Source organism: Temnothorax nylanderi, unplaced genomic scaffold (assembly GCF_030848795.1).
Source record: "Temnothorax nylanderi isolate EJ_2023f unplaced genomic scaffold, tnyl_v1.0 TNYL_tig0071_pilon, whole genome shotgun sequence".
Lineage (NCBI taxonomy): Eukaryota > Metazoa > Arthropoda > Insecta > Hymenoptera > Formicidae > Temnothorax > Temnothorax nylanderi.
In genome coordinates, this window is record NW_027249133.1 from 538,722 (window position 1) to 810,846 (window position 272,125).

The 272,125-nt window shown below is 41.3% G+C and overlaps 14 protein-coding genes and 1 long non-coding RNA gene across 18 annotated transcripts; 8 read left to right on the top strand and 7 right to left on the bottom strand.

The window, feature by feature from the left end:
- Nucleotides 1-484: 484 nt before the first annotated feature.
- LOC139773945 (trehalase) lies at nucleotides 485-27,782 on the top strand. The gene is made up of 9 exons (XM_071708801.1): nucleotides 485-808; nucleotides 8,045-8,161; nucleotides 12,153-12,454; nucleotides 13,231-13,409; nucleotides 13,597-13,778; nucleotides 15,421-15,667; nucleotides 16,276-16,516; nucleotides 19,063-19,262; nucleotides 26,425-27,782. The coding sequence occupies exons 1-9, from the start codon at nucleotides 699-701 to the stop codon at nucleotides 26,593-26,595; spliced, it is 1,749 nt and encodes a 582-aa protein (XP_071564902.1). The 5' UTR covers nucleotides 485-698; the 3' UTR covers nucleotides 26,596-27,782.
- A 1,663-nt stretch (nucleotides 27,783-29,445) lies between these two features.
- Nucleotides 29,446-33,514, bottom strand: LOC139773947 (B9 domain-containing protein 1). Of its 2 annotated transcripts, none has more exons than XM_071708803.1 (5): nucleotides 33,329-33,514; nucleotides 32,158-32,269; nucleotides 31,894-32,002; nucleotides 30,476-30,594; nucleotides 29,446-29,699 (listed from the first exon to the last, which is right to left on the bottom strand). In XM_071708803.1, the coding sequence occupies exons 1-5, from the start codon at nucleotides 33,452-33,454 to the stop codon at nucleotides 29,596-29,598; spliced, it is 570 nt and encodes a 189-aa protein (XP_071564904.1). In that variant the 5' UTR covers nucleotides 33,455-33,514; the 3' UTR covers nucleotides 29,446-29,595. The 2 variants fall into 2 exon arrangements, with proteins under 2 accessions (XP_071564904.1, XP_071564905.1); XM_071708804.1 differs by having other exon boundaries at nucleotides 29,591-29,699; nucleotides 30,447-30,594.
- Nucleotides 33,515-36,494: 2,980 nt separating this feature from the next.
- On the bottom strand, nucleotides 36,495-41,800 carry LOC139773946 (aconitate hydratase, mitochondrial). The gene is made up of 9 exons (XM_071708802.1): nucleotides 41,640-41,800; nucleotides 40,580-40,734; nucleotides 40,131-40,297; nucleotides 39,300-40,055; nucleotides 39,018-39,220; nucleotides 38,384-38,672; nucleotides 38,002-38,275; nucleotides 37,441-37,789; nucleotides 36,495-37,258 (listed from the first exon to the last, which is right to left on the bottom strand). The coding sequence occupies exons 1-9, from the start codon at nucleotides 41,670-41,672 to the stop codon at nucleotides 37,115-37,117; spliced, it is 2,370 nt and encodes a 789-aa protein (XP_071564903.1). The 5' UTR covers nucleotides 41,673-41,800; the 3' UTR covers nucleotides 36,495-37,114.
- Nucleotides 41,801-50,389: 8,589 nt separating this feature from the next.
- On the top strand, nucleotides 50,390-61,333 carry LOC139773948 (uncharacterized). The gene is made up of 10 exons (XM_071708805.1): nucleotides 50,390-51,309; nucleotides 53,080-53,223; nucleotides 53,473-53,618; nucleotides 53,871-54,043; nucleotides 54,153-54,423; nucleotides 54,545-54,667; nucleotides 54,887-55,057; nucleotides 55,123-55,283; nucleotides 55,386-55,636; nucleotides 55,841-61,333. The coding sequence occupies exons 1-10, from the start codon at nucleotides 51,252-51,254 to the stop codon at nucleotides 60,181-60,183; spliced, it is 5,841 nt and encodes a 1,946-aa protein (XP_071564906.1). The 5' UTR covers nucleotides 50,390-51,251; the 3' UTR covers nucleotides 60,184-61,333.
- Nucleotides 61,334-61,917: 584 nt separating this feature from the next.
- Nucleotides 61,918-66,848, top strand: C1q-vp (C1q-like venom protein). Its single transcript, XM_071708810.1, has 3 exons — nucleotides 61,918-62,078; nucleotides 64,026-64,191; nucleotides 64,684-66,848. Coding segments are annotated over exons 1-3 (489 nt in total). The 5' UTR covers nucleotides 61,918-62,076; the 3' UTR covers nucleotides 65,005-66,848.
- On the bottom strand, nucleotides 66,755-88,219 carry Adsl (adenylosuccinate lyase). Its single transcript, XM_071708807.1, has 6 exons — nucleotides 87,967-88,219; nucleotides 68,885-69,088; nucleotides 68,435-68,717; nucleotides 68,015-68,166; nucleotides 67,477-67,875; nucleotides 66,755-67,210 (listed from the first exon to the last, which is right to left on the bottom strand). Exons 1-6 carry the CDS (start codon nucleotides 88,120-88,122, stop codon nucleotides 66,947-66,949), a joined length of 1,458 nt encoding a protein of 485 aa, XP_071564908.1. The 5' UTR covers nucleotides 88,123-88,219; the 3' UTR covers nucleotides 66,755-66,946.
- Ssk (smooth septate junction protein snakeskin) lies at nucleotides 69,094-72,247 on the top strand. Its single transcript, XM_071708811.1, has 4 exons — nucleotides 69,094-69,444; nucleotides 70,905-71,111; nucleotides 71,424-71,543; nucleotides 71,766-72,247. The coding sequence occupies exons 1-4, from the start codon at nucleotides 69,394-69,396 to the stop codon at nucleotides 71,865-71,867; spliced, it is 480 nt and encodes a 159-aa protein (XP_071564912.1). The 5' UTR covers nucleotides 69,094-69,393; the 3' UTR covers nucleotides 71,868-72,247.
- Nucleotides 75,152-79,818, top strand: LOC139773951 (uncharacterized). Of its 2 annotated transcripts, none has more exons than XM_071708808.1 (4): nucleotides 75,152-75,573; nucleotides 76,370-76,583; nucleotides 77,101-77,286; nucleotides 78,629-79,818. In XM_071708808.1, the coding sequence occupies exons 2-4, from the start codon at nucleotides 76,491-76,493 to the stop codon at nucleotides 78,851-78,853; spliced, it is 504 nt and encodes a 167-aa protein (XP_071564909.1). In that variant the 5' UTR covers nucleotides 75,152-75,573; nucleotides 76,370-76,490; the 3' UTR covers nucleotides 78,854-79,818. The 2 variants fall into 2 exon arrangements, with proteins under 2 accessions (XP_071564909.1, XP_071564910.1); XM_071708809.1 differs by lacking the exon at nucleotides 75,152-75,573 and adding an exon at nucleotides 75,615-75,819.
- Nucleotides 79,961-85,232, top strand: LOC139773955 (uncharacterized). The gene is made up of 14 exons (XM_071708812.1): nucleotides 79,961-80,694; nucleotides 81,024-81,181; nucleotides 81,277-81,388; nucleotides 81,666-81,878; nucleotides 82,101-82,294; nucleotides 82,355-82,509; nucleotides 82,741-82,858; nucleotides 83,189-83,518; nucleotides 83,657-83,749; nucleotides 83,828-83,903; nucleotides 83,990-84,073; nucleotides 84,161-84,262; nucleotides 84,548-84,634; nucleotides 84,706-85,232. The coding sequence occupies exons 1-14, from the start codon at nucleotides 80,560-80,562 to the stop codon at nucleotides 84,781-84,783; spliced, it is 1,935 nt and encodes a 644-aa protein (XP_071564913.1). The 5' UTR covers nucleotides 79,961-80,559; the 3' UTR covers nucleotides 84,784-85,232.
- Nucleotides 84,520-92,366, bottom strand: LOC139773949 (uncharacterized). The gene is made up of 4 exons (XM_071708806.1): nucleotides 91,632-92,366; nucleotides 90,218-90,696; nucleotides 89,525-89,725; nucleotides 84,520-86,977 (listed from the first exon to the last, which is right to left on the bottom strand). The coding sequence occupies exons 1-4, from the start codon at nucleotides 91,837-91,839 to the stop codon at nucleotides 85,850-85,852; spliced, it is 2,016 nt and encodes a 671-aa protein (XP_071564907.1). The 5' UTR covers nucleotides 91,840-92,366; the 3' UTR covers nucleotides 84,520-85,849.
- Nucleotides 92,367-93,305: 939 nt separating this feature from the next.
- On the top strand, nucleotides 93,306-99,867 carry LOC139773957 (uncharacterized). Its single transcript, XM_071708816.1, has 7 exons — nucleotides 93,306-93,389; nucleotides 93,964-94,201; nucleotides 94,799-94,925; nucleotides 95,288-95,385; nucleotides 96,582-96,795; nucleotides 97,411-97,918; nucleotides 98,511-99,867. Exons 2-7 carry the CDS (start codon nucleotides 94,163-94,165, stop codon nucleotides 98,821-98,823), a joined length of 1,299 nt encoding a protein of 432 aa, XP_071564917.1. The 5' UTR covers nucleotides 93,306-93,389; nucleotides 93,964-94,162; the 3' UTR covers nucleotides 98,824-99,867.
- Nucleotides 99,534-139,534, bottom strand: Myo10a (Myosin 10A). Of its 2 annotated transcripts, XM_071708814.1 has the most exons (34): nucleotides 139,200-139,534; nucleotides 133,959-134,044; nucleotides 128,064-128,174; nucleotides 125,768-125,856; nucleotides 125,628-125,691; nucleotides 125,433-125,542; nucleotides 124,404-124,688; nucleotides 124,122-124,299; nucleotides 123,713-123,991; nucleotides 123,175-123,504; nucleotides 122,762-123,049; nucleotides 122,526-122,683; nucleotides 121,919-122,296; nucleotides 121,330-121,673; nucleotides 120,739-121,207; nucleotides 120,462-120,664; nucleotides 120,117-120,388; nucleotides 119,808-119,984; nucleotides 119,041-119,491; nucleotides 118,005-118,801; nucleotides 117,412-117,516; nucleotides 116,661-117,139; nucleotides 116,306-116,590; nucleotides 116,013-116,224; nucleotides 115,728-115,923; nucleotides 114,588-115,560; nucleotides 114,202-114,444; nucleotides 103,731-104,101; nucleotides 102,748-103,051; nucleotides 101,722-102,302; nucleotides 101,193-101,325; nucleotides 100,906-101,110; nucleotides 100,528-100,664; nucleotides 99,534-100,440 (listed from the first exon to the last, which is right to left on the bottom strand). In XM_071708814.1, the coding sequence occupies exons 2-34, from the start codon at nucleotides 133,977-133,979 to the stop codon at nucleotides 100,207-100,209; spliced, it is 9,462 nt and encodes a 3,153-aa protein (XP_071564915.1). In that variant the 5' UTR covers nucleotides 133,980-134,044; nucleotides 139,200-139,534; the 3' UTR covers nucleotides 99,534-100,206. The 2 variants fall into 2 exon arrangements, with proteins under 2 accessions (XP_071564915.1, XP_071564916.1); XM_071708815.1 differs by lacking the exon at nucleotides 117,412-117,516.
- LOC139773871 (uncharacterized) lies at nucleotides 128,491-130,338 on the bottom strand. Its single transcript, XM_071708651.1, has one exon. The coding sequence runs from the start codon at nucleotides 130,336-130,338 to the stop codon at nucleotides 128,560-128,562; it is 1,779 nt and encodes a 592-aa protein (XP_071564752.1). The 3' UTR covers nucleotides 128,491-128,559.
- Nucleotides 139,535-187,498: 47,964 nt separating the features above from the next.
- On the bottom strand, nucleotides 187,499-191,541 carry LOC139773958 (uncharacterized). Its single transcript, XR_011718477.1, has 3 exons — nucleotides 188,542-191,541; nucleotides 188,352-188,455; nucleotides 187,499-188,261 (listed from the first exon to the last, which is right to left on the bottom strand). It is a non-coding gene; the product is annotated as an uncharacterized lncRNA (long non-coding RNA).
- Nucleotides 191,542-210,102: 18,561 nt separating this feature from the next.
- LOC139773959 (uncharacterized) lies at nucleotides 210,103-241,582 on the top strand. Its single transcript, XM_071708817.1, has 4 exons — nucleotides 210,103-211,597; nucleotides 234,221-234,393; nucleotides 238,937-239,140; nucleotides 239,569-241,582. The coding sequence occupies exons 1-4, from the start codon at nucleotides 211,225-211,227 to the stop codon at nucleotides 240,214-240,216; spliced, it is 1,398 nt and encodes a 465-aa protein (XP_071564918.1). The 5' UTR covers nucleotides 210,103-211,224; the 3' UTR covers nucleotides 240,217-241,582.
- The last annotated feature ends 30,543 nt before the right edge of the window (nucleotides 241,583-272,125 follow it).

Here is a 272,125-nt window from a genome sequence, read left to right on the forward strand (position 1 = left end):
AAATAAGCATAATTGGGCATTGGATATAACGCGTACACATCTAGCGCTTTTTTCTTTAATTTTATACGAAATAGATTTTTCCCACGGTCCCGACTCCGCGGGGTCGCCCGATCCGTTCCGTTGAGGAGCGATAAACCTCTCGGGAAGAACTATCGTATCAGAGAGGACCACACTTCCGGTCTTACGCGTGCCACTACTGTTATGACACTTTTAAAAATGATTTATGACGCTATCTTGACGGCGATCGCGCGCCGCTTTCTTTCCTTGAGCCACATTATTCGCCGCCGCTATCGGCCTCGTTTCGGCGCGGCTTATCTGCCGCTGGATAAACCGCGCGCCGTGCCGCTGAGCGACACGGTGGCGCGTGCTTTTCTTCCCGAAATTTGCATAGTGCGCACGGTGCGCGTAATCAATGGCCGGCCGGGGGGGAAGTCGCCCACTCGCCTTCGCCGAACGGGCGCGTTATCGGCGAACGCGCGAGCACGCGACGGAGATATAATGGATCAGCGAGTACGCGCTCGGCTATAGCGCCCGAGATACGTCCCGGGGGCAGGAACTTGGCCGATTTTTGCGCCCGACGACGTCGATCGCGCGCGCGTGTCACGATCGATCCCTCGGATCTCGCTCGTCTCTCCGCGCGCGCGCGTGCGCCACGCGATCGACACATATTACCCGCGTCGAACCGAACACGGTTGACCATGAGCGTCGCGGTTTTCATAATCTCTTCCGCGATCGCCCTGATCGACGCGGCCTCGATCGTGCGTGTCACCACCACCACTCCCTCTGGACCACGCGATCTCTGCGACAGGTGAGTGAAAGTACGAGACGTCGGCGTGTGTTTCGCGCGCTCGCGCGAAGCGAAAGGAGAAGACTGTTATCTCTTCTCCTCCGCGTCCCGTATCGCATAAACTTAACCAAAGCTTCATTATTTGCTCTATCGATCGTTTGTTCAATCGATCGCTTCCGTGTTGATTTTTCGAAAGTGGAACATTACACTTTTGGCACCTTCCTCGCCAGCGTCGATCCCTGCTCCATCTCGTTTCTTCAGGAGGTTCCAAAGGAGGTTCCTATCTCTTTTCGGTCTCATAAACAGTTTCACATTTATCTTTAAATATTTTTCTTTATCTCCTTCACCAGGAGGCTTCTGAAAATATTTGGATAGAAAATAGACATGCAAATTCAATAAACGTATAAACGTTTACAGGAAGAGCGGTGTTGACATTATTCAATAGCGTATATAATTTCTGAATAATCCAACAGTTTTCTCTTCCTCGGTAATAACCCTTCCGATTTATCACACAAAGAATTATCGTTTTTATCGTTCAAATTGTTTCGAAATTATCCGTGAACGACAAGGCAAACCGCGAAATTGGCACGTGCCCATGCAAAGTGGTACCGTTAAAGTTCTTATGCAGTCACTTGGGCTGTTTTAACAATTCCTCGTTGTATTCGACAGTCAGATTATTCAGTAGGTGAAACTTTCGCCATTGTCTGTCGCGAGTAGACACAACTAACTGTGCTCCTCGTTTGGACTACTTATCGCACGCCGCGGGAGATAACTTCTTGATGATTGTTTGTATACAATTCTCCGATACGTATATAGGATACTTTCATACACCTTCTGCAACTTTCGACATTATACGAGACTACTTTTGTCGCTCTTCATAATTACTTATGGCCAATCAAGCGGATGGGAGAATACTCGAACATGTTGCGTGCTTTGTTAACGCATTGTCCCTTATTTAGTTAGAGAATTAAGCTAGTTATTTTAAGTTTGCTGAGGATTATAAGCCGCGGAAGGCTAATCGAGAAGTTACAAGCTCCATTAATTGATTAATCTCTTCCTTCATTGTGCGATATTGTAAAAGTAATTATGATATGATAATATAAAGTATATTATCGTACGATAATACAAAACTAATTAATTAATTAAATTTGAAAAATTAAATTAAAAAATATAATGTATTTCTTAAAATCAAGATACCTATCGTATAGAATAAACGAAGGAAATCTCTGTACAATTTCTTCTTTATATTAAAAACGTTATAATAGCAGCATTATTAGCTAATTTGTAATAAACATGGAAAATGGATTATATCGCTTTCAAGAAATTTAATCCTATTATATTACTATATTCTCTGTAATGTCTCTTCTTCTGTAGTACCACTTAGTTCTTCAAGCCGTAGACAGTAAAAACACTCTACCGTTTAAATATAATCTTTTAAATTTGTAAGATAGAAGTACTAATGAATACAATTAAATTGTAGTAATTAAAGAGTTTAAAGCGTAGAATTTGAATTAACGTCTTAAAATTAAAATAAGGTTACTATTACCATAAAGTTTAACTGTTTCGGAAGCAACGGAAAAAGGGAACAAACTAACGTTCACTTTACTTTGTCTTAAGAAACGTGTAGCACTTACAGCACAAGTATGCTTTATTCGTTTTCTTCATATATGCACTTTAACCCATCTTTGCCTTACGACTTCTGGTTATCATGCTCTCTCTGTCTACCACTTAGCTCATCAAGCCGTAGGCAGTAAAAGCACTCTATCGTTTTAACATAATCTTTAAAATATTCTAAAAGTACTAATAAATAAATAAATACAATTAAATTGTAGTAATTCAAGACTTTAGAGCGTAGAATTTGAATTAACTCCTTACTTTACGTTTAATTATTTCAGAGGCAATGTAACAAACAAACGTTCACATTTGTTTTATCTTAAGAAACGTATAGCACTTACAGCACAAGTATGCGATATTCGCTTTCTTCATATATGCATTTTAACATTTTTCATATCTTTGCCTTCTGATGATAATGCTCTCCCCCTCGTTCCCTCTCTCCCCTCCCTCTCTAATCACATTTTATGTCGAATAAAATTATTCCGGAAAATGAGCCACGATAACGGCTTATCTCTGCTAGTAACCTGATAACGTTCGCATAAATATATATTCGCGCGCGCTTGGTATAGGCGTGCATCACATCATCACGTCACCGTCAATTCTAATGATCGATAGAGCCGCGAGTGAAAGTCATTTGTTTCACTTTCTTTCGGTTAGGTGAAACCTTCCGCGTATGGTTTATTGATGACTCATCGATAGTTAATGACAATATAATTTTTCATCATGGATATACCTCACGTTTCCTTCTTCACCAACGTCGATTAACTGTAACTACAGTTTAACAGCCTTTTCTTGGACTATATCAGTAACTACAACCGAAGAAATATTGAAAACAATAATTTTTGAACGCATCTTTTACAAATATACTATTTTAGTAATAACAAAAGAATGAATGCTTGAAACATATCCGTACGAACAGAGGAACAGGATTCAGTCGACGTGGATCAAATCAATCTTTTGCATTTATTTTGAAACAAACTTCAGAGAGAAAACTGGACGATGGCCAGTTATTTTTCCAGCAACGTCAGGACCAAGCACGAAATTTTCCGATTCATTAAAGTTTCATCTAGACACTCGTAACCGAAATTTCTTTTCGGCTCCGGGCTCACTCACGAGGAGGGAAACATGAGGCGTCCGTTAATGATGTTTTATTATCCCTTGACGGAGAAAACGTTCGAGCAGTCTCCGTCCGTACGGTCTGTTTGCGAGAAAAGTGAGAATTACGGATTTATTACTTAGAAGTCGAAATCAATAAACTTTTCTTGTTTATTACCTTCAGTTCTCTCTCTCTCTCTCTCTCTCATATATATCGCAGTTCTTCTTGGGGGAAACTCTCGACTCCTCTCGATTCTTCGTAACCTTTAATCCGATAAGATCCTACGATGTGCAGCTATATGGACACCGTGACCATTCAATTCATTGGGAAACTAAGCACACGCGATAGGGTTAAGACGTATCGATAAGATTCACTTTAGTGATTATCAACATGAATCACATAGAAGGAAATGGGAGCGGATATTAACAGCATTTTCATAGAAATAATGGGGCCATTTTATGATAAAGGAAACAGGCCACTTGAGACTTTCGTTCAGTTTAGACGATTAATGCGGATAAATTAAAAATGAAACGCGTCCACTGAATACACCAGCGAATAATCAATTAAAGAATATTGTTAGAGTCAACTTTTTTAATTAGAAACACTTTCGAAGTATCTGGAAAGTATTTATACAGAATAAATTAAGCGCTGCTTATCTATTAACGATCTAGAGTTAGTTACAGCGAAGGAATGGCCAGTCGGTATACTTTATTTCTCTTATACAAAGTGTCCCAGATTTTAACGGTTACCAGAGTGTACTATGTAAAAATAAGAAATAATGTTATGTAAAGATAGGAGCTTTATTAAAAAGTTACTGTACACTGGCGCAGTTTGATCGTTAAAATCTGGAACACCCTATATATAGACATATGTATACATATGAATGTAGGTACATACATATGCAAGATGAGCTAACAACAATTTTCCACCTCGTTTTCTTTTTTTATAACCGACTTATTTCTGCAAATTATGCCGAAACATACCAAATTTGCTTTTAAGGTAAATGTATAATTGTGATAAACTCAACCGTGCTTTTCTTTCACCTCTTCATTATCCCTCTTTAATTAGATTAGCTACTCTTTTAAAAATCTTAAAAGGCACTGGAAGTGTCTATTCAAAATATCAAGTAAAACATCGTTTTTAAGGTTTCTTTTAATTCTCTTTACAACTATGTCTTGTTTTTTTTTTATTTTAAATTTAGGTGAGTGTTTCTCGAGAAATCGCATTTAGAAGTCTCCAGGTAGTAAAACTGAAAGTTCGCAATTTACAGAAAAATTTACTTTAATAAATGTTCAGAATGTCCTCCATCAGCCTTTATTCAATAATAAAGTCTTTATTTAAAGTTGTTATGGATTTTAAAACATTTCCGACGTTATTCCGCGGCATTCATCCACTATCTTTTGAAGAAGATCCGATTGAGCGGCTTACAAGATCTTCTGATTTTCCTCCATTAAATTCTTTTCTTTGGGGACGCTGGAAAAGTAAAATTTATGTCACAACGCCGGATTCTGTACAAAATCTATCAAAATCATAAGTATATACGTAAATATTATGTGATTATTTAAATTTAGTTTAATAAATATTATGCAAGTGGTTTCTAAAATTCTTCGATTTCTATCTTTTTTGTCTTAAAGGAACATTTCAAAGTCTTAAGTTTGTTTCCTATTTTGGTATAGCGGAACTCGATATTCTTGTGCTATACAAATCTTCGAGTCTGCATTGAAAATTAGTGTTATCATCAAATTAGTGTCATATATCAAATGTTAAAAAGAATTTATCCGACGACAAAAAACAAAACGAATTTTATTATTCCCCGAGTTCTCGTTTGGTTTTTCGATCAGAGAACGTTCGATGAGAAATGCTCGGAGTGAAAAATGAAAAGTGGTCTCTCGGCGCACATCGACGTTATTTCTTGTTGATACAAAGACAAAGGCGTCCATTGTATTTCGATGCTCTCGTATCTGCCAGAAAACAATGAGCCACGCAATGAAGCTACGAGTAACTTCTCATCGCGACTTTCGAAACGCGCGTGATTTTTGTGCTTGATTTTATGCGGTTCGTCGGTTTCAGAAAGACATCAGCCCGTTGACGTGGCTGTCGCGGAAAAATAACAGTCTCGTCCAAGTTTCACTTAAAGTTGTCGTCCAGCTTGAAATTGTTGGGACAGGCCCTTGGTCATCGTTGGAAAATATCGACATTTGGTATCTTAAGATAAAACAGTTGATTGGAAAAGTTTCCTAAAGAACAGTAAGAGAGAATGTGTAAGAACACTCCACATCTATCGGATAACTTTTTAACTGCAAATTGCATTACGACGCAAATTTTAATAATTTCGCTCTTCTGCGGGGAAAACTGGCTTGAATAATATTCTTTCGAAAGTTGATCATTTTCAATATTAAACCACCGGATTAATTTTTTTCAATATGTGTAGAGGAGAAAGTTTTCACATTTATTTTTATCTACTTACTTAGTTTATAACAAAGCGTAGTAAAACGGGAAATGTACGTAAGTTGTGTGTGAGATACCCTTTTGAAAAATAATATCGGGTTTAATTTTATATACGTTTCGCAAGATAAAATAAATAAATGTAAATATGTACGTAATAAATGTAAATATGTGCGTGATAAATGTAAATTTGTAAATATGTTCTCTTCTTCTCACGTCTGTTTCATTGAGGTTAAATAACGTGATAAAAAACTAAGCCTCGTAATTTAAAAGTAAAAAGTTAATTTATGCGTTCCATGCCTCCAGAGGTCTTTAATCATCCACAATTGGTTTGACATCTAATTTGCGAACGCAAAGACTATATGCGTTTGTTTAAGTATCCAATCCGTCCGGACGGCAAATGAAGAGCGCATGAATTCATTAAAGTGTTATTTTCAACGTACAACAGCGAGACCCCATACCGTGCGCACGGCATATTTGAAAGGCAAAGTTTGATTATTTATTCATTCTTTTGGGCTTAATTATTCAAAGGTGTTTGTTTCTTGACGCTAAGTTATCCCGTAATTATTCGTAGCCGCAAAATAAATCGTTAGCCGTTGTGCATGACGTAATGATTTTACGTTAATTCCTCTCCGCACCCTCAGAAAGGATTTCTAATAACGAGACAAAAAATATTCTTGACATGTTTAATCTCATCACAACCTGAAGCATAAATAAAATAATATTGACTTAATATCTTGAGACAAGAGTAATATATATAAATTTAAGCTTATATATTCTTGCGTTTAGACTAAACTCAAAATCTCGGGTACTCGCAACTCGTGCGTTCGCGTAAAGAATCATGGTGCATCTCGCTCCGTGCGTACTTGGCGCGAAACACTACCGTGTCTCTTGATCTTCACGCGATGTTAGCCGCGGTGTTAGCGCCACAATATTTAGCGCAAAACCGATGTGTGCTATCGTCTTTCGTCAACGCCAATAACGTGATACGCTATTGACCGAGAACGAAGCGTAAGTGTTTACATCAACGTCGTAGTCGTGGATATAAAGTAAGGCAGAGTAAAACGTAAGTCATGAAAGGCTATTGTACAACAACCTTTTTCGTCTTACGTTTTTCTTTGCCTTAATTAATATGTATGCTACGACAAACGTCTCGTTCTCTCAGCCATACGAGTAACGTGTTCGTGCCTCTGTGGTGAATCTGATTTATTATGAATAAAAGTTTACCAAATAATATCTGTGTTTTCGCTCATAATATCTGTGTTTCAAAAACCTTTACTTTATTTTATTGCAAAAAGGATCTTGGAAGAATAACATAAGATTCCTGACAATTTACACTAAGAAAAAAATGTCCTGGATTTTAGTAAATATTTTAGTTTGCATATATACAACTGTGATTCCATTTATTAAAATGAAGAAAATTTCCCTTTTTATTAGTATATGTGTATTTATTGAGAAAAAAATATACTAATAAAAAGGAAAATTTTCTTCATTTTAATAAATAAAGTCACAGTTGTATGCAAACTAATATTTACTAAAATCCAGAACATTTTTTTCTCAGTGTACATTTTTTTCCGCAAGAGTATAGAATAAGATTTCCTTTAGATCCGTCTATAGTTGAATCAAGAATATTATGAGATTGTTACAAATTGCTATCTAAATCTTTCTGAGAAAATTAGAGGGATAGCATCAAGATTATTTTATTCTAGATTTAAGAATTCCTCTATTTAAGATTAAAATATTTTTCTTTCATTACTAAATATGATTGGCCCTATTTCGATCCTATTTTATGATAGATTGAAGAGTAATAGCATTGTATCTAGAAGTCTTTTCTGTGGGTGCGGGATGTCTTGTGCATTGTTTTTTTTTTTTCAATGACAACAACTGTTTGCCGCTATCCGCAATTACGTTGACACAATTACATCAAATGCACTTTGACAAAATCTGTTAATTTAACGTTATCCACCTGTCGAACGCACACTGCATCACGTACTGCAAACGTCGCGTACAAACAAACGTTAAATTAATCATTTTTATCTAATTGACGATAATTGACGATTTGTTAATTATAGGTTTCGTTACGCTTTTGTATTGATTTTCAGCAAAGTTTACTGCGAAGGGCCGCTGTTGCATACGGTGCAGCTCGCTGGAATTTTTAACGACAGCAAAACCTTCGTAGACCTCTACCAGCTGCACGATCCAAATGTGACCGTCGGAAAGTAAGTTGATATCCGTATTACAAAGACGAAAAAGATCGAGACGTATAACAAACTCTTAATATCTTTCTCTTTTAAAGAATAAGATGAACAATTATTATTTCTATCTTTCCGTGCTGCCTTCCTCAATGTACTCAGTCTATTTCTTTTGCGTATTTTATACGGCTGTATGAAATAAGTTTTCGTCTTGAACTTTTGAAATATCTTGCGCCACTTGAAATCACTTCAAGTAAGTTGAAGTGATAAAAATAAGATAAGTAATCTCTCTCTCTCTCTCTCTCTCTCTCTCTCTCTCTCTCTCTCTCTCTCTCTCTCTCTCTCTCTCGAAGTGCCAATTATCTGTGTGCGTATAATCAAATCTTTTATATATATAAAATCACTGAAAAGGATAAATAAGATAAAAAAGATACGTTTTCAAAGAAATTAATAAAATGTATAAATATACAACTCTTTACAAATTACAAAAGAATTAAGTCCGAAAAAAAATCTTACGCGAATTTCTTTCTAATATTCTTGATTTCCTTTTAATGTGACAAATTGCAATAAATATACATTTACATTTATGATGAAAATTAAGGCTCTAAAAAAAAAGTAGAAATAAGTGTAAATAAACGTAATTAAAAATAGTTTATACATTTTAAATGTATAAATTTACATTAGTGTTACTAATATTAATATTTATTTGAAAGAGATCTGTTTTGCGAAATACGCAACGATTTAATTTATCTATATATTTTTTACAAAGTGAAATGTTGTTTCATGAAAAATCAAATCTATAGTTAAATTTGGCAATAAGAGCCAAGGGCGGTAATTAATGCGCTCTAAATTTATTATATTAGTTTAATAAGACGATATATAGCGTACGTTTCGACCCTTTTTTGGGATCATCTTTAGCGCAAAGAATTTAATTAACAATAAATTTAAGTCATACATTAGCCGCAGCCGAGAAAAAAAATGGGTATAATATGGTCAAATGTAAAAATATGTAACAGATCTGTTGTCATATGTAATAAGACCAAGTCGAATATGATTACATAAAGATATGATCATATCGCGCCCGGATCTGATTATATATAATCATATAAAATTCATATAAAATTAGATCTTTTCATATCTAATTTAGACCTTTTCATATCTAATAACATATTTTTACATCTGACCATATTATACCCATTTTTTTTCTCGGGCAGTTATTACATTAGCCGCAGTCATTACGTATATAAGCTAATAATATTATTATTAACACCTTAACGCAATCATCAAGTCAAGAATTAATTGATATCGTTATGTCTCAAACCAATTTAGGCAGATGTTGTTTTATGAATTTCTAAGTGGGTATTTTATGAAAGCTCTATATATGTCAAATATCTTCCCCCACAATTTGCTTTGTGTTTAAATAACGCTATTCCTTCTGACAAAGTGGAAAGTAAACCCCGTGACGACAGAGCATTATCTTTTAATATGTTGTCTCGACAAACAAAGAAGAGTATATCCCACGGTATATAAATGACTTTTAAAACAGTTCTCCCTTCTCTCTCTCTCTCTTTCTCCTCTCTCCTCTCCTCTCTACCCTTTAGTTTATTCCTACATTAATTTATTCCTAAAATGTCGAGAATACTTGGAACGTCAAGAGTAATTTCTCTAGAGACGAATTTCTCTATAATTTTAAAATAATATTAAAATGGTCTAAAAAACGAAACGAACCAAGGTAGTCTAGATAATTGAAGAGATAAAATATTAAAAATCAAATGGAAAATTTTAATATGGATTTTACGGATAGTAATTAATTTACTTTTAACAGATAAAAGCTGTCACTTCTTATACTTTTTGTATAAAAAACTACTCTCTCTCTCTCTTTCTTGACAAAATACAAGATTCTATCCTTAGAATCATAAAGTGATTCGTCACATGGCGAAGTAGAAAATCTCGTTATCTGAGATGCGGAAACATATACCCACGCAGTTTCAACGAGATCCGTAATTTCGTGCACACTTGACGTTCGATCTTCATAAACATGTCATTTGGATTGGAAGCGCACGAGGGTGTCGCTTTAGGTCCTCCTCGCACGTGGTATAATCAAATTTCGCGGTCGCCCGTATGAAGGGGATCTTAATTGCGTCAACGGCAGCTGAGAGCAAATACGCGTAGCTTTACTTCCTAAAAGCAAACTCGTATATTCGATGCGTATCGGCGAAACTTTTTAGGAATTTTATCGAACAATATTTTCGTACGACGCCGAAATGGATGTCATTGCTGTAACATAAGGGATCTCTTTCGTAAACTTGATTGTCGATGTGACTTCGAGTAAATCCTGATTAACTTAATTAACTTGTTAATATAGATAGACTTGTTGATACAGATAGAACTATTAATCTTTTGCCATTTACGGATTAAAGACAGCGAATTACACAGATCGAAATTTTGCCATAAGCACGTTCACCGGTTGAATTAATTACCAATTAAATTTACCAATTAACTCGCGCTGCTTATTACACAGAAATTGCGATAAAATAATGTCCAAAACAACTCTATGCAAAATTCTCTGTTTACCTCTCTCCGCTGTTTATCTATTAAATTATATACGCTGTTATAACATTTCGCGCTTTGTGAACGATTTTAGATTTTGCTCGGACGCTAGGTACGAACTTTACACGTGTATATTATGTCTGTAATCGACAAAAAGGTGCGCGACGGCGCACCTTCCATCATCTAGATTCTATAAGAAACTCCCGTTGAGAATAAATATGTCGACCACCCTTGCACGTGTGCTCCATGTCCGCGTTAAATCGCTTCCTGTGTAGAGATATTTATGGCTTCCGTTTTACGACACCGCGGTTACGCCCGCTTTCGTTCGATTCGACCTACGGAATTCTTCTCCGCCGCGCAGGAGAATGCTCTCTCTCTTCTCTCAGATCGAACCTCGTGACTTCATCCTGATTGTGATAACGAAGATAACGAGGATAAAGGATAACGAGTTGAGAGTACCGGGATTACAAGTGTACCGTTTCGGATTACCGGATTCGCGCCTGTTTCTGCAGACGTGTTACATAAATCCTCTAATCTCATAATTCGCACGTCGTACACTCGCTTCATGTTGCGGGTAAGAAGCCAAAATGGTGTTATACTATTTTCCTAAAAGCTGAGTAAATATTTATTTAGAAAGAAATGCAAGTAGAGCGACAATTTAGAGTCAAATACTTTGCTTGTAATAGATATAAGAATAAAGCTAATAAAATTAAAGTACTTAATTAACAGTATCAGAAATATCCGCTATCACGGACTGTTATCTCGTAAATTTTCCGTTGCGAGATAACGCGCGTTAAAGAGGTCCATGATAAATATTTAATTGCGTAATAGAAATTAAAAATATATTTATCAATTGTTTTATATACACGAAGCAAATGAGCTCCCATTATCTCAATTATTTTTACTTTTAATAACAACTTTTAATATAAAATGGTGTAACTTCTGTCACAAATCAAGAATTAGATATCCATAAAATTCTATTTATAATTTTATGCGTCGCGATAAAAATGTACGAAAAATGTTTATAGGATCCGAGTATACATATATACGAAAATATATACATAACACAAAATACACGGCATATAAAATTATAAATAGAATTGTCACACAGAAAAAAAGTATTCTTGATTTGAAAGTATCTTTACTTTCAACGTGGAAATCTTGATATAAGATAGTATTGCGTTACGAAGAAACTTGCTTGAATGAGATATTTTATATAGTTCAACCAAGAAAAAAAAGTTAAAATTTTTATAAGAAGATTATAAATTGTTGCGTATATAACTTTGATTTAACACTTCTTTTTTTTCACGAGATCAAACATGAATTTTAAATAGAAAGTGGATTTTATACAAAAAGATTCTATTTAATTACATGAAACTTGTAAAACCACCCGTCCGGAGAAAGAGAGAAAGGGCATAGGTGGTACTGGAACAGTGCATCAGAGCTAATTTGATTCGGTTTGTGTTAGCTTCAATGCTTTGATGAAGGCTACCAACAACTCCCCTAATCGCAGCGAGGTAGCTGCGTTCGTCGCGCAAAACTTTGCTATGCAGGACGAGTTGGATAATTCAACGTTGCCGGACTGGAAGGAAAATCCCGTCATCCTAAAATCCATTCAGGATCCTCAGTATCGAGAATGGGCGAAACGTTTGAACCGCATTTGGGAAACTTTGGCGAGGAAGATAAATAACGACTTGGTGATCAATCCGCAGCGACACAGCTTAATTTACGTGAATAATACTTTCATCATTCCCGGTGGACGATTTAAAGGTGATTGTTTGTATATGCGCGGAAATGTGTAGTGTTTCTTTTATAGTCAATATGGCATCTGAATGTTTCATCCATAAGATGTTTTAGTCAGTTCAAGTGAAATGAATATTTAGCCAATTCGGATTTGCACATCCTTAAATTCTTACTACTGCCGCATAAAAAGGATTTCACGCAATGGGTCTTAAAAGCTTGGCTTTACTCTTTTACATTCTCGAGTTAGCTTCTTCTTTGGCTTGCATACATAAAAATGTTGTACCTCGTAAAGCTTTAAGAAAAATTGCGTCTGCAGAAACTTCTGTATTCCTGATGGCGGGAATGTTGACATTTTTCTGACACATTGTGCTCACCTATTTTTATGTGTTTGCGTTGTTAGCGGGGAGTAAGAACTTGTTTACGTACTTTTATATGTGTTTACGCCGCTAAGAGTCAAAGAGCGATAATAATTTTTATGATATTTACATTTGTTGTACGCGAATTCTATAGACTTCTCCATTGTGTGGAAAACTCTTCGGACCCTTGAAGAATCATTGCGAGGAAAGCGCTTTTCCGCTTTTGCGACCCATCCATTTCTGAGGGACATTGTAATTTTAAATTAAGACAAGAACTTATTTCCTCCTTGCAATTGCTTATGTGATCTCCAAACTTTGTTTTTTCCGTCGCATATTATGCGTGTCGCTTCTGGATAATACGCAATAAGCTAAAAGCAAAATTCAATGTGTCGCGCGGGAGGAAACGGAGAAAGAGTTGCGAAATGAAAGGATCAAATTTTGCCGCAGAGTTTTATTATTGGGACAGCTACTGGGTAATCGAGGGACTCTTGTTATGCGACATGCCCGTCACCGTTAAAGGGATGATCGAGAACTTCCTCTCTATGGTGGACAGATTCGGCTTCGTACCGAATGGCGGTAGAGTTTATTACTTATCGCGAAGCCAACCGCCCTTGTTAATACCAATGGTACGTATCCCCCGAACAACGTCCCCGTTTCTGCTTTTGTCGCGAAACGTTCGAGTCGGTCTTCTGTATCTCGTATAGAAATCCCTGCCAATAGCCAATATCTCCCCCGAACGATCTCTCTATCTCCGAATTATTTCTTGAGGAACTCCGAAGTCCGTTTGCCATTAACGACGCAAATGTCTTTCAGGTCGCCAAGTATTACGAGTACACGAACGATAGGAAATTTTTGAAAAATAACATAGCGCTCCTCGACAAGGAATTTGAATATTGGCAAAACAAGAAGACGATGGATGTAACGAAGAACGGTAGGACGTACAAGATGGCGCGTTACGTGGTAAACAGCCACGGACCTCGACCGGAAAGTTACAAGTAAGTTCTCTTTCGGTAGAAGATACCGTTAAGAAGTTTTTCCAAGTGAACGATACAACCGTCGAAACGTTTCGGAAAACGAAAATTTTGAACAATATAGAACTAGCTGTTAACTAGTTGAAATTCTTTCGTATTGCAAAATATGTCTGAGGCAAAATGTTCAAATTTGAAGTTATACACAGGAAAAAAGAATATTTTTGATTTGAAAATATCTTTCAAAGGGAAATCTTGAAATCAGATTATATTGCGTTAAACGAAAAGAATTTTCCTGCATAAAATTTTATATAGTTCAATAAAGAAAAAAGTGGAAATAAAAAGTTAAAATTCTTAGATTGTTGCGTATATATGTAAGTTTTGATTTGACATTTCTTTTTTTTTCTGAAAAGTCGTATTGAAAATATTTATAGTGCCTAATTTCTTAACCAGCGTGTTATTGGCAGTTACATCATTAAATTACCTTATTCAAAACTTAATAAATCAAGTTGCTACTTTTATTTTATATCTAAAAAAGAAAATATATCATTTCCCTATTTAAAACTTTAAATCTTGTTTTCTCTGAATTCATAATAATAGAGACACGATTTTTTACCTCTAAGGTACAGATATACATTGACATCATACATGTAAGATAAAAATTGCAATTCAGTTATTTATATATCCGGGAGGAATTGGCGTGATCTTTATCGGGGAAATTCAAAATAAAAAGAAACGATTGTTTCTTTGACATTTAATGGATCACGTCCTCCCCCGTGAAAAAAAAATCTCTTATAATGTCTTATATGATCATATAAGAAGCGATCTTATATGCCGTTTTCGGTCGAAGCGGATCTTGATGCTTAATAATATTTCACAATATCAATTATTATTAAATACATGTTTCAGTTTTTTTGGCACTGCGTGCCAATAAGGACTTTGTCGGACTTAAAACGCAATTGTGTAAACTAAAACTAGAAATAATATTGTATATCTCATATTAATTTGATATTGTCAAGTAAAATAATATACTAGAAGAATATTTATAATAGTTATACAAATTTATATGGATAGATCCATTATAGAGTATATATTCATATATGATTATCTTTAACCTTATAAATATACTTTTACATGATCACACATGATAATATACTAGTATATAAGACCAAATATGACCATATAAAGTTATACTTAAAGAGGTTTAGCCATATAATATTGTTCAAGATTATCTTTCCATTTCTTATATGACCATATATAATTATATATCTACTAATATGAACAAATAAGAGGTATTTTTTTCCCGAGTATATAATCATATATGCTCATACACACATGGCCATATATAATTATATACTCTCATATATAGCCATATAATATTGTTTAAGATTATATTTTCCATTTCTTATATGATCATATATAATCATACATCTACTAATATAAACTAATATAAACTAATATGAATAAATAAGAGGTTTTTTTTTCCGGGCCGCGTCTCTTAGCTCTTAATCGAAAGGTGAAACGTAACGACTCTGGTCGTCGGTCCATCGTGTTTTCTCGCTCCGTTTCGACACTTGTATCGATCACCCGGGAGAGGAAGGTCTTCCATCATCGTATTAATTATAAAGGACCAAGCAGGTAAGAACGAAACGTGTGCGTGTTCTCACAGGGAGGATTATCAGCTGGCGCAGCGAGTGCCGGAGCAGGCGCGAGGGCCGATTTACAACGACTTGAAAGCCGCGGCGGAGAGCGGCTGGGACTTCTCCTACAGATGGTGCATACGGACTGACAAGGCTGCCAATCTCAGTCTCGTCAACGTCTCCACGAGCGACATCATACCCGTCGAATTGAATGCGATATTACAGCGGAACGCCAGGATGCTCGCCTACTTTCACGGTGTCCTGCATAACGTGAAGGTAAGCCTTTTGCTAAACCGCCCTTCCGCTTCGATCGCTCCTCAAACATGGAATAATGCGGCAATAAATACAGCATTAATCGCTCCCCAAACATTCCCGATTAATGCTGTGTCTATTGCCGCATGTCGTTAACCTTTAGAGGCCGGGAAAAGAACTTGAAGAGTTTTTTTTTTTTTTTTTTTTTTTTTTTTTTTTTTCCCTTATTCAACACACAAATTTTGCCTGAAAACATCAAATAGCTTGTGTTTTTTGGGTGGTCGATATTTCGACCACCCCCGGCCTCTAAAGGTTAAAGAGGGACACGGTAATATTGCTTCAGAAATTACGACAATAATATTCCCAATCCTTACTTATTACGCAGCTAGTACAAGTGAGCCTCGGTAATGCGAGAAGGGGCCAAAGTACCGGTTGATCGCACAGATGTTAACTTTGAATGATTATCTGAAACCCGAAAAAGAAATTGCTTCGACTCGGTCAAATAAACGGCATAATTATACCGTTATCCCGTTTATACCGTTTACCATTTTGCCTCCGTTCGCTTGTTATTGATTGCGTAACGCCACGGTGTCCATACATTGTTGCTACTTCTCCCTCCTCTCTCGTTCCAGAAAGTCTGGTATTACACCAAAATTGCCTCGGACTATCAAGCTGCCATCGACAATGTGCTGTGGAACGAGGATAAGGGAACCTGGCTAGATTACGACACGAGAAATAAGCGATCCATGAATTCGTTCTACCCTACGAATCTGGCGCCTCTGTACACAATGAGCTACGATCGGAATAAGAGGGTTAAATATGCGCTGCAATCCATTCGTTATCTCAAAAGAAACAAGATTGATTCGTACGTTGGTGAGTCGAATGATTATATTTGTACGCGGATTGATGAAATATTGCTCTTTTTACCACACAAAGCCTAAAAAAAAATAACAAACTTTTTCACACAACGCGCTATAACTGTCAATTGAATTTTTTAATGCGTGTCTATTTGCAATAGTATATGTTTTAAGCTGAAAGTTTGAAACGCCTCACTTCAACAAAATATTTTTCCTCTCCATATACAAGCCGTTCGCTATTTTATTATCGTTTGAAATCCGATAGATGCAAAATTTTCTCATCGAGAAAATCCTAAAAATTTCGCCCCGTTATTCGTTCCATTACCTGTAAGCGCTTTTTCGCGTTCAAAGCAAATAAAAATAGGATAAATAAAAATGTACCAAAAGTAACAAAAATAAATGAAGATAACTCAAAGATGAAAGAATGTTCGACGGCTCGATCGACACACGCTCCCTGTGTGAACGCAGCTGCGATGGAGTTTACGAGTTAATCCCAACTTTCGCCTATATTCTTTCACGGACCTATGCCTCCGCCCGAACGTTTATCTTCCATTTTTCTTTTTCCAAAAGTTGCTAAAGTTGTTCGCGAATTTCTCTATCTATCCCAGATTATTTCCCGATTATTTCCCAGATCGAGCAAACAATGACTCTGCCAGTTATCCGCTTTTATTAGAGAATCCGAGGGGCAGCTATACGTAACCATCACGATGAGCGTCAAACCGCCATATTGTATTCCGCGTAATAATATACGGAATGCGGTCAAGAGAATCTTAACAATGTTAGCAATTCGTATAGCAAATCGGGGTTGCGCATAAATTTAACCCACACAACACGTGTGTACTATCAAAAATAATAATTAAACCGAACCATTTAGCAGCGAATTAGTATTTAATACGCGAGAGTTGCAATTCGATTGCGATTCGGTGAACGGCAATATAATGGTTATTTCTGCGCTTAATAAGACACAAAGCGGCAAACTATACTAAATTAGTTGCAGGCTATTGTTGTAATTAATATACTGTTATATTGTTTTTAATATAATTAGCTTCAATTGAGAGCTAGATTAAATTAGTCTTTGTGTACTTTTTGTCAACTGCTAGCAGAGAATTTAGCGACCACATTGTGCTTTATCCTTTATCGTTACTTTCTGCACATGAAGTCAAGAGTGACGAATGCGAATCTAAACATCATCATTATTTACGAGTAATCTTCTTTACGCAAACATATTGAGTGTTTAAGACAAGCTGGATCGAGTGAAAAGCGTCATAATTCGCAATAACGGCATAACGGAGGTGCCGCGGAGTGAAGGCGAACGAGATTTCCGGATGCCAGGCGGGACTGAGAAACTTTATGATTTATCAATGGTCGGATCGTTCGCATCGCGCGCGATCCGCGAACGGGGAAATTGGACGGTCGCGTAGAAAATATCTCTCAATCGGATTGCGGCTGCTATCGACAGTGACTCGCGGAAAATCCGAAGCGAAATGAATTTCGCCGTGCGTACAAGTGCCGCGGCATTACTCTCTTTTTCTCTCTGCGTAAGCACCTTACTGCTCGCCGATGTTGACTTTGAAAATATCGCGAATTATTTTAGCGTGATATTTGACCCCAAGAAGACACATCCCCGATTGCGTTACCGACCCTTAAACTTCACACCGGAAAGCTCGGGGATCGGTTTTTAGAACACTGTTCTGAGCCAATAGAATTGTTTTCTCGCAAAATAATGGGAGAGCTGTTCTCAAGAAGAGAGTATGAGTTGAAAATTTCGCAACAAAGAGTGTTTTGTATGAAAACTGTTTTATAAAAGAGAAATTGAATTTTTGTCACGTCTAATAGACAACGGAAAGAATTAATTATATTTTACGAAGCATCGATTAGAGGCGAATAATTGATTAGGACTGGAATCGAAAGGACCCGCCAAAAGATTTGCGGATGAAAGAAGTTCCGGTAAATTGGAACACTGTGAATCACAGTGTTCCAATTCGTCGCGATCGTGATTTGTTAGGGAATACTTGAATTTCAGATTACATCCGGGGTAACTTTTACTTATTTCATTATTAATGCAGTTAAGTTAAATTCCCCTCCTATCCTCTCTCTTTTTTTCTCTAGCTCTGCGACTCGCTTTGATTGAATAAAATTACATAATTGATGCTTACATAATAGACGTAGCGCCAAGGATATGATATTATGATATATCGCGAAATGTTAATAACTTAAGAAAGCCATTTAAATATCTCTGAGCAAATCATATTATTGACCGCAATCGGATTTCTTATGTAAAAATTCCAAATTACAATATTCTTTTGCCAGCCAGAATTTGTCAGAAAATTGTCAGAAATCTCGACTAAAAGAAAAAAACATTTGAATAAAGAGGAACTAAATCGGAAATTGAACACAATCGGTGTCACCGGGTGCGAAAGGGTTAAGACGCACTTTCTCACGCCGCGTGACCTCGCTTATCGATTCCGATCTCCCGGGCGCGATTGTATCCCGAATCAGGGCCCAACAGCTGCATTAGAAACGCTACAGACGTAAGAAAACGATACGCTTGTCTCGTCGCAGGTGGCACGCCAGCTTCCGTGAACTATACCGGCGAACAATGGGACTTCCCGAACGCCTGGCCGCCGTTGCAGTCCTTCCTGATTCTGGGTCTCTATCAAACCGGAGTGAAAGAAGCGGTCGACTTGGCCGAGACACTGGCCGACAGGTGGCTTAGAACGAACTACCTCGGTTACGACGAGTACGGCAAGATGTTCGAGAAGGTAAGCCCGTTTTTCTCTCTTAAGACCGACTCTATTCACTCTACGAAACGTTTCTCCGTTCACCGTCGGAACTGAAAGATTAACGGAGGACATTTCTTGCTGACAAGTCGCGACTGATGTCCTACACGAACTACACATGCGTCGGAACTATTGAGTCTCCCGGCGGAACGGCGGATTCTATCGACATAAGTAGTTCGCCGATCAAAGAAAGTGTCTTTCACGACAATAAAGCGTACAAATGGATGTCTGCAAAAAGGAAGCTCTTTTATAAAAAAAAGAGCTATCATAAAGATATATATAAATACATAAACATAACTGTTTGTATTTATATGTTTTTGTGGCTTTCATAATATTTTTTATATTTTAATATTTGTCATCTATTGTAACCACAATATTTTCTTTTACGTTTTAATTGATTTAATAATGTTTCAGAGTAATTTCACATTCCCACCTCTCTCGTAATATAAAATCCCTCTCTTTTATTTCTTTGAAATTTTATTTCGTGCTACTTAATATATTTTTATCGAATATTGGCAATCAAATAGTGATACATATACATGTACGTGGCTAATATAATGTTAAAAATGTCGGCGCAGGTAATGTTTAACATTTAGTATTTCAATTAACTGAACATTATACGTTTCAACATTAATTTTACACATCTCTCTCTCTCTCCGTAATATAAAATTTCTCTCTTTTATTTACGCGAAATTTATTTCGTGCTAAACGTTTCTTATCAGTATATATTAGCGTCCAAATATATACCGATACATTTGTGGCTAATATATCGATGCTAAAAAATAGCGGTGCACACAGGTAATACTTAATACGGATAGTGACAGAGCGCTATTTAATACTGCTACAGTAAACACTTTTGTCCCGACGGCGCTGTCCGCATCTTCTCGTGTGTCCTTTTGATACGGAAACTTGACGTGGTATGTATTCGAAGAAGAGTTTCGAATTTCGATATGGAATCGAGAGATGGTCGCTCGGCTCGGACGCGTCTTAACGTGCGCGAGGGTGACCTCGCTCGTTTCCTTTGTCGCCCTGACGTATCTCGGGTGCCCTATACCTGGAACAGCGGAACGGGAAGCGAGAGAGGAATGAAAAGCCACGGGGAAATATCGTCCAATGTATATGCGTGCGTGTATGCGCGCGTGCGTGTGGCTCATTCTAATCCGTCTTATTTTGTTTCGCCGCACCCTTCGCTTACGGTGGAGGAAAATACAATACGAGACGTTTGCGTGCGCGGGAACGGGTACGATTAGGAGCACGGTATATACACAGCGCGCGGCTTGTGAGAAAGTATTTTATACATTATCGGTTTCGCTCGGGGGGAAAAAAAGAAGAAAAGAAAAACACTCTGTCGATGGTGCGCTCATGCATATTGAGAAGGAAGTGTCCGTAACAGTCGGCATTTTGCGATGAAAGGAGAAAGATCTTGTTTTTAAATTACGCTCGTCGACGTCTCTGTCCACGACGTCTCTATTTATTTTTTATTGAAGTCTTTTCATCATTGAATTTACCTTATTGCGAAGATTATTTTAAACTGTTGATGACCCATTATATCGCGAGCAATTATTTATTGCTATTTTTTACGCTGAAACATTCAATAGTTAAATAGCTCGCCGAAAATTGTGTTTGTTCATAAATCTTTAAACTTTACTTTTTACTGTGTACGTGGATATTTATCGTATTCTTTTAATTATTGAATGTACCTAATTGCAAATCGATATTAAACTACTACTCTCGACATTGAATCGCGATTATAATATTTATTTCAACTCTTCACGTTGAAACATTCATAATTAAATAGTTCGCCGCAAATTATGTTTGACAATTTCCCTTTTACAAATTGTATTTATTATCATTGTTATATACACGGAGAGAATTTTCTCTTAAAATTTACCCTGAAATCATGGTAGTAGTTATCACGTTGAAACATTCATAATTAAGTAGTTCGCCGCAAATTGTGTTTGGCAATTATCCTTTTACAAATTATATCCATACTCATATATACGAAGATATTTTACTTTTTATTGTAGGTACTCTTTTAATTATTGAATTCACCTAATTGCAAAGACTAGCCGTATTAATCTCTTAAAACCCGGCATTACATCGCAAACAATTATGATTATGTTTGTCACAATTTTTCACGCTAAAACATTCAATATTTAAACAATTCAATAAAAATCACTACAACGTTTATGATATTACAACGCTCGAAAATGTAAATTCACTGTACAAGTATTTTTTTTCAGGAAAATTTAATAACGCTACTCAAATGAAAAAGAATCCAAGCTTGTAAAATAAATGTTTCCTAACGTGAGAAAATTGCTTCATTCCTTCCGGCATTTCTCGCCAATATTAATGAACTGACTTTTCCTCGTGTCCGTATATCATGATTTAAGGGACGAGACGACTAATACTTATGGCGTAGCCGTATTAATAATCGCGGCTGTTCAATAAAACTATTTTAATGGCGTAATTTAAGCCACAATAATTATGGGCGTCACGGGAGAATGGCGGGTGAAATTTACACTCCGGTACTCTATACAAATCATGTCGTGTCGATACCGGTATATCAGTAACGAGCTCTCCTCTCTCTCCCAGGAAATATCCGGTCCATTTTGCTGAACAAACATACTCAATCGATTCAATCAAGGTTTCTTGCGCCTGTCGCGTACTGGAGGATGAAAAGGAGCTCTCGAAGTATCCGAGAGAGAGAGAATTTTACGCGCGTCGACATGAGAGAATTGAAATTATATTTTCCATTTGCAGAAACAGTTTGTCATCTGGCTCGATCTTTTATAATTAGCTTTCTGAGAAAGCGCGACTAATTAGTTCGCTACTAATTGACCGACATATCGTATTATTACGTAAGGAGTGTGGAACAATAGGTAACTATTTTTGCATAACAATTGTATTAATTGAACCTGTAAACAGCGTGTAAACAGGCTCGCATGCTGTTCGCATTAGAATTAGTAGAACTGCTTTCAGTTGATGAAACTAATAAATAAATGTGATATCTAACGAGACACGTAGAGTCCATTTTCATCGCATTTTTATGGCGTATTTAGTAATGAAAAAGAGCCAAAAAGCCCGCAACACGCTTTCAAATTTGCTCTCATAAAAGTGAGATAAAAGTGAGAGCATACGAAGAAGCTTATTTATTCAGAAATACTGCGGAAAGGTATTACGTTCCTGCCTTCTCTCTATATAACGTTGTAATCTAATAGTTGCAGTAACTAGCACGGAATATTAATTAGCAAGGCTACGTCTGAAAGCATCACGATTTTACCCCATTTCTCTTTTTAGTCAGAAATAACCAGGGACAATTTATTCCAGTTAATTTCCGGCCTGCTGTAGGAACAGGCGTTTTTATCAGGAATGTACGGACCGCCGTGAATTGCAAAATATACGCCGCGGCGAGATAGCGATGGATAGATTTTTAATTGGACTGGGGAAGGTGGGAAAAGTTTACCAAATATTCGGTGGGAAATAAAAGGAGTTCTACGCAGCAATATTAGTCAAACAATTTTTCAATGAAGAGAAGTCGACTTCAAATTTACCCGGAGAATCTGTAATACTCCGAGCTTTACATTCGTGTTGGTTTCTGTGCGATCTGCCACGTTTATTGTTTCCTTTCGCGATGCGCTTTACGACGAATGTGCGTGCGCGCGTGTATCCTCCAATCGAGGAATCAATTTTACGATCCGTTTTTTTATGTTAGGCGGATTTATGGTCGAGACATATAATAAAGTTGCGGAAGCAAGTGGCCCGAACGATATATTTTAAATTTAAAATCAATTTTTTTATAGCAAAACTTACCTCGTGCCCTCTAGAATTTTTTTGCAATGTTCTTATGTTGAGGTACATTACGTCTCGTAAAAAAAAAAAACGATTTCGATTTGCGCGTCAGATAGTACAGTCGGCATATAACGATCGCCTAATGCGATAGTCAATTACAAACGCACACGGCGTTTCTTGAAATCAGTAAACATGACTTTGCATCAATATAAATGCGTCGGTGTTTATCACGCGACGTTATTGCTCATTTATCATCCGGTACTTAAAAGGAAGTGCTTAATTGGTGCACGTAACATCGACGTTTCAATAAAAGAAAAAGACTAATTGCAAACTTTCCTTCTTTTACGTATTTTTAAAAGTAACAAATAATCACGATATGTGAATAAAATCAGTTGCTAACAATTAATAAAACATTCGCGCAATAATAAACGTTTCATATATTTGTTCAATATTCATGCATATTTTTTTTATTTAAATAATGACAGGTAAAATGTAATTAGCAAAGGGGCGGCAGTGTGGTCTAGTGGTAGAGCGCCAGACTTGTAATCTGAGAAACCAGGTTCGAGTCCACTTGAGCACGTAAACATGGAATTTATTTTCCGAAAGCTGCGCCCTCCGTGCGAAAAAGGCTCTTGTGCGGAGCAAACTGGGGTCCGTCTTTCGGGAAGAGACGTTAACCCGTTGGTCCAAAGGGTTAAGTGAGAAGAGAAGGGTAGTGATGGATGATAATTGTAACCCTACGGGGATTGATTAAAAACTTCCATTCCATAATGACAGGTAAAATGTAATTAGCAAAGGTATTATGCTCGACCAACTGGCCAAATTTTATTGATCACAAAACGCTACGTTTCGACCGCAGATTTCGGTCATCCTTTTCAAGAGTATAGAAACAACTCACAAATATTAATCAGTCAGACATAATGCCCAAACTACGCCGAATCTAAAAATTAAACATCAAAAATTGAAGTACGCAACAATAAGTATAAATCCATAAATAATTATATAAATCAGAAGCTTACATATTTGTGCGTTAAAATCACAGAGGTAAAATACATGTTAAACGGCATTTTCGTTAGTCGTTTATGCCGAAGGACATGTCAGAGCCGTGCGGTGGTGAAATGTAAACTGACAAACCGGACTGACCGGACAAGCGATAAAAACAAACCAGTGTCGTCAATAATAAAAGCTAGGGCGTAGAGAGGGAAACAACGAAGAAGGAGAGGTTATGTTTTTTTTATAATGTGTTCGTAGAGAGCGTTAAAATTCTCCGTGTCTTTTTGTAAGTTAATGGTGTCGTCAAATTTCTTAATAAAAAACATCTCCGCTAATTCCCTCTTTCTAATCTGTCTCTCTTTATGTATTATTTCTGGCTTTCCCCAATCAAAATTATGCCCAAAGGATGTACGATGCTCACTCACTACATAATGCTTACTAGCCTGTTTCCTGATATCGCCCAGGTGTTCTTTGAGACGTGTGCACAAATGTCTTTTTGTCTGCCCAATATACGTAGCATTGCAATCCTTACAATTGATCTTGTATACTATTTCTGTTTGTTTTAGATTTAGATCATTGATCCTATCTTTACCTTGTTTAATTAAGCAGTCAAGTTTTTTAGGGACTGTAAACAGAGTAGTGATATGGAACTTTCTCAACTTGCGACAAATGTTATCGCCTAAACCTTTGATATATGGTAACGGTATGCAGTTTTTTAAATAAAAAAATACATTATTGTTCGTGGGAGTGTTATGTGTAGTATTGCGTATTTTGAGAAGGTTTAAACGTTTAGCAATATGTTTATTAATAATTGGTTTATCACTACTCTGTTTACAGTCCCTAAAAAACTTGACTGCTTAATTAAACGAGGTAAAGATAGAATCGATGATCTAAAACAAACAGAAATTATTTATGGATTTATACTTATTGTTGCGTGCTTCAATTTTTGATGTTTAGTTTTTAGATTCGGCGTAGTTTGGGCATTATGTCTGACTAATTAATATTTGTGAGTTGTTTCTATACGCTTGAAAAGGACCGAAATCTGCAGTCGAAACGTAGCGTTGTGATCAATAAAATTTGGCCAGTTGGGTCGAGCATAATACCTTTGCTAATTGTTAATTATTCACTGGCGATTCAAGTTCTCTGTTTTCGTTTTTAAAATGTAATTTTTTACGATATTAATTTTATAATGTCGCTTCCACATCAGCAGCGATTTTACCAACATTCTTACATATTTAATTTCATTTAAATAATCTCGTATAAAATATATAATTTTTCTCTGATATTAATTATTAATTTTATAATATCGCTTCTTCGAAATGAGTAGCGATCCGTATATAGAAGCTGTTTCCCGGCATTGTAAGGCGCGCGATAAGAACAATTTAAATGTCGCATTGTCGCGGACAAAGAGAAGAGTACGCCGTACACCGAGTATCCTTTTATTGTCTCGTTCGGCGTCCCGCACCCAGTCATACGAGAGAGAACCGGGGAAATAACGAAGAGCATTCTACTCTCTGCCCATTCGATTTATATCGCATCGCTTCCATATCGGAAATTGTTATACCAACGTCAACCGCGCGAGGCTTCGGCGCGGTGATTTATCACACGCGATATATATGACGACTGATGAAAATAAATATATTGAATATAAATATATTGTACAATTGTAATTAAAATGCCTCGTTAGAATTCCAAATCTCTCGCAGCTCATGTAGAAAATCTTTCGAGACAAAATTGACAAAGTTATGTTTGATAAATCGTATCTCGTTATCCGCGCTATTTCATTTTCGGAAAAATTCAACAAACTTCTAATCCTAATTTAGTCTTATAAACTTGCTTATTAATTGATGTATTCTGTTGTCTTGCCCTTTCTATGCAGAAGTTAAAAATTCCCTCAAAAGGAGAATGTTGGGCAGCATAAAATGATCTATATGGAGGATTACGTTTTTCGTTTTCGATATTAAATTCTGACGAGTTAGAGAGACAAAGGCCCGTGGACTCGCGGGAGAATATTATATTTGACACGGTCGCCGACGGAAAGGAAATGACGCTTTTACGCCGAGCTCACGACGAGCCCTTCGTAGCGCGATCGCTCAGACGAGCGAAGCGTCGTTTAACTAACTGACGAGAAAGTTCATCCAAGTTCTCTCGCGATCGGGAGAAATTAGATTTCCCCGGGATAGGTATTCCACCGGCGGGGAATTAACTCGCCGCCGCACGGCGCGGCGACGCGGCGGAAACCACGAAGGAGGCGACAATCCGGAGTGCGTCTTGATTACTTTCGCTACGCGCCGACGATTTGGTTTGCGAACCGGGTTAACGCCCGATTACACGGAATAATTAATCTTTTACTTTCTAGTACAACGCGATACATCCCGGCGAGAGCGGCGGCGGCGGCGAGTACAACGTGCAGGAAGGCTTCGGTTGGACGAACGGCATCGTCTTCGAGTTCCTCCGTCTCTTCCCGGGAGCAAAGTACGCGGATGAAGTTGCCGCCTTATTCGACGGCGGCAACGGCATTGACAGATAATACACGTGAACGGATCAGTAGCTAATTGACTCCGTAGGAGTGAGCTAGTTAAGTATCTTTCCAGAAAAAAAAAGAGTAAATCGAGATAAAACGAATTGAGAGAAATTGACACGGAATCCGCGTCATTTCCTTCTAAATTGAATTCTTAACTTTTAAAATTAGAGATCGATCGGAGCACGTTTTCTTCGTATCGCCAAAACAGTCTGCTTCACAGAATTTTTGTACCTCCTGCAATCGTCTGTCTTTTTCACGGTATTATTGAAGATACAGTATTTGATTTTTTATTTTGCGAACACTTAACAAAAGTTTATATATTTCTTTAAACAGTAGGACAATTGATTTGGGCTACATTTCGGTTTACGGCAAACATGATTGTCACGAAAGTAAAAATTACTAAAAACACTACAAAGTTATCTAAATACATTGAGAACCTAGCGGGATTTAGGTATTAAATATTTATTAGACATTTAATGATGAGCGTAGACAACGCGGAGAACTTGTAACGAGTCTAGTCCACAAAAGAGGAAAAACCAGGGCAGCGCAAAGATATACCCATCGTACTCTCATTGCGGGGAGTACTCTCGTACTCTAAATTACAGTAAGTTTCCATGAGTCCACAAAGGACACTCAGGTCGGCGCAAAAGGGTTGCAACTAACAAGGCCGCGCGTTTCATCTCCTTTTTTGTTCCTTCAATTTTTCTATCGGATGGATATAATAAAGTTCAAGCGCGGAGATGTACATCTCATTAAACATCTACGTACCGAGCATATAATTACTTGTATCGCGTGAATTAACGCGAGTTGAGGGCTGGATTTCCGCCTTCGTATCGCGCGTCTCGCAACCGTTACCTTCGCCTCGTTTGTCGCACGCGCGACCCGCGATCGAAAAACTCTTTTTTTTTTTCCGAAAGCAGCTGAAATACGTTACGGGGATTGCGGTTTACTCGAGGATCAATGGGTCGGACATTGAAACGTTTAGAACTGTAAAATGTTACTGCACTTTCGCAGCGTGATGTCTCTTTTTCGTTGTCGCGTCGTTATGCACGAGTGTTGCTAGAGCAAGTTTTTCTAGGTCAGGTTACACCACTTCGCTAATTCCGTTTGATGGTAAAACAAACAACTTGTTAGTCGCACTTTATCGCACATTGATGTAACAAATTATTGAATAAACACGAATAATGCTTTTATACCTTGCGTCGATTTTGCTGTGCGGATATATGTTTACCCTCTCCTTAGTCCACATGTCATCTTGGTACTGTCATTGTAGTTAACCAATTTGTACGAGAATCGAATATACACTGAACGAATAAGAAAAATCGAATAAGTAAACAGATAGGTGGATGGAGTGTTTACTAAAATTATAGGGTAAGCCTTCTAAAAGAACAGTAAGTAAGCAAGGATAAACAAGAATAAATGAGTAAATCTCCCCTCCGTTCATATTTCCTCCCTCATCGTCAAATCGTGGAGAGAATTCCAGCATGCGCGATGAGCAAGAGTCAGACGCTCCGTACTCCACGTATTAGCATAACTTAATCGTCGCCCGGAAACCGATCTTGTTCCCGGTTCACGTGAGAAAACAACAATAACGGAGTGGCGTCCTTTCATTGCCGGGCGCTCGACGCCGCGCCGCTCGCGCTTATTTCGCGACTTGTATAGTTTACGACGGCTCGTATAGTTTGCAGTTGTATCTAGCTACCTTTAGCCCGCGCCGCTCGTAAAACGCCGGACGACGTCATCCTCGGGCACTCACCGGCCTGACATCCGGCTTGCGCGGATATATAATCGTATACGTAGTGCCGCGCGCGCGGATACGTCTAGGGGTCCGTTCCGTTTCACGCATATGCGCGCATTTTCTATAGTAAACGTTACGTATGCTGTAGATAAATGCGCGCAAATGCGTGAAACGGAACGGACCCTAGATTAAAAGTGGCCCACCTCGACCCTCGACCGCCACCGCCGCCGCGCGCCGGCCCGATTTTACGTCGCGCGCGTTATTGAATCATTAATAAAATTGCGTTATCGTCTCGGCGCGGGCGCGGGCGCGGGCGCGAGTCGAGAAACCCATCAGAGATTACGTCACTCCGTGCGCTCTGGCTGACACTCTTTAATCTGGGAATTTATTATTAATGCACGTCGAAAATTGAAATGTTGCGGGAGAGATATAACCGTCCTCGTCGTAGCTTTATTACTTTCCGACGATGAATCTCCCGCCGGGGGACGACTTATATATTTTCAAAGAACATATATCTATCATAGTCCAAATGTTAAGTGTATCCTTCGATGCATATTCCATTCGCAATGTTACGTTTATGGATGACATGAGTGGATGCAGTCACGTGTAATTTCTCTGGACTACGTCTTCAGTGACTGAAGCGTAAGCGCACCCCTCGCCGCGCCCGCGCCCGCGACGCCGCCGCGCCGCTCGATGAAAATCTCGAGCGCAATATTCAGCGACGATATGCAAAACGGCTGCTTCGGTCAGCTGTAATCGCGCGGAAAATCGAAGGCTTGCAGCGGACGGATGGCTTTTCCGGCACGGCCGTCTCGCGCAAATGACATATTTAATCCGCCTTCGAAGGGGGAGGGAAGGGCTTTCTGGACCGACTATCTGGTTCTTCGCTACACTTATCGCAAACGCCCACGTCACCCTGACTGAAGCATCCCTCGCGTCTCTCGCGGATTGTTATTAAAGCTACGGGGAAACTTAATAAGCCCGTCGCGAGGGATTTAGCTCGTTCGCTCATCCCTTTTTTTTTACACAGAATCCCCATTAACGTGAAAATACGCTTCTAATTTTCTTACTTCTATATTTCCCCGCCGTTGACATCGGCGAAAATGGAAAACGATGGATTATGGCAGATAAGTCACACCTCGTTTATTCATCAAAATATTATTTATAAAAGCGGGGATTATATATTGTAGCTCTTTGATAAGATAATCCACCTCGGCGAGAGGTAATCCTCTTCAGGCTGTGAGAGAGAAAGGTTTACGGTCGCGTTATCATTTCTTCCATTTCTCGCCGTTGTCGTAACCCAGCTTGAACAAATCCTTCAAAACGACGTTGAACGTTACGGTAACAGCTCCCTCGACCCTCATACGTGTAACTGCAATATTGCGAAATAAATACAACTTGGAGGGTAAGGCATTAGCGGGAGCGAAGGAACTTCTCGCGCGTGAAAGCAGCGCTCCGAAAGTTAGTGAACTTCAAATTAAAGTATTGTCGTCATTAAGGCTGTTAACATCACGCAAACTTTCTCCAAGTGGAGAGGGAGATCCTTTTCCGCCGTATTCCGAAAAGCTTGGATCATTTAATTGATCTTTACGTCATTCGCAAGAGATTATTTTGAGAAAAATGTATTCGCGTTTTCTATTATTACCACGTTGCCTGCCAGTTGCCTTACAGTAGAATTTTCATTATTGTAAGCATATGATAATAAATAATATTGTGTAATATTGTGTAATATAATTAAATAAGTTAGTTAACTAAACATTAGTTGAATTAATTAAATCTTGATTTAAAAAACTGAATAAATTGTTGAAACGACTAATCTTTAGTTAACTAACTAAAATGTTTAGTTGAACGTATCGGACTAAATATTTTTTGGGATTAACAATTTTTTTTCTCAGTGTATGGCAGTCAACGCGTTAAAATTATAACTCTTTCACAAAAATTGTTTCTTTAAAAAATCTATCTATTTGACTATCGATCTTCGTTCGCCGCATCGAGATTGCTCAGTTCTATGACAAGAGAACGACTTAATTTCATGCGCGAATACGGCAACGTTGATTAATATTCCATTACAGTTCCAGCCTCCCGTATGTAATTAATTTAACGCCAATAGCACACTAACGAGAAATGTCTCTCGATGCATTTCCTTACGTTCTCTGCCGCCGCCGGATGCCAGTATGGTGGGATCAATTAATTCCGGTCTTCTTCCGGTTAACCACTCCACGAAGTTCTGCAGCATGGACGACGACGCCGGCACGTAGATCGACACCCTTTCGACATTTTTGAGATTTCGTGAGTATGAGACTAAAAGCTGAAAGCGGCACAATCAAAGGGTGGCGCGCCCCATTTCAAAGGGGATGGTAGGTGCCAAGTGGCACACCGACGTAGATGCGGAATTACGATCGAGTATCTGTCCACGAGAGTCTTTGGACGCCTTTGGACTCCTTTGGACGCCTTTGGACGCGGGAGTAAGAAATAAAGATTTACCGATTCCGCGTCGCACATATCATCCGACATTCCCGCGGATTTCGGTCCCTTTATTGAATACGTCGGAGCACGCTGTTATAACGCCACATTTTTCCATTCGCAAAGTCGAGCATTATTTCATATATACTTTGAAATCAGAAAATATCACAATTCATGGCGGATGTATAAATTATCTTTCCGGTGAAAAATTCAATTCAGAGTCAGAAATCTAGTGTTTCGTTTTTAAGTCATGAATCTAAGGCAAATCTATCATTTTGTTTACAAATATAATGAATCCTTCTTTTCCTCTTCTTCCCTTTCTTGTCTTCGTCTTTGTATCTTTCCTGTTTTACATATTTATTACGTTTATATATTATATTGTCGCATCGTCGGACAAGTTGTTTTTTTCCGAGAAATTCTGAATGCACTTGCCAATGCACGCGACAATGCGTTACACATGGAACAACATGGAATGAAAAATATTTGCCTCCAATGCGCGCTACGTGCTGTGCATGTAATATATGGGGAACGTTTGTCTCAATCACGACGGATGTAAGTTTGAAACTCGAGAAAATATCGTAAAATGTAACACAATCGAGAAAACATACCGAATTACGCATATTTTTGAAGTACACACAGGAAAATATTTTTTTGTCATACAGCCCGGGTTTTTTTTTCAAAAATCTCACTTTTGATATTTTATAATGCCACTTGCAAATGCTTTAAATGCGAAAAAAAAGTGACGTTTCCGGGCCACCGAAAATTTGAAATTTATTTTCGCTCGCTGATCGATAGCTGGGGCTTGAAGGAATTTCACAAAAGGTCAACAACGAAAAATAGAGCTGTTCTATAAATCAATGAATAATGTAGTACAACCGAACGCGACCTATCTCAACAGTGATTCGTCTCGGCCGCAAAACAAATGTCTTCGAGAAAAAGTTATGAATATAAAAGACTTTATGATGTGCACCCATATTTTTAGTATCACATTTTCGGTTGTTATCCCGCCTGTTATTCTATGAATAACAAATGAATGTAATTAAAACAGCAATTTCTCTTATTCAGTATGTTTTCTTTCATTTATCGCGTTGCGCGAATAATACCTTTTCTCGTGGCGTCCAGCTGTCAGAGGCAAATGACACACTCCGTATCCTCTGATGACGTCATGGCCGAAAAAATCCAAGCCGTATATGGACATGATAAGCTGCGGCCCTATACGACGAAAATTTACACTATTTGTAGATTAAATAAAGTACGAAGCAAAAAGCACCGCAAAGAATCTTTTTACGCTTTCGCACTTTTTGCACTTGTTTCACCGTTCCCTTATGACGCACGTTACAAGAATATTCTCTATACGCGCAACTCACATCCGTGTGGATTTGTACTCTTGAACGTAATGTCCAAGGGAAAATTCCAAACTGCTAGATTTCTTGGATCGTTACTGCACTTGCACATCTGCGTCAATCCCTCCTCGATTCCCTGTGAAAGGACATTCAACTTTCAATTCAGAGTTTAACAAGCGGGATTTCAATTCATCATCTGCCTTCAAAACTGGAGTGTCATGGGGAAAGAGACTTCTATTCGCGTAACGGAATGAGCAGAGAAAGGATGTGGAATAACAGTGCAGAAAATTAATTAATTATAAAGCAGTTCAACTTTCAAACATTTTAATTTCTAATAAGATTACCGTGGCAAAGGAAATACGACGTAATATATTCTTTGATATATTCTTTGTTACTTTCACAATAAGCGTTCCAAGGGAACTTTATTATATTACGTCATCAGAAACGAAGAAATTGAAACATTAGTCATTCAACGGAGAATGAGAATTCTTTGTTTGTTTATTAAAGCCAAACAAAAAATAGGAGGTCTTGATTTTTCTACGTACTTACCTGTATTATTAATTGTTGTTATGAAATAAAAAGGGAAACTCGATAAAAGTATTTTTAACAAAAGTAACAAAAAATAATTATTTTTCCTCTTTTTCAGAAATGTAACAAATTACCAATATGTCAATATGTACTATATTTCAATGCTTTGACGTATTATTAATTATTAGGAAGTCGATCGTATTATTTAATCGTATTATTTATAATTAATTAAATTTACCAAAGCTGCACGTTATGTAAAACAATTTATCATTAATGAATCACGCACTAATGCATGTAATATGATTACATTGTAAATTTGGATAAAATTATTCTGTGCATAATCTATTGGTCTTTTATTAATTACAATTAAATTCAGAAAAAAGTCATAGAATAATCAATTTATGCCCATCACTAGCTAAAGCAGAAATAAAAGATATAAATAATAGAAAAATAATAAATTCGATTAAAATAAAATGAATTGAGGATTTTATCACATCAAGAAATATATTTTATATTCTGAGCATGAAAGGAGATTGTATTAAGTTCTTTCTTTTTTGATCACGTAATCCAATATATGGGGCTGGAACGTGCTCGAAATACCTTTGTGTCAATTACGATGTAATTTCGTTGTTTCTTTCGACTTTCTTTTATTAGACTGGGGGCTTACCGCAACGACGCTCCACTCTGGCCCGAAATGAAAGCTGTATTTGCAATAAGCGTTATTGACATCGTAGAACTCTGCATGCTCGATGGAGCCGGTAACGGAGAGGAAAAATTGTCCTTCCACTGACATACTATCGTCAAAAACAAAAAATGAGCTTCGTTCCCTATTTCGAGCCTACGTCCGACGATACTCAAATAAATCGCGATTTGCGGAACAGCTGAGACTTAACCCTCTGTTTATGGTCGAACTGCAAGTTGTTACCATGGAAATGACGCATGTCTATTGTGGTGACACATCGTTGCGTGCGTTATGTTACGTGTCGCTACCATAAAACTTAATGTAGATTACTGGTATTCTCGAATTCCTTCGAGATAATTGTCTAATAAATAATGCCTTATAATAGTAGTGCGGACGGAACCCATTTATTTAACATTTTTATAAGTAAAGGATAATTATAATTTTAAAAATTACTATACCATTAGTACACTTGACCACTGTACTACTATATGTATACCTCATCTAAAATTTTAATCGTTCGGATTGTAATTTTGATCGTATTTCGAGTTTACACCGAAATTCTGAAATTTAATTTGATCACATTGATAGTTGCTGAAGATGGTCCAAAACTAGAACCGAAACGTTCAATACATTTCAAACAAAGAAGAACAAAATGTGCGCACTACTTACTGCGCTGACAACGAACTCTTAATTAGCCCGCTACCAATTACCTGAGAATATTTATTGTCAGAGCTTTCGACTTCAAATTAAAAATTAGTCGTTTAGTTTATGTATACATAAAATTTTATAACATTTTTATATTCAAAAATACACATATTATAGTTTTTATATTTATATAAGTTAAAATAAATTGTATATTAAGGGATATAGTGGCAGTAGTTACCGACATTTTTTTATTTTAAGAAATCTTTGAATTGGCTTTACAGAATTGCAAAATTCTTTTACAGAATTAAAGTACGCACAAAAATCTAGTCCGCGACACACGATTTCATATCGGAAACGAAAAAAAATTAAAAATTTTACTAATTTGGGCACATACAGCTGTCATCTGACGACAATAACAAAAATACTGCAGTTTATATATATAAAATGACACCCAGGCGGACTAGGGACAACATGTAGAAACAATATTGTGTAAATAGAACTAAGAATCAACGCCTAGAAAAAAAGATTTTCTCTAATAAAGTTTTATTAAGCAAAAGCACATTCAGATTGATAGGATATAAGCAGTATTGCGTGTAGCGAGAGATGGCACAGCAATCGAACAAGGACAGATGCCTCTCGTTTTTCTATGTTTATATAACATAGAAAACAGGATTAGAAATGTTGACGTCGAGGAAGTTCGGCCTCCACTATATAGGATCCCCTTAATACATATTAAAAGCGGAGAAAACGAACTAAAACAAGAATTATTTGATGCAAATAAATTTTCATTTTGTTTAATAAGATAGATGTGAACAAAATCCTTTACTTCGACCGAACTGGCAGTTTTTATTTAATAAGCACTACGCGTTTCAACCGAGATTCCGGTCTTTCTCAAGTGCGTACTGCAAAACACTTCATTGTACGCAATGTGGCAGCAATGAGTCTACGAACTAAAATACAAAGAGAGTAAAATAATTAATGAGTTAACGAACTAAAGTGTAATACGGAAAGAGTATGATAAGAAGAACTGTAACAAAAGAGAACACAGCTTACATGTTTTGTATGTCGAATGGTGATAAACGATAGAAGAGTCATATTAACTAATGTGGTGTTCGGTGGTGCGTTCACCTAAGATAACAACGGACGACTGAGTGAGAAACAAAGGCAAAGGTAACCGAAAGCGCTTACATTAAATTTATTATTTTGTCATATATCACAGAAAGGTTATCGGTGTCCTTCTGTAAATTAATAGTGTTGTTGTCTTTTTTTAATAAACACCATTTAATAAACACCAAGATAGATGTGCTCCCATGGAACCAATAATTTCTTCTATGTTTGGAGCAATATCCGAAATAGCCAATCGTAAATTGTCTTTTTTAAAAAATTTACGACTCCCAATAACTTTTATGCGACCTACTGCGCATCATTGCCTTATATAGTATTATATCTTTAAATAATGTTAGACCTTTTATTGCGCTATCCGTGTTGCAATCTTAAAAATAGAAAGTAGCTTCTTAATTTTATTCCGAAATCGTCCGGCTTACTTCTGAAATTAGAACTTATTCTATCTCGTCCTTCTCAATCATTAATTAGTATCCCAATTCCTATTCCTTTTTTTAGAAATTTTAAATTTGTCCTGCGAAATTAATTTCTTTATTCTTGATATTAGGACATATCAAATTATTTAGTTATGATTATTTTAAGAAAGAAACATTCTGCGTATTAAACGAAAATTCGTCTTATGTAAGTTCAGGCTCAGTTCTCGTCAATAACTCATAGTGAACGAGAATCTTATTCGATCCAACACATTGTAATACATATAATCTTACCTGAATAAAACATCGTAAAAAAAATTGCATTCTATCTTTCTCAATACTTCAAAATATTACGTTACAACTCGCATAAAACAGTTAACACCTGTGCGAAACATTTTTTAAACGATTTTTTCTCTTCCTATTAAAATTTCTTTAAATATTTGGAAAATCAGTACTTATTCCAGATTAAAGCGATCATTTTTAGTTTAACCGATATTTTTAATTAATAATAATAATAACTTTATTGCGTACATAATATAAGATTATCTTATAATATGAATAATTGTACAAAAGCTGAATGAAAAAAACGTACACGCAAAAGAAAGACACCGCACAGCTGCTTCAGTGATGTCTGCGATAAAAACAAGATGTTCAGAGCACAAGATGGATAAGTCGTAAAACAGAAACACAGTAAACAAGTAAGTGGAACAAGAAAATAGACAGATCGCAGAACAGAACATGAATCAAGTAAAATATAAACAGAACCTACATAAGAATACCGAAGTGTACTGCAATACTGGTTAAGTCTGTAAAAGAATGGCCGGTGCTTTATCAGAAAAACCGGTTTAAAAGAAGAATTACTCCAAGAGCTAATCTTCTTTTACGATACTATTTCCAAAATACGTCTTAAATCAGTTATTCAAACAGTTCAGCTTATCTCCAAGAGAAGCGGGGGAACTAATTAAGGTCAATTAAGGATGCGCCACTCGTTGCGCTAATAGTTTATTTGGCTTTCGTCGAAACAGTACATTCTTCTAAAATGAGTTAACAACTAGAAAATGACGATGGCGCTTCCTCGCTGGTGTTGTATGTACATGTGTAGCAACGCCTCGAGCTGTTCACGATTTCCGAAATGAGCGCGTCGGCCGATACGCGACCGTGACTACGCATTGGTGCGGAATAAGGCTCTGGCCGTCAGAGTTTTTAACTTTACGAGCGCACGTCTTCTTCGCGTCATGTGAGCGATTAGTATTGTCGAGCAAAGGTGAGGGAAAAGGCAACGATGAACTAAGCTTGTCTAACGACACGACACATCTAAAATATACCTAGGAAGGTATATCCAAAGTTTTTTAGAAGTACATCTTAAGTACTTTTATATATTTTAGACGTTTGCGTTGTTTGAACTACTGGCTAGACACCGTATCGTATCAATCACTTATCCGAGAGGACAAAGACACGATGACGATTGCGCTACCGTGATCGGCTTCGCCGACATTCGGTATGTTCTTCTTTCCCATTTCCGCAAATGCGTTTACGCGCTATATGACAATCGGTGACCCCGATCGAATGGATATCCAATCGGCGATTTAGCTTATCGTCTGCCACTCGATATTTCCTTCATGCGATTCAACGCGGAACCGGCTTTGAACCAACCGATCTGCTGCTCGTTCATTGTATGATTCAGACTGATGGTGTCCACTTTGCCGTCCTTGTGTTTGATTTGCGCTTTGACCGGCTGAAAGAGTCATATCAAACGTAAGAAAAGATAAGTTGAGTAATCGAAATTTTTATACGCCGAATATTAAAAGTAAGAAGATGAAAATGTACAATAATACACAGTATCGTATTTCCTTAAGGTTTTGGATTTGTTTGTTTAACATATTTTCACACTCTACAAGCAAAATATACTTTACAAACCTTGCCAGGTGCCAGATCCTTCAATCCGAGAAGGCTGATCTTGTCGTTAGGCTGAATTTTATCGTAATCAGCAGGATCGGCGAATGTCAAGGGCAAGAGACCTTGCTTCTTCAAATTCGTTTCGTGTATACGAGCAAAACTCTTAACGATGATAGCGCGGCCGCCAAGATGACGCGGTTCCAAGGCAGCATGCTCCCTGGAGGAACCTTCGCCGTAATTTTCATCACCCACCGCAACCCATTTTAAGCCCTTCTTCTTGTAATCGCGTGCCACGTCAGGAACGGCGCCCCATTCATTCGTCAGTTGATTCCTGATCTTGTTCATCTCGCTATTTTCAGAATTGACGGCGCTAAAAAAATATTATGACAAATGCGGTTGATTATCATTGAGACATTATCACATTATTACTATGGATATGAATTTTGAAAAATTTATTTACATATATTAAAAAATTTAATTTCAATATACATTTTTTAAATTTAATTTTTCCTCGAATCTTTCAGTAATGTTTCTTAATAATGTTTGGCTGTTTTAGTCATTATTTCAGGTAGCGATGCTTACCCAATGAACATATTGTTGGAAATATTGTCGAGATGTCCACGATACTTGAGCCACGGGCCAGCCGCGGAGATGTGGTCCGTGGTACACTTGCCTTTGACTTTAATCAAGATCGTTAGGTCCTCCAGATCCTTGCCGTCCCACTTGTCGAAGGGCTCCAGTAACTGTAATCTTTGACTCTTGGAATCCACGTCGACCCTAACTTTGCTACCGTCTGATGGTGGTGAGTCGTAAGTGTCCATACCGGGATCGAAACCGCGATTAGGTAACTCGTCACCTATATAAACATATAAATACACTTAGTAACATATACGTTTGTATACGTATGTATCATAAATCTTATACTTTTTGCTGCACAATCATGTGAAAAATATTATCGACTAACCGTACGGATTGTCCAGGAGGAACTCCTTTCCATCTTTGCCCTTTAATTTGTCTTTCAGCGGATTGAAGTCAAGTTTACCAGCGATGGAAAGAGCAGTAACGAGCTCGGGACTTGTGACGAACGCGTGTGTCGCTGGATTGGCATCGTTCCGACCCGTGAAGTTCCGATTGTACGACGTGACGATCGTGTTCTTGTCTCCCTTCTTGATGTCTTGGCGATCCCATTGACCGATGCAAGGACCGCAGGCGTTGGCTAACACTGTACCGCCGAATTCACGAAGTGTTTGTGCCTAGAATAAATTAAAGTGTCATCGTATAAACAAGTTATATAATGTAAACAATTCGACATCTTTATTGAATAAATTTATTTCGTTAATGGATAGTCTTTCGCGCTTTTCTTTTTATTATATTTTCAACTTTTTATAAAATAAATGTGTTTTATTGATGGATAATTACGAATAATTTTTTGTAAAAAACAATTTAAGAAGTTTTGAGGTAATATTGTATGTAATTGTAAGAAAAATATCGCATTGGTATAAACGATACATTCTACATTTAGAAGGAACACTTACATTGAATACAAATGTAATATTTCTTGTAAAATATTCATTAAAAGAAATATAATTAGAACTTACGATTCCATCGCGTTCGATTGTCGCGCGAATTTGTTCAGATCCAGGCGTGACGTTAAACGCGGATTTCGCTTTCAAGCCGTGTTTCAGAGCTTGCTTGGCGATATTTGCGCATCGACCCATGTCCTCGTAGGAGCTATTGGTACAAGAACCGATCAGGCCGACCTTGATCTCGTTTGGCCAGTCGTTCTTCTTAGCGGCTTCGCCTATAACGATCGCAAAAATAGATATCTTCGTAGAGATAGAAATAAAATAAGTAAAACTTCGCCCGTGTAGTTTAATTACCCAATTTAGAGATCGGGTGTGCCAAGTCCGGCGTGAAAGGTCCGTTCACGTGCGGCTCCAGAGTCGACAGGTCCAACTCGATGATCTGATCATACTTGGCATTAGAGTCGGCCGTCAGCAGACTCTCCTTATGTTGATCGGCGGCTCCAGCGACCTCCGAGCGCCCGGTCGCCTTCAGATAATCCTGCATTCTGTAGTTGTACGGGAAGAGTGAGGTGGTCGCGCCAATTTCAGCACCCATGTTGCAAATGGTGGCCATTCCGGTGCAGCTGATGCTGTCGACGCCCGGTCCGAAGTACTCGACGATGGCGCCGGTACCGCCCTTGACGGTGAGGATACCGGCCACCTTCAGGATGATGTCCTTGGGACTGGTCCAACCCTTGAGCTCGCCCGTGAGCTTCACGCCAATGACCTTAGGGCACTTGAGCTCCCACGGGATGTTCGCCATGACGTCAACGGCGTCGGCACCGCCGACACCGATGCACAGACAACCTAGACCGCCTCCGTTCGGGGTGTGCGAGTCGGTACCGATCATCAGTAGACCGGGAAAGGCGTAATTCTCGAGGATGATCTGATGGATGATGCCGGAACCGGGGTTCCAGAAGCCAACGCCGTATTTAGCGCCCGCGGTCTTCAGGAAGTTGTAGACTTCCTTGTTGATGTCCTTGGCGCGTTTCAAATCCTCCGTACCGCCGATCTGCGCCTCGATCAAGTGATCGCAGTGGATGGTGGAAGGTACCGCGACTTTCGGTAGACCTGAAAGAAAGAATACTCTATTTGATATCGCGATATAATCAAGAAGACTCGACTTGATGATTAAGACTATTTTACCAGAACTGATGAACTGCAACATTGCCATTTGAGCAGTCGCGTCCTGCATGGCGACACGATCCGGCCGCAATCGCAGGTAGCTGGTGCCGCGAACGATATCTTGCTTGTCAGGTTCATCGAGATGGGAATATAGAACTTTCTCGGACAGAGTTAGCGGCCGATTCAATCTGAAAAGTCATTTTAGAAGATGGATTATTATTTCTAGATAGCTTGCATCGAATTGGAGCATCAGAAATTCTCTTGAACAAATAAATCAAGGCTATAATATTCACATTTGAAAGAGACTTTGACCACTTTATAATTACTTAACGTAGCGTGAAAGAAAAACACAGAAGGCTTTTTTTTTAAATATAAGTAATAATTCTCTCATTCATGAATATATTTAACTACTTTGGGACCATCTCGAATTACTTTGTCATAAATAATGCAAACGAGAGCTTTGTTCTTACCTCTTCTTAACTACTTTAAGATTTTCGTCCAGCTTGTCGTAGGGCAGGTAGCTGTTCGAATCGAATTTGGACATCGCCACCTTCGCCGCGGCGAAGCTCAACGGACTCGCGCTGAAGCATCGTTGCTGTACATCCGCCGCTAAAGCGGACAGTCTCTGCAAAGTAATTAAATCACTCTGTTGATCTTCTAATTGTCCAAAAGACGTGTGCGTAGACCAGAAACAATGACATTGGCTGGTGTCAGCCAATTTGCAATATGCTGCGCAATACGCGTTTATTTCTGTGTGCGATCTCAATTACGTAATTAGGTCTGAGATACGTGACACGCTCATCACAGTTGCAGTATTTATCCGTGGGTATACGTTGTCATAAATGCGTTCAGATAAAATCTATTTACGCCGATAACGCTCAGACAATGCGTCGGCGATAAGAATTACAAACAAACAAGTACAATCCGTGCGAATGCACAACGAAATGTGCGTTCTTTTAATAATTCTCTATATTATCCATATTATTTATTTTTTTTCCCTCATACAATGTCCAACGTTTAAATTCAAGCTTAAATTCCGCGCACTCGTCGAACACCTGCGCCATGATGAGCAGATTTTAACCTAACGCCCCCGAAAAATGACCGCGATATATACATGCAGTTTGGCATTACGTAATGCTCTTATGCGTTACATCCTGCGTATATTGTCCATTTTTTTCCCCGAGATTCATGTGGATCAACATACGTTCTCTATACTTGCGTACATTCATTCTTTTAACACTGACACGTCCACGTTGTGCCCTTCCCCTTCCCCTTTCACGATCGATCCCTCACTTCGCTCCAGAAAATCGGAGCAGTGGGACGCGTAGTAAACATCTCAAGTAGTGAAAATATTACCCACTCACGGCACAGTTTTGAGGAAAATTGCGATTATAATGTAAGGGAGCTCCGTCGAGTAATAGAGGTCAATTGGTTGACCTCCACCCGAGGGAGAGGGAGGAAAGAGACACGGAGCGCCCTTATGTCACATGCGACAGAGATTTTTCAGCTCCGTTTCCTTTTTCCTTTTACCTGTGCGCGAAGAACTCGCGTGCAATACGACATGGCGAGTCGAATTAGCGATCAGCTGATTAATTTGGGAGTCGCAGACGCGTGTGGGAAGGCGGGATGGTCTTCGCCTCGTGGCAGCTCTTCTCGAACCGGCCACTACAGAGAAACTAAGGCCACACAGTGCTCTTCGTATCGTCGGCTCTAAATTTTTGCGCCTGCGCACGAATTATCGTGCGCTTTTGTTTTGAATCGTATTTAAAGTCGATCGTTTGTCCGAAACGCAATTTCAGCAAAGATATCACATCGTAAAAAATAAAAAAGTGACGTAACAAGATTTCTGAGTATTATTGCACAAGTTACGAGATTGTCGTAATTTTCCATTCGGCGAAGTGAGACCTGGACCTTCGGTATTGTAGGAACCCTCGAATCACAAATTACGTTTAGGGCCCCCAGAGTCCAAAAATCCATCATGGTATTAAAAAGGCGAAAAAATTCAGAGAAAGGACATAGATATCATCTGATTTGTATCTTTTTACAATTAAAAGCATCTGCCATTGTTTTAGACAAATTTAAGCCAAAGACAAAAATTTTTCTTTATTATTAAATAGAACTACTTTCTGTTTATCATAGTTGTATAAATGTTGTATAAATGTAGAAAATATTTAAAATAAAAGAATAACTTGTTCTCTATTTGACAAATTTTATTATTCAAACTCTATATATTTCTCAAATGCTCTTTATTTTTATATTGTATATTTTTAAAACAATTCTATTTTGTTTGATCGATATTCAAAAATATTATTTAGTTAATTAGAACAGAACCTTTCATAATACTAATACTTTTATTAGTTGTTTTATATTATTTACATTCCCAAGTTCAAAATTAATAAAATCGGTAACTATATATTAGAACGCTCCCTACTCAAGACAGAACGATTGTGTTGCTGCTAAAGCTATTACTGTGGTTACCAGCAATCGGTACCCAGACAGTCTGCCTGATGTCTTGTAGATAAAAGATATCTAGGTGCTCTGGATAGTAAAGACTTGATGTAAACTACTATGTAGTAATTGATATTATTAAATTACATTTTATTAGCAGGATTAAAGTCATTGGATTTTATGTAAAAATTAGAAGTGAACTATTTTTGTAAATTAAATATTGATTAAATTATAAAAGGAGATTATTTAAAATTATATATTATGTATATGGATAATTTTGTTAGAAAAATTTTATTATAAAAATCAGCTTTTATTTTTAAAAATATTAGTAATTGCCATTTCACGAAAGTAATATTTCACTCTCTTGTAGCAAAATTGTTACAATCAATATAAAACTATATACTTTGCAATTTTTATGTTTATATTTTATTAAATGTAGCCATTATATACATTGTCAATTCCTATTAAATAATTTCCTTTTCAAATTAATTGAAAACAAATGTAAAACAGATAAATATTATATATTTGAATAATAAATTAAATTTTATTATATCAATATGTTATAATTGGTTATCTGAACAGGAACCTTCACAGGGTTAAAAGAACATTATACGAGGTGAAAAGAGAATTATGGGCGCGATGGGTCCTTGACACGATTAATCAGTTGTAGGTGGGCCAGTGCAAGTTTCGACACCATGTGCTCTCCTCGCCGAACTCGAGCGCGTTTACTAACGATGCGTTTGTCGATTAGCGGCACATCGGAACGAATGTCCCAAACGGGGATTTACTTTCATCGTCCATTAAAGGTGTCGTCGAGTCTTACGTGGGATGCCCTCGCAAGGTAAATCACTCGGGAAGGTCGGCGACATTGTTCCCTGAATTGTACATAATGTTATTCATGACATACGCAACGACAAACTGACAACAATCGCCATGCAGAAGAGAAACTCGGGTGAGCGGGATTCTAATTGAAAAATCACGCTATCTCTCTCTCTCACTCTCTCTCTCTTTCTCTCTCTGCCAAATTGGATCGCAGATAATGTAGATGAAACTGTATGTTACACTGTCATTGTGTCTCGGAGTGAAAAAAAAATGTAGTCTAGCCGGAGATCCACGGATTAACTCTATCTTAAAATAAAGCAAATAAAAAACAAAAAGGAGCAGGAAGTCTTGTTCTCTTCCGAGAGAAAAAGGTTTCTACTGATTGTGAGAAATGTGCGTTATATATAAGGTGGTCTAATGCGCTTTGTTTGATTCATAGATTTTTCCCTGATTTTTTTAAAACAATTTCTGATGTTTTAACATCAAATGTCTTGTAATCAAATCTCAAAGATAATTTTTGCTTAAAATTTTATTTTAAAGAAAAGTTAAAAATTTTTTGTTATTTATAACTTCAACTTAACGCATGTTTATTGAGAAAAAAATCAACTTCAGATTTGTTCAAAAAATATTTTTTGAAGAAGAAAAATGCGATAGGTCCGGAGCACCCTGTATAGACAGTTTCAGAACTGTTACTAAACCTTTCACTTATAAGTTCTTCGACCAGTTTAAAACTAATATTCCCATAAGAAGATAATTGATGAAACTACATCAGAGTTGTTATTTTGTCAAGTTTATTTGTTTCGACTGTTTACTTTTATACTTTTAAAATAAAATGCTTATATTTTGATTGTTGAAATTTTTAGAGCCGATCGCTTATTTTAAATCATGCGCTTTAAGGCCTGAGAGATGCGGGGCGATTTCATCCCTTCATATATCTTAAATCTGCAATGAAATGGAGTTCATTGTATGCTTATAAAAACACGTGCAACGGATTTATCACACGTCTGAGTTATCTTCCGAAGGTCGTCTATGAAAGTAAAGAAGACGACCTTGTGAATTTGTCAAACTCAGACCAAGAAGTGATTGATTGGGTTAGCGAAACTAGGACATGTTCAAATTTGAGAGCCATTTGAAATCGCATTGCGATTTTACGTTTTACATTGAAAAGCTGCATCAGATTCATTTATATAGTCATCTTTCAGAATAATCATTAATAACACAATTTTTCAGCGAGAATTCAAAAGGTTACAAAAGATATTACAAATAAGATTTTATTATGTTAACAGAAATTGAAAAAGACGCGAATGCATTAGAATAGATTTTTTATAAATCATAATAATTTAGTTTAATATAATTATAATAATTTAATAAATCGTGATTAAAATTATAAATTTGCTAAATCAGATTTTTATTAAAAAATTGACCTAATTACATTATTATATTTAATTAATATTTCACATTTAATAGCAATTTTTTAGCAACGCTATTCCGTTGTTTCAACATTACTGAACTGACCAACCGACGACGCGCCGCGGGCGATGGTGGCGAAAGTAATGGTTCGCTCCAATTTCCCTGAGGCTACACTATGTGTTACACCCCCGCCTTTAAACAACGTGCTACTGCTACTCATTTTCCATAAATATATGTATACTTAAGGATATTAATTCTTAAATTATCAGATTCATCGTTTTCATGCTCTAAGTGTTTCTCATTCACTATACAAACAAGAAATAGACAAATGTGTTTTCTAAAAAAACTTTACGCCGTTTCTCACTCTTTTTAAAGAAAAAATTAATTATTTGTTAAAAAATTTAATAAGAGATTCGGAAAAGTAATTTCCTCGCAGTGTCAATATTTCTTTATTTGGCATATGCTATAGTGCGGCGATTTCCTTCGAGCGTTCCGACGTAACGAAGCCGACGTAAACGTTGCCCGGAGCTTCGCCACAAAATCGGTCGAAAAATCGAACCCATAGATCGAACTGACTCACGAAAGGAACAGGTCGTACGAGTCGTCGAACGTCGAACGTAGCCTGTTATGACAGAGTTTTGCGCACGAAGACTTGACATAAAAGAAGATTGCGCATAATTTTTTTCTAGAAAAGTACATACGTCTTTTAAGAAATATCGCAATGCTAATGGAACATTAACACTTATGGAATAAGCATGTCCCATTATATGAAATTATTTATTAGCCCTCATTATTAGCATAATGCTATTCATAGCAGTATGGATACATACGTTCCATTAAAGTCGCAAAAGATAATTACTATTATATCTTTAACAACACTTCATTATATCTTTAACAACATGTGAAAGAAAACTGAGATACACAAATATGCTTAGGTAGCATCTTACTAAGCATCTTACCATGCAAATGTACTCAATGCAAATCCAAGTGTGTTATTTTAGCTGAAGCTCTTCTTATACATTTCTAGCCGTTTTAAATCATGTCATTTAACACGATTGAACGTATTAACTTTTAATTTAATACAATTAAACGATGTAGACGTAATTTAACACATAAAGAAACGTGTAACAAGCGCTTCAGTCTAACGTGTTATTTTTAGACGTTTATGCGTGTGAAAACAACACACTTGGATTTGCAGTGCTGCAGTACTCGAGTACCGGAGTACCTGAATACATAAATAATTTAGTATCTGAGTACTCAAATACTTGAATACTTGAGTACTTGATGCGGAGACCGAAGACAGAAAGAATTTCGGCGAATTTGCACGCGACTGCATCGGGATCGGGCGTGTCTGGTCCCGTAACCGGACGAAAGAAACGGGGTGCCCCGGTGTGACGTAATTCTGGAGAAAGCGGACGCGTGCGTGGACGTGTGCTCCGCAAAAAGAGCGCGACGGGCCTCTCGTCTCTCCCGCGTGATCCGTCAATTATATGGATTATTATTTCCTACTAGTCTCCGTGCCCGCGGAGACGCGTAATCGCGCGAGACATATGACCCCCGGAGCGAGCCGCGAAGGATTCCTGCCCGGACTTCGTCAATGACGTCGCGTGGCAGGAATCCTCCCGATGCGATAATCTACCGCGTGCCTCGCTGATTCGTAATCCACCGCGGCGTGATAACTGCCTGTACGGCATTCTGTCGAACGTCGAACACGCAATTATGCCAATACGGCATTAATATCCACTTACAATTAGTTATGAAAATGGCAGATCAGATTAAATCTCCAGTGTATTTATCGTGAGAGTCTGTTACAAGCGAAATTAGAATTTTAATTATTCTAGATGTCTAAAGTAAGAGAGATATAAACAAAGAAATATATATATATATAACTTCTTTTTGCTTTTCTTTTCTTCCATCTGTGATTTCTTATCTTCTGTCCTCAGGTAATCAACACTTTGACAAAAAAGATCAGAAGCGCGGTGCAGGATATGAGGCTCATGTGATATGAGGAAGAGGTGGTTTCACATAACGGTGTACTCGCTCGAAGGCCAATAAAATTCACAAAATTGTCGCGCGATTACTTCAACAACAACGCGGAGAAGAATGACTTCCGGATGGTAAAAGTCGAGGTCGAAGAAATTCATAGTCACCGGGAAATCCTTTTTATAAATAAGTACTATTTTGCTTCTCGTTACAAAACACACGTGACGCTAATTAACGGACTCCCGTTGAGCAATCGTTGCGTGAAACGCATTAAAACTGTTTCAAATACGATTTTACTCGTTCTTGAGTACTAAAATTCAGAATAAATAAAAATAACCTGATATGGAATCGGAGAGTTTCAAAGCTCAGTTCGCAGTTGAAAGTTTAAAAGACAATGCGATTTTTTCAGCTTTTTATTGTATCGCGTTACCTTCAGACAACAAGCTAAAATAGACGTGATGCTTTGAAACTTGAAATTTTACACATTCTTCTCGTGCTGCAAAAAGAATGCCGTCATACTATACGGGAACGTGGGTTTTTGTACGTGTTTTTGTACCATTTATGGTACAAGGAGCTCCTATACAATTCTCTTGCATGGAATTTCAGAGGAATCCATGTCGATGCGAAGCGAAATGAAGCGAAGACGGAATATAGTGTAAACCGTTGTCGATTATAAGTCGCGTTTTCACAACAGGTTGCTTGCCAACAACGGGGCGATCCCTCCGACGAAGGAATCGCGAGGTTTGTTCTCGCAGGCGTGTAGCGCCGACAGTTGTAAATCGATCGATATCTCCACCGCACCGATAGCAGTCACTTGTCGCGGCAAAAGAACCACGCCCGCGGTTGTACCCTCGGGCTTCGCCAAAGCGCCATAAAGTCGCTTACGTAAACGGAGGCAAAGATATATTGCCCCCCATGAAATACGGTCCTCGCTCGTTTCTGTCCTCTCACGCAGATGTAATTATTATTTATTTATAACTTAAACGTCGTGCGCTTTTTCACTCTCCAATATGATTTTATAACATGACTCTCCTCTAGTTGTGTAAGGTGCGGAGTGCAATAATAGACGCAGGCTTCATCCCTTTTCTTGCTCTTTTATCACAAATAAAACCGTAAAAACTTAATAAAAATGTTATCCAATTTAAGGCATGATTTTTTGTTTACATTTTCTTCCTTCTCTACTGATCAAACCCCGGTCATGTCCGTGCCTTCCTAAGAACATCCTTCGCAATTCAGGAACAAACATTCGCTCGACGCTCTTTTAATTACGGTTATTTTAATCTTGACCTTACTATCCTATACTTATTTCTTTCCCAGAGAATTTGGGCGTCTGTCGTTGACACAGAGATTTAGGCGCGTTTAAATCGCGTGGTTACGAATCTTCTCACGAATCGTGTGATTCAATTGTCCTTTGTGGATCCGGTAATAGTGATGATACAGACCAACTCACAGACTAGAAAAAATTTACGGCCGGAGGGCGGCAGACCACTTACTTAAAAAACTAGTTCAATAAGTACCTTCCTATCGTTATTTTTTATCAAATTCGATTACTTCAGAAAGAGATTTCTTCAGAAAGCTCCTGCTGCGTGACGAATCACTCTCATTGGATAAGAATCATAAGAATCATTGAATATATTAAGAATAATTTGCGTGTAAACAAAAAACCTTATGGAATATAATATTGCCAGACAATATTGTACTGCGTTCATTTTTTTTTAAATGAATTTCTTGTTATACATGTCGGCGTGACGCACCACGCCGGATTTGGCGAAATGCACGGACTCTTTAGTATAAGTGTACCGCAGAAGTACCCCCGATTCTCATGCGCGAATGCAGAGGAACGCACACGCGTCATATTCTGGAGCCGTCAGCGTGCAACGATCGCGCTTTGTAAAAGGCCTCCGCACGCCTACTAGGACGCAAGTGTGTCTCCTTTTCAAGTGACCGCTGCCTTTTTTACGAGCGACTCGTAATTTTCCGAGAGAGGTACCTTTCCCTCATCGCACAAAACCGTCAATCCGCGCAACGCGGGATATACGTGAGCCATTACGATCGCACCAAATCGCCCGCAGCGAATCCGAATTACGTATCGCTTCATTATCACTTCATTGTTTCCCATGTGTGTCACCGGTTCAGCTTCTTGCGCTCGCAAAACGATTGTACGTCGCAGAGAGGGTTTGCAATACGTTGCAAAACAGTCAAATAATGTTTAAGATTGTTGCGAAAAAAATTCGAAGCAATTTTTATCCTAAATTACGATCTATTAAAGGCATACCTATCGATAATATATTACCAAATTTATAAAAATCTTTTCCTTGTGGCAACGGTTAAAAATAGATCTTTCAGGAAAAATAATCGATCCGCTTGGTAATTCGCGATGAATAAATTAGTCATGGATGATTCTTGTAATGAGATAGCTGCTTTTCCGATTATGTAAACCCTTTAATTCACAATGTTATAAATCATTTACATCCGGACTCCTATATACGTTAAGCTTCTACTTAATTCTAAATTATATATGAAAAATAAGACGTCTCGTTCTTCGCTGGTCCCGAAGATTTATTTGCAAAAAGGTCTCCATTTCCCGTCGTGCATAAAAAATTATTAATACCTACACATTTCTCTCTGATTTTTATTTAGCAGGAATGTCTGGATATAAATGATTTTTATGCGCGATTATAAACAAAACATTTTTTACAAATAAAATTCTATATGCAACCAATGAGCGATGAGTAGCAATAAACATTTTATTTGTCATGTAATTTTAAGTGGACTTTTATAGATAATAATCTTTTTACTGCAAAAAGATTTAAGGTATTCTAAATCTCTCTCTTTTTTTATTACGCGAGTCAAGGCGAATACTTAGAATCAAAGAAATAAAGTGTGGAAAATGTGATCAACAACATAGATAACAATGAAAGCATTAAAGCAGAAGCGCGTTACAGCGTCGAGCGTGTCTCTCTCTCTTTCTCTCTTTCTCTCTTTCTCTCTTTGAATTAAAGTAATTTATTATCTTTATCGTAATAATGCCTTCGTAATAGTAGCTTCGCTCACTGACAAAAATGACGCAATACGCAGAAACGGCATATCGGCAAATCAGGCTTATTGTTGATTCATTCGGTGGTCCTTTCGATTTCGTTCGCCGACCTGGACTTCAGATCATACATCAGTTTCAAAATCAACTGACATTCGATCTTCTTTGTTACAAGTTTCTCAGATGATGCGAAACTATTAAATGACAATTTTCTTAAAGATAAACAGTATACATTGAACGGGCTTCTGGAAAAAAAGATAGCCTTGAAAAAGGTCTTATTAAGTATCTCATTAAGTCGTATTAAGAATCTTTCTACTCCAATATATAGGAAAATTATAAAAAGATTCGCCCTATGGCCCTGGAATGTCAGACTTTATTTGCAGGCTGTTTTCTCTTTAAAGGGATCAAATACTGATAAAAATAAAAGTTCATGGAAGTTTAGCGTTTCCATACGACGGCGATGATTCAATGATGCAACCGTCTGGATTTAAGAGGAATTTATCATCGATTAGCATACGTCAGTGCTAATACAGCAACACGGATACCAAGCCGCTGGACGACTATCGTGTTGCATTGGGAGAACGGAGTTGTATTACGCACGGTGGTAGTTCCATCCGAACGACCGCGGCGCGCGTTTCTGATAATCGCTGGGTGCGATCCTCCGACGCGATCACCTGATGCTCGATTTATCGAAACTTGACACCCACCGAGACCGCGCGAGCCGGAGTTCAACTCGAAGATATTCGGTTACGAGAATCAATCTTATCGCGCGAAGCGTAACTCCCACGATACCTCGACGACAGCTCGTTACGAGACGAATTGAGTAGCTAATTGCTACCAACTGTCTGTCCATAACCGTCCGCGATCCGCGATTTCTAATAGTTAGCCGCTTAATTTGCCCGACAAAAGAAAAAGAAGAAAGACGCTTCGCGCGCGCACTCGCACTCGCACTCGCACTCGCGCGTGCGTGCGTTACCTTATTTCGCGACGTGCATCGTTACGCGTAACGCGGAAAGTGTCCCGATCTGGGACACAGTCCGGGTACCCCACCCGCGATCCGGCGATCCATCGATCCCGATGGCCTCCGGCCTCTCTCCCTCTTTTTTCGCCTCACCACGGCCTGTACTCGCGGTGCCTTCCCTTTCGGTCTTTGGTCCTCGCAGCCATCCGGTCGAGACTGACAGGGTTTACTAAGAGAGCACACGTCCTCCAGATACTTCAGTGTAAAACGCGCGCTCGAACTCGAAGGATCATCGGATTCCTCCACTTTGACGGAGAGGGTGCGAAAGAGAAAGAAAGAGAAGATTAACTCGTTAACTCATGCGGGATGCCGATATGCGACGTTCAATAGTTCGAGTGTGATCTCCTGCGTCTTCAGCATCGACTCCGGCTGTGATCCATCACGATTTCGGTGTTCCTGATCGGGGGTCCCTGTGGAAAACGCAATGTGGGGTCGTGGTGTTCTCTTAGTATCGTTCGCGCTCATAGCGCTCGGAGCAGCGAGTAAGTGTGATTCTTGAAAACAATTTTTTTTTAAATTTATTTTTGAAATTCAGAATTAAAGCAATTCTTCAATATATCTTCAAGTATTTTAAAGAAAAAATGTCTTCTGTTTTTTTTTATTGCTTATATTAAGAGAGTTTATAAAATAAATTTAATAATACATTTTTGCGTTTTGACAATTAATATATTAACAATTTAATTACAACTTTTAAATAAATTAAATAATTTATTTTTAAATAAAAATTAAAAATATCTATTAATTAATGTAATAAAATTAAGCTATTATATATATATAATCCATGCTAGTAATCTAGTCATTAGTTTATTTTAGAATTATGTTAAATTATATATTATATAAAATAAATGTTATTGTTTCTCATCGCTTAAAAAATTTTCTGAAATTTCTAGTCTTACTTACAAAAAGCTTTTATTTTTAATTGTATACAAAAATTATTTATATCTAGATACTTCTGTTAAGCAGAATTTAACTAGAAAAGTTAATTGGATATAAATCAAAATCGCGTCGCGTAAAAGAGTCACGGTGCGGTCTCGCTTCACGTGTACTTGGCGCGAGACACTACCGTGTCTTTTGATAATTGGATATAAATCATTTCTATGCAACGAAAATTAAAAACTTTTTGCAAATAAATCTTCAGAACAAATGAAGAACAAAACGTCTTATTTTTTATAACATTTCGATTATGTGCATTTGCAAATAAATCTTCACAGAAATCAATAAACGTCGAAATGTCTTTCTTTAATAATGTAATTTTATATGATTTTAAAGAATACATTCGTCGATATAAAAAAAATAGATTCTTGATTACGTTGCGTACAATTTCCGTAAAGTGAAAATTGAATGGTACATTCAAAGGATTAAATAGCACGCATCGACGAAATGTGAACGAATGCGACGCGAAAAGTGATCTTCTGCCGATTGCATTACACGGCGTATCGGATACGCCGCGTCCTTTAAGGTTGAATTACGCCACGTGCAACTGAAGCGACCATCCGCAAGGACGATACCATTTATATCGTAAGCATTCGCGTGCATTCGAAATTCTGACACCGCTTTAACCCGGGATCACATATCGGTGATACGAAGATTTTGTGTCTCTCGTACTTTCGAGCCCGACATAAGTCGGATTAACATAAATCGGTCGTACAAATAAAATGGAGTGCGCGTGCTCCGATTTATCAAAATTAATGCCTGAGTTATCAAAATTAATTAAGACGAAGGTAAAACGTGAAATATATGTACGGTACGCTTTTGCTTTCAAATAAATCCTTTTACGTCCGTCTTCAGTGAGAAATAACTCGTTTTGCTTTTACCCGTTTGATTCAACGAATGCGCGAGTCCGCACGTGGCGTAAATGACATTTGTAATATTTACATGTGAGAAATAGCGTTTATGCAAAGAATTCGCAAGCATCGCGCAATCCGTACGCAACTTTACGCTCAATCATACGCGCGATAATTGCACGGTTATTATTTTAATGTATCCGGGACTGTCTATTATATTAATAAGACACGTGTAATCTGCTTTTTAATCTCCCGTGGATCATCTCCTCCGAGTTGCTTCTTTCTTTTTTAGAGAGTGGATAGCGAGCTCGCGTGACTATGCAAAAGACTGGCATAATCACGATCACAATAACGCACTGTGACCGATGATGTCAACCGTTGAAACTTCCGCTTCTCTGGCTCTCTTCAACCAAACGCACTTCTTACAGCAAAGTAAAATCAAACGCGTATTTTTTTAATCTGTTGCAGAATGTCCGAAGAGGAAAACGTCGCCCGTCAGAGAAATTCTCTGCTATACTTCCACCTTCGACGCGCAGCTTTTAGCCGGCTCCGTGTGCAGCTGTACCACATTGGTGCATCAAAATCATGACGTGCAGAATCTCTCGGTTTCCGGTAAGCGCAACAGCAAGGGAAGCACTGTAACTCTGTAACTCGGCCATTCAAGCCATTACGAAATTGCGCATCGCCATTAGAAGTGTAGGATTCAACAAGACAGTTTGTGATAGAAATGACAAGATTAGCATTATCGAATATCAATGAGACAGGAATATGATTGACATAGATTTGAACGAAATTTCCGACAAATTAGAGTTAAACTTATCCCAAAGTGGATTATTAATTACGAGTAAAATGGTGTTCCAGATATCTCCGACTTGCGGAAGTCCTTGAGAGAGATGCATCCTTCTCTTCAATTTGTAATTTCTATATACGACCCCGCGATGACGCTCAGAAACTCCGCCATGGTACGACAGGAAGCTATCGCTCGGATTATTGCCGTTATGAAAGAGGTATGGTATTTTCTATTGTCATCTTGAAGCGAGATCTTATCTCCCGAGAAGATAAGATGACTTGAGAATTGAATAATTACAGTACAAGTGGTTGGATATATATTTCAATATACAAATAATGAATAATTAAGTAGCTGAAGAAATGTTAGTTAAGATAAACTCGTAAAACAAAATTATGTAAATGCAAATGTTAAATCGCGAAGATATTATGTCGACGAGTTGATAGAGGGAAGTTTTTCCTCTCTGTTCAAGATGGACGGCGTGGAGATGAACGTGACGGCGGGTTCGAGAGAGCGCCTTTATAATTTTGTCAAGAGTCTGAAAGACGAGATGATCCGCAAATCTTACGACAAGAGGATTTTCCTAGCTTTGCCCAGTAGATCGGAGGATTTAGCCAAGCAGTTTGATATTAAGGAACTTATAAAGTAAATATCGTTCCCGACTGACGTGACGTATTATTACCCGCTCTCTGATGAAACATTCGATAAATTCTTTCCGTTCTTTTTTTATCTTTTCCTTCTTTTTCTTAATTAGGTACATCGATCTGTTTACGCTGCCAACGGATTATATGACGGACGAAGACGGAGCCTTCGTCACCTTTCACCCCTCGCGTCTGATGGGACTTTTCGACATGCTGAACACAGACAGCTTGGTAGACTTGATAAGTGGATTAGGAGCACCCAAGCAGAAGATCTTGATGACCTTGCCGGCCAGTGCGTACAAATTCACTTTGAAGAACGAGGACGAGAACGCCCCGAGATCGGAAACCATGGAGAAGGAGCCTGTGCCGATCGATCGTAAACAGGTGTGCGACGGGTGTTTTCTCGAATTGAAACCGCTTACGATTTCAGCAGTTTAGCCGAAAGCGGGCGCGTGTCCGCTAAAGATCGCGTGTCTATCCGCAAACTAACCGATCCTTATCGTAGCTCTGCGAAGCCATAAACAGCGGGGAATGGACCGTGGAACGAGATGAGGATCTCACGGCGCCGTACGCGTTTCAAAACAAAACGTGGATCGCTTTCGAAGATAAGATTTCGGTCGGAATAAAGGTGCGTACACGGATTTCCCAGTTACTCACTCTATGTAAAGAAAATTCGAAATTAAATAGAACAATGTTCAGCGTTTATTTAGCTTTTGTCGAAGCAACGATGTTTTATTTTCTGTACGACAGAAAAATCAGTTGCGATTAAATAGAACGTCTTTTAGAGCGTTTATTTAGTTTTTATCGAAGCAACCGACTTTAGTCTGTACGACAGAATTGATTTCAGGGGAAATACGCGTTGCTGCGGGACTTGGCGGGATTGGCGGTGCGAGATATAGAGAACGATGTGGAGACCGAGTGCGAAGAACCACTCGCGCAAGAAATTCACCATTCCTTCACGAAGTTCAAGAGAAAATCGAGACAAGCCGTGCTTAACGCGCTAGAAGACGAGCTTCATGTATGTAAGATTGTTTTTATTAAGTTACTTTTTCTATATTTACGATAATTCGTTGGAAATTTCAGCAAATGCAATTTTCGTACCCAAACCATGCGAAAACGTCCAGCTTCCGTGTCGTTCGTGTAGTAGACACCGAGGGGCACATTAGAGCCGTGCGCGAAAGCACGCAAACCGAGTTCGTTTGCAGACGGCAAGGCTACTTCGTCCATCCAAAGAGTTGCAATAGGTAATTATACGTAGCTAACAGCAGTAATGACCATTTAAGCTGATTAAGCCAGAAGAATCACAATTATAAACTCGGATACACAATAAATAACTTGTTTTACAGATTCTATCGTTGCGTGAAATTCAATCAAGCGATAGAAGACTATTCCGTCTTCGAATTCGACTGTCCAGCCGGACTGTCGTTCGACGAGCGCACGGAGGTCTGCGTCTGGCCGGGCTCCTTGCCCGAGGGCTCGCCGTGTCCTGGTAGCAGCGAGATTGCGCCTGTCGCACCGAAGAGATTCGAGTGCTCTCAAGCCGGCTATTACGCGGATCCACAAAATTGCCGCTGGTTCTTCGCCTGCATGGATTTAGGTGCGCGACAATTCTTGCGTAATGAATTATTCATGCATTCATACACAGACCTTATGCATTATTTATTGAAAAGAGCGTTATAATTACAGAGCATGTCGCATTATCTAATCCTTACCACATTGCAATATCCATATATTTATTTTATCCATTCTATTCAAATTCATTACACAAAATGTACGATATAAATTTTATTGGTATCGACAGGTGGACCGGAATTAATGGCGTTCGAGTTCCGCTGTCCGTACGGCTTGGTATTCGACGAGCAGAAGCTGGTGTGCGAGTGGCCTTGGCTGGTCCCAGCTTGCTCGGAATCCGGGTCAGGCTACAGCAGAACGGAATACAACTATGGAGGATATACCGCAGGATCCTCCACTCGCGGTGGAGTAGGTGGTTACGTCACCAGCGGTTCACCGGGATACTCCGTCACGGCGGGAAGGGATTACTCCAACGTGGACTATTCTAGAACGACCGGTGCCGGTATCGACGGAACAAACTATTTCGGATCCACCGCGGGAGATGTCGATAGACGTCCTGGTATCTCGATTTCCGGCGCTGGAACAGTTCCCGGACATGTAGGATCATCCGGCCAAGCCGGTGTCGGTTATTCTAAATCCACCCCATATGGAGGCGCGGTATCTTCTGTTCCGACGTACAGCGGATCACCCGGTATACAGATCGGTTCGGTACCATCTGGTACAATCGTCGTGGGAGAAGGTAACACGAGATATTCTACATCGAGCGGTAAAATTGGCAATACTGGATATACCGTATCTGGTCAAGATGGTGCTGGATACTCCATATCTGGTGGATTTAATACTGGATTTGGAAATACGGGATCATTGGGAGGAGTTACTGCAGGAGGTTTTTCCGGATCTACAGCGGGAGAGTATTCCGGAACTGCTAGTGGAAGTCACTTGACGCAGCAAGGTGTAACTTATTCGGGAAGACCTATCTCGAGCTATCCTAGTTCGGGAGGCTATACAGGAAATACGGGATCATTGGGAGAAGTTACTGCAGGAGGTTTTTCCGGATCTACAACGGGAGAATATTCCGGAACTACTAGTGGAAGTCATTTGACGCAGCAAGGTGTAACTTATTCGGGAAGACCTATTTCAAACTATCCTGGTTCGGTAGCGGGAGGCTATACAGGAAGTACGACTAGTCCGATAATAGATACAAGTTATTCTAGAACACCGGGAGGAGCTCCAGGAGGATCCATTGATGTCCAAGTAGGATCTACTAGTCCTAAATATGTCGAATCGACGAATATATACGCAGGCTCTAGCACGCTTAATGCCGATGGTTATTCGGCTTCTACCGGTATTTATTCGGGAGCACCTGGACGTCAGCCATCGTTCGGCCAAACTGGCCCGTCATTCGGCCAAACTAGTCCATCGTTCGGCCAAACTGGCCCATCATTTGGATCTGTATCTTATCACGGTGCTAGTGGCAATGTTGAAATCACAGGATCGACTGATAGAGAATACGCGGGATCAACTACAATAGGGTACGGAAAATCGACTGGCGCAGGATACTCCAAAGCTACGGGCGGCATCAGCTCTACTGAAAGTAACATTAATCTGTCTAGTTCTGGAATAGAATCAAATCTGTACGGCACAACGAGTTTAGGTCGTGTTCCAGGAACCGATTTCATTAGCGGTGTTTCAAAACCCGAACTGGAAACCTCAGGATTTTCACAGCCTACAGGGCATGTGAGCATTACTCCTAGACCAACAGGCGCATCTTCGACAGGCTATAAATACAACCGTGAGGAAGAATACACGATTCCTGTATTCATACAGCACGAAGAACCGATTTATCCTTCGATTGGAACAACAGGAGCCGGAGTGAGAGGTCACGCCTCGACTGGAACGAGCGGAGTCGGTTTAACAGGCGGCTACGGAAAACCTGATTTCGCGAAACCTAGCTTGAACATCAGTATTTACGGCAATGAGATTCCTACCGGCTACGACGTTCAGAGAGGCACTACTGGTGCGATTCAAACTGGGAGTAGCGTGGACGGAAATATTATTACCAGTGACTCTTTCTCGGGGACCGTATTCAGTCACGGGAACGTTCCTGGAGCGGTATCAACCCCTGCCATTAGCCAGGGCACTGTCCTAACCGGAGGAGTCCAACCTGGTTATGTCGCCACCTCTTCCGGAACACCGGGCTATGCGATCAGCGATGGATTGAAAACCGTATATCGCGGATCAGCCAGTCCGGGAACTTTAATATACGGGACACCGAGTCCTGCGATTTCAATAAGCGGTCCTTCGACAGCCGGTGTCCTTTTCAAAGATGACTCCACCCCAGGCGTCGCTATCTCCGGACAAACCGCTCCTGGAGTATCTATAGGAGGATCCATTCAACCGGGTTCGACCATCGAGAGCTCGACTCATAAAACGTACGAGTCACAATCAACTTATCACGGCATCAGCGGCCCTGCGAGCGGTTCAATTACCTATTCGAGTAGCACTCCAATACCTACGGCTCCTCAGGGTTACAGAACCGATAAAGGACGCGGTACATTCAACGTCGCTTACGACACTAGCAAGTATACAGAAAACGACATTCCGGACTACAGGCCAACCAGCTCCATTCGTCCCGACTCAATCGTTCCTGGAGGTAGAAAAGAAGGCACTGCTGGTGTTTTTGGTTCTACTTTCGGAGGCTCGACTACCGTTGCTCCGGGATATTCCTCGAGTAAATCCATTTTCACTCCAAGTGGATTCACGAAGACTGGTCCAACCAGAACGGGTATAACCACCGCTGTTCTCGGCGGTGGCGGTAGCTTCTCGGTAAGCACAGGTGATCGTCGGCCTACTTATAGTCCCGATAATATCAGCGAAAAAGCATTCGAGGGGAACGTCGCTGGGTATACCAGAACATCGTCCACTGACAGTTTGTCCGTCACCTTGACTCCACCTGGTTACTCCTCGACAGCCGCACCAGGTGATCGCTTCACCATACAACCAGTTACTTCCGGTTATTCGTATCCCAAGCCGACTGTTCAATTCGGAACTAGCGGCGCCACGTTCTCCTCAACGCCGATTGTACCAATTGGAAATAATTTACCGGTTACGACATCGACGCCGTTCTTCAGCCGCTTACCAACGTCAACGGCCAGACCCGTAATTTACACTACTGAACAGCCAGAGATTTACAGTACGACTCTTTTCGAATCGAAGAAGATTCCGGTAGCTGTATCGACTGTCAGACCTTTCGACACCGGTTACAAGACGGTAACTTCCTCGACGGCCATTCCGGTGTCTGTGTCAACTGATAACCGGTTCACCCAACGAACGGGCGGTTCGCAAACTGCATCAGTATCCACGTCTAGTTACGATTATGGAGTGCCTTTCCAAAGGACCGATTCAAGCGGCCCGACAGGTTTTAGCCCGTCGTTGGGATACCTTCCGGCGAAGTCGACTGAGTCCGGCGTAATTTCGTCCACCACGAAGTACGAGGGATCTACGGTAACGTCGCGACCAGAGTTCATCGGGGTAACATACAAGAAACCTTCATTCGTCCCCGACGTTTCGTACGGAAGTCCTTCCACGTTCCAGTCGCCCACCACGTTCAGGCCCTCCAGCTACCCCGGCCAAGGATTTTCAACCACTCCGTCTTCTCTACAGACAACCCCTAGCGACGGCTCCCCGACAAACCTGGATATTTCAAGGGATAAGATCGACAAGTTAATTACAAACTATGATAGGGGCACCGTTAAGTACACGCCAACTGAATACGACACCTATAAGAGCTCAGGATTCGGCAGTGACTTCGCTGTCACAACGCCAAGCGGCGTCCGTCCTTTGACATATGGAGCTCCTTTCTCATATGAAGTTACCACAAAATCGCCCGAAGGCAAAGGCAAGGTCATTATCAAGTGGAGCGATCTTCATCCACTTCTTCTGGGTAAACTCGGAGCAGAGTGCACGTGCAAGGGTGATCCCTTCGCCAATATTCGCGGCCCAGCAAGGAAGCTGATCGAGTCTTCCAAGGGCAAGGTAGATCTGTCCAATTACGACTCTTCTGAGATTTACGTCGATCTTGGAGACGGCTCTACTGAAGAGGACGACTATTCTACCAATTACGATAATTTCCCAGCGCAACCCTTTAAAATTAGTCCACACGAAACGACGAGCGTCTCGACCAATCTGCCGTCGTCCTCTTACTTACCTGCGACAGGTACTGGAATATCCGCGAGGAGCAACGAGCTCCGTTCGGGTCGTCGAATGGGCAAGAAATTGGAGTACGAAGTGCAGGAAGAGAAGGAAGAAGAAGAAGAAGAAGAAGAAGAAGAATATTATAACGACGATCCTGACCAAGTAATTAATGGTGCCACCGATTGCGCCAGGCCAGGCCTCTTCAGACACCCCGGCCTCTGTAATAAGTTCTACGCTTGCCACTGGGACCAGTGGAAGAAGAAATTCACCCTTCACATCTTTAATTGTCCGGTTCATTTAACGTTCGATTCAAGCGCGGGCGCGTGCAACTGGCCCAGCAAGGGACCAGCTTGCCAAGCCAATAACTTATTAGTGTAAATGCGTCATTAGGCCTTTATCATCGGTCGATTAGCGTCTTCTTTATATCCTCGTGGCGTCTCTTCGAAAATTCTTTTGTACATAATAAATAGAAGAAGTCAAGGTCCAATTGTACATTTTGAAATTATTTTTTAGATCGGTCACCTCGGAAGATCAATTTGCTATTACACAATGGAACGTTGCGAGTGCAGTGGTATGTCATTAAATAAACGAGCGATTGTTACTTTCACGCGGATTGGTCTCCCGGCCTTGGATTTCTTTCGGGATTTATCTTGACACCCAGATCCCCGAACGTTTGCATTGAATAGCGTCGATAAATATCTCGTTGAAGTGAATCTCCTAGCGTCGGAGAGTGGAGTCGTGGGAAGATGGAAACTTGTTGAGACGTTAAGAAGAAGGCCAAATCCAAGGCGATCGAGGTACTACAGGAAAGCGCCATCAGAGTGAAAGTAGTCCGTGCTCGTCGATCCAAATCGCGAAAAACCGCTGGAGATATCAATGTATATAACTCATATTTCTATATTCTAAATTTATGTGAAAGATATCGAATGAGTCGCTTAAGAAAAATCCATCCGCTCATCGATATATCCTAATAAAGATAATAATATATCAGCGGTATATTTTTCTCTGATAAAATTAACAACGTGCGAAGAAAGTCGAAGGACATGAATAAATAATGACGTTTGTTCTTGATCGTTTTTAAATGTCATTCATCTTATGGAAATTTTGTGTTCAAGAATTATACATGTAACAAGTATTTCCTACTTCGGGTGGTCCATTGCCTTTCGCCATTTTACCTGGCGTAACGATATCGATAACGCGTGCTGCACGATATTCTTCCTGATCGAGTTTGCGCTTTCCTTTCCAGGTGCCCACAACTTCCTGGCATTCCTCAGATAATTGTTCACAAAAGTTACTTATTATATACTACGCACGCACACTTGCCCCTTGAGTTTTCCGTTCCTATCTTATCTCTCGTATTTTCGCAAAATATAATTTATTCGTCGCTTATTAAGAAAACATAGCGATAATGTCAACGTCTGCTCTTTCTACGGTTCTGACAGCGATTTAATTATCGTGCCGAGCACTTGTCGAGCGATTAATTGAGTACTGTTATAATCTTAATAAAAAATAAATTGCGTGATCAAAATGCATCCTTATTTATTAGCAAACTGACCTTTATCCTTCTATTGGAATATTGCAATTTCAGTAAAAATATTAGAAACTATTAATGATATCAGAAAATTAATTTAATTAGAATTAGAATAATTTACTTACATTTAAAAAATATTAGAAAATATTAGAAACATAGCAAATTTTGAAAAAACTATTTTAAAAATATATATCATATTCCTTCTTTATAAAAGATCATATTACGTGTTTGTACCTCTTTACTTATAGAGTTTTTCAGCTCAATAATTAACTATAATAAGTGTTGTTTTAAAAGGAGAAATTAATTCCATTTTATTCAGTTATTTGATATTTCTCAAAATTCACCGATCGACAATTTATCGAATATCCCGTTACATTTAGATCGCTCGTATTAAAGAGAAAAAGAGTGATAGTTCTTTATTCTCGAAACTTGCTTTCCTCTCGCTGATGATGGTGGGAAGCTGTCACTCTCTGTCACTACCTAGCCAGCCAACTTGCCAATCGGCGACTGGAGAGGGGACGCGATTACCAATCAGCGAGAAAGAGAGCACTTGTCACGGTTGGAACGAGACGCAAAATGAAAGAAAAGGCTGGTGCCGACGTGCGATTCATTAGTACGTGCTAGGAGGTGATATAAAGGCGTACAGGGGTCCGATTCGGTCTGATTTGCCCTTAACATCAACTGAGGGAACAGCCTGATAGCGGGGAAAATCCGTCGCTGCCACACCACATTTTACCATCATGTAAGTTTGTTTATTTTATTGTTATATGATAAACAATTTATTATTTTCCATCAGTTGTGTTAGGCATTAATTGTAATTTTACTCTTAAACATTGCAACGAACGTATTTTTTCTTCATTTTGATAAACATACAATCTTAAAATTAATATTATTCTCCCAGTTTATGAGTTTTAAATAATAATTTAGACTTTTTATCGTTAGGCTTTTTAACATTAGGTTTTTTAATGTTTACGATCATATACAAACAATTTTTTAAAAGTTTTTAATAAACAAAAATTTAATTTTAAAAATTAATTATATTTCTATTTGTCTCATTATATATTTTATAATTATGGACATAGTTAAATAATATTAATCGAACATTCTGTTAGTTATTCCTGTAGCAAAAATTAACTTAGTAAACACAGCAAAATTATGATTTACATAAAGAAGTATTCGTAAATAGATTTGCAATACGATTAAATGCAAATCAATCTTTGTCACATTACATAAGTGCAGAAAATAAAAATGCGATAATCGTCGACCTTGCAACTAGCATCACTTTGCAGTTCCGGCAGTAAATCAATACAAATGATATCCTCTCTGCTATTACAAGAGGTCTAAGTTTTTCCATTATATTGTAATCACGTTATTGAAAGGCAAGTTCAAAGTATAACTGCGCGTTTCGTTCTGATAGTCAACCAACTTACTTTTATCTTCAATCGCGCGTATCAATATATTTCGCTTTCTTATGGCGGTGAAAGTTGATCCATTTCATCTTGCGGACAAATTTTATATCTCATACCCGAGAAAGTATTATTCTTCTATTAAATATTAAACACTGAATCGTGATTTTATTTATAATCGCAACATTTGAGTATTTGATTTATAATTATAAATAATATGGTAAAAATAATCTAAACATTTTACATTTGCAAATAGTAACCTATACAATTTTTTATTAAAAGTAGAGACATCTAAGTTTCGTATAAAGCAATTGATTGTTAAAATTAATTCCTAATTTCATTAAAATATTACAATATATTCTTCAAAAAAGTTTCATAAAACATTTATGAAAGAAAGACATTATAACAGAAAATAGAAAATAAAAGATTTGCAATTACTTGACGAAGGGAGAAAGGAGAGAGAAAAATAAAAGATACATGTAAAGGAGAGGACGAGCCTGGAGACTTGGCTGATTGTGAGAAGTAGCCGCAAGCAGTGAAAGTAGCGCAAACCACCGACTGAACTTTACCGAGAATGGTCACATTGGCGATTAAACGTCAGCCGAGCAAAAAAAGAATACGATACGAGCGCAAAAAACGCCTTTGCACGCCCACGTGACGCGTTGCGCAATAACGTGTTGTCGCTTCGTCCGCGTTGATGCTAATTACACGTATCGCTTCTCGCGTAATTTCAAATCGCAGTTAGATCTCATCTTTTCTCACCTTGGATTTATTTGTGGATCAGGACTCTGATCCAACTAATTAGTTTACACTCCTTTCTTATCAAACAAATGAGATCTTTAACAACTATGTATAATGTTTACTTTTTAAAACTCACTTTTAAAAGAATTCTCTTTACGTTAATTTACTTTTTATTGCAATATATTAATTTGGAGCTCAACTAGCAAGAGATTTAATAATAAAAAACAAATTTTCAAGAGCATAACGTAAAATATTATATATATAATGTTTATATTGATATATAATAATTAATAAAATAAATTAATAAAATAAATTAATAAAATTTATATATATATATATATATGTTTTATTAATTTGTTATGTATAGATATTAATTTACACATAATAAATCATTAAAGAAAAATGAATCACGCGCGCCTGCAACTTCTGTAAAAATTGTTTAGATAAAATTTGCAAGAATTTATTTCTTATTATTCAAGCATTTGTGTAGGATCAAGTCAAGTTTCGCTGACTAATGCACATTCGCTCATTTGTATAAACAGGGTGGTGTGGGCGGTGCTGATATTGGCAGCGGTCGTGTTGACCGATGCAGCGGTACCAGATCCACCGGAAAATTCTGGCATCACCACGGTCGGCTCCAAAAAATTGGCAACCGCCGCCGATTGCGCCGGACTTGTCGCTTTCTCTGCCATCCAAGGATCGGTGAATGTGAGTACAATAGCATAATTAAACAATCTCTAAACTAAAATAAAAGAAATAAAAATATATCTGCGAACTAAGATTCGATTATTATATAATTAATTCAAGATTGCGAATGCTCGAGATCACGAATGCTCTTGAATATATTATTATTCCTTAATTTATCGATAGTGTCATTAGTCATGGCGCGAGATGTAACACGATATTTATCGAGAGGATCGCGTATCAGTTTCACGTTCACGTCTTCATAACTGGCCACCGACATCTTCGTCATTTTATTCCGCGAAGTCTTAATCTATTATTTCATATGACTATTATTGCTAACGGCTCTTTGTCTTGTTTCTTTTGAATGTTTCTTTTTTGAAATAAATATTAATTTTAATAAGAATAGAAGAATTTTGACGATAGACAGAGAAAACTGATCTGATTTTTTTATAATTCTAAATTTGATAATTTTCGTGCACTTAGAAAATATTGTAATGTACGTGTAAATGTATACAGGAAGCTAAGCTCGTCCTTGCCGAGACGCTAGTGGACAAAGGAGTCGGTTACGCGGCGGAAACCGGGATCTTCACCACGCATTGTCCAGGCCTCTACCAATTCAGCTTCGCCGGATACGGTAGCACGGATCTGCGGCTGACACTGAAACGCAAACTGAACAAATCCGACAGTTGGAGAACGATTATCAGCGCCGGTCCAGGCGGAGGGAGCAATCTCGTTCTGTTGGACGTCGAAGCCGGCGACCAACTTGCCGTCTTCGTTGAATCCGGGAAGATTACCGATGGAGCCAGTTTTACTGGTCACCGCGTTTATAAAAGATAAGTTGGACCATTAAACAACAATCTTGGGCGAATTCAGGACCACCATTCAGAGAAACAAAATTGATATGTTATAAACTAAAACTGAGTCTAGAAAGATTCTTGATTATCAAGGTTGAAATATTTTATCAAAAATTTCGAAATACCATTTAGTTTAAAAAAGATATGTTTAACAAGAAGCAATTGTAAAAATTTGTTATATTTTATGATTCATCTTTTATCTTTTGGTTAGTAACATTTTAATTATATTTTTTTAAATCATCAAATATTACCCGATTGAAATTATAAGATTCTAAAACATAATGTCATGCTCTTAGACCGAGAAATCGCCAGATTGTCATTAAATGCATTTAAAAGTATATATATATATATATATATAAAAGAAAAAAAGGATTAAAAACGCTTTTGCAAAATCCTAGATTTTTTTCTACAAACGAGAGCTTTCTTGTGTGCTGAAATAGAGTTCCTAATTCGTAGTTCTAAAACTTCTCAATGGACTTAACATTCTGTGATAGCTATTTTCATTTGTCTAAAATTTCATTGATTTTATAATTCTCATTTCTTTAAGTAGAATGATAAAATATCTATAATTATTTCGTAAACTAACACGAATGTCTCCAGTTTCTAGCTTTCGCTTCGCATTTCTTTCGGTTCGCTTTCTAACATTTTTTGTTTACATTTTGTTTACTACTTTCACCTCGTCTCTTGATTCGTTTTTCTTGATATTTTATCGCTTCCTTATTTTCTTCGCTACGATTAAGAAACAACTTTCTCCATTCAAAATTTACGCGTTCCTCTTTCTCTATATTTCTTTGATTTATATTTCTAGTACTGTCTAAGCTTTATAATTTCCTCTATTCGCTATCTTTCTTTTTCTTGGTTATTTCTACTCGGTTTGCCTCTACCTCTTTGCCTTCTTCGTCTTTTATTATCATTTCTTTATTTCTATTAAAATTTCTATATTTCTATTTCATATATTGCTTCTTTATCTATCTTTTTCGCTCTTTCTTCTTTTATTTCCTTTATTTCTGTCGATATTATGCTTTTAGTCTGTCAAGCTTCAGCTCTTTTACTTCGGTATATTACACCTTTATTATCTTTAGAAACATACTATCTTTCTTCTTATTATCTTCTTGCAGTGTCTTGACTTATCTTTTCTCTTTCATTTCTTCATTGAAATTTTCTTTACGCTTTATCGACAATTTCTACTTCTATTATTTCCTTTTATTTCAGTGTCATAGATTTCTCTTTTAAACTTATCTTCTCGTTTATTAGTTCCTTCATTTTTTTTCTAGTCTTCTTTCTCTAAAAAAAATAGACATATTCTCGTTCTTTCTGAATTTTCTTCACCTTGTTCTTCCGTCTCTTCATTTTTATCTTTATAATTTTAATATATCGTTTCCTTTTATTTTCAATTCTGTTTTCAATCTAGTCTATATACATTGGTTGCTCTATCTCTCTTTTCGTCTTTATCTATCTGTCTATCTATCTGTCTATCTATCTGTACATCCAGCTATCAATCTATCTATCAATCTATCTATCTATTTATCTATCTCTTGTATTTTCTATACTGTAAATATACATAATTGCCTGCTATCACAGCAGTTACGTCTGAGAGAAGACTTGTGAAATCGGCAGACAACGAAAAAAGAGAAGAGAGAGATTGCGGCAATAAAACAGAAGGATTACCGATTAATTAAACTCATTAGACAAGAGAGAACACGCGCGCGCGCAACTGCGACGAACAGTGCGAATTATTTTTCTATAATTTTATTAAATGTATCAATATAATAAATGTTAACGCGATGAATAATAAAGTTGTGCACGTATTTCTTATCACCAACAAAATTTCGTTAACAGTCAATCATATTCTTATACCCGAATAATAAGTCGGCATCACATACAAACTTCTTTGGAAGGAACATGAAGAGCTTTCTATAACACAATCAAATATGTAGTTCGACTTTTCCACTTTCCAATCCCTTGTAATTTTTGAGAATGGGATACACCTCTTCTTCGAGGAACTCGACAACTTGTTGCGGCGCCCTACCGACGAAGGTTGACGGGTCCAGCAGAGCATCTAATTGTGGCAAAATCGGCGCGAAATACGGATCTCTCCTGATCCTGTCAACCAGATCGTTATCCAAACCGTGTTGTTTAACCTGCTCTGCGGCTTCTTGCGACAACACGCGGATTTTCTCGTGGCAATCCTAAAGCAAATATATTAAAGTGATGTATATGCAAGATTAATTATCTATAATATTCCTTAAAATATTAAAGTCACACAAAGAATTACGTCAAATATACGATTGATTATAAAATCAACTGAAGATCAAAATTTCACATTTTGATTGATTGAATCATAAATTGATTAAATCAGTTATTCACAATTCAATATTCATTGACTAGATATTCTCGATTAAAAAAAATAAAGAAAATTATTCTCCAAAAATATCTAATAAAGTGCATTTCACACCTGTCTATCGCCACCGGCCTTCACCATGGCCACGATCACATTCTCCGTCGACATGAAAGGCAATTCCTGTGCCACATGCCTGGCGATGACCTTGGGATAAACGACTAATCCCTCCGTGATATTCTGGAGAGTCATCAGGATCGTGTCGGCCGACAGGTAGGCTTCCGCCAGGGCGAGTCGGCGATTCGCCGAGTCGTCCAACGTTCGTTCCATCCACTGGACCGCCGCGGTATGGAGGACGTCGTTCACGAGAACCATCAGGTGACGTGCCACGCTGCAACATCTCTCGGAGCGCATCGGATTCCGCTTGTAGGGCATCGCGCTGGAGCCTATCTGTGTACTCTCGAAGGGCTCCTCGATCTCCTTCATGTTAGCGAGAAGACGAAGATCCGTGCAAATCTAGGGAAATTAGAAAGGAAAAGATTAATTCGAGACCGAGTGATTTCTTCGCAGTGGAAGAAATAGATGTTTAAAGATGGGTCACATTAAAACCGCCACGGTTATATAACTGGCACGGATGCAATCAATTCGGGCTCACCTTGTGAACGCTCGCGCCGAGTGAGCTCAAAACGTTCAAACATTCGATGTCAACTTTCCTGCTGTAGGTCTGTCCGGTGACGGCGTAGTACTTCTCGAAACCGGCCATCTTAGTCACGAGAGCGTCCAATTGCTTCACCTTTTTCTCATCGCCTATTGATGTAACGAAATTTGAAAATTACATGTCACTTACACGCCTGTTACATTTACTTTTTACAATTTCTAGACATCTAATCGTCATAATTGCTTTAGCTTTCTCTTGAAATTCAAAGTTAGATCAAAATTCTGTAATTATTTTTCTAGAAGCTAATAAATCGTTCTTTAATGAAGATCATCTAAAAAATCATCTCAATATCATGTTTCACGAACTATTTTTTCCTGGTAAAAAACAAAGGGTTACAGAAAGGCTAAACGGACCGACCGTTAAAGAGCTGAAGGAAAGACGCTTGGGTGCCGGTAGTGCCTTTAACGCCGCGGAATTTCAGATCGTTCCTGGCGCGACGGATAGCTCTCTCGTCCATCACCAAGTCCTGCAGCCATAGCGTCGCTCTTTTGCCGACCGTCGTCAGTTGCGCGGGCTGAAGATGAGTGAAGCCCAAAGTGGGCAGACTGCGGTACTCGTGAGCGAATTTCGCGAGGCGCTGGATTACGCTGGCTAGCTTCGGAAGCAGTATGTCGAAACCTTGGCGGAGCACCAGGAGGTCCTTCAAGAAGAGATAACGTTAACAAATTAGATAACTACCAATTAGTTGAGCGAAAACACATGGAAAGGTGTGGCAATCGGTTATCAGTAATTAAAAATATAATTATATCTTGCTAGCAAGATAAATGAAGGAGAATATTTTTATGACAGAGTTAACGGGAGGTATACCGTGTTATCGCCCACATAACAGCTGGTCGCACCAAGATGGATGATGGGCGCAGCCAGGGGACACTGTTTGCCGAATACGTGAACGTGGGCCATCACATCGTGCCTCGTCAACCTTTCCTCCTTGGCGGCGGCTTCGAAGTCGATGTCGTCCACGTGTGCCTCCATTTCGGCGATCTGCTCCGGCTTGATCGCCAGGCCGAGCTCCTGAAAAATCGTCGATAAACATTTCTAGGTGACACCGTCTAGAAATCCGCTATTGCGAAAATGAAGAAGTACAACGTGATAATTTTACGATGCGTCCAGTTGAAATTATCATTTAGATAAGATTTAGATCGCGCATGTGCAGCTGCCCTCTACGATTCTTATCCCCTTTTCAACGTACTCTCCGTATCATCTGATTAGATAAAGAGGGCTTGGTTCTGCTTCGGAATCATCAAAACCCCGGCGCAAGTTTCATTTTGTTACGTGCGTTTTCACGGCGAGAGGAAGGTGCCGAGAAGTCTGCAAGCATGGTTTCCCTGCAGACTATTGCGAGTATAGTGATCAAAGTGCTAAAGTTGGTGAGAAGATTTTGGTTTTCGTATATCGTAATCGTGAAAAGTGTATATCTAATAGAAAAAAAGAGAGAAAGAAAATTCGATAGAGTATCCCATAACGACGATATCTTCTTCTTATCAATTCTGACAAATTCTTGATTTGAAATAAAACCCAGTGTATAAAATTTTGAGCAATTCAAAATATAAGAATTTTCAGTAATTAATTTGTAAATAAATAATATCATATTTTTTCTTTATTTAATTTTAAACGGCTATTTTTTAACAAGATTTTATCTCGAGATTTATTTGCAGGCATTCTTTGAATTGTTAATCGGATATTCACCAATACAAAAAACTTATCAAATTGAGCAATCAACAAGTTTCGACGAGCTTCACGATCAATTTGATAAACTTCTTCTTGGCTATGTAAAGTGTAAAAGCGGGTATTATTGTCTTGTGATATGACATACGCAGAGATAAAATAGTTTGAGATTAAAACCTCGGGTCCAATTAAATATCGAAAAGAATAAAATGCTAACGAGGTAATAAAACTTCGGCGCAGGAAACGTAGTTTCAATGTGACGCATGTCGTAAATTGTTTAATTAACGCGGTCAATGTATTCGATTAATCATAAAAAGGCGTAGACTGAAAAAGATCATCGTACACTCATTCAAGGGACATTCTTACGAGACGTATGAATCATTCTATCGCCCTTATCGGCGTGCGATAACGCATGTTGTTTAGCAAGCGATACGCTACGTTGCCGTCGTTTTTAGTGCGTGGAACTACAGAGTGTCCCAGAAAATCTATGGCGATAATAAGATTCTATCACATCTTGAGACAATTTTTTCCTTCGATTAATTCTTCCATAAAATTTTAAATTTTCGACATCAATCTTTCGGGGGGGCCTTAAAATAAGAGTTTCTTGTTCACATAAATATAAAACTACGTTTACTTAAAAAGTGAGTTTTTATCACTCACATATCTTCCTAAAACTTAGTTTCCCTAAACTTTTATTCGTATTTCTAACGTTTCAAAACATTTCTGGTTATATAATTAGAAAAGTAAATTTATTTTAAACTTGGACAATATTGCTTCACTATCATTACATAAGTTTCTGGGACATTCCACACACTTGTAAATACCCAAGCAAGATTAACACTATTAACAGCAGAATATTGCGGCAGATTGGCACCAACTGGGTTCGCATTAAGCTCATATTCTGCCAGCGAAGAGTACCGATATAATCTAACAGCAGATGCCAGCAGAATCTGTCATTTCGTAATCATTGAAATAATATTCGATTTTATTTATGAATGAAAATGGCAGATTCTATTCGATTTCTGCAGTTAATCTGTTCATATTCTATTAGCATATTCTGTTACATTTTTGCTAACAGTCTATTAATACAATTTGCAGCAGATGTTTACGACAGACCTGGCTATCTGTGTATATATTTTGAAAATTCGTCTATTTGCCGCAGGTTATCAACCTCATCATCATCATCCTGTACCGTACAGGATACGGCGGTGAGTTTCTAGGCGTAGGTGGAACTTGGAACTTGAACGAGGACAAGAATCCTGATGCCGAGATTGTCGCTTCCGGCGTATTCGTCGGGTTCTTCATCTACACGAGCGTCGTCCTCATCAGCTACTGTTTTGGCAATACCGACCATAAAAAGACTCTAGTTGTAAGTGTTTTGCTCGTTTCACTTGACAGGATGCGACGGATTTCGATTGAATAGTTCATGTTAAATATAGTGAAAACGAAGTATTGCATCATGTATCGCACATTCAATTCCAAAGTTTAAATACCATTTTTTATATAAGACATATCAGAAGCAGCGTTCTTTTCACAACTTATAGACTTTCTGTTAAATATCGAATGTACATTTTTTTTCTTTATCCAAAGGTAGTGTTACATCGTGCAAAATTGTGTGAAAGTTCAATAATCTTAAACAATTTTGAAACAATTTAATCAAAACGTGTCGTCTTCTTTACAGGAAATCATCATGAATTTCGTCGGGACTTTCATGTTTGTTGCCGTGGGCGGAACGGCCCTTCATTACTGGCATGGTTATCAACCTGAGCAGAAATTCGTATATGATGCGCCAGAGAGGCAGGTAAGTCGAATTAACTTATAAGGTAAAATTATAAAAAAAAAGACTGAAAAGTTAAAAGCTGTTGGCGTAAATTTCCAGATAGTTATTATAATAAACATCCGTTTTATTAGAAAAACAAATTTGCTGAAATCTGTCTTATGAAATACGTTTACCATTTTATTTCTCCACTAAAATCAGCGACCAACTGCGTCGTATTAAACCGCAAAAATTCTGTAATTCCAGATTGGCTTGGCTGTGGGCTCGTTGTGCGTTTTAGAAGGCGCAGCGTACCTGATGGACTTAATATTAAGTTTCCTCCATTACGCTAAGGATGAATTTCAATAGAAGGGAAAGTATTGCGAGATAAACATCGTTTTAATAGCGACAATATTTACGAAAAACTTCCGTTTCATTCCCATCGAATCATGTTACAATATACTAGCAATATACGCTAAGAAATAGAAGTTTTCATATATTAAAACTCTATTACGATTAAATTCGATTATGTCTCTGGGTATATTGTTAGTCACGTTTCTGTACGGAGGTTTCTCTCTTCGCAGAAAACGCAAGTAACCTTGTCCTTCTTCGAGGAGAGACAAAGTTTCCCCATTGTACGTTTTTATACATATTTATTCATACAGACATATACTTTCCATTGAAAATACATGTAACGTATACGAAATAAAGTTTATTACAAAATTTGTAATAAAACGGCTTAAAATACATTTTTTCGTGCATGTTTAAATCTTCGTTACAGCAATACTCCTCAATTATTATTATTTATATCTTATAAATAAACATTTATAGACTTTTTTCAAGGTAGTAGTATTTTTAGGTATCTTCGCATTGCGACGCCTATGAAAATTTGTTTCTTCTTGACATGTCCGTTACATTTTTCCGCGTTTAACGACCGATAATACATATCGGGCGATTATTATGCGCGTGCCCCCCTTTACTTAACGAGGCTCAATCGTGGAAACGAAAGAAATGCGGAGGAAGAAACGTAGACAGTGTGACGAAAAATATGACTCACGCCCTTTTCGAGGCAAACACAGCTCCGTAACGTTCCACCGGATGATTTCATCATGGGCCCTTTAAGATCCCGTCGTGCGCACCAATTAATCTACTTGACCTGGCGATCGTCGCGGATGACCGGCGCGATTACACACCCACCCACGAGCCGGGCACGTAATCACGTTAATTACGGAGGTCACGCCTAATTTGACTAAGTTGTAAACCTAGTATGTAACAGGATAAATATCCCTTGAATAAACTACTTACTGAGAGGAGAGAAAAAAGTGCTGAAAATTAACTAAGATCTTAAATTTAAATATCTTTTTCTTTTATTCTTATTTTATTATTCGAAATTGCATTCCACATAATTGCATAATCGAAGGTAATATTCTGTTTATTTACTAGGCAGAATTTGAAAAAAACCTCTTTTCGTTTAAAGAATTTTATAGAATTTTTAACACCAAAACAAAGCTTTTAAGATCATTTAAACTTATTTTTTATAAAACGACTTCAAGAATCAACTCCTACAATATTGGACAGTACTTAAGAAACAATCTGTTAAGTATACAATACAGAATTTCAGAATTGAATTTGTTAGAGTTTTTCTGCTATCCTGCAAATCTTCAATAACACAACTATCGTAATTAACTTGCATTATTTTCATTACTAAAGACGGAATAAAAGACAATTAAATCTAAAGACATAAGCATGTCTATAGACGATCTTCCGTCTCTTCCGGTTTACGTATCCCATGCCATTGTCTAAAGACTCTAAAGTACCTAGTCTAAAGAACAAGTCAATACGATAAAAAAAACTGACGTTATGCGTATTGTCGGCAGATAAATTACTACTTCAGCATTTGTATGCCCGTCGTAACCGTGCAATCGCATACGCTTCGTAAATGTTTCATTGAGGACGAGTTGACATAGATACCCAGTAATCGCGATGTATGGAAAGTCAGAGATTGCAGCTCGTCGTGCAACATTCTACCATGGATCGATACCACGACGATTCGTTTCTGGCAATGTTGGCTAAAGTGAGTATAGCCTGCAAAAGCTACAAGTTGAAGTCGTATATACTCTTTGTAGGTAATAACCTTCTTTTTATAGACAACGCAAATATCGATAAGTGAAAAAGAAGCCAATTTTGCGGAAATGTGCGGATTGGTTTCAATTCTAGATGAAGAGTACATTAATTTACATTAATCAATTAATTCTAAATTAATTTATAAATTCTTTAAAACTTTCCCTTAACGTTTCGTCTTTATTAGCGCGTGTAACAATTCTTGAGAAATTAATTTTTCATACGCAGCACGCTGATAAAACATGACGAAATGATGCATTGATACGCAATTGCTTAGATATATTCGTTAATTCGAATTAATTGAAGTTCGATGTAATTAAAAACCATAATAACATTAATGTTTTTCAATCATTGACATTCCAGTCGTATTTCATGGAGATTCTACTTGTCGCGCTCCGAATAAAGAGTCTAATCAATTACAGTACAGCAAAATGTTCTAGTAATCCGGAATGTTTGGTAATCACGCGAGGTAAAAATAACTGCGTCGCCATAATTATGCGAAGCAGCAATAAGCGCGCGTTCGCGTGTAATGCGATAGCGAGCCTTTTCGATACGCACGCCAGGCAGGCAGGCAGCCCGCAGAATTACGTGTGTCCTTGCACCGCTGCAACGTCAAAATATAACGTCATGAAATAGGATCGAGTGCGTTTCCAGCGAAGGAAGTCGCTCTCGCGGAAATTCATTGTGAATTTTATAGCTCGCGCTGTATTTGTTATCGCGTGCAACTGCGTTTCGATATAGTAACATGAGTATGGTCAGTTAAAAAATGGACGGCAGAGCTGAATCGTTAAAAATCGAGAGTATTAACACGAAGAATATATTTCGAAAATTGAAAGAAGAAGAACAAAAGATTGTTTAAATAACGAGCGATTATTTCACGCTCTGCTTCTACCAGCTTCAGTCTGGAACTCCCTGACGTTTCGTTAAAAATCAATTGTTATACGAATTTTATACGAATTAAAAGAGCCTGTTCTTTTTCATGATTAAATCACTACAGGAAGCTGGAACGAAGATTCCTCAATGAGCGCCTGACTTACAACGCACCGTTATTACGCACGTTCAATCGATGACGTAACAGGGCGTGCACGAGAAGAAGAAAATACTTGGCGCGCGCCCGTGACACATCGGCGGTATACGGAACAAATATTTAGGCAAGCAAAAACGCGGCTGGAAATCTGGCGATGTGGAACGCTACCATGCATGAAGGAGCCCCGACCTCCTTGCGTTTCCTTTGCCAAATAACGTCTTAGAGAGGTGTGACATTTTTTTTTTAAATCCATTTAAGAAAGCCCGGCGCCGATACCAAGTTGGGAAAAGAGAAAGGGCCCGGTCGCGACAGCGCAACGCGACAACATTTGCCGAAAGTTAGTTGGTGATCTTCGGCGCGAGACGAGCGAAAGCTAACAGCGTCGCTGGCTAGTGCCTAGTAGTATCGAAAACGTCGATTCCATCGGCGGCGGCGACCGCACGCCCAAGGCGCGTACGACCTGCTCGTAAGCGTGGGACTCGATCGTAACGCCGATGTACTTCGCCTGCGCGCGCGGGGAGTCGTAAAGCTATCGTAAAGTGTCGCGTATATTCGCCGTACGTTCTCCGCGTTTCAGTCCGAGCTGCACCGCTGCACGACGCGGGCACGGCACGTTCCCTCCTCCTCCAACGACGACGACGCACGCGTCGCGACGCGCAACGATCCGCGCGCGTTATTAAACCTCGCGCTTCCGGCGATCGGCCGCGTGCGTGAAGAGTGAAGAGTGAAGAGTAGAGTCTCTGGACTTGGAAGTAGAAGATAACAGAGAAAGAAAATAGAACGCGACGCATTCCTGACGGTCCAAGACTTCGTTTGACGCAGCTCGACTCGTATTTCTCGTGTAGCAGACACTCGAAGTGAAATCGCGGGTATCGCTCTGGCGAGGCGATAGGAGGTGACGGTACACGTGGACGGAGCGCGTGTCAGGTGAATCAATGGACGGAGTATTTGTTATTCAGCGTACTGCGCGCGGCCTGAGGCCCATTTAGATACAACGAGTTTTCAGCCGCGGAGGCCACGACTCGTGGCGTAACTCCGTATTCATTCCCATAAAAAAAAAAAGGAAATAATTAGACGAGTGGAATCCATTTTTCGAAGTTACGAAACACGTCGTAGAGGAATGCGCCGTATTAATGTCGCACTTTGTTCCTCTATACGAAGAAGATTTAGAAGGTTAATTTAAAGAGGATTCCTTAATCTTAATTTAAACGAATCAAGATTTTAAAGGAAAGATTGATTCTCAATTTTTCTTTCGTTTATATTCGCGAAACTTTAAACTATTATACACCTGAAATATATGTAAAATTGAGTTATCTTTATCGCGCTTAATTACTTATTTTATGCTATATAATAATGTTCGTTTTTGCGACACTCCTCAAGTGTCGAGGAGTGTCATTACTTTTTATTACTACTACTTCAATTAGTATAAATACTTTACATTTAATTACTCTAACACCTTAATTTAATTAACTTATTTTAATATCCTACCGGAATCATTTAGTGCCAGATATCGCGATATTCAACGATTTGCGATTTTAATATAATTTACGACGCATTTCGCCAAGGAAAATCGACCTGGAATGGACGGAAAACACAGTGAAATATCTTATCGCGCGAATAATCCGTGCTATAGTCTTTTGCGTCGTATACACCGCGCCTTCGACTCTCCGATTTACGTGCGGCTCCCCTAAGGGCGATGTCTATCGCGCGTTTCTCGTTTTAGGGTCGCTAAGACCGAGGGGTAGAGCTGGCACGCACAGGGAAGAAAGAATCGATCGTCATCAAATCGAACTGAAAAATTCTTCAAACTGGGCGACGGAAGAGGAAAACATCGAAGGGTAAGAATGGCGGACGAAGCGCAGCAGAGTCAGCAACCGACTACCAAAAGGCATAAGATTCTAAGTCATCTACCCATCGCCCTTAAAGTGCTCGAAGTGGTGAGTACCTTTTTAATTTAATTCGAATAGAGAGTAACGTAGATTATACACTGTTAAAGTATTAAAGGATGAAATTTAAATACCTTGAGTTAAATAACATTTTGTTATTTTTAACTGCCGTGTCGAAATTTATTATTTTAAACAGTATTATTTTAAATATTGAGTATTAGGAGCAGCGGCGACTTATAAAAAAATGATTAAAAATGATTCAAATACGAATTTAACAGTGCAGCGCGCTTCGTATCCCGTTGAAAGTTTCGCGCGAAACTTCGATAAATACGATAAAGTATCGATTTAACTGGCGGGAATCGCAATTTTCATCGAGGTTTCCGTGTTTTAATTCTTGATTTCTTGGTTCGTATCACGACTCTTGATCTAACATAACACGACGACGTATTTTCCTTCTCATTCGTTATGCATCACTCGTCCTATATTATTCTTCATTATTTCGATCGCCGTCCAACGTAGATAGTTGTTCAAAACACTTTTTCTTACGTTTTAATACATTTCGATGCAGATACTGGCCATTTTTGCGATCGGTCTGGCGGTGGACCCGATGAACTCGTTCCAGCGCGTTTTCAACAGGCCGCGATTCAAGCTGGACGACGTAGCTACGATCTACGTCACGATCGCCGGCTATATTCTCATCAATGCGCTCTTCATCATCAGCCACATGCTGGGCGATCGCGTGCCGAAACGAACGGTAATGCCTCTCCTCTATGAAACATAACTCCTCATTACAATTTAAGTAACATATACTTTAAACTTCTGCGCCTCGCCCTTGTGGCGCATTTGCCATCCGCGGCCTCCTCGCAAAGAAGAAACTTAAGTTTATACTACGCATCCTCGTGCATACGAGGTATATAAGAGTAAAAGACTATAAGATGATTTCAAGGATGATCTTTACAATTCTGAATATTTCAAGATTTTTTATAAGGCGAGCAGAGATCGATTTCGAATTAATTGTGAAATTTCCGTAGATGAGATTTGAAAATGATTCAATTCAACATTCGCTTCGCACACATCGAATTTTCTTTCTTCTATAAAGAATAATATTCAAAAAATAAATATCCACGAGGAAAATATGTAGCACGTATTTGTGTTAATTGAATTTTTTTGAGGAATATTCTTTCGTCAATTTTCTGCAGGCGTCCTCGCGAAGATTAACAACCGATGCTGTAAACACATCCTTGTTGTATTATTACTGATGTAAACATGTGTCCTCGTTATATTATGTCCATAGCGAAGAACGCCACACAGGCCGCGACTAGATACCTAGTCATTTGTACAGCTGAGTCATTACGGCGGCCTGCGGCGCGGTGTGTGCGTTAATTAGCAGACGCATCAAGGCCTCGTTGCGCGAGGCACGCTACACTTCGAATGTTGTTTTACGTTTTACACGCCGTTTAAGAATGTGTCGCCGAGCGAAAATCGCAACGAGATCGGGCACCTCATCGTGATACGTCGCTCGTGAATCATTGCGAACTTTTCAACTGTGCAAATCTCGTGTTACGTATGCGCCGACATATTGTATTATAGCATGCATAATCGATGGCATTTGCGGCCGTTATCTTGAACAAACAACGGAAAAATATCTCAGCCTCGTAACCGCAGACGCGAGGATAAATAATAACAAGCTTTTCTGATGTGCGTAATTCGATTTAATAATTAATTAAATCGCGATGTTATTAAAAAAAAAAATTAATAAATTCTCGCATTAATATAACTCAGAAGTGAAAAACGTAGTACATTTCAGGGATTGGCGTGAAAAGTAATATCTTTTCTTCAGTTTGAATGACTAAGATAAAGTTTCTTGTTAAACTTACTAAAAGAAAGTTGGCTAAATTGCCGAGAGTTGTCAAGATTTGCAAATAATCGCGAAATTAAATTTCCAGCGTCATGCTGGCGCATCTGCGTGCGTCCTCCGGTTTATTTCCGCCGGTTAATTAAAAAGTAAACATAGAGCGAATCGCCCCGGAGTTTCTCATCACGCTAACGTCAAATGCAAATCGTGCATTTAATTCACGTTTAATTGACTGTTACAGTTGCTGATGTTCGCGGCCGTAGGCGCGTTCATGCACGTGGTGGCCGGAAGCTTGATGGTCCACAATTGGCGCCAGATGAACGGTCCTTACTATTACGTGCACAACAATGAGATCCATCCCAGCAAGCAGTACATGGACATGCTTGTATCAGCGGCCGTGTTTACATTCGTGAACGCAGCGGTATTTGTCGCGGAAATTACCGCCGTTATAAGATACGCGGCGTGAATACGTTCTTCTCGCGAGAAGAAAGTCCGTTGATCCAAACGAGTTGAAGGACTCGCGAGTCCTGTCACCAAAGCTATGGATAGTCCATTTTAAAACAGACAGAAGAAAAAAAAAGTAAAAGATTTTAATCTCTTAATGTTTATTGTAATTATTATTATAAGCAGTTTCACCAAGCTTTCTGAAATTTACGTCAACGACCGTCAACTTGATGCTTCAATATTTTATAAATCAAGAAATTAAAAAAATTAAAGATAAAAAAAAGATTGTGTTTGTTGAATTGTCACGGTTTCAATATTGTCTATTGCAAGGAAAGATATGTGGTGAAATGAATTGTAAACTCTTTTAAAAGTATTATTTTGGTAAAATTACCGAACACATTCATATAAAGTCATATTAGACGTAGTAATGACATAATATTATATTTGTTATCACAGTAGTAGCATGTAAGGTCGTGTATATGCGTGTAATTATCGTTAGAAAAGATTTAGCAATTAGTACAATTAGTATAGTTACAGTAATTATCTAGTAACGAGACCAACTGCGAAATTGCAATCTTCGCGCACAACAGCTGCGATTGCCGAAACATTCTTTGTTTTTGGGATAAAAAAAATATCCATTCGCGTACAAATCCGTCCATTTTTGTACCTAAAGCGTTTTATTTCTACAAAATGTTGCAATATACAAACTATAAGCTATTTTTTTAAGTGTGGAATCAAAAGGATCTCTTTCTACGTATTTTATATTTAACGGTAACTTATCTGTGTTTCTTTATACATCTTTCTATATGTAAATTATGTCTATTTATCAGGTTGCAGCTGATAAATTTGAAATTTGCAGCAACATTGACAAGGATGCACATGCGAAATCTGTTCATTAAAGTTTCATGCTCTATATGTATTTTCTTTTTTATCAAATGCTTGTATTTTGTATAAAAATAAAATAAATATAAATGTGTAAAGATTAAAGTTTATTGAATATTTATCTTATTTCATCGAAATGTGGAGAATAATTTTTGGATGTCTCTTAACGTGCGTTTTACATGCAGACGATATAAAAGAGATGTTATGAAATCGAAATATCGATTGTAATAAAATTTGTAAAAATGTTCTTGAATGAAAGAGGATATAAAGAAAAATCTAGTAAAAAATGGGAAAGCATAAGTATGTCATGCTTTCTCTTCTCCATGCTTCTTATACACGAAGTTAGTCATTCTGTAGCATGACAATGATTTTAATCGAGGAAACAAAAATATGCAAAACATGTCCTTCTAAATGTCAAAAAGTTTGAAATAGAATCTTTTCACGTGTGCGTATATGTTAGCACTCGTTTTACGTTGTAATATGTTATGTCGTGACATAATGTTATATGTTATATAATATTACTACGTTGAATATCCGTGAAGGGCAAAATGGTAAGAAGCAAAGCGGGAAAGAACAAAGCGGCGAGGGTAAAATTACCAGAAATAAATATGCATGATTCAAACCAGCAGAAGCTGTTGCAGCACAAAACCAGCAGATGCGTATCAGTGATAATCAAGCCGCTGAGGATATTTCAATTCGTGCGTATTAGACATCTTATTATTTCATTCAATTGCTTGAATGAAATAATTAATATCAGAAAAATATCAGACTGGATAATCTTTCGCGCTATAAAATTTTCTCCCGCGACAGTTTGCGGTGCTGCTAGTGTTCGCGTTCACGATCTACATGATCGTTATGGATCCTATGCCGATAAGCGCCCTCGCCTGCATCCTCCTGATTGTCCTATCAGGCGTATACGTTTTCGTCTTAGCCGTCGAGTTGATCAGTCACTTTGCCGGGGGCGCCTTGCACGTTATTCCGGTAATTTACGCCGCACTATGCGCATTACTGTTCAGTGAAATCAGAGTCACGTAAAAAGAAACACCGCTTGAAACTTGATGTCTTTAAAATTTTAAGCGTCTTTTAAGAACGCAGACCAAACGCATTCAAGAACACATTTACCAAAACGTGATACATCAACAAATTGAATGAAAGAATATTTATTGCGCGCATTGTATTTATTATTAATAAATGTTAATAATAATTTTATAAAGTGTGTAGTGTTTTCTGATTTCATTGAAAAAGAAATAAATATATTTATTATTATTAATTACGAGTAGAAATATTTTTCTTCTGTATAAATCTTTCAGATGGGCATATTCTCCTTTCTTGGCTTCGTATTTTTCGGGGTTGCCGGGATTTTAATGATTTTTAACGCCTATACACAACTCGTGGTGCAAATAACGGCGATGGCACTGTGTCTATTGGCAGCGCTGTTATTCTTGATTGACATCACGATGGTACTCGCGTGAGTCTCGACCTTAAATCTTTGAGATAGAGATGGGCGCGAGGCAAAGACCCAGAGAGATAGAATTATAATATAATAAAAGTATACGTTTCCAGATTTTGGAAAAGAAGATGCACGGCCTGTAAACGATGTTGTAATAATAGCGCGCCGGAACTTTTGCCGCACAAACACGAAGAACCAAAGAAAGAGATTTCACCAGAAACCGAAGTGAGTACTCGTGGAGACAAACGTAAAATTAAAACATTTAGTTCTATAGATCACAGAATTTAAATTTAATCAAAATTTAATCAAATTAATAAAATTTTGTATTAATTTAATTAAATTATTTTGTTTTTGCATATAAATTCTAAGAAATAATTTGATTTCTCGGAGGCGACCTTCTCTCGCGTATCGAATAAATTTATCTCAACTTCGCAGTACCGTAAATTAAAAGTCACTTACCGTTTTATATTCTATAATTCATATCTCTCGAGTATAAATGTAGATAATGAGGCACGATGTAACGACCAGCCTGAGTGACGTCAGAGTACCCCGCGAACTGGAGAACGTCGCAATCCCCGATCACTGTTACCGCAAAGTCGGGAACGCCCGACGGCGAGAGTACGTCGATTGTCCTACCTGTGTGCCGTCGTTATGCAATCTCGGCGAGGCCCAAATTCAAACGGAAACGAAAAAGGTGTCCGTCGTGGAAATTCAAGTGAGTCGGATTCAAGCATTATTTCCAACTCTTATCAACAGATTTTTTTTCTCTTTATCCGAAAATAAATCTGCCTGTGGGAGATTTTAATTGAGGAAAAGAGATGTCCCGGGGCCGTAAATTTACTTTGTATTCGTCGTGATTTGTCGGAGAAGAACCTCCTGCGTTTGTTGTCTACCGTTCTTTCTTAAATTCGTACGCGTGTTTTCCGGACGAGATCAGACTCCGAGCGCGGTCACGAAGGAGACGCCGATGCAGACGTTGAGCAAATGCGAGTTCTGTCAACAACAAATACAACTCCCCGTCGAAGGGGCTGGCATGCCCGGGGCGCATTGTTTCCAGCAACCGTCATCGCAATGGAGTTACCCCGCCGTCGTGCAGTTCGTTCGCGGAGGGGGCGTGCCGTGTTGCCCCGGGTAATTTCCTAGTTTTTATATCCAGGAAATCTCTGGAAAGTGACACGGATCCTCCTACAGATGCAAATGCGGAACGGACGCGGCACAGACGCAGCAGCAGCAGCAACAGCAACCGCAGGAATCAACGCAGCAAAAACGTACGGGATGGCTGACGCCAAAAGTGAAGTCAAATCCTAGCAAAACGTTGACGAGTGAGACAACACAGCAGGTTGCGAGTAAATCTGATACATCATACGGAATTGTGTGGAATTCTTATTGTTCAGAGTCAGAGATGTGATGAAAAGTTGTTGCTTCAAAGAGCGGAGCGATTTTTTTTTAATAACTACCTGTCTTGAGCGATTTCCAGCCCGATTTACTCTGTCTTATTCATGCAATAATTCAGATCTGACTCTGAATTTCGCGCGGTGACATTACTGTCGTTTACGAATAATAATTTTCGTCTAAAGGTACCGAAAATGAAAACGACAATGCTACGAGCTTGATGACGACGCAACCAATCACCACGTATACCGTCGCTGCATTTCATGATCCGGATAAGAAAATGCAGACCGTACCGGATATTGTGTATGTGTGGCATAAATTTATACGACAATCTTTGAAAACAATTACTCTATCCGAAAATATTTAACCCCTAAACGTAAAAGAAAGATTTTTGATGACATTCTTCCAACACCTTCAATGAAATTCTTTTCCATCTTCTAGATGATCTCTAAAGAAAATTGAACTATACCTTTCAAATATTTAATTTAAAATTAAATAATTTCTTTATCATTTAAATTTTTGCGAAATTTATTGTTATTATCGTCTAATAGTTAAAATAGAAAAATATACGTAACAAATGTCTAAATTAAAAGTTGAAAACAACGATTTATACTACGGTCCAATTAATCTTAGCTACAAACGAAAAATGGATGCAACAAAGATAAAAGAGGGGGCGAAACCGACAAGCAAAGACGTTGATCGAAACTTCGCGGAAGAAACTATAATGAAGATCGCGAAAACTAAAAGGCCCGAGACAGTCGAAGAGGCGATCTTTGAGCATGTAATGAAAAGAAGGAACGAGGATAACGCGAAAGAAAGCGAAGAAGAGCAGACAATCGGAGTGAGCGAGAAGATCGAAAGAAGCAAAGGAGGAGGAGGAGAACACTGCGCTAGAATCTATCAAGAATTTATGCGCGCGGAACAAGGAAGCGTAGCAAACTCGGAGGAGTCGTCGATGCACACGTAGGCGCTATCATTTTACATAACGCGATATACGATAATCGATTCAGCCATGCGTCTCGTATACGCATAGTTAAATCGACTGTCGTTGCACGGTCTGATGAAACGAATGATTCAATATACGGGAAATGATCGTTTTAGGGGCGGAACGTTAATCACGCCGCTGAGCAGCAGGACGAAACCTCGAACATTGTTGCATTTAAAGTCGAACAAAGTGGATCCAATCAAGAACGCGTAAGCAATCAAAAGCCCTCGTAAACGCGATAACTTCGACGCGAGCTTGTAATTTTACGAACTTTACTTGCCATTTAGAAATACATCCGATGAAGATTGCACCCTCGAAAAGGTAGCATTGAGGACGGCACTTGACAATCAGGCTGCTCAAGAAGTATAAAAATGTTTCGGTTATTAAGCTATCAAGTTCTGGAAAGTAAATTCCAGCGATGCATCTCACAATCTTTATTCCTGTTCTAGAGCGAGCATCCAGCGAGGGCTGCATCGCCGAATCCTATAATTGATCAGTTGAATGATGCTTGTTCGCTCTGTAGACGACAGAAGGTGATTTTAAAGCGACAATACTATAATCTCACTATTCTAAACATTTCTCGGGTCTTTGCTTCGTACTACCTTAATCGCACTTTTCAGATCTTAACGCCAACTTCGGACAATTCCAGATGCTACATCGTCTTCAAGGATAAAAGGGGGAAATACTTTTGTGAATTTTGCGCCCCGCTGGACAGTAAAAAGGTAAATAACTAACTCTATTCCTACTACGAATTGACTAAACACATACACAGGCGCGTGTTTGTCTAATATAAAATCTATTTCTACTTGGACCGAAAAAAAATTTTGATTTCTTTTCCGGTCCAAGTAGAAATAGATTTTATATTAGGAAAAAAAAATTTTTTTTTTTTTTTCAATAAAAAAAATTATTTGCGTGCAGTTTGCTAAATAAAATCATAGTTTGGGAAAAGGGTAAACAAATTTTTACTTAACTAAATTGATTCGATTAAAACTATTTAATGACTTCAGATAACAAGCAGGCTCGAAGGCACGGATTTAAGAAAGCTACGGTGTACCAATTGTCGATTGCATTTCCGTGATCGAGGCGTCAGAACTGTAAGTGTCGATATAATGGTTCCATAAAAGATCGTTAAAGTTCGATGACCAGAAATAATTTCCATTCGCAGAATGTTAAACCGAAATCGGACACTTGCCCGAGATGTGGTCGATCGCAAAGACACGCGGCTTCTCCCTCCTCCACGTAAATAGGTTGCCATTATAACTACAGATACATCGCGGCGATATCGCGCGTGTCACAACCGGAAATGTCGACCGTGATCGCTTCGTTAAAAATCTTTATTCCTTACAATAATAGTCATTAGGAACGGCGATTAAGGAACACACAGAATACTTGTCCTCGCGCGGAACATGCTGAGAAAAAAATAAGCAGCGCTGATCGCGTTGTTGATTATTTAGCTGTAACTTAATGTGTAAGATAATACTATCGGAAGAACATGATTCATACTTCTTTGCGACATTCCTCATGAAACATGATGTACTCAATTGCCGCCAAATTGCGGCGGGATGCACGTCGCTCCGTAATCTGCTGTAAACATTATTTAAATGTAGCGCTAGCTTTGTCGATTATTGTCGATTTTATCATTATCTTTCGTCTTCGGTCTTGTATTCTTTAAATATAGCGTGATTTCTCGGATGCGGCTTGTTTAATTTCTCGGGAGATCTCGGAACTCTCTTCTCTCACTCCGAGCGCGTGACGATAACAAAAAATATAGCGATAAAAAATCTAAAACCCTTTAAAAACTACGCGATTAGAAAATACACGTGGGTGGTCTTCTTAATCTCACTTTCAAAATAAATATAGTAAATATTTAAGCGCGAGACACTTAATCCAATATAAATTTGCACGCAAACATGCCTTGCAAGCGAGCCGCTATTTAAATCGCTATTAGATCGTTAAAAAATAGATACTGCCAACGATTATACGTGGTTTCAAAAAAAAAAAAAAAAAAAAAAAGATGGTAACATGGCATTGATAAAATGCTATAAAATAAAAAAAATTGAGCTGTAGGTTGAGAAAACTGTGATGAGTTTAACACTTACACTAAAAAAAAAAAAAAGAAATTTTTGTGCTACTTACTAGCTATCTACTACTAACTCTTTGGCAGCAAGGTCAATAATTAAAAACGAAAAATGTGTCTAATGAGTGCCCCATTAGTAAACATAAATAAACATAAAAACGCCGCTGTTCTCTAAAACCTACATAAAGTCTCAAAAGTGAGGAACGAAAAGAGGGGCGGAGAGAAAGAAAAATTACAGCTGAGCGCAAACGGTTTCCTGCTTCAATATCGGCCTGGGGCGTTTCTCGTCGTTCCCGTCGAGCGGGAAAAAGCAGGACGTCGCGTTTTCCGCGTTCGTGCAGATCGGCGTAAAGTTCAAAAGAAGAGGCGAGTAATTCTGAGCTGCGTAGCACGACGCGGCGGGTTTGATCGTACGCGACGTCGCGTCGTTGCTTCCCGTTGCTTTTAGGACTCCAGCGCGCCAGAATTCGTAGTCGCCGAGCTTCTCGCCGACCTGGACGGGGCTCGGATCCGTCGACGCGATCGATCCGTGGACGCCGTTCTGCTCGTTGCGCCCGAACGACCGACACTCGTAGCCGTCGCGAGCGTGATGGGCGACGAGCGAGGATTGCGGATAAGCTACGTCCTTGGAATAGAGATAAGTCGGCTGCTGCAGCAGCACGTAACACGCCGGATAATTCTGATAGCGAACGGCCGCGATCGGCCGGGTCTGATCGGCCACTTTGTTGGCCAAGAAATTGTAATGGGTCGGGCAATTCGAGACGCTGGAATCTCCCGAGTATTGGTATCCGTTGAGCGAGGGAGGCTGCGACATGGGATACGTCGTGCCGTTCTCCCAATCGCGCGGCGACTTGTTCGCCATTTTATCCAGGAACAAGCTTTCATCCGAGGTCTTCGGGCTGCTGGAACTCGTGGGCGAGTTGGGTAACGGCGGCACCAGATTCGAGTTCCACATGTCGAAGTTGGGAAAGCTGTCCGCGTCCTTCTTCCGTTGCGTCTTGTCCTGAAAGTGGTAATACCCGTTCAGCGGCTGCACGTTGTCGTTGATGTCCATGAACACCATCTGCGGCTTCTTGTCACCGCCATCCAGCGAGGAATCGTCCATGGATGACATGGCCAGCATAGTGGAATAACGGGTGGTGTTGCAGTTGCGATTGATGGATTTGCTGAACGATCCACCGTCGGTCTTGCCGCCGTTGCCGCCGTTTGGCGGGCAGATCGGCGGAATTTGCTTACGGCCGCGATTAGAATCGTTCTGCGTCGGCGGTGCCGGCGGCGTGGACGCGGCCTTCTTGGACTGCAGGTACTTCCGCGTGATCTGCACGTCGCCCTTGTCGTCGACCGTGCCACGATCTTCGTACTAACGACACGGCACGATATTACGATTCATGCGAAGAAGAAATTAGATATATACCGATTGCACCGATTCGATTGACATAATCCCGAAGCAATACAAAAGTATCTAATGGAGAATATTCTGGATTTTCCATAGATATAGATAGTATAACTGTCTACGGAATATTTTCTTTTTTTCACAAAAGAAAAACGTCATAGAAATAATACAGAAAAAGAGCAGAAATATTTAACTTTAAATTAATTGATAACTATTGTCAGTGTAATCCAAGCGTGAATAATGTCTGCCAGAATACGAAGAGAGAGGTCATCATCGTGAAAATCATCTGTGAGATATTTTCTGTCTTCTTCATTGTAAAATGTTATGTATAATACAGTGAAATAACGTCATATTGGAATGTGCACTTCATTGTTTCATAATTTCCTGAAATTCTCGTAGTTTATTGATATCAAGATCCAAATCTGGACGCATTTTAACGCCACTTCATTAGATTGTAATTAATCATAATTCTTTTATGGTAAAAATGATACACAAATAACCTTCGTGGACCGAGATAACTATGTTTTCGAAATGTAGCGCGTCAATCGATAAGATGTGTGGCAATATAACGTGGTAAAAAAATAGTCTCGTAATCTTCTCGCGAAGCCTACTTGCCGTATACTTGTTTGCCGCAGACGATCGAAATTTTTCCACTCGGAAATGCCCAACACGCGAATCCCTTATTCATAGAATCCGCAGGAGTTACGAAATGTAACGTAAAACCACGTTTGTATTCCATCAAACGTAGCGCGTGACACGTATCTAATTTCAACCAACTGTGTAAATATAAATTTCGTTATTTACGAGAAGAAAGGTTCGCTCGCAAATACTACCATCTAGTTCTTATGTACGAGCAATGTCAACAATACAGTACAAAACTAGAGTTCCTTATTGTAGGGACTATACAGAACGGCGGAGACAGGCACGCCGGTAGGCTTGTGTTTGGAGCCACGTACCATTTCAGCCTTGGCCAGATAAACCCAGAGCCTGCGCCACGTACCGAACTTGTTCTGGTCGCTGAAATTGTAGCGCATCTCCTTCGAGGCGTACCGGGTCGATAGAGGGCTGCGATAGTCGCAATGATCGTCGCTCGGCACTTTCGAGGCACTCATGGTTGATCGAAGAGAGAGCAAAAGGAACTGTCTGACACGACCGCGTGAATGAAACTACGTGCGATCAGCTGATACCTCGCCATCTGGCCGAGTCGCCGTCGTCGCCGAGACCGGGTGATTGATTAAAGTACAGCGTACGAGCGCCTCGTCTTGGAAAGCACGCGAACCTTGCTTCACGCGGGTCGCTGTTCAGCTCCGCCGATGCTCCAGCAACGAATAAACCCGGAGACGAATAAACTTATGATATAAGGCCGGTATTCGTAGTCAGATCTTATATTTAAGATCGTCTTAAGTCTGATCGAAAGCAGTCTTAAGACTCCGTCCAACCAATCAAATGACCGTATTAGCCACTTAAGACATTACTTAAGACGGTCTTGAAATAAGATCCGACTATGAATAACCGCCCGTTAATTACATGAATGAACTCAATAAGCGCGATGACGAATGAACGCGACAACGAGTAAACAAAGCGACAAATAAACCCAACAACGAATGAATCCAAACAATGAATAAACGCAGCAACAAATTAACAATGAAATTATGGCTGCATTGCGATATTTACTGGCTGCGTTCCGATAGTCACTGTCAGTACCAAAAATCTATATTTTTCTATATTTTACGTCACGTATACTATAGATTTTCAGTACTGACAGTGAATATCGGAATGCAGCCTTAGTAACACTATATGGTGCTGATTCCAAGTGAGCAGTTTGGCTGCAGCCTCTTCAGACAAATAAAAAAAAGAAGAAAAATTTTACTCCGACACTAAACACGAATCTATCTTAAATATAGGCGTTAATTCAGAGTTTACATCAAATTGCATGCTTTCAGGTATGTTTTATATTATCTAAATTGAACAGTCCCAAAAAAGAAATAAAATTAAGTGAAAATACGCAGGATATAATTCAAACTAGATATTTCGGAGCTGACTAAACTACGATAACAATACATTTTATATTTTTATTTCAAATCTTTCACCTGTTAATTGGACTTTGTTCTGCAGGAATTCATCGTTCCAGCACTTTAATCAAGGCAATAACAATAATATGCGCATCCCAATATGACATACACACACACACAGTTCAACGAAAAAATTAAAATTCTATAAATCTTATCATAATTCATTATTGTCTCTCTTCGTTCTTACAACTTAAATTGAAGCAGTGCAAAAGGATTTATATCAAATTATAATTGTAAGAAACTTGAAAGAAATCATGACTATTTTGAAAATTACTACGCACGTAAATTTAATAAAAATAATTAATTTTCAAATAAAAATCGGTCGAAAAAGCAGACTTGCAAAATTGGAGTAGAATTCAGTGCTTCAATTTCGATCGTTGAAATCTGATATCATTTTTGTTCATTGGAAAAATAAAAGTTATAATTATAATTTCCTGCTCACCACGTTAGAAGGATTCCAATCGACACGCGCCCATTCGACGTGTACATCGTTGCATTTGAAGAGCCTTTCAGGCCTCAATTTTCGTCTCGCCAAGGCTGCGTTGCGATGCGATTTGAAGGAAACTATAGCATAGGCCGCGTCATGATTCGGAAATCGATAGATAGATACGTACTCGATATCCCATGCTGACGCATAAATCACCTAATTGCATAATGAAAAAACAAATTAACGTTTTTCAGAATAAGAATTAATCATGCGTGTATTAATTTAGAAATAACGATATTACGTAATAATACATTCAGTAAAAAAAATGGAATAAAAAGTGAAACCTACTTTTCAAAGCAATCTTTATATCTTTGGAGAAGTTACTAAAAAAAATATACAACTTCCACAAAAAACTTTAATTATTTATAAATAATGTTACTTGCCCACTTTATATGATCTGTAATTCACGTCAGATAAGACAGAATTGTAATTATAATTTCATGTGCCACGCGCGATATAGAAAGCACAATGAAAATACACACTATACACACGCGTGCACGCGCATTAAAATATGCACATCGAAATAAACGGCATATAAAATTATAAATAAAATTATATTCTGATATTTGACGTAAATTATAATAAATCGATCTGTTTAAAACGAGCTTTTTAAATTCAAATAGCCGTAAAAGACGAGTAAAGGCTTACTCTGACGACTTCTTCCGACCCGATATGCCACGGTAGGGGACCGACGTAGAGCTTGCATTTGTTGACGCTCGCGAGGACACGTATCTTCCTGCCCGGCGAGATCTCGTACTCGTCCAGCTCGGCGATGGCGCGCGCCGCGTCCTCCGGATTTGTATACATGATGAAGCAATATCCCCTCGTCAGCTCGGCCATGTCGACCATCAGCCGAATTTGAAAGACCTCGCCGACCATTTTGAACAACGGGTACAGGGTGTCCTCGTAGATCGTCTTCGGGATCCGGCCGACGAAGATCTCGCACTCTATACCGGGGGTCGGCCCGCTCCAGCGCATCGGCTGGATGCTGAGGATCCTCTGTCCGTTGATCTGCGTGGAGGCCAGCTTGTGCTCGTGCAGAAGCCGAAGGACGTTCTTGTGCGTTTGCAATTGCCGTCGTAAAGCGGGACACATGAGCGACGGCTTCACGTTGATCCTCTCACTTCCTGTATATACATTATTGAAGATATAAATGTAATATATTAGTAGTACATGGAGATAAACTTTAATAGAAGAGAATATTGACTTCTTTTTATGTTAAAGAAATATTTGTTGTTGAGATATCCGGAGAACCATATCAATTTATAGGCATAAATATATGGAACCATTATCTTAGAAATTAGTAATATTGTTTAAAAACAATGGAAAAAAATGAGTTTTCGATAACAATGCAATTATTGCTTTTGAGATTAAAATGTAATAAATTTAGATATCTTAGAAACGTATAAATATAAAAAAATAACTTGAATTAATGATAAAAATTCTTTTTTTTTCATAACTCTATAACTTTAATGAGATATAAAACGGCTTGTACAATGTGTGGAATAGGCGATTCTCTTGTGTTGCGGTACGATGTACTAATAATAAATACTGCGTCACTGTATCTATGGAGAAACGTTGCTCGAACTAACGCACATTATTGTACATACTCGTTCATGTAATACTATTCTGGAAGGCACATTTTAATTCGACCGAGTCTATAATGAAAAACACTTCGAATGAAGAACTAATGAAGAACGAAAGAGACGTCGACCGGAAATGCGAAAACAGTGTAAATACTTATATATAAAAAATGCATTCGACATGCTTCTAGAAATAAGTGGATCTTCCTTTTCCTCCGTCGATTTTTCATTATTACTTTCCCTTCGACCTGGCAGTTCGCAATTGTAATAATTTCAGAATATTATTACCTTGTTAACTTACAATAACATAAATCACACATCTGGTTTGTCTGAAAATGATCCGTTTTTATTAACAAACGCTACCTCGAAGTGCCCCAGGCGTGCGTCTATAAATATTCCGTGCGGATAAAAAGCACGCGCTCTCTAATTAACACAGACGAAAAAAAGAAGAAGAACAAAGCAGCACATCCTCGACTTACCGTTGTCGAAATTTTCCAGGTCCAGGGACGTCTCCTGTTCCACGATGCCCATGGCATTCTCGATATCGGCGACGGAGAACTGCGGCCAGGACGCGATTTCCTCGCTCTTCGCGTTCTTCATCCGCCGAAGCTCGCGCTTTTCTTCCTTCCTGCCGCCTCTCCTCCGGTTACTTCCTTTGCGGCCCTCCCTTGATTTAGTGCTCTCCATCTTCACACACAATCCCGATCAATATAAATCGATATCAGCTGCTTCAGAACGATCTCGATATATACATATATGCATACGTATGTATATGTATATATGCTTATGTATAAACGTACATATGCATAATATATTGTTCTGCGCGTCGATGCGGGATACGGGACCGCGTGATGATTGTAAATCGATTTATTTGCCGCGATGCGAGGAACCGGAGGAACTGATCTTACTGATCCTGCCCGGCGAGAAGACGAGCCGGATAAGCCCGATTATGTGCTCGTCGAGGTGGGACAAAATAAATTCGGATGTATCGGGATTGGCGGACAATTTAGCGTGGAAGGGATAGAATTTGCCTTCGTCTCCCGTCCCGTCCTTCCTCCGCCCGCGGCCCACGGCATTTCGCTATTTCGCTTCCTCCGGCTCCAGGGGGAACGTAGGGGTACGATCGCCAGCCGGCGGCTCGACTTTCATCTGTCAATCGCGTCGCCGCGTCGGGATTCCACGGGCCACACACACACACACGCGCCACCAAACAATCGGTATTATTGTGTGCCACGTGCCTGTGTGTATATCGGCGACACGCACGTGCGTTCCGAAATACTAAAGATAAAAGTATCCTACTTCTTTATTTATGAACTGTGAATAGTTGTCAACATTTTTTTCTTTTATGTTATTATTTATTTATATAGATACATATATTCTATCTAGAGGTCAATCTCATAATCATTGATGTTATGTAATATGTGTTTTGATACTTCATATTTATTTATTTTATGTGTCTATCGTAATTTTATATTTCTCATTACTTTTCATCGCTCACTCTTATCGCTCGGGAATATTTGTGAATGTAATATATAACTCTTAATTATTAAAGTACATTCTACTTTAATTTATAATACTTCTATTTGTCCGAAATTGTCTCTTTTATATTTAGATAAATGAAATTTCTATGAAGTTGTTCTATGAAACGCGGTGCGCTGCTCATTTTCTTCGAGAGATTCAAATCGCCTCATTTTTTCTCGCGAATGAGGAGATTCAAATCGCTTCGCCTTTTCTCGCGAGGTGTAAAGTGTCGACTGTGTCGAGGAGCGTCGAAGACAGTAGGTGCTTTCCATTTACATCAAAACTCAGATAATTCTCACTTGTGACGTCGTTCTATCCTTTTTGGGAGTTAATGAATAATAAAGACAGAATGACATCACAAGTGAGAATTATCTGAGTTTTGATGTAAATGGAAAGCAACTAGTACTAGGAGCTAGGAGCAGAGATTTGAACGCGCGTTGCGAACGGGTTCAAGGTGCGAGGCGCGAGGCGCGCGACGAGCCTCTCCGTGACACATATCCGCAGGTTCGCATCGTCCTGCGCCATTGCACCGTGTGATAATAGCATTGTTACTTGTGTCGTTCGCATGCAGCCAGTCCTTATTACATGACACACGGTGCCGCCAACCTGGGCAACTGCGCCTTCGCTATATCTTCTCTTGTCAGTCGTCGCTCGAGCGCGTCGCGACGCGAAGCCTTCTTTTTCCGTGTTACCTACCTGTCTCGTGACTGCTACAGGTGATAATATACTGGTTTCCATTTATCGAACGGTCAACTGGAACGCTTAGCGATAGCGATAGAACGTTCCAAGTGACTATAAAAATTATCAATTTATTTTGAAAAATTACGCTTTTTAGCACTCGAAAAAGTGTGAAAAAAGCACGTTCGTATTGTTTAGTTTAGTACAACATCCGCATTATTTAATTCGCAGACGTTTCAGGAAAATTAATTCTTCATCAAAATACAATTTTTAAGTTTGTATTTCATTCAAATTAATTTACTTTCTGTGTAAAATAATCTTTTTCTTTTTAAAAACGGATATTTGTAATTTAAAAACGTATTTCATGTATAAAGTGTATGTAAACTTTCTTTGTCGTCAAAAATTTTGTCATTTTTTGTAATGTTCACAGATAAACGGACAGTATTGTGCAGATATACAAAAAAAATACCATTTACTTTTTTAAATTGCAAATTTTTTAATAGTAAATCTTGAAACTGATTTATGTTACGTGCTTTGCCGTAAGAAACGCTTGGTACAGAAATTTTTATCCCGTTTCCTATCAGAATGTGACTAAATTTTTCGTCCCTACAGCCAATGTATGCGACGTATACTCGCGACAGAAACTGATTGTTAAGGCGAATACTGGCGTTTCAAAGGAAAATGAGAACGGTTTGTTAATAGCCTGAGAAATCACGTAATGCTTCGCCGAAAAGAGACGACACTTTCGCAAACGGCCGCTTGTTCACCGTTCCTTTAGTTCGCCTAGTAGCGCGTCTTTAGTGATCGCATCATGTGGAACCGCAAGGTGTTCATCAGAATAATCGAAGTGGTACGTAGATGCATCTTCAGTTTAAAGCGTAAAAATTAATTTCGCCATTTATTAATTTAGCGTTTGCTGAGAGTTGAAATTAATGGAATTTCAATGCGTTCAGATTTTAAAGTTGTCCACAGTGTCCACAGTAGGTAAAAAATAAACTCATCAATTTTCTAGTTAGTTTTTAAATTTTGCTTCTGGAAAGATAGTCAAGTCTAAAGTCAGCTAAGTCTAATGTCTACATTTCTATAATAGCAATAATTGTGCTAAAACGATTTGCGTAACGATCCGTGACACTATAATGAGGCAGTGACTAGTGCAAGATATATTTTCCTATTTGTATGTTAGCTCAAACTTTATCGGTAAATATTTTATCGAACCTATCGATTCGAATACATGATTCTCCGACATCTTCTGCAGAATTATAAAATTAGGAGAGCTGTGTGCGTGTGCGTCAAACATTGCAGCTCCTGTGCGTCGCCTCAAACATTAAATATTTTATCGAAACAATATCGATTCGAAACCCCTCGGTGTCAGTTACATGATTCTCCCATATCACCTGCGAAGTTATAATGATATGAGAAGAAAAATCTCGTGTGCGTCGAATTGCAGCTCCTGTGCGTCGCGTGCGTCGTTGCGCTTAGAGTGACGGACGATGAGAGCCGAAGGGTGTTCCATTACCTGAGGAATCGCAGCAGGGAGTGGTCGCTGCTGAACAACGTGACGTGGGGCAGCATAGGTACTTACATAGAAAAAAAAAGGAAGTGTGTCAAATCAAAACTTATACACTGATCGTATATACGCAACAATCTATAATCTTTTTATAAGAATTTCAACTTTTTTCTTAGTCAAACCAAACTATAATATAAATAATTTTCTTCGCGCAATATATATAATTTCTGATCTCATTTCAGGATTATAGACTGTTGCATGTACATATACGAATGTACATATAAATCTTGATTTAACACCTCTTTTTTTCCGTGTAACTCGCATGATTCAGGCACCCGGATCCTGGGCTCTCTCGCGTGTCGAGCGTCGACTCGCGATCGCGAGTCACTGACGAGTCACACTCATTTTCCGTATTTCCGTGTATTTCAGGCGCTGCCCTCGCGACCGCGACCTGCGGCGGATACATCATCATAACGACGGGTCTTTTGATCGCCGCGGCGACCGGGGAGCTCCGCGGCCGAAAGACGGTAATTGCTTTCCTTTTTTTTTTCTCTCACTCCATTTCTGTGGCACGGAATGCGTCGTAGCTGCGTTTCGTAACACTGTGTCAATGGAACCATAATGACGCGGCAGCGTTTTGATTGTACGAAGAGCGGGAGAGATTGGGAGAGCGAATGTAAAAAAAAAAGAGGAAAAGAAATCGCGACATATTGTACTTCCAAAAAGCTACGAATCTATTTTGGATAAAGTTGCTTTTCTGGATTGATAGATGGGGCGTCAATATGTCTCTGTCTTCGTGTCTGAGAAAAAAGAAAGTTGACGCAAGCTCGCTCTGACAAGCTTTTCATATTTACGCTTTTTTCTCTAGAATTTGTTTAAAAAAAGGGGGAACTGAAGATATTTATGTAGTAAAATAAGATTTATCTCGCTTCTTTATCAGTTTCTATCGTTAATAATAAACTACGTTAATAATAAATCGCGCGGAGTCATCCTGTCAGCAAGAGCGAAGACGTTTTGCCGCGGGACGAGCGGCAAAAATTCCACGTGCAACGCATTGCAGAAGAGCGATGGCGGGAGCAGGACTCGTTTCGACGGCGCACCGAGATCCTTCCCAGGCGCTCTTAATTTATTCCGAGGTTGGTCGTGTGCAAAGTGAAAATATACCGCGTAAATCGCGGCGATAGCGGTGGCGTGAGAAAATCGGTAGCGCGACGCGCGCGAACTACGAAGGTGCCATTGAGGGGGCCAAGGATAAGAGAATATTCTCCTCAACGCGAGCGGGACTCGGACTCGCCCCGCCGCAACGTCCGTCGTCCACGTAATCGCAGCCTTGGTCAGTCACGACACGTAACGTAACTATGACATTTAATGAGTCATAACTGAGGTTGGGACCGGCCGATCTTGAACGGGCTGCATAATGTGCGTTATAGATTTCCTGTATTCCCGCCGTGTCCTGCAATATAAAATAAATATGTCGTTCGAAAACCGCAACGGCACGCATACCGATCTTCGCGTTCCGAACAGCCCTGAGCCCGCAATACTTACTTCGTACCGATTATTTTCTTCTTTTCCTCTTTTTTTTTCCTTTCGTCGCAAGGTTGTTGGATAATGAGTTTTCATGCATAATCAATCGGCCGCGCCAAGCGTAAATAGATCGCATCGGCGCTAAAAATCACGCAGGTGTAACGGATCTATAACAAGCCTGATTGAAAAAAAATCCCAGGAATTTTTCCTCCTCGGCCTGGGTGTGATTCTCTTCGGGATAGTCGGCGCCTTGTCGTTGGCGTCCATCGACAGCGTTCCCGAGGACCTGGTTGACAATGCCGCGGTTTTGGGTGCGCTGTGCTTGATCACCGCGTTGGTGTTCATCGGGGATTTGCTGATGAGCCCGCCCCGCCAGAAGGACAAGCAGGACGAAGCGCGAATCCTCGAGAAAGGTACGATTATTAATTAAATCAATTTGATAAAAAAAATTACTACATTAAATTGGATTATACATACATATGTATATATGCCTTGATGGGAATATTTTACTGAAAATATAATGAAATTTTACTGAAATGTATTTGAAATTTTCTCTTTATTTCATTATTTCCATCAATATTTCAGTAAAAATTCGGTTTACAGTTAAATTCAGTAAATTTCATGGTATCTAATATTTTAAAAAATTTGTTATTACTTTTGTATGAACAGTATAACACTTAACTTTCCTTATATTTCACATTATTACATTTTGTAATGAAAATTATGATTTATTTTGAAATATATTCAGTAATTTTTCTATAACTTTTATTTCATTTTTCATCAATTTCATAGTACTTTCAGCAAAATATTTCCGTTAGGGTACGTATGTATATAATCTACATATAAGCAAAATAAGATATATTAAATACTAAAAAAATTCTGACGCAACGCTCTGTCCATGGAAGACATCTGAATGCAATTATTGCGGCTTATTAATCCTTATTAATCTTTTTATCTACTTTGTTTATACTTTCAAGTAAGATTTTTCAATTTTATCTATTTTCAAAAAATAATATGTCTCAAAATAGAGAAACGTCAGGTGACGCCGGTGGTGACCGCCGAGGACGCGAAAAAGTCGAAACCAACCGTCGTCAAGATCCCCGAGGACGAGAACGGTCGCGTGAACGATGCTTTCCAGAAGGCGGAAGGTCGCTCCGATTCCGCGAGATCGCAGCAAGAATCGCCCGGTACGCGTCCGCGGGACACCCGGGACGATCGCGAGCTTCGCGGCGATCAGGAGCCGCGGGAACGCGCGCAGAATTTCGAGAATGGCCGAGCTCTGCGCGACTCGCAGCGGTACCGGGAGATCGAGGTGCCGCGTACGGTCGCGTACGATCCCGATCGCAGGATCGAGGAGTCCAGGATAATATACAAGAGCCGGGACATCTATCAGCGGCCGATCGACGAGCTCGACACGCCGCGCTTCCCGACCGAATACGAAAAGGGCGACCCGGTCTTCGCGAGGATCGTCAATCCGAGCGTGAAGATCATGAAGGTCGAGCGAGACGTCGAAGAGGCGCTCGATAACTACAACAGGTGATTTCTCGCGTACGGAGACTCCCTCGGTTCGGAAATTTCATTTAAGCGCCGGCAATGCCTGCGTCAGTCATCTTGGATCACGTTGTTGGGACCACGAAAACGCACGCGAACGATTCTTGCCTCTCGCACGAATAATTTATTTTTAATGTAATATTTATAAATTTATTTAATGCTTAATATAATTTATTTATATTATTTTATTTAATATTTAATATAATATTTATAAATGTGTCACTATAAAAAAAAAACTGAGAGCGCATTTCGTCCAGGCTATGAATTCTTAATCTTTGAAGTGAGAATTGAGAAATCAGTTCTAAAATGCCTAGAAGACCTCTATTGATTGACATTAAATTGTGTAAGATAATTGTTGCGTGTCTCATATTTCTCACTCTACTTCCTCCAATATTCACAAAACAATTAGGAACTGGAAATCTTACTCAGAATTAAGATACATCGAAATGAAGAATTACTTGCGCGGATGTGAGTCGTCAGAATCGCTCGCGCTCCCTCGTTTCCGACGTTATGATTCAAGATGCGTGACGCACCGAGTGCCGGCTCTTAAATATAATTTTGTTTGAACGGCGAGCAGATATTCGGACAACAGCCAGTACGACAACGTGCCCACCAGGATGCGCGGACATTCCGGGATCCTGAAAGGTCATCAACGCGACGTGTCCTTCAACGTGCCACCTCCGCCCAAGGATTATCGATCCAAAAGATCCAGGGACGACATTGAGATGCTGGACGAATATTTCGGCGTGCTGAGAACCACCGGCACGCAGACTGCAAGGACACCGTCCTCGCCGACCGATCCGGGATACGTTCGGCACACTGCAAGTAACTGGCCGCAGGACGTTAAGTCGAGCACGCCGAGACCTAGCCCGGAACACTCGAGAATTTAACCCTTTCATGCACACGCGGGCACTCTTTCTCTAATTACAAATTAATTGGCCAATTTTAGTTTAGTAAGAACATTAATTATTTTTTTCTCTAATTAGTAAAATTAATCATTAAAACTTGAAGATTTTTTCTTCACTAATAAGTACTATCTCTTATAATTATTATCTGTATTCTGTTATCTCTGTAATTTAATTTGTTAAATATTTTCACAAATAATTTAGCCATGAAAGGATTAAAGCAAGATGCAATAATCGTTGATATTATATGTACTCTTCGATATTTTACAAGATTTTTGTATATAGAGACGTAATAACAAGGGACAAACCTCGTTAAGTCCAAAAAGATTTCACACTCTCGAAAAAAAGGTGTTCTATACTCTAAAATAAAATTGAACAAAATTTTTTTATGTACATAATTGATTCGAGACTCATTTGATTCGACTCAAGCTCAAATTTCAAGATAATGAAGCAAAATGTAGATTTTTGGACTTAATCATTGTGTATTAGGAACACGCGAGATGCCACAACGCATTTATATTTAAATAGTTAATTATAAATAAATTAGAAGGATAGCTGTATCACAGAACTGCAATAATTTCGGAGCCTTAATAAGCCTCTCAATATTTTCTGTTAGTTTACATATGCGTTATTTTTGAAAGTTTTACTTTGCAGACCTGTGCAATAGTCGGGATTGCGAGATAAAACTCGGGAAGGAATAACACATCTGTTTTTTTTACACGTAAAAATTTCAATATAAAGTTAATATCTTCGTTCACATCTCATACTTCTATATGCATATACGTACAATTATTATTAATAATCTGATGATAACATATAATCGCTGCATGGTTAGTCATCTGTTCAACACTCATCCGGGACGTGTGTTAATATCAGTGTGTTAATATTACACCGCCGCGATTGATATAATTTCTATTCGCGTTTACGCCTTGTCTGTGTTTTCTTTATGTGTGTGAACTCCTTAAAACGTATAAATAAATGCTATACAAGTCCATCGTTTCAAGTCACCCGATATGGACGATTTAGATACTTGAGCATTCGTTCTTTTCCTTCACGATCCTTCCTTCCAGCGAGTCCTACGAATATCCCTGATGACGGATTAGCTGCACCGTCGTCCGTTACGGCACGGGCTGGTACGTTGGAACGAGCTTATCCCACTTGGTACCCGATGTAGCTTGAACTCAAGGTCGGTATACCTCACGCAGGTCACGTTAAGAACAATGCCGTGATTTATATTGGCTACACTCGCGGCATCGCGCTACGTTACGGTACATTAATCGAGGGGCTTGGTTACCGCCCTGTGCAGATTGACTAATCCGGATCGGATATCAGTCGCGAAGGAGGATGCGCCGCGTTAGGCGAGGATGCTTATCTCATGCCGAGCCCGATACCGGCACCACCTTGAGCGTTGGATGTCCTCTGCTCCATGGTGATGTACTGTCTGATGAGGCGGGAGATCTCATGGGCCTGCTCCGTCTGCAGCCTAGTGATACGCTGCTGCATCAGATTGCCGCACTTCATGTCGAGGTAGAGCGTGCCCTCTTCGGACTTGACCTTCCTGGTGGAGATCACCTCGGAGTAGGGGTAATGGTACAGTGTCTCCTAAAAGACGCGGGACACACGATTAAATTACACGCGGAGGAAAATCACCGTTACGTGGGAAAAGACAAAAGGAGCGGAGCTACTTACATGCGTGATCAGATCTATGAAGTGTACTCCGTGTCGATTGAGAGCGAGAATGTGATCGGCGCCCTTTTCCTTGCCCTCGGGTACCCTCTTTACCGCGAAGAAACTCGAGCCGAAAAGTGGCCACTTAGATAATATTTCTAAAGAAAAAGAAAACACATGTGTATGTATATACATTTAATCCAACGGCCAATTTTTGTCATTTTGCCAAACAACAATTTTTTAAACTGCTATTGTTTGAGTTTTTGCTTGTATATTATAGATATTAAAGCAAATTTTTGTAATACCTCCTTTTATCATTCACATAATTAGAAGCTAATTTAATGGGGTAGAAAGTTTTCTCCAGTCTCGAAACGTAATCTCGATTCGAAGTCGACTTACCGAGCACCTGCGCCTTGCAAACAGCCGCCGAAGAGTGCTGAACGTTATTCCAGGCTTGCTGGACCATGTTCGACCATTGTTGCGGCCTGGGTTCCCTCAAACTCAGCGCTGGTTTTGGCAACAGATATTTAATCTCCTTCGTCGCGGGCTCGTGCGTCATGTCAGCCGCTCTGTGTAATAGCGCTGCTATTTGCGCCATGTCGTACTACGGAACACACACGTCGTTAACTGCGTCGTTTATTTTCCTCCGGTCGAGCTCGAGCTCTCAGGCAGACGTTAGTACTTACAATTATTTCCTGAGGTAAATGTTCTCCAGGTAGGACTAGCAAAAGTCCCTCCAGGTAATCGGGAGCGATTTGGTTAAACACGACTTCTATATACAACGCTGCGTCCAGCCGCAAAGGATAGTACCAGACAGATCTAAAAAGATTTTTTAGATAACAATATTTTCGACAAAGTCACATATAAAGGATGCTGTTAGAATTTTGCATTTTTTGAAAACGGTTTTGTAGCAATAAAGACTATTTAGTTTGTCGTATTTATATTAAAATAAATATTTACCCGTGAATTTTCTCACCTTTTCCGCATTATTTATACTTCAGACATATCGCGTCTTGAATCACATTAGACTTTAGCTTTATTTATTTATTTTTTATAATAATAATCCCGTCAATTTGCAAAATATTTCTATAGATATGAACAAAAATTTGTCTGTGGAAGAAATTTCTGTGCACATTAAATAAATAGAAATTATAGAATTACTACGAGCTAGGAAAGAGAATACTCCGAGCTTGTAACAGCGGAAATTCACCGTACCTGCAAAATATTAAGTAGAACACTTGGTGGTTTTTCTGGAGCTCCGTAGTCACGTCAAGGACGTACTCGTCCCTGGCCAACGGCATGGTGAACGCGTCGCCGTCGACGATGCAGTACAGCGAGAACTCGTCCATCTCGTGCGGATTTCTCACGGAGATGACGCTGCACATCTCCTCAATAACGTCCTGCACGACAGTCGTGCATTTCGTGTTAATGACCCGCTCGGTGCCGCCGGGCAGCCGGTAGATCTGCCTCTTCGCGTTCCTGCCCGCGCTGATCGCCATGATCTCCTCCACGCTGGGCACGTTCTTGCGCCCGCCGTACTTGACGGTCTTCCGCAGGTTCTGCAGGCACACCATCGCGGTGCCGTGATAGGCGCGACGCTTGTCGTACGCCGCCGTCTCGAGGTATTTCGTCAGGTAGGGCCTGAGGCCGTCGCTGCACGTGAAATAGGCGGCGATGATGCTGAAGATCCGCCAGCCGCGCTGGCAGCTCTCCGGATTCGGGCTCTTGTTATTGGTGGTCTGCTTCATCAGTTGGCAATAAACCTCGTCGCGCAGCGATTCGTATTTGTGACAGTGCTGTGGACATGCGCGAAGATGTAGGTTTGTTAGAATCGCGTCCTTCAACGCGAAGGAAAGAATAGCGGTCGCTAAAATTAGCGCGAGAAGACAAAGGTAATGACGGATAATAATAGGTAATCGACAATTTCCGTTTCTTACCAGGGATTTCAAAGGTAAATCCACGAAGAAACGGCATTATACGAAAGTGACTCAACACTCAGAAAAATACGGAATAGTTTTCGTTTCGCATTCACGTTCCTAGAAGGAGGCAAAATCGAAAATAATTCTATCTTAATCCCCTTTTTTTTTTTCTTTATGTGCCTCCATCTTCTTCTATTTGAATTCCTTATGTACTTCTAAGTCTCCGAATGAAAATAATTTCAACCTTTGCCCAGGTCTTCTTCAGTTAACGTCCAAAAATAAAGTAGGAATAATTTTAATTCTGTTCGAAGTTTAATCTTACCATGAGGATGGTGTAGACGCACTTGACTTCGCTGGTCTCAGGCGGCAACGGTTGATCCCCCATGTACCTCATCAGGCACAGGAAGCACTCCACGGCTAGGACGCTCAGATCCGCGTCGAGCCTGAGCAAGCTCTGCTCGATGGGGACGGTGGAATACTTGACGAGGTCCACCTGTTCCTTCCAGGTCCACTCGGTGCCGTCCTGCTGGCCCTTGCCCTTCTTGTTCTTCTTCTTGCTCTTCAACGACTCGATCACCTTGAGGGATCCGCTGATCGACCCGTCCGCGGTCTTCAACATCTCGAATCTGCGCAGGACGCGTTCGTTAAATCCGCTCGCCCGCTCGCTCGCTCGCTTGTGCCGCGCGCGATAAGCACCGACTGGTCGGTGCTAAATACGGAACCAGGAACGATACGGAAAAAGGAGACACCGCGGTGCACGGTCGAAATGATATCGCACGACGGGCCGCGTTATGCTTTCTCAACACGACTCGCTTGCGTAACACCGTTAATAGTTGTTTCGCATTAATTTCCATACGATCGACGAGCTTGCGTGTGCACTTAATATATCACCAGAATTTAGAAAGGAACGATCACATTTTAATTAATTAGACGCCTCGTCCCGTCGCGATTTCTCCGATAGCAGATAAATCTTTATCATTTTTTTCTCTTAATTAACAAAATGAGTAATAAATATAACTTTAATGTCCATTTCTACCAACGTATACGTTGGTATATAGATTAACTTTAATCTGACTTTTCACCTTTTTCTAATTCTTAGAACTAGGAAAAAAAAGTAAGTTAAGCCGAGATTAAATTTAATCTATAATTAGTAGAAATGGATATTAGAGTTGTTCAGCGGTTCGAATTGTGACATTAACGATATATTTAACACCCTTTAAATAAAATCGATTTTCCGAGAGCATTCTCAACCTGGGATCACTTTACAAACGCGCTACGTAAATTATGTCAGAAATATCGACTCACTTTTCTGTGCTCTGACGGAAGTTCAGCATGGCGTACTGCAAAAGGGAATGCTTGCCGTCGTTGACCACCGGCCCGGTCTCGTAGATGCCGTCCTCCTGGAGTCGGAGATTATCCTCCGGCTGCCGCCACTCCTGGCTCGGGCTCAGCTGCTGGTTTTGCAGGTTTTTCTGATGGTTCGCCTGGTTGACGGCCGACACGTGGTTGGGCACGCGACCGATCGGTACGTGATTCTCGTGTTCGGTGATTACGTGATTGGAATGGTTGTGGGACTGAATGTGATTCGCGTGATTCGCCTGCGACTGTATCGTCTTCGTGATTTGGGACACGTGATTCTCGTGATGATTGATCCTCTGATGTGGTTTCTGATCGATCTGTAGATCAAACGAGCAATTCGTATATCGATTGTTATAGCAATTGGAAACCTTATTTATTATTTTTAAAAACGACATCTGATTGACTCACACAACGACGTAATCTTTTATATTATTACTCCGTATTATATAGTAATATCCAACAGTTTCCGGCTTAAAGATATAAAAAAGGTGGTAAAACAAAAACAACGATTCTTATTTTTTAATGTAATCATCCTTTATTTCAATATATTTTTTTAAAACAATGACTTTTTCTATATTACCAAAAAAATATTCTGAATTTTTATCCTTAGTTTAACATTAGCCCCTGATGTAGCTCCTAGTAATTATTTTGTATTTTCAAAATTCAAGTTTGATTTGCGTGGAAAAAAATTACCAGTGATGAAGAAGTGATTTCCGCGGTGTTAAACCATTTTAAGGACAAAAATTCAGAATATTTTTTAGCGATGTAGAAAAATTAATTCATTATTTTAAAAATGTATTGAAATAAAGGATAATTATATAAAAAAATAAAAATAATTGTTCTATTTTATCACTTTTTTTCATATTCTTAGGCCGGAAACTTTTGGACTTAATTACGTATATTGCCTGCATTTAGTTTTTCATATCTATCGTTTATCATTCCCCTCATAAATACTTGACGTTAGCGACGGATCGTTTTCTAAAAGTATACAGGGATGCGATCCAGGCCCTTTGCATCGCTCGAGGCGCATATCGGGTAATCGCGAGAAGCGATCTCGTTTACGAGCTGGCAAGGCGAATACATTTTTCGCGCTTCTCTATTTCTCTGTTTCCGCGCCGCGCCGCTCGCGTTTCCTTCTTTTCCTCGATGTTATCCGCGCGCGATACAGGAATACGATCGATCTTAGCACGCAAGTAAACGGGTTTCTCCCCGCGCGCCGGTCGTGTACCGCAACCTGGTATACAGGAATGCGACGTGACACGATCATCAGGTGTAGGCGATTCCTTCTTTTCAGGCCTCGCCGCGCAAAGAGACCAAAAAAAAGGACGGAGGGAGGCGTAAATGCAAGGCGTAAATTAACAGCGACTTCCGAGACAACGCGCGCGATTTCTCAAGCGTTCTTGCCGCGACGCGGCCGTTCGAGCGGATGCCGGACGTTTCGGCGAAAGGGGTGCCGGGTCACTCTTTTTTAGCTCCTTTCCGCTTTCGTTGATTATAATTATGAAGATACGCGACGGAAAGTAGGTGATTGCATCCTGCATTTCTTAATATCCTCAAGAGTGTAAGTTGACGACGGCGACGGCTTCTTCGATATCTGGTAGAAACCCGACGCCTCGCGTGTGTTACATGAAGTTTTTCCCTCCCCTCTCTCTCTCTCTCTCTGTCTTTCTTGCAAATAGAAAAGATCGATCATGCTCGCAGACAGATATCAAGTGGAAATGGTTCACCAACGTGATAGCTAACAGGTAGAGCCTGTCATATCAATTCATATAGAGGGAAATGTGGAAAAATCGATACTAGACGACCTTTGCGAGAGAAATCCGGTGGAACCAGGGACAAAACCGGACGGTCAACAGCGACAGGTTGATAAAAGCTCTCAGCGAGACTTGAAATGCGCGCATTTTTTTATTGACTTATGCGAAAACAAGCGGGCAACCTATTCGATGATCGTTCAATTTCATTCCGCTTTTCCTCTAAGCGAGAACGAAGTTGAGAGAATCCATCAACGGACGGAATGTTGAGTCACGATTTCGCTCTGAACAGGGAGCGGTGTACGGTGTCTCGGCGCGTAAGTGACACCGGGTATATCGATACTTCGGAATCGACGAGAGCAGAATGCGCGAGCGGGATATAAGCAGACGTCGACCCTGACCTACATAATCGTTTAATGCACCGAGACGCGACGTAAGACGTTGATGCGGTTGCTACGCGCGTCCAAGTAAGCCATATTGCGACAGATAATAAGCGCAACGGTCTAACGATTTCCGCGGCGGCGGCGGCGGCGGCGGCTGCTGCTGTTATTATCGTGGCATAACTGTGATGTAAAGAGGTGCGAAGTACGGTGCAAGCGGCGGGGTTTCAGGTAGGCGAAGAGGTATGTACAAAGAGTGACAAACATTGCGAAAACGGACTACTGGATGACAATCGGGAAGTTGTTGAAACTGAATAGCTGTTATTTTCGAATGATGAGTGGACAGGATAAAATCAATTAAACATTACCGCGCAGAAGAAACTTGTCATTTTTATTAGGACATAAATTAGTGCAAGAAGAATGTATATTTATGAACTTGTAAAAACAAATGTTTTACAAAATTTAACTGCGCGCAGTGATATATGATGATCAAAAGATTACGACACGATTTTTGAATTCTTGAATTCTTCGAAGACACAGTTACAGTTATTAATGTTAGAAAATATATAAAAAATATATAGAAAATATTCAATAGTTTTCAAACGTGTCATTAAATTCAGCTAATCGTCATTTTGAAAATATATATTACTGAGTTATGCAATCAGCCGAATTTCTCTCTCTTTATTTTATGTGGAAAGCATTTATTTCCACATATGTATATTCTTTTTGCACGACATGCTAATAACAATGATAGGTCTTTACTGTAGTATAATATTTAATTGATTTAACTCTGTCAACTCGATCGTTACAAAATAACTATCTAGCTCCAACAACTTCTCGATCGTCACCTTATATGTTGACGGAGGAAGCAGCCTTGAATCGTCTCTTTTGAAAAGTATTTACACTCTTTCGCTTCTTATTCAGTAATTAAAATAATTAATAACTTCTTCTCTCTTTATAACCATAAGTAATAAAAAAGTTGGAGACATCCTTGAGATGTTTATTAGGAATTTATGCAAGTTGCCTCTCGATAAAAGTCAAGTACCGTTGCATCACCTGATTAATGCAAGCTTTTTTACTTGTACCTCGCTGCACACACCTGGGCCTATTAACCATAATACGAAACATTCGCGCTCCATTTGATTTCATTTAACAGTCCATTTGATTTAATTTATCCCGTGTACGGTGGTCTCTCGGTGCCTTGAACGCCTCAGATTCCTGGATAATAATAAACGTGACGAATGAAATATACGCGACCTGATAGCTCTTGACTTTCTCGTCTAATTTCTTCAAGGTCTCCTGTATGGTGTTGAGCGTCTTGTCGCTCGTCTTGTCTTCGTTCTGCATCTCGCTGCTGTCGTTGCACGTCGTTGCGTTGTCGGCCTGCGTTCTAAGCTCCTCGAATCTCTTCAATATCTCCCGGACGCTCAGCTTGCTCCCGTCCGCGTTTTCCTCCGTGATGGTCTCCATCTTCGCTACCTTGCTACGTTCACCGTTAGTGCGCACGATGATCTGCTCGCCGTCGTAAAACTCCTGAATCAAATTATCGTTCGTCCTTGGCTCCTCATCCTTCGGCTTCTGCTGAACCGGCTTCTTCTCCCGAGCGTTCTTCAAGGCCGCGGTATTCTTGGAATTTCTCAGCTCGCAGCCCTCTTCGATCCTGAGCTGCTCGATAGTCGGCTGACGATCGTTTGCTCGCACGATCGGCTGCAGGAAGGTCTTCTGGTCCAGCTTAGACACGTCTATCCTGGGAATATTTTCGTACTCGAACTTCTGCTGGCCGAAGGCCTCCTTCCTGATGTTCTTGTTCACGTCCAGATGTTCGGAATCCGGCTTCTTCTTCTCCCTGCCGCCGTCTTTCGCGAAGAACTTGATGAAGCTGCTTCTCTTCGTCTTGGGTTGTCGGTCCGAATGAGACGCCTTCTCCAGAAACGCTCCGGAATCATCGGTGTGCCCGTATTCGTCGCTGCTCAATTCGGACTCGGAAGATTTCATCAAGAGACTATCGGGAGAGTTCGTCTTGCGCTCCTCGTCGGAGAGGTTCCTCATTTCGTGCCTGCCTATGAAGTTACCTTTCTTCCGATAAGCTAATTTTGAGTCTTGGATCTCGTGTTTCCAGTAACCTTCGTCTAGACGGCTGAAGGGACTCTCGGGGGTCGGTCTGCGTTCTCTCGGATCCTTTCGAGGATCCAAGACGTCCTTCCGCGCGAGATCGCCGAACTCGAATTTGCGCAGGAACTCCGAACGACGCACGATTCGCTGCACGTTGCTGAAGGATTTCGGCTCGAACTTGTGAAACTCGTTCTCCGATGACTCGGAATAGTCGGTGAACTGATTCAGAATGTCCGGACGGTGTTTCTGTCGACGTCTCAGCGTCGTCGGCAACTCGGCCCAGTTGCTGACGAGTCTCCTGGAGAACACTCCTTCGGTATCGGACACTTCTCTCTCCATGATAGAGCTAGAAGAGAAACCCTTAACGGAAGGCATGAATGTCGACGCTTAGAAAACGCCTGCAGCTATCGCCACGACTCGTACGTGTGCCAGTTCGATGCCGTTCGACTAGTGAATTCTGTACCCCAACCTTTTCTAACGCCAAACAATCGTAATTTCACTCGGATCTTCCGAAGGATGTAGATCACGGATGAAGGACCGTCCGCGGAACATCGTGAGAAAACGCCCGGAAGAAGAAGACTCTCGTGGGACCCTCGTCGAAACAATGCGCACTTTTAATTATAATTACTTCGCGCCAGCGAGACTCTCCTCTGCCACGACGAGAAAGCTTTCATGCTTTCTTGGAATCGTCGCGTCGATCGCGTGGTCGCGTGCCTCAGATTTTCGTCTTTAATTGGCGGTTTGTTCGCGAATTTCACTTTTCACTTATTATGTCCGAAATGTCGATATTCGTATCGAGTTTCAGATCACACTCGTAACGAGGTAACGGACTCTCATTGATGAACGACCGTCGTCGCGCGACGGCCGTTGGATCTCAACTGGGGAGGAAGAAACAACGGGCGAGGTCGATCATGATCTCACTTACGCAAGTGAGCCAGGCCCTTACGACCTTACTCGCGCGAGATCGTTAGCGATCGTGCGATCGCCGTCGCGTCCCGTTTATCATTACTCACCGCCGCTGCTTTTACACGGAGCGTGAAAGGCACAGTCTCATCCGCGGCGGAATAATCGTCGCTGATTAACTATACATTCGATGCGGAGAGCTGCGCGTTAACGATCGGCAGTCATTATCGTTGTGTTAACCTTGTCGGGATCCGCGAATTACAGCTGCGCGACGCCGAGAGTCGAAAGTCTCTCGACGAACGGCACAATCATCGAGTCGTTTTCCACTGTATAAGAGCTAATGTAGTCAAGTTCTTAATGTTTGTCCATCTTGTAAAGTCATGTAGGTATGTTCCTTTCGATATCTTCTCTCGTTCAAAAAAATTGCGCTTCCGTTTCCTTATAATGATATCAGCTTCGCTGGTTAAAGGACGAACGTCGAAGGAAGACGTAGCTTCGTTTCAGAAGTATTCGTTAACTTTTCAAGCACGCGTAGCGCGCTGTGAACAGGAAGGCGCACGTTTCCCTTAATATCTTCGAGTTAGCGGATGTTCCTCTCCGGAAAATTAGCTCCGGAAGCCCGAGAGAGAGAGAGAAAGCCACTGTTATTTCCTGCCGTCTCGCTTCGCGTAGCAAAATCGGATTCGTTTCTTTGCGCGAGAACAGATTTGAATCGGCGGGACTTTTCGCGCTGAGTTTCGGTCCTCGCGCGGCTTTCGCCGTCGTATGGGACACGCGTGCGAGACTCGCGGGCACGCTGCTACACCTGCACGGCACGGCGGCAGTCGATGAACTGAAGAGCCGCGGCCGCGAGGCTTCCGATTCCAAGGTACCGCCGTTCCCTGCCGGCTGTATTCTGTTAGCCGATGCCCCTTCGGAAGACGGATATCTGGGTCGGGGCCCCACCACGTTCCCCGCCGCGGTATGCGTGGCGCATACGCTAGGCATGGAAAATCATGCTGCGCCGCTCTTATCGGAGAGACGCTCTTTATACCGCTTCGATCTTGTCCGATCGGAACGAGTATAATACTTACGTTCCCGATTGTCGAGCGAGATACGCGTTTCGAGGGAAGCGTTTACGATCGCCGGGACCTGCCCCCCCCCCCCTCGTTTGAACGACAGGACCTCCCGAGGTCGCGGGTAAATGTCGAGTGGCAAGAAAGAAAGTGTTTATCTAAATGCGGCGGCCTTTTTTTGCTTGCCATCGGCGAAATTAATGAAGAATACTGATAAAGTGAAAACACTTGCAGATACACGTATCGTCCCAGTTTCGCACCTGTTATTATCCACCTTTCTCGGCGGGGGGGGGGGGGAAGGGGGAGGTCTTAATATTAAATTTAAATTTCAGTGTCTCTAGAGTTTAATATTCTCATGAGAAGTCCCTTTTATTATATCGATAATTTAAAAACCACTGGCGTGTCGCTCGAGATATTTTTCCTGAAGAATAAATTTGTTGGTAAAAGATCGCCACGGATGGGAGGAAATCTTTTGTACGGTCTCTATAGCTGCACGATTCCACGCGACGACAATGCGCGCCGCGAGCACGGCAATGAAATAGAAATCGGAACCGGAAGAGGGAGGAAAGGAGTCGGAAGCGATAGCTCGTTATACCGGATTATTGTGATTTGCGGTTCAATGGGGATCCCGTCCGCAAAATCTTCAATCCCACGCCTACCGCGCGCGATACGGCTTCACAGTTTTTCCCGTGTCCTCGTCTATTAAAAAGCAAAACCCGGGGAGTGTTTTCGATGTCCCGCGGAAACCGCTTTCGAAGTTCACACGGCTGTGCACACGGTCGATGCACCTGCGCCGCTAACGGAAACGACCGATTATCCGCGGGGCCCTTAAAATCCAGTCATCCATAGTCCTTAAGTAACTTTTCGTGTACTCAGTCTTTTCAATCCTTCAAGTATTTCAATTGCAATTGTTTTATATAACTATATAAATGACTCATAAATAGATTTATTTTGTCTAAATTTTGTTGCAGTTCATAAATTTGTATCATAAATATCTATAACTTTTTTTAAATCTCGTCCAGATAATACTTTCCTTTCGAAACACTTTCTGTTCGAAAATGCTTGCGTTTTTTTTTTATTTCAAGAAATTGTTGAAGAAAGTTCCAGTTTTCGAAGACTGGCGTTCGATCGAGTGTCGAGTGTCGAGTGTCGAGTGTCGAGAAACTCGAACCGATATCAGTCCCCGGAGAAATGGCACTTTCTCACTCCGCGTTCTTTCCGTTTCTTTCAGAGCGACATTTTTTTCGCACGCGGAAGAAACGAAATATTTTCCGCGATCCGGATTGCGTCGCGAGATTCGTTTCTTCTTTTTTTCCCCCCCTCGTCCGGAATTTAGAGAGACCGCGGACCGGTCGAGCGACAGCGAACGCGGGGGAAAACACTTTCCTGCTTTTACGTTTTCTATTTACTTGCTCTTTCGTTCCGCAATTCTAGCCGCTACGAGATGTCACGTGGGGGACACGCGGAATGCGCGCGAGGCAGTGAAATTGAAATTGTTGTCCTCCACTTTGCGCGCTTGCAACACGATGCCTATTACTTTAATGAAAGGTGTTTGTTGGCTCCGGGATATTTGATTGGACGGTCGGCTCGGCAAAGACAGCGCGATTATATCGAACCTTTATCCGCCAAGCATCTCCACTATGCATGAGTATTTTTATCTTCCGCAAATTTCTTTCACATATAAGGATTTTAGTATTTTTCTGATTAAGAAAAGTCAAAAAAGTTTTAAAATTTAAATAATAGAACAAATATTTAACTAAAAACATCTCTCCAGGATTATTATTGCTATAATATAAACATATATGATAAATTACTTTATCTCGAAAAATTATCCTAACTCAGAAAATAAGTCGTCCGAGGATAACGTATAATAAGCCAACTCACTTTATGCGACAAGTCTCAATTATACAACTACATGTCAATTATATGTTTGATGTTTGATGCGGAATAGAAACGTTTATCCCGCAGAGCAGCGTGCATAACACCGTTGAAAAATGTGTTACGAAACGCGCTTTTCATAACTGCAGTAGCGACTTTCTTAATAGGCTTCTCAAAAAGGAGAACATGCAAATAAAAATTTAATTTTGAATGTTTCAACATTTCTGTGCCTTTGCTCAAGAATCGAAATTACAGGGGAATGAAGGGCGCGAAGGAGATTTAGGCTAACGTGGCAGAAAGAAATAATGAGCACCGTTTCGCATTAGCAATTCAAACCACTTCCGGTGTCCGTGTTGGCGTGAGGAGAGCAAGCTGCCGCCTCCGGTAAATACGAGTTGCTTGAACTGAGAATCGCCTGAAAGAAACCCAAGTATCCGCGCTCTAAATCTTTTTTTTTATCGAAACTCTCGTCTCGTGAAGAAAGATGCAGAAAATTGGAGTAGCTGCGTTATTTGACGATTAAGAAATTATCAGGCGGTTTAACTAGTTTGCGAGATAAAAATACACTATTTTTGTCGCACACTTAATTCCGAAAGACGTAAAATGAGAATTAATCTATATAAGATTTTAATGTTCGAGTACTCTTGATTTCACGCGAAACTTACTGTTTTCAATTAAAATTAGTAATAATAAAAGAGAAATGTCAAAGATACAATGAAATTATCATTCCTTTGTAATGCAAAAAACTCTCCTCAAGAAACGCATTGGACAATGGGAGTCGCTATGCGACTAATTAAACCGGCTTTCTACGACTGCCGCGGCTGGTCTCCACGCCACGCGATATATGTTTTCATGAATACCGAATCGCGAATTTTTACGCACGGCTCGCAGCATTCCTCCGTTCCGATCCTTTGACATCATTCCACATCTTTAGACGCCGCGAGGAAACACATCAGACTCGTCCGTCCTCCAACGTTGCGCGAAACGTTGCACGCACAGCGCACTCGCGATTACGCGCGCAGCTCTTCTTTTTACCGTTATATAATCCGTAATGGAATTTTAAATTGCATGCATGCCTCAGTAAAGGTTTCGTTTATTCGACAATTATCCCGACTGACGGAAAACTTCAATCGAGGTATAATTGGGGGAAAATTACTTGATTGTCAACGACGTGAAAGTAAGATAACATTGAAAGAGTTGAGGGAATTGCGACACGACAACGTGCCTTCTAGGTTGTCATTTATGGATGGTATTCGCATTCCTGGTTTTTAATACAGAAACGTAATTGTACGACACGTGTGACATTGTAACAAATCATCAACGAATGTCAGAGATTAATTGAAAATTCGATTCGACGGTTATTTGCCTTGTGCTCTCAGCTTTCTCTTTCCCCGAAAGAATAACGATCTCGCCCGTGTGATTTAAGAGCGAAATCTTGAATGCACATTAAAAATGTATCGGAATATACGTATATATCGAAAAATTTCAACAAGAATCTGCAGCAAGAGCTCCTCTCTGCATTCAGTCATCGGTATTCGGGAGAACGTCCGTCACGCTGAACGAATCGGCTTCTTGAATCGCGTGCGGCGACGATGCATGCAGGTGTATCTGATGAACAGGCGTAGCGCGTGTTATAAGAAATCCGATCTCTCCGTTTGCACAAGACGTAAAGACGAGTCTCTATCTCTCCTATTTCTCTCGCGCTCTCTCATCCGAGCGCAAAAAAGCATTCTGCGTTCTGCGGACTTAATGATTCACTATAAAGGATAGACTCGATCTCGAACGGCGTTTAAGACAGAGATGGAACTTTTACCTTTAAGAGCGGTTGCCTGCGTCATCTTTGACACAGCATCGGAATGCAAAGATCAAAACATCCGAGAGATTGAAATCTCCTCTTTTTTTTTTTGGCAATGATTACGACGGAAAGAATACCGGTTTGCAGGGAATCCCCGACGGCATTCTCGCGGAATGTCGACATCGCGCAGTTTGGGTCGAAAAATGAAGAAGCGTAAAAGAATAGAAGTAGTATCGAGCGCGGCGTCCGTCGGCGTGATGGATCGCTGGTGCCGACGTTCTCCGATGGCGAATAGGGGGAGAGATAAAGCGGGGAAGAATGAAGAGAGACGGCAGAGGAGGCATTGGCCAGCACATATGACCGCTCACTGGAAACGCAATTTACACTAGGCGTTGCCCGCGGATTGCCTCGTTACTACCAGGCTTGCGTGGCACATCTCGTTTGTGCCGTTATCGTTTACGCGGTCGACCATCGCTAATTGGTCGTGGACGAGCGCGCGATGGCTCTGACCGTCCGCGGAGGAGACACAGGATCACCACTCACCAGCCTGATGTATCTGCCGATCATCTCCGCCAGCTGTGGGGCGCGATTCGTGTGCAGAGGCAGTCTGACACCCGACGCGATCTGCAGTACGCACACTCCCGACCTGGACGAATTCACGGAGACAATGTCCTCCAGCGGCAGGGTCTCCAGGATGATCAGGTCGCCATTTAGCGTGCGCTTGATCAAACGAAGTCCCTGATGCGACACCGCCACGTGTTGTGTCTCCGGGTGTTGAGGACCGATCTGCGGCAGGATTCAAATTGAGATTACTGAGAATGATGAAATAATTTTTAGATTGTTTTTCGGTCAGCGTTTCTCGGTCAGAGCGTTTATCGACCGACAAAGAAAGAATGCTTTTGAACAATTTAGAACGAGCATGAACTTACCGATACGGGAAATATTCGGGCGAAGTATAACGGCCACTGTTTCGCCATATCCACGATATTTTTCTTGATCGTGATCTTATGTTGCGTGCTCTGGAGATTGTCCAGGGTGACGCCATAGTTGTCCAGCATTTTTAGCATGTTCTGCCGGTCCTCCTTGGTGATTCTTATGCTGGAGGTCGCAAGGACATCGTACGCGACCTGGCAGAACACTAGGTGCAATGCCAGGGGGCTATTCAGCGTCTCGTTAGGCGCGAAAACCTCTTTCTTGACTCTCAAGGTCCACGTGACTCTGTTATATGTGAAATGCGCGTTGGAGGTTTGCGGGTAGAGCTTGGTATTCACCACCTCCTGGACCTTCTCGATTTCCGGCTTGTCCGCCGGTGGTAATACCGGCTTGAGAAACTCCGGCCACTCCTCGATCTCGATCCTCTCCATCTTGTCGGTGCGGTGGGTTGAAGCCACGCTCGACCGTCTGTCCACGTCCCGATTGTTGAAACTCTGCCGCGCGACGGTGAAGGACTCCCTCGTATTCGGGATCACGCCGAAGTCGCGCGGCGACGGCATTCCGAAGCTGTCGCGGGATTTAGGAGACACGTCCCGGGTCATGCCGAAGGGATCGCGCTTCCCGGTCGATCCGTCGAACGCGTACTTGGAGTCAAAAAGCTCGGAGTTGAGGTCGCGGCGCGAGTCGAAGTCGGAGCTGCGATCGCGCACCGAACTCGCGAGATCGGTGCTGTCCTTGCCGTAGAAGTCCTTGGACTTGTCCTGAGCGCGAGCCTTGTCGAAGTCGTTTCGGTAGTCGTGACTGTCGCGCAAATGCTGCTGCGACGCGAAGATGTCGCGGCTTTGACTGAACATCTGATTCTTCGGGAAGTGATCGTAGGTCTCGGAGTCCGGAGACGTGCGGAAGGAGTCGCGTGTTTTCGGCTCGATCGGCGCTGGCGGAGATCGCGGCTGAGGCACACCGGATTGGCTGGAACAAATCATTTGCCGATTTTGTTGTTTAACGAAATGCATTTGTCATATGTGATAAAACAAAATCTTCTCATATCTCTTGAATTTTTTTTTTTTGAAGGATTAAAGCGTTTGCTATTTTTAATTTAGAATAATTTTCAATAATGTTTAATTTGATGCTGTTACCTGTTACTGTACACACTGCCGCCTCTTGGACTCGGGGGCTGCGGCGGCGTGACAGGCGGCGGGGGCGGAACAGGCCGTTCCATTCTCTCGATCTGCGTCCTCACCACCTGAGCTTGCGTCATCATATCGGTAGTGCCCTTAGAAGTAACGCTCTGGGTGTCATCGACAGTGGAAGCATAATCATCCCACCTGCCACCTTAAAATTCGAATTTTTTGATTAGATATATGTCTATACCTAGTTATGGCATTTGTGACTTCATAATGCACGACAAAAGATCTAATTACCCAGTTGTTGTTCCAACAAGAGCTTCCTATTATCTTCCAACCGTTTAACCTTTCCGTCCTCTCGCGGGAGAGCGGGTTTCTCAGCCGTCTTCGTGGATCTCACGCTATGATTCGCCGTTACTTTCTCCAATCTCTGCCTCATCTCCGAGCTGAGTTTCAACTTCCCTATACTTCCCGGCGACGGTCTCTGCGCGCCCACTTCCAAAGCCGACCTGCGAAAGAATCCGACAGTTTGCATCATCGCTCTTTTCAGCTCGATATAAACGCCGAGAAAGAAGCGTGATGTTAATTACTTCGATTTCTTCTTCTTCTTCTCCCCTTCTTCTTTGTACCCGTTCTCGTGTTTTGCTGCGGTCGCTGATGGATGCGCGATCATGGACCGATCTTCGTTGCTGACGATGTTCTCAATCTCGAATTCTTCCCACTCGACACCGCCTTCCGTCGCAGCTTCACCATCGCCTTGGTCGTACTCCTGATACTGCGGCGTTATCTTGCGTTGCTGTTGTTGCTGACGCATCTTGAATTCTATGAAGCTATCCTGTCCTTGATTCTCGTTCGAATCGCTAGGCGGTGGCCACCTATCGAGATAAAAAGAATTAGTCGCCTGGATTAGCGATTTATTGTCAATTTGTTGGATTTTGAACTCACCTCCATTTCCCGATACGCACTGTCTTTGCCCTGCCGTACGGATCGAGGAACGGTCTAGATTCGGAAGGATCGTGAGATTCCAAAGGTGGAGGCATCGGCGGGGGCGGTGGAACACCCTTGTTATTGCTCAAACTTGAAGGATTGCTGTCAACGCTGCTCTTCCGGTTCTTCAACTCGCTGAGTACGTTAGTAAAGTTGCTCTGTATGTTACTTTTGTTTAAATTGGCTCTCTTCACGTCCGCCTGTGCCGATGACGGCTTCCTATCTACCACTTTTCGATCCACGCTGATCTTCCGCGCGTAATCGACGCTCGTCTTCCTGGCGGCCTCAGCATTCTTTCTGGGCGGACTCTGCGACCGGTGAATTTGAGCCTTTACCGTCATCGTTTCCTGCCGATTCGTTGGAGTGGAAGTCAGCAAGGGGGTTCCCCGTTTCTCAGTTGACCATAATTCGCCGTCGTCGGGTTCTCTAAATGAGACCTAATCCAAAAAAGATTAGATTAGAGAGTCCTCGATTAATTTGGAAAATTATTTACAGCAAGGTGATTTGCAGGAGGATTGATTTAAGATTAAAAAATTTATTCGGAAGAAAGCCGCGGCGAGAATTGACGAATGAGACATTGTTTGATCAGGTTAGCTATAATCCCGAATATCTTCCTCGATTTCTGCTAGATGATAATATGTACATGATATTTCCGTAGCCGTAGGAAAGCCACAAGGTACAGCGTAAGTTAGTTAAAATCAGTAGATACCTTGGAGTAGCGTCCGATAGAATCATTGGGCCCCATATGGGCACCGATTGGGGGGGCTGGGGGAACAAGATTCATGCTTGAGGAGCCAGCGGGTAACACCGTGCTCTGGAAATACACACCCCATACCGCAGTGCGGCTCAGAGACCCATAGGATATCGCCCGGAACGACGATAGATTCGTTGAGAGTTAGTTTTCACTAAGCGTGCATATCGCCGATTTCAGTTACCGATGACGGATCATCGAGTTAATGATAGTTAAGTGACCGTGAAATGAGAGCCGCGATGAACCTCTTGCAACCGTGCTCGACATGCAACGTCTGCCTCTGATTGATTTACCGTGATTCAATGTTCAGGAATTCAATATTATCTGTTCAAATAATATAAATCAAAAGTATATTTAAAGAATTAAGCATCTAAAATCTTAATCTAGAAGATGAAAAACTCTTCTAGATAGATTGTGTTCAACAATTATAGTCTTAATTTGAATCACGATAAAAGATCAATCCATTAATCATCCTGTTAAATCACTTGAACCTCGGATATTAGACTTTGTACAGATTTCTTGCCTTCTATCTTTCTTTATTAATTTCTTACCGGTTGCTGTGTCGAGTTTTGCGGGCTTTGGACCAACAACTGCTGCAGAGCCTGATTCTGTGCTAGCAGCTGCTGCTGTATTTGAATATTCTGCGCCATTGCACTCTGCAGGAAGGCTCGCTGAAGATTCTGTTGGTACGCCACCATGTCGTTGCTCTGTCCGGGCGGTGAACTGGGGTACTGTGGTAAGCTAAGCCCTTGCATGCTGTAGATCGGAATGGGCATGAAACTCGCGCCCATGTTCATGTTGGTATTCTGCGTGGAGGGGACCTGCTGTGTAGGGCTAAACATGGGCATCATCATTGGCGGTGACATCATGCTCTGCGCGATCGGACTGAAGTTGAAGGCCGCGTTCTGATTAGGGATGTCCATATTGCCGCCACCTTTGATCTTTTTCGATAGTTCGCTCGCGCTGATATTTACATTTTCGTTTCTCGCTATCATCTCCTCAACGAAGTCATCGACCGTGACTATTTTGGTAGCTCGACTGTCGATTTTCTGTAGATTCTCGATAACTGTTTGGTCGCCGGGTGGCTTATTGTCATGTGAACCTTTTATCGAAGCGGCCAAACTGCGGGCATCCGATAGTTCGTCAAGATTGCCGTCTAACACGGGCATAAAGAGCTCGTCCAGAAACTGATCCACGTCAGAAGCTTGACTGGGCACTCTCACGCGTCGCACGTGCGACGCCAAGGAAGGCGCTTCGCTGGTGTCAGACATGGCGGACGATTTTATTCCGTATTCACTCTTCTCGATGTAAGCGCGACTAGACTGGCTTCCCGGCAGCGCGCGTTTGCCTGTAAACGCGAGAGGAATAATCAATACGCGGTCGATACGGAAAAATTGGGTTGCATAATTGCCAACTTTCTCCACGATAGAAATTCTCTAAGTAAAATACGTCTTACGTAATTAACAGCGAATTATCGTTGACGTCATGACGTAATGCGTATATGCTATAAAATTTTTTTAAATCCCTTAAAACATGATAAAAAGATAAGATAATAAAGAAGAATGAGATTTCTTCCCGATGACTTACCAGGATATTGCGACTTGATGAACCTGGACTGCGACCTTATGTAGCTCTTATCGTCCTCCGATCTTCCGGTTTGACTAACGGACTGAATATCCGGGTATTCAAAGTCAATCGTGAGATCCTCCTCCTCGATGTTGGGCTCCGTTGTCCTTGTAACCCTGCTGTACTTCCTCTCTTGCGTGATATCAGTACGCGTCATGTATTCAACGTTACTGACCGCCGGAGTTTCGCCTATTCTTTCCAAACTGTGATACCGTTCATTCAACTTGGACGAAGAGAGCCCGAGATTGGCGAGTTTTACCGGTGAAGATATGATTTCCGATTGAAGTAAATTGTCTAAACTTCGGCTACGCTGCTTCTCCTTTTCGAAATAGCGGTCGTTCAAAGCGGATTTCCTCGACAACCCCATTTCCGTCGTGGTGTCCAAAATGACCTCGTGCGATTGCTTTCGTATCTGTATGTAATATGTATCATATTTCTAGACTTATTTGGTAAAAAAATTATTTATTAAGTTATTAAATATAGGATTGAGAGAAAAAAACAAATAAATATAAAAACAACAGTCATACGCAAACGTATTGAATAAGTGACTTTTAATATAACAAAAACATATTTTTTAAATAAATTTCTTAGTTTACGTAATTATCTTAGAATAATTGGATGTTATAATTTGATTTAATATATCTTCAAAAAATACTATGTATTTAAGTATTAGTTAAATTCTTCATTTGCTTGTAAAAAATCCCAAGATTAATTAAACTAATACATACGGGTGGTTTTACAACGGGTGGCTGCGGTGGAGGAACTGCCGGTCGCCTGGGTACCTGAATCTCTAACTCAACAGGCTTATCAACTGGTTTTGGCACTGATTTTCTTTCCAGAGGCTGGAAGGTTTTTAAAATAGGAATTTCCATTTCTTGTTCCAACTCCCGAATAACTTGGACGTGCTGGAAAAAGATATTCTATTATTTACAATACAAAAACAACAATTTAACAGCCATTACTTCCATTCTATTGCATTCTCAAGTTCATTATCCCTTAAGAATCCTCTATTAAGGTCAACGCTAAAACTTTCTTACTTCTCGTTTCTTTATGGATGGCAGACTGTTCTTGCGCTGTTCCAAGAACATGTGCTTGGCGGCGGGGAAAGCTGGCGCCAATTCCATCTCCGAGATCAAGTCCAGGACGTAGTCGAAACCGTTAGTCTCCGTCACGATGGCGTCCGGGCCGTCCAGTTGATTCCAGAGCGTGATGGTCCAGCCGGTGTTCTCCACCCCGTGGTTTCGAACCGCGAGATTGGCCAACTCTTCGCATGTGGTCCAGGAATCCATCGCGCATGTAGTTGTCTCACCTATAAGAAAAATTATCGATTACAATGGAGTTTTCATGGTAGCACGCTTTATTTTTACGAATTCGAGATTTACCGTCGTAGAAACCAACGTTGAGCGCCATATTTACGCGATTTCTGTTGGCCCGCCATTCTAGGACGCACGGTGGATAATTCCTAGGCACTTGGTGCACCGTCTGCTGATTATTATTCATCATACGGTATACCGTTCTCTCGCCTTGCAACAATTTGCGTTGACAGTAAGCCTTGTAACCGTCGTAGGCATGATCGGAGACGTATCTGATTAAAGAATATTATTAATTAGAGATAATTGTAATGTATCGCGCGTCCGGTGTGCAACAAAGACAACTTACTTCAGAAGATACTTGAAGAGCGTGGCACTGGGCTGGAATGCCGACAAGCAATTGGACAGCAGCAGCCATCCTCTCTCTTTGTTGGCGTCGTTCTCGTTCTTCCAGGTTTGATTCGCCAACTGGCACAGTATCTCGTCCCTCAGCTTCTCGTTCACGATGCCTTTGTTAACGATGTAGTCGCCCAACGCTTGTTCACGTTTGCCGTTGAGATTACTCTCATTCATGAAGCGCAATATCATTTTAAAGATCATCAGAGAGTCCGTGTAATCCTGATCACGAGCCTTCGCTAGGAACGGCGTCTTAATCGGCTCGCGCTTCATCCCGAATATGTGACTCTTGAAATAAATGTTGGTGAACTTCGAGAACTGATACTGATCGATGTCGGGCGGCAGATTGTAGGTGTAGTTCATTGGGATGACTTGGCCGACGACCTTGAGGAGATTCCGTTCGGTGTGCGTGGGTTGCCAATCTGGAAATTACAAAAAAATATATAATAATCCAAAGAATGATTTGTGAAAAATATGAAACACGTCTAAAGACTTGGATGAGTTTCATGATATTGTTTTAATATTTATTTTGGTAAAAACGTACCATCGAGTTTACTGTAAATAAAGGCCAGTTCTGCGGGAATTTCCAAATGATTTACACCGGCAACAGCTCGCGAGGTCCTTTCCTGTTCCTCCCGTTGCTGCTTCGCTTTCGCTCGCTCCTTACTGGCTCTCTCGATTTCCGCTCTCTTCACCATCTCGTCCTTCAATATCTTAAATGTCTCTCGTTGCTTCCTACCTCTGTACAGTTTCTGCGCCATCAGAACGCCCTTCTTCATCGCACGGAACTGCTTACGTTCACGGTAACCGCGATACACCGCTTGTATCAGAACTGTGCTTCGAGAAATATTGAGGAATCTTCTGCGTGCCAAGAAGCCTCTTGTGTATCTGCAACAGAAACCGTTAGAGCGACGTCCGGGAAAGGTTCACACATTTATTCACATTAATCTCACTATTTGTAAGAGGCAGCTGTAGTGAAATAAATTGAAAGAATTTATTTCTGTGAGACATTTAATCGTCACAGAGAATCATGTAATATATATAATTAATAAATATATATTATATATAATTAATATAATTACGAAATTATATAAATATTCTTCTGCATCTTTCTTGCATAATTTGACACATACCTCTGGACTGTGATGGCCGCTCTCTCCAGAATCAACGCTCTGTTATATTCTAGGGCTCTCTCCAATGATTCGCGTAAAAACACTCGTGTAAGTCCGAGCTGATACTGCGACTGCGCCTCTTTCGGAGCCGCTTTATCCAAAATTAATCTGCAGAGCTCCTTGTTGGGCGCTCCCCTAGGCAAATGCGTTGAGACAAGATATCGATACCGATCTACAAAGTGTCCGAACAGAAGGCGAACTGGGTAGCCAGTTTTCCTGATGCGGATCGTCTCCAGCATGCCCGTGTATCTTAATTGTTCAAGCACACAAGGCATGTCGAATTTCATCGGTGCCTTCTCGGTGTTCGGCTTGATGCAACGAACAAACCATGGATTACATCTGCAAACAAAAACTTTAACTGTAACTGTAGCCAAATCATGACAGTAATAACTATTACAAAACTCAAAGAGATTGATAAAAATGTCAATTAAAATGTTTTATTTAAACCTATTAGAGATTTTTAAAATTATTTACTTCAAATTATTAAATTATTTTGTCGAATTAATTTACATTTGCAATTTTTGTAATATTGCACGACAAATTTATCGTTTGAACCTGGAATGCTTACTGAGACATAGATTCTAAGAGTTGCTGAAGACTATCGTGAAATCGAGCCGAAACAGTCGGGGTTCTCGGCTTCATGGTGACAAATCTGCCATTCGGTTTGTTCATAGTTTTATTAGCTTCGTGAGTGTTTCTGACATGCTGGAACATCTTGCTAACCATCTGTAATCATCATGACCGTGTTACCGCATTGCTGTAAGACTCCTCCAGCCTAACAGCATAAACTAGATACGAACTCACCGAAATCTTGCTACTGATCAGCAACTCGACTACATCCGGTCTCAAGGTATCTCTGTTCTTGTCTAAAAAGCCCTCCACATTGTACCAGACCTGTCCGGCGTAATGCCTGATCGCGAACTCGGCGGAGTTCATTCTTGGCCTGGAATACAGTTCGCTCAGCGCGTGATTGTAATGGCATTTCTCCAGGAAAGAAAGATCCGTCGCTTTAGGGAAGTTACTCTCATCGTCCAGCAGGTGAAGAATGCCCACCGGCTTTTTCGCGATCAGGTGGATGACCGGCAAGTTATCCTGAAGCAGACAAACGGACAATCAAATTATTTCTACGACTCATGTGCTTATGCTCTAGCTTATGCTAACACGTTTCGCGAAATTTTTATGCTACGAAACAATCATATCGCCCAAATAAACCTCACCGTATAGTTGATGGTAGTCCAATCGATCTTCTCCTTCGCGTACTCCTGTTGCTCGAGCTTGAAGATGTGCTTGTTGAAATAGAACTGCAGGTTCTCGTTCGCGTAGTTGATGCATAGCTGTTCGAAACTGTTCTCCGTGAAATTTTCGAAGCCGAAGATGTCGAGGATCGAAATGGCGGCCGTCTGCTTTGTGCCCTTATAGACGATATGGTTGACGCGCGCGACTAGCCACGAGAAGAGCGAGCTGTATAGCGCTTTCGCGAAAGCGTCCCTGGCATCGAGGGCTTGGTCAATATTCAAAGCCGTGAAGACTCTCTCATTCCGTGCTTCCTGCGACGATAAACAAACAGATTTATGTCTTGTTAATTTGATGATAGTCGGAACAATAAGAATGTTTACTAACAGATATTTAAAACCATCGTAAACTTGCTTTTAAACATCCTTATAATGTCTCCTCGACATGTACATGAATTATGGATTTAATCGTAGATTAAGGAGATTCAAGGAGTGAAAGATGTGTACCGAAGTGAAAACTTACTGTCGTCTTGGTAGTGAGTGCTCGAATGATGCCATCGGAATTTACTTGAAGAAGGTGCGCCGCCCAGCGTATTTCAGCGTCGGAACCGACTTCCACGCCTTCCTGGCCGTGCCTCATTTGCTTCCGGTGAAAGTAAACGTTCCCCAGATGCAGCACGCTGGCTAGAATCTTGAAAATCGTGTCCTGTTCCTCGGACGAGAAGCCGAGGACCTGCATGGCCGACAAGAGCGCCTTGAAATCTTGCACGTCGCTCTTGCCATCGATCTCGCAGTTTCCACCCTGGAACAAATGCGGAAAAAAACTTCAATATAATTTCATTATTATCTTATTATTAATTTTGCGATATGACTATCCCCTTTTCTAAGTTGAGATGCAGGGAATTTTGTTGTACGTTCGCGCGCACACATACCTGGTTTAAATAAAAATACTTGTCCGGTGTAAGCAGGCCGTATTTATCCCTGAGTTGCTGGTCGAGTCCAGCTAGAAGTTCATAGAACACGTGGTAGTTCCTCTCCTCCGAAGCCTGAGTTACTATCCTACTCTTTTCTAGAAGGTATTGCGTTATTCTACCGCCTATGATCGCGCCGCTGAGAAATAGAAAAAGTGTTTGCGTGATGTGGCCACCAACAGAATCGACGAATTTTGTACTTCATTATTCTTTAAAATGTATATATTTTTAAACATTACTCACTCTCTGAAGTGAACCTCCAGGTATTTCCCGAATCGACTGCTATTGTCGTTCCGCGGCGTTTTTGCATTCCCAAAGCTCTCCAGGAGCGGCGTCGCTTCTAAAATTTGCTCGGTAACGAGATTATTCGGCGCGCGATTGACGGCCGCGAGATATTGCATCACCAACTTCGTAGACTCCGTCTTCCCCGAGCCAGACTCGCCGGAAATGACGACCACCTGATTGGCACTGGAGTTATTGGCTGCAGTCACCTGACTGTACGCGGAAGAGCCCACGGCGAATAAATGCCTGCAAAATAGAGTAAAATGGTAAGCAAGACTTTTTCAGACGTAAGTTGATCAAAATACGACCTAAGTTGCAAGACTTATATAAAAGCGAGATAAATGTTAAGTAATAAATTAAGTATTGAGTATTGTTGATGTCTAAATAAATCGTTTGCCATCGACAAAACATATAGTCTTGACACAGTCTTTACTTAATTGATGTTTACTTAATCATTAGTCAGTATTTAATTTCGTCTTAGCATTTTATACAAAGTTCAAAAAATAAAGGGATTTAAAAAAAATGTATTTTAACCCTCCGTCCCCCCCCTGGGTCTTTTTGGGCACAAGCGAAATTTTGAGCTGATCAAATATCTCCGAAATAAAGAGAGGGCGAGGTCCGGCTCTCCTCCCTAAAAATAGTTGTTATTAGTGAAAACTCACTCGCCAAGGGACGCCAAGATCCGGCAGGCTGGACAAAATGGATCCAGGGGGGTAACGAAAGCAGTAAAAATAACGGTGGTGACGGAGGGTTAAGTATTAAAATAAAGAAAAGATAAATCAATCTTTAACAAAATTTGCCAAAATAAGGCAAAGGAAGCAATAGGGCTGAAGGACAATCAAATAAATTTTATTCTGGTATCAATCAACTAGTGAAACGTTTCACTCATGTAAAACGAGAAGATTATATAAAGATTGGTATATTTTTTCTTGTATTTTAATACACTTAATATACTTTTTTCAAAAATTAGATAAAGAAATTAATACTAACGGTGGAAGTGTACCAAGGATTCGTCCCTCGTAAAGCTTCACTTGATCCAATCCGTAGATGTCGAACATTTTGTACGGGTTCACCGCCACGAGGATACTTCCTGTGTACGTCTAAAAATTCATCGCGAACGATTATTAAAGCCAGTTATTAACACTTAGGAATAAATAAATTAAATCGACGGAAAACACGACGTACGTAAATTAATTCCTTGTCGTAACGGATCTTCAGGTTCCATAATAACGACGCCTCGTTCAGATCCCTGCAATTTATTCAATTTGTTTAACACAGGTGCGTGATAATTACGCGAATAGACACGTGATAATTTCGCGACTTACGTCAACTGAATCATGTCCTCCACACCATTTTGACCCAAGTCCTGCCTGGGCTTCACTCCGCTCAGGTTGGTGAGAGTGAAGACTTGCGGCTTAAACACATAATTGTATGCAATTATTCGTCGTTTTTCCGCACGAAGATCCAGAGTGGCCGCGGCGGGCTTGACAACATGCATTTGTATAATTTTGATGACAGATCACGAGCCCGCGATCGCTCGGCGACACTTTCTTTCCAATTTCTAACGGCGCAACAGGGACACGGGGAAATGCCTAAAGACGTGACTTTCCAGCTGAAACGAATTTTACGATCGTTCCTGCCACATTTTCTCGCCGCGGCTTCTAAGGAGAACGTCCGATAAAAAAAGGAAGATTCGTGCGAATTCACATAAGAAGCGAGAGAGCCACTCACGTGAGACTTAACCGGATACTAGCCCGTCTGCGTTTGCAGTTGCTTCCCCATTGGCGCCGGCGGTAGCAGTTATTTCCGGCAGATTAACGAAGTTTTAACGTTATATTTCAAAGAAATAAAAAAAATTTTGTGTTACTATTTACCATAAGATTTTTGGGACCGTTCTATTTACGGGAAATAATCGCGATAAACTAGAAAAGTGTAAATTATAATCTATCCATTTTGAGGCTATTCCTTTCTCTCCTTAAAAAACCTCCTTAAAGTACCTACTTTGATGCTGAATGCTGATACTTTGAGTAATGCAAGCTGAGGCAATGGAGAATAATGAAACCTTCTCAAATTTTATAATTCTGATTTTCTAATTAAACAAATGGATGTCTCCATTGTTGCAAAATGTCGAAGCTGTTATTTCTAAAAGGAATACGAAAATTTGAACTTATTAAAACTATTATTTATTACAAGAAATTGTTCAGGATGCAGAAAGACATATTGTTGACTTCAGGATTCATAAGATCGATTTCTAATCTGTCAGAATCAAAATATATTTCTAGTATGATTTCGAGATGCTATGTGGTCATTCCATTGGCTGTGGATGGAATCTTAAAAGCATCTAAGAAATTTACACTTAAGATGCCATTAAATACAAGATCGGATTGTGAGTACCGTTAAATGTACGAGTTTACATCTCCCGTTAAGACATCCTAATACCTATTTTTTAAAGGTGATTGGCGTGCATTACGCCAATGCGAGTCGTCATCTATAATGGGACACCGGTGAAGTGCAGTGCTGCAACTGATGCACGACAATGCAACGTGGAGAACACAAAGTAGGCGGGCAGGAAAAATTGCGCGTTGTTAAACGACTCGCGATGGGTGTCGGTCGCATAATGAAGCGGGTCCCTCGTGTTAATGGAAACTACGACGTGTGCGAATAATCGTCCTCGCCGTAACTTCCTTTAAAATTCTACCGTCACCCACGACCGGGAGATCGATGACCGGTGCGGCGCGGCGGCGGTGCGATTCAAGGCCCGGTAGCTCGAACTTGAAAATTGCGCGCGCGCGCGCGCGCGCGCGGGCGAAGGACGAAAAAGTGAATGAAAAACGTGGAAACCAGATTGACGCGGACGCCGAGCGCACGACGTGAGAGTTGCCCCTCTCGTTCTCGCCTAATGAAACGAATTCAAACGCGCGAGGGTCGCGCTAGAAAGTCAAGAACCGACGAGCGGATCACTCGGCTACCACGCACTTGCTCCGTTCCTGCTCGATCTGACGGCGGCGTTTGGATTGCCTTAATCGCTTGACAGTCGAGCCAAGTTGAAGCGCAAGTTGTCTTCAGCATTTAGCTCCGAGAACTAGTTGGACTATTTTATATTTCCAAATGTTAGTAATCGAACGGTAAAATCAACTTTAAATACATTTAGATACTTCTTTCGGAAAATTAAATACATAAATAAATTAAAAGAAGAAACGCAACATTTAATTAAACACTTTGGTGAAGATAAGTGAGTCAGGTACAGTACATTATTATATTTTCAAATATTAGTAATCAAACGGTAAAATCAACTTTAAATGCATTAAAGTACTTGTTTCAAAAAACCAAATTTAAAATAAGGAATGCAACACTTAGGCAAACATTTTGGCGAAGATATACGTGAGTCATACGTGAGATAGGTTGGCTCGAATGACGTCGTTTTTAGAAAATTTAAAGTGATTGGTTGCCTGGAGCTGCGAGGTAGCTGCGTATTGTCGATAGAAAGGTCTGTTTACCAATCGAAAGAGTACGTCTGGCCTATCTTTTCTCAGCTTGAGTTCTTTCACGTCTACCGTTCGTAATTATACACGGTTAAGATATGGACGATTAGTAAACGCTTTCTAGACAGTCTTATCTTACCTTGCCGGCGATCACCGCTTGGACCGAAAGTACATTGGCGGCTCTGTGGTATTCCAGAACCTCGCCTGGCAGCACATGGCCGACACCGGGGTCGAACCACACCAGTTCACCCTGCAAATAATATCATTGTATTTCAAATTCAAATAAGCGATTTAATAACACAGCTTGCTAATATTTCAATAACTCGTGAAATTAATATACCTTCTTCAAACGTAATATCAGAAATACCTTTTATACTAAATACTCAAACTATGGCTTTTATACAACTTAAATCAACTCCCACTTGCAATAGAAAATTTCTTGGTGTCCAAATTTCAGTATAGAAACTAATTCAGAACGCTGCGTTGCAATTTCACTTAATTGTAATAATAACCAGCATTTCGGAAAATATATATAGATCATTTTAACTTCCTCGCTGATCATTTAAACTACGATAACTTGTGTTTATATGCATTTCAAATATTGCCGCGGGAATAAAATAGATTTTTTTTTTAAATTAAAGCTTCGCTACAACCGAATATTTTCTTGAATCAATCCATAGACAATTCCAAACCGTTTTCATGTTCCACGACGGGGATCCACGCGCCACGGAAGACGTTTGCATTCGCCTCTTTCCGGTGCAGAAACCGAATATCGACGACGACGTGTCCGGAGAGTTGGAACGGGCGCTGTTCGCGTCGCTGAGCGCTCTGACGTGCGTCGGGACACGCGTCGCCGTCTTTCTCACGTAATTCGACCTCTCTTTGCTCTGCTTCGTCAATACTCCGCTGGTCGAGGGTCTTCTCTGCTCGTCCGCGTTCCGCGCCGGCGGATTCCCCGTCGACGTCTTCCGTCCGATCTTCATGTAGCTCGGTAACGTCGTCGACCTCATCCCCGTTTTCGAGCCTTCCACTTGTCCTTTCGTCAACAATTCGCTCTGCGACTTCGGCCGACATCTCGCTTGCCTCTCGCTGGTCCACGTGGAATCTCTGTGAGGACACTTGTTACGGGACCAAGAGTCCGTCCTTGAATCCTTTCTCGCGGACCAGGCGGAGTCCGCGCGACAAGCCGTCCTCCTATCCACGAGATCGTTTCTGTCCGTTTTAAAATTACGCAGCCGATCGATATCCGCTCTGGAGACTAATATGGCGTCATGCTTAACCCTAACCACGTCCTGATCTCGATCTTGGTGCATCCGTCGCTCCAAGGAATCCATTTGGTCCACGTTGCCGATTATTCTGCGCCTAGAGATCGTTTTGTCGATCGGCTCTAGTCTCTCTTCGTGAGAAGCTTGCCTGGAGGTTTTGCGCGCGACCTTGACATAAATATCGTCACGAGTGACGTCGTCCGCGCACCTGGATCGATCAAGCGGATCGGGAACGGGATCTCGCAGATGCCTGACGACTTTCGTCGAGGTGTCCGTGCGTTCTCCACTCGCCCTCGTCCTGGAAAATCTCGTCGGAGTGCCCGAGGGAGTCGCGGAGTCGCGCAATGTCGCGGCGCCAGTCGGTAGCGATATTTTCCGTCGCCGAATCCTCCCATAGATCGGCGCTTCCCTTCCGGCAGCCTCCCTCGTCCTCGAAGAGGAGTACTCCTCCAGTCGAGACGTCTTGGAGGCGTGCACGATCTTCGGCAAGGTCGACGGCCGCGGGAGATCACGATTCTCTTTAACCGAGCGACCGGAACTCGATCTCGGGAAACCCGAAGACGTCCTCGCGACATCCTTCAACTGCGAACTCGCCTCTATGCTCGCGCGACGTCGCAGGATATCCTGCCTTGAAACCTTCTTCAAGAGTGAGGAAGTGCCTTGACGTTCGGTGTCTTGACGAGTTCGTCTACCAATCGACGGCAACGTTCTCGGTCTTTTCTCGACCTGATTCTTCTCTGGGGTTGAATGGAGCGTCTCGTCGTCGTCCTTGACACATCTGCGCCGCAGGATCTCCTTCCTGGAGACCGCCAGGCCGCGCGGCACCGTGTAATAGGTCTCGCGTCGATCACCCGCGTCCGGAGATGGTCGCCAGGTGGAAGCGCGGCATTGTTGCCTGTTAACCGCTTCCGGCGCGCAATAATCCAGGGCGGAATTCGTATCTGGGTCTGGGCCGCTGCCGCTCGGATTATGCAACGCGCGTCCGCCGCGGCCGGCGGATAACGGTTCCGCGCTCGCGTAGAAAGCTTCCGAGGAGTGCAGCGAAAAGTGACTCCGCGGGGTCGACGATCGACCCACGGACCAGCGTCGCCGTTGCTGCTGCTGCTGCTGCTGCTGCTGCTGCTTCGCGCTCGATCCCACATTGGCCATCGCTGCAGCCGGGGATATCGGCGATCAGCCGCGCACTTCATGTGCGAACACGCCACTTGCCTTCTCGCTGAGAACTTCCCTCTTCGCGTAATCGCGGAAGACCTCGTTGTCGCCTGTATTGACAGCTCGGTTCCCTCTACCAGATTTTACCAACTTTCTACTAGCTTCGAACATTCATCTGCACAGTTGTCTCAAATATAATACATGCATTCGGGAAGGATCTCCGTTTACAAAATCGTGATTAATTTTCCTTGGTTGAGTATTCCATGAAAATAATATTTCATGTTCTGCTCACCTTTGCTTATAATTGCATAATACGCAATTCGCGTGATTACAGACGCACAATCGCGATTTCTACCGAATACAATCTTCGAGGACGTTCGCGTATGAATCTTTAAACAGAAGGGTGCGTTTATCCTCGGCGTTCCAGCTATTCCCACAGTTCACGACGCACGATTACGTGTACAAATATCTTACGTTTCTTTTCTTCTTCCCTCGTTTTTTTTTTAAACATCGCGTGTAGTATATGATTGCGTTTTTCCTCAGTTATAGCAACGTCGAGTTTTCGATTGCATCTCCTTCTTTCAAGTTCGCTCAATTTAAATAACAACCTCGTCGTAAATGATGGACGCGTGTAGCGTTTCAAGTCAATGCCCGCTGCGCCAACTCTCTCGGATACGCACCGAGGTATCGAGACACACGTCTTTCACTCGCGAGATCGTCAGGAGATTCGATGCCTCGCTTAAAATTGACGTGACGTGACGGCCGGTCGTTCAGGAAATGTACAAAACTCCACGCGAACTCGCGAATCACTCTGCCCAGTCAAATCGTGTCAACTGCGTTATATGATTCACACGTATTTACAATATTAATTATTAGCTATAAATTTACTCGGTCAAACAAAAATTTATTAATACAAGTAAACAGGGTGTGCCTTATAGTCATTGATATTATTTATTATATTTAATATTTACTATTTCTCTCTTTTCTCTTTTGTGAAATTTAATCACTCGTGCGTAACACGATTTTAACACCGTTTATCACACGAAAAAAAAGCGAAAAACCGGTCAAGCAGGTCGCGATCGCCCGAACGAGTCTTTAGTTATCAGTTATTTAGCTATGTCGAGAAAACTGCTTCGTGCGGCTACAGGGTCGCATTTGCGACCAGTGAAACAATGTCGCATAAAGTTTTCCCGTTTCCAATTGAAACCTGCGGCGGGGTCGAATATCTTCAGGATGAACTATATCGCCGGTCCGTCGAGACTTCACATTCTTCCACGCTAGCCTCCATCCGACGCGCCATTACCGTTTTCCGCCTTCCGTCCGCCGCGGGCTTTTCCCCGCATTTCGGGTTTATTTACAGCAGCCGCGCCGGCCGGGTCTTATCGAAGAGTCCCGTCACGATCGGCGATCGCGGCCTAAGTCGTTCGACGAGGCCCGCGCTGTCGCGCGCATGTTAAATTCGGCTTAAAGAAGTTAGGAGGCCACGCAGACGTCTATCGGGCTCATTGGGTCAGTCGGCAAAAGTCCGCACACGCGGAATTCGTTAACGGTGCCCGGCGGCGGTGTCATCCTCTTCGGTCGTCCCCCCGGGCCGTAATCCGCCGACTCACAAAATCGACCCTTTCGCGGAAGGAATGGTTCCTCGGGAGGGAAAGGCCCCCTTTCCCTCGCGAGGCCGAGGATGATCGCGCGATGCGGACGCTAGGATGTTCGACGCGGCACTGGAAGTTGCGGGGCCTTCCTTCCCTCTCCGCAACAATTGCCTCGGATACACGCAGTGGCGTATATGCAATTTTAATTGAGACACGCTAATTAGGCCGTGCCCGAAAGCGGCCCATATTTCCCCGATCGGACGCGCCGCTCTAATCGCGCCGCCGGATCGCATCGCGCTTTCCCCCGTTCTCCTGGAATCCCGCTCGCCGTTTTGTCCGCTACCTATATCGGTAGCGCCCAATCTCGGACGGGAGTCTTCTGCAATGTATATGCGTTCAAGACCCGTCACGCCGGGATTTAGCGCGATGAAATCATAAGCTACCGGCGCCAGTGGATCGAAGCGCTTTGGGGTGGAACCAAGCGTGCCTCTCTTCTTATATAAATTACGCGCTAAATACGCGCGCGAGCGCGCAACCGTACACATGCAATGTATACGCGCGTATTACGTACAGGTGGCTTATACGGGAGGCGCAGGAACGCGCGAAGGGAAGCTACTCTGCCTAGCGGCCGTGGCGAGTTGCAGAAGAGCGATAGAAATTGTCGATTGCGGAGCGCGGCGAGCGCAACCGCAAGATGGGACACGATTACCTCTTCTTCTTCTTCTTGTAGCAATGTCGGATTGATTTATCGACATTAAACAGATTTCCCGGCGTTACGTAACGTCTCTGAATTGTTTCGTTCCTTAAAATTGAAGAAAAAAAAAAAAGAGAGGAAACGGACTTGCGACATAATCGTTTCGTTTGAAAATTGCTCTCTCTTGCTAGCGGATAGAAGGCAAAATATATCCGGGCTATAAAAGAAGCACGGCACAGCTCATTAAATCTCCGGCGGCTTCATGTCTTCATTTTCGATAATGCCGCGGTTGTTTAATATCCATTTCAATTTCGTTAATGCCCTTCTACTACACTCGCTCCTCGACGTGAGGAATGCTTCCTTAATTATTCCGCCGCTCATTATCCGCGATTGGATGCGCGGGGAGCGAAGTAAAAGTGAGAAGCCGCCATTGCGCCAGCCCGCTCGCGATGCATTCCAAACGCATCCATCGCAAAAAAAAAATAACGTTAGCATTAGCCTCTAACATTGCTATAGTCATTCGTAGGTTATACTGCTAAATTTAGAAGCTAACGCGGATTAAGTCTTGTACACAGTTACATCATTAAAACTCACTCGAGAAAGCGTATTTCGAAAGCTTTACTGATGTCTCAAGATGCTTATACATTATGTTTAAAAGTGATTTTTTTAATTTTGCAAGACTTGTTTAATTTCTTTTACTTGAAACGTTTTAGAAAAGCACACACTCAAACGGTCGATACACGTTTTTTATTCTTCTCACTTCTTTTTAGAGTTTCCCAGCAACCTTAAAAAGTTCATTTCTCAGACCTTCAGTGTTTTTCCAATTCTGCAAAGTCGAGGACGATCGGCGCGCGGATCGATCGTTGACTAATTGTAAGCGTCGAAAGACCGTCGGACAGGCGTTGGAAAGTGGCTGCTGCGAGCGCGGCGATGCAATTGCGTGTGCGCAGATCATTGACTCCGCGACCACGCAGCGAGATCCCACCGCGGCGGTCGTGACCACGTAAACATTGTGCAATGCCATGACAATCCAAAAGTGACCGTCTTACGGTCTGCGAGTCTATGAATCTACGAGTGGGAATCGCAACGCCTTAACGAACGATTGACAAGCTCCGGGAACGACCGTTCTTCTTTCACAACGTCGTTCCCTTCGATTTCGCCGATATTCGGTCCGATTATAGACTTTCTTCGATAAAATTATCGTGTAACTTTAGAAACGCTCGGTACTTAATTCACGCAATACCCCGCAAGCGTGTTTATTATAGCCACGTAAAAACCACTCACGACGAGTCCGGCCTTTCGAGATACACAGCTAATAAATATCAACTCACCTTTTGCCAGTCGGCATACATCTTGGAACGGCGTTAAATCGACCTCCGTGTGAAAGTATCCGGCATTTTGTGTCAATCGGTCTGTCCTGAAACGAAACGATTCGGACTCATTATTTTGATTATTATCATTTGATTCTCAGCTTATAGATTGTCAGCTGACTTGGACGCGATACCGTTCGAGCTGTCCATCAGTTTTCAATGTCAGATATCTTACGCGCGTGCCGAGAAATATTACCAATCGTGTTTGTAACGGAAACATCGCCATCAGTGTTGCCGTCCAGTTATCCCTTCCAATCATCCCGCAACTTCCGGCACAGTTCGAGGAATGTTAATGTTCAGCTCTGAGTTCTTTATTTGTATAACGATATCGTATATTTATTTAATTGCTCAGAGTAGACAATTCTAATTGTAAAGTTAAAGTCGTACTTCTAGTTGTAAAAAGAAAGATTTTCTTGTCGCGAGAGATATACAAAGAACTTTTATTAAAATTCAGATAATCTTCATAATGTTACAACTCCGGCCTATGTCGAAGAAAACATTAGTTCGGCGCGTGAGCGCGGCTTGATATCGATCATAATTGCACGTTCGGAAATATGGGAAGTGTCGCAACGAGTATTCAGCTCCGCAAGATCGAGATACACACGACCACGCGCGTGTCTATATGTCTACGACGTGTACAAGATGCATACCTACTTAGAAATATCATTTATACCTTCCACTGTACATGACATCACTCAGCTGCTGCAAATTGCGCAAAAATAAGCTTGTTTTTTTTACACACATTAAAAATGTTTCAATGATTATAGAGCGGAAACTCCCCCCCCCCTCCCTATAGATACAAAGAGATCATGAAACCAAGTTACTTTCTCTCTCAATTCCATTAATTATATTGTCTCTTAGAAATTAACATTCTGCATATTCTTAACTTCGTCAGTTATTGTACTTTTACCACTCCTAACAATTATCATTTCTCATTCTCGTTATTTTAACTTCTTTAATTTTCAGACGATTATGTAAATTAAATTTTCAGGCTGTAAAATTATTATTTTCAAAGTCATAAGTTTTCTCATTATTTAGTTTCTTTATTTTTTAAATAGTTATATTTAAACACAAATTTTTAGGTTGTAAAATGTTATTCTCAAGGTTTGAGACGGCAGGCTCGTAAACCTACCGTGCAAGCCACTCGGCCCTGCGCTTCGCAGGTCGCGCCGCCGCGCCGCGCCGCGCCGGTCGCGGTGTGTGAGCGAGCACACACTCGCGCGCGTCAAGCGCGACGCGGATAAATCTCTACGGCTAAGGCTACTTCCAGTAAAAGTAGCAAACGGCCGGCGTCCTTCTCCGGCGTGCTCACCGCGGAATGCATTTCGCAATTTTATGCTAATTTTGTTAGTCACCCTCGATCAGCGGCGAGCTCGCGAGCGCGGCTGCGAGAGGACGCGTGGGTTAGATTCGACGGAGCGAGATACGGCGGCGAAGACAATGGCGACGACGACGGCGATTTGGCCTTTCGACACCGCTGACTGTTCATTGTCTGCCACGCCGCGATGTCTTCTATCGTCGGCTCTTTCGGCGACCCCGGCTCACCGGGAAACGGCAAAACTGCTAACCGGTTTCGCGAAACGATATTCGTGCCGCGCGTCATCCTCTTCTTCTGTCAACATGAGTGTATTTAGTGCCGAGATCAAGTTTCTCGTATGTGCAAGAGTCTCTAAACGTTTGTAACGGGAATTGGAGAGAGATTACTTAGAAAATTAGAATTAGGCGTTACTTTAAAATTGGAGAAAATGTTGACCTTCGTAGAATTTTAAAAATTGTTACTTCCGTCTCTAGAACAAAAGTTGAAATATAATGTGTATGTGAAATCAAAACAATTCTATTACGTATCAAATATATTAGAAATGCCCAGTTTCAATGTGATAGAAAAGTTTGAACAGATATATCTACTTTTAATTTTTATTTTAGTTATAATCTTCATTACTTAAGAGATATAATTATACATTATTTTTTTCGATCAATTTCAAGCTTTACTTAAATCCCCTCGCGAAGCTCTCTTAAGGTTAACGCATGCATGCATATTGCTTCACTATGTGCGAGTTAAGGGATAAAACCTCGAGAGATAATAAATCTCCCCCTTCTCTCTCTCTCTCCCTATTTCTCTGCAGCGACAATCTTACAGCGAGCGTTAATGGCGGCGAGAGAATAGGAACTTTGCGATGCAAGTTATCCAGGTCAGACAGAGAAAGCAGCAGCCCGGCCGCGCGGTGATACAAGGATCTTATGTAATTCATATAATCGCGCCTCTCTCGCGGCTCGCGGCTATCGAGGCAAGAGTCAGCCGGGAGATTAATCGTGCGTGATCCTGTCGCTCGTGCATACAACCGGCTTGTTTCAAAGTCACCGTCGCGTCCAGCCGAAACCGCTCGACCGGACCGAGACCCGCCGCGTTTCAAATGGGGCACGGTCTCTCGAACGATATTCAACCCGCGACCGACCTAGCCGATAAGAAAGCAGCTTTTAGGAAGCACTTTCTCTCTTCGAGTATTTTTTATTACTCGCTCCGTATCATTCACAATCGGACTTTCGTGCTACGCCATGGCGAACCGTTCGCGTGCGATTGCACTGCGTTTCCGCGGCGTCAATCATTTCCGCCTGTCCATAAAGAGACCATTACGAGTCTTTAGAATTAAATGAGATTTGTAGCGTCGGGATTTCTAAATTTTTAGTATCATCTTTTCTAGTGTCATCTCTCAATATTATTATTATTATTATCCGATAAGGAATAAATCTTGGGAAAATTGCAAATAATATTCGAGCATGTACAGGATTTTTAAAAAAGTATGCAGGACTTATGTGTGATAGTATTCACTCAAGGAGAATAAAAAAACTCCTAACAAACATGAATCCAAAACTCAATTCTCTTGAAGTTAGAAGCGATTTTTTATGTCAAAAAGTCCCATTCGATTTTAAAAGTCTTGCTGATCTATTTTTAACACCCTGTATATCCAAATTGCCAAATCTGTCGAAAACAGATTTTGCAAAGTACCCGCAAATTTTGTCTGCAGAATGCCGATGAAAATATAACAGAATTTGCAAATAGAATATGAGATCGGATTGACTGCAGAAACCGAGCAATTTGACTTTTGCAATTTTGTGAATGATGTGTTTAAACGTTTACGAAATGGTAGACTCCATTCGGCTTCTGTTGACAATCTTCTGTCAGAGTGTGTCGACAGGCTCTGCTAGCAGAACATGAGTTTAATGCAGACGCGGTTAATGCCAGTCTACCGCAACATTCCGCTCGTATTTTCTGGCATGCTGCTAACATTTCACCGAGTATGTAGTATTTAATTAATCTATTAAAATTCCAATTTAGTATACGCCACTATATATTTAATGCCACTAATTTTAATTCAGCATGTTATGTCATGTCTTTAAACTAAGAGCTTCCTTCCTTTTACTCTTTCAGATTAAAAAAAATAAATTTTGTAAATCAACTTGCGCAAATACAGCATAAAAGACTTTTAAATCTTCCAGCGTTACTAATGATATTACACGTAATATTACTCATGTAGAAATTACTATCTAAAGCAAAAATATATTATCAAGTCCACATACAGGTCTTAATGTAACTGCATTAATTTCGTGGTCGTACGCTCGTTTCCGCTTTCACATATTTCTATATAGAGTAGAAGGGGGGCCAGAGAGGGGCTGAGAAGTGTTCGTATTCTTTTCAATTTTCCGCGACATGGGTAGGCGCCATTAATGGGAGAACGTCGTCTTCCACGGTAGCAGACGGATGCATTGTCCTTGAATACTTTCGCCTAATCGTGCGTCGACCGGAATGTCGCGCACCGCGGCACGCCATTTTAAAGCCAGCCGCATGAACTTTGTTCCGACATTTGCGAAGCGAGACGGATCCGTCGCGGTACTCGAGTTAACTCGAGTACCCTTAATTAGACCCCGAGTCCCATCCCGCAAACGTTCTCCGTGGATCTGCGAGATCGATTTATATTTGTTCTGGTATTAACTTAACTGTTTCTCGTATTCTATTTATTCTTGTTACACTGTTCACATGATTACACGGTCAACAACGGACACGAGTAACGAGCCGCGCACGTATACGAGCACACACGCACACAAGGCTAAGCCAGGAGCTCGAGCTAAATTTCTTGATTCTCAACTGGCCTGGTGAGCTCCCGATGCATAAGAGCCGACTGCTAACCTTCGCTCGTTCCTCAGAACAGGTATACAGATCGGGAACTGAAGCTTTTTTACGTGCACACGCACACCGCATTATGTTTAGTCAGATCATCAGATGTATCTGAATTCCACCTTTTTTAAAATCCTAAAAACAAGCAATTCGACAGGTGCCTAGTGACAGATATTTAAAAGATAACTCTTGCATTGATTCTCTTCTTATTGTTAGTAGATAAACCTTTTGCTTTCCTTACAATTAACGAATGGAGATCGAAAATGTAATCCAGAAGTTTATTCGTGAAGATTAGAATTAGAAAGTAGAAGATTTTCACAGAGGTACAATTAATATTTATATCATTTTTTATCAACAAACAACATATCGTTGTTTCAAGTTTAATTCATATTGTGAAGAAAAAAAAACAATGCCAGAGATTTTATATTTCTAAATTTTCTATACATATTTTATAATTTATATTTTATATTACAGTCTTTTTTCTTCGAATATGTATTCATAATTTTTTTACTTTCGACTTCTAACATTGAAAATTATATCAGATGGTTCTCCATTATATATGTATATTCTTCTTTATTTATCTTATTATTGATACATAATATGTTTTAATAATATAAAATATACAAGATCTTCGTAAATATTTATTATATCAAATATTATATCAGGTACTTTTTTATTATTTATTATATCAAATATTGTATTAGGCTGCTTTTACAATAAGTGCTTCAATTTGTGATTTATACCGAAATATTGTCGTTGCTTCAACATGACGTCAGGGCAAAATTTTACGAAACACAATTATAGAAGCTGATTTCAAAATGAGTTAATCTCGTGTCATCACAGCGATATACCTATCGATTACGAACGCGATGATGCGGGAAACGTATCCGCGAGACGATATCGCCGCGACGGGCATCGATGTCTCCGGCGCGGCGCGGCGCGGCGCGGCGTCTTCGATACCGCTTATGCGAGAGAGATCGATCGCGACGACGCCGATCGCGGAGCTACTTTTCTCAGTATCGAAAACTCACCTCTGGACGTGTGTCGCCGTGCTCTTTGACAGGATCGTAGCACGAGCCAGGTGGAACGATCGAACCGGAAGAAGAGACGAATTTTCAGTCGAGTGACGTGACTGAAATTCCACGGGGATCCACGCGGCTCCGGAAAGGAATGCGGGAGCAGCGATTCAGCGAGGACGTTGGAACGCGCACGTTATTTCGCGGGGTACGGCTTCGAAACAGCGCGCGAACCGCGGTCCCGCCCCGTCGTCGTCGTCGTCGTCGCGATCTCTCAATTCTTTTTTATTTCTATCCGAGCGCGTCGCGGACGATCGAGCAACGACTGGCTTCCACGACGCGATTCCGGATCGTGGTATGCGGCCGCTCGACCTCGCCTAAGAGGAAGGTAGCTCGCGCCGCCACCATGAGGAGCCACCATACGCCGTGTTTGTACCGTTACGCACGCGGTATCAGGGTACAGGTGGATCCAGAGACCTGAGGAAACCTGTGGAGCGACCGGTTTACCTGGTACCGCCATCACGAGGTTTGAAACGTCCTGTAAATCGCCGACGGAACAGCAGCGTACCTATCACTTTCGGAATCCTGCGCTTCAATTCCATTCGAGATTAACTAAAAATTATAAATAAACAGCGAAGAGAGTGTGCACGTGCACCTTGGACTTTTGATTTTCTTCGTTGTACTTTTATTTTCTTTTTACATATCGCGGTTTGTCTCACGTTTTACAAATATGATCAACGATCTTAGGCCCGCGTGCAATGCGTGCGCGTGAAACGTGTCTGTGTGTAATGCATGTTAATTTATTCGCGGACAAACGTGTTCGATGAGGAAGTGGCTGCGAGAGATTTCACGTTTCGTTGGTCCAATGAAGATTCCTCGAAGTACGCCGCTTTTGGCTCCGCGCACGTCACATTGCGTGCGCCACGTTGCAGGTGCGTTTTTTTTTTCGCCCCATCTGCGTGTGCGTTTCTCAAATCAAAACGAACGTATACGAATAGGATTCGCGCTTGGCGCGCGCGGTCACCAGAATCCCTCAAAGAGGTCATCTAATCCGGGGGCCGTTGTCCCCGAAGCCTGATCGAACGAGACGGAGAATCCTTTCTATAAAAAAATCTCCGTAACTTCGGCGTCACTTTCGTGGTAAGCGAGTCTTGACCACTCGTCAACGAAACAGATGGAATTCCTGGCAATTAGAGCGAAGGGAGGGACCCGATAATAATCTCTCGAGAAATGCTGGGTGATTTAGAAGCTTTGACCTAGGCAATATGTCGTGCAATATATCGCACGCATACCGATGTCAGATAATTAAGTTTTATTGTTGAAACCGTGAAAGATTTGGATTATGTACTAAAGACAAAAGAATAAAAATTCGGAAGACACGTTATTATCTTAATGAGAGTCGTTTATTAATAAGTAGTGACCAATATGTGTATAATTCAGAATAAATAAATATTGATATTGTCAGTTATCGGATTTTATGCCTAATAATAATTTTTGGGAGTTATATGTTTTGATATTGAAATTAATATATCTTGTATATCAATATGATATTACATTTCTAGCTTTGGCATAGGACAATATTTCATGACCGAATAGTACCTCATCGACATAATCAAAGCGTAAAGCTTTATTATTTGCTTTTAATTATTCAAACTTATGTAAATGCAATGTTGCAGATATGAATAAAATAGCTTAAAAATATTAAAACTTTGTCTTTTAATTAATATATTTGTTATTGTTAAGAGACATTAATATAATTAATAATTAATAAAATAAAGGAATATTCTATATATAGACTTCTCCAGATATCCTTGCGAATTATTCTTAATAGCGTGTTTGTATCAGTAGGAAAATAAGTAAAAATAAATTATCAAAAGCGGCGCTTTGCCTCCTGAAATCCCGCTATGTTAACGGTCTAAAACGGAATTGTTTGTTTTGTTTACTTTTGCAGTTTTCGTGTGTATCACTGTATTTTATCATCGCGCACGAGGTACCTGCTTAAGGCTTATCCTCCGGATTTAGCTAACTTCTATCTAGCGAATGTAACGACGCCGTTATTTTTGCAGCAGGCATTCCTGATCATGTGACGAGCGAATTAAACCAAGTCCACCTCCGTGGACGTGATGGGAATGGGGGAAATGGGTAATAGGACATGCGTTCCACTAATTTTATCACCACAGTAACAAAATGTGACATTATTTACACATTTATTTAGAGCGTCACGTTTTAATTACCGTTAAATTCTTCAGTCTATAAAGAATCTCTGACAACAAACTCAAATTATAACGATGATTTAAAGAGAGAATACGTTAATCCCAAATGCATATCGTTTTAATTGCTAAACTTAAATTAGAAATTTTGTAAATTCCAAGTCAGGACAGAAGAAGGTAAGTATGATAATTATTTCTTACAAGGACGAAGTCAAACGTAAGCGATGTTGAACCTATTTCCTTTTAATTCCTATTTTATTCCTTCATTATCTCGAATGTTAACAAATAAATATTCGAGTAGTAATTAAGTTCCGATTGCCAATTAGCTAGCCCGAAATCTAATTGGTTACCACCGATCGATCTCTCAGACTCCTGTTCGCCGCTCAGCAATGCGACCGCATGCACCGTAATATCGCAGGTATGCGAGCAATGCACCGTAGGTTTTCCATTCACCGTTCCTTCGATTTCACGAGCGAAGGATACGCGGTAGCCTTCGACAATCGAAGGAATTCCTTAATGACGGTGATCAGCGATGCGTTTCCATCTTCAACCAGAAAAAAAAAACAGCTTAACCCGCTTTTTTTACTAGTTTACGGCGGTTTAAAACATTCGCCGCATCGAACGACGTTGAAGCAAGGAAATATAACGGACACGAAATTTCTAACGAAAGTACATTGTAGAAGGTAATGGATAACGCGAGTTGCATATGGATTGCCTCTCGCGGAGGGTCAACGAGGATCAAGATGGCTACAGTCTTCAGTCTCAACCGAAAATGTTGATATTAATCTCTTTTTGCAACATGAAATAACCGTGTTAAGGTGATGCTGGAGCCGTCTGTATAACCGACAAAATTACCATTTTCTATGTTATCGACTATATCTGTCCTTGTATAGACAACGATATAGACAAGGATAGCACGCTACATTGCACGCACACATACGCACGATGCACAACGACATCATACTTTTATATTACGCTTCCAAATCTTGATTTGGGGGGTTTATCGATGTTTTTCTTGTTGTGCAATTCAGGGAAGCTTGTTTTCGCGTTCGTATCAATGGTATATCTCTTGTATGAAACACATCTTGCGATGAGCTGACAGCTCGCCGCAACTCGAGACGCCATATTAAGATAAAAGTAGATAAGGAAATCTGTACTTCCGTAATTTTTTCTCGTTTTCTATTAAAATCGAAGTTTCCCTGAATCATTGATGTATGTATTGCAATTCTGGAAAAGGAATTTTAATTCTGTCAAATTAATACGACGCTACGTGACGGCAAAAAATGCTGGTAAAACAGACGACTCCAGCATCACCTTAAGGGCGGGATGCTGGAGCCGCAGACGAACTCGATCAGCGTCGATAAAGAAGTGCTCACCGATTCTTACATAAATATAATGAAAGTGAAATATAAGACAATTGCAATGTTATAAAGAGAATTTTATCGCAATGCATAAAGAAGTCTGCGGATGGAACTTTCCGACAGCAGATAAAGCAGAGTCATACTGTCAGTAGACGAAACAAATTTCGTACAACTCACTTACTAGCAGAAGCTATGTAAGTTGCAGCTATATTAAACGTTGAAAACATCACGTAACTATGTAACGTTCGAAGATAAGTTATTTATTGCGATCGAGAGTCAATGAAATGTAATAGAGTGCACTTCAATGTAATAAATCGTGTTTCTTTTTGAATATCATTGAAAGCTCCATGGACATCTTTTCTTTTCTATTGTTAAACATATGTATTACTTAAAAATAAAATTAATTATACATTTATATTATTTCAAGTCTTCGTAGATTTTTAACAAAACGCGGAGTACATCTTTTTCGTTTTTAGAAATTTTATATTATAATTTTAAATATCGACGTTCTTTTTTCTATTAGATCTTTATTTTTTATTTCTCTTAAATTTTGTGAATCGTTACGTAATTTTTTTCTGTATTGTAAAAAATATCTTGCTTTCTCGAAAATTACTATATAATAATTGGTAACTTCTCCTTTTGCCATCCATTTTTTAATAAATCGCGACTGTAATCGCGAGAAAACGTCACGGAACTCTTGACAGAACTCATCAGTTACGATAAAGGGTGAGATATGATTTTTTTATCGGTGGCTTTTCAAAGCGTTGCGTAAACGGTCGCGACGGACGAGCATATGTCACTCGAGTGTGCGATAAAATCAACACCGAATTACACTCAGCCGCTAAATGATACGAGTAAAGTCGGCAAACAAAAACATTCGCGTTTAAAGATGTCAAGCCGCCGTGTATTAACTTGTGCGCTGATGTAACAACGCTTGCACACACAGGACGAGCTAAAAATGAAAGCCGACAGAAACGAGAAGGAGTGAATACGTAATAAAATTTTGCTTGTCAGTTATTTAAGCTTGGTTTTGTCTCAGCAAGAATTCAAGCCTTTGTTTCTTGTCAGCGCAATACTAAAAAATTGAAAACTTTTGATGAAAAGTGAGCCTTCTCTGTTTCTCACTGAAGAACAATGAACTTATTCGAATTTACGATAAGATTTTTCAATTCAAATTCTTCCAATTTTTTATTCGATTTCTAAGATTTTTAAATTCGAATTTTTCCGAAGTCTCCAGTGAAACTTATAGCGATTATTTGTGTTACTTTAACGTTGCATGTAAGGAAGGAGAGACGCATAAGGATAAAAGTTGTAAGGCTAAACAAAGGGACGGGTGCTAAGTAGGTATGTGCTTAGGATATCGAGTAAGGATTTTTCTGCCGGGTTCCTTCGTAATTCTAAGAACGACGCGACGCTCTCTTTCGATTGATATGGATGAAGCGGCCCGACTTTTGATATACGCTCGATTTCAAATGGAAAATCATGCCTGGATTGGATTCGCACGTGAGCTGAAATAAAGTTACATTGTCGGGCCGTATATAGCCATCGCCATGCCACTTCGCCTTCTGTCGCGCAATATGCGCGCTGGAATTGTGCCGCGACCATTCCAGCGATTCACGCGAAATACCGTGCGCGTGACCTTTATTGTTAGGCATAACTTTCTCTATTACACTAAGAATAAAAAGTAATTGGATGAAAAAAATATATAGGTTGATCCAACGAAATATCTCATTCCGGGGTGCCACTGAAATATATACTTATTGCAATATGTATGTATGTATGCATGTATTGCATAGTTATATTTGAGCCAATCTCTTATCTACTTTCCGTTGAAATAGAAGCGTACTCATAAAAATGTTAGAAATACTTTACAGAAGTACAAGGTCTGTCAATTTAATTACCGGATTGACAACACTGCACTCGCATTGCGGGCGTTATTACGAATCTCAATCTCTACAACAGTGTGCTTGTTTCAATCACAGTACGGATTAACGCATTAAGTATAATTATTTGTATCAATTGTAGTATTTCAAAATCAAATGAATTTATTTGCTATTAAATATCTAATTGGTGAAATTGCATATGCATTTCAAGCAACGAAATGTGTCATTAGATCAAAAAATATTTTCAATATCATTGCGTTTTTTGAAACAAATATGTAGTTCTTGGATTACACTTCCTATATAATAGTATTAAGAGCGTTGTAGTTGAATCAATTAAATATTTTTCAATAACACAGATGCTATTGAATCAACAATTTTTTTATTCTCAGTGTAAGTGTAACTGGTTTTCCTCAGTTTGAGAAACGATACGAGGTTTCACCGACTTGCACTACCCAACGTTTCTCGATTGCAGAATTATTTACTATTGCTTGACTGAAATACACACAAATACATACACACCAACTCTTGTTTCGTTGAGACTATCCCAGGTAGAACAGAAAGTTACAGTGAAATTAAAATGATGGGAAAATGACTTAAAAATCGTCATTTTATCGTCAATAATAATTGGCAATCATTTCGACATCATTTTGCCTTTATCGTGACTTGCTGTCCTACTTGGGATGTTACGTACGGAAGTAACGAAATCAAATTACGCAAGACATCTGCAAGTTTTCTGAAATCTTCGCGCACCGCTTCGGTGGGGGTAAACCAATTTACTCATCCGCCTCTTTTATCTACTTTTCGCTGGCGCTCTCACGCGGCCGCTCTCACTTTATCTCAATTCTCCGTCCCGCGACTCGCAGGATTCCTTCGGAATGAATATGCACGGTAAGTTCGGACGAGGAGAGAGGGGAGAGGGGGGAGAGGAGAAAAAAAGAAGAGCGAAAAGATTCCGACAGAAAGAGAAAAGAGGGTCGGAGAGGGGGTGAGATGCGGGGGCGGCTTGGCCCTTTTGCTAACACTGTAGCCCCTCGCCGCAACTTAAATTGACTCGATAAAAGTTCGTGGAATAAAGCGCCACTATATCAGAAACATCTGCCAAACGTTATTACAACTTTGAATAAAGAACGTCGGCCGAGAGGGTGTCGGGGGGAGGAGAGGGCCACCTCCTTGTCGTCCTCGTGACGACGACGATATGGTGGAGCGAGGGGAAAAAGTTCCAAGTTTCGCGTACGCCGAAGACCGTGGGAAAGTTCGCCCGTAAATCAAGTCGTTATTTTAATTTCGCCAGCCTCGTATTAGCCGGCCTGTTTCCGCCATTTGTTTTCATTTCGACGATATCCTCGCCGATCTTCGACAATAATCTCGTAAAGGAGGGGTGTGGACCGAGTATAATCGGAGGGTGAGAGTAAACCTTGATCGGAAGAATTTTATTGGAATGAGGATATGTGATGGGATTAATAAAGATATAAAACTCTAAGTATAGCCAATGTGCGTTCGCCTTCCTTCACCCTTACGTGATATATCGAGATCGGTCCTCTTTCAGTATCTTCTATCAATAATCTAAATTAAAATTTATCACCAATCTAAATTCTCTTAAGGATAATCCCGCTGCGGTATTTTGGTGTACAAGAACAAGATATCGGTAAAAATGAAGAAATATAATTTAATTAGCGCGTTTCGATATCAACACACAGAGACAAAGACAGAGTCGATATTGAATATCTCTTTTCGAACTCAGGCGAAATTCTCTCTTAATACAATCTAATCCCATCTTACGATACAACTCTATCAATTTATTTCGACGCTCGCCCTTTACGGATTCCCTCTCGGTACTCGCGCGTCTCTCTTATCCCCGTAATTGAGGCAATCTCCATCTTGACGGTTTTGTTCGTTCTTCGCGCGGCTCGGCCGCTCCCTTACTGAGGGACCGGCTCATTTCGGCGTCTCGCGGATGCTGTGAAGAATCGATTAGCATCGTGCGAGAGCACCGTGACGCATCCGAGGAAACACGCTTTGGCGAAGCCAAAAGTCCGTTCCGAAAGGAATCAAAGATGCTAAAAATTATAGGGCTAAGCGGGCTCGCATGCAATCCTCTCTTTCTCTTTCTTTTTCTCTCTTTCCCTTCCCCCCCCCCCCACCGTTGCACGACAGGGCAATCACGACGGGATCAGTAGCATCGATATGCTTGTCTCCAAAAATTAAGAAAGTATACCTATAAATATTAAATCTAAAAGAAATGAAGATGTCAATAAAATTTATATATGATAAACTTTATAGATATATAATATAATACAAAACTTAAAATCTTTTTTCTCTTTTAAATTCCTGCAATAATATAATATATCATAAATTTGTCTTAGGAATCTGGGAATATGTTTTGGGAAGACATTACTTTTTTTTTTTTGGCTTGAACGCGGTGTACTGGAAACCAATATTCAAGATGAATCGAAAACGATCGATATCGCAAGCGAGGTATCTACCGACGCCGTTTCAGCGTATCCAAGTATCGCGGGCGATAATTACGGCGTGCGGAACGGCGTCGCGGATTAATTGTAACTGCATCGCAGCCGCTACCGATTCGCCTAATTAATTCGGTTACTAATGGCCGCCGCGGCGTCCTCGACTTACCCCGAGATCGAACGTGCCCAGCAGCGACCCAGCGGGCAGAACCGAATGGGAAATTCCACGGCTGTCGAGCGCGCGACGATGGAAACTCGTACCTGGAATTAAATTGTCAGAAATCTCAGCCCTCGCGGCTGATCCTCCTCTCTCCCCGCTGCGTGCGAGTTCGATTAATTCCGATCGATCCGAAGCGGGGCGGCGGCTTCCTCTCGATCCGCTTTCGAGCCCTTCGGCTGTCTTCACGCCGGAACGATCACGCAGATCTATTTCGATCGGGATCGTCTCTCGTCCCCCATAAAATATTCGTATTTATAGCACAATATCTTTAGCTAGGATAACGTGTCCTTTTTTTCAAACGTTCCTAAAAATTCTTCTCTCTTCTTTTATTCTAGTTCGATGTTTACAAACTGCTAAGTTGTACTTTATGTTTACCTACTTTAATTTATTTCGCTTAATTATAAATACTTTATTTAATTAAAATTTCAAAATTTTTAAATGTCGCTATTATTATACACTGTTGTAAAATTTTTGTAGGTTTGTTAAAAAAGGTCCTTGTTAAAATTGTTGTGTAAAATAATCAACACATACATGTGTAGATTTAACATATGCCTGCTATGTTAATTGAACTTAACAAATTTAAAATGTAAAATTATTAAAATAGTTTAAAGAATATGTTAAAGTAACACAATTTGAACGTATTTATTAAATGTGTTAAAATTTACAGAAAAAGAGCGTTGATTTTACTCTATAACAGAAGTAGGAATAAAAATTTACAGAAAAAGAGTGTTGATTTTATCTTGCAATCTTAACTTCAACATAAAAGTTATGTTAATTGTTATACACATAATTAACCTCAAATTACGATTAGAATTACATTTCCTTTCTGTTGAAATATTTTAACATAGTATCGGTGTTACCATTTAATACATCCATATTATGTTAAATTAACACAAAAATTTGAGTGGACCGTTTGGGACATGCGATTTATGTTATATTTAACACAAATTTTCCATAATGTCGTCTGCATTAAATATTATATTTATCATAACTTATTTTAATAATATTATTTATAGAAAAATCAAGAAACATATATCCGCATTTTTATAAATATTTTAATTAAAAACTTTATTTTTGTACCACATGAAGAAATATTATTTCTCTTTTTTTCATTTTCTTCTTCTTTCTTTATATTTTTGTCGATTGTTATAGCTACGGTTAAAACTTTCTATGAAAAAATAAATAAATTATAAATAGAATCTAAATATATACAATTCTTTCGACGTTCCGAGAAAATATATTGACGTTTCTAACGTTTTTTGAACATTTTTACCGATATTTTTTGGTCGTCAAGTTTTAAAAGGTAAAATTTATTTAAAAAGCAGTACGTGTTACTTAACCTTTAGAGGCCGGGGGTGGTCGAAATATCGACCACCCAAAAAACACAAGCTATTTGATGTTTTCAGGCAAAATTTGTGTGTTGAATAAGGGAAAAATAGTAAAAAAAAAAAAACTCTTTAAGTACTTTTCCCGCCCTCTAAAGGTTAATGTTTCACGCTCTTCATATGTTACTTCAGTAAGTACTTATAATTCCCGTTCACTCGAATGGTTTATAGCGCGAAAGAAGGACGAGGATCACTAACGTAACGTGTGGCACTCGTAACTTTTGCTTAAGCGTGTGTCGGAAATGGCGACGAAATAACGTTGAAATAACGACGGAAGTGTCGGCGCGATGACGTAAGCGAGATAAATGCCCGCTTAATGCGCGGACAAGCAATAAATCTAATAATCTAATAACCCAAGACCTTTCGACGAATTCTCTAAATATGTAGATTATATGAACTCAAGAAGAATCTCAACTTTAGAAAGATTCCAACTTTATGTTTCCTCATTTGCCACTGAAATAATTATATTATCGTATAATACTGATTCTGACATAAATAAAGCGTTATATGTGTGCATAAAACTTAACTTTACTATTTGTTCAATATCTCACTTTGCATATATTTGTATACGTGTGAGTGTGTAAGTACAAACGTATAAATGTGTACATATGTTGCTAGAGCACTGTATGCGCATTCTTTTATGTTCAACTATTCACTCTATTATCTTTCTATGTAGTAGGCGTTGCATCAGCAACCTTTCTAGCACCTCACATGCTTATTTGCATGTACAATTTCCTTCCTTCTTCCTTTCTTTTTTTCATATCATCTTGTATGTACGGAATCAATTATTATTATTATTATTACGACTATTATTATTATTATTATTATTATAGAACGTGTGATAAAATCATAATTAAAATCTTTCTAAGTTGAAATTCTTCTTGAGTGCATATCTACATGTTTAGAGAATTCGTCAAAAGGTCTTGAATTATTAGATTATTTGTCGTTGTCATGTTGCTTGTAAATAAATGGCTTAAAAAATGGGATAATTACAAAATCAGGATGGAACGATTAAAGAAATTAGTAATTACCGTAAAATAATTATATCCTACACAAACGTCGTTTTATCAAACGCATTATTTCGTCCATCGCGATACAAACTTTTCAGTACGAGCGAAGTATCTATCTATTGGTTTACCGACATTCACGGGCAAAGAAATCCTACGGGAATTCCCCGTTTTCGCGCGGAGTGGTGCTCGGAATGATTTAGTTAGCTCATTGGCGTCCGCCGTGCAGATCTCGCGGCATCAATAACGTCTAATCACCTCGGCGCGGAGTCGATCCTGCTCGGTCGCGCGGCTCGCAATTTCGTCCTCTAAACGTTCGCCACAAATCACGTGCCACCGTCCGCCGTCGCGTCGTGCGCGCGCGCGCGCGCGCGCGTATGAGCGCGATTCGGGAAGCCCCGTTCGACATTTAAACTCGGCCGGATTACGGTCCACCGATAATTAATCGCTATCCGCGTATCGCGCGCACGAACGGCCCGCGTAAGTGTTTAACATCGTCGAAACGGCCGAGCGATCGATCGATCGATCGATCGTCCGAGAACTTAATGGCGAGCCGAGCGACTCTATTCGCGTACTATTGACACATTTCGTTCGATTACGTCGAGGGATTTGACTTATTTTCGAGGTTTTTCCGAAAATAAAAACATTTTTACGTTATCTTGAAGTTTTAGATTTATCTAATGTGATAGTCTAAAATGAGAAGCATATAATAAATCAATATATTTTTAAATTTAGTTCTCAATTATAGCTGTTCTTATTGAAAAATATACCTAATTCTCTGTTTATAGTTTATTTCAAAATAATAAATTAACTCTGACGAAAATCCTGTATGTTTCTATATCGTTAGTTTGTGCAATAACTTTTGGTGCGTGGTCGAGCTATTTCGTAGACTGAAAATTACTCGTGCCTCGCCCTCATATTCTTGCTTACGCACCGTAATCGAGGGCGTAGTTCCTGCAAACATTTTCGCCACCCACCCTTCATCGGATACTCGATGCGATACTTCCAGGATCATTGCTCTTTGATCGGTTGGCTAGAAACGATAAGAAGTGCATATTTATTTCCAGGTGAACCGAAGCGAATAGCGGAGACGTGATGCGGAAACGATGCCTGGATATACGCGAAAATAACCGAGGCCCTGCCTCGTACAGTTCCGGTAGAAAATCCCGCATCGAGCGTGAAATTTTCATTCCCTCCTTTTAAATGTACCACCTCAAAGAGACTTCAAAATAAAAATAAAAATCGGTGAAGTTTGCAATACAATTCACCGTACGATTTTCTTACTCAATCACATTAGTGATCACATTATTCAGTTTCAGTTTTATAGTTTTTTATTGTTGGCTTTATTTTATATTTATATATATGTATTATATAATAAATTTTATCAACACAGAATAGTACTCTCCTTTTATATTTGAATATAAAGTTATTCTTGCACATGCAATCTTTATCTTGTAATATTAGTGACTGATGTGATATAAATCGCATGATATAATCTCAAGAATAAAAAGCTCGTGAAAAATTCTGCGGTGAGTGTACAGAATTTTTCATTTCGGTTGTATGCACGGTTTTATATTCGGAAGAGGCAGTCGTACCGCCGCACATCTTTCTGATCTCCAATCGAGCCGTCGCTTAGCGAAGCGTGAAACACATTTGCCCGAATCGCGGTGCCTTAACCACACGAGCTCCTACGTATGATCTGGATCAGCTCCTCGCTCCCTCAGCTTTCGCTCCAAAGAGGGATACATCGCATCGCGATGGCTGGTTCGCGAAAAACAAAATGATGAGAAAATGTGCAAGTGGCGAAATGTCTTTGTATAACACATAGAGTTTTATTAAAATAAAAAGATCAGATTTTAACTTATTCAAAAATTATTTGAGACTTTCTAGTTTAAAGGTCTATATCCTTGTCCATAAACAAAATAATCACTGCATAATAATTTTTAGAAGAAATAACTTTTGAGTTTTTAAGTCCTTGTTTAGGTGATTATTTTTAGTGCCTAAACTGCCAATGTACTAGTTTCCAGCATTACGTTTTGAAATAGATTAATTTCCATTTGATATATGTATAAATTAATCGATAAATTAGTCTCATCCTGTTGCTCGTTATCTATTTATATAAATTATTTTGCAAGTTTTAAGTAAAATCCATGAGAATTAGTCAATTCATATATTTATAATACCCAGCGTTGACGCTAAATATCGTAATCTTGAAAATAATACAAATTACATCTAAATTACTAACATTTGTAAGATGCGAGGCGCACACAAATCGCCCGAAGAAACCGTCTTAGAAACAATTTGCTATCGACAACGACGTCGTCGTTGGGGAATTTTTATCCGCGTAAACGATTTGCGAGCCGAGCGGCGCGTCGTTCGTGAGAAAGAGAGGAGATAGTACACAGCGCGCGACTACGAGCGGAATTGAGCGCCGGATAATTGTTTCGAACAATCCCGGGCGACGCTTTTCGTCGGTTCCCATGGCAACGTGAACCACCGCTCACCTACCTCCTCGTCGGCTGGCAATCGAAACTGTCCTCCGTCGAGCGGCGGGAAGGAAGAGGGGGAGGGAGAGGGGGAGGGGGGGGGCGCTACCCCTACCGCGCACCACGTTCGATAGGGGGGCCGTGGTAGGGAAAGAGAGGCGTAGGCGGGGCGAAAGTCGCTCCAAGAAGTTCTCGCGCTCGCCAGGATCCGCCTCTTCCGCTTTGCCCGTGCGGACGTCGCGACGCTCCGCTCTCTGCCCGAAAACGTTTCGTTTTTATTAACGCTCTCCTGAAAGCGGCCGCGAGACGTCGGCGGGGCGCATCGATCCGATATTAGTCGCTAATTTCGCGTTATTACCCCCGCCCGCGCGACCAGCCGGCTTGATTTTTCAGTTTTCATATCCTTCCACCCCTCGCGACCCACTTCCGCTGCTCGGGCTCGGCTAGGGACGTGGCTGGATGTTCGCGAACGACGCTCGATACTGATTTCTCGTCAGAATTAGCCGCGCTTATTTATCACACCCTCCCGAATTGCTTTTTGTTATCTCTTAACATATTTTCGTCACGTTTAACTTAATCTATTAGTCTTCAACCCCTTTCACGTGCAAAGTGGTATTTTACGGATAAGCATTTATTAAGAGCAGTATAATTAACAGTGACAAGTAAAATCAGCAGTATAAAAAAAACATTTTTACTTAAAAATACTAGGACGGAGCCCGGACGAAGATTAGGAGCTGCGATCACACGCTTTAAGTACTTTGGACTTGAGTACCTACTTGCGTCTTGTCCATCGGCTTTTGGCGGCTGGGAGCTTCATCGATAACTCGATTAACAGCCGTGCCTCCGGCGCTGGAAAATAAAGCAAATGATGGAAAGTAATTAATTTGCGGGGACAAAACCGGTAACGAGTTTGGCGCATGCAACCAAGCCGCCGAGCTTCTCTCACGCGATATCTCGAGTATTTATGCAAAGGCGATACTTGTGCAGGTCTGGCGCTAGGCCCAAACAGGCCCTTGCTACATACACTAATCAGTTATTTTGCTATTGTGATGATTGAAGTGGAACATTAGCGTTAAGTTTATTTCTAGAATTGTGTGCTTTCATCTGAGAAGTAAAAATATATTAATTGGACTAATTGTAAGAATTAATTTTCATCAAGAACATATTGCGTAAACAATATCTTTTCCTTATGAGACGGATTGAAATAACTAAAGCAAACCAATTCTTTCTTTTAGTTGCAAACGGCCAATTTTCGAATTTATCTTGCGAATGGAATATCCAGTCTTATGTAAATTTTTTTTATTAATTAATATTAGTAGTTGAAAACTTAAAACAGATAATTTGAGGACTAACTGATCAAAGGTGAATCAGATAGGTGAACCAGATATGTTGTAAAAAAACAAATGTAAAATTTGTTTTACCTTTCTTTTACATAAATCGATTTATATACACGTTTCTGTTATGAAATGCATAATTTTTACATTTGTTGTTTACGTGATCGTACATACTTTATTAACAAATACGGTTTTTTGGGCGATTTGAGCGCTTCGCATTTTACAAATCTAACGATAAATTATTATTTTAAATGTACTTTGTATTATAATTATATTATATAATTAATACTGTACTAATATAAATACTGTACTAATTGTATATTTGTATAATTCCTATAAGTCCAGCGATAAATGTAAATATTTTTTATATTTATGGTTAATGCCGCGTACCACAAATACATGAATTTACTAGATTTGATGTATTGGTTACAAAACGATTTATATAAGCAGACAACGAGTAAAAGATGTACTCGAATTAAAATGTATATTTCGTGCAGGACGAGAATCATCAGCGCGATCCGCATAACGCAACATAACGGATCCGTTTACGGTTAGAGCACGAGGATATACCAGCCGTCGTTTGCACAACAAGCTTCATTAACAGTTCTAATTGGGTAGAACCGCGATTCAGGATGATCGATGGATCATAGCCTCGATTCTGATCCTAGAGACAGAGACAGTCCTGTGTGTCCGTGTGTTCCGCCACCTTCCTGTCCGCCGCGCCGCGCGTTTTGCGCGGACACGCCGGAGCGGTTTCTGCAAACGCGGGGTGCGACTGGTGCGAGCCGCCGCGCCGCGGCCGTACGCTATGCGCGCTATAAACCATACGCGCGTTGTGTGATTTATGGTGGTAGGCATAGTGGTGTAATTAACGGCGTTCGTTTCGCCGCGATATAATTTGCGATGAAATCGGTGGCAACAACATAAACAACGCGCCTGGTACTCGCGAGGGGAGCGAGGAAGGGCTTCTCTCGCCCGGAGAAGACCGGAGGATGCTATCCGCCGTTTCGCGCATTGCCATCTCCTCGTCGCTCTCTCGCGCGCTAACGCGCTTCTTCGACGTCGCTCCATGTCGGCTTCGACGACTTACAAGCGATAGGAAAACAGAACGACCGTACGCGTTATAGATGAATTATAATTATAATATAGCGTGTGAAGCTCGATGTACTGGAAACAACTTTATCGCCGTAATTATCTTGATAAACTGCTCGAGAGCGATGTGTATCGGTTACTTTTATTTAGACAAATCTATGCAATAAATTATTAACGACGCAGCGCTTCTTTACGCACATACGTACTTAAGCTTGCTCGATCAATATGTGACTGTGTTGGACGATGGTCAACAAAGTAGATGTACAAAATAAGTAAGAAGGTATCTCTATATATCGTTAATAAATTATTACATGGATTTGCATAAAGAAAACATCGATATAATATCTCTGTCTTCAAGTAATTTACCTAATAATTACGATGACGTTATTTTCAATACATCGAAATAATGCTGTGTATGAAGTTGTAACGCAAACGCAGATTAAACATATTGCTCATTTTTACTTGCCTTTTGTATTTAAAAACAGTGAAATAATTTCCTGTATGCACAAAGAAAATAAGAAGGTATTTATATCGTTAATAAATTATTGCGTGGATTTGCATAAAGATAACGTCGACTGTTATCTTAAATAATTTATTAAGATAATCATGATGAAGTTATTTTCAATATATCGAGATAATGCTGCATGAAGTCACGACGCAAATGCAGATTAAACATATTGCTTGCTTTTATTCAAGGGCAGCAAAATAATTTCCTGCATGTGCAGAGAAAATAAAAGATAGTATAAGAGAATTTATATTATTAATAAATTATTGCATGGATTTGCATAAAGATAACGTTGACGTACTATTATCTTCAAATAATTTACTAATAAGATAATCATGATGAAGTGTTATTTTTAATAGATCGAGATAATGCTGAAGTCACAACGCAGAGATGCAGATTACTCGTCCTTATACTCGCCTCTTGCGTTTAGGAGCAGCGAAACAATTTCCTACGTGTATGCAGAAAGAACATCACCCGCCATATTTCTAAGTATCGCATTCCTCGCTTTACTTCGCAATTTGAGGTAGCTGACGTGCGTGAGTAGTGGGGCGATCTAGGGAATATGGGCGTGTCTTTTTGCCCTATCAATGCACGCATTGGCGTGAAACGGAAGGATTCTTTGTCGCTTCTTGTGCATCGTGCGTGAAGCGGAATGCATCTTAAATAATATGACGATGTGGATTTAAGTTTTTGCATGCCCAAGTTCTCTCCCCTATCTCACGAAAGTTTTAAAACTTTCAACTTCTAGAATTGATGGGAACGCGTCAGCTTTATTTTCTTTTAAATCATCAGTTCCTTATACAATTCTGCGTTTGAATCTTAGCGTTGCTTAGATTCTCAGCAACTCAGCTTCACGAATTTGAAGATTCTAAGTTCTCGAAACTTATACGAGCTCCAGCATCTTCGAATTTCAAAATCAACAATTGCTACGATTTTATGATCGGCTGAAAGACTCGAATTTAAAGATCTTATTCTGAAAAGTCCTGAAATCGCGCCCCCTTAGACGCGCGAGACTTAAGGCCGGAACACAATACAAAGGTACAGGCAATAGGAACAGGGAGTAGAGCAACAGAATGTAGATTTTCAACCAATCGGAAGCCGTATATCAATGCATTCTGTTCCTATTCCCTGTTCCTATTGCCTGTACCTTTGTATTGTGTTCCTGGCTTTAGGATCACGCCGTATTGGAATTCCTGCCGGCTGTGACAGGAAGCAATTCGACAATGTAAACAGTCTCGCGACTAATTAACTTGCCGCGGAGAAACTTTTGCCCCGCGAGTCGAAGAAGTATCGGGCGATCGCACGATGATTATCGACCGACCGAAATTGCAGGCTTCGCTGTAATTCACGGACACCGTGACTAATGGTTGTAATTAATACCACGCAATACAACCGGATCGTGCCGCGTACCTCCGGTAATAGGCCCGCGCAGATACGTGCGCGGTATACCTAAAGTGCCTCCTGCGAAAGGTGTCATTGATACGCCCGGTATTATAAGATCGTCTCGGGTATAATATTGATATACGAACAATCTCCTCGTCCCCTCTCGCGTCAGATATAAATCGACGGTATCGCGTGCGAGTGTGATGAACGATGCGAAAAATCGCCGGGAAATCGAATCGTTCGAATTCCTCCGCTTTCCGATCAGCGAAAAGCTGAAATTAAATATTTCCAACAGCAAAACACGTTGGCAATGTCAATTTTTTTTTATCATCAATAAAAATAAATTGCGCGACTGATAAAGGCTGGACGTTCATATCTGCGAAAATGCGAAGAGATCGAAACAATTCAATATCTCTTACAGTTTCTGAGATATTAACAGAAATATGAAAAGTGAGATTTTTTTTAGATGTTTTCATCCTTAGAACCGTCTATCAGCTGAAAATTGAGTTTACATGTGCTTTATTTCTGCAAAGTTCCAGATTTTTATAGGAATTTTCGGGTTGCCGGAGAATAAAAACGATAAATATTAATATAGAACAAGGCATCACACGTGCATCACCGTACTCGAGATTCGCGCGCGTGAAAGCGGACATATTAATTCACCGCGGAAAGACTGACTGAATCTCTATCCACGGCGTTCTGGATATTCCATTTCCACGTGGCTGCGGTGCCGCGGTGATATAAATGCTAATTCGTGACGGGCATCTCCGATCGACGCCGGCGGATTCCGCACCTAATTTTCCTCCTGCCAAGAGATCCGCCACGGCCAGAGACAGCTGTTCCGCGTCCGCGGGGAGTGCGAGGAACGCTCGTCGTTAGCGAATAATTCTCGCAGCGTTGCGTGTGGCTTAAATTAATGTGGCCCGATTTTCACTCCGTTGCTCGCATCCTTTGGAGAGGAGAGGGGAAGAGGGCAATGAAATAAAATAAATTCGAGTCGATGTCTGTCCGATGAAGCATATGACTGGTTCCATTGTAACTGGCATCGCTGTAATCGCTGTATTCCATGAATTAGCCACAAGCAACTTATAGGTGCATTTTGTTTTTGATTTTGTAAAATCTAGTTGTTACACAATTAATTGTTAACGCATGCATGTTTTCGCGTCGTTCGATCGGGTTTCGCAAAACGGAAACATGCTCTTGCCCGATTGAAACTATAACGGATTGACCAGACTCTGACTCGCGTGTCTCCAGGGGGATGGAATTATTACGCGGTGCGAGAACTACCATGCGAGGAACTACCATCGGATCTACCAGAAGCGACAAAGGGCTGACGCGCGAATATCGCTTTGTCAGCGCGGGATCCCGGGAGTATTCGGGGACCGATTGGTGTCACCAAGCGCCCGTCAGTCTTCTGGGGGGTAGGGGAGGGTATAGTTACGGCGGACAAAAGAGGGAAGAACTGGTTCCGCTTGGTTGACGAAACGATAATCCGTCGTTGACGGGGATTTCCGTGTCATTTTCCTAAAACCTTGTATGTGAGAATCTATAATAGAAGCACCGTAATACTTGCGAGATAGGGTTTGGGCATACAAAAATGGGGACTTTTTATTATTACGGTCGAGGTGGTCAAGGGTTAATGTAAGTGTATCGACAAACCGAGAAGGTATAAAAACGTTTTTAGAGGATTTGTTGGTTACACGTTTCCTTTACCACATAAATGTAATGTACTTACATAAAGGAACTACTAAATACACCCTAAGTGGGGTGTGTTGAACAATAAGTTCGCACCCACAGCACGCGCAGGGGTCCTGTCGGTTCGGGACACGTCAGCCAACGCAGCGAGTCCCCTCTCGCGGTCCTGTGGGACTTGTCCCGACCAAGTCAAGTCGAAAGATCGATGGAAACGATAAGGAGACTGTTTCTGATCAGTCGCCACGTCGCGTTACGAGACGCCTGCGATGATCAAATGTTAATTACGCTATCTCTCGATCTAGTCATCTTTGTTCGTTGTTCGAGCGAAACGGTTCTCGACGACAACTGGGTCGAGCAAATGTTTTGATTTCGTACATTTAAAGGAAAAATCCGTGTTGGTTTTCCATGGATTCTTGATTCGCGCGGTTCTCTTTGAAGGTTACCACTCGACGAAGCTTCTCTCGTCCTCCCCTTTCCATTATCACTCGAGTCAGGATCGCGCGTTCCATTCGAGTGAGACGTAAACACCTGAGAACGAAGCCGGCACCTAACAAGACGCAAAAATAAATTGAGAGACGCGAGATTAATGAAACGCCCGCCGGCGGCGGCGAGCACGAAAGGGCGGAGTGTAAAAAAGGGCCCGTAGAAGAAGCGGATGAAGGAGAGAGAGGAAGAAGATCAGAGAACCGATAGTCGGAGAGAGAGGGAGAGAGAGAGAGAGAGAGAGAGAGAGAGAGAGAGAGAGAGAGAGAGAGAGAGAGAGAGAGAGAGAGAGAGAGAGAGAGAGAGAGAGAGAGAGAGAGAGAGAGAGAGAGAGAGAGAGAGAGAGAGAGAGAGAGAGAGAGACATAGTGAATTTACTAGCTCCGTCGCTTCGGTGGAACAGCTGTTCGATCTAATTTATTTAGTGTTAATCAATTTGATCGGGCAGCTTTGGAGATAAAGAATCATTTCTACAAATGCAACCTCATTAATCCTTAATCTCGCAATCGTGCATTCGTGCTTCGTAGGATGCATTTACTTCGTATGTAAAAATTGCACGAAAGTAATATGTACGCCATATATATCAACTCTTATTTATATTATATGAATACACGGAGCGTTCGTTTGCGCGTGAGCTACATTATAAGGAGTTCTGCAAGCAATAACTATATTCTCGATAACCGTAGAAGAATTAAGTTAGATACACAGGAATTTATGAAAATTTTTAGAAAGAGACACATTCTTGAAAAATTTTATAATTTAAAAGAGACGAATAAGTAGGATATCAATTTGATTAAGATTAGCGGTTGTAATTTCGAAGAAATGGAAATCTTAGTGCATCAAAACTGCATTTGAAACTTTGAAAAAACCTGTTTACAGTCTTTCAAGAGTTTTGGAAACTCTCGAAACTTTCTTGAGTCCAAGTCTGCATTGGTGCTTTAATTGGGGAAGCGGCTAATGAACTTACGAGCGAATATTAAAATGTCAAAAACTGTCTACGAATAAATTTTTCACTCGAAACGTCGCTCGCTTTCGATTATCCTCTACCATCTTCCTCCCTCCTTCTCAACAGTGGTCCATGAACGTTAAGGTTTTAGCGGATCTAAGGCGAGGGGGCACACACTTCGAAACCCCTTAACGAGGAAACTTTCGTCGAAACGAGCCACTTGGAAATTTTCGGTGGTAGCTTTAAATATTTGGAACTCTGTGCTCTCTCTTTTCTCCCTACTTCGCTTCCCCTTCCCCTTTTTCTCTTCGCCGATGCGGCCGTTCTAATTTAACGCTACGTAACATGCGGTATCGAGCTCACCCTTGTTTCACCCTTGTACTCTGTACCTATCAATGGATTATTTCCAAGTTCAACAAATGAACAAACAAAAGACACGGATTCTCCATCAGTTTAATTAGTAGCGCGTCGCACAGCATTTTCCGAAATTAGTTCTATTATTGTAAACTCTTTTATATATTGATATCTATTTAATATTATTATTAATATCACAAACAATTAGATAAATACTCGTTAAATGATAATAATAAGGTTTTCACTATAAGGTCCATATTTTTCTTTGAATTAAAAGAATTATATAAAGAATTAATATAAATCTTTTAACGAATATTTCAGATTCTTTAATTTTTTATTTAAACAATGGAAGTCTGTCAGACTTCTTAGATGAATGGATAAGTAATGATTAAATAATGGGAATGCTTGATTGTCGCATAAAGATACATTTTTGGGAATACGTAAGCACCGAAGGACACCAGTCGGCGACGAAATATCATTTAACATAGACATGTCACTTGTCATCATCAGCATTAACTCATTAAACAGAACACGTTACGGCAGTCTGCGCACGTGGCGAGCAGTATTCGAAATTCCATTTCGCGCTTAGCTAGGCGGAAGCTAACATTGTCCGGCAATAATGAAAATTTTCAAATTTCACGCTCGATTATCCGACGGCGTGCCATTTGGCGCGTTTAGAATCGCAGTGTCTCCGCACGATCTGTTCAGCATTCCACTTCGATCCAGCTGCTCGTTGTTGCAGCTTCCCAAACCGTTTGAAGAAATTTCAGATTCTAACAGTGTTTCGTTCTTTCGCGGAGAAAAGAATTCTCTGCGTATTCCCTTGTTAAAGAAAAACGCTACGATGTTGTGTGTATCGTAATATCACGTAAATAAATAGTTAATGCTCGCGTGTTCAACAACCCAGCGAATGAATTCGGCGCATTATTACAATGATAAAGGATTATTCCTCACGCTGTATATTTCTTGTCGCGTTAAAATAAGGAAATAATACCAATAAGAAACGGGTGGGCAATAAAAGAGACGCAAACACGAGATTGCTCGTGTGGGAGACGCAACCTGGCCGCATCTCCGGCACCGCGCATTTCGCACGCATCGTTTTCCATCGCATTAGCCTTAACTCCCTCGAACCGCGCTTTATTTATCACGCAGCGCCCGCGCGGCCGCGCCGCCGCCGCGTTCCTTCGTCCTTTCGCCCCGCGTGTAGGATCGGCGCCGTAAATCACGGCCGGTCTCTGAGGTGTCGCGCGCAGCTCGTCTCGTTAAAAAATCATCACCGAATTAAATTGACTCGGCCTTCCGCCGTGTAAACAACCCCCTCACGTTCCGTGTATAGATTTTCGAGCAACCCCTGTACGCTCCCCCCTCCCCCTCCCCGCTCTCCCCGCACCCTCGGGTTTCCGTCCTCTTTCGGGACGGGGGGAAAACCGACTTCGGCCGCGTCGGCTCGACCCTCGATAATAGATGGCACCCCTGGGTACCGCAAATGAACCACGAAATGCTGCCGGTGTCCAGGACCAACCTGTCATTGGTCCTTGCCGGGACCGGCGGCGGCCATCTGTCCATCCTACGCGATCGCAGCGAGATATGCTGCGCGAGAGATAACGCGGATTTCGAGCGGGATAACGGGATTTCTGCGACGCGCTCGGTTGAAGTTTTCCAACGATTGACTCGCATTAAGTTTTCGCCCGAATAAAAGGCGTAAACGATAATTGCGTAGAAAATAAACGGATTCAACATATCCCGAGAAGACAAAATTGCACGGCTCTGAACAGGTATTCGTAATTCGTACATAGATAAATCGAAACTGGAATAAGCCTATGTTTGTGAGATGCATACACATTGTATAGATATGGTTTTATATACAAAATTCTAATGTTTTATCACTTCCGTTCTATATATGATAAAATTAATCTAAAAAGCGTAAATAAAGGAATTCAGTTTTACACATATTTATTCTTGGGATGTATTAGTGAGGGAACCCATATACCAAAAGAAGAATTTCTATTAGCTGTCCGCCTAGTGTTAAACTCCACTTTTTTTGTTTTCAACAATCGTATATATAGACAAATTTTTGGCGCTCCTATGGGCTCTCCTCTCTCACCAATTATTGCTGACATTATAATGCAGGACATAGAGACAAAGGCAATAAAATTGTTACCTTATGTTAGACTTTATCGCAGATATGTAGACGATATTTTTATGGCAACTCCACCTGAATATTTTGAACAGATTTTAGAAATTTTTAATTCACAGCATAGTAGATTACAGTTCACAATTGAAATTAGTAAAAATAATACACTTAACTTCCTAGATGTCACGGTGATTTTGAGAGACGAGAGTTTCATATTTGATTGGTACCATAAACCTATAACTTTTTCGGGAAGATACCTAAACTACCATTCACACCATCCAATCTCCCATAAAAAAGGTGTCATTTTCGGGCTTGTTGACAAGATCATGACGATTTCTCATCCACAATTCCACTTCAAGAATTTTAACCTTATTATCCAGATGCTATTAGAAAACGGTTATCTTTTACCCTTTATTTTTTCGTCCATAAATAAGAGATTAACACAATTCTTTGAGAAAAAGAGAAGGGTTGATTTGTCTCTTGAATCAAACAACATAAAATATTTCACAGTTCCTTATGTCAGATCCACGTCGGAGAAATTCAAAAAGTTCATAAAAAATGCAGAGGTTACGATTTCTGTGGCACACCCCCTAAGAAGGTTCATAAAAACTGGTAAAGATAATTTGGATAAGCTAGCCCACAGCAACATCGTATATAAAATTCCGTGTAGAGATTGCGATGTGACTTATGTGGGTCAAAGTAAAAGACAATTACAAACCAGTGTCAAAGAACATAGATCGGACATTAAAAAGAACTCTGGTTGATCCCCTTCTGTCATTTCGTGCCATCGCTTGCAGACTGACCATGAGTTTGACTGGGAAAACGTTGAGATTTTGGACGTGGAGACGTCACTTCGGAAGAGATTAATCTCTAGCTTCTTCTCCCACCTCCTTCTCTTCTTTCTTTCCCCTTCCTTTCCTGCCTTTTTGTCTATATATACAAGGTTCCGTTCTCTCGCCACCGTATTTTGTCACATCGCTGTTAGTACACGTTAGAACACATTGACAATGCAGACCCTACAAAGTTTCGCATCGCGAACGGAAAAAGAAAAAATTCTCCGATGTACGTATTAATTTATTATCTTATACCGTTGACACACCTTACTGATTCGCTATAAATTAATTTACAGCTTGGTAATCTCAGTATAGCCAAAGAAACGATCCATCTCCGTTCAGAAAATTTTAACAAATAGATCACTCTTAATACGTACTAAACTTGACTAAATTGCAATTTTAATGTTTTTTCTACCAGATTAATTCTGTCATGTATAGAACGAAAGTTATAAAAGTTTGAAGCTGCTCTTTATAATCACCCTGTATTTACGGGTTTTATAAATCACGTATTTACGCCACATGTGCGTGTTTCCTCTGGGATTAAGAAAAAGGAAAAAAGATTTATCTTAAGCGGCACAAGGTGATATTTCGCGGTGCAAGAAGAGTAATCTTTTAGCTGAAACACATGACGTCCGCGCAGCACTCGCGAGTTAATATTTATCACTAAACGGTATCGTTATGGCGTAAGCGTGGCTCGTTGTTCGATCAGCGGGCGGCTTAAAATTCCGTAGAAAAGAGCACAAATCATCGGAGGCGGCTCTCCCGGGAAATATCGAACGCGGCCATAAATTGCAGATCAAAACGTGTCAAACGGTCCGGTCGCGAAATTAAAAGTGACGGGCGTAGCGGCCGTCCGCTCCCGGCCGCGGCCGGCACTATCGGCACGGCGCGAAAACCAAGCCGCCATAATTGTGAGTTACGGTGATCACGCCAGCGTTTATTTATTCGCCGTTGCGCCCGTTATTTATGATGAAAATGCATCAGCGGACACTCGGTATATCCGGCCCCCGGCCGATGTATATTACGTGTATCGATGACGCGTCGATATTTCATCGAAAAGTCCCAAAATGTGGCGCCCCGATCAGCCCCCTCTCCCCACCCCCCCCCCCGTCCACAAATCCACTGCCTTCAAATCTGTCACCGAGAAAATTAGAAGCGATGTGCCATACCTTTCGTAGTGCCGCTCGATTCTGTCGATATTAGATTGAGGTATCGAGAATTTTTTGACGCGCCGCGTCGCGTCGCCCTGCGTCGCGATTTACTACTTGCGCTAAAGATGATCGAAATAGGTATGCTTTAAGCGGTTAACCGTAGTTTATTGGCGCGAGTTCGGAATTAGAATTTTTTGCGGAAACATCCATTTGTATTTTATCAACCGGCAATCGTCTTAAAATTTTAAATAACATGTAAAAAAAGAATATATGCATAACAAGTATAATAAAGAAACGTAATGAAGAAAATCAGATGTTACTAATTTATCATATTTACTTGGCACAAACCTCCTAATATCATTATTTTTGTACTGAAATACAGTTAATACGGAGTACGTACACTTAGCCCTTATTTTTAGAAAGATAAGTTTTGTACGGCTTTATCAACCGTGAATCGTGTTAAAATTTTAAAATACAGTTGGTACGTTTGTCTTACCTCAAGCATATCATTACTTTGTTCGCACATACCCAGTAATAAATTCAAACGCTGTCGCTTCGTTATTGCACATTTGTAGAAACCATTTTGTAATTCTTATCTCTGGAATCCCGATTTTGGAAATGTCTCCGAGGTCAGGCGAAGCCGCGGAGTGCAAGGGAATAGAAAGTGTCGACGATAGGGGTGAACAACGGGAAGGGTAGGAAAAGCATTACAGGCACACAGGTGCCACTAGGGTGCCGTTACTTACCCGCGCACAGCGCCGGAAAATTGTTTACCGGATTGTTTAAACGAAATTTACTAAAGCTTACTGATTTTATATCACGCCGACGCAGCCCCTGGGAGTCGCACGGGATTATACATTAACAAAGTTAGCCATGCGCGGGGGAGAGGGAAGGGGCGGGGGACGGAGAGGGGAGCGGGGAGGCGAAGGGTGGTCTTCGAGCTCGTTGGAAATTAGCCGCGCACTATAATCGCCGCGAAATAAACGCGCTATTTCACGCTTCGCGTAAATAAATTGAAAAAAAAAAAAAAGGAAACAAAGAGAGTGACTATCGAGAAATTTATGAGCCGCCGCAGTGGTCGTAATAAATTCGCGAATCGTCAAGATGAATTCGTGAGAGTTCGCGTTTAATCTCAGAATTTACTCTTCCGCGAATTCGCAGATTTCAGTCACGCGTGATATTTTGTTCTCTTCTTTTTCGGCGTTAATTACACCCCTGCGACTTATCTTGCGTTTAACATTCACGAATTTGTAATATTTACGAGTTATGTACGTATTTTCTCTGCGCTTTGTTCCGCGTGAAAAATTTTACGCTTCGTTTCTAAGTGGATTCCACGCGGAAGCATTTTCCCCGATTCGCGGGACTTCGAGAGCCACCGTGAAGCGCAATAAATACTAATAAGAAGCCCCGCATGCTGTCGAGCGGCGTTCGGCGCGAAATCGGGAGGAAGCTGCGAAATATTTATAGAGCGAGACCCATATGCTGCGATATGTGGCGGCGGCGGATCGCCACCGAGAACCGATCAACCAACCGACCCATCTGGCCAAAGTGGCGACCGTAATGTCCCGTCGGTTATCACCTATAATTTGGGGTAATATATTACCTGGTAATTCGTTGCTCATTGGCGCAAGATGCAATTACGAGCGTAAACGGGCAGCGGGGCCGCGCCACGTCCGCCATATGTCCCGCGGATCCCGAGGATCGGCAATTTCTGATTCCGATCTCGCGATGCCTAAATCATTTAAGGACGTTGCGTCACGCCCTAAATAACTTAATCCAGCAGGTGAGCGATATCCGCCTGACGCGACGGTGCGCGCTCGATTTCGGAACGACCGAGCCGGCAGTCTCGAAATATATAAAGGGTAGAACGCCAAATAAGGACCGTAGCGCGACTAACTCTCGTATCGCACTGTATTTTTTTATTCATATGCCTTTCTGAATATATATACATTAAGTATATAATTTGATTGATATTTTATTAATCGTTTCTATTAATATCATAAATTTCTGTTAACTTTTTGTACATCTCTTACATATAATATTTAATTACTATTATGTTTTAATTGTATCTTTTTACTTAAGTAATTTTCCTCTTCTACTTCTCATTTAACTACTATATTTATTTCGACATTATCATATCTTATTGATCGTACATAAATAGAAAGACAAGCGAGGAAAGACCGTATCTGGTTCACGAATCCGCGAATAGCGTGGATGAGAGTGGTTTCTTTGAGGTCCGTTTGCCATCAACATCCTCAAGACGGTACGTCCGCGCTTTCCCGAGGAACTCGAGAGCAGGCAATTAGCTCCGGGGTTAAATACCTGCCCCCGCACGAGAGACGCCGCCTCGCGCCGAGACAGATTAGACTCGTAATAAAGTGCTGGGGGTGTAGTCACGGCGGAAACGGTGCACGAGGGAGTCACTAAGGCGCCCGCTCTCGTTGGAAGCCGCTCTGAAACAGATTTAAACTCGTTTCCTCGGCGCGCCGCCGTCGCATGCGCCGCGAAACTTTCTCGCGTTTTAATTAGCCGGCCGCTCACACCCACACCCACATCGTATTGCAGACCGAGATCTCGGCCTGTAACGTTGATGCTAATGTCCCGACTGAATTCCGCGATTCAGCTCAAATACCGCTCGATTCTTTCTCGTCTAACAATTGTAGAAATATACAAAAGTAATAGAAAAAAATGTTATGATAGATACAAATAAAATAGGTAATAATATAATCATAATTTGATAGAAAATACCATCAACGAAACTTTTTTCATAATTAATATACGGATATAATTACAGGCAATTATGCGGAATATATATTATAACAACTTAGAAAGATTTATGAAGTATTTAAATTTTTGTCAAAGTTATTAATCTCATGAAAATTCTTTCAGAATTTCTAATTTAGTTAGTACATTCTATTTCTGTTTCTTCTAATTACTACATCAAGTCTTTTTAAATTTATGGAGTATCTCAAAATTTTTCCTAAAAGTTATTAATCTTATAAAAATTTACTTCTAATGTAATTAATACGTTCTATTTTTGTTTCTTCCAATTTTGCGTCAGGTTTTTTAAATTTTAAACGTCTGTAGACCTTTTTTTTTGCTCTCTATAAAATTCAACTTTGGTGTGTTTTAGAACAATCCTACGGGCGAGAAGATTCAACGCGACAAAGCACGGCAGTTAAATAATTAATTCGTCGATACGAAAACTCAATTTTGCGGCGGATTCAAGGATCGTTTCCTTTTCTTCCCGAAATTCCACCTTGCGTCGACCATAGGAAAGAGGAAACTCGTTCAGTCAGCAGGACCGAGGTAATTCGTGAGGAGAAATTACTTAACTCTCGGATGATACATAAATTAAGTCGGAATCGTAAAGGGGCCCGTACCACAGTCGCAGCCAGTTAGCGTGAGGGTGCCCCAGAGGGCAGTACCACCCGCCACTGCTTCTCCGCTGGCTTCTCTTTCTGCCCCCTCTCCTTAACCCCTCCCACCCCTTCGGCCACGCTCCTTCTATTTCGCTCAACCCTTTACGTCGCTGCCTAATAGAATTACCCTCGGAGCTGAAGTTAGCCGGATTGAAATTGCCGTGTCACATTTTTATCAAATCTCATTAATTAAGCCGTCAGTCCGATGAAACCGTTTGGACTTTCTATCGCGTAGACTCAATCACGCTCGCAATTATTTTCCGAGATAATGAATTGAAGAGCCGAGGAGAGAAACTTAAGCGTAATTTGTACCATCTTTGATGTTTACATCTTCATTTCTTAGTCAAATTTTAATATAACCTTTTAACTTGCTTTTAACTCAACTCCTTTTTTTCTTAATTAATAACGATAATTATTATCAGAGAAAATTCAAGAGATATCTTTGAGAAAGCGTTGATTTTTCGAACACGCAGACAATTCGCGAAAATTCAAAGCCCAGCGCGTTCCACGACGCTCCTTATTTATTCCCGTCTAAAATCTCATTTCGACTGAAATATCTGCTTTATACCCGGCGGTACGTGCATTCGCGGTATGATTTTTCATTAAAGTGTCTCCCGCAGCTGAGATATGGCCGGCACATTGAATGTAGCTACTCCCCAGGAGCGAGCGAGAGAAAAAGGAGGGGGCGAGAGAGAGAGGGAGGGCACAGGAGAGCGCGAGCTTATAAAGCGCTTTTCGCGAGCGGGTGAGGAGGACGCGGGGAGAACGAGCGTTAAGCGAAACGTATGCGCGCGTTTTGCGGAATATTGCGGCGGTGATGTACATCCGGCCGCGATGCTCCCACGAGTACGATAAAGATGCCGTCGCGCGAAGTTATGCCGGCGGCGAAGAGAAATAGCGAGCTTGCGAGCTTTCGCTTCTTCAATTCGGCATCGGCTCTGCTCGATATGCGAGCGCGGATGAGATTAAACCCTAGCTAAAACCTGTTCCAGACGCGATTCTCCTTTGAAACGCTAAAACATCGAGTCTGAAAGTGGAAGGAATTACCCAGACAGCATGGCATGCATGATGCATGTCTAAAATTGGGACATAAGACGTCACATGGTGTTGTCTGAATAGCGCTTGTTGTAGCCCCGATAGAGGATAACCAAGTCGGAGATAATCGATACTGACAATGAGACGATGCTCCGTGTAGGTTGGACCAGCGAAACGTCCGCAAACGGGATACGTCGCGTGACTCACGACGTACGAAGACGATTTCGCCCGACGATTCGCCCCCCTTCTTCTCATTACCATCGTTATTGGTGTTCGGCGTTACTGGCGCGCCGCGTCGCGACGTCCGATTTCCAATTTTTCCCGGCGAGGTCGAAAAATTAGCTTATCGCGGACGATAATCCCGTGTCCCCCGGGGGATACGACGCGGAGCGCGTGCGCGCCCGCGGATTATATACCGGAGAACATATTTCGTAATCCGCAGAGAGATATACGCGCGCCTCGCCGTCGAGCCTCGCCCTTCCTGTCCGAGGGGTGGCTAGGCTTGCCGTATCGAGAGCCACGAATTATTATTACGAAGATTCTCATGTATCTCAATGACGCATCGCTTCGCACGGGACTTAAGCTTTAATGGAGTCCCGCTCTTTCTGTCTCTACGATCCCCCTTTTGCCGCCCGGTCTTACCGGGCGAGGCAATATCGGGGCGGCGAACTTACGGCCTTTCGGGGGTCGAGGAAAGCCGGGGGGGGGGGGGTTCGCGATGAGAGATAAGTGACACGTGAACGACGCTCGCGGTATTGTTGTCTGATGTTTGCGAACGTTTGCAAATTCGGATCTCAGCATTTTTTTTATATGGTACCTCGATATGATCGAGACACTAGGTTTAGATAGATGCAATTTTACAAGATGTCTTTCAAAAAAATCTCTTCTAAGGCTCACGTTCTCATCGCGTATTTGGCATCAAGTATTGGTGGTATTTTCCTTATGTTTACTGAAGATCGTATTCACTATGTTTAACGTAAATTTTAGGAAATTACATCCGTCTATTCTTCGCTAAAATAAAAATCATTAAGACCATGAAAATCGTACATATACATTTGGCTCGACATTTGGAATTTTATTTCACTATAATTCCAATAATATTTGCAATGTTTCTAAAACACTAAATACTTCTTAAAGACTATTAAATATTTAACGCTGAAGTCTAAGAAATTGCGCGTTGTTTCTTCGCAATTGATTTTAATGTATTTCAAACGTCTCCTGATAAATTGCTTTTTTGTTCTTGAGATTTTGTGTGTGTGCATTTGGAACGTCTAATAACAAGCTACGCAATTTCTAAGACCTAAATTCTCCGAGCAGTAAAGTAGCCCAAGTCTCTCGTTTCACGCCGACGACGCACTAATTCTCGCGGAAGGTGCCAACGGCTCGCGACTTCCGCTCGCGAAGAGAGCTAAACGGATATCGATTATGCGCTAACGAGGCTCGCGTCGGTCGAGGTTCCGCCGGTCGTCCTGATCAAACACATTAGCCTCGACTTCCGGTAGAAGGAGGCTGCCAGAGTGGCCTCCATTGTCGGTGAACTCGATGACGACCCATTGTCGCCTCGCGCGTTTCACGACGTCGTTCGTTTGTCGAGGAAATGGGAAAGTCGAGTGGCTCCCTCGACCCTCCATTGTGTCGAGTGGCTTGCCGCAAAATAGGCACAATCATCCACGAATATTTCCTGGCGAGAAGAATCGCCCGCCGATGACACGGCAATGACGAGTCTTATATCCATCTGGTAACCTGTTTATACGATGTATTTCACGCGCTCCGTATTTACTTTTCCTATCTTCACTTACCCAACAAGTTCAAAAGCCCCAGGGAAGTTGGAAAAATGCTTATTATATTGGAAGCTAACAGTTTCGTTTTGCATCTATAATCGAGACTAAAAAAAGATATCAGATTTTTGTACATTTATTTGTTCGTCTGAAGCTTAAATTACCACAAGCCCTTTAATTCACAACGTCTAATAAGGGGAGAATTTTGAGGGAAAAAAAGCTTCTCAAACAATGATAGTTTTTGCTGTGTAACGAGAAACACTGTAACGGATCATGGTGCCATGCTCGCGAACCGTTAAAGATCCCAGGACCTTCCGGAGCGGCTTTACGGCCGTTGATAAAAATTGATGAAGCCAAATTGGCGGCGAGCTCGGTACGATCGATCTTGAAAAATTCCGAGTGGTTCTCACGCGTAGCCACGCTGCCACCCTGGAAGTCCATTGATTCGCGTATCATCGTAATTTCACGGCGCGTTACCTACGCGAAATAACTCGGGGGACCGCACGGCGTTTCTACCTTCGGCTTTAAACAAGCCACGAAATTGGTTTACTTTTCGACGCGCGGCCCCTCCGCCACCCCATCGGTGTCGCTCGAATCACGCCACCCTCGCGAGGCGGCTAAAAAAGCACCCAGCCTAATTTCCTACACCTCCCTCAAGACCTTATCTCCTCCTTCAACCCCCTCCTCCCCGGCCCCTTCCGTTACACCCTCCGCCTCCTTCGCAGTCCCGTTGACTTCCGTCCGGGAATTAGCCTTTTAAATTGGCTCACCTACAGTCCCACGCTGAGCGGTCGCAGTTTTCCCGAAATGGATGGGAGGATTCTTTCTTTTCTGCACAAAACCACCCCGAGTACTCAAAGGAAGTAATTAGCGGACGCAGAAATCATTAAAAGACGTCGTTAACCCCTTAACGGCAAGAAACCAACAACTACCGAGGAGGAATAATATAATGAGTGTGTAAGTTATAATAGAAATATATATTAAATACAGAATCTCCTTTTTGTTTCTTGTAACTTTATAGGAATCACATGATCTTAGAGCAGCTAAAAGTGTAGAAAAAATTAAGGCATCTTTGCAACCGCAATGCATTAATCTCTATTAAATGAGCTAATTATTATTTTTTGATACCGTAATGAAGAGTTTAGTATTACCAAAAGCTTCAGATAAAAAAGTCTGTTTTAGATTACTAATTGGAATATGTATAGATATCTTCGCGGCGTTTCTGTGATATAGCCAAGAGTGCAGAATAAGGTTTTCTTGGATTTGCTTTACACTGTCTTCTTTCTCGCGGAGTTCGTGCGAGATCACAGGGATAACATCCCCGTGGACGTCTTTGCCCACGGAGGATGGCCCCGTGGCGATACCGTGAGGAGTCAGGCAATTTGCTAACCTGGCGAAAATATGTCCGGGATTCGTAGTCCCTTTTTCGAACGGCGGTATCCGTTTTACGATTATCGTAAAAGAGCAGCAGAAAGGATCATTTTGCGGTGCGCGTTTCTCCCCGTTTTCTCCTTCAACACTATTCGGGGGAGGACCCAAAGTCGCCCGAATCTTTGCTTTGCGAGATGATTGGATTATCGCAAATCTTCACCTTTCGCTGGTGCTTATTGCAAAAATTATACAATCGAGTCTTGTGACATCAAACAACATAATAGTAGCCAAATAAAGAGCTTTAGAATTTTGCTAGAATTTTTAATTGTAAGGATCACAAAGTAATTGTATTTTTTATGTTATTGTTATTTATAATTTGCATTTTTATATATAAAAATCTTCTTTGTGTTTATCATTATTCCTTTTTATCATCGTTTTTGAATAGCAATAAGTACATCATAAGAATATTGTATAATTGTTAGTTATAGTGCGTTTTATTGACAAGATATGATTCGATCTATACTTCCGCATTGTACCTTGCTCTTCCAGATTTTTTTCGTCCAACTAAATCGACATTCCGTCCCACCGCGGACAAGTTTAGATCCAGAAAGTGTGTGCGTATTTCGACCGTGCGCCGCACGTGCAACGACATCCTTAACGCATAACCACTCGTGCATATGGCATCGAGGCATCGGTACGCGATAACAGCGAAGGATATCCCCGGCTTTATATCCCCCAACTGCGTTATGGGACCCGTGGGATTTCGGCCGCAGGCTACGCAACTAGCCCGACCCTACGACCGCGGTTGCGTAGGCACACGCATTACAGGCTCTTCGGGGTTGAGTTTGCTGTGGCGGCTTTCGCTCTCCGCGACAATTATCTTTCCACAAATACCGACGAGAGCGAAATAAACCCAACAGAATTGGATGAATAACAAGATGATACACGATACGTTTTTGGAAGGTAATTTTCAAGAAGAGGATTTTATAAATTATAGAAAAAAAGAATTGGAAAAAAATAGAGAAGAGAGAAGAACGAATTTTAGGAAAATGGTTTAGATTGGCTTAGAACAAGCGAAAATATATTACCGCGTAGATTAATCAAAGATCCGAAAAGCCGAGGGTGCCGGAATCTAAGATATGTTGAGACTTTAAAGCTTAAAGTGTTGCAGTACGCTGTTAAAAGCCCGTCCGAGTAGAGCCGATAGAGTAGAAGAATCGCCCGATGAAAAAGTAGACGCGATTATCGTTAAGTCCCGACACGCCCCGGGCATGCGGACCAAGAGAATTCAACTTGTGGAAATCCCAACAGATTGCTACGAGGTTTGTCGAGCTGCGGCGACGGAGGCGGCGGGTCCCTTTTCATGGTGGTTTCCTCATAAATAAAAATAACCATCGCACCCCCCGAGGGATACGTATACGCGATATCGCTTTCGTGTCTCCCTGGCGCAGGAAATCAGTAAGAATCGGTTCGCTATATTCTCTCCTTTTTTCTCCTACGTTTGTGTCTCTCGATAGATTTACTCCCGATACCATATATTCTTGGCGTCGATACCTTATCATTGACATTATAAATTGTCCCACACACTAGTTCAGCAATCCAGAATTATAAGCCTCGTCAATTTATTTTAATGTCTTTATAAAGTAATCTAACAAAATTTTAAATATTAATAATATTTTTAATATTATTAATATATATAATATTATATATATATATATATATATATATGGAGGGGTTAAAGCCATAGTGATGTAAGTCAATTTTTTTGACCACTTTTTTTTCTTCTTTTTTCAACATATCTGCATGTGTAGACTGCATCTATGAACTTAACTCGATAGGTTAAAAAAAGTGACTTACACCACTATGGCTTTAACCCTTCCATATAAATGAATTATATCTATACTCTATACTATTATATAAAATCTTTACGAGTGGTGTATGTTTGTGCGTTATTAACTTAAAAACTATTGGGCCGAATTTTTACCACAAGTATATAAAATAGGGGTAGAATTTTCCGGAAAGTGCTATAGAGTGTGTAGTTTTTCGTTATCTATTTTCTGGAAACCGATTTTTTTAATTTTTATGGGTGGTGAAATAAAAAAAATCGGTTTCCAGAAAATAGATAACAAAAAACTATACACTCTATAGCAGTCCCCGGAAAATTCTACCCCTATTTTATATGGTTATAATACAAATTCGGTCTATCTATACTAATATATAAAATCCTTACGGGTGGTGTATGTTTGTGCGTTTTTAACTTAAAAACTATTGGACCGAATTTTTACCACAAGTATATAAAATAGGGGTAGAATTTTCCGGAAAGTGCTATAGAGTGTGTAGTTTTTCGTTACCGATTTTTTGGAAACTGATTTTTTTAATTTTTTTAATTTTTACGGGTGGTATATGTTTGTGCGTTTTTAACTTAAAAACTATTGGACCGAATTTGTATTAAAACCATATAAAATAGGGGTAGAATTTTCCGGGGAGTGCTATAGAGTGTGTAGTTTTTCGTTACCGATCTTTTTGGAAGCCGGTACCGAAATTTTTTCAATTTTTCGGGAATTAATTGACCGAATCTTAAAAAATTGTATATGAAGTAGGGATAGAATTTTACGGGGAGGGAGAGAGGGGGAGAGGGAGGGAGGGAGAGAGAGAGAGAGAGAGAGAGAGAGAGAGAGAGAGAGAGAGAGAGAGAGAGAGAGAGAGAGAGAGAGAGAGAGAGAGAGAGAGAGAGAGAGAGAGAGAGAGAGAGAGAGAGAGACTATTTGCGTGTCTTATTACATATGTCCTCCGGGGCGAAGCCCGGGTAACCAGCTAGTTTGATATAAAATTTGATCTTGAAAATCGTTAAATAAAAATTCTAAATCGAATTTTTAAGATATTGTCGTACGAGATTTGATAAATAAGTAGCTCGTGTAAGTTGTGAGTTAAACGACTCGTCGGCAGTCGTTTCTATGCGATATTTCCTCGTTACATCCTCGAACACGTGAAATCCCACGAGCGGTACGTCAGACTCCTAACATTCCAGGATTGTAACCACGCGATCCTGGCGATGGTAGTCGGCATTAAATTATTCTCGCGCATATGTATATAATCGGCGGCGCATAATGGCAGGTACTGAAACGCAAATAGAGCGAGTCATCGCCGATCCGTCGTGCGAGCGGAATCGTGGATCGTTCTCTCGCAGAAATCTCTCCTCGTTACCGGTTCGCAACCCCGAGGAGAGTCCGTCGAGGCGCCAATTACGAGCACGCGAGCCTCCGGACAGTCATGCGCGAAAACACTCGTCAAGTTCTCGCAAATGTTTGAAGACTTGACATAAAAAAAAATATGAAAGAATATCTGTGGCAAAAAGAAAGCTGAAGGAGCTGAGACTGCTGAGAGGCAGATGCGAGAGAGATCGAAAAGGGAACCCGAAGAAATCGAGGAGATCTGTAAAAGGTCTGGGTATATAGAAACGGCGGAACGTATGTACGGACTTACATCGGAGATTATTGTATTTACATCGGGTATATCGGGGGTTCAGTTCTCATCTCGTAGCCTTTAAGCCCGAATTAGCGTCGATATCACGAAGGTGGCGTTTCACGCGGACCGATGCGCAAAAGGCAGGGCTTAGCACCCCCGTTCCAAGTACCCGCTAAGCTCGTTGGGGTGATTTGCTAAGCCCGCTAACAAATAGAACGATAGATGGCAACGTTCCAACCCCTGGCCGCCTCCGTGCAGCGCTCCCTGGCTCGCTCGACCGAATTACACGCGGATCACAGCTTCTTGAGCTCCGATTCGACGCACTTCACCGAGATAAATTATCGTCGTTATCTCGATTAAGCCCGAATCCGCTGCATAGCGAGTGTCGTTCCGAAATAATTCATACAGCTCAAAAATTGCTTTGTTCTTTCTCGTACATGATTTTCTTTGAATGTGGGTGTGATACATATATAATTTTATATTTTTACTTTAAATATAGAACATACAAATTAAAAGATTTAAGGATTTCTCAATACTGAAAAGAGAGAAAGAGAAAAAAATTTGATTTATAAAGCGAAAATGGTATCAGTTTGAAAAAATATAAAAATTGACGGAAAGAAAGAAGAAAAAGAGATGTACGCCCGCGTGTGCGAGAAGAGAAAAAAAAAAGAGAAAAACTTATATTACTCTGGGACAGAATCCTCTGGAGGCATACGGAAAAAATTACAAATTTTTTTTATGTAGAATATTCCATAATTGTATAATATTTTAACAGCGTATTTTAAAGGTTAATCAGAGTGACAAAAATATATAAATGTAAGTACATTAGATATATAGAGTGTATAAAGAAACAGAGAGGTGGAGAGGACGAGAAGAGAAGGGAGAGAGTGGAAGGCAGAGACGCAATTGGGGTGGCTTGAAAAAAAAATGTAGCCGTGCCTGTGTTACATGAAAAATCAAGAAGGACTGGGTGAACTGAAGGACGCGCGATATCGCGCGGGTAGACGGAGGGGGGGGGGGGCGGCCGAAATTTCCACCCTCGCGACAATCGAGCTCGTATATTCCGATTAGAGGGTGGCATTCACTTATAAGCCATATCATAACACTTGTCCGCAGCGCGTTACGATCCCTCGCAGGCTACGTACCGCAGGGGCGGCAGGGGAGACGGTTTGGCCGCGCGCGGGGGCGAGACGACAGGAGGTGGTAGCTGGCTTTTCCTCTGCCGGGCTTGCCTCTGGGGGACAGATTTACGGCCACCTTGGGTACTGATTCACCGGCCGCCACCGCCGCCAGGAGGTTGCTCCTGTCCGAATGGACCGGTGCCACCCCGAGTGCGCGCGGGCGCGAAACAACCCCGGGCGACGCCACATGTTCGTTCGTTTCGAGGGTGGTCTCGCGAGTTGTAATGGCCTGCTAGCCGCGCTGAATTCCGAGCTTGTGATTATTACTTTATGAACAACGAGAGCGCCCGAGATTGTATCGTTCAACGCGCCTGGAATTTCGCGGACGCGGGAAGCGAGTATTCCGGGAGAGACGCCGTTTTATTCGCGGAGGGGGGGGGGGGAGAAAAGATAAGACGTTTTAGTAAAACCAACAGTGTATCGAATACGTATTGATTGCTATCGGATACAAAAGCAGTAATTACTAATGACTAATAAACGGTAACGGTTAATAACGGGGTGTGCTGGATTTATAATTGGTTCGTATAATTAGTAACAAGTAAACTTAGCAATAAGTACTAAGCAAAAAGATAATAAAAATGCAACTGTTACAGGTTGCTTCCTCATCTCAACACGATACGTACCTATCCATCATTCGTCATTAACTAAAATCTTGTATCTCGTATTTGTTTGAACAGCTTTAACGGCAATTATGCTTCCTTATATGTTTATTATTTTACCTCTTCACGTATCTCATATATCTTATTTCCATCGTACGTATACATTGTATCTTCGTTTCCGAAGAGAGAGAATTCTTCCCAAAATACAATATATCTCTCTCGGTTTCGCTCTTGATCTCTTACGTTTTTTCACTCTCGTTTCTTCCTGCCTTTCGCTATGCCTCGTTTTTTAAAACCGGCGGGCCGCTTTCACGGCACTCCTTTTACGGCCGAATTTGTAACTTTAAATTGACGGGCTCGCGCGCCGCGCCGCGATCCTTCGACGTCGGTCGCCCTTTAGCGCGGCTCGCGCACCGTGAAATTTCGTGGTCTTTTTTATTGTCCGCTTTACGACACCCGTTACGCAGACAAAAAGTGTGTAAGAGAGAGAGAGAGAGAGAGAGAGGGAAAAGAAAGATGATGGAAACTTCCCCCGATCACCATTAAGACGATCATTGTCGGAGCCCCGCAAAATTTAGAACCACCGAATATCGGAAAGCACCGACCATTAATCACATGTTTTATCGTTTATTACACGCTTTTTTCCCTGAAATAATTACGAAAACACTCAGATAAATTATACACGAAATCATACTTCTCCATTATGTTTCATTATATGCTAATGTATCGTAATATTACTATAGTAATAACAGCCAGTCGCCCTTTATATGGTAATCTATGCAGTACGAATTACATTAAATATATAGGAAACTTTCGGTATAATTTCACCAAACGCATGCCAAGTACATTTAGAATGCTTGAAAACGTTGGTCAGGAGAAGACGTGAAGAATATGTCGAAATAATGTCCTCGCGGTCGCTTCTTTCGAGAATTTCATTACTGAAAAAAAGACCCGGATTTTCACCCCCTTAGTATTGTTTTTACTCCCAAGTGTTTGTTTAAAACGCTGATTTAAAGTAATATCCGCTGGCTTTTGTGCCGAGGGATACCGACGATGCCGCAACATGAATCGCGCGCAAAACACAGCGTGCTTCCTCAAGACGTTATTTGCGCGGCGCAAATCAGCCCGTTCAATTAAAACCTCCTTGCCTACGGCCGTCAGGCGATCTCCTAACGCACGTAACATCTTCATCCCGCGATCGTTACGCTGACGCATAACGAACCGCGTACACAACATCCCGACAGCGGCGTCCGTCCTCCCTCTTCGACCTCCCCACTTCCCGGCCGATCCTCCCTCGACCACTGAGTTGGGTGTAATTAAAGACAGCGTTGAAGAAACCGCGTCCGTCGTAGCGTCTGCGAAAAGCTGGACCGCAAAGATTACAGCGCGGAGATGCGAGGCTTTAAAGGACAATCTCTCCCGACGGGAGATTTCACTCTCGAACGTAGTAAAATATTTCACGGGGCACGAAACGTTAAACCGGACGCGTGTTTTCCTATCCCCGCGCAACTGTGAAAAGATAAAAGATACTTCTGTTGGAAGATATACCGCGGGGCCTGTCGAGGGATGAGGGTCTTAAGCTCGAGTTTCATTAGTTTCTACACAGACCGGCTCTCGAAACATGCCTGATGCTGAACGCCAGAGATCGTCCTTAAAACCTGTGGTGTGACCGGGGGGGGGGGGAGGAGCCCCTCCAGGAGAGGGAAATAGAGCGAGTGGAAGGAACAACGGGAGATTGCGCCGCGCGCGTACCATAAAAGCTACCGTAGTGGTGTCGAGATGTATAACGTTTAACATTTAAGCCCTTAGAAGGTTGTAAGGTTGGCTCCCTGTAATTATCGCCGAGGCGCGGCGCCTTGAGGTCTTCATTATGGCGCGAGTATCCTTGTTATTTTTCTGTACCGAAGCGTGCACGCATACGTATATACATATACGTATAAGCGTGCATGTTCCGTTCGCCGCGAAGGGCGCGCGGAAAAAAGGGTTCGGTTTGGCGTCGTAAAAAGATGGCCGGTGTTGGAAGGAGGCATTCACGTAGCATCCGCATAATCGAGGATTTTGCGCCAGAAAAGGAGCAAGATACAAGGCGGTAACGATAGCGGAGGTCCTTTGACGTCCGATCGATCGCGCGGACAATTTTAATCTTATTTTTTAATTTTGCACAATTTAGACTTTTAAATTTTTAATTCCAAGCAGAAATACCAGATTAACATTTTGGCTAAAAAATGAAAATAAACAAGAGAACACTTTGTTTAAGTTCTAAGACTAAACTTTTCTTTAAAGTATGATGTAAAGAATGTTGTTGCTTAATGTTATATCACTTTTCAATCCTTTTATTCCTCATATATGCATGTCTCGGCAAAAAGTATTTTACAGATTTCTCAAGCAAATTAGTTGAAAAAAATTACCTTAACTATATGAACGATCTCACGTCGCTGTCGCCATGAAAACGCTTAAATACCGCAATAAAATCTATGCGGCGTAGCGCGCGTAAAGCGAATGGTAGAACGGAGAGGGACAAAGCGAGAAGAGGAAGAAAAAGAGAGAAAGAGAAAGAGAGAGAGAGAGAGAGGGAGAGGCTAGAGAGAGCTAAAACGCGATTTCTTGCCGTCGTTTATTTTAATTTCGCGTCCGCGCCAGCCATCCCTTTGTTCTGCTCGAATGTGCCGCTTTCATTTCTCCTCGTCTTTTTATCCGCCAATCGTTGGCGCTCCAATTGCACAAGTATTTATTGTTGGAGATAAGAACTGGTCTCCGCGTTCGCGGCGCGCGTTCGCTCCTTACGAGGATAATAACGACGGGATATGAGTGTTGCATATCTAGAATAATAAGAACGACTCAAACATTCTCTCAATCTCCTTTCATTGTCAAATCTTTGACGTCATAGTCGGACGTTATATCAATTTTCAATACGTTTCTCACGCGTGCGATGATACAGCGGCTTCATTATACGTAAAGAAAAATTATGCGACGCTGAGGACGGTCAATTATGCGCGATTAGTCAAAAGCGCGATATCCGACAGTGATATCAATTCGAACACGTGACTCACTCGCGGGATTCGCGGGCGCGAGTCTCGGCGAGTCGAGATGAAGATAAAGTCGATCCACGGTCGGGCGAGATGAAAGCGTCGCGTTCCGGGGCGTCCGACACCTTGTTAAACGAGTCGGGGCACGCGGCGCCCCTCAGAGAAAACGACTATTTGTTAGGAGGCGTTCTTTCTACCGCGGACTTTTTTCCCACGATGATGCCGTCAAACCGCGATCTTCCTCAGGTTCCCCTTCGACGGAGTTGATCGTTTCAATCGCCGATTGTTTGACCAGCAGCTCCAAGCAGATTTGCTACCGCTTACTTACCAACTCATTACAAATGTTAATTTTACAAGTAGAGCAGATTCCGTTTGGTTAAATCTTTACTTTACTTAAAAAAATTAATATATTAAAATATTATATCTAACAAAATATTATATTTAATATTAAAAAATTGGAATATTTGTACAAATTGTTTTAATATAGGCTGGTTCAATAGAGCGGAATAGAACTTTAATTTTTATAATTTTTTTTTACTAAAAAGTATTGTATAGGAGTGACTTTGTTTCCCACATTTATTTATGGAACTGACTCTGTTAGGTGATTGATTGCATAAGTATGCCTTATTGTCAGTGCAAGGAAGTCGACGAAACAGATAAAAATCCCGTGCATATATCAACCGAAATCAGGGCTGAAGCAGGGGGGGAACGAATTCCAGGATTTCGAGAGCGCCCTATCACAGCACTCGAAGGATCCGGTGGCGCGAGAGGAATTCGAACGCTCTCGGTGTTGCCATGGCGATTAATTACCTTCATCCCTCCTAGGCCGTAGGTGTGATTATAACGGGTGTGCCAATCGGAAGATATCGGGAATCCGTCTGCTCTGGGGAACGCGCAATAAATACGATAATTACGTACAGATTATCGTCCGATGCAAATTAGCTCGTTTCGTGCGACGATAAGTTCGGCACGCACCTAAATTTACCAATCCTATTTCCGTATAATGTACAATTTTATTCTATTCTTTTATATATTTCTTTTATAATGTTTAATAATGTGATAACATATGAGTATTAGATATAAATTCGAAAATTTTATCTTCTTTTATAAAACTTTTTTTGAGATATAATTTTTATGAAGAAGAAATCATGATAATAAGTTAAAAAAGATATATAAATGTGACTTTTAAATTTTTATATATTGCAAATTTGAAAAATGAGAAATATATCAGCGAGGATTTAAATTTTGCCAGAATTAATAATAACATTTAAAAGATATGAAAATAGACCGTGTTGAATTTTCATTAAAGAAAAATAGATTTTACATTGACTGGAAAATATATAAAAGAGTATGAAAATTTGTACTCTGCAATTTATTTAACAAAATAATTTTGTGTAAAAATGAAGAAAGTGGAATATATAACGGTAACGAAATACTTGTTTGCACGACGTCAACAAATGGAATAGTTCGCCAGAGAACTATTTAGGGTTGAAAGGACTATTTCCTTGGTCGACGACGGTAGCTCTGGCAAACCGAAAATTAGGCGAGAAGAAGGGACAGAAGCGAAAATGGTAAGAGGGATGGTTGGCGTTCTAGTTGGACGCTGCTATCAGTTGTACTATTATCCGAACGTATTTTCTTTTGCATCTTCGCATCTTTGAATGCGAAGTCCACTAATCCAAAACAGACAAATTCAAGGCAAATCAGAGATAAGGAAAGAAAAGAAAGAGATTAATTTTAGTTTGAGATCACGATGTCATAGAGACGTTGTAACTATAAAATTTTTTATGAAATAAAAAATGAGTACTAAATATAAAATAAATTATTATAGAAATAAGAGTAGGTAATCAGTTTTGCATTTTTATCTATAAATTGCTGCAGAATATTCAATATTCTGAAAATATATTTTTAAAACGTGCATGTGCATACTGCATATATTGAAGTGTTACCAAGACGTTCCAGTTTTGTTTAATTTCTTTCTTTCTTTCTTTCTTCCTCCTTCTCTCTTATCCTTTCTCCCAATTTCTCTAAATACTCTTTTCGAATAATTTGTAGCAAATTAATCTAAAATGCACGGAGCAGAATATTCGTAAGATCGTCGCTCTATCATTTACAAGACGAAAGCCGAGCCGGGAGGCAGGTGGTGCGAGCAGCTACTCCGTACGTCGATCGAATTATCTTTCGAAACGTACGATAAATACTAAAAGAAAATGCGATCATTTTCTATAAACAATTAATGATTGTCAGCCAGTGATGTCAAATTGAAAATTATGGCCTCACGGCTCAATAATTATTAGCGGTAGACTTGTAACCAGCGATTGTAACAGATAGATTTATACACAAATATCGCAAACGCGCTCTGATAATGTAATTATTTTGTAGCAATATACATATATAACAAATCCATTATTTCTAAAAATAGATTGGAAGAGGCTGTAAGGATCACACGCGGATCACGATGCGTTTAAATATTATAATGATTTATTCATCAAGTTCCAAAAATCCAAACGTTTCGGCTCATGTCCGAGCCATCTTCAGTGGTATAATATTAAAGACAATAATAAAATGTTCTCCTTAATATTATTTTTAATTAAAATAAGGGATGACTCACCGACACCGATGCGCAACAGCGGAGTCGTAACTGCATCGTTGTGATCTGTAAAATACAAATGTACAAATAAAATTATAGCAGCGCCCAAGATAATCGATATTTACATATATACACGCAATGATTATTTCAGGAAATAATAACTGCGCGCGTCAAAATCTTTATTCTTTCAAGTGAATAATTATTAAAATATTTGTATAGTTTCTGCGAAAAACCTTGTTCTTACAATTAGATGCAAGCTTCTTTTAATATTTACAGTATTTATACATAGAAATCTTCCTCTCTATATAATTTTCATATAAATCATTCGTTCCAGGAAATATAATTGAAAATAAACGATTAAGCAAGAAATACGTATTATAAATAGTACAAATAATTATGTGAATTATATGAATTATTATATAAATAATATAAGAATAAAAATGTAATTCAACAAATCGTTGTATTATTCGTACATAAATAACAATGATTTATTTACCGTACGGTTGTTCCGCTGTCGCCCGATGCCTTCCAGACCTCGTTCTCCTCTCGGTTCTCGGCTTCCCTCGTCGCTGGCACTCACTTGCGGAAAAACCGGTTAATTACGAAGGATGCTTCCCCGCGCGTAATTCACTCGCGTCCCACGAAATCGAAACTTTCGAAATCCGCTATGTCCGCGGTGACGCGATAGGACGCGATACTCGAAGCAACAAGCGTCACCAAGCTCGTTAATCGCGATTGAATGGATTTACATACGAATCGAGACGATCACCCGTCGATTCCGACACTTGGCGCATACTCATCCGCGCGTAAAACTTCTTCCTCGACAGGTAAAAAGATATGAGAAACGCGGAGCAGGCGCGACACGATCTCGCGCTAACATAACGCGACCACAGAGTACACACGAAAAAATTTGGGAGAGCGCGGGGAGGGGGGCGAGAACGCCAAGAACGCCGAGAACGTACCTTTCAGAAAAGCCGAGCGAAATAATCGAAAATAATAACCGACCGTCTATCAAAAAATAAAGCACTCCGAACCGTTTATTAGTTTATCTATTTATACGCGAGGTTTATTTCCGACAAACAAAAAAAGAAGAACGCGATTGCGACTCACTTGCGTAACGTGTGTGAAGTTGGCCCCGCACTTTTTGAATTCTGTATTTTTAATAATTGTGCTACATTGTGCTACGTTTGTGCTGTATTGTGCCGCAAACCGCAACTCTGTAACTCAAAGCGTACTCGAGAAAATTAAAAAAAAAACAAAATTTTTGATAGCCCCGCACTTTTCGAATTTTCAGTTTTTTTTTATTGTGCCGTATTGTGCTGCATTTGTGCTGACTTGTGCCGCAAACGCGAGATTGATAACTTCGATAACAATTAAGAAAAAAAATAAAAACACAATTATACTAGCCCCGCACTTTTCCCGAAATAAACCCAATTTTTTTTGGTTGATAGGTAGTAATTTGTGCCACGTTGTGCCGTTGGAATAAACTCGATATCTCTTTTCATTTGGCAGATAAAAAATATTAAATCTCAAAAACAAAATAACAAATAATTATTTTTACAGCGCATTTACCGAACTTCTGTAAGCTGTGCTGAGTTTCGCTAGTTGAGTGCAACAAAGAAATGGCCGGAGATGCATAGAAAGTTGTAGGGGTTGAAAATAATGGGCTAAGGGTGGAGGCGAAATGGGGGTGAGAAAAAAACTTTACATTTTTAAATTTTGTAAAATTGTGCCGGGTTGTGCTCGGTGAGTACAATAACTTTTCCTTATGACAAAATGTCCGCAAATCGTTAGTTTACGCAGCACAAGTATCTAAAGAAAGCAGTGTTTTTAGGAATTACAATTTTCAAACCGCTATAACTTTTGAACCGTGACAGGGAATGAAATTTTGCGACTTGTGCTGAATTGTGCTAGTCGAGCACAACAAGAAAACGGCTAGAAAAGAATCGAAAGTTACAGGGGTTAAAAATAATGAGCCAAAGGGGATGGGGGTGAGAAAAAAATTTCCCTTTCCCTAATACACACGTTCGTCCATCGCGGCTCGGCTTTCCATGGAAACTCCTGCCTCACGAGATGCGTCACGCGGCGTACCTTTCCCCACTTTTTCCAACTTTTTCCTATTGTCATAGTCGCGGACGGATTAATGTCAGAGGTGCCAGTGCGAGGTTGTGATCAATTCGCTCGGAATTGAGCGACGGTCAGTAGTGGCCCAAGTAAGGACCTGCCAAAGAGATCACCGACGTCCGCGAACCCGCCCCGGAGATTCGTCTCGAACGGCCACGCCAGTCAGGTCCGCGTAAATAGTTTCGCGTAGACGCGAAGAAGAACTGCATCGACGTGGCGACGGTGGAGCTCGAGAAGAGCCGTCGGCGCGAAAGCCAGCGATAACAAGGAGATTAGCGGCCAACGCCACAGTGAAACAGAAATTCTCCGTAATAGATTTCTGCATCACCTTTGAGGTACTATTGTAAATGCGTTTTTTTTTTTAGTGGTTTCCCCAATAGGCCTAGGTAAGGATGTATTTTAAATATCAGTTTCTGTTTACTTTTTGCTTCCTCATAGAGGAAGCTTTGTTTTCGTTAAAAAAAATTTTTTTTTGTTTTCCTGAATGTGTTCAGAATGTTCTAAAACGTCGAAAAATTGCAATTTTAAAAAATGTCTGTATGTATGTATGTGTGTATGTGTGTGTGTATGTGCCAAATTTATCGAAATTTCTATAACTCCAGAACTAATTAATGATACTCTATCCATCAAATAACTTAGGGTAGATTGAGGCGAATCGGATTAAGGGGACTAGGAAGGGTTGAAAATGCAGAAATTGGCTCGTGTTTAATTGTTTATAACAAGGCCGCGAAATGAACATAAAACTTTTTATTGTTAAGGGTATTAATTATAACAATATAAAATGAGAAAATTCATTAAAAGTCATTCCCAGATCAATAATATCGGCGTCCCAATATAATAAAGAAAACTGTCAAATCCACGGTTTTACCACGATTCCAGTCGAACGGATAAAGGTTTTGGCAAATTTCAGGAATATTTCTTCTCTTTAGGCTTTCCTCTATTGATTATACCTAAAAAATTAAAAATAAAAATAAAAATAACAAAATGGCGTCCAGAAAACGAAAAATTTGGGAAAATTCGAGTTATTTGTTATTATAAAATTGTAGCAATATTTTTTTTAAATCTGATTTTAGGTATAATCAATAGAGGGAAGCCTAAGGAGAAGAAATATTCCTGAAATTTGCCAAAACCTTTATCCGTTCGACTGGAATCGTGGTAAAACCGTGGATTCGACAGTTTTCCTTATTATATTGGGACGCCGATATTATTGATCTGGGAATGACTTTTAATGAATTTTCTCATTTTATAATGTTATAATTAAAACCCTTAACAATAAAAAAGTTTTATGTTCATTCGCGGCCTTGTTATAAACAATTAAACACGAGCCAATTTCTGCATTTTCAACCCTTCCTAGTCCCCTTAATATAAGTTTTAAGACAATTTTCGTTAGTGTTTTATTTTAAACGAGCTATTTTATCGTGCTAATTAGTAATCCGATTTGCCTCGGTCTACCCTATACATTTTTTAGACAGAAATCGGTAACCCTTTCACTAATCTTCGACCAATTCAAAACAACCTCACTTTAATGATACCTTATATATAAGATTACGTGTATGACTTGTACACTTTTTACGCAAAAATTGGTAACCCTTTCACCGATCATTGCCAAATTCAACACCAATCTATCTTTAATGATACTCTATCCATAAAAAAAAGTGTGCAAGTAGAAAGTTGCACATTGCTTCCTCATAGTTTTTAAGTGTGCAAGTGGAAACTTGCACATTGCTTCCTCATAGTTTTTAAATGTGCAAGTAGAAACTTGTACATTGCTTCCTCATAGTTTTTAAGTGTGCAAGTGGAAACTTGTACATTGCTTTCTCATAGTTTTTAAGTGTGCAAGTAGAAACTTGTTTAAGTGAGCAAGTAGAAACTTGCACATTGCTTCCTTATAGTTTTTAAGTGTGCAAGTAGAAACCTGCACATTGCTTCCTCTATGAGGAAGCCAAATTAATAAATATCTACTAATAATTATGCATAAAAAAACAGGCTTCCTCATAGAGGAAGCAATGTGCAGGTTTCTACTTGTTTTTCTATCTTTCTTTAAGATTCGGTCAATATAAAATTATTTTCCGAAAAATTAGAAAAATTAGAAAAATCGGTAACGAAAAACTATACACATGATGGCACTCCCCGGAAAATTCTACCCCTATTTCATATATACCACTTTAAAATTTGGTCCACTAACGAACACACCAATCCACAAAAATGCTATAAATTGAAAAATATCACTTTTTTATCGATTGAAGTTCAATTCCGTCGTATACAATTCTTTGAGATTCACTCAATTATTTCCTAAAAAATTGGAAAAATTTCGTAACCGATTTCTAAAAAAATACCGGTTCCAAAAAAGATCGGTAACGAAAAACTATACAGTTTATAGCACTCCCCGGGATATTCTACCCCATGTTTTATATGCAATTTTTTAAAATTCGATCAATTATTTCCCGAAAAATTCGAAAAACTTTTGATACTGGTTTCCAAAAAGATCGGTAACGAAAAATTATACATTTTATGGCACTCCCCGGGAAATTCTACCCCTGTTTTATATACAATTCTTTAAGATTCGGTCAATTATTTCCCGAAAAATTGGAAAAATTTTGGATACCGGTTCCCAAAAAGATCGGTAACGAAAAACTATACACTCTATAGCACTTCCCGGAAAATTCTACCCCTATTTTATATACTTTTGATAAAAATTCGGTCAAATGGTTTTCGAGATCATAGCGAACAAAAAAAAGGCTACAAATTCTGTCTCTTTATTATAATAGTAAAGATAGTAAAGATATATGTACCTGTTTTTTTTTTTTAAGATTTACAACGTTGATATGATGATGATGATAATGATGATGATGCGGACGATGATGAGGATGATAATGATGATGATGATGATGGATGATGATGAACATAAGGATGAGGATGAGGATGAGGAGGAGGAGGAGGTGGAGGAGGACGCAGGAAGAGGCCATATAGCTAGATTCCTGTGGTGTAACGTCGGAAGAAGAGGTAAGTGTTAGAAATAAAAAATTGTACCTTAAAATTTTAATATAGCGGTGTTTATTACTAAAATTTAAATTAATTTAATAGTGAAGAACCGCATTGCCGCTGTTCAACCGGTCCGACGAGGACAGAGACGCCGAGCGGAAGAGAACATTGCTGAGGAGGAGGCAGTACCAGCACGTACGTTAGAAATAATAAAATTAATTAATCATTAAAAATAACGAATATTATAAATATTAAATTTTATAGGAAGAGCTAGTATCGAGGCACCACCCGCAGACATCCCCGTCATGGATTTATCTTCTAGTAAGAGACTAATAATAACACGTAAAAGCTAACACTTACAATATTTGTATAATAAAACAAATATAATTTATGTTGTTTTAGATGATGAAGAAGAGGAGGAGGAGGAAACACCATCATATTGACAACACCATCAGCGGCAGCGGCGGCGGCGGCGGCGGTGTGGCCTGTGGCCGCGCGCGATAACGCACACGCACTTTTAACAATATATGTTAGCAACTTTTTACTAGGTTGTCCCCAGGTTTCAGCATGTGTGCCGGAATCTGTACAAAAAAAGAGAAATAATAAATTAGAAAAATGAAATATATTAATGATATCTATATATTATATTGAACTCTGTCAGGGCTCCTTACTTGAAAAACTTCTCTATTATTTCGGTCAGCTTTTGCCTCAGATTCATATAAATGTCTAATAGCTACGAGAAGAAATTCTAAAAATTCAATGTCTCGTTTGGTGACTAAAACATGAATAAAGGAATATAATTAGCATCATAATCTTAAATGTAAAAATAATGTAATTACAATTACGTAGTTAGAAAATTACTCTTAAATGGTATTAGGCCTGCAAATGATCGTGCTGCACTATTGAAGTTTTGCTTCTCTGTATCGTCGAAAACCTCTTCAACATGAAGAAGTCTCCCGGTTTCGGAATGGATAAGTAAAATAAACAAGTCGTGATTTCGAGCCAAGAGAAAATAATCCTTTATTGGCTCATGGGGGAAAAGCCTGTTAAGGCATAAAAACCCCCTGAATTCACGTGATGTACAATTGGGTGAATAATTAGAGAATATGTGTATACAAAGATTAATGGCGATACTCGGTATCGCGAACGGGGCCCCGTAATCGAGACTCGGCTCGATCGCGTATTCGTATGAGAGACTCGGCTCTTTCTACGTGAGATAATAACACCGTACAAATGATCGTTTTGCGAAGAAGGGCGCGATGAATTGTCTATTCTAAGAAGATTCGCGTGACAGATTGATTTTTTCGTTGCCTAGTTAATTAATAACAAATTCAACTGCCGCGACAATTGAATTGCGCTCGACGCTCCTGCGAAGCGCGACGGTTCGATCACCGCCGCCTTTGATCCATGGAACATTCTCACTAGATTGAGATTCATCCGAAGAATCCTGGCTCGAAGTTTCGCTGCTAGTCTCTACAGAATATTCTTTTGTAGATTCTGAACTAGTTGAAACGTTTTTTCTCTTTTTAGACTCTTTATTTCTTCCTGCAATGCTCTATAATATAAAAGTGCTCTATTAATTACTATAACAATTGTTATAAACTTCGTAAGTCGTCATCGTTAGTACCAATTGTATTTCAACTTACCTGTACTTTCGTAGGATGTGACATTTTCGGGTTATTACTAAATGTTTTGGATTTCCTTTGCAAGTTCTTCATACATGAAACGTTCTTTAACTTAGTGTAAACTGGTTGCCCGTCGTAACGTATGTCACTATTTTCAGACACTTTTCTAATCGGATAGTTTTCACTAGCATCCACAGAATTCTCTTTCATCCACTCGGACTGATTATTCCAGTTAGGAGGTTCAAAAGATTTCTGGCAAATGGTCAAATAAATAGATACTCAAAGCTTAATTCAGATTTAAGAATATGGATTTTAATTACGTAGTATTTAATTACGTAGTAATTTTTTGTTACCAAATAATAACACTGAGAGAAAAATATATGATATTTGTGACTATAATTAAGATGTTGCCATCTCCCACTTATGCTACACCTCTCATGTCTCCTTACAGTGCCAGACTAGAGTCAAGCTCAACAGGGTCTTCTTTCCCCGCTAACAATACCTCTTGAACCTTCCGCCCTTATTTTTTTTTTCAGAACTTGAAGTATAATCAAGACGGAGGAATCGCGTAAAAATGAAACGGTCTCTAGTCAATCGAAACCGCGTTGATAGCTACCGTCTCTGGGTCTCTTACCCATGAGATACAACGCGAAGATTTCGCATTTGTTCGAGATGCAAATAATTCCGTATCTGGTTTTCCAAACCTCTGTACTAATATTTGAAACGCTGCATTTGATAACGTAAACTCCGCTTTCGGCTCAAGACTTCTCGACTCAAAATCTGCCTCGACATTCTTTTCGGATTGTATATACGATTAAGACCAAAAACCTACTAACAACTCAAGATAATTGATACGGCATTCCAATATCCGTGAGCCCGTTAACTTTGGCAAATAACTACTCTAGCCTGAGAGTAACGCATCCAAAATTATTTCTAGAGCAGGATTAACTTTTAATAGAACATTTTGCAGCATCAATATGCGATTTCCATCAGTCCAAATCCTCTCTTAATTCGTCGTTTAATTTCATGCGAGCTTCAAAATTACCTTGTTTCTCTGTAACGCAATAATTTTTCTCGTTTATATGCATTCAACCAATTTATATACTGTATAACATGAACCTAAGGTTCCTATGAACCTAGTAAAATCTCGAATAGAATATCGTATAATCGAGCTAAACTTATGAAGCTGTTCGTTGTTTTTTTTTTTCCAATGTCCCTTATCGGGACATAATAAAGAATTGAATAAATTATTAGTATTTATATACGAATAATAATGACTTGTTCAATTACACTCTTATTCTAACATTATTTACGTAATAATTATTATTTATACTATTTGTAATACATATCTGTTTCTTGCGGGCTTATATCCATTTCTACCAGTGCAGATTAATTTTAATATCGGTTTAACTTACTTTTCATCTCCTTCTACTTCTAAGAATTAGAAGAAGATAAAAAGTAAGTTAAACCGAGATTCAACACGTTTTGGTACTTTAGAGGAGAGAGTGCCGTACTATAGATTTGCGAAGTTAGCACGACATTTTTTCAATTTCGATTTTTTAATATAAGAAATGCGGAACTTTTTTTAATTTTTTTAGGCACTGTAGAACTATGAAAAGTGCTATTAGAACTATTAGTATTTTTTTGAAATTCGTAGACTGTCGTGCCAACTTCACAGATCTATCGCAAATAAAGAAACAGTCCGCGATATAGCGATCGTGAATTTATTGGATTTTCTTGTATCTCTCTCTCTCTCTCTCTCTCTCTCTCTCTCTCTCTCTCTCTCTCTCTCTCTCTCTCTCTCTCTCTCTCTCTCTAGTCTTAGCCGCCGAGCTGTGGAACGACATTCCCTCTGACATCCGCAATGCCTCATCTATTAGCGATTTTAAGCATAAATTTTACAAGCACTTACTCCTGCAGTCTAAATCGTAACTCTGGCATACCTGCGACATTTTATGTATTTGATATAATATTCATAAGCTATGTAATCTATTACCTCTATTTTCTTATCTATCCTATTCTATTCTTTCTCTTTGTTTCTTCTTATTGCGTTTCATTTGTACTTACGCTGACTTGTAACTTGTGTAAATTTTTGGTTTAATGTCTTTACGCTTCAGGGGACGTGTCCCAGTATAATAAATAACGCATAATCAATCAATCAATCTCTCTCTCTCTCTCTCTCTCTCTCTCTCTCTCTCTCTCTCTCTCTCTCTCTCTCTCTCTCTCTCTCTCTCTCTCTCTCTCTCTCTCTATCCCCGGATTATATTGATGCGAAGCGAGATGTTAGAAAAGTCGCGTGATTGCGCGCGTCGGCTTAATTAACTGTAGCCAATCGGCGTGCTGCGTATTGAAACCATTTTCACGGCGATTGGAATTAGAGCGACCCGCCATTCCCCACCGAAACACCGACGGAGGCCCGTTCCCATGACGCGGAAACGAGGCGTACGTAATCGTGTGTACCAGCAATTCGACGTGGTCGGGGGGGCTAGGAAGATGGCTAAATTATTTGGGAACATTTCTCCCTGGGTAAATTATTTGGGAACTGCCACCATCAACCATTTTTCGAAAGTCGAGTGCCAGATTCACATAAGTTCCGTTCACTACCACGACGAAGCAATGCAATCCTCAGGATCGTCTTTGTAACTTCAGTATCCCGGGTCGGGCAGATATAATTTGAAATCTATGCTTCATGAACTACACATCTAAGAACGCGTTTGCGCGTTATCGTACATCATTTTCTAAGTCATTACATTTTAAATATTTTTTGTTACCCATATGTATACTAAAATCATGAATTTATAATTGTAATTTTTATTATTATAAAAATACCGAATATATTTTAAGAAAAATATACTGAGCACGAAACATGCTGCCGCGTATCTTGATCAAGAGACACGGTAGTGTCTCGCGCCAAGTACACGCGGAGCGAGACCAACCGTGATTTATCAGACGCCGCACCACAAATAATTTTCTCGATTTGAAAGTAGAGCTACTACGTCGAAAAGAGGTTCCACGTACAAGAGAGCTCTGTCCCAGCTTTCGGATCTTAATACCTGAAAGTTCACGCGAGTCTCGAAAGATCCTCGCAGGTGGCTGCGGCTGCGGCGCGTATCTCGCGCCCGTTCCCCTCGCGCCCGCGCCGCCGCCGCGGGGGGAAGCCGGTTTGCGGTTTCTCGCGAAATTTATGATGATTAAACGTTCGGTCCGGCCGAGAGGTGCGACGACTTCATTGACCTACCCGCATCCATCGCGCGGTCTCCTCGGACAAATTGGATTATGATTTTATGCCGCGCGCTGCAGCTAACGTGAACGAGCCGCGTGCTGATTGCCGATCGCGTGAAAGGGAGAGGCGCAGGCAGGTGAGCAACATCGCGCGCGTCAACCGAAGCTTTCCTCGACGTTCTTTGCGTCGCGATAATTATATTAGCGGTAGACTCTTGTAATCCGGCGATTGTAACGGATAAATTTATATACAAACGTCGCAATAGGCGCTCTGTGGGACGTAATTATTTTGTAGCAATAACAAATCCATTACTTCGGATTAAAATGAGAGATGACTCACCGGCACCGACTGCGCAACGTAGCGACGATGCGTAACTGCATCGTCGTTACGTTGTGATCTGTAAAATACAAATGTACAAATCAAATTATAACAGCGCTCAAGATAATCGATATCTACGTACATATGCGCGCAATGATTATATTTCTGGAAATATAATAACTGCGCGCGTCAAAATTTTTATTCTTTCACATGAATATATTTATTAAGATATTTGCATTTTTACGAGAAACCTTGTTGTTGGATGCAAGCTTCTTTTAATATTTATATATAGAAATCTTTCTTTCTATAATTTTCATATAAATCATTCGTTTCAGGAAATATAATTGAAAATAAATGATTAATATCTCCATTTCTACCAATGCAGATTGACTTTAATCTCGGTTGAATAATATAATATTTAACAACAGTTCTCGATAGTTCTAATCGAATTCCACACATATATACAATTTTAGATCGATATTCCACCAATTAACAATTTTTAAATAATTTTTAATATCCGCGCTCTGCAGCATGACGCTTAATAACAAGTGTCGTGCTGATGATTTTCCGCGATTTAAGGATTGTTTTCGACAGTTTTAAGAAAAGTTTCGGTGATTAACTATTTTTTAAACAATATTTAACAGTTACGTCCAGCACGACACTTAAGGTCGTTCTCGGTCCTTATACTAGAGAAAATCGATTTTCTCTAGATTTTCTTGAAACTGTGAATATACATTAATTTAGGTGTGCATTTTGTTGTAGCCATCGAACCTCCTTAAATATTGTTTTAAAAAATAGTTAATCACCGAAACTTTTATTAAAACTAATTTTAAAGCACAGAATTTTTTTAGAACTGTCGAAAATAATCGTTAAACCGTGGAAAATCATCAGCACGACACTTGTCATTAAGCATCATGCTGAGCGCGGATATTAAAAATTATTTAAAAATTGTTAATTGGTGGAATATCGATCTAAAATTGTATATGTGTGGAATTCGATTAGAACTATCGAGAACTGTTGTTAAATATTATATTATTCAACGCGTTTTGGTACTTTAGAGGAGAGAGTGCCGTGCTAGATTCGCGAAGCTAGCACGACATTTTTTCAATTTCAATTTTTTAATATAAGGAATGCGGAACTCTTTTTAATTTTTATCAGGCACTGTAGAACTATGAAAAGTGCTATTAGAACTATTAGTATTTTTTGGAAATTCGTAGACTGTCGTGCCAACTTCACAGATCCATTTGCGATCGGGTCACGTTGCAGGCTGTTCCGTGCACGCACAAACGTCGAACCTAATCGATTCCCGACGTCCGATTGCTTGTCGAAACCGCCGCGCTTCATAAAATAGAAGCTTAGCGATTTCCTCCTCCATGCAAGCGACTACGGCGGCGAAGGCGACGGCGCGCCGCCTCTTTGCTCTTATTGGCAACGATAGAGGCGGGATTCAATAGTTATTCATTAAACTCGAATTCAGTCGGGCAGGATGCTGGGGTCACATCCACGAGCTGACCTTGCGGCTATCTTCAAAGGCCTTATCTCCCGCCGCGCGCTCTCGCTTCGCCGTTCTTCTGCTCGTTTTCTTCGGCCGCGCTGTCGAGCCATCGAGAGGCCAGTAGATATGTCCGCTGGTGAACGATTGGAAATCGACCGTCTTCTATCGTCGACAAACCGCTTCCTGCTTTGGTATTTCTGTCACGGATCTGCACGCGGTCATTTCTGAACCGCGAGAGCTCCCCGCGAATGTCAACGACCGCGAGTGAATTAGAATTGACAACGGAGGAGCGAATGAGCGAGCGTTTCTTCATGCTAGATACACGTTTGATACACTTTATTATGTAGAACTGACAATAAGTAACATTAGTACTAGTCATATTTTATTTACTATATTTTTTTTTACTTTTCTGTCCATCATTTATTGTTTATTTAACGCTTGTATAAAATTGATATGAAGTTAGTTTCACCGATCTAAACGAAGATACCCCACATCCGTTCAAGTATCTAAGATCGCACATGATCGATCGTAAGTATCCTTGGTCACGATCTCGTCTGTGATTAACATATTCTCTTTGTGAGAAGAACTTCCAATTCCAGCTTTTAATAAACCCTATTGCTCTATACCGCGAATATCGCTTAAGAATTCATTTTCGCGCATTAAATAATACTGAACTTTCAATATAATATCCGTTCACGCCTATGTGAACCTGGCACTCGACGAAAAATCAATTTTTTTTACGGAAAACGTTAGCATTTCGTTTGTAGTTGTTTGTAGTAACAAAAATTTCGAAATGGTTGATCTATTTGACACTTACGAAAAAACCTACTTACAAAAAACTAATCCAGTTTTACGAAAAATGGAAACAGATAAATCTAAGATGTACATTTTTGCGCAATGACGAGATCCTCATGATTGACAGTGCTAACTATACTTCTTTTTAGAACTGCTTAATCTGTTAATAACACTCAAAGATCGTCCATCTCTCCCTACTTCTTACTTTCTTTATTACGTTATCTTTCTGTTCTTAATTCTGAAACTTGTATATTTTAACGTTACTAAACAGATTCTTTGAGGCCACTTGGACGACGATTTCCTCGCTCAGCTAATCGTCGCGCGATATCATCGTACTTTCGTAAGCGCTGCGCTAGTTTGTCCCTCAGTATACTTTCGCGGAGAAGAAAATTTTCCGCAAGGGAAGCTCGTTAGACTCCGGTAATTAAGTCGGTCGCGGGAAAGCCGCGGCCAGATGCGTCGCGCGGGGCGTATCGAATTCCCCCATGGGCCACCGTTGGGTCCACATTCCCATATTAACATAGAGATACGGTCACCCTACGAGCTTTGCACTCTCTCTTTCTCTCTCTCTCTCTCTCGCAACGTAACACACTTCGCATTAAAGGTGTGCGTAGCCAGTTCTAATGGAGGCTCGCACGCGGCGCCACGTGGCATCGGGTTAAGCAAACTATCGATTATGGGATTTCACGCTAAGTACCTATAGGATTACACCGGCGATGGCCGATAAAGCCACTGGATTTGTTGCTCTTTTCGCGATCCCGCTACAACATTGTACGCCACTCTATCTGATCCGTCTCTCTCCCTGCCCCCTCCTCTTCACCCGCCCGACATCCTCTTTATCACCTTCCTCCCTATCTCGCAAATTTCCCCCTTTCCTCTCTCTCTTTCTCTGATAGAATATGCCAAATAGGCCAAAATCTTTTATACTGTCCAAAATAAGTCGATGATGACGTCGCAAGAGCATAAAAATACAAGATAGGCGTTTAAAATAGTACAAGATAATATATAAGTTTATTTTCTTTTGTATACGATTCATGATTACGTTTTAATCCGCTGATAGTTTTTTAATCACGTAAAGTATTCGACATTAATCTAACTGTTTCTCGCAAGCTCCTTCAACCTACGGCCGTTTTCAGCGAACACAACGGTTGCGAAATCATTACGTGGCGATTGCGAATGATTGATGCGCGCATCTTCTACGTCAGATAAATCAGTTCCGTTTTTCGAAAGCCGAACGATCAATTATTACAATTCTCGTCGCAGCATCGCGACTTTGTGCAGCAAAATCTAATTACTCGCTCCAATTATTTCCCGTTTTTATATATTATATGTCTTTTATATTTAAATCTATATTAAATCACGTCGACGCTCTGCAGCTCGGAGAAATTCCGGACACTAAGAAATCGCTCTCTACTGTTGGTCGGTTTTTCAGCGAGAGAGGCACGTCGGAAAATTACAGAACGATATCGATTAGCGCGCGGCGCATCGCTCCAGCGATGCAAACTAGGCCGCGACTCTCCGCTCTAGGAGGAAACATAAATCAGCCGCGTGGAAAGTCGTGAATTCGCCGTTCCGATTTTAAGTTCCGCCGCGATCTATTTCCGTCCTATCAATCGGCACACTTGTCTCTCACACTAGGAAGCCGGCCAGGCGGCCGGCTATCTGCCGGCCAATTAACGGATTCGTTGCTCGCGCGTGATGGTCATTATCGCCGAGCATAATTAATATCCCTTGGCGAGGGAGGATCCGGGAGGGGACGAGTGCGAGAGAGGGATGAAGACCGAGATACGAAAGCGCGCGCAACTCTGGCTCTCCCAGTGTGACCGTGACAGACTTTAAGACGCCGCTATCAAAGGAAGTGAGGTCGACCTCGGGAATCGTTAACGGCCGGTCGTCCGGGCCGTGTGGGGACATGCCTTCTACAAATCGTACGGGAATAACTCGACTCGGGGCGAGACGATCGTTTTCGGGACGAGACCTGTCTTGCGGGCTGATAAATTCGCGGGGCTCCATCCGCAGCGCCCGGAGCGGAAGCTTTTTAATCGCGTCGCATGAAACCGGAGGCGGCTGACTGTGAGGTACTGCACTCCTGGGATGACCCCGAGCCGAGCGCGCCGGGCAGGCACGCCAGCCTGCAGCGCGTATCATTTTAAATCACTGCCAACGTGCTGAACGAGAGAGTCTGCCTGGGTCCGACCCTCAGACAACCACCTGAAGTCGTCTGAATTAAATCCTACTTTGTTATCCTGCGGCCGGAGATTGGCCGGATTGTGAAATGCATTGCCTGTTAAAATTTGCAAATTAATCTCGCCCGATTTTCTGATTATTCCTATAACTGGTAAGAGTGCGCAGATTAAGAAACGTTTATAAATTATTGCTTTAAATTTCACAAGATATCAATGCAGCTACGCTGTGTCAATATCATGATTAAGTCTTCGTTCTCCCAGTAACCCTCGGTTCTCAAAACGGAAATTTTAGAAGAGCGCGATGCATCCTCGAAGGATGAATCGCGGGGCAAAATATCCGAAAGGCGCGCTCGTCGATCAACGGGCGTTTCTTCAACCTCGCACGTGACTTCGTCAACGTTTTGACAACGTTTAGCGGACCGGCTTTCCCTCCCTTCGGCGACCCTTTTAAAGGGATGATGGATGCCCGGCACGCGACTCGCTTCAACACCCCGAGGAGAGGCTCGATGGATATTTAGGACAATTCGCGCGTGCGTTCTCGTACCAAACAATTCATATATCACCTGGGCGACGTCGCGAAATAATAGGGAAATGAATTCGCGCGAAGGATGGAAATCGCGAACCTAATCGACATTCAGTGTTAAGCGAACGCGACGTCATCAGTGTCGCAGAATCATTTTCACTAGCGGGTCACCCGGGAGATCTGTAGATAATTAATATCAAATTCTTTCGTGCTTCTTCCATCACAAAAGTTTTTCTTCTTCTCATTAATCGCAAATAAAACTCGTCAAGAAAAATATGTGAGTAACGTCAATATTTTAATGTTTTAATCCTTTCCGTAACAAGTTATTCGTTAATAATTTCGTGTTACGTCTTTATGACAACTAGTTACACAACTGATAATAATCCATTTAAAATGATAACGAATTTATATCTGTAAATTGTTTTAGAATTCCTATTTTTTACTTGTAGCTTTATTTAAAAAATAATATCTTCAAATTACACTTTTATTATTTCTATAAAAGTGTTATTTAAAGATGTTATTTCTTAAATAAAGCTGGAAGTATATAAAATTAAGATAGGAATTTTATATATTATACAGTTTACAAATACAAATTTATTATCGTTTTAAATGGATTGTTATAACTAATTAATAAAAATACACCACGAAATTATTAATAAATAACTTATTAATAAAAAAGATTGAAACGTAACATTGTTTATGAAAATCTGTGACGATCGTTGGCCTAATTTCCGATTGAATGAGAGAGAAACCGACGGAGCGCAAACCCCCGAAACTCGCTGCCATAAAAGTCAAGTTTAGTCCCCGACGATAATGCTTGTAATCCAAATATAATTTTTGTCAGCGGGGCGCAATAGCGGTTGAAACTACCCCGTTTCACGGACGCGTCCCGACGGTCGCTGGTGTTGGTGGTCTCGTCCCGAAATCATAGGAAAGCCACCCCTTGTTACGACCGCCCCTTTACATCCCCCGAAAACTTAATACGGACTTGGTCCGGACTACACCCCGTACTTAGGGTCGGTCTATCGCGGTTACCGTGAACTTTGTCCCGCGTAGAATTTATTGCCTCATCGACTCTGTGTTTTCGAGGATTGTATAGCCAAACTTTCGTTTTCTCGGTCTCCTTTGGAAAACTTTGCGTTTTCTCATCGGTAACTTTATTGTACAACAATTTTAATCGCGCTGTATTGTAGTATTGTAGTTTAGATATATTTTACAATATTGTTTCACAACGTAATGCATCAAATATAATTTTATTTGACTCTGCGATAGCTTTCTCTTCTAAATAAATATCTCAAATGGAAAAAATAATCATTCAACACACGCGCATGTATAAACGCAATTAAAATTAATACTTGGAAGAATTAATTAAAATTTATTTCAAACGTCACGCTACTTTTCAATGGGAATAAATTTCAATCAATAATTTCAACGGTTTTAAGTTACGGTGGCCGCCACGATTCGCACCACTCGTAAATAACTATTCCTCTGAATAGTTCGCAAAGTCGCAAACGTTCTGGTGTTAAGTGGCACCGCCTGCGCCGGTCGACGTCTGGCGGCGCGACTGACGGCCGAATAAAGGGCAAATAAATTAAGTTAATGCGCTCCACGCTCTCGGCCAGCGAGCGCAATCTTCCTCTCTCTCGGTCCGCTCGCATTAACGGCCGGAGGTCCTCCCTCCGTTCACGCCATTGTTCGATGGAATTTGTAATTTAGATTGATACCGGGGGCCCGACTCCGATCCCTCGGACGGGGGCGAGCGACGCTTTCGAGAAATCGTCCCGCGGAACTCGCCGCCATCGCGCCGCGCGCCGTCGCAAATAATTCGTCGCAGCCCGCGAAATTTATGACACCGGCGATGGCGATGGCGAAACGCTTCGGTTCGGAGAACGCGTTCCAATAAAGTCAACGAGCTCTTACGTGCGCAATAGGCGAACGCGCTTCGGATAAAATCGCGGCGAACCGCGTCTGACGAAACGATAAGAAAAGCTGCAGAATAAGGAAATAAACAGCAAGATCACATAAATTTCCGCGTGTCTCTATACCCAAGCTAAATATATAACATTTTCAATAAACTAATATTTCTCTTCTCAGTAATCAAACTGCAGCATCAAAATATTGCGTGTATATCATATGCCATTTTTATTGCCTAAAATTTGTATACCTATTGCCGAATGCGGTAGACCTCTCGAAAAATACCAAAACATTTTTGGAGTTGACAAATAATCAAGTTGAGAATTACAAATTCATATTTATCATAGATTTGTATTAATTCGTGGACAAAAGTATGACTCTAATTGTAAGTGAATAAAACTCCTAGAAAAAACTACATAAAAAAATTTACACACTTAAGTTATGGGTAAATAACGAAACATCTCTTCACATTGTTTAAGATCTTCAGAGTTTGAAGCTTCAAGACATCAACTCCCTCTGTCTATAAGACGTCACTGGCCGTTCCCATCATCGATTCTGCCACCCCCTTGACCGGAAGATTACGTCTCTTTCCCCCCGGCCTACGCCAGTGTCCAATGATGAAGTTATCCAGCGATAATGGCTCCATTACATCGCGTCGTGCTGCGGCACACCGTCTCTCCGTCTCCCCTATCGGGCCCCGAAGAGTCCCCCTCGTGCAGGTGGAGCGGCGAGGAGGAGGGGAGGAGGAGGAACGGACATCGTCGCACCGTATACTTACCATGGCGATTGTTTATGTTGGCTGATGGCCACTTATGCTGCACACACATCGCATTACGAAGCCGTTCTCGGGGCCTCACGGCCCGTTACTTAGCCCGTGGCCTGGGCATCGTAGGGTAATGGCGAACGCGTTACGGATAAAATGTATACTTAGCCTCACAGCTCGATGGCACCGATGCCTTGATGCCTCGGCGATATCGAGATTACGCCATTCTTGATCCCTCTCCCCCTTGTCCTTCCTCTTCGTTTCGGTTGGATACTTCCTCGGTTCTTGCTTCTCGTCGTCGCGAAATTCGATTGCCATTTTCTGAAAATGGGAGAATATTTTGTGATGCGTCCGTCGTTGCAACTAAAGCCCGATGCAGTTGTATTTTTTTTATGTCAACCGTAATAATTTGATTAGAAAACTTATAAAAATCGATGACGGGCAACTAAAATTACGCGTACTCCGTTTCTGTATAAAGCATATTGTATTAATATTTATGTTACTATTGAGGAGAAGTTATCGATACTTTTAAATATTATAAAATAATAAAGAGAAAGTACGGATATTTTGATATTTTATCATGATCAGCTTTGCACCGTAGTATTTGTCTCGGGGCGAATTACGGAGACAAAAAATGGCGGTCGGTCGAATGCAAACATCACTATCGTCTAGATTCGCACCGGGCGTATCCGTCGTATATCGGATCGCACTTAGCATAATTCGACGTTTCGTAAATGACGGGACAGGTGCGCACCCCACGGGGAAGGGGGGGGGGAGGAAGATGACGTCAGCGCGTGGCATCTTCTTGGGAAGAGGGATGAAAGATGAGCGAGGCAGCGTGGAGAGCCGCGCGAAAAGTCGGGGATAGCCTCGAACGATGCCCGGTCCGGGCAACGTTCTCGCAGATTGACCACCTCCGATGTTAATGGGGCCCTGATTACAAAGCACGCTCCAGCTCGGCCCTGCCCCCTGTTTATATCAATATCTCGGCGTTGCTCACGCATGCACGCACTCACACGCGCGCGAACACGTGCATTCTCGCTGTCCTTATCTCTTTACGCGGCTACCCTTTATTAAAATACAGAACGTATAGATCGAACGCGGAATCGTTGGCTTGTTCAGAAATAAACTGCGAATTAATTGTTTGTGATATTTTATGCCGAGATCAAATCCGCTTTAATCGATCTGTAATTCGCGTCAGAATATAAATAAAATTCTACTTATTGTAATTTCGCGCAGCGTGTAACGAAAAACATTTAAAGAATTGAACCGCACACGTACGTCACAATATATGGTGAAATAGAATTCTATCCTGCTATTTGACAAAATTATAAAATCATCTGAAGACTTTAGAAATTGAATTAAGAACATTTTCACGCGCGCGCAAAGTTGTAAAATTTTTTTTCCACTTGTGAAAATATTCTAAAATATTTAACAATACAATACTAATAACTTACTACAAGGATGTAAAAGTGCTTCCAGTGAGCCCGACGATTCAATTTTAGAGATAACGTAATGTAACTGCAATGTATCCTATTTAGATAACAGGTAAATTTTATTAGATAAAGCCAGTGGCACACGGTGCATGTTTTCCTGCTGGATTGCTTGCGATCTAGTAAATTATTATAATTGCACCACTCAGCACTCAGGATTTTTCCTAATTTACTAGATCGTAAGCAATCCAGCAGGAAAACATGCTCCGTGTGCCGCTGGCTTAAGTAATCGCAATTTTCTTAGTTCTCTTTATACGGCGAATCGAAGAAGCTCGCTCAGATCGATTTGAGGTCGCGTTTCGAAAGAATTTTCGTATTATCCGAATCGCGGGACGGACAAGATTGTGACGTGAAAATCTTTCTCAGTGTAATTGAGCTGGGATTTCTCGCTTGCGTGCTCTAAGCAAAAGTGTCAGCGAAAACTGTATAGGTGTGCCACGAAATACAATCCAATCCGTGGCGGATTCCGAGCGGGCTAAATCCTCGATCCGATCCGGACCGGCGGCGCGGCGGCGTTTTCAGCGGCGAAAACCACCCCTCCGGTGCTCGCCTTTTTCTTCGGTCCTCGCTCGTTTGGGGCGGAAAACGCTGCGTCAGCGCGCCGATGGTGCCATTCGCGCGCGGACCAAATAAAATGTATCGGGCATTTTATTCGCCGCCGTCGTGTGTAGGTTGGACAAGCCGTCGATTTCCGATCCCGTGGGTTCCGAGGGAGGCTGTGCCACGAAGCGGATTTCGATTTGGTCCGCGCATTCAATACTCATCCTTTTCTGCGCTCCTGACGCGCGTACAAATAGTAGGGTGCCGAATATATATATCGTCCCTTTTCTTATAAATGTTGAATATATGGAATTTGATATAAAGGGGATAGTAAATAAAACAACGACACGAAATTGGGGGGGTGTTTTATTATTATTTTTATTTTCTGTGATCATAATAAAGCATTGTAATGAGGTATTTATCCTTCGGAAGATATCCCATGAGGGATATCTGAATTACGAGTATGATGAAAGTAATATTTGAAAGAAACTGGGATTTTGTGTAAGAAAGTTTTCTGAAGGATTATTTGCTAGTGCATTTTTGCAATCCTAATATCTTTGGGACATGTAACCCGGGTTTGAGAATGCTCATAGTTGACAAAGAGGACGCGACGTGCGAGGATTCGGCCGATCTCGCTCTCGGCCCTTACGGCCGTTTTGAAACGGGCCCGGACAAAACATTCCCGGCCGCGGCGCGACGGGACGTATAATAAGAGTGTGATTAGCATTATTTACGGCCGGTTAACTATTAACCCATAAATCAACTGACGACTGTATTATCCAGCGCCCCGCGTGTTCGTGCGCGTCCAACCAGCTTCGACTCGAGGAAAACGGTACGGCACCGAGGTGCCGGGTCCGTAGATCGACCGCTCGATAAGGACGATTCGAGAACTCGAAGGAGGAGAGAGAGAGAGACACTCCCGGAGTCGGCGAGAGGCCCGACCATCCGCCTAGTGATTTAAGGGAATTCGCTTGGACCGCTTCCGCACCAAGCTCTCTATATTTTGTTCGGATTTTAAGAGGCATTGCGAAAAGTCAGCCCTCGAGATATAATATCGGTTCGTAAAACGTTTTTTTTTTATATTTGAGTAACATTTGGAAATATGTTCTTTGCTCGTTTTACTTTTAGCAATTTTCTTTTTACAAAGCTTTTTTTTCTTTAATTTTTGTTTGTTATATTCTTTACAAAAAGTTGTAGAGGAAGTCACTATTTATCGTCTTTTTAATTTTGCTTATATTTGAGTAACTAAGCTTAACTAAAGTTATATGTATCAAGCTTGAAATTAATTATTTGTATCTGGTAAGCATAATTTTGAAAAAGTCCATCGTAGATCGTTTATAAAGACTTCGGTTGTCATTATACGTTTGAAAAAAAAAACAACTCGGAATCCTCAGGCAAAAGAGAGTGAATTTAGTGTGGGAGAGATCTTGCATATACGTGCCCTCTTGATAATATTATCAGTTGGAGGCATTTATATTTCCTTCCGATATTGATACCGATACTTCGCCCCGATATAACAAGTCTGGCAGGAAGTGCTCGTAAAACGGGGGCGATGCCGATGGAGCGGAGATGCGAAGATGGCCGCGATTCCTCTCTCTCTCTCGTCTCGCGCGCAGCTTCTTTCTCTTTGTTTCGCCGATAGAGGATGAAGATGCGGGTCACGCGTCGGCGGTTAGTTCTGATTAGCGACAGAGCGAATGACGTACCGCTGCCAGGTTCTCGTGCCGCGAATACTCAAGCAGCGAGTACGTATATATGCGCTCCGCCAGAAACGGAGGGCCAGGCCAGCACCGCGCACCGGTTTATGGGAATTTATTTAGCGCGCGCCAGTCTCTTCACTAAATAAATTCCGAGGAGAGAATCCGCGCAACCTCGGGTCGTGAAAATTGGACGATAGATTTAATTACCATTACTATAATAGACTTGAATAATAATTAATCAAAGGAAATATTCACGCATTTATTTCGTGTGACATTCTTCCGTTTATACATTTTTAATAAATAATTCTATTCTGGATTGCAATTTCTTCTTTATCTGTATTGCATTTGAAAATTAGGAATAGAGTAAAATTATTTAAATTATTACTTGTAATAGAATAATAAGTTGGTATAATGATCAAGATCGAAAAGAAGTTCATTATCTTTCGCAGTAATGTTTCTAAAATCCATGGCTTTTTACACAAGTGAAACGAGAATCAATCGCAGGGTAAAAACCTCGATATCGTCCAACTCATCCACCCCAGTCTCTTTTTGCCGTGCGGCGGAAGAAAATCGACGGCCGCAATCACGAGAGGCGATAAAGCCTCGCGCGGACGTCATTCGATGTAGCGCGGGGTCGCGTCGGGAGGAGCGTTGCATTGAGAAATTTCAATTCGTAAGGTCGATGGAGCTGGCTTGATCCATTGATCCCAGAAATATCAGCGAGATTACGCAACGTTGAATGAGCGAAGAGTCGGCCGGATGTCGATAACAATTTCAATTTGTCGACGTTGAAGCCGACATTTGCCGTATCGCAGGTTTGCCAGACGTTCACGTCGAACGAGTATAATACGATATAACAATAACTTTGCGATTCTTTAGTCATCACAAAATCAAACAAAAATTGATTTAACTCTAGCGATAAATATAAAATTGGAATAAATGTACGTCTCCTGTAAAGATTCGCGTTCTGAAATAGCAAGATTAATTGATTGGTTAATTAGGCCGACAATATAACGACGTTCTTCCGAGAGACAGCCATTCAGAACAATATATGGAGTGCGCAATTTCGCGACCCGCTGGGAGAGCGCGAACGATAAAAGCGAGGAACGCCTGGGCGTCGCGTCGCTGCCGGGAAAGGGCGATCGACAAGACCGATTCGAAAGTGCTTTGCGAGCCGCGGCGTGCTGGCCCGGCTAATTAAGTGCGCCGTAAGTTAATTGAGATGCTGCGCGTAGGAGTAAAGCCGAAGATACGAGGGAAACGTTAAACTGTGTAAACATCGAGCTAATTACTTCGAGACTTTATCGCGCAACTCCACTCGGCCGAGAGCTCGGCGAGCGAGCAAGTGTGCGCGTGCGAAAAGCGGGAAAAGTGAAGGGAGGGCGCGATGGGGTGAGGGGGAGAAGAGAGAGAGGGAGGGTGTCTCGCGCCGGAGGGAGGTAAAGAGAAGGGCTGGCGTTTATTGATGGACACCAAACAGGATTAGATGGAGATGAAGCTGACGTGCACTGTTTACAGCGCTCGAAAACGCTAGATTCTAAACGGCGGACGGTAAGACGGCATCGATCTCGAAGAAAAACGAAATGAAATTAAACGAGATCGTTTATTATGTTTTTTTTTTTTTTGATGGGCCAGTAGATAGCATTTACTTTACATAAATTTATTCCATCACATTTTTTCCCCCTCGCATACCTATTCAGACGTTCAGTTCTATCAAAATTCAAGTTAATCCTCGCGCGATTGATAATCTCTAAATATTTCCATTTAATCTGGTCGATGGTACCTCGCTTGTGCTCTTCTTTTTATTATTAAACTGCAAACGCGCGATTATGCGCGCTTTTTACGCGCGTGTCTTTCGACATATTTTATGCATGTATGTTTTTTCGGCACGTCCATTTACATTCTCCGTCGACAATTATTCGCTATGAAGTACCACTGCTGCAGCGGAGAGTTAAATAATGCAAACAAGCGATGTGGTGGAGAAGGGAGGGAAGAAGAAAAGACGCGGAGTTTCGGAGTGCTACTGGCGTGGCGGCGGTAACTGCTACTCGCGGAAGGTGAGGAGACCCAGTTAATTACTAAAGCGTTTTAATCGCCGGCAAAGTTCCGTCTGGGCCGGAAAGGGCTTCGAGGATGCGGCGGCTGTGTAAATTAGGAACTCGCCGCTTTCCTCTTCGCTCGTCCTTCCCGCGTCCGCATTATGTACGCCTGGGTCTCCCGAGACGAGCGTCAGCCTAATTTCCGGCAAAAGGTGACTTTTACGTAATAGCGCGTCGCCTTGAAATTAACTCCTCTGAATTACGCGTGTACCTCCGGAAAATTATTCGTGCTTTACTAATTGCTATAAGACTTTATCAAGTGTTGTGAATTTGATATATTTTTAATATCAAAATCGAATTTTTAGTTAATTACGTACTAAGTACGAAACAAAAATGTGGATTTTATATAAAGATAAATTATTATTATTATTATGCAATTATTACTCTCATTATTTGTATTAAAATCAAATTAGATCTGAAATGTATGTACAAGTGAAGATAATAATCTGATAGAATACATTTATATATATATATAAATTAAATTTCACATACTTTATAATATCGTCTTGAAGGTAAATTATGTAATCGATGTACAACAAGTGGCTAGTGTTTATTATCTTCATCTTCCAAAGTGCAAGTTACAAGCACATCTTTCGTTACGTTTTGCTCCGGTTCAATTCCTGTCTTTATTTCTTTTCGGAAAGGCTTTTATTTAACTCGATTATTAAATGCCCCTCTTTCTCACTTTTCCTTCAACCCCTCCTTTCTTCTCTGCGGTTCCGGGCGCATATTTAGGGGTCGCTGGTTGCAGGTTGCCCCGGCAACCACATCGCGAAACCCTCTGTCGTTGCCAAGGCAACCTTCTCCTTCGTCTTCTCACCCTCTCCTCTCTGCCGGAGTGATTCAATTCGAGAGAGCGAGAACGCGTCTGAAGGAAGGGAGAAAGGGTGCTGCTGGTTTCTGTGAAGCAAGGAGAAGGGGAGAGGAGCCCCAAAGCAAGAGGAGGGAAAAAAGATGGTGCGCTTTCTGGTGATTATATTTGATGGCGCGAGCGAGGACGTGCCAAATGAGGATTTGACCTTAATTAAAGACGAACTCTCTCTTTTGATTTCTTTCTTTCTCTTTTGATTGCTCTCTCTCTCTCTCTCTCTTCCTCTTATCAACGATAAAACGATACGGGGTGTCGTCATGGCAATCCGCGTTGTACAAAAAGCAAAAAAAGAATTTACCAAAAGATCCATTTGTACGGCAGCGATAATCGCTAGGATCACGAAAATAAAATTATACTTTATTAATTAAGTAAATATGAAATTAAAATATTTAATAATTTAATAAATATTTAATAATATATTTTATTATTTAATATATTTATATATTTATTAATATTTATTAATAATATTTATTGTTTAATAAATATTTAGTAATATTTAATTTAAAGCCGTTATTTCTTTAGGCTTAAAATACATTTAATCAAATAAAACGTATAATATGAATATAAAAAATTATAAGTTAAAAAATTGTATTAGCTTTTCTAAGATTTCATCTGTTAAGAATGTAAATTTTAGAAAAAACATAGTGTAGCCCGCGTTCATCAATTCAAGATACACCGCAGAACTTAATGGCGCGGATTCTCATGCGACTTTGGTATTCGTGGTTGAACCGGGCGAAGAACTTATTCATAAGATTATTCGCCATTTTCGTCATGACGCCTTCGCCCTCTTGTATGTGTCGTTATTTAAGTTTTATATTAAAGCACGGTCGCGTGCGCGCGCGCGCGCGCGCACGCGGATCCTCCGGGTATTTGATGTATGACCCGCGCGTGTTCTGGTTCCTTCACCAAGATGCACCTAAACGTGAGATATCGTGCTCGATCAATTTTTCATGGCTCCACTTCACCCCTTTCAGCCCCTCTCCTTTTCCTTCGCTAACATGATCAACTTCGTGATTTCTCATTGTCAATCGATAAGTAATTTAATTACTCGCGCACTGAAAAGTTAATTCTTGAAACGTTAATTACATTCTTAAATTAAAACTTGTACATTTCGTAAGCAATTTGAATATTGTTAATGAATTTAATCATCGTTATAAAATATTATATTAACATTATATTATATTTTCCACTTATAGTTCTGGGAAAATATCGAGAATGTCGATAATATGTATACAAAAGAATCTAATAAATTAATTTTAGATCTTTATTATGCAGATGATTCTGTAGGAAAGAAGAATTTAGATTTATTTCTATAAAAACCGCGGAATTATCTCGTCAAGATTTAGATTTCTCTTATTAGAGAGAGAAAATTAAATAAAACTGCAAGATAATTTTATAATGCATATAATAGATTGTTCGACAAATGCATTTTAAACAATATATCGACATGCTATAACAGACTTTAGTAGTGTAGTGTAAATTATGTTCGACTAGAAATAAATTGCTGAAATTAGAACAATAATCAAATTTTATTTAGATATAAAACAATGAGCGTTGAAGTATTGTCCTTTATCAGTATTACTCTGGCAACAATATCCAGAGATGATAGATGAGTGCTGGCTCTCTCTCGGCTCTCGTCGACGAACGGGGGGGGGGGGGGCGAATCGCGTGCTAAATAACTTCGCTAACAAGCTGCCGCCGTCACTGTGCAAAAAAAGATTACGTAAGCGGTAATGGCCGCCGGCTCCTCCTAAATTCGAGAACGAAGTGTTCCGGTCGAGCGCGCAATCCGAGAAAGGGGGCAGAACGGTCGAGCAAGCGCGCGCGGGGCTCAAGCCGGGGTGGGGGTTAATTTTAATTTCCCAATTTTTCCCACACCGATCCGGCGCAGGTAATTTCCTCCCCAGCAGAGAATAGATGTAATTACTTAACGCCTCCGAGCTCCTTTTATTAAAAGAGGATCGCGCCCTCGGGGGTTGGAGGGGCGGAAGAAGCTCTCGGAGTGGGGGATTGCCGTAGGAGTGGTGGTGCGTGATCATGGGGGTGGTCTTCCTCTCTCTTCCTCGCAAGCTCGTCCGTCCACTCGAGACCCGAGGAGGGTTTCCTATTTCATTAATTTTATCAATAAGATATTCCATATGGAATATCATTCCGTAATATCAGAGACTGAGAATTTCAAGATCCTGTAATTCAGAAATTTATCGAAATTAAGAAAGTACACAGACATATCTGTTGGCATAAATTAAATTACTCCTTCAAGTTTCAAAATCGCACAATAATTCTAACGTTAAATTATTTTATCGTACGTCTCGTACTAATATATTGAAAATGCGATCTTTAAATTGCATACATAAAACTTAAATTGCGTCTGCGAGCCTCAAAGAGTTAAATTTCCCCCTCGAAAACTTTCATTTGGAAGAAGAAAATGGACAAAGGCGGAACAACAATGTTGGGCAATAAACAACCGCACAATTCACTGATATATATTTTGCCTGTCCATTACGACGAATCCAACTCGGTTCGATCCGACTCGGTCCGAGTGCCTCAGATGAGATCGGCAAGGGTATCTCGCAGCGGCTGTGGGAAGGGAGGAGCCATCTTGCGGCCTGTTTCAGGGCAGCCACCAATTGATTCGCCCCCACCAGGCGCCGCAAGCAGGCGTCGATTTAATTCCAGGACGAAAAAAGCGTCCGGCGGGCGGCGCCGTCCATATAATTCTCGCGCCCGCATTGGCCCGACATTCTGTATAACCCACGAGCCCGCCGTGGGCTCGGCCAATCGGGCGCCTCTGGGCGGATCCTGAAACCAGTTTCAGTTTCGCGGACAGAGGGGAGTCGTTGACTCGAGCCTCTGAGCAGATAGTATTGTGCCGTTGGCTCATGCCGTAGTGGTCTTAACACTAGCAGGTCCTTGCTACCAAGGAAATCCCGGAGACCCGCCTGTCACGCGCACGTATTCGTGTGCCGCGAGAACCCGGAAGTTCCTCCGGTGACGTGTCGTGGCCGGGAAAGTGTCGCAAAATATAATTCGGTAATTTAATTCCAGCGTGCACAGAATTTTGGAGTACACCGAGAAGAAACACTCCCGTGAATCGTGAGACTGCCAGTGACGTCACAGATCAAAGACTCTATGATGGACTTTTGGAAAGACGTTGTTCTCGTGGAAGATCGTCAGTCTTCAATCGACGAGCTTAGCAAGTGAAGGACTGTTTATATTCATACATGGTGAAATCGACACTTGGAGTCATCAATCGTGGATGTATGATCGATATATTATAGCCTAATTTGTGATACTGATTGAATTTAGTTAGAAAGATCGTTTAGAAGCTGTGACAACGTCGTTAAGCTGGCCGACGGCTGGTGGACTGGTTCTACCAGTCACCTATTTGACAGGCAACTTAGTACATAAAAAAATTTAAGAAATATGTGAAACATTGTTATCTGCACTTTGAACTACATAATTGATCTATAGATCTTGAAAGCGAAAACGAAAAAATATGAAGAATATGTAAAATAAAATATTGCAATTAGGAAGCAAAATAAAAATCTCGAACCGTTGGATCATTGTTTTGGATGACTGTTCTTTAAGATCACTGCTTTCCAAGAAGATCAACGCTCGGGATGGATCTAGGTAATGACCTAAAAGACTTAGAATGGAAGATACAAAGACCTGTTTGAGACGGCGAGATCAGAATTTTCGCGAGCGTCTTAATGATCATCACAAACGCGTGACTTATAGGCAATGATAGTCCATGGATGATGTGTCAATGATCATGCTTCGAAGGGCCTGAAATGGAAGACGTAAATTCGCGTTGACTGGAAACGTCTAACGGCATCAGATATCCCCCGCATTCTTGACAGACACATGATTCCAGTGTACCAGTGATTAAAGTGACTCTTCCTCTTCTGGTGATCGGGGCTTCGTTGATCCTGAGGATTGATGCGAGCGCACTGATCGCTCTCCGAGGGAGAGACGAACGCCGGCGAGTTGGTACCGAAGATGGTCTTGGAACCTGGAGGCGGTCTGTCCTTTCCGTTGCCCCCCGGCAGCGGCTCCAGCGCCTCCGGAGGATCCTTACTGGCCCCTACCAGATTGTTTCAAAGAACGACGCCTGTGTTTCCATTCCACTTGGCAGGATGGCCGCCGCATCATCCGGTTCTGGGTCAGGTGCAGAGCCAGGTCCAGCAGAGCATGCAGGCACAGCATCAGGCCGCTGCCGCAGCGGTCAGATTCCTCAGTCATCATCATCCGCATCATCCGCATCCAACGTTGAGCAATCATTCCCTGGTGCCGGCGATCACTGGGCATCATCCTAGTGTACATCATCTGCATCATGCGACTGATCATGGAGAGGAAGAGGACGAAAAGAAAGGTGAGTAAAAATCTAAGTGTTGAAATCTAAGATTGCACGGAGTCAAACAGCTTAAAATTAATATTGGGCAAGATTAACATAATCTAGCTTCTTTCTAAAAATACTCGGATTGCAATTATTTTTAAAAAATATATCACTCTTTCTTTATAAACATTTTTTATAAGACAACACAAACATCTAAAAGATGTTTCAACTTTCGGCAAGGGCTTTTAAACGAGAGCTTGCTTTACTTTTATAAAGGACAAATATAATTTCTTTTTCTCTTAAAAAATTTGCGTTATGAAAGATTTATAATTACAATATTAACAGATTATGCTCCTTGGAATCTCTCTCCTTCTCTCTCTAGTTTAGTAATCTAGTTTAGAGTATTTCTCCATGATCGCTCGTTGAAGTGCGTTGATGGCGGCGGCATTTCCGAAATAGCTTTTGAAAAACGGTCTTCAGGGAGTGGCGTAACGCGGTCAATCATAAGATCGTTCCTGACGAGCCCCTGGGATCGCTTACGACGTTAGTCCCTATCCCCTTTTCCCGCCCTTCCTGGCGACCGCCCGTCTGAAATCGTGTTTCGTGCGCGAGAACGTCCGCGTTGCCGAGGGTGGAAATCTGTTTTTTACGTGATCCCATTCACGTCCCTAACACTTGTTTATGCTTCGAAGGGAGCGCCACTTAATTCGCCTACCTTTGGCTTTCGATTGTTTCCGCCGCTGTGAATTTATCGCGCGCTACCGCGAATTTGCGTGAATATTGCCGGTTCTTTGACGAACGAAAGTTCAAATTGGTATAACGCAAGGTATCGTATAATTAAAATAACATTCGTGTCTAATGTGTTTTCTTCTACAAAATTCTCCAATCTCTGCTAATATCACATGTGAAGTATACATAAAAAAATGGCCATTATCTTATTGTAGAAATATTAACATATATATATAATTACTAAGTTGCACGGTATTAAAATAAAAAAATGTTAGACAGTTGAATATAAAATGCAAATTCTGAAAAATATTTCGTTCAAGAGAGAGATGAGAGTATCAATAGATAACAAAAAATTGTATTAAGATTTCAACTAGCATGTGTCTTCACAAAAATTTAATTTAATTAAACTTAATTATCAAGATCAACTACATCGCTTAAGAAATTGTAGTAAGTAAATGTTTAGTGTAAAATTTTTTTATCAATAGAAAATTAAAGATTTTATTAAGGTGATTTTGACTAGAGCATGTGAGTATTTACAAAAAATTTAATTTAATTTAATTACCAAGATATTCGATAAAAAATTGCAATAAATTATACAGTGTAAATCTTTTTTAAGTGTAGAACAAGTTTTAAATTTGTAGAAAGACTTATGGGGGTATAGAAACATTTAGGATTTTCGTACAATTTTCTAACGAATATACGTTACGTCTTCATTCGCTTGTATGAGAAAAATCCTGCTTATTATCAGACCGCCGTTCTTCTTCGGTAATTTTCGTAGTTGTTCTCCAACGGCATGCCGCGTCGGATAACACACTTGGCGGTTTCGCCGGTTCCGCAAAAGTATGCAGCGGTTAGATTCGTTATAATTGCATAATGATTTCTACGTCGAGGAGAAGCATTTCGTTCATGAACGTCAGCCGGGCACGCGAGCGTGTATCAGATCGACCCGCCGGTTATTTCGGGATTTATGAAAGCTCCCATCCTCTCCGCCATGATAAATAGTTTTATTGGCAACGGCTGGAACGCGCGTAATTGCGAGTCTGCTCTGATCGAACGTCGTCCACCGAACGTCCTTTATGGCGTCACGTCGCCGTCGTAGCATGAGCGAAGTTTATTTTCGCATTTAATGCCTTTCCTTTATGTGAAACTGAACCAGATTCGCCTAACGATTTCGCGATCGCTCGTACATTTTCTCTACGATGGAAAATATCATTGGCGCTAAAAGAAATCGTGTACTCTATTCACTTACAAATAAGATGTCGAATAACTCAGAAATTTAATTTAATTAAACATAACCAAGATATTCGATTATACCGCTTAAAAATTGCATTGAATGATTCGCAATATAAAATGTTTTTACAGCATCAAACAAGCTTTAAATTTATAGAAATATTTATATATAATCTAAGATATTCTTATATCCCCATGCAATTTTCTGAGGAATATAATTTATGTCCTCTTTCACTTAGATAAGAAAATCCTATTTACCTATTAGAAAACCGTTATTCAATAAAATTTTGCATAAAATGTGTTGGACTGTTCGCTAGAAGTTAGCGAACTCAAACAATTGAGGGAGTACCTAAGATACCTAAGATAAAACGCTTTCATAATTCTTAGAAAATTATCTGTTGTAAATCTAAAGTCATACTTGTTAGTGGCTAAGTTTCTCCGGTTAGTTCACACACAAAAACTTTTGCACAAATTTCTGAAACGCCCATATAGTCATTTAGAAGCAACTTTTTGATAACTCCAGATTTTTTTCTTTTTCGGTTTTGGAATAAATTTGGCTCTTCGAAATGAGAATTAGGTCGAGCGCCAAATCGACGCGAACTCGGTGAGCGAAATCGCATCGTTCGCCGTGCTTCACTTCACGTCCCTCCCAATCGAGCGCATTACACTTGGACATTTAATTACACCGATTCCTAATGAAACGCTCGCAATTGTATGCATCGCGATTTTATCCCGATCGATGTCGTCGAGAGATAGGCCGCTTGTGTAAGGGATCGCGAATCGCCCCTTCTTCCTCTCCGTTCCCCTAGCTTCGCGAAATTCTCGTTTACATAATTAGCTCGGCTGCGGAATAATGCTCGTGGTGGACTCGCGTGCGTACGCCTCTACACACGATCGTTAAACTTTTTCGACGTTAGCGCGATCGTTAAGCCCGGAGCGCTTAGCATCGCCGCGAAATTGCGTCCCGTCGGCTCGCAAAGCCGCCACATGCCGCGCGATCCCGTCGTCGTGAATTAAGATTCAGACGTCGGGGGCTAGATCGACTGGATTAAAACGTGTCGCTTTACGTGTTAACCTGGTAGCGATATCGCCATCGACGATTGAACTGGTGTCAGTGACATGCGAATGCGAGACATCCTGTTTTGATTTTCCCTTCTCTGTGCATTCTTTAGCGAATTGGCTTTTCCCTTTACAAAAATATTGGAGCTTGAGTCCCTTTTCATGTAGAAAATGAAGGAATAATCCGAGAATTACGTACTGAAAGGGAGAACGAGCGAAAACGGGCACCAGGTAGTAAACACCGAGTAAACATTAACCCTATAGCTTGCCACATTCCGGTGGACCGTTGAACATTTTTCGGTTTTATAGTTTTCACCATTTCCGTGTTTAAACTGAAATTATTTTCTTGACTTGATATTATCATAAACATCTTATCCAGACTTTATATTTTCCATTCCTACATTATACAAGCTTAAAAATATTAATTAGAATAAAAATGACAAAGCGACAAAGTGGAGCGGTCTCACGGACCGAAGAGTGAATAAAGGAACTCGAAAATAAGTGTGGCTAGCCAGAGTTAATCTCAATTAATCATCCGACGAAATTCGGAATTAAATTATGTCCTGTAAATTATGCGCGACTGTTTAGGTATCTCTTTATCTTCCTTTATTTCCATTTGTTTCTCTTATTTAATCTTTGCTAATATCAATTGGTTTATGTAATTTTCCGATAAAGCTTATCATGTCTTACGCATAAGAGTTGCTCATTTCTCATCCCGCATTTATCTATACACATTCGCGGATTTCCAACTTACAGACTCGTCGATTAATCTTGAGTTCGCGCCGCGCCTGCTCGCTCTTATTTCTATTGTATCTCAACCTGTTCGAGTCCAAGTTAACGCGATCCAAATCAGGCAGGGAACGTGCACGAGCGTTGAGCCTTATAGCGTTTCAATATCTGCTTAATGACCTTTCAGAGAGTCTTATTTGCGCCGAGAATATAATAACTTTCATATCACACGTGAAAAATTTGAGAGATATGAATTTACGGAGATACTTTTGTTCCATTCCGCCTCTCTTATCAAGTTGTGTATCTAACAATCTGCATCTAACAATCGCGGATAGATCATGTCGTACAAGACATAGCTACAATAGACAGACGCACCTTACGGACGTGTTGAACCAAGGCAAAAAAGGAGTTATACATAAACATTAGTCACATTAGTAGTTTCTCGATTATGATCTCTCAACGCATGAAGTATTTATGAATCATAACTTACGTTATACATCAGTGATATTAGGTCTGGAATTATTGTATTTTAATTGCCGCTTTAAGCGGCGTACATGCCGGTACATCGTAACAGGTGTTCGGAATTGTGTTTTCCGTCTGCAAAATGACGCCTCTTTAAAACATAGCTGTTTGCACCTCGATAGGTTTCTCACAGATGAGAGATGAGATTAAATTAACAAGTGTATTTAACAAGTTAAAATGTATAGTTGGCGTATCATTTTCAAATTAATCGTTTTTATTCAATAACGCATATTTGTGTGACTATCGGTGTGTAACATGTGTTCAACGATACCATTAGGGTCATTTTATTCCTTTAAATTGAACGATTTAACTGATTCTTGTCGAAACTATTCCCTCCGGAAAAAGAATTGTTTGAAGACAGTAGACCCGCGCCCTTTTCGCCCACTTGAGACTTGTAAGCTACTCCCATGATTATTGCGAACAAAAAATAACAGTGTCCATCATCGAAAGAAACGCAATACACACTCGAGGGAGGGCGCAGCGGAGGGATGCAGGTGAGACCAAACGAGCCGAGCTTCTTTAGTAAGTGGTCACGTTATCGTAGCATCCTGTCATTATTTTACGATTAGACCGAAGGAGGAGGCATTAGGACAGTTGACAAAAAAGAACGACCGCTCTCCACAAAGAGAAAGAGAGGGGGGAGGAGTGGAAAGAAAGAAAAGACACATATAGAGAAAGTTTACAAGGCATACAAAAATAATTTACGCGCATCAAAGAATCGAAATGACTGCACTGAAATCAAAGAGCAGATTTAAAGCAGAATGTTGGAGCGGAAAATTGTATCCGCCATTCCGAGCGTTGAAAGCAATGAATAATACGTGATCATTCTTTACAGATGTAAGTTCTAATTAGATATCGGCGTCCTTTATCAGATTGAAAATGGGTTAGGATATAAAATCGAAACGCGTCCCTGTAATTCACCTTATGGATCTGGTATACAATTTCCGCCCCAACATCCTGCGCTACGCAGAGAAAGTTTAATTGGTCGAAGGACGGGGAAGTTTAAAGGTATAGCACTTTAGCGCACAAAATCACCTGGATTTATCGCGGTTTACCGCGGATATCGCCTCTCTCCCTCTCTCTGTCTTTCTCTGTCTTTGGAAAAATAGCGGAGCATAATCCACGAGGTATTGACTCGACAGTATATAATATAAACCTTAACATTGAACCACCATAAACGGCGTCGTCCACAATGACCCTGTTATTTATTATAACAACGAGACGAGTCCTCGCTGTTATTTATTATAATAACGAGACGAGGTCTGATTTCGGACGTGTTCGCGTGTACAAGCATAATAATAAAGAACATTAATCGCACGGTTAACATTGCAATCACTGTTGAAACGATAGGCATCCGTATTTGAATAGCAATATCTAATTATGAAAAATGACATACATTTTATCGCTTTCTCACGCTCGTGGTAAATTATAACGTGGAAATGATTCTCCAGCGTTGCGTTACCGTGATAACGACATGTAATTTTATGCCGGAGATACCAACTGATACCAACACGTGATTATAAAAATTGTTACCTATCGGAAATCGTTAACACTCGCGCGGGACGCGCGGTGTATACGTACGCATCGCAACGTCGGGATGTTGCAGGCACGGCCGCGGCGCGGGCGTCGCGATTATCGTTGCAATAACGATGCGATTTTACTCGAAGCACTGACACGCGATTGCAAAAATTGATGACTGAATATAACAGAATAGCGTCACAGGAGATCGTCTTCGCAAACGCTGTCGGACTACAATCCAGCATTACGTTGAATATTCGTCATTGTCATTATTGTTTCGCGCAACGCTATAACGCATCGTTACGAAGATGTCCGGTTATAATAATAAATTTAATCAGTACGTAAAATCGTGCGCGTCGTGTCATCGATTCACGTCGCGTGTTTGTTAATGCGATAATTCGAAGTCGTATATGTGCTTTTTGCGCTTGAAATTATCGCCATTAGAATGAGTGCAAATTACGAGTAATATGGAAGATTTTACCGGCATGTAACGACAAACGCGCGTCATTAGCGAAGCCGCTTATTAGCCGGCTTCGTTTGAAATGGTGCCCGAAAGATTCGTCCCGTTCTCTCTCATACAATCAAGAACAATAGCCGAGAACATTTAAATTCATGTAGGACCTATAATTTTATTGTTAACGCGCGGAAGTTACTCATTATTTAATCAGGCAGGTAAGATTTTTTCATAAAATCTCGATTAAAAGTCGATATCCTGCGTTTTAATGAAGGAAACTCTTCAATAACGTCAGAAACTTGTTCAGAAATCTCCGCATACTAACGAAGGTGTCACTACACGCAAAGAAATACCTCGGGAACGCGAATCGCTAGCAAGTATTCTTCTCGGACGCCACGGACTTACGAAGCTCCGCGGTATATAAAGCTCGCACAGGATGCAGAAAGCTCGCGCGCGCGCGCGCGCGCGTACGCGGGATCGCCGCACGGTCGCGGGAGAAAACAGGCAGGCAAAACGCGCGCGCGGCTCCGGGTAATAACTTAATTTAAACTAAACTACAGTTTAATAATTCTCCCAGCCGGGTCGGCCGTGGAAGATGCGCCGGCAACCGGCAATTTCAGAGCCGCCGTTAACTGCCGGTCGTTAGTCCCTTTTCAAAACTCCTCTCTTTCTTCCTCTCCGTCCCCGCACTTCCCTCCCGAGGCCGTCCCTTGCCTTCCCCGCGGCTCCCTCGCTGCAACCTCCCCTCGCCCTTGCTCCCCCTTTTTCCCTCCTCTCACCCTCGCACGGCCCGAGCTACCAACGTTCGGTCACGAGCTAATTTTCGAGCGTGGCTTGCGTGTCGTGAATATCGCCACGGGCCCTCAGAAATACTCGCGCGGCGCGGCGCGACCGGCAAATTGAATCGTCCTCGTCTTTCTGCCGCTGGGCACTACACTGCTTGCCCGAAATACCGGATCCTGCGCGCGATCCACCACTCCTCGCCAATAGATTTCACGAAGGTACGAAATGATAATGTTTGTTACTAATGCTTGATGATAATGGCTATTAATTCTTAGATAATAATATTTTTAATTTTACATTGATGCGTTTACATCAAATTGATGATACACATCCATCACTAAAAGCAATAAGCCCTTATTCTTGGATTTGATCGTATATTTTGTTATAACGTAGCAGATATATTGTAATCAAATACATGTAATTTGTACAATTTGATTTCTTAATCACGTTACAGTGATTAAAAATCAAAACATTACAGTCCAAACATATTTTAATAACTGCTTCTTTAAACGATCACATAATTATTATTAAATGCAGATGTAATTACAAATGTTTAAACCCATTTGTGCACATTTCTGGAAGGCCTAAGAATATATGTATACATTAGAGTTTAAATACAACAAATAATATATAATTTATTACTTTATGTTATATCTTTGTGAACAATACACCAATCCCTTATTATTTACAAAAACAGATTGACATATTCGAAAGGGCTTTTTTTTATGTGTCTTATAAAATATTAACAAGTAGGATTATTAAGTCATTTATAATAACGCCAATAACGCAACAATTCATCAGAGAGTTAAACACCTGCATGCGCTTTTAGACTTGGGATCCTCATGATCCTTCTATCTCACAATCTTTGGTATCGTCGATATACCGTCAACAAGAATCACGCTATAAGCCAACTAGGCAGCCGGGCATTTACGAAGCGCCGTGTCTGCAAGATTTCTTATCGTCAGTTTTCTCCGCGACCAGAAAAAGAGAAAGAAAGCGAAAGAAAGGAGGGGGAAATATTAATTAAATAGTTTGAGTTATGATGGAGAATAGGTGGGGTGCGGCGGGGTAGTGGACGCATATAGTGGGAAGATACGGCTGACAGACTATAAATACGTCATATTTATATGCCCCGCTAATTGTCTTTGACGATAAGAATCTCTCTTTTATTACTTTCTGAGTTACTTCGCCAATTTCGCTTCCTGGCCCCGGACTGGGCTTGTCTCAATGTCTTGTAAATGCGATCTCCCGTCTGCAAACTGCTAAAACTTCGGCTCGATTCTTATTTTGGGTGGGCACGATTCTCACCTTGTGTGTAAATACGTATAAAACGTGGTTTAGATAAATTCACGGAAACTGAGAAAATTATGAAAGTGACTGTACTGCGTTATTTTAACAAGCAAATTCACACACACATACATAACACTAATAGATAATCGTAATATCAGTAAAACATGTACATTGAAGAGAACCGATAGATATATATCATTGAATAATTCGATAAACGCTTAGAAATGTTGATAGATTTTTATCTTTTTACCAAAATAATTTTTACGCCATTTTCTTACAATACTCCTTTATTCAAGAACTTTAACATCCTGAAAAATATTTACATAGCTGCGCAGATCCGAAGAATTCTCTAAAGTCCCCAAAATTTCGTTGCGAATGAATGGATTGTTCCGCCGCAAATTAAGACGCTCTCGCGCGATCGCGCATAATTACAAGGAAAGGGGAACGTTTATCAGCTGGTGAGCGGATTTTTCATCGCGGCGACCCGCCGCGACAAAAATGAATGGACGTCGACGGACGCGGCGTATCGATGATATATCTCATCTGGAATTATTTCAAATAAATTATCTCGTCCGTTGTGCGTCGGCCACAATGCCCTCCACCTCTTAGCGCGATCCCGTTCTTCTTCGGAATTAACCCTTCCCGCGATGCAGCGTGGCCCTTTAATGTCTTCGCTCGGGGAACATAAACGGTCGGATGATTTGTGAAGCGAAACGCCGCGCGCCGCGGTGGAGAAACGGTAGCTAAACAGGACGATGTAACACAAATTCGCTTACGTTGATCGTTTAATGTTTCTTGCGTAATTTACTGGCGCCGATGGCGTAGAAACTGCTGCATTCTCGATATAGATACAAAAAAATGTCATTGTTGATGTAGCTTTATTCTGTCGGAGAATGACACTTTTTTTTAGGTAAATATATCAAGAAGTAGTTAATTATTTACGGTAATAATATCTTTTGTGATATGAAGTGTGTTTACTGTCTGTCGATAATCTCTCATTATAAGAAAATTAAATTACATTTAAATCGAAATACGGATTTAAATAGGAATAAGACACAGCCTTTTAAATAATTAATATGCGCAGTGTTTTGCGTATAATCAAGATTAAGGTAAAATAAGATCAGTAAACAGAAAGTTTTCGCGAGAACGTTTTACGTTTTCGCACTAAAGTCTTTCGTCTGACACTTTGAAAATACCTTTGTCATTTCGTAACAATCCGCAGTACACGCTTTCAGCTGTAATTTCGGAATTTGGTAGTCGACAAACTCGGGTGCTACCATCCTCAATTAGGGAAACGAGCGAGCGAGACGCCGTAAAAAATACCCTTCGGCGAATTTGAATTTATCGCGCGAGGCACGCCTACATCCACATCGGATAATACAAACGCCGGGGCTGCCGTTTGCATTCGATTAATCGGCGGCCACCGCGTGATAAATCCGCGTTTTTACGAGCGCGCGCTCTCCCGCGCGCGTCCAGCGAAAATTAACATTTTCAGCAGCTCGCTACATTCTATTACTCGCTACCGTCCGCCGTCGGAATTAACGACGGCCTCTAACACGCCGTAAGTGATAATCGAAGGTCGCTAAGTCGTTTCATCGCGTCGAAAGAATTTGCGACTCGACGACGCTTTCAACGCGGTGCTGTTCCCGGCGGAATCTGTGTTTGTGGCGATCTCGCCAACCGAGCTGGGAATAACATTTTTATTTCCGCGAGTGCCCGCTGGAAAAGCTGTGTATATCGATCGATGTTTCTACAATTTGCACTTGAACTGAGATAGAGAATATATATAAACTTATTACGAATGATACCGAAATAACAATACATATAGCAAATTAATTAAAGATTTTTAATTTATTTTATATATTATTATTCATAACATATTTACATATTTTTTAACATAAATAATATAAATATAATGACACATAATATTATTTATATATATTGTTTTTACTTTTAATAAATTTGCTTATAATATAGATTTATTTAAGATTATCGAGCAAAACCTTTTCGTACATCTTTAATTTCAAAAAGTAATTCTATAAAATTAATCTGGATATTGTTAACCGCCATATAAATGTTAAATTAACGCAAATAAATGCGTATTGTATATATAAACGCGAATTTGTGTTCTCAAATACGAAATGTCCAATGAGTTTTGCCATTCGCGACTGATAATGCACGTTGCCGATCGGTCATTTAAAACAATCGACTCGCCGGTCGGGATCTCACGCGACGACGGGGATATAATATCGCCTGGCAAATGACACGCCATGGGGGTAACAATCCGTGGCTAGTAGTTAGGGGTGGTGTAAGCCAACGCGCCGAGGTCCGGCACGCAATTTCTCCTTTTTAAGCCAGACGCAATCGGCCGCGCGAGAACGCCCGTAATGCGCACGCGGAATTGTACAATATTGACCTTCCGTACTCCGGTTCGTGCATTACGTTAATAACAATTGGGATAGGCTGTAAAATTCATCGCCCCGCGTTGATAATTCACCTGCGGGGCAGGATAATTAAATACGAATAATACAATGCGCTGCGGGCCTTCTTCTACGGCTGCTAGCTTAGGCGAGTTTTTTCAATGTAAGTAACGTCTTTGTAAATAATGAAAATTGTGTAATTGCGAAAGAGCGTGGCGACTAAATCACGGCATTAATACAAATTGAGTTCAGATTCTCAAGGTAAAAAAATACATGCGATGACTCTCTTTCCGCGTAAACATCCAACTTTCTGCACAACCGAGCACGATGTCTAAGGCAATTTTAGTTTTGAAGAACCGTCGAGGAGCTACCGCACCGTATTTCTCTCGCTGCCGCGCATAATCTTTCTCATTGACACGTTAAATAAACACGACGGGTAATTAGTTCGCGAGCGGGGGTGGGGGGCGCCAATAAAAAAGGTGCCACCGCGAAATAAACACATAAACTCGCAATTAGATCTCGCGTCGCAGAAAACAAGTTCAGGACTTGCGGACGCGTGGGATTTAAATGCGAGTATTTATTACCGGCTGGTTAAATTCCCAGTATTTACCGGGAATTAAGAGATACGCCGGCCGGCACGGCCATATATTTCCCGCTTGTCGCCACACGTATGCGCGCGTGTTCCACTGCCGTTTGCTCTCTCATTTTCAAGTTTTTCGACACCTTGGGAAAGCCCTATCGAGCGGTACAATCGCGTCTAATCGTATTTATGATTAGATCTCGCTCGCAAATTGAATGGCTAACTGTTCGCAAATTAATTAACGCCAACCAAAATAGGTTTTCCGCGTAAGGCTTCAACCGCTCCTCAAAATTGCTCTCCATAAACATTTCATCGTCCCTTTCTCACCACGAACGCGGCATTAAAATTACTTTATCAAATAATAATTACATAGTATGCATGCATAGTTTGGTATCTTTATAATAATAATAATAATAACGATAGTCATGTAAAAATTAGTATAATTAAGCGTTAATGAAAACACTAAATTCTTTAAATCATTTAAAGAAAAATATCCAAACAAACCCTAATTGTGAGATCGAAATCTCGAATTCCACTATAATTAACAAACACTTTTGGTAAATTATATATCTAGGCCATCCAGGGTGTATATCGAAACAGTTCGTTTGCGTCGAGGTTTGCGTATAGAAGAAGTCTACTGAATGTTCTACGCTTTGCGTTACGAAAGTATATCCCATTGATGAGAATCGATCCAACCGATCGTGCCTCTAGAGCCTATAAAGCCTTCAGAATGCAACTTCCGATCGTCCCTTCCCGTCGAGCTAACCAGCCAGCCAGCCAGCCAACCCAGCAGGGCCTACTAGCCTCTTGATTCTGGTTATACGCGACCAAGGATCGCACGCGAAGGTATTAATATATAATTAACCGGCCTGGTTGTAGATCGTATCAGAAAAGTCTTATCGGCCGGCTACCCGTATTATGCGAGGAATCTTTTACGTAGCTCATTCGACGGCCTCCTCATATTCCTCCTCGTCTTCCTTCGTTCTTTTCTTCGTGTTCGCGGCCTGCCACAGCGCCGCTCACATTGTCGCGATGTTTCTCGATCGTATTTCGTCGGCCAGCACTATTGTGATCCGGTTTTTGTGATCCTCGCCGACCACGTGCACCCGCGAGGACGTGGATATCCGAAAGATCTGGGAGATCCGATAAAGGATGAATCCAAGCGACCGAAGAGTCAAAACGGACACCATCTCTTTGAGAATGATAATCCCGGACAGCTAAGTCCGATCGTTGACGCGAATAAAAATAGAAGAGCTACGGTCAGACGTCATCGAACGTCGTCCACCTTAATTTATGTCTGCATTGATTACATTTGATCACGCGTATAATTAAATGCGCGTTACGTAACGGCGAAGGCTCCCCGGAGTTCATCTCCGCGGCGTCGATCCTTTTCGAGTTCACCCACCGGTTCCCGTCTCATCTTAATTAGGTCCCCGCGCTTCGGACATCGCATAATCAAGACGATCATTTGCATAGACTTGCAAACGGGATTTAATATCTCAGACTTTTGCCGCGGCATTAATACGCGCATAATCGCGTCGCGCTATAATTAAGCGAGTTAACGTAAACCCGAGAGAGATATGGCGCGCCTTTTTCTATAAACGTTTGTTTCAAAAATTCGAAAACGAAGTTGTAGGATAAATTTATTATTTATCATAGTTTCGTATCTTGGCTCGTCGAAGAAACAACTCCAACAAAAATGTTTTACTTTATCATCGAAGTTAAACAGCTTCGAATCATTCTTTTTTATATTTTTTTCTACAAATGAGCGATATGATATAAAAAATATCATGCGGCTTACAAAGTAATAATATAAATTTTGGAATTGTTTATTGCATGAATGAAATATTTAATATTGCTTAAGATATGAATGCTCAGGCGATTTTTTGCAAAATGTTATATAGATATTTAATATTTAGAAAGAGAATTCCCTCGCTCGAACTTCAGGCGATCTCAAAATTGTTTTCGAATTCCGAAGACAGTTGGTGCGTATCTGAAACTGATACCGAGTCTCTGAAGACTTTTAATTTGATAAACATGCGCTTGTATTAATCAGCGAAAATATAACTTTGTTTAATTAATTCGATGATATTGGCGCGATTGCTGATTACATACCTCTCGCAGACACGCACGAATTTTAATATCTCAAAGCTCTTTATTCATATAAACATAATTGCTATGTTCCTTAATGTGCGCTCTGCATGCGCGTTAAATTATATCGCCTCTCAGGCGAATTCGATTTCGTCTTCGTCATAATGGACGTGATGCGTCTCAGTATCAATCCTTTAAAACAGTGATTCTATAGCCAAGACAGTTTATGTCGCTTTCAATGCTTCGATCTTTTTTAAATGCAACTGTCAGTTCACGTTTATTAACGTTATATTAACTCTAGAACTATTAAAGAGTAGTCAAAATAACTGGTTTTTAATTTTATATCAAATTTATATAAAATACCTACATTTTATGAGATTTTTTCGTGACTTTTGTTGCAATATGTAAATTGATCAATTTATTTTCTCTCTTTATCTTTTTTTTCCAAAGATATATGTATATAAGTATTTTTAAATAATAGAAATAGAAGTATATCTTAATCGTCGCTAGTTCTAGTGTTAAAAAAAAACAAATCGAGTACATCTTTCGTCTGTCGAATATATGGGTCAAGAACCTATTCTCGATCCATGTGGTCCAAAATTCATCGCTCGCCCGCTTCCTCTCACCGTTCTCGCAGAACGGTAATCGTTAAACAACAACACCCTTTCTCCCGTCTTCCAGGTATTCCGTGGATCTTCATTTCGCACCTCGCGAGTCAGGTATGATGTTAGCAGTCGTTCTTGGAGCAAGTCGAAAGCCTCCTTTTCCCTTCCTCTCGGGTTCTCGACGGGTGGGGGATGGAGGGGAATGTAACCGGGCGTCAGGAGGATTGATGGCGTCTAGATGCAAATGCAGTCAGTCTGGCACGCAAGCAACGTATCCACCTACCGACGCCTTATGCCAGTTAACGCCTTACAGCTTAATAATCTTGTTCTCTCTCCTTCTCCCGCTCCCTCTCTCTTCGCCGTCCGTGTCCTTTATCACACTCGCGCGCTCTCGCGCGCCAGACTAAATTACTTTATTAACCCCCTTTTCCCGGGATCATTCTCCCAACCCTCCCGATCTCGGAGGACTGAAACGACCGGTCGGTCGGTCCTGATGCAGAAGCGATCCTGCAGTTTGTTAAACACCGGTGTTATTAAATTTGTACTAACGTTTCAAGAAGTTGTGAATACGCTTAATAAATAATTTATTAACGGTATTATAACGTAAAAAATAATAGGTCTTAGCGGTAATAAACTTAAACGTGCGCTCGGCAAACAATTTCCATATATTTAGCATTTTTCCTCTATAAGAAATATCGTATAACTTGCGTCCATTAAAAACGTGAAAAGATAAAATAATAATAAATAGCTATTAATATATAATTATACTAGATCAAGATGAGAACAAACATTATAAATTCGTGATATAACAGGTTATTAAGACTTGCCTTCGTATTTATTAAATTAAAAAGTCGATTAGTCGATTAGTAGATTCTCGTAAACTTTTAACAGTCAGAAAGAAGAGTTTTAGAACAAACGTTGCAATCGCAGACGCAAATGGCTGAGCATTTGGTGCTTGCGTGTCGTCCCGGTCCTCTAGTAGGGTTAATCGCACTTTAAAGGGACGAGATGCGGACGCGGAGTTCGGCTGACCCGAAATGGGTAGAGCGTCGGCGTGTTACCTCCTCACCTGGAAACTGGTGTTGCTTGCCAGGTAGGAGGCGGCGGTCTCCTGGGTGCCAGGATGTCGTTCCTAACGCTAATGACGTCGTTGACTCTCACTTAACAAGAGACTACCCTCTAAATGGGGGCTTGCGTCCTGGAAGCGGCCCGGCGGCGCTCGCCAAGCCGGTGATTACGAAACTCGAATTCACTTCTGAATTGCATTCGTCGTGTAAGTGCCCCGTGATACGAGGGCCGCTTTGCGTTTGCGTTATGCCATTCTGTCACGACGGTAAGTGACGTCTCCACCGAAACTTTAATCAACCATCAGGCCCAGTTGGCCATCAGGAATAACGAAAATATGCAAATATGATGAGAAACAACGAGGGTTATACGTCGCTAGAAAATTCTCAGTGTCGCGATTACTTTTAGATTCAACGATTTGAACAACGTTTGGACAATTAATGTGCCGCCGTTCGCTTATACGATATTTACGCCGCATATTTTCGCCTCGCAACGTCATGCAATGCGACGCAACGCAACGCAATGCAACGCGAAAGGCATGCACGTGAATCGCCGGCCATTCGCGCCGGGACAAGGCCAAGCATAATGCATAAAGGTGTTACCTGGGACGACCCAGGTGTAATTTCAATTTAATTGCACGTTATTTCGGGCGTGCCTATACGCGTACGCGTACGCGTGTAACGTAGGACGAGGCCTTATTAAACGCCTTCGGGCTGCACTTCGCCGCGACGCTGACGAGCTCGCTCGTTTCGCCTCGCCCGGCCTGGCCTGCGTGTTCCTGCGAAGGATCGTAGAAGACCAGGGAGGATGCTCTTCTTAGAGATCTCAATCTCCTCACGGTGGTGTATTAGAACTCGGTGATGATCAAATAATTAATTCTGCATGGAACTTTTCTCCTCGAGATTTCATTAAATCCTCGATCTTCGACGCGAGTTTTATAAAACGCTTATGACGTGCATTTACGATATAGCAAATCGATCGAAATCATTCTATTAATGATACATAGTAATGTTATATATGTGATAAATGTTAAATTGCGATCTTAAAATAGAAGAATGATTTGGAGTAAGAATAGGTTCACTTTGATTTATAAAGTCTATTATATTTTTCTGTGAAGGCGAATATTATTATATACTTGTAACAAAAATAATCTTACAAATGAGGTAGACTATGTTAATTACAATTATTACTTGAGATCCGTTTTCGCTCTCATCCCTTCAATCGTTACTCCGATCGAACTCTTCCGGTAAAGGATTATCGCTCTTCGCGGCTGGCGAAGAACCAGTTCCGCCGATATCTATATACATGCACACGCATACGCACTTTCTCTCTCACTCTCCTTCTCTCTCTCTCTCTCTCTCTCTCTCTCTCTCTCTTGTTCTTTCATTTCTCGTGCATTTCCCTCGCTCGTTTTCCCGGCGAGTAAGACGTCCGCATAAAGGTGAGTTGCCACGAAGGGTCGCGTGCGTCGTTAGAGGCCAGTAACGTATCATCATGCGATTACACCGCGCTAAAAACGTGCCACGTCAACGCGTATTAAACGCACACAGCCGCGAGCGATCGCGCACACCGACGCGAAATCGTCTATAAAAACGCCTCGTTCGCCGGCAAATTGATTGCGGCCCCGACGGTCCAGAATTTCGCGCGAGATCTTCGTCGACCATGCCGGATGATGATGCTCTTCGTCATTGGTCGCGCTGGCCGCGCCTCGAGAAGAGAAATTTTTCAGTCTTGTTAATCCACATCCACGGAACGTTTATTAAGTCTCGTCAGTGCCTTCCCATTGCGCCCCGGCCCGATAAACACTCGAAAAAAACTACAGTTTTAAATGATTAAAGATCAAAACTATTCCTCGCGACAGGCTCAGAAACAATAACAAAACTAAAATATAATCAACGGTATTAATTTTAGCACGAAAGTAATTTATGAAATATCCAGATTTGATATAATTGAAAATGATCAAATCGCATGTCTCTGTTTTAAATCATTAATAGAGAATCTCAATGGCGTAAACTGCTTTATATGCCAATTGCATTTAAAATAAGTAACTTTGAAAGCTTGATAATTTTAGAATGCTCGAGTTACTTTGAAATAATCAATTTTATATGATAATTTGATAATTGACAGATTGTAAAAAACGAATACAAGCGTAAGAAATACTTGTTCACATACCAGATGCAGGTATAATATTAGTTTGATCGATGCATCGATATTTAATGGTGGAAGGATGCTTCTACAACGTTTCAATTTGGATCGTCAGCTTAATTACACGCGACATAAATCGCCGGTGTTGTAAATCGTTAAACGGCTTATTAGCTATTCAGCCGAGTATTAAAGCATTTTAAAAAGCAGCAGGATCGCGACATTGAAAGTAAAAGAATGAATAGACCGCGGCGTAAACAGAGTGGAACGTCCGAGAAAACGGCCGCTAATTGGATCATTATCATTGGAATCGCACACAAGAATCGTGTTTGAGGAAGTGTGTGTCATTTATTAAAACGGCGGTCAGAGGCCGAACCCGTCGTTAACGTATTTATTACGTTTGGTAATAAAAGACTGGCCTAAACGCGAAGGGTATCAAGTATGTTAGACTAAATACTCTTATTGTGGAATCACTCTTTTAATAACCGAATAATCTTGTAAAATGTATGTAATTTTCATTATCATAATTTAAAATCTCGTGTTGATACAATATTTCAATGCTTTTCGCAGAATTAACAATTGTACAGAACTGTGATTTAAGCCGTTTGTTGAAGAAATTAACATTTAAAGCTTGAAAAAGTTAAATTTGCACTGTAGGGCGGAATCCTTTAATTACATAACGGAGTTCTTTAATTATATAACGATTAAATTGAGTTTGATTAATGTTAATGATAAACTTACTGAATTTAAACAAATAAATTCAATTGCTATGAAATATTGTTTTTGCTGAATGCAATTATTGGACTTTACGTAAGTTTCTTATTAATAGTTTTTTATTATCTCTTTTCTACATAAAATCAGAAACTGCATAAAATATTATTAAAAAACGAGTACGGTGTAATAAAAACCAGATTGAAAGAATCAATCCTAAAAGAACAGAGAAAGAGAACACTCGAGGTTTCGATATCTGACCCAAATTCCAAACACGATTGACATTACTGCGAGAACAGAAAAACACGGTGACAGCGTGGAATCTTTTTATCGTTATATTATGTATAGCGATTCGATAAAAGATATCCCATTGCATTCTTAAAAAAACAAAGGAAGAGTTTGTATATTAAAAGTAAAGAGGAGTCTGAACAAAGAACAAAATTTTTGGTCTGTCTTATAAGTATATAATCTTAAGATTTGTTTAAACTTTTTTATAACTGTAACATTAAAATTTTAGACATTGAATATAATATATTAAAATAACTGGTAACCTCTTATCAATTTTTTTTATTGAAAATAATTATTTTCAAATTTATTTAGAACTGCCTAAGCTAATGAATGATATAAATATAATTTCTTGATAAATTTGTATAATCTTCAAGAAGAATCTATTACATGTGTATGTGGTAATCTTTAAAATTACCTTTAGAATTCAATATACGCGCTATTCTGCCTGATCTGCCGTTACTGGTAACTACTGGAATGTTAGATAATATAATAAGTACCGTAAGTTAGACACTCCGTCGGAATTAATTTGCTTAGCTCCGTTTTTATCGCGCGAGCGCTACAAATCGACCTCGGCGAAATCACGTGGATATAATTCGCACGTTTTCTTTCGCTCTTGACGTTCGCACGATTCGGTTGAAATGTATTTACGCGGTTGCACTCGAGGCCGTCTGCGGTCTCGACCGTAGCCAGGCACAGGAGTTATTATCGGGCGCGGTTATCAAAGTTGATAGATGATAGCGGGCGGCCGCGCTAAATAATTTATGAGGGAACGAGTTAAACAATTTTCACGTCCGGTTTGATCGCGGATCGCGTCGTCTTAATCTATTTTCGTTGCGTTCGCCTCGCAGGGGAATTGTGCATTTCCTTCTTAACGAGGGAAGCGGCTGTCTCCCGGCGTAACGCACTCGGCGCATAATGAACCTGACACGACGATAATGAGTCGACTAATTTTCGTGATACGAGCGCAACGCGCTTCGGCGACGGAACTTCTCTCTCTCCGACAGATCGGGAGAGAATTTTTACATAATTATATCTTCTCTCTTTTCTCCTTTACATAATTATACAACTTGACGGAACCGAGAAACGTCCAAAATTATAAATCCGCATCCTGTTTTGTAAACATAATTAAATAAAGATACCTACAAAAAAAAAACGCATCGACATACGTTGCTGCCCTGTGTAATTTGCTTCTCGTAATGTCGAAATCGCGCGTATGCCTCAAATCGTTCGCCATTGCTCTCTCGCCGCATTTGATATCGGGGTTATTAATTATCGCCGCTTCATTCCATTATGAAATTTGGCGCAAGTGAGCAGCGGTGATTGGCCGGCATTGACACGATAAAGGTATTATCGTTCGCGACGATCCCTCAACCTGCCATTGCGCCAGGGCGCTTATTACGGATTATAGATTATCAATGATGAGCGAGATGCGGAGCGGACGAGACGGCCCGCGAATAAATAGCATCTAATTACGCTGATTAATGCCCAACCCCGCGATTTTTCACCGACCTCGGCCCACCTCAACGACAATCTCGAGCCGACTCGCAAACAGCGCCTACTTACCTGCCATTGGTAAATCTTAATTGGCCGGCTCTTCTCTCGAACGCTGATCGAAATAAAACGCGACGTCAATGACTTTTATCTCTCGATCCTGCATTTTATATGTTGACACTTTTAGCCCCCTATATACTTGAGTTAACCACTTCAGTAATATCCGCGTTTTTAATCGCGCTGTTCTGAGATTTATAATAAATTACATTTAACGATTTAATTTTTACATAGAAAGATTTTACTCTAAAAATGTAACCTAATATAGATCTGAAAATAATTATGTTGGATGCTCAAGCTGGTTGCTAGAATGTCGAAATTTTTTGCAGCATTATATATGCTTGATCCTAAATAATTTTGATATGATATCCAAAATAATTAATTTCGGGTTTGTGTTGAGCCTATTATGTTAAAATCTATGTTTTTCGCTTGTAACTGTAAACGTTCCGTTCGATTTTATATCTGCATTTGGACCACATAAGACGTTTAGATGTGAAGTAAAATTGCGTATGAAGTATCTTCCCATCACATCGCTTGCGCGAAACATATAGTCAATATCGAAATTCCGCAATCACGGAACTGAGGATCCCCCCACGAAGCGAGATCTCCGGGACCACGAGCCAGCGTTTATTTCCATCGCCGTTTTACTCCGCGCCAGATCGAGATAACCGGCCGGAGGTGGCAGGGGGAGAGTTCTGGCATCGCCCGGTCAATCATAATTCCCGATCTTTTATTCAATTCCGGCCATTAGCATGCATACACGCGGCATGGAACCGCTGATCCTCGCCGGAGATATCGCCGTCGGGGGGGGGGGGGAGGGGGATTGCCGTATAGCGCGGATTGTCCTCGTAAAATCACTGGAATTCCATGTTTATTCAATACGTCGGGACGCCGCGCCGGGATGCCGCGGCCCCGGCGTGCGCCTTATCTCGCGCGTGCCCGGATAAGATGGGAAAACGATTTTCGGTACGGACCTCCGCCGCGAATCACGCGCGGTTATTGCTCCTCGGACGTCGCTCGGCCCGGAACCGACGCCATTTTAATCAATACCAAGGGGATTTTGCGCAATATCGGTGGCATCGCCGAATCGTTCCTCCTCTCTCGCTAGATGATAAATTAAAAAGAACCTACTTTCAGTTAACATTTTACTACCGTCGTTATATGCCGTTTTTTTTCTCATTTACAACTTTGTTTCTTGTATCATTTTACAGCTTTAACTATAGAGGTTGATTCTTGTTTCAATTTCGCGCATATTTATGTCTGTGTAATTTGTCTCTTTTTTTTCTTGGTATTAGATGACGTGTTTAAGGCCACTTTGTAAAGGCTCGATTCACTCGACGCCCGGCGAGATGTTTACCTTGCGCCGCGGTTACAAATGGCGCGAAATTAAGATAAATTCGCGATCGTCCGCTATCGACGTCGTCCTCCATTTTCGTGTCGCACGAACATAATAATTCCCGTCGAAAGTATACAGTACTTAATTCGATATCGATATCGATCACGCGCGAGATAGGCTGCCGCAAATTATAACGTTCCGCTGCCCCGGATGCAACGATCCGCCGATCGTTTCGCCAAACTCAAACCTTTGAAAGAAGGTAAATTATTATACTCGTTATGATCATAACTTTCCTACGATAATTAACAATAACAAGCGATAACAGAGCCTTTTTGTTTTCGTGAGGAATTTCGTGGGGATAGACATTGAAAATAAATCGAGATTAAGAGTATATCGAGCCGACAATTCCGCGACTATCGAGTGAGATCTGCAGATTTTTCGCGAATCGACGCGCGATTGAGAGATTAGACTTTCGAGTCGAGTATTAATCCGCGCAAAAGCGACCCTCCCCTCGAAAAAGTTCCTTCTTTTTATCTGTATAAAATCTACCCCGGCGATATGTGCTCTCCGCGAGCGAGACTCTGGAATTACGTAGGTACGAACTCGCGTTAAGAATTATTACGTTGTTAGATTATGTCTAACAATGATGATTGCCGCTATAATCTCTCTCCGTTACTCGCGTCACGCTCGGCTTGACACCACCACGAACAAAAGGACCCGTGCCCCGTACCCCGGGCTTTGCGGAGTGTGCGTGCGCGCGAATTCATCGATTTACATCGGCAAAGTGGCGAGCACGGAAAGCGAGCGCGCCGCGCTGCGCCGGTGCAGCTGCTCGATCGGAGGAGAAGATTGAAGAGGAGTGCACACTTTACTACATGGTTAACTTCATTATCGGAACGCGCGCGTCGGCCGTTACAACTACGGGCCGCATTATTGCTCGGCGGTTAGCGTAACTACTGCATTTGTTTTCGCTGCGAGACATGCACTTACGCGATTCCGCCGCGCAGCAACAATAGCTCGCGCCGATTAAGTAATTGCGGGTGTACGGCCTGTGTCGCCGTTATCGTTTACTCTCCGCTCTTCTGTTTCCTAGGCGCGCATCGGATCCCTTAGAGCCCCCCTTCCCCCCTGATCTCCGAGGCATCGAATAATCCCGGGGACCTCTGCTCCTTCAAGCTCTTTCTTGGGTCATTACGTTCGCGCGCTCTTCGGGGACTCTCGCGGCATCAAACTTCTCGAGCCTTTGAGAGCGGATTTTAAATGCTTGACGTCCAAAAATCTTGATGCTGATTTATGAAGCTGAAAACTCCTGAATGTTAAAGTTTCTGTTTTTCAGAATTTATGAGCAGTTTCTTCAATCTTGAAGCTTCAAAGCATCGTTGTCTTCAATATTCAAAATTATCGAGGTGCTTGTTAGATCTTCTTGTCACTGATCTTTGAAGCCTCAAAATAGACTTCGATTCGAATCCCGGGATTTTAGGCATCTCTGGTATTTATGTAGAAACTTAACATTTCTCGGGCCGGTTTATCCCTTTCTGAATATATATTTTTCTTTTCAGGTTGCGACGGGGAATCGGACGAGGGCGGCAACAAGAGGCGAAGAAGCAGGACTAACTTCAACAGTTGGCAGTTGGAGGAATTGGAACGGGCCTTCCTGTCGAGTCATTATCCCGACGTCTTTATGCGAGAAGCACTGGCTGTGAGACTCGAGCTAAAAGAGAGCCGCGTGGCAGTAAGTTTCCTCTTCCAGCCTTACTTATTTCATCATACACGTAGAACGTCGCCGGCGCCTCATTCTTTGAATCATTTGTAATGGATATTACGAGGGATATTAAAATCAGAAGGTCAACGTTAGTAGCCTTCGATTCATAATCAAATGGAAAGTACGGGATTAATTAGAAAACCTTAGACATTTCAATCGATCGCTATGTTTTAACGTTCTAAGTCGACGCGATTAATTTTATTCAATTCAGCCGATTTACTCCGAAACGGAATAAAAAGTGATTGAAGGTGGATTAAGTTTTAACAAGATTTTCAGTTTAGTTACAAAAGTATTTAATATATTGGAGACTATAATGTGCTGTTTCGGCGTTCCTCTAATGTCTATCTACTTCCTGAGCAAAGCTCTAATTTTACTGAAAAATTTGTAGCATTGAAGAAACATGCGATTGTTAAGCACACCCCGTACAAACGTCGCGTGTTTCTTGTTCAACATGCGCAACAAAAGAAACGGACGAGACAAATAGAATTGCAAAATAATGTCAAATTGTTTGCGGAATGTATAATGCGAATATGATGCGAAGACAAGATAAGAATGGAGAGAGAGAGAGAGAGAGCTATGTATAAGGTGCATCGACGTAGGAGAAGAGAACGGATGTATGCGCTATTTGCGGGGCCTAACACGCGTGTCTAAGCGGATAAATATAAATATCCGCTTGAAGGACCTAAGGGTAACTGTATGTCCGACCGGCCGTGAAATTGAGTGTTCACCCTTCGCAGTCCTGTCGAAGGATTCGGCTGGACTGTATTCGACGAAAGCGGGCGTGAACTGTGCGAATACCGGAAGAAGGCTGGCCACGTCGAACAGACTTAATGCCAGTTCGCGGAGCCTTAATGACACGCGCTCACGTCGCGTCGTCGCGATAGATCCTTAGATCCCTTAGAGGGATTACTATGACAGTCTATTTTAAGAAATCTCATTTCTACGCTCGACTTCCTATGTTAGGTCAAGATTTTGTTTGTGTGCAATATTAATTGGGCGAATTTGTTAATCTGTTAGTGCATATTCAGTTAAAATAGGTTCTTTAGGTTAAATATTATAAAGCTCATTTTAGAAAATTTATAAGTCGCGTCAGATTTTAGATTAGAATTTTGTTTGTAATTTTATTGCTTTCTGTGTTGCACGGAATATAAAATTAGAAGTAAAATTCTATCCTGAATTTGGAGGCAAATCATATAATTCTAAAGCTTAAGTACCTTGAAAAATCAAATCTTGAATATTTACCAAGTAAATGAAGAAATAAAGAGAAGAGAAGTTGGCAAGTTTACTCTTGCGAAAACATCATTGAGAGACAACGGCGTCCTATCGGCGCCGGTGTTATTTGAATGGACGATCACCGAGCGGATAAATCCGCGTCGATTTTGCACCCTCGAATAGATCTCCGAAGGTAGCGGACCAGATGGACTAACTACCCCCTCGAGACGGAGCCAGGGGGCCAAAGGTCCGAGGCCGGAACCAACCCCGGTTGTCTGTCGACCCTCGAAAATTCGATCCCGAAGTCACTTTAAATTCGTGTCTATCGCCTTGTCGATCTTTGATAGTCGCCATAGAGACTGAATAAATCCGCGCGAATATGTCGTGGAGTCGGGTCAAATTTGGAGCGTGCGGTTCAAGGGGTTGAGATTAATGTGCCAATGTGCGTCACAGCGAGAAGTGACAAACAATATTCGCAGGAACGGAAAACAGGAACGGCCTTCTCGATGATATTCGCGAGAGCATCCTCAGATTCGATAACCGTTGATCGATCGACGGCCGCGTTTATCTGGTTGTTGCGATATTCCGGAGAAGATGTGCCCGCAGGAGCACACATACGTTCATGGGGGTTATCGTACGTGGTGATCGATGTTATCTAATCTGAGAGCTATTCCCTGTCGTGGGGAGGACCCATCGAAAGGACCGCACCGGCTGTGTGACATCGTGTCACATTGTGTCACCGCTCCGGCCGGGTTATCGTCTCCGCCATCTCCGATCTCACCAGCAAAATCCGATCCCTCGTCCAGGATCGAAGGAGAGGCTCGAGAGATCGGCGAGGAGACTCGAGACTGCTTCGGGATCAATATTTCCCGACGCAGGTACATATTACGGACGATCTCGCGTATTATCGCGTCGCAGGTCCCGGTGTTTCGCGTTTTGTGGCGCGCGCGAAATTCGCGCGAGCGAGTCGTGACCGGTCGTAAATAACATCGGGAACCGCGCGGTTTTGATTTATCGCGAAAGAGCGCTCGCGAGCGCGACATCGCTATTATCAAGGCGCTATTTGCATCCGATGGTCCATGATAGGCTCTCGCGCAGCGTCGACCCGCGCCCGGTGAAACGTCGAGCCAATCGTATCTACTAACCGTGACGCAATTATTCCACAATTTTATTGCAATCCATTGTTTACAATCGACTTGCGGCGAAGCTGGACTTGCGATCTGAAAAAATCGACGTCATTTTCCGAGCGATACAATACAATTTGAATAGAGAATATATTGGAGATGATACGATCATTTAGGTTTCTTCCGCTCAGCATTTGCTCTCTGCATTTTTCTAACGCACCCCTGTGTAAAGTGCCGACCGGCTTAAGTGCTTCCTATTGCGATAAAAACAGGAAGACCGTAAGGGGAAGGGTTAATTACGGTATGAAACAATTTAATCGGTCAAGCAAGAGCGCGCTTATCGGCGCGGCGCGGAAAACATCGTTTATTAATTGGCGGAAACGTAATTACATTAGAAAGCATTATCTCTCCCCGACGGGCACCGTATGGCGATTATGGTTATCGGCGACGACGTCGCTTCTTCGAGTTTTTGCTGCCATAAAGATACGCTTTATGCATGTCAAGCCGGTCGCGCGCTCACAATGTAAGTAAGCCGCACATCCTCGGCTATGCGGCGTTCGCATGCACGAGGGAAGAAAAACCGTGTTATTTAGTCGGTCGCAACACGAGATCGGCTCTCATCGGGATAGAAACAGCTTGTTAAACCGCTATCGGTCGTCGATAATTCCTGACGAATAGCCGCACTAATGCCCGAGTCGTGTTTCCCACGTATCGCGTTAATGTGATGCGTTACAGCTGTGCCCGGTTCGCCGAACAGGCCGCCTCGTGAGGCTTGCGAGTAAGGTTTCGGATGAGCTACGGTAGCGATATTCCTCGACGAAAGTGATCTTTTCCATTCGGCGAGAAATTGATTGGACGCCATTTCCATTCCATCTGTGATTTTGGAATTTTCAACAATCAAGCCATTATCGAGACGCTTTTTCCTGGATATTTGCGTTTTTAAAATAAAATCTTTGTAAAGTTACAGTAATTTGGTAAAAAGATTTTTGATTGCTCGATAATTCATAGCTGTTTTTCTGTGTAGATTATGGTATTAAATAATTAAAGTAAATAAAAAGTTAGGATTGACAGGTTGAAATCGACATAAAATGCAACAGATACTATCGACTGAAAATTACTTCGGTAGCTATAGCAGTTACATTATAAAATTTAAGCACAGCGGAGCTCGCGCTGAGAGTCGAAAAGCTAGAGAATTAAATAGCGTAAGCGCGTGCGACGGATTCTAAATAGAGCCGTCGAAGTAATCGAATTAATTACGATCGCCTGAAGTTTAATCGCGAGTAACGGGGATTCGCGGACGGATAGCGGCGGAGAGGTGAGACGAACGAGCGCTTTGGGCTCGTTCGGAGGGGGGTTCGTAAAGTGTCCCGGAGTCGAAGAAAGTTTCGTAAAGCTACGTGACGCGAGGTGAAGGTGTTTCAGGGAGCACCAAGGGGATCTATTGATCTTCGGCTCGCGTGAGCTCAGCGCCGCTCGCCGGCCGGGCCGTACAACTAATGTCTTCATCTCTCCCCCCATGGCCACCCCCCTCACCGACCCGCCCCTCCCCTTTTCCCCTCTAGAGAGAATGCCCTCGCTACCCTTCGGTCGCGTCGTGGCTCACGCTAGCCCTAAATCGTCGTTCATGCCACGAGCGTTCACGCGAGCAAAGGGTTGTCGTCCTCAATGAATCAGGACACCCGGGAGGGTCGTTGGTCCTTCGTCCTGAGACAGGAGCCTTCCTGTAATTTCGGAACTTAATGCATCCGCCCTTCGTGTCGCTTCTGATAGCGGCAAAGGCGGCGCCGTGATTTAAGCAGCTCGCAGGGAAATTTCGCGCGGTAGGATGGAGGACGATGAGGAGGGAAGATCCGGGGGAATTTACGCGACGGCCGCGTACGCCCGTTACAATTCAAGACCTGCGGGGAACAACGCTTTCATCGACGTCAATTGGCGCGAACTTGTGGTCGATTTAATCTTCTTTCTGCAGAGGCAGATAGAGGGTGAATGGAATCGTGGTCAAAATTGACCGACGTTGACGAAATGGACTAGAGAAAACGCGTTCTGATTCCATCCTTCTTGGTAAAGAAGCCATTTAATTTTTAATAAACAGAAATTCGGCTATCAATACGTTAGAAACACTAATTGGATATTGTAATTTTTTTAACTCTCGATTTTTTCCACCATCGCTATTGCAGGTGTGGTTCCAAAATCGAAGGGCAAAGTGGCGGAAGAAGGAACACACGAAGAAAGGTCCCGGAAGGCCGGCGCATAATGCTCACCCTCAAAGCTGCAGCGGCGAACCTATCCCACCCGAGGAGCTGAGACGGAAAGAGCGCGAGAGGCGACAGAAGAAGTTGCTGAAAGCTCTCGAGAGACAGCAGCGGAAGCTCGCTGCTAAAGTAAGCCGCAAGCTCGCAAAAATATCCTTCCGCAATTTAAAAATTTCTAAGTACTTACGCGTTACTATGTATTTATATTTTTTCATAAAGTTATCAATTTCTTTTAAAAGAAGGCAATTTTTTACTTCACTTGTCAAAATTATTGATAGTTGCATAGAAGCAACAAAAGATAATATGTTCTTTAATCTTATAATTTTATCAACAATTTGATATCGCAGAAAAAAGTGATTACGCATAACATATAATCCTATATAGACATTTTTGCAATGTTTGTGAAAATTTATCGATTCTATATGTTCGCATTTAGAACTAACTGACCAAACCACATTTTGAAACGTCTGAATGCAGTAGCCGATTACATCTACACAGATTTTATATAACTAAACAGTAGTTATGTAATACGGATTCTTTTATTTTTTTAATTTCAGGGCATAACAGTAGATTTATCGACATTGCGTGCCGAGTGGGAGTCTCGTAGCGAGGCGGGTCGCAGTTCCACGAGCGGTCCTCTGAGCAACTCGTTCGGCTCGCTGGGCCTGAGCAACGAAAGCAACAACATATCCGGTAACGATGCCAACGAGGAGATCGACGTGGTCGGCGGACTGGACTCCTGCAGCGAGAGCGGCAGCGAGCGGGTGGACTCGGTGGCCGACGGTTCCGTGGACGGTGAATGTTTCCCGGCGCTCAACAGTAATGCGAGCGAGATCAGCGAGCCCCGGAAGAACCCGCAGAGTCTACCGATGGAACACCTGAACCACCAACCCGGTATCCATCACTGGGGCTTGAGCCTACTGGAGCGACGGCGCGAGCTGGTGGGAGTCGGGGCGGGTCGTCAACCGGCCGGTAACGGCGCCAGGAATCTGATCAGGCAGGCCGTCAGCGAGGAGGAGGTCCAGAGCGGCAGCATTGATCTCTCGGTGAAGGGCAGGGAGGAGAGGAAGAGGCTGAACCCGTTCTCCATCGACAGCCTGTTGGGGAACAATCGGACTGGCGCGGCGTCGGATCGTAGGCCAGCGACGCCGACGTCGCCGACGTCTCCCGTATCGTCGGCCTGCACATCGCCCTCTACGACGTAGTGAACCAGGCGGGGAGAGAGACGCCGAGGTGCGCCGGATTAAAAGTTGACGCGGTCGAGGGTGGCGAAGAGCGCGATTAGAGAGGCGAGGGGGTAAACTTCTCGTCGAGATTACCAGTGACGGTGAAGTGACCATCGGATGAGCGAAGGCTGAAGGCGTGAAAAGCGGAATTGGTACTCCTAATCGTGAAATCGCGCGGAAGGATTAACTACGGTAACATCCCCGTTTCTGCCAGGGTTCCCTGTCGCTTGGACTGAAATCGCTAGATTCATGGATATCCTCGCGTACTTGTAGACATTCTCACGTCCGTCGGTGAACGCGCGTTTAGATTCTTAATATCTCTGAGAGTCTGCATATGAATTCAAAGCCGTAGATAATTGAAGGAGGGAAAAAAGAAAATGTAGATAGATCAGGTATTGGAGGGATTGAAAAATTCGCAAGTTAGAGTCGATTAATTATGCAATTTTGGGGCTCTTTGGATCTAGAGGAATTCGAGAATCTAAACTTCGCGCCATCGGCACGGACCGGCAAGACTTATATCAGTTCGACATATCGAATGCATGTGTGACCGTCGTAGATCGAGTGCGTTTGATTTCGTCCATTGTGTCTCCTTTCAAAGAAGAGAATGGAAAAAATGTGCAATAAACGCGGACATTGCTCGCCGACAGGCGGCTTGTCCGTCTTTGAGGTAAGGCAGCAAAAGCGAGAAAGAAAGAATGAGAGAGAGAGAGAGAAAGTGCGTGTGTGTGTGTGAATAAAAGAGAAATGAAGAGCGAGAGTACGAGTGCATATACGTATGTATTTAATGTAAATAGTGGGAAGGAGGTCCGTTTTATTTAATTTTTGAGTAGTCGATACCCCAGTGTTTGTCGATCGCGAATATTATTTAAAGCAATAGGGCGGGGGTTTTCAACTCTTTACACATTTGCGATTGGTTCGATGGAAATTACTGAAGCAGTCACTCGCTAATGCGACTTTACAATTCCTGTAGGGGAGATAGACTGGGCAAATCGAGTAATTTTTTCCAGCATTTTCGTTTGTAGTTGCGCAGTGGTTAAACACGTACCAACGATCGTCAGTCAGTCAGGGCAACGAGATAAAGATAAAACGAAGGTAAAAATCCTATTGGGGACCTCTGCGATAGGAATTTGTTTGGTGTTGTATATAAACTTTAAAAATCCTAAACGAGCGTGATGAGTACGGCGCGGTACAAAGATTTGCTCCCCCACCCCCCGTAAGCAAGGTTGATCTACGAGCTCGGTTTGTAGTTAGGGGTGATTAAGAGTTGCCATACGATGATCCGGGATATGCGAAAAACCAGTACCTATCATATATCCATTAAAAATATATTAATTTATTCTCCAGACCACGCCGGCGTACAGTTATTGCATCCCCCCGCACGTCGTCCCATCCACCTTCCCCTTTATCGCGTCTGAAGAAAGCAACGCGACAGGATAAGAGACGTCCGAGACAGCGTAAGTATGAAACTAAATTAATTTGAGCTTATTAATTCCGATATGAGTTTATTATTTCAGTGAATCAATTAAGAATTTTTCCTGTTGAAGATTACTTTTCTCCCAAGGCATTTCATCGTGTCCTTTAATTGAATGAAATAATTTAGGATGATGATTAATCAATTCAGTTCAATTGATTTAACGTAATGAATTAAACAGTGTATTGACATAATTAGTATCAAATGGAATCGAACCTTATCCACAGTTTTGCTCTGATCGACAGACTTAATGTTGGAAATTGAAGTGAGGGAAAACACGATAGATATCCAATTTTCACTGGACGAAAGTCTATTTCAAGTTTATCGAAGAATAAATCGCGTTCGCAACACGGATATTTATGTAAATTCGCGCGAGCGCGATTTATGCTTGCCACGAGCCCAGAACGCTCTCGCTGAAAGTCGAGAGCTTTTGTTCGTTTAACGTTTCGATGCGAGGGGAAGGAGACTGGCGGAATAATAACGATGTACGACAATGCGGCCGCTGTCGACGTCGCGTGGCGAACAATGAGCCGCGCATAAATCATAGGTACGGTGTAACATCGCTTCCGTTGTTTTATTGCAACGCTATTTATATTCGGCGCTGTTAAAAATATCGCGACCGCCGATTTCCAAGTCCTCATGAGTGAACTCTTTCCAAGCGTTTTCAATAAGACCTCAATGCCCCTTGCTTAGGTTCTAAATTATGTCATTCCATGAAACATTGAAATGATGATAAGATGCAGATATTATGCAAATTAATGTTATTAATTAGTTAGATGATTGCTAAAATCGGAATGATGAAAGACAGTTTAAATTTACAATCTGATACAATAAAACATCAATGGATTTATTGCATCGCTTTGACACGCCTATCATCTTGCAGAATATTTATTTACGATATTGAATTTTTTACACACACACATATTTTAAAATACTTCTAAATCAATACAGTACTCAAAAGTTTCCATTTTATTTCCTTTTTATATGATGTAGTAAAACGCATCAATCATATGATGTCATATGGTATTAGTTGTCTTTAACAATGATGATTTGGATGTGATAATATTTTTTAGCCATTAATTATTATATAGATTAAGTCATTAAAGTCATTAAACTTCTCAATGTGACAAGTTATCCACTAAATTTGGATGTATAGAGGAAAACATAATGAAATGATCTTAAACGTTCTGACCGACCTAATTAAATATCATTAAACATATACGTTCTTTATAATCAAATAGATGTCGCGAAGTGCGATTATTTCAAATAATCAATTCTCTTGATTTAGCGATCAAGCTCATTTTTTAAAATATAAAGTAAATTCGCGATAGCATTAGGAGAACGACGCGTCGCTCCAAAATGACATTGCCATTTTAGCGAATAGAAATCAGTGGACGTCGCGAAAACGACAAAGAAGAAATAAAGGGGGAAAGGGAGAGCATCGCGGATGGATGGTAATATGCGTCGCGCGAAGACAATAAAGCACGTCGCCGCTCGCGATTTATGTTACGAGCATTTACGCGAGCGAATGCGCGCGCGCGCGCGTGCGCGCTCGCACTCGCGCCCGAGCGCCTCCACAAAGGGCCATTGTGCGCGATTGCGACGTGGCGCGCGGTTAATATTATTAGCCGTCCACGAGGAGTAGCGCTTAAACGGCCGATGCTTTCTGCCCTCGCCCTCGCCTGAGGACTCTATTACCGGCCAATCCTCGCGGCGCGGCGGTTGCCTCCTCTTCCTCGTTCATCGCGCACCGGTCTATTGTCGCCGGGCACGAACGGCATTACGTATATCCCTCCTAGCGGAACCCAAACCGGCGCTTTCCGATCGCCGAAGATGATTGTAGTAGCCTACAAATGTCCACAGAAAAGAACGCTACATAATCCAACATCTTACTTACAATTAGCTGTGAAACTATTAAATCACAGAAACCGAAATGCAGGATTTATCGATTTCTTACAAAGGATCTAAATTTCTTATATTCCTTGATAAATATGCTGATGAACGTTAAGAGAGAGCGTTTAATTATTTATTCGAATTTTACAACTTAAGAATTTTATGTGCATTAGTTAAACTTTTCTGTTTGCAGTGTAATTTTTAAATTTGAAATTTTTAACATGAGTGGAAACTCTAGGGATGCCCTTGTTTCTTTGACGTAATCCAACGGTACAATTGTCTTCATTTCTTACGTGCGCATGCCGCAAGACTTTGTAAAGCGCATAGTGATTCATTCGCATCATTATACGGATTTCTCTGGCCGTGACAAATCGCGTTGGTAATTGTAGCAAAGCCATTCAAACCCGTTGCACTTCGCTTATTGCTGGCCTATGCAAGAAATCTCTCGTGTATTTGCTTTCTTATGTATATATACATATAATTTAAATTTATTTACATATATATATATTTATATATCTATTTATATAAATATATATACAAATAAATATATAAATAAGAATCTAAATTTTTATTAAAAAATCTAAATTTTAGAATAAATGCGAAAAAAAGATTTATAATAATGTTTGTAAATTATAAGGCCATTATAATTGAAAAATATTTTATAAAGACTCCTGGAAAAGTGTGAAACATAATGAATTGTTTTAATAATAAGATATGAATGATTAAGTTTTGCTCAGTTAATTTTTGCCACTAAAACTGGCTACGCGCTCGACGTCTGCATAAAAGAAATCGGGATATTAAGACGTTGAAATTCAAAATTGCTCAGGCAGGCGTCACCTGGTTCGCGATCAGCGATCAGCGCGCTCGGAAATCACGCGAAAACGGTGCTGCACGACGCTCATTAACACTCCCGCGATGATTCCCGAGGAATATGGGTGTAAATTATTCCGGGATCGCGATTACAGGTCCGACCGGCCACCTGCCGGATTTCACGCACGGAGATGCCAGGTATTAATAATCCGAGGATTTACGAGATCCCCGATCGCCGCTCTCCTTCATTAGGAGGACGCCTTCATTGTCGAACGGATAATATGTATCGCTAGCTCTGCCTATGCCTATATGCCTAACTGATCCGGTAATAAGCGAGAGACGGAGAGAGAGAGAGAAAGAGAGGGAAGGACAGAGGCATAGAGACGAGCCTGCCTCTACCCTTTCCTATCGTAGACATCTTATTTACTGCTAGCTTTAAATGGTCGGATCGCTCCTCTCTGCAACTCAATACCTCGTCGAGAAGAACTATCACGCTTTATTCAGAGTTTCGGCACTGAGCGCGAATCCTCCGGACCTCTCGGATTCTCTGAACATTTCTGACATTTTCAAAGTACAGATTTGTTAAACTTTCTAAGAGGGAGGCTCTCTCCTGGTTGTTGACGTGATTCGAAATTAAAGAGAGAGGTCAAATCTGTCTCGTTTTGAATTCACGGAGAAAAAAATGGCCGAGCGGGAATACGACTGGCCCCTCCTGGCCGAGGTGTAACTCGATCAAGTTCGATCCAATAGATCAGGCGGCAGATTCCTTGCCGGTTATTACAAGGGGTCGGAGGTTGATCGCTCGCATAAACCATTTAGCTCTGATCACCTATCGATACCGATATTTCCCAGAGGTATCGGCTATCTTTCCGCTCGATCTTCGTCCGACAAGGCTCTCTCTCCTTGTCTAGATGAGCCTTACCCACTCCGCACCAGATTAAATATCTTGAGCCTGAGTCTCCTAGCCCTCTCATTGGCCCCTCACTCAATCCTCTCTTTCCCATGTATTCGAGTATTCTTCCTCGCGATAAGCGAACTCGATAATTTCCTGTAAATTAATATCTTGCGCCTGCTATATTTTAGCGTGGACCAAAAAGAAGTGATTGGGGTGATCGAATTTGGAACGAAATAGAGCAACCTTTACGGTGGAAACTTAAGAACACAAAATGGGATCTTAAATAAGAAGTAACATTTAAGATTTTTTGATTTATTTCAATTATGAATTCTTCGTAATATTGAAGATTGGTAAGAGAATCTATTAATTACCAGAGATTTACTACATTGTTTAGAAGCTCCCTTTTAATGTCCATTTGAGTATTGTTATTACTATAAATAGTTATTTTTTATTCTACAGAACTATCGAAAACGGGCGATTTTCTCGAATTGCTCTCTTCGTTCGCGAATCAAGACAGCTCGACGAACGTACTCGAGCTCGCTCGCTGGGCTCGTGGCCAGCTCGTCCCATAAAATGCCGGCGACTTGGCCCGGCGATCGCCATTATGTATGTACATAAATCGGTGTGCAGGGCGAGTACATAGCTCGCCCGTGTACGGGAATACGCCTCTACCCACGTATTAAGTCGTTTCTCGTGCTGTACGAGGGACGTTGCTCTTACTTCCACGAAACGCGCGCACGTCGGTCGGGGCGCACGACGTTCGTTCACGAGTCCCTCGTGAAGAAAAAAAAATCGACGATCGGCCTCGCGAAACTTCGGCCGGCTACCTATTATAACGTATGCGTGTCCCGGGACCGGTTAACGCGAAATTCCGCAATCCTATCGATCCTTTTGGATGCTAATTACGTAGGATTTCGCACTTCGTTCCGCGGCGACGGTACGGGGGCCAGTGATCGAGGAGCGTTCGTCACGCGAGACGGGCGCTTATTAATTTTTGAGTATCGATCGGCCGGTCGCTCGTTTCGTACTTTGTTTTTGGAACGCGAGCTACGGGCGCGCGGAGGGCAATCCCGCTGGATATTGAAAAGCATCCATCCACGGCGGGATCCGGAGGCGGATCGGGACTTGGCAGGAGATCGAAGATGCGCGATAAAGAATTAATAGCCGCTTTTGGCAACGGGCCCGGTCTAACTGGCGGGAACAAATTTTATTACCAAATTTTCCTCCGCCTGTACCGCGCCAAGATGGTAGATATCGTTGCCAGCCGTGAACCGGCGGACCGTTCGCGGACCCCGAGAGAGCGTATATATATATATTGCATATATGTATGTACTCTTGTTCGTGGGATCGCGATACCGCGCTGCCTCACGGGCGGTCGCCACGCTCGTTGGATTCACTTTTCTGCCAAAATCGATTCCCGATCGTCCGGGCCCTCAGGCCGACACGGAACCTCCATGAAGTTCCTGCAATTTGGGTACAGATTCGAAACTGAGTTTCTCTCGTTGTTTTAGCAGATTTCGCCGGAATTTATTCCGGCAACTTGAGAGGAGAAGATTAGAGTGTCGAAGCTTATTATACTTTCTTCCTATAATTTATATCTTTTTTTTTTTTTTGCAAATATCGACTTCGCATCATCGATCTTTCCACTTTGATCGTGCTTCTCTATTTGCATATAATATCTAAGTATTGTGTAAATTGCGTAATATCACGTCGTCTTTTCTTCGCGGAATCTTGACGTTTCATTCATTTATCCATCAATACGACATTTCAATCTCTCGAGATCTGGGATTTTGCAAAGATCAAATGAAACGATGGCGTGGAATGGAAATGGATAGAAATGAATACTTTACTTCTTCACTCGAGCGCGTGATAATAGAAATTTACGATCGTTAGAATCCAGAAGCAAAGGGTTAAAACGCAAGAGACTGTACTCGAGTCGCCGTACTTTCTTAGGGCCTTCCATTACGGTGTTTTCTTTCCCAGCTAATTCATACAATTTCTACGAAGCGTCATGCTGGAAGGCGCAATCATCCCGCGGGATCGGCAATTTCGCCCGACACCTGCTAATGCACGAATGTGTCAGCGGCGACGAGCGGCCAAAGAATGAAATTGAGTATTATGCTAATGCAAAATGGTCGGTGCAAGCTCTTCGCAATGTTGCATGCGATAGGGACACGGCCGCGTCATATGCCAGCGCTAAATCTTTCCGTTATTACGGAGAAAAAAACCGGTCCGCGAAAGAGGATGCCGCGCGAAATATCGCCATTTGCGAAGAGAATGTCCTCGGACGAGCGAGCGGATTATCCGCCGGCGTCATTTTATCAAGCACCTGCTGACGCAGTCCCTTCTTCCTGGAAGCAGCTTTTCTACACGTTCGCCGATATGTAAGCGAGAACTGCCCTAATAGCCGTCGCCAATTAGGCAACATTGAACAAATCTCTCAACCACTTTGCTTCTTTCTTCACGTTTGTTTTACCTCTTTCCTGGAAGCGTCAACGATTGGGAAGCTTGTCGAAAAGGTGCGTTCTTGGAGAAGTGATCTTTCAAGTTCATAACGAGATCTGCAAACTTGCTCTTCTCAATAAACAAGTTATTAATCACAAAGCTATAATGGCGTAATCTAATGTAATTAACTGCCTCTTGTTTGACGCAGCAAAAGTCAAGCGCTTTAAAATTATTTCATAAGCAATCTTTGTCGCGGAAAAAAAATCAATTTTATAAGCATTAAAAATAGAACGAACGAACAACGAATTTTGTGACAAAACTTCAAATTTTCCACTGAAATTTAGTTTTCCGGCGAGATCCGGAGAAGTTTACCTAGTTTTACGTCTTCAGCTTCTTCAAGTTTTCCGACAGACTTCAAACGAAAAGTCAGAAGAGGAATGGGGGTGGGGGGGGGGGGGAGGGGGGAGAGGGCCCAGGTGTGTGTTTCTCTTCCGACGCAGGGAGAGAGACGGAAAGCAATAGGCTCTCTTCGCGGCAATATCGCGATAAGTATCTCTCGGCTCCGACTCCGCGAAACACGAGGAACGATCTGCGTAGTGGTGCATGGTGCTTTGATGGCGGCCAGCCAGAAGTAAATCTAAGGTTTACGAGGCAGTACCGCCTCTTACTAGCACCTCCTCGAGCACTACCCCGAGTACCACGGGGCACCGCGAGAGCGCGAGCCCCTCATAATTCTCATAATAAATCGCCTCGTACAACTGACGCCCGCTCCACATACAAAGGGATCACCGACCAAAAGGAGGATCGAAGGGTTCGCGAGAGGAGGGGAGGCGTGAGACGGGGGGATGGGGGAAGGATAGGGAGGGGAAGGGCTCGCAACAATGGGTCGACCCAGATCGCGAAACCGCCGCTGTTGCGAAAGGCGTTGCTGTTGCATCTCCGAGCCGAGCGGCCAGCGGATCCCCGACGGTGCCCCGGCGAATCTATGAAGCGGACTCTCTTCGCGGAAATCATTCATCTCGAGATGTTTAAATCTTCGTGGATCTTTATGGTCCGCGGAGATCACTTCCACACAATCCGGTTTCGTAACCGGTGCGATCCAGTTTTCCAACAATTAAGGATTCTCTGCCTCTTCCAGATCAGATTTTAAGATCCGAATCGAGTCGCGAGTCGCGTTAAGGGACGAAGATGAGGGACGGGAAGGGGCCCCAGCGCTGTAATCTCGAGCGCCTTGCAGCATATTACGTGGCGAACGACGTGGATATTCCGCTCTCTCGCATGTCTCGAATATATTCTCCGGCATTAGTTACATTGTATCGCGACGAGGTCGGCCGGACGCCTTCGAGCGCGTCTTTCGTGTCCCGCAAGCCCCGTGTAGCGTGCATCGGGCCCCATACGCGTGGTCACAGGCCCCCGATAATATAGTTATTACCAACAGGGGGCCCCGCGGCCACAAGAAAGCGACGAACCCCGCATTAAAAACCAATTTTTAGTCCCGAAAAAACCTCCGCTCTCCGTCGTAATAACAGGCCTGATAATCTATAGTAGGTTTTCTATCCCGGGTCTGAGGACCGACCTGCCAGGCCCATCCCCCCGTCCCCCTTGCCCCTCACCCCCGCGCGTTTCGCTCTCCTTTCACCCCCCCCCCGCGCGCGCGCGCGTTCCGTTCTCCTAACCCGATCGGGATAATCGAGCAAATTGATGCCCCCTCGTCTCCGCTGCGACGACTTTTTTCAATTAAAATGGCCCACGATGCAACCGACAGCTGTCGAACGGGGCCTACAACGTAATCACGTGGGATTTCGATTCATCAATCGATCGGCCGTTTGACGTGTGCGTCCTGTTTTCAACTCGGCTCACCCCGAGGAGAACGAGGCTGAAATTATTCGCGACCGAGCGAGAAAACTTGTAACGGTTATCGGCACGTATAAGTAACGCGCAATAACTGATAATTAATTTACTTCATATATTTCGATAAACGGAAACCGCGCGCAACCGGTCCGACGATTAAATTTTCGATGATGAAACCAACGTGGTTGGGATCACCTAGCACGTTAATTGACCCGTCGGTTAAGTAATTTTTCAGGAGATCTTTCGGCACGATTGTGTATACAAATTACTGAGTCGACTCGGTATTATTGCAACTAATGATCCGCGACGTTCGCGTAATATCTCTCTTTCATAATCTATCTTTCTCCCTTCATTCTTAATTACTCAGAATTTATAGACCGGACTATACTTAATCATTACACACCGTTCGATAGAATACGCCTGACAGATTAGTTTCTAATAACATTTCTTCTTAATTACAAGAAACTTGATAATGATTATAACAAAATAAAAAACAAATTCTAATTACGCGCAGCGCTGAATATCTTAAAATAATAAGGCGACTTGAAAAAGATGACAATTTTCCTTGTCCGCAATTATGTTTGGATACACAGCGTAGCGTGTGTGAGATTGGAAAAATATTTAAAAATAATAACTATAACTCTAATCAGAACTAAATCTAAGTAGCGTGTGTTCCGGAGGGCGGCTCTAATACGCCTCGCATAATTATCGCGCGTAGAACGCAAATACCCCTTTACCTATTTCTATTAGGTATATCCCATGGCCAAAATGACCGGCCAATTACGCGCGGTGTATGGTCAAAAACTGTTCCGCCACTTTATTACAGGTTTGCCGGCTCCGAGCCACAAACTCGACTCCTCCCGGTCTTCGGGTTCTACGAAGAGCCGAAATTGCGTAGCGTCCGCTGCTATTCGATATTTCGCGACACGTAGACGATAAGAGAACACTTTATCTGTAATAAGAATATTCGCGATATGCTCCTCTCTTCAATTTAGATGAAATCTCCAGTATGTCTGTAGGACAGGCACAAAATTAAAGGAAAACTTATTTTTATGACGGGCTCGCTCCCCGAGTTCTCTCGAGGCGTCTAGCCGCGTCTTTAGCGGTTCGATTTTCAATAACGATCGTCCGGTTATGTCACTAGGATGGCGGAAGAGGACCTCGGCCAGGCCAGAGTCCTCAGTAAATTTCTATTAACGGCGCGGCGTTCGAAACAATCGGCCATTAAATCGAACGATCCCGCGGTAGATAATAACTGGTAATAATCGGCCGGAGCCACCGGTTAGTTTCGACGCTGCTGGGACCCTCGCCTCGCCTCGGCCCGAAACAAGCCGAGCATCGGTAATGAGAGGCCAATTAGAACACCCCGCCGATGGAATTACCCCCGACGCTCCGAAATTCAAACTGGCTGCCGTGAGCGTTCCTCGTAATGCCCGTGAGGCACGCGAGAGAGCGAGAGATCGCGTGTGAGTGCGTCGGAGTGCGACGCGCGCGGAGATACCGAAAGATCTACCTTTCCTTCCCTCTGTCTCCGTCCCTCCGAGCAGGCAGCTCACGTAAAGTCCGTTCATCCCATCTGCCTGAAAAACTGCCTCGTTAGTCATTCGATGATCTGTCACAAACAACTTTGTAAGACCGAAGACGAGAAGCTTGAGAGGAAGAGAGGGGTGGGAAGAATTTTATCGAGCACATATTCTAACAAAAAGAAGAGTGCATTACTTTAGAAAATAATTCGATTCTAGCCCTTGCAAATATAAACGATATAATCAAGTATTTTATCCCCAATTTTATCTAATTAATTGGGTTAACAAAGAATCTTTATTACTTGAAGGAATTTATGGAGCTCCCAAAAATATACATATTTGATCGATTACAATCGCGTATAATGGTAGAAGAACTATGCGATAGGCTACTGGAAGGCATGTGTTCAACTCGACGCAGGTCCGTAAAGCGTAGAAAAAGTATCATTATCTATAAAAGCTATCGTTAAAAAACTTGTAGTGTCCAATAATCTGTCATTTCGTAAGAATGCGAATAACATTCGACGAAGCAGAGAATCATTCGCGACTGTTGCGACAAGAAGATGGACGTCTCGTTGCCACAGGGTGTTGGGAAAAGTCATCGCGTCCACGTGATCCGATATAGAGACAGCTCCGATATAAGGAGAAGGAAAGTAAGGAGAAAAAAGACGAACGGAGGTAAGGTGCTCGTTACTCGTCGCGCTCAATTTGCAGTCGCGTATAATTAACCGGAGTATGAAAAACGGTCCGCCACGTGCTACCGTCGGCGACGCCGCCGAGATTTATAGTTATTAATTTTATAATAGACTCATCAGAGGCCGCGGAGGACGCTTAAGCGTCCGGCAGCTTAAGCGAGCGCGCGTTTAACCGAAAATAAAGCGAGACGAGGCCGACGGGCCGCCCGAACCGGGGCAATCTACATTTTTAATTGGCGAAATAACTCACGTGCGATTCCAACAAAACGTGCGATTAATTGTAATTAACCAAATTGATTTTCCTCGCCGCGGCGAGACGAGGGCACCGGTCTCGCCGATTCCCCCGGCCGGTAACACCGACGCGTCGCCCCATTAAAGGGTTAGTCAAGATTTCATTACTTCATTAATCACCGCGAACGATCCACAGCCTTGTCCATTTGTTTTTGCCAAATTAATCAGGCAATGGCGCCCGCGAAACTTATGCATACTCAAGTCGCCCGCCATCGATTCACCTCGAGCTCCCTCGTATCTTATCTATCACGCGTAGCTTAACGCGATCGATCATGCGAGGCGCGGCGGCGAATATTGATCGCCCCGTCTCTGCAATTAATCTAGTAAAATAATTCACCATCCGATCCGGAATCAATTTCGAATCTTGGATCCTTGGAAAATCCCCGAGGAGGAATACCTTAGATTTTTATTCGTCGTTCATCGTCAATACGGAAAAATTAATCTTGGGCCACCTGGCGCGTCACTCCGACAGAGTGAATCGTACATTACGATTCTCATTAAGTTAAATTAAATTTCGGGAAGTGTCGTTCGGGCTCACTCTCTCGCTGAACGAAGATAGACTCTAGATTGAACATAAAACACGGCTGTAAATTTCAGGTACCACAATTCATTTGTATTCTACGCGCGCGTATTCCTATGTTTATGATTTATTCAGCGCCGCGAGAAAAGCGCCTTCAATTGTGTTGGATGATTTATGCCGCTCGTTGTCCGAATACGAAGTTAATAATGCTATTGTCGTTCCGCGCGCAATGATATTACCGTTTACAATTTTTCCCGGTTTCTGATGGAAATCGCGTTATTTCTCTCCGTATTACAGGATCGTTCCTTTTTATGAGTGCCTCCTCTCGTCGGGTCTCACAGCCTCGCACAGGCTCTCGATCGCCACGACGGAGGCGAGAAACGAGGGAAGAAGCGGCGATTGTATCCCGCTCGAATTCCAACGAGGTGTAGCCGTGCAAAAACCGCTTTTGCAACATTTCGGTAGGTGATTTACGTTTTAATCTAGCGTTAACGACTTCGCGTAGACAGGCGAGACTAATGGCGAGGCCAAGACCAATCGCGTCTATGAAGCGCGAAGCACAAAAGCTATTCTCCCGAGGTTTCATCACGGTTGACAAAGCGAATATTCCTGATCTATTATTGCCGGGAATTCAATCCCAAGTCGCAAATATGGCCACGCTAGAATAACATCGGTTTTTTCCCTTGGATTCCTTTAATAATCGTTTTTTTACGTCAGATATATTTTGCAACCGAGCGCGCGAAATGAGCTTATTACAAAGGATATTATATAGGGGAGAGTGGGCTCCCTTGAGCCACGGGGTCCAATGTGACAGTGCGAGTTTTCTGTATTAACGTTCTGCAAAATAGTGACCGTGGGTATGAAAACTTTCGTTTTCAAAACATATAACTTCCATCAAAAAATTATACCGAAATAAGCATATATACTTTAGTTACAGGCAGATATGTAATTGGAGCCTTACAAAGTAAATTTTTACTTGTCATAACTTTTTGATATGTATGGATTTCTAGGGATTCTACAGTTAAAAAAAAATTCATAAGACGTTCGTCGGGATCTAGGTTCAATACCAACGTGCGTACAAAAACGTTTAATTGTTCTGTATCTGAAATATTTACGATAAATAATATCGATGTTCAGTGGGGTCCAATGTGACGCAGGTTGATGGGGTCCTCTGTGCCACGCTTATATACAGAACTACCTAACCTACCTACGTGACAGCGCGAGTTTCCGTAGTGTGTTTCGCAAAACAGATGTTATATTTACAATTTAATATTGTAACGTGCAATTGACCAAAGATTTGTAACAAACAGGATTTAAACAGATCTCTTCTACGTGTCACAGGGTACCCTACCTTTCACATTATACATGTCACAGTGTACCCTACACTATGGCTCAATCGACCCCACGCGTGGGGTCCACTGTGACAAACGTAGCATTTCGAAATATCATTATTTTTGCAAAATATTTCTGAAAATTTACTTCTTAAATCATTTACAAACAAAGTTTATCATATTAAACATCGAATAGTCTCATTTATATTATAATGAAGTTATTAAAAACCATTTTTAATGTAATTTGAAAAAACGTGGTTCAAGGGTGCCCACTCTCCTCTATATCGAAACCCCCCCCCCCCCCCGCACACTTCCCATTTTTAATAGATATCTGATTCGATATTATTCTTTTCGTGGGACTGCTAGTTTTTAATACCGAATAGCTTTATAAATAATATTTAAACACCGTTCTTATTATTACTATCTATATTTACACCTTAATACAAATGAAGTTTATTTTACGTATAATTTACATATAATGTTTTAATTTAATTTTTCCAATTAATTTAACTTGGCTCATTAGCTAGTTTATCTTGAATTTGTCAACTAAATTAACCGGCAATCTAAGCTGTAAAAATGCTGGTTTTTTCGTTGTATATTATTAATATTTTTTTACCCTAAATATTTTTACAAATTTTGATACAAATACGTCTTTGCCATAAAGAACGAAAGTTACATTTAGGAGCATCGCTGGTAATGTTAAATCCACTTTTTATGCAATGCGAGATTAAAAATCGACTTGGGGAACGTAACGAGCGAGCGGTACCATGTTTACGAAGGGGTTTCTCGGCTTGCTATAATATATTTTTCGTGAAGCGGACATACCGTTCATACGAATTCATACGCAAAGAGATACGGCCGCGTGTATCGAAATGCGATCTCCGCGTTTAATTACGAATCCTTCTGGGAACGATCAGGAAACGCATCGCCGATACCGGCGCGTCCCCCCTGCGAGGCGAGCACGTGCGCGCGCGCGCTTTCGGACGCGAGTGCGAAAGCATTAAAATACGTTATCGCGAGCGGTTGTGTTATGAGCGGCGCGATCAGAGAGGGATTTATTTTCCTCTCGCGCGCACAGCGCGATTTACGCAAAATACCGTTACTCGGGATATTTCTCTCGGTCCTGCTTAATTAAGGATTCGCTCAATCGGTTACTCACGCCTCGCAGCTTCCCTTCGCGTAAATCGAACTGACGTCTAAGCGCCTACGTAATGGCCGTACGGTATTTTTATTACAGCTCTCAAAGTTACCGCGATAATTAATATCGCACGTGGAAATTTGAATATAGATGATCTTGCCGTCGTCAGCCACGGCGACAAGAACAATAGGGACATTCATGAAGAAAGGAAGATCTGACTGGCATGCGTATGCGGCGTCGTTTTGCATGCTAATTTTCAATGTCAGTTCAATTAGATTTCGCGACGCGCATTCCGTATGTATTGCCGTACGTATTCGCGAGGCGTTGTCTGAAAAGCGCGAAGACGCGCGGTTGGAATTTGGAAAAATCCACCGGGCGGAATATTATGACGAAGGACGGTAGCTACCGCCGAGCGCTTTAATCTCGTGTTAACGACTTCATGTAGCCGGCCGAGACTAATGATAAGGGCGAGTCCGGAGTCGTATCTATCAAACAAACAATAAAGAGAATAGAGAGAGAGAGAGAGAGAGAGAGAGAGAGAGAGAGAGAGAGAGAGAGAGAGGGGGGGGGGGAAGAAACGGAGTATCCTTGGCGTTCGCCATTTTTTCGATGGCCGCACGGGAAAAGGTGTGAACTCCTTAAGCTGCCGAGGTGTCGGCTCGTCAGCAGTCAGGAAGGTGTTGGGCCGCGATCATTTATTATCTCGAGATTGAATTTCTCCTCGGCTCGGCCAGCGCCTCGGTTTAATTAAAATATCGTTATGGGTAGGCGGGGATTCCCGCCGCCGTCATCTCGCCTCGCCTCGCCTCGCCTCGCCACGCCACGCATTGCCTCGCCTCGCCTCGTCTCCTTCTCTTTTTGAAAGCGGATTCACGATGACCGGGAGAATGGGTCTGGGGGAAATATGCGGTGCTTCCGTTGCTCTTGCCTCCCCTCGATCACGAACCAGCGCGGCGCGGCGCGGCGCGGCTCGGCGTCGCGGCCGGTCGATGCGGAATAATTCCGCTGGCTCCAATTTATCAACATTCCGCCGCGTTCGTGTATTTCTCAATTTTTAAGCCCTTCGGCTGCGGGATTGCATACATTCACAACGTCTTGCGTAAGCAAATTCGGGCCAATGATTAATGGCGTTTTGAATAAAATTTCCCCGATAGCGCGATATGTCCTTAATCGTTGCTATTCATTTGTCGTAAATGATTAAGTACTTATATATTTTTTTACTTCTCTTTCTCTCCCTGTATATATTACTTATTTATAGTATAATCATTTTGTAGTCAATTTTGTAGTCAGTTTTGTAGTCATTTTGTAGTCAGTTTTTTTTTAAAGGGAAGAATAAGTTTCGAAACTCTGCTAATTATTCACGATAATCGTGTGATTGATTAAGCGTTTTCTAACAGATTGTCGCATTTTTCTGAAGAAACCACGTTACCTCATATGTGTAATAAACATGAAGAGACTATCGGAGCCGAAGAGAAATGATAAAAAAAATCACATTCGAGGCGTAATCACATGTTAGATCTACTCAAAATTCAATTTGCATATATCATTGGATGATAATGATAACGGGCCCGTTTGTCGGTAAACCCGGCGTGCAAAGAATCGATCGGCTAAACACGCCGATTCGCTTCTTTAATTTTTCCGTTTAAAAGCGGCCGGTTGACAGATTACAGCCCGCGAAAGAACCAGCGAAGCGGATCGGCGGCGCGGCCGCATTTATCCGCCTCGCGATCAAAAAGTGATCAATACGGGCCGATCCTGGCTGACCCGAGCGATAACGAGGTATTAACGATCGGAGCCGAACCAGTTCGAAGGAAGGAAGGAAGGTTGCTCACGGACGAGGCTCACGTTTAACCGATCGGCCGAGGCCATCCCGTCCGATCTCGCGTCTCTTTCTCTCTCTCTCTTTCCCCTTGTCTCTCCTCCTTTCTTCTCTTTCTCTTCTACCCACTCTCCGCGGCGAGGGCCTTTTGTCTCGGATCGTCTCGGGGTTTTCGATTATCGTCCGGTACCAGGCACCGTAACGATCGCCTAACTCAGTGGGCCCGCCCCCAACAAACGGCGACTCCACCTCCGAAGGACCCCGGCCCCACTTTTTGCATTTAAATTAATTTGCGCCGATTAATTTTTAATTAAAGCCGAGCCCGGGCCCGGCCAGGCGCGAAACTCCTCACGTCAAACGTACCGGTCGGCCGATCGAATAATATTCTCGGTCAGCTTTCGGGGGGGGGGGGGGGCAGCTTTACGAAGCCGGCCTAGGCGATTTGACGCTGCTGCGATTGGACGTGCGCGAATTTATGGTATACGAGGAGATTGGGGTCTGGTGAGGTTCCAAGGGAGCTGCGAAAGACGCGACTTGATTCGGTGTCTTTAGATAATTGAATCGGTTATTTTGAAAATAACGCTGAAGGTAGGAACGAAATTTATTTTCAACTGTTCCTCCTTTCCCCTTCTCTCTCTCTCTGTCTCTCTGTCTCTCTCTCTCTCTCTCTCTCAGATCTAACATTATAGTTCAGACACTTGCAATAATACTTTTCAAGAAGCAAAATAATAGTTTGTATAATTTAGCAAATCAGAAAAACCATACACGTTATCAGTATATTTTTCAAAACTGAGATAAACAGGTTTATTTTTATTCTATAGACTAGAAACAAGAACGCATCACAAATTCGATGAAGCATACAAATATCTCAATTCAAACGGAAACCCACATGCAACAATATCCATGTCGCTTTTTTTTCCATTCCTCCCGAAAAATCCGATTTACTGAATGTGTAAAATTCTTTTTATTCTTCCGAATATTAAAAAATAAATAATTGGTACTTCTTGTAAATTTTTTAGTACATAACTTTTTATTCCGATATACATTTTACGTATCTACTGTTTGCGAAGTGAAGTGGCATAGTCAGACTTGCGTATAACAGGAATATTAATTAATCACGTATCGCGCAAGCAGAGGCTTGCATTCGAGGCGCAAAAAAGATTCAATTTCTGTACACGCAACACGGCGTCCTTCTTGGCGACAGGCGAGTCTCGCAAGACGCTTCTCTGAGGAGAGGCGACAAATCCACAAGAGCGCGGTAACGATTTCCAATAAATCACCGAAACTCCTTTACGAGTGAAAATCCACGTCGCCCCGCATCCGTTCTTTCTCTCCTTTTCGCTTCTTCCCCTCTGCCCTCTCCCTCCTACGTCCAATCTTCGGCCGCGAGGATACCCCCGGTGGATCCCCCATACGAAAAGGCAACGCGGCGTTCATAAAACGGCCGTAAAACACTAAACGGCTGTAAAGCTGCTGCTCCGAAACGCGCGTCCGTCGGCGCTCCGACGTTGTTCGGCCGTTGTTGTTGCTGTTGTTGTTGTAGGAGCAGCGCGAAACGCGTTTCTTCGCAATCCGGCCGGATAGAGACACGCACCTTCGACGTTAAATCACTCCGTAACCACGCCCTATCCCGTTCTTCCTTTCCTATCCTTCCCTCCTCGCCGCTCGCTGATCCTTCGAGATGCGTTCCACGAAATTCTCGCGACAGACGAAGAAATAGCCGCACGACGACGTTCAATCTCTCTCTTCTTGCGAACATTGTAAATTTGATGATTTGGTTGCAACGTATATCCTAATCCAATCATCAAGCCATTTTCCACTTTAATTGAAAAGTTGTCCTTGAATTCATATTTTTGTCTCGAATGTGTATTTTTATATTTTTTATCTACATCGAACTCGGCGATTTTCCACAGTTTTACTTTGAATTTTCAGATTTCCAACTTTTTAGCTCATCAGTTTTCCAAATCTTTGTCTATCTATCTTAGGACGATTATAATCTTGGATGTTGAAACTTTCGAAGAGTCGATCAATGTTTTAGATAAACTGAACGTTTTATTTTACAATAAATGAGCCCGCATTCATTTTCGCACCTCTATTAGTCGGCTGCCCCTCGCGTGCCGGTGCAGCGCTCGTCACGAAGAAAGCATGAAGATGTATCACGATAACTATCGCGAGCACCCTTATCAGTCCGTTAGCAGCCAATCTATCCGTCCTTTATACGAATATAGAGCTCACCCGATATATTGAAACTTAATTCGCTGATGGCTGCTTCGATGGATCCTTCACTTTAAATCCCGCATGCTCTAGATCCCGATTAAATCCCCGCCGTCCCCCATCCCTCTCTCGTTGACTATCGTGCTAATTATAAGACGACCATTCTGGCGGAATCTGCGAGGCTAGTCGCCGGCAATTTCCGGCCGGTAATTCCACCGCGACGCAGAAATTATCACTGAGTTATCATCCCGATTGATGCAAAATGATTGCCGCCGCACGGTAATAATTTGCTGAATCGAAAGAGAGCAAGACATAAAATCCTTAAAGCGGGACATTGCCAATCTAAGGACCGATCTTCTCTTCTCGCTCGGTATTTATATCGTACTTTAAATCGTAACGCGCGTTAAGCTGAAAGCGGCCGACAGTTTTGCTTCAAATAATAGTGGCAATTATAATTACGTAGTTTAGACGACGCTAGTTACGCGCCGCATTTATATAATTAGCGGATAATAGCCGCGCTAGAGCCGGTGGATACATAATAGACGAGGCTCATAAATGAGAGTTCGCTAGCTACATACATGCACAACGCTAAATGAATATCTGCTAAATTAATAAAGACGAGCCCTCTCGGCTTTACCCTCTTTCAACAAAAAGCTTTGCGTTAATTGCATATTTAAAGCCTGCTTTTTTTCACAACGAGCTAATTGTTGTGAAAAAAGTGTCGTTATCCTTCTCCCTCTCTCTCTCTCTTTCTCTCTGCTTTGTATAGGATAGGCTCTCAGTCTTAGAATCATTTATGCTTGTATATGCTTTGCAAACGCGCGTGTGCATAGCACGCGCACACACGTTATTAAGTTTTCTAGTCACTAATTATTATACTTTTTGTATGTTATGGCTTTTGCACTTAAGAGGATATTATCCTGGAGCGCATAATAAATAGCGATATCTCTCTTTCTCTCTCTCTCTGGTAATCTTATAATGCTATTAGATAGTTACTTAGGTATCGAAAGGGCTCTCGGGATCTTTAGATATTCAGATTCTCAAGTTCCCCGGATCGTTCGAACCCCCTTTCAATTCACGAAGCCCCCGCCTGTCAGCACGTCAGGTCCTTACTGAAAAATTCCCAAGAACCTCATATCCATAGATTTTAGACCAGCGAATATTGTTTGGAAGGCCTCTACCTTGACGGCTGGAATAACAGGTTCTCCTGTAAGTCGAATAGGAGTCGGCCACGAGTTAACAGTTATATACCTGTTCGCTTGTCACGCGGGCAACTCGACGCCGATCATTTTATGTCACGAACTTCCTTCGTTCATTCTATACTGTGTTACGTGACCGATAGATATTATATAGCTAATAAGACGGCAAATACCGGCTTATTAGCGCTAATCATGCGTGTTTCCTCCTATCGGAGCCGGGGCACCGTTACGACGAATCCAACGTCGTTATTGAAACGAGGGATTGGGTTATCCTCTCCATCGTTGGGAGAAAATTGCAGCTGTATTTAATAGAAACATCAACGTGCTCAAGATAGCGATTGCATGGCAGACGGAGTACCGTTGCGAATTTCGCTAAACAGCCAGATTGATACCGCGTCTGATGTAGAAATTCATCTCGCGAGACCCCGTTGAGCTTTCCATGACAATTAAGTTTGACTTATCAGGTCGCGGTGCACTTATATTCAAGATCTCTTTTTCGTAATTAGATTTCAGTGTGTAGTGGCATCCCCGCTTTTAGACTTAATAAATAAAGCTTCAATTAACATTTCAAACTGGTAAGTTTACCGCTTGTTGACCAGACCTATTCGTTAAACTAATCTTTTATCTCAGGACTGACTTTTACTTTTCTATTTTCATCTTCTTACAGGGGATTGATTAATCCTTCGGCGCAATTGCGTTAAGCGCGAGACTAATCGAACGAGCCGCGACACTTCGAATTCCAATCGAGACCAATCCGCTACCCAAGAATTGCAACCGGCACCGTCGCGGCTCAATGACTCATCGGCTTTCTGGCGTGGGTGCATCTCCTCCAGGTGTGTCTTCCCCCTTCACCTCCCTCCCCCGTCTCCTCGGGAGAGAGAGGAGATATCGGTCCGATGAAGACGTTGTAAAACGAATGCACGCTCTGTGTCTCGGTTCTCACACCTCGAAGACGGTGCGGCGCGCGGTCAAAGGCCCGCGGGGGGTAAGGCCGTCGGACCGTGGGGCTAATTGATACGTAAGATTACGTTCTCCGGCCTGTCCCCCCTGCCGCCGCTCTTCCTTCTCCGCGCCACCATTCCCTCGGCCTCGGCGGGATGATTGGTTGTCAGACCAGGGACCGGTCACTAAATTCCTCGAGTTCGGCTCGTTTCCGAGCCGCGCGATTCCTGCCGCACCGCCGTATGGCCGCGGCAACACGAACTTTTTAAATAACACCCTTCGGCGACTTTCATGGGAAACGCGCCGCAATAGCAAGCCGCGAACAAACCTGCATTCGCGAATTTGACGACGAACTGTCATTTGCGTCAACACGTCAACGCGGTATGTCTGCGCAAGGACATTCGACGGCGCATTTCTATATCAGAAATGATTATTCCGCAACAGAAATAGTAGTCCGATAGTCAGTTTCGTTGCCACTTAACTCATTGAGACCGTAGTCTGACTCGTGATATGTACTTACGTTCACGTATGAAAACAACGACTTGTTATATGATTTTCTGCGATAAATAGTTAAAAAAATATTTTTGAATTGTTATTTATTGAAAATTATATTAAACTTTAATATCTCTTAAAAAACGCTGTATCACATAAGAAGCTATACAAATTTTGAATTTAATCCATGAATGTCGTATTTATTTTTCAAACGTCAAAACCAGACAGCAGTATTTATTGACGAGTATAATTGAACACAGTTCCCAAGACGTATTCCGTTTCTTGTCAAGAAACAATATCCAACTAAATCATATAAAGTTTGCTTGAAACATAACAAAAAGAATGAAACAACACATGGGAATGCGAGCGTTGCCTAATAGCCTTACATGTCCCGGAATGTTTCAAGCAATTTCGTACTCTTGTCTCAACTATATTCTTTAAAGTACATTTATTTTCATATTTATATTCTTAATAAACATTTAGAAACTTATACTCAACTTTTATCATTTTTTAATTTTATGAATGATGAAAATAAATGCTGCTCTCTATGGTTTCGACGTTTGAAAAATAAATATGGTCTCAGTGTGTTAATAAGTTTAATATCGTGCAAATTCGATTCCATTAATTACACGGGATTGCATTTCCAATCGCATCTACATCGTTATTCGTCAATTCTGAGCCTCACGCCGAATAATGAATCAACTGATGTATCACTCTTGCTGGTTGAATCCAATCGATTCCACAAAAACGAAATTGGTTGACGGCCGGTAATCCTTTTTTTTTCTCCTTCCACCGAATCGATGGCTTGATACTGGCGGAAAGATGACGCGACTAGGAGAATTAGGCCTCACGGACCCCCCGTGGCCATCTTCTAGAGAAGTGTTAAGTAATATATTACGTGAGCAACACCTGGAACCGCGCGCGGATGACCGCACAAAAGCCGCCTCCCTTCGGCCGAGACGATCGTGACTCGTTAACACCCTCCGACACAACCACCGACGTTAACTTTTACCCCCACAGAGATCGCCCGGCGAGATTGGAACCCGTCGTTCCTGCCCTTTTTTAATAGATCCAACAAAACTGATTCGTTCGGATTAAATGCCGCGGCCTCCTTATCTCGAAGAATTTATTCTTTTTTACATTATGCCCCAATGAAATAAGCATTCATTATTTTAACAGTTTTATTCAACTCATCGTGGAAAAATATTTTATCTTTTGATTTATGCATAATATGCACGGCATTGTTGACTAATTACTTCTACAGAGAAATGTAGTTATAAAACGTTTATGTTAATCGATTTGTAACGAAAGACAAATGTCTCTTAAGATATTGCACTGTTAAATTTGTAGTGTTAAATTATTCTTTTTTACATTATGCCCCAATGAAATAAGCATTCATTATTTTAACAGTTTTATTCAACTTGTTCGAAGTTCAAGCGGAATTCGAACGCCTCGTTGGATCACGCGCCCGCTGCGTGCACATTCACCGAACGAGCGAGCAACAACGCGAGCAAATAAATACCCCCGAAAATACGCTATCGTATATCGTACCTTGAGCAGAGACAGTCGCTCGTAACAAGGCACAGAACACAGTCTACTTCACACCTCGTTCGCTTCGTTACTCGCTCGCTCGGAATTCTCAATCCGAACCGAATATTTGTAATTGTGGAGGAGAGTGAAACCAACGACGAACAGCCCTCTAAGCGGTGCCAGACGCCGCTCAACGCGTTCAATAACAGCGAAGCGCAAAGTGTCCTCCAGCCTCTGAGACACCGAGGGTCTACATCGCTCTCTCCTCCCTGTGTTGTTCCATTGAACATTAAAGTTTGTGTCATTACTCTCGCATTTATTTCCTGCGCCCGACTTCCCACGGGAATCCTCCGAGTCACACTCGCTCCGCGCTCAAGTCTGAGCGACCCGGCATCACAGGCGATCTCGCCGAGATCGTTCCTGAACACATTTTATGTTCATGTTGTTAACTCAAGGTATTAGTTTAAGTTTCATCCTTTAATATTTAACAGTGTAATAAAATTTTTTTTTCTAATTTTGACTTAAAAAAGAGCTACAACCTATCTCAATTACTAAACTCGATCATTTAAGACAGATAACACGATAGATAATGGGAATACGGAAAACCTGCTGGGGGATTAGATAAGTGTCGAAAAGTCACATGGTGTGACTCGCTAACGAATTCAAGAGGGTTTCGCACGTTCGCTCGATTAGCTTATTCGTGCTCGCGCGCTCGCAGGGCCGTAGAAGATCCAAGTCATATCGGGGCTCTACGAGCCGCAGGGCCTGTCGCGCCAGATAGTGGGGGTGAGGGGGACGACGTAGCCCGCAGAGAGGGAGGAGAGGATCCCGTGGAGGGGCGCGGAAAGTGTCGGGCAATACTTTCCAGGTCGTCCGTCGCACCGCTTGACGTCTTAATGCACGTCGAGAATAATCTCACCGCCAATTTATTACACTCTTTCTCATTTCTTTTCCGGACCTTTCGCCCCGCGTCCGCGGCGCACCTACCGGACCCTTCCTTTTGTACCCTCTCCGACGAGAGAGAAGAGAAGCGGGGCCCTTCTCTCCGTCCGTCGCGTCCGCGCCGCGCCGCTCACCTCGCTCCCGTCACCCTTCCTCCGCTCCGAGAGCCGCCTGCGCGAGCGCGGCACCGCTCGCACCTAATAGAATACATAATTTGAATTTTTGAGTTATACGATGAGAACGGGGAGAGAAGAGACGCGGAGCGGACGGCAGACCGCGTACGTGAAGAAGAGAAGCGCGGGGGACTCGGCGGAGGACAGACGCGCCGCGCGATAAATTTATGAACTTTATGGGGATTTTGGGGGAGCTGCCGAGCGCGGGATTACGGCACGCCGATATCTCGATCTGTGCCGTACGGATCCTCTCTCTTCGGCGCGGATCCGCTTTCTACACGGCAGTGGCACTTGAATAATCCCGCCCCGATGGTGATCATTTATGCGGGTGACATAATTAGAGGATTAGACAGCCCTAGGATCGATGTTGAATCTGCGAGGAGAGATTGATAGAGGATAGATCAAAGTTCGAACAGCGGAGTTTCGCGTCGGAGAATTAAATTCCTATAGCGTAAAAAAAAGTGGAAAGAAATAAAGAGAAAAGAGCATAAGACGATATTTTTTTGTATATGCATTCTCTCACGACTGGATGTCTATTTATCAGACTGCGAATTACAGGATCCCGAGGATCCGTGCCGTACCCAACGCTCTCTCGGCGTCTCGTCGTTCTAATTTCGATTCGTCAACGGGGTCCAACGAAGCGTGAAGAAATCATCGGGGGCCCGGTGGTCCCCCGATGACGAAAGACTCGGTAAATCTTACGCTCGTATAATAATTTAATAACGGGCCCGTACAGGTATGCGCGACCCACACCTTATTTAGGCGACAGTTAGGTTGCCTCTTATGTTCATAAATAATCGTTCTCGGATTAAGGCGAGAAGCGGCACTCGTGGAATCCGTGTGTTAGGCCCGGAAATTCGGCACCGCTTTGAGAGAGCCCGCCTCGAGAGAGGATCTGTAATGAAGCCGCGTCCACGCTCGAATAACCTCTCGGCTACTTTTTTAGCATCTTTGGATGCTGGGCTCCTCCTTGGCTCCCATACGCTTCATAATTTTTAGGTAGTTATATTTTGATAAAATGTATGATTAAATTGCACGTCAGTCTGGGTGAATGTCCTTTGTAGCCATTTGTAGAATTATTTTAAATGCTTAGATACATTCGAATATATATCTTTATTGATCTTCTTAACGTATTTTCAATATTTTTATGTAGTTGAAAAGAATAGAATTTATTTTGCAATTGAATTGGAAATTTTTATTTCATTTGTAGTAATGCTAGATAACTGCATTTCTATTGCAATTACAGAAGTATCATACTTAACCCTTTGAAGAATTTAATACAGTATTCTCTTTCTATTTTAGTTTAAAAATTTATCAAATGTTCTAATTAATTCAAAACTAACGATAATAATAAAAACGATTAATAAAATATTAATTTAATATTTGAAAAATCCTCAAATAAAAAATATACAATTAATACGTTTTGAAAATAAAAAAAAGATAAGATTGTTGGTAATCCTAGCATCACGTCACGTGACTTCGACGATCTTTATTGTGACAATAATTTAATTTCGGGCCCATGGACTTCTGGCTTTGCTCGTAAATACGGCGATTATCGTTTGCGCTTATTAAATCCGTCTAAGTCCGGTCTCCCTCTCTCATTCTCTCCTCTCCTCTCGTCGTGCCCATCCATGTCCCCGGGCCCGCGGACCATGTTCTCCCCACCTTCCGCTGTTAGCTCGCTCGACGACGCGGCGGTTCTCCAATCAGCGGCACGGATGCGGAGGAACGCTCGCGGTCCCTCTTGCCCTCCCCCCCGAGTCCCACCGATGCTAATTTCACGGGGCTCGCGAAGCCTATTGCTTCGGCAGCAACGTGGCAGCAACGCGGCTCGTTCCCCCCTCGCGGCGGCTTCACTGATGATGACGAGATGATCACTTAATTTGGCCAACAGCTGCCGCGCTCCTTCACCCCCTTCTTCATCTCGTTTCTACTCTCTCTCTCTCTCTCTTTCCCCTCCCTCTTCTTCTACTTCTTCTTCTTCTTCTACACTCTCTTCTTCTTATCCGCTCATTCTTTTACCGGCTCGTCTTGTCCGATCTGAAGGGACGGCCCTTGAAAGAGACACTCGTAGCCACGAAAAAATATCGCGGTGGTTACGCATCGACGGTAATTAGACGTATTGCCGTGTAATTAGTCCGTGGAAAGACAACTGAAAGTGGATACGTTACAAAATATTTAAAAAAATATTTGCTATTGTTCTTGCATCTTATTCTTAACATTCTTTTTTATATTATACACAGTTAAATTTGCAGCGTCAAATTATACTGAATTTTTAACCGACTTCAAAAAAGGAGGTTCTATATTCGGCGTGTATGTATGTATGTCCACGATTTTCTCTAAAACTACTGGACGGATTTAAATGCGGTTTTCACTGTCCTATAGAGCAATCCTCCAGGAAGGGTTTAGTACATAAAATATCGCGCTAGAACATCAGGGTACGGAGCAGTAAGGAAATATGCGATAATAATTATTCATATTAATTTAATAAAGCACTAAAAAGGTATAAAATAAAAATTTTTTTTAAAAATAAAACCGACTTCAAAAAAAGCTCTAAAAAGTATTTAAAAAATTAAAAAAAAATTGAAAAAAGCTTTAAAAAGTATGAAATAATACTTTTAAGAATCCCGTTCAATTTTTTGAAATCGGTGCAAAATTAATGATACTTTTTATTTTTAATTATTTCCATAGGTCGCCACAGCCCCTACTCAATATGTCGTTAATTTAACTAAACCAATGAAGTCAAAATAATATTATTTAATGTTAAAATAACAAATTCCGACACACGTGGTAGTTAAAAATAACAAAATGTTATTTAACTCAAGTTATTGGTTTAAATTTCATCCTTTAATATTTAACAGTGTTTCTCTTTCGACGCATCTCTCTCAAAATTGAAATCGAATTGTTTACGCGATCGCATGTGTACATTTTTCAGCATTTCTTATTAAGATCGATTCGCAATGTTTCTTCTCTCCCTGTTTTAACATGTACACTTCCTCGGCGAAACCTGAATAAGGATGCGGGAATGGTTATCGCGACTCGATGTCGCGATTTATATTCGCCGGTCGACGCCGGTCGTTCGTCTCCGCGTAAGTTTCGTGTCGGCGGAGTTTTTCCGCCGACGACGGTGAGGCCGGGCGATACGTTTTCCAACGGAAGCCGGCGTTGAAACAATGAACCGACCAACCGGCGTGCTCTCTGCAAATCTCCAGACTTAGCGCCCCCATTGTCACCCTCCCCCCGGGCAGCCCTTTCCCGCTCTCTTCCCTACGCCCTTCCCGCTTCCTCCCTCGCCCTCTAGCCCCCTCCCCTCTCCCTCCCCCTTCCTCCCCCCGCGGCCGAAGGGTGCTTCGCGGATTTAGACGGCCCCGGTCGCCATGGCAACCGGTGGCGAACGCCAGCCTCTCGAACTTGTTCCACGCGCACGAACCGGAACGCGCGTTTTCGCGCCGTAAACGGCCGATACGAACGCGATCGTTCCGCGCCGCGCCAAATCCCCCGTAAAAAGTTCGCTCCGTACTGCGCGCGTCGGTCATTGAATACAGATTAAAGTGCCAATTGCGTGCCACGGCAGCCCCCGATCCCGACGTATTTTGCGAGAAGAATGAGACGGATGGATCACTGTTCCGACGTTCCCGAGATTTAGAGCCGAAGCGCGAGAGAGGGTCGAGAGGAGCGATGAGAATTTTCGCTCAAGTTAACGTCGAAATTAATAGGCTTCGGCAGTGAATTGAACGTTTTAATTATATCGGCGATCGTCCGGTTAAATAATATCTATAAAAACTTACTTTATAAAAAGAGGCATAAGAAAGGTGCCAAGTGTACACTGTCTACCTAAAAATAGTATGATATCAGAAATTGGCACCAAGTAGGAATAAATCTTTGAAAAGAAGCTGTTGCATATTTTAAAAAAATGTAATTAAAATTTAAAAAATATTCAATGCAAAAAAATTGGCGCTGCTAAATCTGAAAATATTTGAAAACAATCTGATCTTTTAAATTATAAAATGTAGGTATAAGGTTCATAGAATTCTTAAGATTTTATATCTTCTGCTTTTTTGCAATTTTGCAATTTTGAATCGTTAAATCCTCGCATTCTTTCTTATTTCTTCAAAATCTTCGCATCTTCTAGTTTTTATTAGTGATTTTTTATATAAACTGAGGAAGTTTAGATCCTTTGGCTTTCTGCATTCCTTGGAGTCGACAATTTTCAGATCCTTATTCTACTTATTTAGTTTCTTATAATCTTTGGAACTTCTTTTATTTGTTTGGTCTCTTGAACTTTTTATTCAAGCTTCCTAACAATTTCGAAAAGCTTTGTCTATTAAAATAATAATTCTTACCATGGAATTTTGTCATCGTCGCGACAATGTCGTATTTCATTCAGCGACGTCGGCGTCGTATTTTTCAGCCGGCGGCTGTGCCGGATTTATCGTTTTAATTTCTGACGGGATTGAAGCGGGAAGAAAGAATAAAGATATCGCGGGCACCCGGGGGATTCTTTTCCTTGGAGAACCTGAAGGCGAGGTACATTCATCACGAGTTATTAAACAAGGTAACAAAAGATTGACGAAAAAGAGACCGGGAGATAGAATCGGCTGAAGATTAAATCGCTCTTTCCCATATTATTATTAATATCATTGTTATCATCTTCGTAATTATTATGGCATTTATTACAAGGTTCAAAGGTAAAAATCAAAGAATCTTTAAATAAAGAAAATTTACGACACTCTGTATACTTTTTAAACAGTGTTATGTTAATAAGCCGTATTGCTAAAAATAGTCAATTATGATTATCAGCGGATATTTACAAACTCTGGCAATCTGCTTTCGAGACGACGTGAAATTCACTCTTATCAGGGGTTGGAGGGGCATATTATGTATTAAATTATGGTCAAGCCGGAGGCCGGCCATAGTGATACCGATGCGCAGCAGACGGGGATGGCAGGGCCTTCCCAGGACAACCCTGTCTCGCGAAATTAACCCTCGAGATCGCCGTAGCTTCCAAAGGATAATTTCATTTGGCAAGCGAGTCCTGGCCGCCCGCGGGCTGTCTGGCCGCCATTTTCTCTCTCTCATTCTCTAGCTCTCCTCTTTTATCCACCGCAGAATTTATTCTTGTCGCAATTTCCGTTTCCGTGCCATCTTGTCGTGGAAAAAAAAAAAAAAACTGACGCCTTGATATAAAACGCAAGTTAATGAAATTTATTTGACAATTCTTGGATTTCGGGAAAAGCCCAACTTTTCCCCTCTCGATATGGAGGGAGCCAAACTTTCCCTGGAAAGAGCGATGCGACGGGCTTACGAGCTTTCACGGACGTGATAAACCGTCCGAAGCCGAACGGGGGGTGCGGCGACGGTGGTGTTACGGGTCAAAACGGGACAAGGGTGAAGAAAAAAATAAGGTCCGCGCCTTCCCACGAGAACGGTCGAGAGAATGGTCGTGAAAACGTCTCCATTTGCGGGACGGAGTCCGATTTTTTCGAAGTCCATCTTCCGAGCTTTATCCTCAGGGGTTATTCACCCTTAGATTTCACCCTTGTCGGTGACTTTCACGCGGAAGAACCTCGAGTATTCCGATTGGCGCTTGTCGGACACGCAAAAAGCCCTGGCCGTACTTTGTCGGTCGATTCCCCAGAAAGAATTGCGAGAACGATCGCAGATTTTCCTCGATGCATACCAATTTAACGTCCCTTAATATTATAAATTCCGGCGCGAGTGAAACAAAACGCTAATAATTATACGTTATTCTTTATTATTGTGTTTTCAGTGCGTCACATTTTTTGGCAAATACGAAATCTACTGTCGTTTAGTAAATATACAAAGTATGTTGAGAGTTTTTTTCCTCCGCAGAGCGTGTAGGGGAGAAAAATTTTAACAAGTTAAATCTCAAAATTGCCGAAATTTTTTCAAACAGATTTCTTTATTAGTAATCTATTTCATTCCGTTTTCCGCATTTTCCAGTATATCCAACGGACACGTCGCGACGCGAAAAATTTTTATTTTATTTTATTCCTGTGTTTTTTGCCTCATCGTTATATAAAATGAGACATAAATGAGATGAAATAAGTTTATGGCAATAAATGTTGCAACGTTATAATGGAACAAAATCTTGGCGTGCATCTCTGTCTCGCGAGCATGCAATAACAATCCCTTCCCCGGGGGTAGCTACCCTCTCTCGTACCTGTAACATCAATTAAAAGTCTCGTGGTCGATGCGCCGCTGTTTCGCGCGATCCGACGTTTTTAATTGGATTAGAGTGAGACGGCTAGAGAGCGGCCGAGGGGAAGGTGGCTCGTTTCGAGGGTGCGAGATTGCGGGAAGGGGGTTGACGGGATATTTCGGGGCGAGGCGCGGGGAAGAGGGGGGTTGGTGTAGTTTGCGAGGTAGCGAGGTAAATGACAGAGATGAGCAACTCTGTGTTCCCTTTTCCAGCCGATTCCACCGATGCCCGCCGCCGGAAGGGAAGCAGCGTCGCCGGAAATGAGGAAACTATAACTTTTCCATCGCGGTTTAAATTCGCTTCCATTGAAATTTTCATGCCGCGTTTGAAAAATCGTCGGTCCTCACGGCTTTGCTCGTCACTGACACTGCTTTTTTGCAATTCAAGCTGAAAGTTATCGCTCGCAATGTCTGACACATGCAATACTTTTGCAAATAATACGGGATAGGTTTTTGTTTCGGATTTCTCAAAATGCGCTACGATAAACCGAGCAATCCTCATCACGCGCCCGCATCTGCATTCGCAACGCGCCGCATTAATTATGTATTCAATAAATTTTAAACGCATTGAAATGAATTCAAATTGCAGATTAATATTAAACGGCGTGCGTTAATTGGCCGGCCAATTATGCGGCGTTAATTAAACATTAGAAGCAGCGGCTGTTAATGTGAACACCATTTCGCCATCTATCCGATTTCTCGTCGAGTTAAACAAAGTTTTGAGTTAGAAACGGTGCCATCTTTGAATCGAAATTGCATTTACATCAAACTTTCAATGTATCATCAGTTGATTCTGTTCTTCTGTATATATTTGCTGCACGCCGACTAGAAATCCATAAGACCCATCACTTTAGATTTACTTATAATTTGCATCAGAGATATCCAGAAAAAAATTTAGTTGTTTTTAAATAGAATTCTATATGTATACACCATTTATTTTAATACATGCGTATATTAATATATTTATTATAATGGTGTATTTTCAATTTTTTAAATGTTTTTCATATTACATGACATATAAAATTCTATCTTAAGGGGATGCTGGAGTGACGGCCGAACTTCCTCGATGTCGATAATGTCAATTCTAATTTTGTTTTTCCTATATCTGTCTTTGTCTAACGAAATGACATCTGACCTTGTTCGATTGCTGCGCCATCTCTGCTGACTAGCCTGCGTGTATATTTTTGTGGAAAATATACACGATTTCTTTGAAGCCCAAATTTTTTTTCCAGGCTTTTAATCTCAATTTCAACGGTACATTATTGTTTGTGCACGTATTTTGAAGAGTGGGAACATTTCATTTTGTACATATAACCTATACAACTGTTTATATTAGAAAATATGGTTATGAGGTGACAGCATTTTTACATTTTTTTTTCAAATATCACTAATTTTTTACATTCCCACTCTTTATTAGTACCTATACTTTACTCCTGTAAAAGGATTTTACGATCTATAAATCCGTTTCAAAGAACGAGCCCTGACTGTTTTTGTC

Excerpts from the sequence above, each read along its gene's own strand:
- LOC139773955 (XM_071708812.1), top strand. The coding sequence starts at position 80,560 with ATGATCGTTATGGATCCTATGCCGATAAGCGCCCTCGCCTGCATCCTC. Across the intron at positions 81,879-82,100 it reads TGTCCGTCGTGGAAATTCAA|ACTCCGAGCGCGGTCACGAA; the intron begins GTGAGTCGGATT and ends GGACGAGATCAG. Across the intron at positions 84,635-84,705 it reads GTGATCGAGGCGTCAGAACT|AATGTTAAACCGAAATCGGA; the intron begins GTAAGTGTCGAT and ends TTCCATTCGCAG.
- LOC139773946 (XM_071708802.1), bottom strand. The coding sequence starts at position 41,672 with ATGTCGTATTGCACGCGAGTTCTTCGCGCACAG. Across the intron at positions 40,735-41,639 it reads CGCGAGTTCTTCGCGCACAG|AGACTGTCCGCTTTAGCGGC; the intron begins GTAAAAGGAAAA and ends ATTACTTTGCAG. Across the intron at positions 37,259-37,440 it reads AGGATCTGGCACCTGGCAAG|CCGGTCAAAGCGCAAATCAA; the intron begins GTTTGTAAAGTA and ends TGACTCTTTCAG.
- C1q-vp (XM_071708810.1), top strand. Across the intron at positions 64,192-64,683 it reads CCATCCAAGGATCGGTGAAT|GAAGCTAAGCTCGTCCTTGC; the intron begins GTGAGTACAATA and ends AAATGTATACAG.
- Adsl (XM_071708807.1), bottom strand. The coding sequence starts at position 88,122 with ATGAGTGCCTCGAAAGTGCCGAGCGACGATCATTGCGACTATCGCAGC. Across the intron at positions 69,089-87,966 it reads ATCTGGCCAAGGCTGAAATG|GAGCTCGGCCTGGCGATCAA; the intron begins GTACGTGGCTCC and ends ACGATTTTTCAG. Across the intron at positions 67,876-68,014 it reads TCGGCGCGAGCGTTCACAAG|ATTTGCACGGATCTTCGTCT; the intron begins GTGAGCCCGAAT and ends TAATTTCCCTAG.
- Ssk (XM_071708811.1), top strand. The coding sequence starts at position 69,394 with ATGGTTTCCCTGCAGACTATTGCGAGTATAGTGATCAAAGTGCTAAAG. Across the intron at positions 69,445-70,904 it reads TGATCAAAGTGCTAAAGTTG|GTTATCAACCTCATCATCAT; the intron begins GTGAGAAGATTT and ends TATTTGCCGCAG. Across the intron at positions 71,544-71,765 it reads ATGATGCGCCAGAGAGGCAG|ATTGGCTTGGCTGTGGGCTC; the intron begins GTAAGTCGAATT and ends CTGTAATTCCAG.
- LOC139773951 (XM_071708808.1), top strand. The coding sequence starts at position 76,491 with ATGGCGGACGAAGCGCAGCAGAGTCAGCAACCGACTACCAAAAGGCAT. Across the intron at positions 76,584-77,100 it reads CCCTTAAAGTGCTCGAAGTG|ATACTGGCCATTTTTGCGAT; the intron begins GTGAGTACCTTT and ends ATTTCGATGCAG. Across the intron at positions 77,287-78,628 it reads ATCGCGTGCCGAAACGAACG|TTGCTGATGTTCGCGGCCGT; the intron begins GTAATGCCTCTC and ends TGACTGTTACAG.
- LOC139773957 (XM_071708816.1), top strand. The coding sequence starts at position 94,163 with ATGTGGAACCGCAAGGTGTTCATCAGAATAATCGAAGTG. Across the intron at positions 94,202-94,798 it reads TCATCAGAATAATCGAAGTG|CTCCTGTGCGTCGCGTGCGT; the intron begins GTACGTAGATGC and ends GTCGAATTGCAG. Across the intron at positions 95,386-96,581 it reads AGCTCCGCGGCCGAAAGACG|GAATTTTTCCTCCTCGGCCT; the intron begins GTAATTGCTTTC and ends AAAAAATCCCAG.
- LOC139773871 (XM_071708651.1), bottom strand. The coding sequence starts at position 130,338 with ATGGCCAATGTGGGATCGAGCGCGAAGCAGCAGCAGCAGCAGCAGCAG.
- LOC139773959 (XM_071708817.1), top strand. The coding sequence starts at position 211,225 with ATGGTCTTGGAACCTGGAGGCGGTCTGTCCTTTCCGTTGCCCCCCGGC. Across the intron at positions 211,598-234,220 it reads GGAAGAGGACGAAAAGAAAG|GTTGCGACGGGGAATCGGAC; the intron begins GTGAGTAAAAAT and ends TTTTCTTTTCAG. Across the intron at positions 239,141-239,568 it reads AGCGGAAGCTCGCTGCTAAA|GGCATAACAGTAGATTTATC; the intron begins GTAAGCCGCAAG and ends TTTTAATTTCAG.
- LOC139773947 (XM_071708803.1), bottom strand. The coding sequence starts at position 33,454 with ATGTCAGTGGAAGGACAATTTTTCCTCTCCGTTACCGGCTCCATCGAG. Across the intron at positions 30,595-31,893 it reads GCTGGACGCCACGAGAAAAG|GGTGTCGATCTACGTGCCGG; the intron begins GTATTATTCGCG and ends AAATGTCGAAAG. Across the intron at positions 29,700-30,475 it reads ATCCGGCGGCGGCAGAGAAC|TTACACGTATGAGGGTCGAG; the intron begins GTAAGGAAATGC and ends GCAATATTGCAG.
- LOC139773945 (XM_071708801.1), top strand. The coding sequence starts at position 699 with ATGAGCGTCGCGGTTTTCATAATCTCTTCCGCGATCGCCCTGATCGAC. Across the intron at positions 8,162-12,152 it reads CCAAATGTGACCGTCGGAAA|CTTCAATGCTTTGATGAAGG; the intron begins GTAAGTTGATAT and ends GGTTTGTGTTAG. Across the intron at positions 19,263-26,424 it reads ACGGCAAGATGTTCGAGAAG|TACAACGCGATACATCCCGG; the intron begins GTAAGCCCGTTT and ends TTTACTTTCTAG.
- LOC139773949 (XM_071708806.1), bottom strand. The coding sequence starts at position 91,839 with ATGGAGAGCACTAAATCAAGGGAGGGCCGCAAAGGAAGTAACCGGAGG. Across the intron at positions 90,697-91,631 it reads CCTGGAAAATTTCGACAACG|GAAGTGAGAGGATCAACGTG; the intron begins GTAAGTCGAGGA and ends ATGTATATACAG. Across the intron at positions 89,726-90,217 it reads GGTCGGAAGAAGTCGTCAGA|GTGATTTATGCGTCAGCATG; the intron begins GTAAGCCTTTAC and ends TTATGCAATTAG.
- Myo10a (XM_071708814.1), bottom strand. The coding sequence starts at position 133,979 with ATGTATGCCGACTGGCAAAAG. Across the intron at positions 122,297-122,525 it reads CTCTTAGAATCTATGTCTCA|ATGTAATCCATGGTTTGTTC; the intron begins GTAAGCATTCCA and ends TTTTGTTTGCAG. Across the intron at positions 116,591-116,660 it reads GTGCGTATCGGGAAATGGAG|GTGGCCACCGCCTAGCGATT; the intron begins GTGAGTTCAAAA and ends TTATCTCGATAG.
- LOC139773948 (XM_071708805.1), top strand. The coding sequence starts at position 51,252 with ATGTGGGGTCGTGGTGTTCTCTTAGTATCGTTCGCGCTCATAGCGCTC. Across the intron at positions 54,668-54,886 it reads AGATTTCGGTCGGAATAAAG|GGGAAATACGCGTTGCTGCG; the intron begins GTGCGTACACGG and ends AATTGATTTCAG. Across the intron at positions 55,058-55,122 it reads CGCTAGAAGACGAGCTTCAT|CAAATGCAATTTTCGTACCC; the intron begins GTATGTAAGATT and ends TGGAAATTTCAG.